The sequence below is a fragment of the Leiobunum rupestre genome, chromosome 6 (genome assembly GCF_980474605.1).
Source record: "Leiobunum rupestre chromosome 6, qqLeiRupe1.1.hap1, whole genome shotgun sequence".
Lineage (NCBI taxonomy): Eukaryota > Metazoa > Arthropoda > Arachnida > Opiliones > Sclerosomatidae > Leiobunum > Leiobunum rupestre.
This window is the reverse complement of record NC_143389.1, coordinates 17,579,690-17,855,599: the sequence shown is the minus strand read 5'-3', so window position 1 is coordinate 17,855,599 and position 275,910 is coordinate 17,579,690. Positions and strand designations below refer to the sequence as shown.

The following is a 275,910-nucleotide window of genomic DNA, read 5'->3' as shown; positions in this document are numbered from 1 at the left end:
AGCCGGATTTTCATTTCAGAAATAAATTTGTCAATTAATTCGAAATAGGTGGACCTCATCTGGTCTATTAGGGTTTTTGCTTCAGTTTCCCTGGTCCCCGTTGTAATTGTTACCACACTGTTTTAATCTCCTGTTAGGGATAATTTTACGTTTACGTAAAGCTAATGGTTCGCTGTTACGGTCAGGTACTGCAATAAAAGCCGATGCCGCGATTTTAGTAGCTTCTTCCCAAATAGAATCAAAGCGTTCAGAGTTTCTACAATCTTCTAAGGTCTTGACAGTAGCTTGGCAAATGGCAACGGCTTCCGTAAAAATAGCTTTGGAACTTTGTAAATATTCCGACAGGGAATTTGTTACGCCTAATACTTCGTCTAATGCAACGACTAATATTAAGTTGTTAAAGTTATGTAATTGGGATATATACCCACGACACTCAGCAGCCTCGTCGGGTTTTCCCTCTAAAGTTAAAACTACGGAATCGAGTCTATTTTTAATAGTGAATCCCTTTTTTTTGCTCCACCATCGAGTGTGGCAGCTTTGTGGCATTTTCAGTATGTCGTACCCTAGATCTTTTTGAGAGTTTTCAAAATATTCACTTCTAATAACTGAATTGCTTTGAAAGTTGTAAATGGCTTGAACCAAACCAAGTAATTCCCTAACTGTCGATATTTTGGATCAACAGTCAACTAAAACTAAATTTAAGCGGTGGGCGTAGCAATGAACGTACGGACAATCGCCACCTACTGCTTCTTTTACTTTAACCCTTACTCCTTTTACGTGGCCACTCATTACACTAGCTCCATCATAAGTCTGTGCAACACAATTCTCCAGTTTGAAACCACCCTCTTTTAAAAGATTTATAATTGCCAAGCTGAAACTCTCAGAATCAAACTTGTGTAAATCTGTGAACCCCATAAATCGTTCTACGACACCTATTTCTGCTTTAGTATATCGAATACAAAGACTTACCTGCACTACTCCCGCGTTTCGTCAGCTATTACAGAGTAGAATCCACCGGATTCGTTGACCTCTTGAACAATAATTTTTCTCACTAAACTTGCACAAATGCCAATTATTTCGTTTTGTATGGTGCTGTGCAAATATTTGGCATTATTCGGCATATTATCGCACTTGGCTTTTAAATCTGGACATTTTCTTTTTAAAAGATCTAATATTTCAATAAAGTTTCCCCTATTCCCAATATTGTCGGCGGATGTGTAAGTGTTCCCCTGAAGTGCTAAATCTTGTTGGGCACATAAAATAATCACTTCCACGTGTGTAGATAGGACCTCTCTGTTTCTAATAACGTCTAGTCTCTGGTGGTCGTTAACCTGGCAAACTATTGATCCGCGGGATTTGGATTCCATGTAGTCTAAGTAAATTTTGTAGGCTAGTTGGTGAGAAGATTTGTTGGAAGTGAAGTGTTCTTCGAATTGTCTCCCCATGTTTTTCCAATCCGAAAATCCCTTTAGAAATGCCTAAAAAATGACGGCAACAAAAACAATACACTGCATCCTTTGCAACTGAATATTCAATCATTTGATATTTGTCATACCAAGAAGAATTGAAACCTCGATTTTAACCGCCAATTAATCTTTTAGGAAAAGGATAGTTTAGGCTGAACTGGAAGGCAATCTTTATCTAGACTAATATCCAAGTTATTCAACGCGTGTAAGCCCATTTCTTTTGAATTGGACACGTTGTTTGATGTATTTTGTGCATGGTTAGAGTTGGGGTTTGCAATTACTTCTGCAATTTCTCCTTCATGAGTTAGTTCCATTTCCATATCAGTACTGACGTTTGGAAGAACTTCAGCAGTTTTACTTAAACAGTGGCTGTTATCAGTCCCCAAGGATTCTAAACCCTTTCCCAATTCTTTGACTAGGTTTTTCTAAGAACTATAGTTATGGCTTTGCGCCGACGATTTAAAAAAATGTGCCATTGCACCTTACTGACTACTAACGAAACTATCTTCCCTTTTCCGTTTTTCTCGTTTTTGGGACCCAGATAAAAATTTTCTGGTACTCATATTTGAAAATGCTACTATTATATACTAATAGCGAAATAACCTTAAAAAGGTTTAAGAAAATAAAGCTTAGTTAAAGCTATGTAGTCTTCAAACAGACTTTTTAATAATACCAGCTATATCAAAGCCCTGAAAAAAGCTGTTTGAATATTTTTTCTAGAACAGCCAATTAGCCTTTAAAAAGGCTTTTTGAAAAATTTAGCTAGAATAGCTAATTAGCCTTGAAAAAGGCTGTTTAAAAATAGCTTAAAACAGCTAAATAGCCTTTAAAAAGGATGTTTGGCAAAGTTACTCTCGGAAGAGACTTTGAAAAAATTTGACTGGGAGAGAATCGAAATTGAGAACTACCTGTTTGTTCAGGAGCAGAAAACGAAATGAAGAAACGCGCGTTATCTGGGACAAGTCCGTCCACCGAAGGTCTAGGTCCTTTCTCTACGATCAGTGGTCACTGATATCACGTGATTTCGCAAAAGGGACAAAGTGTAAAAAAGAAAAACTCTAATCCCCAGGACGCTCTCTATTCAAAGTAGTGACTGGTACAATGCTTTATGCTTCGGCTTCAGCTCCGCGGGGATTTACCTTCGTTTAAGCGTTGCAACGGTTTAAGTCGTATTAAAGAAATCCAGTTTCACACTTTATGCCCCCTTTTGTAGAATTCCAAGAAACTAAGCTTGTGTTTATTGTGTTGGTTGGAGCTAAGTTATCACTGAGGCAAACAGGTAGTTTTTTTTGCTGCTTTCTTCTGCACGACGGACTTCCCCATCCCGGGCCAGTCTTTTGTTATATACTCTTTATCAATGTTAACAGAGTACACTACCAAAAGCAGAAACCACAGAGTTCGCTGCCTTTGTTTGTGTACTCAAGTAATATTGATTTCGAGTATAGGTGGTTCAAAAGAGAACGTTTTGTTAGGGCCATTTAGGACTCTTCGAAATTGGAATTGAATGGGAGTTCTTTTTTTAGGGGGCTAGATGACCAATTTTTAAAAATAAATAAAATTTAAAAATCACATTTGGAGGCCCCAGAGGCAATTTTTTTCAACTTTTAGAGGCCCCTAAAATAGGCCTAATTTTTTTGAACATAGGCACGTGCCTACTGCTGGCGGGGGCACTGGCTGCTGGCCGCGTAATCTCCAAAAACCGACGCCTCTACCAAGCTAGTCACGGCGTTCTCTTCAACCTTCACTCGGAACTTCTAGACGTTTTTAGCGACGCGGCGGGTTTTGGCTAGTTAAGTTGTCGTAATTGTCGTTTCTTTTTCCGCGTTATTTTACGTATATTTACGGCGTTTAAGGTCAAGTGACCTCAAACTTCGCCTCCCCCAACCCAGTGGATTTACACGAAGGGTGACATGGCGGGAAGTTTGAACTACAGTGTGGGGCTACACAACTTTTACCGATGGCCAGTTTCAGGTCTGTCAGGTAAACAGGGGGCACAATTTCGACCCCTCCCCGTTTAATAACAATACGCACTCTTCGCCTTCAACTCTTTAACTTAGGATGGTACTTTTTATATCAAACGATAGAACGCGCAGTGGCGTTAATTTACGCCCCCTCCGACCAACCCCCTTAAAGGGAGAGTGACCGAAAAAAACAGTTGGTTTCATTCGATAGAACTCTTTGACGCCCACGCAGTGCCGTTAATTTCCGCCCCCTCCGACCAACCCCCTTAAAGGGAGAGTGAAAGCAAAAAAACAAGTTGGTCTCATTCGTTAGAACTGTTTGACGCGCACGCAGTGCCGTTAATTTCCGCCCCCTCCGACCAACCCCCTTAAAGGGAGAGTGATCGAAAATAACAAGTTAATACATTCATGGGTATTTGTTTATGAATTTGCGAATATACATGACTTTTGGTGCCTAAACTAGCCAAATGTTTATATAAATTTACCTAAAATAAACCCATTTTAATCACAGTTTAAGAATTTCTTTAAATCATATTTCCACTAATTTCAATAATTTAAAAGAATTATGTTCGTCGTGTTTTGCTTACCCATTTCACCTTTGATACTTTCCGTCTATCTAACGATAGGAAATCACATGGCCTCCACAGCTTTTGTATTGGTTAATTTGGTTTGCCCACCCGCGTATCCAGAGGGTGGGTGGTGCGCACTCTTTAACATAGATTGGTAAATTATATATCAAACAATAGGAAATCCCATGGGCTCAACAGCCTTTGTATTGCTTTGCCCACCTGCGTATCCTGAGGGTTGGCGGTTCCCACTCTTTAAGATATGATGGTAAATTATATATCAAACAATAGGAAATCATATGGGCTCAACAGCTTTTATATCAGTTTTCCCACCCGGGTCTCCTGATGGGGGGCGGCATCCACTCTTTAACTTAGGATGGCAATTTACATATCAAACGATAAGAAATCACGTATCCTCAACAGCTTTTGTATTAGTTTGCCTACCTGTGTCTACTAAGGGTGTATGGATTTGGCCACTCGAATACACTGATGTGGAACTAATATTACGGCCTGGGCCGACTTGTTTGTACATAGAAGCTTAAAAGCGAGGCATCAGTGGCCCCGCCAGCGGTAGGCACAAGTAGGCACGTGCCTACGTTGAAATATTTCGGGCCTACTTTGGGGGCCTCCAAATTTTGAAATGTGCATGTAAGGGCTTCTTATATTTGAAGCAACTACATGCAAATTAATGTATTAGACGGTTTTTGTATTTAAAAAGATGAGAAACCTCTAAATTCTTTTATAGAAAAAACATTATTTGTTAAAAATTATCCCTCATGGAATTTGTTTACATCTTTGGAGAGACACCCGCGACACGCTCCTTAAAATCGTTTGAAGTCCCGTATTTCAAAATTGGTCACTCCTTAGGAGCGCCAACGTATCTACAATTTTACAAGCAATTCAGTTATTAGATGTGAATGTTTAAGAGTCCCAGAAAGATAGGGGTTATGATATCATTCTCAAAATGCCACAACGACGCGACAGTAGGGCTGGCGGAAGGTGTGGGTATAGTGGGTAGCACTACCCACACGGTAAATTCCAAGTGGGTAAAATACCCAATTAGAATTCGGGGATGGGGGAGCTTCCCCCCCTAAAAATCGAAGAGTTTGCCAAAGCAATGCCCGCTTGGCGAAATGAAAATTTTGATATTCTATTCCAGCATTTGGAAAAATAGTGCTCAAATTGAAAATGGTTTCATATTTTTCTACACTTGAAGTCTTGAACACTTCGTCAAATTTTGTTTAGAAACCGACTTCTCGAGTATCGCACTACGCATATCTTCATAGTTTCTAAGGAACTGTTTCGTCAACCTCCTAGATTTATTGTATTATTTTTACGAGTAGTATTGTCTGTTTAAAAACATAGCTAGGTCTCGCGTCGTGCTATCGTTTGTATCTCAAATTCTATTAACTGAGGGATTAAATGAGGACCGTTGTTTTATAATTTAACGGTTAGTTTGTTTAAAAATTTTAAAACTTCAGAGATTCAGGTAATGATTTGTGTTATAATTTTTCATACTATTATAATTTTAATGACAGGGCTGATACTGGGTTACTTTTTTAACTAAAAGTTACTTTTTTTTTAAATCGGTTACTAAAAGTTACTATTTGTCTAATTTGGTTACTAAAAGTTACTTTTTTGAAATTTGTTAGGTTATCTCTACGAAAAAATATTTTACCATATTTAATTGTATCATATTTAATTTTAGTACTGCCCATAGAAATCAAAAATGCCGTCTTTTAACAAAATCCTTTATTCGTAACGAAGATAAAGGTGTTTAGCTACAAAACTAGCGGGAGAGGCCGCCATCGGCCAATTCCCTAGAAATATAACGGCCGCTCCCTAAGCCAAGTTATGTCTACTCCTATTTTGGCAGCCACATTTTTTTCTCGTCTTAAAGATCGTCTGCTTAATTTATCACAAACCTCGAGTGGTGGGTTTTTAAGTTATTTCTTAGTTACTTTTATTTTACTTTTTGGTTACTATTTTTGAAGAGGTTAGTTACTATTTCCACTAAAATTAGTTATGAATTTGAGTATCAGCCCTGTAATGTGTATAAGAACGGTGAACGGTTTCGGATCTTTCGGTTAATGGACTGTGTAACCCTTCAGGTTCACCTTCTCCTCAGGCATACTTAATTTTTTATTTACTTTTGTTACTAGTGTTATTTAAATACGCCACATGATTCTCTTATATATAAAAATCCACGCCTTCTAGAAAATTACTGGTTTTGACCATCTTGTTACAATATTTATGTTAAAAGCCCCCTTTTTATAGTAACGATTAATTAATCAATACGCTCGATACATCAAAAGAACGGAAATCGTCACCCCCAACCGATAACAATTATTCCAAATTGACTAAATTAATTTACAATTAACATTAAAATTAAATTAAATAACTTCGGAACGATCTGTTGGATTTAAGTGAAATTTATAAGGATCATAGCATAAAATTAAGTTGATCATTTAAATAGTATAGGTCAAATAAATTATAAACTAAATCCCCGCCTTCCACAAGGCTAATATTTAATCCGTCGCCAAGGTGGTGCTAATTAAAGGCTTTCCTCTTCGTGGCTCAGTATTTCCCAACATACGTAGACTTGCTGGCGCGGACGCATAAAAGACCTTCAACAATCACGAGGTGCGCCCGGGCAAGGTCTACTTTAACTTCTCAATACCCTCAGCGGACCGCGACTCCATGGAGATATTTCCGAGTGGCTATTCTCCGTTCAGGCTTCCAGGTAACCCTAAAGAGACCAGAGAAGCAAGTTTGGCCTACTCCAAGATAAAAACCGATACCCCCGCTTATATCCGTTGTCAAGGGCCGAATTTCAACCCCGGATGTTTTCTTCAAAAACAAAAGTAATGGAAAGACCTCTGAAACCCCCGCAACCACGTGAAACCAACCAGCCAATGACCACTGGAAAAAGGGAAGTCGCCAATTATTTTTATTTGAACTCCGCCCCATATCCGTTAAACAAAACCGAGGAACAAGACCGAAAAAAGACATTGCGACCCGGAATGAAAAAGGAACAAGACGAATAAGCTACCCGGAAGTCCAGCGCGACCCATGATGTACCGCCGCTAGAAGTCCGGAAAGAAAGGGACCCAGATCACCCTCGCCTCACCGGACCAGGCCCTCGCAATTCCATGGCGATAAACCAAATTGCCCCTGAAAACCAATCAGCTGATTCCATCCAAAGCCATCCGACATCAAAGATCCTTTCCAACGCCTAGCCGGAAACTCCAGAATCAAAACCCTTGACGTATCTACATCCCCGCCAACGCCCCCGTTTTGAAGTTCGACGTAGAAATCCGGACGTCCTTGCCGTAATCCGGTCCATGTCTTGCCGTAATCCGTGTCCCGTGCCGTAATCGAATCGAACTGTCAAATCCCACGCCCGCGCAACCAAAACCATGTGTGTGAGCATCTTGCGCAATCCGGACCCCAATCGTACCGTAACGAAGTGCTACAACGTCCCAGAGAAAAGCAAACTGACGAGCCGAAAATAACCAGTGATGAGTACAATTTTCCGTTCCTTCCCTCCCCCCGTAGATACCTAGGGTCAGAATCTGTAGTAGCCAGTAAGACTGGAAGAATTCCCAAAATACAAAGAAGCAAAAAGGGTTTTTCCCTCGCCATGGTCCGAAGAGGATAAAATCAGGCCCGAGTTTGAGAGACCGTAGATTATCCCTTAGGAGGTCCCACTATTTTCACGGTCGTTCCGAATAGTTTTCTGTCCCATATATATATATATATATATAAATCTTTTTTCGTAGTGTGATGTATTTCTTTTTGTTATATAAGTCTTAATTGTAGTGAAGTTAGTTGTACCATTTTTAATTGTAGTTTTATTTAAGAATAGTGTATTTAGTATTTGCATTTCCCTCGCCTAAACAAACCGATGGCTTTCGCCCGAGAAATTGGGACTGATCCCATAAATAATTGTGAGTAATCTAAATATTTAATGTTAAAAATTGTGGTCAGAGCATTTGAATGTCCCGCGCTAATGACAGGAAATCAGAATTAGATTTCCATTTCCCTTTCATTTATTATTTTGTGTTCCGTAGAGTGTATAATATTAACCCACGCCCTAATTTACTGTATTGCATTTTAATTCCCGCGCTATAATATCCGTACAGTCTGATATTTGTTCATTGTATGTATATATATTTTAATACGTAAATAAAGATTTTTGGAATTTAATCGCAGGCAAAGTGTTACCAGACTGAAATCCGAACCTCCCCCTTTTTTCCCCCTTCCCTTATTTTATAATCATTCTCTCGCTCCGATATCTTTCACCCCACCAAAGGCCACGACTTGCAATTACCATCATCTTCCCTTAGTCTTGGAGAAAGTATCGTTGAGATCGTTAATTGGTTAAACAATAACGAAAACGAGAAGAAGAGGTTATAACTGATCCAACTGAAAATAGTTGTTAAGCCGATTAAAAGCTATTCAAAAAACTTTTAAACAACAAGAACCGTCACGTAAATTAAATATCCAAACAAAGTACGAAGTGTCCAGTTTCGATTTTCCGATTTTGTGAATAGTGTCTAATAGAAATAGTAGCTACGGCCGTCGACCAGAGGAGCTTATGAATAAACCTATGTTTATTTTCTATTTCCTTTAGCGTCGCGAGTACTGCGTTACTACAAATGTTTGTTTATAAGCTAGCACGTCCGACTTCGATTTATAAATTAAACAGTAGTGGCGTAAATAGGGTCCCCTGTGGTGCGGGGGTCCCGTAGGTCCAGGAGGCCCCTTTTTAGTTCGTTTTATAACTTTGCTTTAGTTCTATTCTATCACGGCCTGCCTGGAAGATAACGGACCATAGATATAGGAAACGTATATAAAGGTCTAGATAAAATATTTCAAAGGGAGTGAATACGGAGTTGACAGCTAGCAGAAACGCGTAATTTCTGCAGGCTATCCTTATAAGGCGCTATATATCGGTAAGAAAGCTCGTGCTATCGTCGCGAGAGCCATTGTCTCCTGCTTAAAAACTATACTAAAAGTCACCAACAGATGGTGTCTAAAGACTACGGCCTGCGGAAAGGTCAAGCACTTAGTACTAAAATGCTAAGAGAGCTCGCGCTCTTGGTCACGTGCCTTCCTCGGTATCTGCTAGGTGTCAATTCCCTATTTTATGTTAGGCTTAGACGCCCCGAAATTTATCTAGACCTTTATATACATTTCTTATATCTATGTAACTGACGCAGCCTTAAAGTGCAATGTTGCATAATTATCGCTTGTTAATAGCTTTTTAGTAATATAACCTCAGATCGTCGCTAATTTAAACGGAAGCCCCTCCTCACTTCTCGATATAGAAGATAATAGGCAGAGTTTTGAAAACTCCTGTCACTTTGAAGCAAGGTTAGTAGAAATTCGGTCAACAGGTGCTGGATCGCGAGAGAGAATTTACGTTTTCCTGGCACGGGCTTACGGAAGGCTCGCGTGACGTCACTCATAGACCGCCGACCATAGGCTCTATAGGATTGTGCGCTATTTAAATTGAAATAAAATGGAAAATATTTAATGCGCGTTTTATTCCAGATTATTTTAGACTAATATATCTATCCTTGGAACATATGGAATAATTAAGTAAAATACCTACTAATTAATCCATGTTGGCCGTATAAGTCGGTATGTTTTTACAAGGAGCACTAGAACTTTGGCTTCTGGGATATTATAATTGATTTATAAAATACGTTCTTCTCAACTTTGACATAAATTTTAATCAGTGTAATAGGAAATTAGTTTAGCTCAATTAGTTTTTTTTATTAAACCAAAGACTTAAATTGATTATTTTAACATTTAAAATGAAGTAAAACAAATTAACATAAGTCACATACCGTTACCAATATGCCGTTACTTAAACTTCTAAAAACAATTCACTAGAGTAAAATAATAGAATTATTTTAAACATTTTTAAGAACTTTAACAAACATTATAGCCTGTCATATTTAGCTATATCAGTTATTTTAAAGGTTTTATTAAACAAGGTAACGGCTAAATACATTGCTAAGTTTGTAAATTTTTTTAAACATTAAAATGGAGTAAAATAAAACTTTAATGAGTTTTTATAGTAGGAGCGTTTGCAAACATTATATCACAGTTAGTTATCACCTTCACATCAATATAGATATTACATGTGGTTGGATCTATCACAATTAGAAAGTTCAATCTAGCTAAAAGATCTCTTAAATTGCATTGCATTTTGATAGGGCAATAAAAAAATTATATACAGTTAACTAACTAGTTTTTTTACATTTCTTATAGTTTTATCAATTTTACTTTTTGAAGTTAATATTATTGGGAAGTGATAAAACATGGGTAGGAACATTTGCAAACAGATATCACAATAAGGAAATACAATCTAGGTAATAGATATCTCATATAAACAAATTGCATTGAATTTTGATACGGGAATAAAACATTTATACACAGTTAACTTACTAGCTTTTTCATTTTCTTTCTAGTTTTATCATTTTTGCTTCCATCATTATATTTTTTTGAAACAGTACTTTTAAGCGAATTATGAGATTTAATTCTAATACAGATTCTTAGTTTTACAAATGACGTTATGATTTTTAATGGATAACTTTGGTTTTCTTTAAAAATGAGATCACTAATTTTTTGTACTATATGCGGTTCATTCGTAAGTTGTCTTTCAGGTAAATAATTACGAAAAACCATTTCATATACTTTGGCACATTTTATTAAACTAGGTGAGGGGACAGTTAGACCACCGTAGGATAAAATATTAGCCCATGAAGGTACATTATATGAATGGTCAGAAAATTTTGTTTGGTCAACTAAATCTAAGTTTGGAAAGTCACTTTGGTGTTTTCTCGCAACCCAACCTGCAAAGTACTCTAAACCATTTTCTTCCAAAATTGAAAATTCATTTACTGACTCACAATTTTTGTCAGAAATTTCTAAATTTTTCTTATTACAAGTATTTGAAGAATGGATTTGAGCAGATCTATTGTCATCAGCACAAGGCATCTCAATTACAATATCACTTAAGCTTTCTAAATATTCTACATCAGTTTTTTCCTCCGTAGTGTCATTTATATCAGCTTGCAAACATGCCTTTTTAATTGCGGTTTCTATCAAATATTCTTGTGGTTTAGCTTCTGGATTTTTAGTTGAACTTATTAGATAATCGTCACGACTTCTAGCAACTGTGTTAAAAATTCTAGGGTTGTTCCCTAAAATTACCATTCTAATTCGAAAAAGGGCATTTAGTGGAGTTGGATGGTCGTCTAACCCACCTCTATGCAGTGGCGCCGATCGCCTTTTTTCCCAATGGGGGCTGAAGCACGCTAATAAACTTGGAATGAAGCTGCTGGCAACATTTTCTTGCTACGGATGCTTAAAAGTAAATGGCCTTTAACATCGGTGGTTTTCCCAGTGGGATCGGCGCCACTGCCTCTATGACGTACTTGAGAAAAAAAGTTTTCCAAGCAGTCCTGGTTGAGACGATGTGTTAGGATATACTTGATGTCATACTTTTGTTTCATATCGAAATAGAGGTCTTTTAGAGATTTTATTGAAACCAAAATGCCTTTCTGAAAAATTTGCAGAAAGTTTTTAATTTTTTTAGTCTTTTTGTCTATACACTTCATATTTTTGACCAATTCTTCCATTTTATCCAAAGCATTGATTTGGTTTTTAAGATGGACTCCAAATGCACTTTTTGTGGGACTAGAATCATTCTCTTTGTAGGAATTAAATACATCATACCAAACATTTACAGTGTCTATTAGAAAAGCAGTTTCTCTTATCATATCCGGATCCACGCCATCCAACATTTCACGAGGCAATTGTTTTGATTCAACAAGTCTTGTTACTTCCAATAATGCTTTAGATACTGTGTTGCTCATTAATTCTGCGGCTAAACTGACTGTTTGCCTACTTACGCCCTCACAATCTAAATGAGCCTTTTTTAACTTATGGCACGATTTAATTTCTCCTCTATCTAACTTCAAAAGCAAGTCTAATGGTGTCCTGTTAATTTCAATTTCACCATCGTCTAAAAGAAACCCTCCATCAAGCAACCAATTCCTGAGAAGCTTTAGAGCATGCGGGGCGTCAGCCAAACAATATATTTTATCTTCTTCTTTTGGGTCCCAAAACCAATTTTTGTTTGTATTGACTCCCAACTCTCTCCACAACCCCATGTTCCCTCCCCCCATATCACAAACAATAGCTGTTACAGTATACCCAGCAGTATTAACTTTGGAGATTATATCCATTAGGATCTTTTTGGTCATTTTTTTATCAAAACCTATATAAATGGGTTGCTTCCAGGAACTAAACATACCTCTTACCATCGCCACTTGCATTTGAGAATGCTTCCCGATTATTTGGTCATTTCTGGTATCATATTCGTATTGCGATTTTATTTTCATTTCATCAAAAGTTAATACGGCGATTTTATTTAAAGCTGGTTGACTTGATCCAACCGTTTTCATAATTCTCGAGACACCTTCTAAAATTCCTTGGGTTAAGTCAATTTTTGTTGCGTATGATCTCAACGATGACAGACCAGGGAGTGGGATATGCATCTCATTTTTTACAAATAAATAGGCTCTTTTGCTAAAATAGCGTAAAGTAAAAGCTTTTGAAAGAACGTCAGATGACCAATTAACAACTTTTTTCTTGCCCATCAATAATATTACTTGATCCGTTGTAAATACCCTTTCTAAAATTTCTTTACACTTTTCTGCTTCCTCGTGAGCTTTTTTGGTTTTATTCTTAGCAGCCTTTAACTCGCGTAGTTCTTTTTTATCTTGTTTATTTGAATAGCTTTCCATAAATTTTTCCCGTTTTAAATTTCCAATAAGTTTCTTTAACTTCAAGTTTTTTAATCTTTCCTGTGAGTTTTGGTTTTCTAATTGATGAATCCTCTTTTTCAATTTTGAAAAATTCGCAAGTACTTTTGAATTTTGGGGCTCGGATGGTTGTTCATATGTTTAAGGTAAAATTTTGTCAAGTACTTGTGGCAATATTTCAAGTACTTCTAAACTTTTATTTCAAGAATTGTGGAGTAGGGTTTCAGTTAGTTTCTTTCGCTGGCGCTTCTTAAATCTTGATTGTCGACCATTAGAGTTGAAATTATTGTTAGGAACTAAAGGAAAACTGCCTAAATTTTCAGTTGGCACTGCATCATTTTTAAGAACTAGTTTCGGAGGAATGTTTAAAAGCTCTGGTTTTAGGTCTCTCTCATAACTATCAGCGTTGAAGTGCCATGAGCAAATGTGACTAGTTTTTGGATTAAATTTGTCCTTTCTTCTGCACTTGTGCGCCCAAGTGAGCCTTCTGTATTCATCTTTAGGAAAATTATAATACTTTATGTTCTGTTTCTCTGGATTCTTTTTTGACTGTTCTAAACTATTGTTGCAGGTGGCAACTGCGCACCTAGTTCCTGGCATATTTCTTTTTTTTATCCAATCTATCTCCTCTCCACCTTCTTAGTCAGATGAAATGATAACTAAAACAAAAAAAAGGGCGAAAGAGTGAAGGGCTAGATTAAGCAAAGGCCTAAAAATGTACTTTCTGGTTTTGATTTAAAATGATACTGTTTGAAGTAAAACTAAAAGCTTTACCCAAACGTTATTTAGTAAAATAGTTAACAAAATAATTTTTTAAATAAAGCATTAATCAGATTCTTACCATTAATAAAATTTACTAAGTGAAAAACTTTAGGCCGAACAGCCGGCTTCCCGCTTTAACCACAGGCTTTAGTTACAGGAGTAATTTTCACTAGGGTCTATGAGCGACGTAATTTTCAACAACTCATGAAAAAGCAGGAATTTATGAGAGGGAAACCGTGCAATCCAGCAAACCTTTTATAGCGAATTTCTACTAACCTTGACTTTGAAGAGCGTTCGTTCGCCAGTCGACTGCAGTCCCTAGTATACTTTATCACGGCCCCCTGCACGTGCTCGCTCCGCGTGCGCTCTGCTCGCGACGATAGCGGCCCGGACAAAGAATTCTCATCCTATGTATTTTCGCGACAGTGAGAAATCTCCGCTAGAGGCGCTGTCGGGCCCGCCCTAAATTTAAATATTTCAGTGGATTTTTAATGCTTTTCAATGGCGGTCGATTTAACTTGTTCGAGTTATTTTGAACTGTTATAGAAGAATTATTGCGAATTTTAATAGAAAAATTCCACCATTTCACCATTAAAAGGTAAGTTTTCGAAAGAAATAGCTCGATTTTCTAAATTATTGCAATATTTTGAATAATATCAGTTAATCACTAAGCCTAACTATTGTTCCCAATGGTTTTGCATTATAATGAGTTTTCAAGGTATGAAAACTATTTTTAATTGTAGTTTAAACTTTGAGTTTTGTTAAATAACCATATTTTTTGGTTATTTTACGCATTGTAACCCGGCCACCTGTTACTTGATCACGCACAAGCAACATTGCTTATGTGGTCGAAGGTGGTGCCTTGGGTATTAAGTTAGTAGAAACCGCCTATGGACTGTGAGAAGGATGATAAAATACGCGAAAAAGTAGATTAGTCCATAGTTAAAAGGGATAATATAGCTAATCCTAAACAAATTTGAAGAAATTAAAAAAACTTACTAATAACTCGTACCAATAGGTCTTCGAGCAAAAAACGCGAAACTCGGATCAAATAGCTCTATTTGAAAAAAAATCTAGTTCAAGTATTAATTATAAATATCAATTTTTTACTAAATAATTTATAAATAAAACTGTAAAGTACTAAAGTTTATACTTTCTCACAAACTCCATTATTTATTAGAAGGTTCAACGACTAATGACTGACGCTGACGAAGGAAACGATGATGCTATTTTCTTGTTAAATCTAGTTTGCAACCTCAACAAAAACGCCCTACATTAAATGAAGTTTCCGTTAGGCAATGCGTTACATGGGACATTTCTTCTCCAAAAGGTTACAACTACCCTAGACATTACAGCATCCTATCTTTGCCATCCAAGAATACTCTCAAAAGATACGTCGGAGGTGCTATGAAACTAATTGTAATAAAATGAAAATTAAACCAAAATTGTTCAATAATTTATTTCCATAAAATCTTTATTTTACGCTTCGTCATAAGTCTTATCAACTTTCGATTCCATTCGACTTGTATTAACATAATTTGAAATGCGATTAATTTTTGGCGTATGCTAAATGGTACATGCTATCTACTTAAAAGAAAATTATTACAATTACATAATACGTTTGGCTTATTTAATAACGGTAAACACAGCGAAGTAAATTCTTATATAGTCAAGCCCATCGTATTTCTTGTTTAATTCCTTGGGCGTATAATTTATGTTTTTCTTCAATGACACTGTTAATATTATACTAATAAACTGACTGTTTTGAAAATCATTAGGCATTTTGACTCTTAGTTCATCGTAGATTGCATATCTGAAAACAAGTTAATGAATAATGACAGACCACCAGTAGAAGGAAAGTGAGGGCGAGACATCGATCCCGGGGACGGGGTCAGGTTCGGGATCGGGGTCCGGGATTTAAGGGGTGAAATGGGGGTAAAATCGTCGAAAAGTCAATGTATTTAGGGTATTTCTCGCGACGATTTGTTTTTTCGTATATCAACATATTGTGTCCAGGCCAACTTGTTCATTTATCTCCGCTTATCGCGAAAGACACTTATCGCGTTTTATCGTACGGAATAAGTTGAAATGATGTAAAAATTGATAACCTAGGCGGCGCGTGCGCAGATTCCCCGGGAGGCGCGGTTAATTTGAATTTAAGAGTTTTTTGACGTCATGGAATATGGGACGCGGTTAACGTGCGCGGATTGGGGCGCGGTTAATTTGAATTTAAAACATGGATTTGAGTGTTTTGACGTCATGGAATATTCGTTGTTAAAATGACGTAGAATGGAAATATTTTTAAACTTAATTTTAATATCATTGTAGTACTTACATATGCTTGACACTTGAACCTTTCTCACGAGTATTTCAAACGAATATCTAAAGTTTAAGTATGAGAAACGTATCGTTCTCAAGTATTGTAATTGTACACGTGATTCCGTATGAGGACCGGGTAAATTCCTATATACGTAACGCGATACACTTCAAAATGCGTATACGTAGAATGGAATTAATTTTAAACTCCATTTTAATAAATAAGATATCGAAGATAAATAATTTCAGAGTATAAAAAGGGAAAACCGTATAATAGTAAGACCATATTTAGAAAGTTCACCATCTGAATTGTATTGGAAGTGACTCCGAGGAACCTTAAAATGTAAGTAGGAATACTCAGTGATAATTATTAACTTTGTCTTAATGTATTTATTTTATAGGAATTGTTCATTTCCTGTGTCTGCTGACAAAGGGTTAATCGTTTATGCAGATGAAACCATCCACTGCGGTCTATTAGATTTAACAAAGGGTATCAAACTAACAGAAGCGGAACTGCAAGAGCTATGGACAAAGAAAGATGCCATTGAAGCTTATTTCAATAACGAAGCTGAAACTTCGTGGGTTTTCACAGGTTCTGAAACCAAACGGTTTTCGGTTCATAGATTTGCCCAACAAAAGGTTTTAGATGTTAGACAAATGTACCATGGTTATGGCGTAAACTATGGAAAACTGTTACCGACTAAAGAGGGGGTAGCTTTCGCTCAATCTTCTTGGTTGAATTTCCTCGACCAGTACGAGTCGATTCAGAAGTGTTTAAAGAAAATCAAGGAAATAAAGGAGGCGATGACTAACGTTGTAATTAAACAATTACACGAAGCTCTGAAGAAAGCGTGCAATGGCTGCCAAATTGATCATCCATCTCAACTCCAGCATGATTGTATCATGACGGATTATTCTAAGCGCGTAGATTTGCATTTTTATGAAATAATTATGTCGGTAGATTGTGAAAATATTATTGAAATGTTTACTATTCGCTGTGAATTGTCGAAAGAAATTTTAAATAATATAATGTCACTAATAATATGCAATGCTAAAAACTTGTTAAAAAACTAATAAAATTGATTACACTAATGTTCCGATTCTCATTAACCATTATGGATTTAAGCTTACAACATCCAATGAATGGGCTTGTAGCCGGGTCCACCCAATGCGGAAAGTCATTCCTGGTGGGACGGTTGATTCAACATAAGAAGACCTGCATATCCCCTCCTCCGGAGAGGATAATATGGTGTTATACCGAGTATCAGCCGAAACTATTTCAATCAATATTAGAACACACACCTTCAGTCGAGTTTCACGAAGGGTTACTCGATGCTAATATATTAAACCCGCAAATTAGGAATTTAGTTATTTTAGACGATTTGTTATGCGAGATATCCAATAATAAAGATGTAACTAATTTATTTATTCGTGGATCTCATCACAGAAACACCTCCGTACTAATTTTAATGCAAAACCTTTATTACCCCGGAAAAGAAATAAGAACTTTGAATTTAAATGCTCATTATCTATTTATTTTTAAATCACCACGAGATAAATCAACAATTTATCATCTCGCGAGACAGATATCTCCAACCAATAGCAAATACGTTATTGATGCGTTTCAACAAGCTACGTCACGGAAATTTGGGTATTTATTAGTTGACTTGAAACCTCACACCCCAGATCAGTATTTACTACGAACAGGTTTAATACCGGGTGAAGAATCGGCTGTCTTTATTCCAAAATGAAGTGTATTATAGAAGGGAATTTTTTTAGGGTTAATCGAGAGTGGATTATTAAAGAATTAGCTTACGTAGTATTAGAAACTGAAGAATCGGAAGTGTTTACTTTCAAATCTCCATACCCTTTCAAAGAGCTTTCAAACGAAGATAAAAGACAATGCAGATGGATATCTCATAACATTTGTCATCTTCGATGGAATGACGGCGAACGTCCTTACAGAACGAGACGTGACATTTGCAATCAGATAGCGGAAAAAGCTACTTCGTTTTTCACTAAAGGTTTAGAAAAAGCTGCAGTATTATCGACACTCCTCGGTGTTCCAGTAACTAACATCGAAGATATCGGCTGTCCTAAATTATCAGAACTAGAAGACGTTGAATTAAACTGCTCTTTTCATTCCGAAACTGTTCATTGCGCTTTAAGAAAGGCTAAGAAAATCTCTAAATGGATGTCTCAAAACGAGTAAAGGAAAACCTAGACTTTCTACGTTTCCTGACATCCTGTAATCTAAATCAAAGAAAGACAGCTATTAAATACGCTAGCAAGGAAGCTATATTGGCTCTCGTTGAATGTTGTATAAATGTATTGCACGGAACAATTGAACTGTCAGAACGTCATCGTAAGCGGTTAAAGAAACATAGCGCGGTTATACGAAACGTGTCGAAGAAGAACTCTATATCAAAACGACGAAAGATACCGGTACAAAAGGGTGGTTTTCTTCCATTTTTATTAGCGCCACTGCTATCTATCGTTAGCTCAGTCGCCGGAAGTGCAATAAGCCGAGCTATAAACCGATGATGGCTCGAAAAATGCTTCTAGTACCTGAAGATGTAATGGAGAGATTAAAAAACAATACACCTTCCAAAACAGAAGAAACACCTGAACTTCAAAAAGAGAAGACACTCGATGATGAAATGAAATCTATTCTAGATAATCCAGATTTAAACGAATCAGAGAAATTAGCATTATACAATCAAACTCTCCAACGACGGTTAACTTACGTACGTAAAGAGCAAATCTCTCCCGTTATTGAAAACTCTGAACGACCTAAAACTTGGTTCGCGCAAATATCTTATTCTCTACCTGCAACTTATGTTAGTGATGCGATTTCATTATACCGAGCGACTACGGAAGATCCGAGATATATTAGATGGACTAACTCAGGAGAGCTTTCTATTCGAGGACAAGTGATTGGAGGATCTAATATAATCGATCTTTTGTATGATGCTGTGAGAAAAACGCCTGGAACAGTGATTGATCCTATAGGAGTTACTGAGTTTTACGAGGGCATTCATAAGTCAAATATTTCAAAACGTTTAATTAAAAATCCTGTAAGATTGACACTGTTAAAAACATTCGCTGTATTCCATACACCACCAAGTAGTTCAATGTTATCATCATCTTCACCTAGTCCTCTAAGACCTTGGATACATACTAAATAAAATATATTAACCTGATAATTTTGTTCTCATTTCATAGTATAAGCCTACAATGGAAGGTTGTACAGAAACGGTCTCTTTAGGACTTTTAGCCTATTTATCACAATCATTTTCAAAATCACCGAAAATTATCACAGCTGTATTAATTATCATAGTTATTATAATATTAGAATTATTTAATTTCCTTTTTTGGCGTTACATACCATTACATCAAAATATTACCCAATATGGAGAAAGAACTTGAGCAGATCTATACTAACCCCGCAGACCCAGGGTCATTCGCTGGAGTTCGAGCGCTCTATAATTCAGCTCGACATAAAGGTTTAAAGGTTTCATTGGAAAAAGTAAAACAATTTCTAATAAAGCAGGATACATATACGCTGCATAAACCTGCTAGAAGACGATTCAAACGAAATCGAACTATTGTTTATGGAATTGACGAACAGTGGCAAGCGGACTTGGCAGATTTTCAGAAGCTGTCTAAATATAATTCAGGATCTCGCTACGTATTATGTATTATCGACATATTTAGCAAATACGCTATGGCTGTAGCGGTTAAAAATAAGAAAGGTGTAACAATTTTAGAAGCGTTACGTAACGTTTTTGAAAAAGGCCGTCAACCGAAAAGAATTCAAAGTGATCATGGAAACGAATTTGTCTGTCAAGAAGTGCAGAGTGAATTACAACGAAGGAACATTAAATTTTTCGCTACCCGATCGGAAATGAAAGCGTCCATTATTGAAAGATTCATTCGAAGTTTTAAATCTCGTTTATATCGCTATTTCACGCAGAATAACACCCTTAAATATATCGACGTTTTAGATGATATTATAAACGCTTATAACAATAGTTATCACAGATCAATTAAATGTAAACCCGCGGAAGTTACTCTAGATAACTCTGCTAAAATATGGAAAAATCTTTACGGTTCGGTAAATTTTTCTCCTCCGTTAACATACGCGTTTGAAATTGGAGATATTTGTAGAATAAGTAGAAATTTATCAATTTTCGATAAGAAATATAACCCGAATTTTACTACAGAATTGTTTAAAATAGCTGAGAGACTACCACGTGACCCACCTGTATATAAGCTGATGGATTTAAATTCTAACCCCATTTTAGGAGTATTCTATCGAGAGGAGGTTCAGATTGTTGGTCGAGATTTAAAAGACTGTTACTTCATAATCGAAAAAGTAATAAAAAAGAGGAAAAAATCGGACGGCCGCGTAGAACTGTATGTCAAGTGGCAAGATTACGACCCTACATTTAATTCTTGGATACAAGAAGTGGATTTAAAATGAGTTTTTACGTAACGCTACCTTCAGATTCCTCGTCATTATATTACCAAGATAATAGCGTTGGTAAATTTCGAACGTATTTAGCTGAACCGTTAAGATTTGAGGAACAGTACGAAGTTGGGTTAGCGGAAATAAGCTATCCTCGGACATGGCATAACGTTCGAAAACCTAATCTATTGGTTATTAAAGACCCTCTCGAATATGATAAAATGACTGAAAACCCTCTAGTTAAAGACCCTCTCGAATATGATAAAATAATTGAAGTTCCCGCGGGTTTTTATAAAACTCCGGAAGAACTATTACATGTTATGAACGTTCACAACCAAGAAGAAGAACAAGTTACATTCGCTTATTTAAATTATTCTAATCGAATTAAAGTTAAATTGCAACCGAAAATCAGAGCTGTAATTGGCCCCGATATATCGATTTTACTAGGTTTTAAGGATAGAAGAGATAATGATTTCACCATTTTAAATTCAATGATAACCCCCTACCCAGTTGATATGAACGCTGGGTTACATTCCTTATTCGTTTATTCTGATCTGGTTGAAAATAGCGTTGTTGGGGATAGTTTAGCACCTCTATTAAGAATCATAAGCGTCGAAGAGAAAGCCGAGTCTAATGGGAAAACAACTACAAAAATATTTTCACAACCTCATTACCTACCAGTCGTGTGTAATAATATTAAGACTATAGAGATTAATATAACAGATGATTTAGGTGAGCCAATACAGTTTCATAGTGGAAAAGCTCACGTTGTATTACATTTTAAACCCCGTAAAATGTGGACTTCACTATAAACCTTTAATCATTCAGGACACACCCTCATTCTAGCTTAAGAGAGCGAACAGTTAACATCATGAGGTCTGAATATTCACCTTCAAGAACTGATTATGAAAGTTACTATTTAAACCAGGTTGGTTTCGGTGGAATACCTGTATATAGAGGTTTAGCCGTGCAAAGAGGACATGGACTAGGAAATATATTATCTTCAGCGTTTAGATTCGCGGTACCTTTACTGAAGAAAGGTGCTTCTTACTTGGGGAAAAAACTTTTAAGTACCGGAGCGAAAGTAGCGACCGATGTTGTTAGCGGAGTCCCAATTAAAACAGCGCTTAAATCGCATTCTATTAACGCTGGAAGGGAAACTTTAGCTTCAGCAGCTGATGAAGCCATGAGACTAACATCTTCAGCTACGGATCATATTAAAAGAATGACGGGTTCCGGAAATAAAAGGAAACGAACTCAGTCGAAAAGCGCCATTTCAACAGCAGGCAGGATAGCGAAAGGACGGTTCCCTAAACGTTCCGATATATTCTCATAATGTCTCTTTTACACCCGCACTCAGTTGAGTGTATAAATTCCGAGCTAGATTTGTTTCAAGTACCTATGACACAATCTTCGATTATTGGTGGAGAATGGGTTGAGTATAATCCAATATCAAATATAGTTGATAACGCATCAATTACATTTTCTATCAACGGTAACTCTGAAACGTATATAGACCTTTCACAAACTTTGCTGCACGTTCGAGTTAAGGTAACTAAAGATAATGGTCAACTACCGCAACCCGCGGTTCCAGGTGTTGCGGGTGGGGCCGCCGGAACTCCAGCCGACAATATCGCCCCCGAGAATTTGTTTCTTCATTCGCTTTTTAGCGACGTCCACGTATTTCTTAATGAAAGATCAGTAACACCTTCCAGTCAAAATTACGCTTATAAAAGTATGATACAAACTTTATTAACGTTCGGAGATTCTGCGAAAAAAAGTTATTTAACGAGTTCACTTTTCTATCGGGATACGCCTGGAAAGTTCGATTCATTTTTCGATAACAATGGTTTCTCTAAACGAGCGAGTTTAGCGCAAAAAGGGGCGATTGACTTGTTAGGCGTAGTCCATACTGATTTATGTCAACAACCACGCTTTTTATTAAATATGGTTGATTTGAAATTTAAATTCGATAAAAATAGAGCAGCTTTTTGCGTTCATTCCGACGTAAAATGTAAAGTGGAGATTTTATCAGCTTCCCTTTATCTGAGGAAAGTTAAAGTGATACCGGAACTATCGCTCGCTCAAGCCAAGGCGTTACAATATGGAACCGCTAAATATCCTGTAACTCGTTCGGAGTGCACCTCATTTTCTATACCCGCTGGTCTTATGGCTAGTGTGCAAGATCATTTATTTACCGGACAAGCACCTAAGAAAGTTGTTATCGGGTTTGTGGAACAAAAAGCGTTTCTAGGAGATTTGAAAAAATCCCCGTACAACTTTCAACATTTCGATTTATCAAGCATTGGATTGTACATTGACGGTAGCAGCGTCCCTCATAAGGCGTTATCTCTAAACTTTGAGGAAAATCTATATATTCAAGCGTATTGCAATCTTTTCATTCAAACTAATCAGTGGAACGTAGATGAAGGGAATCAGATAAGTCGGGAAGATTACCCTAACGGAAATTGTTTATTCGCGTACAATTTAACCTCGGATCTTAATAACAACGCTAATCACTTGCATCTTGTAAAAAACAGTAACCTGAGATTAGAATTAAAATTTGCAAAACCGTTACCGGAGACGATTTCCATTCTAATTTACGCTGAGTTTCAAAATTTGATTGAAATTGATAAAAATCGAACCGTGATTTTCGATTACAGTAATTAATGGATTCGCTACAGATAACTAAAATTCTTGAAAAAGATTTAAGTACTAAAAGTATATTTCAAGGCGTGTTCGCAGCTGACAAGCTACCTAAATACGTAAAAATATTCCCTTCTCTATTTATTGTAAATACCGATACGAGTGCTGAACCTGGAGAACATTGGGTTCTAATATATTTTTCTAAACATAAAAATTGTGAATTCATGGATTCCTTTGGAAACCCGCCAGATTATTTTAAATTTAATGACTTTATTGAACGAAACAGTAAAACTGTAACTTTTAATTCTAATCAATTCTGTATCTATTTTGCTATAAACAGGTGTAAAGGAATCGAAATGTATAACATTGTGTCTAGGTTTAAGAAAGATAAATATGTAAACGATAAAATGATTAAAGAGTTTATGTGCAAAATGTATTCAATAAAATAATTTTTTACAATTTATAGCAATAGCAGTTTTTTTTTATATATACATAAATACAAGCATTCATTATAATTTTTCAATATCTTTATGACCGTGCGCTAATGTACGAACCCCGCAGGGTAGAATGTATCTCTTATCATCATTTGGTGATAAACAAAGTTTTCTAGTATTTAAAGTAAATAGTTCATGCTTGAAACTAGCTATACGCATCATCTCGGCTGACATGGTTTCTTGATTAAAAAGACAACGTTCATAGTCTTCGTGGCGGATGACGTTTCTAATAACGTTCATGGCAACACCCTTACAAACCTTTTTATGGTTTAAAATTGACTCTAAAGATTTCCCCAATCGCAACTCCTTTTCTATCTCTTCAGCGGTCTTAGACTCCCCGTACAATTTAATAGAATAAAGCTTTGGACGAAGTCCTACAAAGCTTTGAATTAACTGCGAATTTGTCTCGTCTTTAAAATAACCGAGAGCTTTTTTATTCTGATTAGAATGAAGGAAATGCGAAGGTGGATAATCAGAGAAGTCAAAGCGGTGTTTATGAACTTCAAAGTCTTTATAAACATCATCCGTCTTAATGTTGTACGTTAGACTGTCTGTAAATATTTTATATATTAGTACTATTTAAATAAAAAATGCATATTAAATTAAATTACCAGTGTCTGTAAATAATAGTGATGCTTTGTCCCCGTACGTATTTTTTATGAATCCATAATGGAACTGATACATGAGCTCCTTGGATAAATCTAGAATGGTGAATCCGGTAAATATAGGCCGGTTAAGAACAATTTTAGCTCTCTTCTTATGAGCGCCGGCTAACTCTTCATTAAAGATGGTAAAGTGTTCAAACTGCGGGGAACTTGTAACTTTTAACATTCTTTCTGGTTTATGAATCAACTCGAAATTTATATGCTTCCGTAAATTTTCCATTGTTTTTCTAAAGAATTAAATGAAGTAAGGGAAAAAACAGCAATAAATTATTTAAATTGATTTACCCGAAAACAGAGTTAACCATTAGTTTCCAGAAATTCTTTTCAAATGAACTCTTGGATAATTTCCTCTGTTCAGTGTTGAATCTAACATATTTTTCTAACCATTTTCCTTGAGTGAAGGTTAGAGCTCGATGAACCTTGGTTATTTTCAAACCTAATTCTACATAATATTTTAAATTGCGGTAATGTACTATGTATTTCTCTTTATTATTTAAATTAGGAAGAAGTTTTGGTAGACTTTGATTCTCCTTAATATTTAATTTTCCTAAGAGATCTTTGGAGTATGGAGATAGCATATCATGTGTAATAACTTTAGATTCCGCTGCTACTGGGAGATCGTTATGTAAGTCATGCAACTCTGGAGGATATTCAAGATCCACCTGCAAAGGAAACAATTCTTTAAAAATATAATTCAATAATTATAACACTTGTTATTTACCTCTAAAATGTATCCGTTTTCAACGTTATTGGGAATACTCAGAATATTTTCACAGAGTGTTTGCAAATCATCCTCCTGAACCCACTGGAAGTCGCCTAGCGGTAGTGGTTCACACATAACAGCACCGTACAAATTATTAGCATCTTCAATTAAGTTAAATTAAGTTAATTAATATAATTAAAATTAAAATAATTAAAAAAAAAAAAAATTAAAATGTAAATTACCTAAATAGCATATATAACTGCTCTCTTTAGACGAATCATATGTGTCGGGCATATATTTGTTATTTGCTTCAGAATAACGAGTTGAGATCATTGAAACACCGCCTCGAATACCTAAAAATTCAATGTAAATACAAAAATATTTAAAATATCAAAAAGCGTTACCCTTTTCAATAAATAAGTGTTGATCTATATCAAGTATGAGATCGAGGCGAACATCGGTCATCTTCAAAGCTGCTTGCCAGGCTAAACCTGGTGCGGTGTAAGCGTGAGCGGGATCTAATTTATAATGAGTTATAGATAATGTTCTAAAATTTTCAAAAACGTCGGCTAAGAGCAACGCATCGCTTTTCACATAGAGGTCGGTGTATTCCCCTACGAAAACCGAGGTTAAGAGATTTAAAATATTTATACTATAGTAATTTTACCTAATGTTTGAATATTAAACGCTGTCCAAACATTTTGGGCGTGTAAATAATCAGATTCTAAAATATTTTGATTTTTCAATGAACTGAAAAACGCTTCTCTAGGTGGCAGCATCGTCTCGTCAAATTTCTTTTCATCGTCCATATACTCGTACGGGTAGACTCCCTTCCGCAAAAGCAGTTGAACTTTATCACTTTCAAAATATTTCTTAACAATCTGAAATTTACTGGCTCCTTCCAAAACGAGATTAGATACTAGAGCATCGAGGCTATCGCTTAGAAATCGATAAGAGTCTAAAAACCGAAATCTCCCTAAAAATAATAATAAAATTACTGTTAAGGTTAAATCCATAATTAAATATATTTTACCTAGTTTGAGTGAAATATAATTTTCGCTAGTGGAAGGAATACAGTCAAGTGTCTGTTCCTTAAAATGACCAATCTCCTGACATATAAGATGTAAATCGTATCTATGAAGATTTATTATTATTAGGTTTATTTCCTGGATAATTAACTTAATAAATTCACCTGCTAAGGTTATGAAGGAAAATAGGGATAAATTCTGGAACTTTCTTTTGAAGATTACAGAGGTTATGCGCTGGCCCCCTATATTTACCGCTGAAATGACAATGATCTCGAACAGCGGGCATATTTCCCTGATTTAGCTGTTTCTGACAAATGTAGCAATGCGTAGCAGCTTGAAACTGTTCCTCCTCCTCCGGGGTAATAATCATTGGTACATTGGTCTCAATGAGTTCCATCAACTCCTTCTCTAATTCTAGAATAGACTCCAGAAATCTTCGAGTTGCATCTTGACCTCGATAGCAATCGGTTCGAACAGGTACACCTATAAGTCTTCTCTTATAATATATCTAAAAGGGAATTTTGCCAAATAACTTACCGTTAGGTCCAACAAGCACCCACGAATACGCGCAGCTGATGTGCATGTTTACTTTGCTGTTATTTAAATCAGGATCTAGATCACATCCTTGAACTCTCGGTAGGATTGCTTCAAAATCGGCGTAAAATACATACTGCACCTAATAATTTCATTTCATTAAGAGTTAAATTAAATAATTTTTATTTTTACCTTTTCCGTCCACTCATATTTATCAAAATAAAGCGTCTTCTTCTTGGTAGGGAAAACTGTTTTTTGGACGCCGTGGGTGGCGCATTCTTCAATATGCGCATCACGTTGCTGTTCCGCGTTGTTTCCACTGAATCGGTGAAGACACATTCTAATAAAGAAAATAATTAGTAGATTGCACACTAATATATTGGAAACTAAATTACCTGCAATAATAACTTGTATTTCTGTGTTTTGTTAGATGCTGTAGCAGTTTTCCTAGGTCTCGTATAAGACAGTAATGTCTATTCCCATCGTCAATATCTTTAGTTTCGTCGGTGATGTATAGCAAATCAACCTCCCTTTCATTACAACACTTGTTGACGCTTACGTAAAGGGGGAATATGTCTCCCGAAAAGCCGAACACAGATATTGATAAATTATTCATTAATTCAAATTTTTTAAGTTCCGTAGCGTTTAATTTGAAAGGAAAAGATATATCACTGGTATTAAGTTCATTTTCATAAGGTGTATATTTGGAAACACGATTAGCGTTTTGAGTCCAAGGAACTGGGTGAAGTTTAGCGAGAATTGACCAGAGAAAACATTTCTCGTCATTTTCGTTTCTAATATTAAGAATCGCGTGACGTCGAGATAGTTTTTCAGGTAGTTCCATATACGATGACCCTCGCAACGGCTGGTAAGATGCCACATTTAATTCTACATACAGAACACGGTCAATTACCCAACCCGATCCTATCAAAAATATAATGTTTTAGTTCAAAATATAACTTATAAATTTTAGTACATACCTGTCGCTTCAAAGTTTTCCGCCGCTGACTGTATTGTTTCAATGCAGTCATTCAGCTGGTCTTCAATTACATCGACCGTTAATGTTGTCTGCATAATGCTCCGGAAATAGGGTCTCACTTCCGCACTTTGTTCCGCACCCCCCAAAGGTCTCATATAAATCGATCTTACGAGTAAGAACCATTTAATTCCACGTTTACTGGCGAGTCTTTCTACTAAAAATTTACGGAAAGCGGCTCGGTAACGTCCGATAAACATAGCCACATCAATATCATAGTCCTCGGCATTGTAACGGATAGACGCTAGCGTATCATTTAGCGCCTGGACCATACTTGGAGATGCTGGTGGTGTTTCATCAAGTATTGATGAGGCAGGAACAGGTGATGGTGTTGGGTTGTCGGGTAAAGCTGATGTAGATGGTTGGATAGATTCCAGTTGAATGTCTTGAAGCAGACTAGGTGATGGTGGACGGGTTGGTGATGGCGAACGTTGCATTGGTGACGGTGTGCGAGACTGGTCCATGGGTTCGGAAGGGCCGGGTGCGTTCAAGTCATGAGTTCGTTGATGGCTCTTGAAATGTTCCAATCTAGCCGCATTCTTACCACATACTTCACAGACAAACTTATGTCTATCATCGTGTACTTCTCTAACATGCCGATTTAAGTGGGACTTGGTAGAAAAACTTTTCGCGCATGTAGGGCAAATATGTTGGGCTTTAGGCATCTTGAATATAGCTACCGCAGTTAACCGTGGAATGACCTCCCACAACCCTATACAACCCCTTTTATAGTATATTCAAGTATCATTTGAGAACGATACGTTTCTCATACTTAAAATATTCGTTTGAAATAGTCGTGATATAGATTCGAGTGTCAAGTGTATTTAAGTACTACAATGATATTAAAATGAAGTTTAAAAATATTTCCATTCTACTTTAACAACAAATATTCCATGACGTCAAAACACTCAAATCCACTACAATGCTATTAAAATAAAGTTTAAAAATATTTCTATTCTACTTTAACAACGAATATTCCATGACGTCAAAAAACTCTTAAATTCAAATTAACCGCGTCTCCCGGGGAATCTGCGCACGCGCCGCCTCGGTTATCAATTTTTACATCATTTCAACTTATTCCGTACGATAAAACGCGATAAGATATACGTTCAAGTATCTTTCGAGATAAGCGTAGATAAATGAACAAGTTGGCCTGGACACAATATGTTGATATATGAGAAAACAAATCGTCGCGAGAAATACCCTAAATACATTGACTTTTCGATGATTTTACCCTCATTTCACCCCTTAAATCCCGGACCCCGATCCCGAACCTGACCCCGTCCCCGGGATCGATGTCTCGCCCTCACTTTCCTTCTACTACCACCGTTAGAAACCAATTGCCTCGCTTTTAAGCTTCTATGTACAAACAAGTCGGCCCAGGCCGTAATATTAGTTCCACATCAGTGTATTCGAGTGGCCAAACCCAAAAACCCTTAGTAGACACAGGTAGGCAAACTAATACAAAAGCTGTTGAGGATACGTGATTTCTTATCGTTTGATATGTAAATTGCCATCCTAAGTTAAAGAGTGGATGCCGCCCCCCATCAGGAGACCCGGGTGGGAAAACTGATATAAAAGCTGTTGAGCATATATGATTTCCTATTGTTTGATATATAATTTACCATCATATCTTAAAGAGTGGGAACCGCCAACCCTCAGGATACGCAGGTGGGCAAAGCAATACAAAGGATGTTGAGCCCATGGGATTTCCTATTGTTTGATATATAATTTACCAATCTATGTTAAAGAGTGCGCACCACCCACCCTCTGGATACGCGGGTGGGCAAACCAAATTAACCAATACAAAAGCTGTGGAGGCCATGTGATTTCCTATCGTTAGATAGACGGAAAGTATCAAAGGTGAAATGGGTAAGCAAAACACGACGAACATAATTCTTTTAAATTATTGAAATTAGTGGAAATATGATTTAAAGAAATTCTTAAACTGGGATTAAAATGGGTTTATTTTAGGTAAATTTATATAAACATTTGGCTAGTTTAGGCACCAAAAGTCATGTATATTCGCAAATTCATAAACAAATACCCATGAATGTATTAACTTGTTATTTTCGATCACTCTCCCTTTAAGGGGGCTGGTCGGAGGGGGCGGAAATTAACGGCACTGCGTGCGCGTCAAACAGTTCTACCGAATGAGACCAACTTGTTTTTTTGCTTTCACTCTCCCTTTAAGGGGGTTGGTCGGAGGGGGCGGAAATTAACGGCACTGCGTGGGCGTCAAAGAGTTCTATCGAATGAAACCAACTGTTTTTTTCGGTCACTCTCCCTTTAAGGGGGTTGGTCGGAGGGGTCGTAAATTAACGCCACTGCCTGCGCGTCAAAAAGTTCTATCGAATGAGACCAACTGGTTTTTTTCGGTCACTCTCCCTTTAAGGGGGTTGGTCGAAGGGGGCGGAAATTAACGGCACTGCGCGTTCTATCGTTTGATATAAAAAGTACCATCCTAAGTTAAAGAGTTGACGGCGAAGAGTGCGTATTGTTATTAAAGGGGGGGTCGAAATTGTGCCCCCTGTTTACCTGACAGACCTGAAACTGGCCATCGGTAAAAGTTGTGTAGCCCCACACTGTAGTTCAAACTTCCCGCCATGTCACCCTTCGTGTAAATCCACTGGGTTGGGGGAGGCGAAGTTTGAGGTCACTTGGCCTTAAACGCTGTAAATATACGTAAAATAACGCGGAAAAAGGAACGACAATTGCGACAACTTAACTAGCCAAAACCCGCCGCGTCGCTAAAAACGTCTAGAAGTTCCGAGTGAAGGTTGAAGAGAACGCCGTGACTAGCTTGGTAGAGGCGTCGGTTTTTGGAGATTACGCGGCCAGCAGCCAGTGCCCCCGCCAGCAGTAGGCACAAGTAGGCACGTGCCTATGTTCAAAAATTTTAGGCCTATTTTAGGGGCCTCTAAAAGTTGAAAAAAAATTGCCTCTGGGGCCTCCAAATGTGATTTTTAAATTTTATTTATTTTTAAAAATTGGTCATCTAGCCCCCTAAAAAAAGAACTCCCATTCAATTCCAATTTCGAAGAGTCCTAAATGGCCCTAACAGAACGTTCTCTTTTGAACCACCTATACTCGAAATCAATATTACTTGAGTACACAACCAAAGGCAGCGAACTCTGTGGTTTCTGCTTTTGGTAGTGTACTCTGTTAACATTGATAAAGAGTATATGACAAAAGACTGGCCCGGGATGGGGAAGTCCGTCGTGCAGGGAAAGCAGCAAAAAAAAACTACCTGTTCGCCTCAGTGATAACTTAGCTCCAACCAACACAATAAACATAAGCTTAGTTTCTAGGAATTCTACAAAAGGGGGCATAAAGTGAGAAACTGGATTTCTTTAATACGACTTAAACCGTTGCAACGCTTAAACGAAGGTAAATCCCTGCGGAGCTGAAGCCGAAGCGTAAAGCATCGTACCAGTCACTACTTTGAATAGAGAGCGTCCTAGGGATTAGGGTTTTTACCTCTCCGAGGGGACAAAGTCCCCTAGGAGGGGTTTTACAACCACCGTGTCTGTCTGTGGGTCTATGGGTCAGGCCTGCGAACACGTTCGCATTTTCGGTGCAAAGTGTAATCACTGCGTTCGCAGTTTCTCGAAGGGTTGGCAAAACCACTGTGTGACGGTGAGCGTTAACGGATTCATTTGCGGTTTGGTTTGGATGGTGTTTTTTCGCTCACCGTCGTGACGGTTTGGTGTTTTACGTTTTGTAGTGTTTACACGTAGGTTGTGAGTGTTGAATTTGTTGTATTTGTGTTCTGATGGTTGTGTTTATATGGGCGTTTTCTCTCCAACTTCTTCTTAAAGACTTTGGGACGGACCGAGTGCTGAGTGTAATGCTACCTCTCAACGTCCAATGGCAGGGTTTCCACCAGTTGTACACGGTATTCGTCTTAGTATCAATTTGCGATCGCTTCGGGCGGGATTTGAACCCGAGACCTCCTGCCTTATTGAAAATTAGACCTTCAGCTTTATCGGAAGCGTATTTAATAGAGTACGAAATTTTGGTTTAATTGAAATAGAATTGAAATTGAAATTATTGCATCGAAGAAATTCTAATTTAGCGTTTCTCAATTGATTAAAAACAAATGCGCCACCCAGGTTTCGAACCCAGACCATTCGGCTTGGCAGTCGAGCGCTCTACCACAGAACCACCGATAGCTCCCTAGATTCACTGAAATAAAGACACGCATCGTAAGCATAATAGGTAATAAAGTCTTTTTTTATTAATGAATTTATGAAGGCCTAATCTGGTTTTTTTAAAGGTGAAATCTTGTTTTAGCGCAGTCAGCCGAGATAAGAGGGTTAAAGGGTAGACCCTGTGGGTGGTCCACTTTGTTAGTTTTTTTGTTATTTATTTACGGGTATTCTTAACGACCTATATATAGTTGTGTTAATTAAAAAACGATAATTTAACGTTTATTGCTTTAAGTGCTGGCGGTTAGTCAAGTGGCTCTCTGTGCTTTGTTGATGGTAAGGTTTTTGCTTCTTGTAAATATATTTGGTGTGGATATTTGGATATCTACGATTTCTAACGCAGTCAATGATTTCCTGGGTGTGCGAGTCATTATATGATATTGGAAATTGGACGGCATTGGTCTTTTTCATGCGGTATGTGTCACAACGTCAATGGAAGTCTACGAGCGTTGAAATAAAATGAGCGTTAAAGATGCGGCAAGTATTTCGTAAGCGAGAAAAATATAAATACCATCTGTAGATATTTCTTTCCTTAAAATTTGCTTAGTATTATATTCAACTGATAAACATGTAATGTAAAAAGGGTTAAATTCAATTGTGCATTGTTTTAGTAAGTCTAACTCGCTGTTGTAACTACTTAATTTATAATATTCTGAATAAATTAAACTCGATTGTTTCGTCTCAATTATTTAAATTAAAATTAAAATTTTATACCGGGCAGGGTTTGAACCGAGAATACGTTTTTCGTAAATAACTCTGAATTGCGGAGATATCTTTGGGGGTCCTGTCGATAAATTAATACCATTCTTCCGAGGAGAGGTATATTTTGGCTTGCCAACTTGTTTCTTTTTTCACTTTGTCCCTTTCGCGAAATTACGTGATATCAGTGACCACTGATCGTAGAGAAAGGACCTAGACCTTCGGTGGACGGACTTGTCCCAGATAACGCGCGTTTCTTCATTTCGTTTTCTGCTCCTGAACAAACAGGTAGTTCTCAATTTCGATTCTCTCCCAGTCAAATTTTTTCAAAGTCTCTTCCGAGAGTAACTTTGCCAAACATCCTTTTTAAAGGCTATTTAGCTGTTTTAAGCTATTTTTAAACAGCCTTTTTCAAGGCTAATTAGCTATTCTAGGTAAATTATTCAAAAAGCCTTTTTCAAGGCTAATTAGCTGTTCTAAAAAAAATATTCAAACAGCTTTTTCAGGGCTTTGATATAGCTGGTATTGTATAAAGTCTGTTTGAAGACTACATAGCTTTAACTAAGCTTTATTTTCTTAAACCTTTTTAAGGTTATTTCACTATTAGTATATAATAGTAGCATTTTGAAATATGAGTACCAGAAAATTTTTATCTGGGTCCCAAAAACGAGAAAAACGGAAAAGGGAAGATAGTTTCGTTTGTAGTCAGTAAGGTGCAATGGCACATTTTTTTAAATCGTCGGCGCAAAGCCATAACTATAGTTCTTATAAAAACCTAGTCAAAGAATTGGGAAAGGGTTTAGAATCCTTGGGGACAGCCACTGTTTAAGTAAAACTGCTGAAGTTCTTCCAAACGTCAGTACTGATATGGAAATGGAACTAACTCATGAAGGGGAAATTGCAGAAGTAATTGCAAATCCCGACTCTAACCATGCACAAAATACATCAAACAACGTGTCCAATTCAAAAGAAATGGGCTTGAATATTCAGTTGCAAAGGATGCAGTGTATTGTTTTTGTTGCCGTCATTTTTTAGGCAGTAGAAACACTGCATTTCTAGAGGGATTTTCGGATTGGAAAAACATGGGGAGACAATTCGAAGAACACTTCACTTCCAACAAATCTTCTCACCAACTAGCCTACAAAATTTACTTAGACTACATGGAATCCAAATCCCGCGGATCAATAGTTTGCCAGGTTAACGACCACCATAGACTAGACGTTATTAGAAACAGATAATTCCTATCTACACACGTGGAAGTGATTATTTTATGTGCCCAACAAGATTTAGCACTTCAGGGGAACAATTACACATCCGCCGACAATATTGGGAATAGGGGAAACTTTATTGAAATATTAGATCTTTTAAAAAGAAAATGTCCAGATTTAAAAGCCAAGTGCGATAATATGCCGAATAATGCCAAATATTTGCACAGCACCATACAAAACGAAATAATTGGCATTTGTGCAAGTTTAGTGAGAAAGATTATTGTTCAAGAGGTCAACGAATCCGGTGGATTCTACTCTGTAATAGCTGACGAAACACGAGACAACGCGGGAGTAGTGCAGGTAAGTCTTTGTATTCGATATACTAAAGCAGAAATAGGTGTCGTAGAACGATTTATGGGGTTCACAGATTTACACAAGTTTGATTCTGAGAGTTTCAGCTTGGCAATTATAAATCTTTTAAAAGAGGGTGGTTTCAAACTGGAGAATTGTGTTGCACAGACTCATGATGGAGCTACATGTAGTGTAATGAGTGGCCACGTAAAAGGAGTAAGGGTTAAAGTAGAAGAAGCAGTAGGTGGCGATTGTCCGTACGTTCATTGCTACGCCCACCGCTTAAATTTAGTTTTAGTTGACTGTTGATCCAAAATATCGACAGTTAGGGAATTACTTGGTTTGGTTCAAGCCATTTACAACTTTCAAAGCAATTCAGTTATTAGAAGTAAATATTTTGAAAACTTTCAAAAAGATCTAGGGTACGACATACTGAAAATGCCACAAAGCTGACACACTCGATGGTGGAGCAAAAAAAGGGATTCACTATTACAAATAGACTCGATTCCGTAGTTTTAACTTTAGAGGGAAAACCCGACGAGGCTGCTGAGTGTCGTGAGTATATATCCCAATTACATAACTTTAACAACTTAATATTAGTCGTTGCATTAGACGAAGTATTAGGCGTAACAAATTCCCTGTCGGAATATTTACAATGTTCCAAAGCTATTTTTACGGAAGCCGTTGCCATTTGCCAAGCTACTGTCAAGACCTTAGAAGATTGTAGAAACTCTGAACGCTTTGATTCTATTTGGGAAGAAGCTACTAAAATCGCGGCATCGGCTTTTATTGCAGTACCTGACCGTAACAGCGAACCATTAGCTTTACGTAAACGTAAAATTATCCCTAACAGGAGATTAAAACAGTGTGGTAACAATTACAACGGGGACCAGGGAAACTGAAGCAAAAACCCTAATAGACCAGATGAGGTCCACCTATTTCGAATTAATAGACAAATTTATTTCTGAAATGAAAATCCGGCTATTAGAAAACTCTGGTCTATATAATGGTATCATGGCGTCTGACCCTAACTCTGAGAACTTCCTAAACGAAATCGATATCCTAACACATTGTAACACATACGATAGGTTTCATTTCGACCTTGATTCCTTAAAAAGTCAAATTAAAATTGCGATAAATCTAATTATCCCCAAAAAATTTAACAGCGTAAGCGACTGCTTCCACTATTTAATGCCCATGGAAGATGGCTTCCCTGACCTTGTTAAGTACTACAAGGTTGTTCAATGCATTCCTGTCGCAAACACCATCTCAGAAGGAAGTTTCAGTTCCCTGAAAAGAAGCGAAACAAGTCTTCGAACAACTATGGGATAATTTAGACTTTCAAATCTGGCTACGTTGTCCATTAATCGGGATTTGTCGAATTGTTTAAAAGAAAACCCTAATTTAGTGGTTGACGAATTTGGTAACAGCTCTAATCGAAGAGTATCATTTTTTGATTAAATTGCGAGGGCAGAAAATTTTATCTTACCTAAGAAAACGTTTAAATTAACATATTAGTGTCATAATTTTAAAATTTTAACTATAGTCAAGAAAATTCTTTAAAATCGGACATTTCAAAATTAAAATATATAGATAGGGGGGTCTTTAAATCAGACCGGGCCTGTGTGTTAAAAATTCCTGGCGGGGGTACTGCCAGCAGCTATCTGGGTTCGAATCTCGGTGTCACCAATAATATAAATTATATTAAAAAATTATTTTTTGCAGCTCCATCTACCGTGTCGTTGCTTTTCCACGACAAACAAACACTTAACGACAATCCATCCATAGCAATAGTCCCACTTCGATATATATATATATATATATATATATCTCGATGTGGAACTAAAAAGCAGTGATATCCTCTTTCCACGATCATTCAAAACGAAAACGGTGCCCCTCTCTTTATGCGCTCATTGCAAATACTAGTACAGAGCTCTACCCTTTCCACGATCATTGCGAAATGAAAACGGTGCTCTTCTCTTTATGCGCTCATTGTAAACACTAGTACCTGGCTCTACTCTTTCCACGATCATTGCGAAATGAAAACGATGCCCTTCTCTTTATGCACTCATTGTAAATATTAGTACCGGCTCTACTCTTTTCACGATCATTGCGAAATTAAGACGGAGCCCCTCTTTATGCGCTCATTGAACACACTAGTACTGGTCTCTTCTCTTTCCACGATGATTGCGAAACGAAATCGGTGCCCTTCTCTTTATGCGCTCATTGTAAACACTAGTACAGTGCTCTACTCTTTCCACGATCATTGCGAAATGAAAACGGTGCTCTTCTCTTTATGCGCTCATTGTAAACACTAGTACCTGGCTCTACTCTTTCCACGATCATTGCGAAATGAAAACGGTGCCCTTCTCTTTATGCACTCATTGTAAACATTAGTACCGGCTCTACTCTTTTCACGATCATTGCGAAATGAAGACGGAGCCCCTCTTTATGCGCTCATTGAACACACTAGTACTGGTCTCTTCTCTTTCCACGATGATTGCGAAACGAAATCGGTGCCCTTCTCTTTATGCGCTCATTGTAAACACTAGTACAGTGCTCTACTCTTTCCACGATCATTGCGAAATGAAAACGGTGCTCTTCTCTTTATGCGCTCATTGTAAACACTAGTACCTGGCTCTACTCTTTCCACGATCATTGCGAAATGAAAACGGTGCCCTTCTCTTTATGCACTCATTGTAAACACTAGTACAGGGCTCTACTCTTTCCACGATCATTGCGAAATGAAAACGGTGCCCTTCTCTTTATGCACTCATTGTAAACATTAGTACCGGCTCTACTCTTTTCACGATCATTGCGAAATGAAGACGGAGCCCCTCTTTATGCGCTCATTGAACACACTAGTACAGCGCTCTTCTCTTTCCAATTTCATTGCGAAATGAAAACGATGCCCTTCTCTTTATGCGCTCATTGTAAACACTAGTACCTGGCTCTACTCTTTCCACGATCATTGCGAAATGAAAACGGTGCCCTTCTCTTTATGCACTCATTGTAAACATTAGTACCGGCTCTACTCTTTTCACGATCATTGCGAAATGAAGACGGAGCCCCTCTTTATGCGCTCATTGAACACACTAGTACTGGTCTCTTCTCTTTCCACGATGATTGCGAAACGAAATCGGTGCCCTTCTCTTTATGCGCTCATTGTAAACACTAGTACAGTGCTCTACTCTTTCCACGATCATTGCGAAATGAAAACGGTGCTCTTCTCTTTATGCGCTCATTGTAAACACTAGTACCTGGCTCTACTCTTTCCACGATCATTGCGAAATGAAAACGGTGCCCTTCTCTTTATGCACTCATTGTAAACACTAGTACAGGGCTCTACTCTTTCCACGATCATTGCGAAATGAAAACGGTGCCCTTCTCTTTATGCACTCATTGTAAACATTAGTACCGGCTCTACTCTTTTCACGATCATTGCGAAATGAAGACGGAGCCCCTCTTTATGCGCTCATTGAACACACTAGTACAGGTCTCTTCTCTTTCCACGATGATTGCGAAACGAAATCGGTGCCCTTCTCTTTATGCGCTCATTGTAAACACTAGTACAGCGCTCTACTCTTTCCACGATCATTGTGAAATGAACAGGGTGCCCTTCGCTTTATGCGCTCATTGTAAACACTAGTACCGGGCTCTTCTCTTTCCACGATCATTGCGAAATTAAAACGGTGCTGCTCTTTATGCGCTCATTGAAAATACTAATACAGAGCTCTACTCTTTCCACGATTATTGCGAAACGAAAACGGTGCCCTTCTCTTTATGCGCTCATTGTAAACACTAGTACAGCGCTCTACTCTTTCCACGATCATTGTGAAATGAAAACGGTGCCCCTCTCTTTATGCGCTCATTGTAAACACTAGTACCGGGCTCTACTCTTTCCACGATCATTGCGAAACGAAAATGGCGCCCCTCACTTTATGCGCTCATTGTTAACACTAGTACCAGACTCTACTCTTTCCACGATCATTGCGAAATGAAAATGGTGCCCCTCTCTTTATGCGCTCATTGTAAACACTTGTACCTGGCTCTACTCTTTCCACGATCATTGCGAAATGAAAACGGTGCTCTTCTCTTTATGCGCTCATTGTAAACACTAGTACAGGGCTCTACTCTTTCCACGATCATTGCGAAATGAAAATGGTGCCCCTCTCTTTATGCGCTCATTGTAAACACTTGTACCGGGCTCTACTCTTTCCACGATCATTGCGAAATGAAAACGGTGCTCTTCTCTTTATGCGCTCATTGTAAACACTAGTACCTGGCTCTACTCTTTCCACGATCATTGCGAAATGAAAACGGTGCTCTTCTCTTTATGCGCTCATTGTAAACACTAGTACCTGGCTCTACTCTTTCCACGATCATTGCGAAATGAAAACGGTGCCCTTCTCTTTATGCACTCATTGTAAACATTATTACCGGCTCTACTCTTTTCACGATCATTGCGAAATGAAGACGGAGCCCCTCTTTATGCGCTCATTGAACACACTAGTACAGGTCTCTTCTCTTTCCACGATGATTGCGAAACGAAATCGGTGCCCTTCTCTTTATGCGCTCATTGTAAACACTAGTACAGTGCTCTACTCTTTCCACGATCATTGTGAAATGAACAGGGTGCCCTTCGCTTTATGCGCTCATTGTAAACACTAGTACCGGGCTCTTCTCTTTCCACGATCATTGCGAAATTAAAACGGTGCTGCTCTTTATGCGCTCATTGAAAACACTAATACAGAGCTCTACTCTTTCCACGATTATTGCGAAACGAAAACGGTGCCCTTCTCTTTATGCGCTCATTGTAAACACTAGTACAGCGCTCTACTCTTTCCACGATCATTGTGAAATGAAAACGGCGCCCCTCTCTTTATGCGCTCATTGTAAACACTAGTACCGGGCTCTACTCTTTCCACGATCATTGCGAAACGAAAATGGCGCCCCTCACTTTATGCGCTCATTGTTAACACTAGTACCAGGCTCTACTCTTTCCACGATCATTGCGAAATGAAAATGGTGCCCCTCTCTTTATGCGCTCATTGTAAACACTTGTACCTGGCTCTACTCTTTCCACGATCATTGCGAAATGAAAATGGTGCCCCTCTCTTTATGCGCTCATTGTAAACACTAGTACCGGGCTCTACTCTTTCCACGATCATTGCGAAACGAAAATGGCGCCCCTCACTTTATGCGCTCATTGTTAACACTAGTACCAGGCTCTACTCTTTCCACGATCATTGCGAAATGAAAATGGTGCCCCTCTCTTTATGCGCTCATTGTAAACACTTGTACCTGGCTCTACTCTTTCCACGATCATTGCGAAATGAAAATGGTGCCCCTCTCTTTATGCGCTCATTGTAAACACTAGTACCGGGCTCTACTCTTTCCACGATCATTGCGAAACGAAAATGGCGCCCCTCACTTTATGCGCTCATTGTTAACACTAGTACCAGGCTCTACTCTTTCCACGATCATTGCGAAATGAAAATGGTGCCCCTCTCTTTATGCGCTCATTGTAAACACTTGTACCTGGCTCTACTCTTTCCACGATCATTGCGAAATGAAAATGGTGCCCCTCTCTTTATGCGCTCATTGTAAACACTAGTACCGGGCTCTACTCTTTCCACGATCATTGCGAAACGAAAATGGCGCCCCTCACTTTATGCGCTCATTGTTAACACTAGTACCAGGCTCTACTCTTTCCACGATCATTGCGAAATGAAAATGGTGCCCCTCTCTTTATGCGCTCATTGTAAACACTTGTACCTGGCTCTACTCTTTCCACGATCATTGCGAAATGAAAACGGTGCCCTTCTCTTTATGCACTCATTGTAAACATTAGTACCGGCTCTACTCTTTTCACGAACATTGCGAAATGAAGACGGAGCCCCTCTTTATGCGCTCATTGAACACACTAGTACAGCGCTCTACTCTTTCCACGATCATTACGAAACGAAAACGGTGCCCCTCTCTTTATGCGCTCATTGTAAACACTAGTACAGCGTTCTACTCTTTCGACTATCATTGCGAAACTAAAACGGCGCCCCTCTCTTTATGCGTTCTTGGAAAACTTTAGTACAGCGCTATTCTGTTGACACAACTAAAAGGTAGACAAGTTTACTAAAACATGATAAAGATATAAATATCAATGACCCGTATTCATAAGGTCCATACGGTTTCCGGAGGCTGTTTATATTCATTTAAAAACGTCACCTGTGATGACTAAAACTAACCAGTACCATCTAACTATATTTATACAACAACCTTTTTATGTTTAGTTTATGAGGCTTCGTGATAATCCGACGATATCGAGTTGTTACAGCTTCTGGTGCTTGATTTTAATGCATCGAAAATGGGTGAAAGATTACTGGAAAAGGTAACATCACAGGTGAAACACTGTGTAATGACGCGCCCGGAGTTCGATGCTGGCCTTGGTCGTCTAGGTTTAAAGGGGAACGTAAATTATTTTCTAGATAAAAAGAATGACCGCGCATGCGCTATCTGCCAGAGCCTTTTCCTCTGTACAAAAAGCAGAACCATATTTGCCGAATTTATTTTGTATAAAGGCGCCTCTCGCGGCTTTTATGCAAAATCCATGCATTCTTTTTTCACGAAAATGGCCGAGCTCAGTGGCGTAGCTGAGAACTCAGATGCCCCCCCGCACCGCGGGCCCGGCGGACTATCAGCTACGCCACTGGCCGAGCTTACCGACGAATCGGATCCTTTATATAAAAGAAATCTAATAAAACAAAGATAACTATTCTGTCGGGGTATAATGATAGGGAAATTCTTAAGGGAGACGAGGTATAGTACCAAGTGTGTGAGGTCTTGGATTTTCTTAATCCAAGGTGAGGCTAGCGGCAGAGATTTACCGCGCTTAAGGCCTAATGTTTCAACCTCCATAATTAAAAATATTCAATTGGCAAATAATTTTAGTCCAAAACATTGTTAAATCGAATATATCAACGTTGGTCGTGAGCTAAGAAAATTCAAAAATTCGCGAATAAGAGTGAAATTGCACCACGTGGCTACACCAGTGTGTCAGAATTTAGAGCCAGTGTACCTAGCAACAGCGGCCATACCACCGGAGGCCGATCATCATAGTGCACTATGGCAGCAACCCCAAGCCTGGACAGGTGACAAATCCCGCATGGGTAGTAGTACCCTACTACTGATGGTCGCACCTTTGACGCAAGCCACTCAAGATGCAGCAATGGGTGGACCAATCCCCACTTCGCACACAGCAGTGGGAGTAAGAGTGGATGCTATAGCAACTCCAGCCGACACCTTACCTAGTAGTTAAAGAGTCAAACCCTTTGGTGAGAGCTCCTAAAGGGGAACGACGGGCACACAGTGGTCCACATAACCCGGCACAGCTGGCACCGGATATACCGGTGGGCCCCGAAAGGCCGGGAAACAGCACCACCGTACCCTCATACGGAAACTTGCCGCCCCACAACAGGCTACCCAGTCCGCCGAGGTGGCCAGTTTGCCTGGACCCTGTCGGTTAGCCTGAGCCGAAGCTCAGTTTCCAACCCAAACCTGACCGAAGTCGGCGTTGGAGATAGGACCATTTGATCAGAGCTAACATCTCCCAGTGCGCCATCGCCCGTATGGGTTACAAGAGCCGGACCCCGACTCCCCGGTAAAGCCACCAGTTATTGCACACTCTAACCATTTTGACCAAGTAGAATAAGGTTTTCGCGCTGTATAAAATCCTCCTTGGATAATCAACTTACGACTTGTAGAAGAAAACATAGTTCCAAACCTGGCCACTTGCGTTGCCCTTTAAAGAAACGAAAACGGTGCCTCTTCATTTTGCGCTCATTGAAAATCTCTAGCAGTAGCCCCGCCAGGATTTTTTCGCGAGTAGGCACTGCGTGATTAAGAGGCCCCCATAAAAAACTCCTTTGTAATTTTTGTTGTTCTTTAACTAGCCAAATTGTATATAATTATTTAAAAATTTTATTATTATTAAATCAATAAAAGTTTTATTATTATTATTAAATTAATAAAAATTTTATTATTATTAAATTAATAGAAATGTTATCATTATTAAATTAATAAAAATGTTATTATTATTAAATTAATAAAAATTTTATCATTATTAAATTAATAAAAATGTTATTATTATTAAATTAATAAAAGTTTTATTATTATTAAATTAATAAATTTTTTATTATTAAGTATATTATTTTCAAATAAATATTACCAACTTTACTTTTAATCGAAGAATTCCACCCTACGATTACCTCTTTACCCAAATTCATCAACTACTTATTTAGGCTTGTCTCCCCCATTGTTAAGGGGGAAGACTACAGTGGCCATTGTCTAGTTTCGCGCTTTTTCAAGCTGAACTTATTAAATTAATATTGATGTGTAAAACAGCCTCTTGTTTAGTGCTTAAAATAATTTTGACAATTTTAAATTTCAAAGTAATCTAATTATTACGTTTTAATTCGGACCCCCGGAGCTAAACACGGTGGGCAAGCGCCCAAACTACCCTATAGTAGTTGACCTCTTGAACAATAATTTTTCTCACTAAACTTGCTTTTAAATCATGACATTTTTTTTTAAATATCTAATATTGCAATAAAGTTTCCCCTATTCCCAATATTGTCGGCGAATGTGTAAGTGTTCCCCTGAAGTGCTAAATCTTGTTGGACACATAAAATAATCACTTCCACGTGTGTAGATAGGACCTCTCTGTTTCTAATAACGTCTAGTCTATGGTGGTCGTTAACCTGGCAAACTATTGATCCACGGGATTTGGATTCCATGTAGTCTAAGTACATTTTGTAGGCTAGTTGGTGAGAAGATTTGTTGGAAGTGAAGTGTTCTTCGAATTGTGTCCCCATGTTTTTCCAATCCGAAAATCCCTTTAGAAATGCAGTGTTTCTACTGCCTAAAAAATGACGGCAACAAAAACAATACACTGCATCCTTTGCAACTGAATATTCAATCATTTGATATTTGTCATACCAAGAAGAATTGAAACCTCGATTTTTACCGCCAATTAATTTAGGCTGAACTGGAAGGCAATCTTTATCTAGACTAATATCCAAGTTATTCAACGCGTGTAAGCCCATTTCTTTTGAATTGGACACGTTGTTTGATGTATTTTGTGCATGGTTAGAGTTGGGGTTTGCAATTACTTCTGCAATTTCTTCTTCATGAGTCAGTTCCATTTGCATATCAGTACTGACGTTTGGAAGATCTTCAGCAGTATTACTAAAACAGTGACTGTTATCAGTCTCCAAGGATTCTAAACCCTTTTTCCAATTCTTTGGCTAGGTTTTTCTCAGAACTATAGTTATGGCTTTGCGCCGACGATTTAAAAAAAAGTGCCATTGCACCTTTCTGATTACTAACGAAACTATCTTCCCTTTTCCGTTTTACTCATTTTTGGGACCCAGATAAAAATTTTCTGGTACTCATATTTGAAAATGCTACTATTATATACTAATAGCGAAATAACCTTTAAAAGGTTTAAGAAAATAAAGCTTAGTTAAAGCTATGTAGTCTTCAAACAGACTTTTTAATAATACCAGCTATATCAAAGCCCTGAAAAAAGCGGTTTGAATATTTTTTCTAGAATAGCTAATTAGCCTTGAAAAAGGCTTTTTGAATAATTTAGCTAGAATAGCTAATTAGCCTTGAAAAAGGCTGTTTAAAAATAGCTTAAAACAGCTAAATAGCCTTTAAAAAGGCTGTATTGGCAAAGTTAGTCTCGGAAGAGACTTAGAAAAAATTTGACTGGGAGAGAATCGAAATTGAGAACTACCTGTTTGTTCAGGAGCAGAAAACGAAATGAAGAAACGCGCGTTATCTGGGACAAGTCCGACCACCGAAGGTCTAGGTCCTTTCTCTACGATCAGTGGTCACTGATATCACGTGATTTCTCAAAAGGGACAAGGAGTAAAAAAGAAAAAACTCTAATCCCCAGGACGCTCTCTATTCAAAGTAGTGACTGGTACAATGCTTAACGCTTCGACTTCAGCTCCGCTGGGATTTCCCTTCGTTTAAGCGTTGCAACGGTTTAAGTCGTATTAAAGAAATCCAGTTTCACACTTTATGCCCCCTTTTGTAGAATTCCTAGAAACTAAGCTTATGTTTATTGTGTTGGTTGGAGCTAAGTTATCACTGAGGCGAACAGGTAGTTTTTTTTTTGCTGCTTTCCCTGCACGACGGACTTCCCCATCCCGGGCCAGTCTTTTGTCATATACTCTTTATCAATGTTAACAGAGTACACTACCAAAAGCAGAAACCACAGAGTTCGCTGCCTTTGTTTGTGTACTCAAGTAATATTGATTTCGAGTATAGGTGGTTCAAAAGAGAACGTTTTGTTAGGGCCATTTAGGACTCTTGGAAATTGGAATTGAATGGGAGTTCTTTTTTTAGGGGGCTAGATGACCAATTTTTAAAAATAAATAAAATTTAAAAATCACATTTGGAGGCCCCAGAGGCAATTGTTTTAAACTTTTAGAGGCCCCTAAAATAGGCCTAAAATTTATGAACATAGGCACGTGCTTACTTGTGCCTACTGCTGGCGGGGGCACTGATCTCTAGCAGCGCCATTCGGTTTTAGCTTTCATTGGAGAAGCAAAAGGGGCGTTTCTCCCTTTTCGCTTATTTTGCAGCGCTTTAAGTGAGCTTCTAATTTAGTGGAAATTTGCTCATTATTTGACACAAGGGGTTTAAAGGTTCAAACTCCCACCCGAAACTTAACAATTGTTTTTGTATCTAAAGGGGGGACACAAAACTCTTAACATGCTCAGTGCATAGTGTGTGATCAGGGTAGTTACTAAGCTCAGAGAACGTTCTTCACTGTGGTGACCACGATGCTAAATGAAATATAAAATAAAAGTAGCCGTAAATTGGGGCGCCTAAAACGGCTCGCGATGGCCCTGGGTAGGGACGAGCAACATGGAACACTTTTTACAAGTACTTAAATAACTTCCAATAAAGCAAGAAGTTTTATTATTCTTGCAATATCAAATATGACTCTTAAGCCAAGTATCCACCCTGCATTCAACTTTTAAAGCCCTTTTGATATTGCACAATATTAATATTCACAAAGGTTATAGCGAATGGCAACTTGGAACAGAGGATGGTAACTTGGAACGATCTTAGGCCAATTTGGAACACTCACTGCTAACTTGGGTCACCAATGATAATAAATGGCAAATAAGAATTTAGGGTAGGATGTGGAAATTCCGAGCACATTTTACAAATCCTTGGATAACTTAGTTATTTGTGAGCATAGAGAAAAATTAAAAGGGGGATACTAAGAAATATTCTTAAAACACATTTTCTTAAATTTTCAAGGCTTTAAATTAGCCAAATTTTAAATAAACTCAAATTCGGCAAAGGTAGTCGGTGTCCATCGTCATTCTGTATTTTCCCGCTACAATCATTGAGCCGACGCAAAAACTCTCCGCTAGGCCTAAGGTTTTTATTTGCGTCTACGCGTTTTAGCTTTAAAGGGAATATAACCTCTAGTATTTCTGTCGCCCTCCGAGGGTTCCAATATTGTCCGCTGCCTCCCGTGGCGTTTCACACTTGCGGCGCTGATAATCGCTGATTGTGAACGGAATAAAGGAAATTGATGGGGTCTTCCATAAAGAACGCGTTGAAGGTTCTATTCCCTTTAAGGCTATAGGCGTACCATCAAACAAATATTTTGGTTAGGTGTAACAAAATGGTTACTTTACTAATTTATGAATGCCCCCTTATTATATTTCTACGACTGGCTCTGGTTTTCCCAAGTTCGCTATTGCTCTGTGGTATTGCCCAACTACCGCAACACCTTAAATACGTGAAAGAACCCCAACGACCCCGTTGCGAACCCTTTTTCTAAAAGGGATAAAAAGACGGGTCACACGTGTCTCCCCCTTCTTTTTGATCCCATGCCATGAAGCTGACTGGACCTCTTCACAAACCTCCGAACTCAAGCCAAGTTTACGGCGCTTAACGAAGTTCCAAGTTCGCGTCCGATATTCTCCGCGAATATGAACTATGAACCGTGTAGTGCGCGTTGGAAGAGAGTTATTCAGGCTTCAATCCGCAGGAACACATTAGCGTCCAAAAACCTCCACGTTGCAACTTACGTATAGTAGTTCGTTTAGAATTTGGGTTCCTGATTCTTTGGTTACTACTGTTTTGCGATTAAATCACGACATTCCCTGCTCCGGGCATCTCGGGATTTTTAAAACGCTCCGTAGAATTCAATCTCGCTACTTTTGGCAAAAAATGACTAACTCAGTAACTCGTTACGTTCGCTCCTGCCCCACGTGTCAGGCGAACAAGAGTCCCAATGTAGCGCCCGCTGGTCATATGAAATCCTCCTTGCCTTCGAATCCATGGCAGGTGGTTTCCATTGATTTGAAAGGACCCTTTGTTCCTAGTAAGCGCGGCTTTACTCAATTGCTCGTCGTGGTAGACACCTTGTCTAAATGGGTCGAAATGTTCCCAATACGACGTGGTACAACTAAAGGTATAGTAACTAAATTAATAGACGAGGTATTTTCGCGTTTCGGCGTTCCCGCCACCGTCATCTCGGATAACGGAAAACAATTCGTGAGTAAAATTATGACCGCAGCCTACAAAAGAATGGGCATTACTCGACGTTTTACTTCGTATTACTCTCCGCGCGGTAACCCGGTTGAACGGTATAATCGCACGGTCGGTACAATGATCTCGTCTTACATCACCGATAATCATAGGGACTGGGATTTGAATCTGGCAGAAAAAGCGATGGCCTTCAGGACCGTGCCCAATGAAACCACTAAATTGTCTCCCGCCTATTTAAATTTTGGACGCGAATTGCGCGCCCCCTATGACATTTCCCTCACTTACCCCCCGATCAAAATTTTGCGGATTCTAATGTTCGAGCCCACGCGGATAGCATTCAAGACCGTGTAACGGCAGCTGTAAACACCGCGAAGGATAACATTTTAATCGCTCAAGATAAACAAGCCTACTATTTTAATTCTCGTCGACGCGACTTCGAATTTAAAATCGGTCAGTTAGTTTGGCGGAAGTCTCATTTTCAGTCTTCAGCTGGGGCTCGTTTTATGGCTAAATTGGCAGATAAATGGGATGGACCTTTCCTTATAGAAATAAGCTTAGTTCCCACACTTATCACTTAACTGACGTTAAAACCAAGCGTCCAATTAAAGGCACTTACCACGTTGACCAACTTAAGCTGTACGTTGCTCGTGACCCTGAGGGTGTCCCAGGACCTTCCCCTAATTTAGCTCCAGTTGAGGAGCGTGATTCTCCCCCCTCTCGTCCTAGTTCCCCTGAATCTTCGGATGCTGACCAACCTCCTATTCTTAGGCGGCTTAGGCCTCGAGATAAATTAACTAAAAGAGTCATTAATGTTGGTGTTTAGTTTTAGATGTCTTTTGACGGTTAATATTAACTTGATTGCTTTGTTTAATTTTTTATTTGTTTTGATTTGCTCTTCAATTACTATATTCTGCATTAATGTTTTATTTTATTTTTTGGAAAAAGGATATATCTCGAGCCTCTGATTTTAAATTTTTTTCGGTAGCTAGTGCATTTTTGTGTATTTCATTTCATTTTAGTGTTAAATTTTCGTGGCCATTGTATATAGTGTTTATATTTCATTTCCCGATGTACATATATTTCACCTCCCCGCCCCGAGTTTTATTACTAATTTTAACGCTTCGTTCCTAGCTTATATTATTTTTATGTATAATTTACGTTTTCGAATTCCATTTTTTAGACCTAGTGGTCATCTTTTGTGCCAAATTCAAATTTTAAATTAGTGCACATTTTGTTGCTACTTTGCATTTGTATTTTTGTATTTTTTTTTATGCTTGTACGTTATTTTTGTTTTCCCCTTCCCTTGTTTTTGTGGTCAACCAAGGACGTTTGACATTTCGTTGTGGGGGATTTGCAACAAAATGGTTACTTTACTTATTTATGAATGCCCCCTTATTATATTTCTACAACTGACTCTGGTTTTCCCAAGTTCGCTATTGCTCTCTGGTATTGCCCAACTATCGCAACACCTTCTCAAACTTTCCAAACCCCAACGACCCCGTAGCGAACCCTTGTTCTAAAAGGGATAAAATGACGGGACCCATGCCATGAAGCTGACTGGACCTCTTCACAAACCTCCGAACTCAAGCCAAGTTTACGGCGCTTAACGAAGTTCCAAGTTCGCGTCCGATATTCTCCGCGAATATGAACTATGAACCGTGTAGTGCGCGTTGGAAGAGAGTTATTCAGGCTTCAATCCGCAGGAACACATTAGCGTCCAAAAACCTCCACGTTGCAACTTACGTAAGAACTATTTAATTCATTGGGTACCAGAGAGCTATGTCGATTATATTTCCCTCGCCGATTAACGATTTCATTTAAATGTTAATGTTTTATATTACTAATAAGTTTGCGTATATGAAAATACAAGTTTACCATTAAACTGATTTTTGATTACTTCACAATGCTGGCACTTTATTCCTAGAAATACTAAAACCTACCTCTAGACAACTTCAACGACCGAATTAACTTGCCATTTATTAACTTACTTAAAAAGTGCCACAGAGGTTTACAAGTAGGTACTTTTTAAAGGTGTGTTAATTATTATTTAAAATTAAGCGGTAACTATGGTAACGGTTTTTATTCATAAAATGGCTGGTTCTCCCTTAAAAGCTGGTTTCCTTTAAACATCCTAAAAATACATTTACACGAGCCGGTGGTGACAAGTGACACATCGCATCCACCTGGAGAATGAATTCGAACGCCCGAACAGGGCCGACCTACGTCATGGAATTTTCCCCGAAAATGTGTTCCTGGCGAGGGGATGGTAATCCACCTCGGAGCACCACAGGAGGTCGGGAAGAAAAAAAAATAGGAAACACCCAGAAAAAGAAGAGAGGGTTAAGAAGTGCAGAGCTGGTCACCAACCAAAGAATTCTTTGCACCAACTAACTTAGTCGAGCTACGTTCTCTCTTAAAAAAATGAAGCGAAGTCCTCGTGAAAAAGTAATACACGAGTGAAGCGAAGAAACGTGGTACGAGTGGTAATCTGAAAAGTGTAACTGCCAAGAGACGCTGATGTGTCGTTTTGGCAAGGACCGAATTATTTCGCTGGAGTCCAGATTCGCCAGATCGCTGAATAAACATTTACGTCACTTGGGGAACCATGATTTTAGTTTTAAGTTAGTTTGTAAGTTAGCGGTCTGTTTTGGTTAAATTAGTTTTAAGTCGGGTTTTTAATGTTTGAATATGTTTTATTATGAGTGTGCAAATAAACCTTTTATTATATATTAGTGTCGACGCTTTCATTAAATTAAGCTATAATCCTAATTAGATATTCCCTAGACAACGTATTAAATATTTTATCCCCCTTTTATTATTAATACAATTTAAAAAGCTGTCGCACTATGCACATTATTGGGTGTTCGGAGTTACAAAATGCACTTACTTTTTAAAAATAAAATGTTTTTGAGTTAAATTGTGAAACAATTGGCGGTCTAAAGAGTTGATATTTTTGAAAGAAAAATGCTCTTTCTCGTGGTTACACGATTGTTTAGGTAGGGGTTTTATATCAATTGTGAAACCTAATTTACTAGGCCCAATGAAGTGCATAAAAATTTGCAATATTTTAAGTCGATTAGATGGGGGCATGCGCTATTTAGTCCCGTAAATTTTTAAGACTATTTTCTGTGACTTTAAGGTATTTTGTCCCAAATTCATCGATATCTATGTCATTAAATGAGATCTTTCTTGGCAAATTTATTCAATCTAATAATTAAATGTTTTTTAAAGCGAAAAGTGTTCGGAGTTACCCGTACTAACCATATCATATTACTTAAAGGGCAACGCAAGTGGTCATGCAGGGGGGAACTATGTTTTCTTCAACAAGCCGTAAGTAGGTTTTCCAAGGATGATTTTATACAGCGCGAAAGCCTTATTCTCCTTGGTGTAGCCACGTAGCGCAATTTCGCTCTCATTCGCGAATTTTTCGATTTTCTTCGCTGAGTTAGCTCGCAATCAACGAACCCAGGAATTTAGACCTAGCTTAATTTATTTATTATGGAGAAAAGAACTGGGTTAGTTTCCGAGAGTTGGACTTTGATATTTTCGATTTAACAATGTTTTGGAATAAAATTATTTGTGAATTGAATATTTTTAAAAATGGAAGTTGAAACATTAGGCCTTGGACGCGGTAAATCTCTGCCGCTAGCCTCACATTGGATTAAGAAAATTCAACACCACACACACTCCTATATCCCGTCTCCCTTAACAATTTCCCTATCATTATACCCCGACAGAATATTTATCTTTTTTATTACATTTATTTTGTAGAAGTTTAGGATCCGATTTGTCGGTAAGCACGGAAACTTCACTTTCCTCGGCCATTTTCGCGACTAAAGAATGCATGGATTTTGCGTAAAAACCGCGAGAGGCGCATTTATACAAAATAAATTCGGCAAATATGGTCCTGCTTTTTTTACAGAGGGAAAGGCTATGGCAGATAGCGCATGCGCAGTCGTTCTTTTTATCTATAAGATAATTTACCCCCATGCATGGTCACTTGCGTTGCCCTTTAATTATTACTCCTGTAGCACAAAGAGTCGATTTAAGGTCGTGCTTTGCCAATTAATCGCTCAAATCTGTGAAACTTTGACGATTTAATAAAACAAATTGAAATATTTTTAAAATAACTTCCTTTCTGTATTATATATTTTCGAAAAAGATTATATATTCAATCTGAGAATGCTTCCTTATTAAAAATCTCTCAGCTCAAGTAGGGTACATTCGTATAGCTAAATATGTTAGGCTAAGATATTATTAATGAAGATTTATTCGTTACTTTTACTAAACCCCAAGAAACGTTTTGCAGTCGGCCGACCCTTTTACCCCTAGGACATTTCGACCCTCAATCCAAAGGTCGGCCGACCTTAATGTTTAGTACCTTTTGCCGACGTCGGCCCGACTCTAATTTGCTACGATACTAAAAAAGCTTCGTGGAGGAATTTATGTGAGAACATATCAGATGTTCCCAGTTCCGTAAAATTAATGAAAATTATGGCACACGATAATACTAAACATCTTGACACTATTAAGTTGAAAGATGGTAGCATATACCAAGCACTTGGAAACTGTCTCGGGCCATATTCATACCCAAGACTGGTTAGTCAAAGTACCTTGAGGCGAAGAAGTTTAGGCCAATTAGTTTAACCTCTTTTCTCTTAAACATTTTGGAGTTATGTTATCTCTCAAACTCATCTCTCCTCTGCTTAGTTTGCCTATCAGAAAGGCAGGTCTACTGAGACCGCCCTCGAAAAGGCACTTGATTTCAAGGAAATAGCGTTAGCGGTTTTTCTTGATATCGAAGGGGCCTTTGATAAAGTCTAGCGCAGTCATTATGAAGGCTGCTAAGAGGTTAACAGACCGGAAAGTCGTGTCCTCTCTGCTCGATGACCCCCTTATGGTCTCCACCAGCCGTGGCTGCCCTCGGGGGGGGGGGGGGGTTATCTCTCGCCTTTTGTGGTGCCTGGTGGTGGATGATCTCACGCGGAGGTTGAATATAGCTGTTTCGGTTACGCCGATGATATTGCCATCATTGTCACTGTAAAATTCTCAATGACAGTTAAGGATGTCATGAGGAGGGCTCTGGCATCATTCGAGTGCGGGTGCAAAGAGGTAAACCTCACAGTTAATCCTAGCAAGATGGTCCTGGTTCCATTTACTCGTAAAAGGATGCAGGGATCGTTCAATGGTATTTCCTTATTTGGAACTAGCCTTGTGGAAAGTACCGAGGTGAAATACTTTGGTGTCATCCTTGACAGCAAATTAACATGGAAACCACATCTTGATTATGTTATCAAGAAGGGCAAAATGTTATTTTGGAGGATTAAGAGTACAGTCAGTAAATCCTAGGGCCTTAGTCCCAGAGTTGTATACTGGATGTATACTATGATCATCAGACCCATTCTGTCTTACGCAGCTGTGGTCTGGTCTTATACATCGTTTTATGAGAAATTGTACAAGGAATATTTTATTTCTGAAGTTAAAGTTCGTATCTCGACCCGCTAGAGCCCCAGAAGCCAAAAACCGAAAATAAATAAGATGGCGGCCACTTTTTGACTTGTTGACCTTATTTGACAACTGGTCAACAAGCAAAATCGGATTATCCGTATTTTTTTCTATATTTTAAGATCATAAAATCAATTGTAGCCCGAAAAGCGCACTAACTGCTAATTATGGACAATAGCGCCCTGACTAGTAGGAATAGTAGCTCCTGCAGACTTTTTATCATAAAGTCAATCAACAGCGCTCGTAGCGGTAAAAACATGAAGTTTGTTGATATACCATCATACGTCCAACCAAAAGCGACATAATACCCAAAAGTGTGTCAGCTCTACCTTTGCGCCTTTTAAAATATTTATCGAGAGCTAGTTTACAATAGACTACATAGCCTACTATTTGGAATAGTACTAGCAAGGGCGTATTTAAGGGGGGGGGGTTTGAACCCCCAAACCCCCCCCGAAATGCTGATGAACGGGGGGGGGTACCTAATAAAAATCAGTGAAACTTCCGTCAGCACCCCCCCCCTTGAAAATTTCCCTCAAAACCCCCCCTGAAATTAAATCCTGGATGCGCCCTTGAGTACTAGCAACGTTATATTTAGTTTATGGTCTGGCGCGATTTTCTCCCTTCGATTTACTCTCCCATGTAGAGAAAATTTCCAATTTTGATGATGTATTTTAACCCACTCCCTCTTTGACTTCGCTCTCGTTAAACATAACACCGTACTGACACACTTTTGGGTCTTAAGTCGCTTTTGGTCCGACTTAATATTTCGTTCTTAAGATTCTTGATTAAAATGTAAAATGAGATTGAGAGAGGCATTCTTTAATACCATGAGTAAAATTTATTCATTTCATAGTGAAACAAAACAACTGACAAGAAAAAGAAAATGTGAATAATTAAACATCTGAGAGAGATATTTACAATGATGATTGACTTGCAGTTTTTGCGTAATCGATATTTAAATCTTTCCGTCGGATTCATGCGTAATATGCACTGGGTGTCCATTGGAAGACGTCGTTTCTTCAATCCAGTCCAAGAACATTGGGACGTTGGTGTATATCCCGGGCAGATTGGGTTGCGCGCATTTTATTCCCCAACTGACCACGCCGACCACTGCCCAAGTATTTGTGGCATTCAGTTTGCATAGAAGAGGTCCTCCACTGTCACCCTGCGAAATATAATGCACATTTCCAAATTCAGCATTGAGGGCCATGATAAATCGGAAGTCTGTTATCACGAATACATTCATTTCTAGTAGGACATTTACTATTGTTTCAATACGCGACTACATGTAGGTGGCGTAAAGCCGCTAGCTTCTCCGAGTCACAAAAATACATTTTGAGATTCGGAAAAAATATTACAAATCCAATTAAAATAAAATAAAATACAACGATAACAAAGCCCACTTCAGCCCACCCTTAGCGCCGCTACTGATGAAATAAGGTAGTCACACAATTTTAATTTACCTAACAAACTTACAATTCGGGAAAGTTACTATTTTTGTTAAATTGATTGTAACATGAAATTGAAAGTTATAATAAAATTGTGTTTAATTTCGACATATTTCTTTTATTTTTACGAAATGCAACGACAATTTATATTTCCCAAGTAAGGTTTTTCCCGTGGAAAAGAAAATTTGTTTGCTTCATATATCGTTTTACCATGGAAAAACGGTTCCTTAAATAAAGGAAAATTACGTTATTTCTCACGTATAAAGTTTTTTCATGGAAAAGGGGTCGTTTTAATTTGAGCAAAATAATTTAATGGCTACATATCACGTTTTACTATGGAAAAAACGGTTCCTTAAATAAAGGAAAATTACGTTATTTCTCACATATAAGGTTTTTCCATGGAAAAGGGGTCACTTTAATTTGAGCAAAATAATGTATTTGCTAAATATAACGTTTTACCATGGAAAAACGGTTCCTTAAATAACGGAAAATTACGTTATTTCTCACATATAAGGTTTTTCCATGGAAAAGGGGTCACTTTAATTTGAGCAAAATAATGTATTTGCTAAATATAACGTTTTACCATGGAAAAACGGTTCCTTAAATAAAGGAAAATTACGTTATTTCTCACGTATAAAGTTTTTTCATGGAAAAGGGGTCGTTTTAATTTGAGCAAAATAATTTAATGGCTACATATCACGTTTTACTATGGAAAAAACGGTTCCTTAAATAAAGGAAAATTACGTTATTTCTCACATATAAGGTTTTTCCATGGAAAAGGGGTCACTTTAATTTGAGCAAAATAATGTATTTGCTAAATATAACGTTTTACCATGGAAAAACGGTTCCTTAAATAACGGAAAATTACGTTATTTCTCACATATAAGGTTTTTCCATGGAAAAGGGGTCACTTTAATTTGAGCAAAATAATGTATTTGCTAAATATAACGTTTTACCATGGAAAAACGGTTCCTTAAATAAAGGAAAATTACGTTATTTCTCACGTATAAAGTTTTTTCATGGAAAAGGGGTCGTTTTAATTTGAGCAAAATAATTTAATGGCTACATATCACGTTTTACTATGGAAAAAACGGTTCCTTAAATAAAGGAAAATTACGTTATTTCTCACATATAAGGTTTTTCCATGGAAAAGGGGTCACTTTAATTTGAGCAAAATAATGTATTTGCTAAATATAACGTTTTACCATGGAAAAACGGTTCCTTAAATAACGGAAAATTACGTTATTTCTCACATATAAGGTTTTTCCATGGAAAAGGGGTCACTTTAATTTGAGCAAAATAATTTAATGGCTACATATCACGTTTTACCACGAAAAAAAACGGTTCCTTAAATAAAGGAAAATTACGTTATTTCTCACATATAAGGTTTTTCCATGGAAAAGGGGTCACTTTAATTTGAGCAAAATAATGTATTTGCTAAATATAACGTTTTACCATGGAAAAACGGTTCCTTAAATAACGGAAAATTACGTTATTTCTCACATATAAGGTTTTTCCATGGAAAAGGGGTCACTTTAATTTGAGCAAAATAATGTATTTGCTAAATATAACGTTTTACCATGGAAAAACGGTTCCTTAAATAAAGGAAAATTACGTTATTTCTCACGTATAAAGTTTTTTCATGGAAAAGGGGTCGTTTTAATTTGAGCAAAATAATTTAATGGCTACATATCACGTTTTACTATGGAAAAAACGGTTCCTTAAATAAAGGAAAATTACGTTATTTCTCACATATAAGGTTTTTCCATGGAAAAGGGGTCACTTTAATTTGAGCAAAATAATGTATTTGCTAAATATAACGTTTTACCATGGAAAAACGGTTCCTTAAATAACGGAAAATTACGTTATTTCTCACATATAAGGTTTTTCCATGGAAAAGGGGTCACTTTAATTTGAGCAAAATAATGTATTTGCTAAATATAACGTTTTACCATGGAAAAACGGTTCCTTAAATAAAGGAAAATTACGTTATTTCTCACGTATAAAGTTTTTTCATGGAAAAGGGGTCGTTTTAATTTGAGCAAAATAATTTAATGGCTACATATCACGTTTTACTATGGAAAAAACGGTTCCTTAAATAACGGAAAATTACGTTATTTCTCACATATAAGGTTTTTCCATGGAAAAGGGGTCACTTTAATTTGAGCAAAATAATGTATTTGCTAAATATAACGTTTTACCATGGAAAAACGGTTCCTTAAATAACGGAAAATTACGTTATTTCTCACATATAAGGTTTTTCCATGGAAAAGGGGTCACTTTAATTTGAGCAAAATAATTTAATGGCTACATATCACGTTTTACCACGAAAAAAACGGTTCCTTAAATAAAGGAAAATTACGTTATTTCTCACATATAAGGTTTTTCCATGGAAAAGGGGTCACTTTAATTTGAGCAAAATAATGTATTTGCTAAATATAACGTTTTACCATGGAAAAACGGTTCCTTAAATAACGGAAAATTACGTTATTTCTCACATATAAGGTTTTTCCATGGAAAAGGGGTCACTTTAATTTGAGCAAAATAATGTATTTGCTAAATATAACGTTTTACCATGGAAAAACGGTTCCTTAAATAAAGGAAAATTACGTTATTTCTCACGTATAAAGTTTTTTCATGGAAAAGGGGTCGTTTTAATTTGAGCAAAATAATTTAATGGCTACATATCACGTTTTACTATGGAAAAAACGGTTCCTTAAATAAAGGAAAATTACGTTATTTCTCACATATAAGGTTTTTCCATGGAAAAGGGGTCACTTTAATTTGAGCAAAATAATGTATTTGCTAAATATAACGTTTTACCATGGAAAAACGGTTCCTTAAATAACGGAAAATTACGTTATTTCTCACATATAAGGTTTTTCCATGGAAAAGGGGTCACTTTAATTTGAGCAAAATAATGTATTTGCTAAATATAACGTTTTACCATGGAAAAACGGTTCCTTAAATAACGGAAAATTACGTTATTTCTCACATATAAGGTTTTTCCATGGAAAAGGGGTCACTTTAATTTGAGCAAAATAATGTATTTGCTAAATATAACGTTTTACCATGGAAAAACGGTTCCTTAAATAAAGGAAAATTACGTTATTTCTCACGTATAAAGTTTTTTCATGGAAAAGGGGTCGTTTTAATTTGAGCAAAATAATTTAATGGCTACATATCACGTTTTACTATGGAAAAAACGGTTCCTTAAATAAAGGAAAATTACGTTATTTCTCACATATAAGGTTTTTCCATGGAAAAGGGGTCACTTTAATTTGAGCAAAATAATGTATTTGCTAAATATAACGTTTTACCATGGAAAAACGGTTCCTTAAATAACGGAAAATTACGTTATTTCTCACATATAAGGTTTTTCCATGGAAAAGGGGTCACTTTAATTTGAGCAAAATAATGTATTTGCTAAATATAACGTTTTACCATGGAAAAACGGTTCCTTAAATAACGGAAAATTACGTTATTTCTCACATATAAGGTTTTTCCATGGAAAAGGGGTCACTTTAATTTGAGCAAAATAATTTAATGGCTACATATCACGTTTTACCACGAAAAAAACGGTTCCTTAAATAAAGGAAAATTACGTTATTTCTCACATATAAGGTTTTTCCATGGAAAAGGGGTCACTTTAATTTGAGCAAAATAATGTATTTGCTAAATATAACGTTTTACCATGGAAAAACGGTTCCTTAAATAACGGAAAATTACGTTATTTCTCACATATAAGGTTTTTCCATGGAAAAGGGGTCACTTTAATTTGAGCAAAATAATGTATTTGCTAAATATAACGTTTTACCATGGAAAAACGGTTCCTTAAATAAAGGAAAATTACGTTATTTCTCACATATAAGGTTTTTCCATGGAAAAGGGGTCACTTTAATTTGAGCAAAATAATGTATTTGCTAAATATAACGTTTTACCATGGAAAAACGGTTCCTTAAATAACGGAAAATTACGTTATTTCTCACATATAAGGTTTTTCCATGGAAAAGGGGTCACTTTAATTTGAGCAAAATAATGTATTTGCTAAATATAACGTTTTACCATGGAAAAACGGTTCCTTAAATAACGGAAAATTACGTTATTTCTCACATATAAGGTTTTTCCATGGAAAAGGGGTCACTTTAATTTGAGCAAAATAATGTATTTGCTAAATATAACGTTTTACCATGGAAAAACGGTTCCTTAAATAAAGGAAAATTACGTTATTTCTCACGTATAAAGTTTTTTCATGGAAAAGGGGTCGTTTTAATTTGAGCAAAATAATTTAATGGCTACATATCACGTTTTACTATGGAAAAAACGGTTCCTTAAATAAAGGAAAATTACGTTATTTCTCACATATAAGGTTTTTCCATGGAAAAGGGGTCACTTTAATTTGAGCAAAATAATGTATTTGCTAAATATAACGTTTTACCATGGAAAAACGGTTCCTTAAATAACGGAAAATTACGTTATTTCTCACATATAAGGTTTTTCCATGGAAAAGGGGTCACTTTAATTTGAGCAAAATAATGTATTTGCTAAATATAACGTTTTACCATGAAAAAACGGTTCCTTAAATAAAGGAAAATTACGTTATTTCTCACATATAAGGTTTTTCCATGGAAAAGGGGTCACTTTAATTTGAGCAAAATAATGTATTTGCTAAATATAACGTTTTACCATGGAAAAACGGTTCCTTAAATAACGGAAAATTACGTTATTTCTCACATATAAGGTTTTTCCATGGAAAAGGGGTCACTTTAATTTGAGCAAAATAATGTATTTGCTAAATATAACGTTTTACCATGGAAAAACGGTTCCTTAAATAACGGAAAATTACGTTATTTCTCACATATAAGGTTTTTCCATGGAAAAGGGGTCACTTTAATTTGAGCAAAATAATTTAATGGCTACATATCACGTTTTACCACGAAAAAAACGGTTCCTTAAATAAAGGAAAATTACGTTATTTCTCACATATAAGGTTTTTCCATGGAAAAGGGGTCACTTTAATTTGAGCAAAATAATGTATTTGCTAAATATAACGTTTTACCATGGAAAAACGGTTCCTTAAATAACGGAAAATTACGTTATTTCTCACATATAAGGTTTTTCCATGGAAAAGGGGTCACTTTAATTTGAGCAAAATAATGTATTTGCTAAATATAACGTTTTACCATGGAAAAACGGTTCCTTAAATAAAGGAAAATTACGTTATTTCTCACGTATAAAGTTTTTTCATGGAAAAGGGGTCGTTTTAATTTGAGCAAAATAATTTAATGGCTACATATCACGTTTTACTATGGAAAAAACGGTTCCTTAAATAAAGGAAAATTACGTTATTTCTCACATATAAGGTTTTTCCATGGAAAAGGGGTCACTTTAATTTGAGCAAAATAATGTATTTGCTAAATATAACGTTTTACCATGGAAAAACGGTTCCTTAAATAACGGAAAATTACGTTATTTCTCACATATAAGGTTTTTCCATGGAAAAGGGGTCACTTTAATTTGAGCAAAATAATGTATTTGCTAAATATAACGTTTTACCATGGAAAAACGGTTCCTTAAATAACGGAAAATTACGTTATTTCTCACATATAAGGTTTTTCCATGGAAAAGGGGTCACTTTAATTTGAGCAAAATAATGTATTTGCTAAATATAACGTTTTACCATGGAAAAACGGTTCCTTAAATAAAGGAAAATTACGTTATTTCTCACGTATAAAGTTTTTTCATGGAAAAGGGGTCGTTTTAATTTGAGCAAAATAATTTAATGGCTACATATCACGTTTTACTATGGAAAAAACGGTTCCTTAAATAAAGGAAAATTACGTTATTTCTCACATATAAGGTTTTTCCATGGAAAAGGGGTCACTTTAATTTGAGCAAAATAATGTATTTGCTAAATATAACGTTTTACCATGGAAAAACGGTTCCTTAAATAACGGAAAATTACGTTATTTCTCACATATAAGGTTTTTCCATGGAAAAGGGGTCACTTTAATTTGAGCAAAATAATGTATTTGCTAAATATAACGTTTTACCATGGAAAAACGGTTCCTTAAATAACGGAAAATTACGTTATTTCTCACATATAAGGTTTTTCCATGGAAAAGGGGTCACTTTAATTTGAGCAAAATAATGTATTTGCTAAATATAACGTTTTACCATGGAAAAACGGTTCCTTAAATAACGGAAAATTACGTTATTTCTCACATATAAGGTTTTTCCATGGAAAAGGGGTCACTTTAATTTGAGCAAAATAATGTATTTGCTAAATATAACGTTTTACCATGGAAAAACGGTTCCTTAAATAACGGAAAATTACGTTATTTCTCACATATAAGGTTTTTCCATGGAAAAGGGTCACTTTAATTTGAGCAAAATAATGTATTTGCTAAATATAACGTTTTACCATGGAAAAACGGTTCCTTAAATAAAGGAAAATTACGTTATTTCTCACATATAAGGTTTTTCCATGGAAAAGGGGTCACTTTAATTTGAGCAAAATAATGTATTTGCTAAATATAACGTTTTACCATGGAAAAACGGTTCCTTAAATAACGGAAAATTTCGTTATTTCTCACATATAAGGTTTTTCCATGGAAAAGGGGTCACTTTAATTTGGGCAAAATAATGTATTTGCTAAATATAACGTTTTACCATGGAAAAACGGTTCCTTAAATAACGGAAAATTACGTTATTTCTCACATATAAGGTTTTTACATGGAAAAGGGGTCACTTTAATTTGAGCAAAATAATGTATTTGCTAAATATAACGTTTTACCATGGAAAAACGGTTCCTTAAATAAAGGAAAATTACGTTATTTCTCACATATAAGGTTTTTCCATGGAAAAGGGGTCACTTTAATTTGAGCAAAATAATGTATTTGCTAAATATAACGTTTTACCATGGAAAAACGGTTCCTTAAATAACGGAAAATTACGTTATTTCTCACATATAAGGTTTTACCATGGAAAAGGGGTCACTTTAATTTGAGCAAAATAATGTATTTGCTAAATATAACGTTTTACCATGGAAAAACGGTTCCTTAAATAAAGGAAAATTACGTTATTTCTCACATATAAGGTTTTTCCATGGAAAAGGGGTCACTTTAATTTGAGCAAAATAATGTATTTGCTAAATATAACGTTTTACCATGGAAAAACGGTTCCTTAAATAACGGAAAATTACGTTATTTCTCACATATAAGGTTTTTCCATGGAAAAGGGGTCACTTTAATTTGAGCAAAATAATGTATTTGCTAAATATAACGTTTTACCATGGAAAAACGGTTCCTTAAATAAAGGAAAATTACGTTATTTCTCACGTATAAAGTTTTTTCATGGAAAAGGGGTCGTTTTAATTTGAGCAAAATAATTTAATGGCTACATATCACGTTTTACTATGGAAAAAACGGTTCCTTAAATAAAGGAAAATTACGTTATTTCTCACATATAAGGTTTTTCCATGGAAAAGGGGTCACTTTAATTTGAGCAAAATAATGTATTTGCTAAATATAACGTTTTACCATGGAAAAACGGTTCCTTAAATAACGGAAAATTACGTTATTTCTCACATATAAGGTTTTTCCATGGAAAAGGGGTCACTTTAATTTGAGCAAAATAATGTATTTGCTAAATATAACGTTTTACCATGGAAAAACGGTTCCTTAAATAACGGAAAATTACGTTATTTCTCACATATAAGGTTTTTCCATGGAAAAGGGTCACTTTAATTTGAGCAAAATAATGTATTTGCTAAATATAACGTTTTACCATGGAAAAACGGTTCCTTAAATAAAGGAAAATTACGTTATTTCTCACATATAAGGTTTTTCCATGGAAAAGGGGTCACTTTAATTTGAGCAAAATAATGTATTTGCTAAATATAACGTTTTACCATGGAAAAACGGTTCCTTAAATAACCGAAAATTTCGTTATTTCTCACATATAAGGTTTTTCCATGGAAAAGGGGTCACTTTAATTTGGGCAAAATAATGTATTTGCTAAATATAACGTTTTACCATGGAAAAACGGTTCCTTAAATAACGGAAAATTACGTTATTTCTCACATATAAGGTTTTTACATGGAAAAGGGGTCACTTTAATTTGAGCAAAATAATGTATTTGCTAAATATAACGTTTTACCATGGAAAAACGGTTCCTTAAATAAAGGAAAATTACGTTATTTCTCACATATAAGGTTTTTCCATGGAAAAGGGGTCACTTTAATTTGAGCAAAATAATGTATTTGCTAAATATAACGTTTTACCATGGAAAAACGGTTCCTTAAATAACGGAAAATTACGTTATTTCTCACATATAAGGTTTTACCATGGAAAAGGGGTCACTTTAATTTGAGCAAAATAATGTATTTGCTAAATATAACGTTTTACCATGGAAAAACGGTTCCTTAAATAAAGGAAAATTACATTATTTCTCACATATAAGGTTTTTCCATGGAAAAGGGGTCACTTTAATTTGAGCAAAATAATGTATTTGCTAAATATAACGTTTTACCATGGAAAAACGGTTCCTTAAATAACGGAAAATTTCGTTATTTCTCACATATAAGGTTTTTCCATGGAAAAGGGGTCACTTTAATTTGGGCAAAATAATGTATTTGCTAAATATAACGTTTTACCATGGAAAAACGGTTCCTTAAATAACGGAAAATTACGTTATTTCTCACATATAAGGTTTTTACATGGAAAAGGGGTCACTTTAATTTGAGCAAAATAATGTATTTGCTAAATATAACGTTTTACCATGGAAAAACGGTTCCTTAAATAAAGGAAAATTACGTTATTTCTCACATATAAGGTTTTTCCATGGAAAAGGGGTCACTTTAATTTGAGCAAAATAATGTATTTGCTAAATATAACGTTTTACCATGGAAAAACGGTTCCTTAAATAACGGAAAATTACGTTATTTCTCACATATAAGGTTTTACCATGGAAAAGGGGTCACTTTAATTTGAGCAAAATAATGTATTTGCTAAATATAACGTTTTACCATGGAAAAACGGTTCCTTAAATAAAGGAAAATTACGTTATTTCTCACATATAAGGTTTTTCCATGGAAAAGGGGTCACTTTAATTTGAGCAAAATAATGTATTTGCTAAATATAACGTTTTACCATGGAAAAACGGTTCCTTAAATAACGGAAAATTACGTTATTTCTCACATATAAGGTTTTTCCATGGAAAAGGGTCACTTTAATTTGAGCAAAATAATGTATTTGCTAAATATAACGTTTTACCATGGAAAAACGGTTCCTTAAATAAAGGAAAATTACGTTATTTCTCACATATAAGGTTTTTCCATGGAAAATGGGTCACTTTAATTTGAGCAAAATAATGTATTTGCTAAATATAACGTTTTACCATGGAAAAACGGTTCCTTAAATAACGGAAAATTACGTTATTTCTCACATATAAGGTTTTTCCATGGAAAAAGGGTCGCTTTATTTTGAGCAAAATAATGTATTTGCTAAATATAACGTTTTACCATGGAAAAACGGTACCTTAAATAAAGGAACAACATGGTTCTATTTCACATATAAGGTTTTTCCATGGAAAAAGGGTCACTTTAATTTGAGCAAAATAATTTAATTGCTACATATAACCAAGAATGCATTTATTTATACCTAGGGACAATGCCTATGTCGAGACGGTTTTTAGCCTTTCTCTCAATCCACCCGTTGGTCCCCCTAGTACGCTCCTCCGCTTAAAATAAAACGAATAGTCCCGGTATTTCATTGGCTGCTTAAAATTTATGTCACCTAACGCGATGGAAATCAAACGCCGGTGACGGGGGAAAGGCGTTCAACGTGCACGGCGATTGTCGCAACATAATCATTCTTCCTAAATATAAATAAATACATTCTTGATATAACGTTTTACCATGGCAAAACGGTTCCTTAAATAAAGGAACAACACGGTCCTTTTCCCATATAAGGTTTTTCCATGGAAAAAGGGTCGCTTTATTTTGAGCAAAATAATGTATCTGCTAAATATAACGTTTTACCATGGAAAATGATCCCTTAAATTAAGGCAAAACACGTTTCTTCTCACGTATAAGGTTTTACCGTTGAAAAGAGGCTAATTTATTTATAGTGAAAAGAGTTATTTGCAACATATACGGTTTCACCACGGGAAAGGAAATAATTTATTTCGACAAAATCTGATATTTACCACGTACCATGTTTTACCATGGGAAAGTTCTGAAATATTTCTAATTTTCCCAAGGTAAAACCAACTTTCATTGGCTGCTAATTAGTTAATTATGATTTTATTAAAGAAATGAATAATAATGATATTTCATAATATATTATAACGAAAAAGTCACTACTTTCCACTTTAGTGTTAATCGATAAGTCGTAGTGTTAAAAAAGACAAAATCGCGTTTTTCTCGAAATTTGGTTTTTGGATTTTATAAGGTTTTTCCGAAGGACAGCCGATATGCCTTCGACAAAATAAGTCATTAGTGTCCCTTATAACGTCATATTGGCATTGACATTCGTACTTTATACCACAAGTAACATGAACATATTAAGTGTGACTATTGGGTTATTTTTTTCACAATTATTTCTTCAGAGTTACGCTAAAATGTATAAAAAACGCGCCACGGTGTGGCGACTTCGTGGACTACACTTCCGGGAATATAATCACGTCAGTTCAAATTCATGAACATAACAACAATTAAGTGTCATAATTAATGAATGTATATCACTGAAGGCTGGTTTTCACTAGGACCAAAATGGCACGACGACGAGCTTCAACGGAGATTTTTTGCGTCGACGTTCACCGCTGTGGCATTTTTGTCCAAGTGTAAACCAGCCTTTATGCATATGCTAATTGGTAAAAGGAAAACGCCATCTGGTATAAATAAAAGCGTGAAAACCAAACCGCTAATGGCTTCGCTAAGCAGTTTGTGAGTACCTGGCAGGCGTCTTTCCGTCCTTCTTGATAGCCGGCACACAGCATGGACGTCGAGATGATGACGTCTTGCTGCGCGTACCACGAAGAGCATAAATCGAACTCAACCAGGGGAACTTCCACTTCGTGAATGACCGACTGATAGTCCGCTTCTGCACAAATAGACAAATAATTATAGCGTTTTCCATTTGACTGCTCTCGAGCGCTCTAGATCACTCTGATCAACATTTTATGTTCCATTTGCGTGCTCGGATCTGCTCCGATCAAGTTTCGCGTATTCCATTTCCCGCTCATGGGTGCTCCGAGATCGCCCAAAACCGATCTGCTGATTTCGACAGATCAACGGATCGAGATCGGGATCGAAGAAAATTTTACGTGTTCCTTTTAGATTTTTTGGAAAAATGGCAGGACAACAAGGTTCGTAAATCGTGCATGCACTAGACAGGATAATACACGAAAAGTCACATTGCTAGCAGACGAAAAACCACAAAGCTCGGGAATATGATATTGGAATGTTCCGTTTGCGATTTTACTCTAATCGATTGGGGCGAGATCTATGACGTCAGAAACAGATTCGGAGAGAATCTCGAGAAATCAAATGGAAAACGTTATTAGTTTTAACTGAATGTGTGAGTAACGCAGCATCGGTTCTCAATTTTCATTGATCAAACGTTCTTCAGTATCCCAAATTAATTTATCAAACTAAAAGAAATTAGTAGCCTAATAGAAGTCCCTGAATAAACTAGTCACGAGTTTATGTTTATTTTATTTGTTGATATAGCGCGCGCCATTTTTTCTTTCAGGAGGTGCGTGCGAAATTGAACGAGCTCTTCTATATTGAAATATTACGTAGTATGTCCTGGCTCTCAGTATTAATATTTCTAGGTCTAATCGCTGAACAGGTTTTATTTAAGGGCATATCCAACCTAACCTTAACCATGAATGTATTCATTTCAACCATGAATATCGAACTGCATTAGGTAGCCTGGCCATGGTTTATATGTTACACAGGTTAGACTTGTCGCGCTCCGAGAGGGACCACTTAAGCGCTACTCCCGTATTCGGAAATTTCCAAATCGCGTTCGCTGTTCCATCTCGGATAAAATTGTAAAACTTTGGACCAAATTTATTATGGAATTTCGATATTGTCAAGTTGCCGATCGCGCCACTTTATTTGCGTGAGCCCAAGTTAGCCCAGTTCTGAAATAATCGGTAAGTTAAATATTTGTTTTTTTAAACATTACTTTTCCTAATTAAATATGGCTTGGACATTTCTGTTTAGCTTGTTTAATTTGATATTTAAGCTTAGACCTATGGTTGTGTCTGTAATCCTAACAAAAGCTTAGGCCTTAGTTTAAATTGAATGAGGTGGCCTGAAAATAACATTTACTTTATTTAATAGGATCAAAAGATGTCTTGCTACATAGAGAAATGTCCTTTTGCCAAAAAGAAGTTTAAAGGAAAAGTGCACTTTTTAAAGGCGATAAATGAAGTACAACTTCGGAACTAAAACTCAGATATGCCATAAACATTTTGAAACCAAGTATATAGTTTCTTCTAATGGAAGAATAGTCATAATACCTCGAGGACGGTGGGGTATATTACCTGCAGGGCCGTTCTTAGGGGGGGGGGGGAGCCGGGCGGTCGCCCAGGGCCGCTAAAATTTTACCATGGGGATATATATACCGGAGGGCCGCTTCACTCAGTTTCGCCCGGGGCCGCGAGACCTCTAAGAACGGCCCTGATTACCTGACGCGTTTCCTATGCTTGAACTATTTCCACTAGCCGACAGTGATAAAGCTTTGTGATTTAACTAATACTCCTAAAAAAACAATTTCAGCTAACGTTCCTAAACGGCTATTACACTATAATCCTACTGCGCTTTCACCAGATTCGAAAAAAATCAAGCTGCAAATATGGACGTCAACTAAACAAAGGGAACTGTCCAACGAAGCTCTTAGGTGCAGGAAGTGAAACATGTGATTTCAAGAGTGATAGATTTTTTCCCCAAGTATTGACGTCTCAGTGATTGAGAATACTATTGACTGTTATAATTGTGTTCAACTTTCAAATACACACATCTCGAGAACCAATACTGACAGTGATGTCTCAATTATTAATAACAAGGACACAGATACATGCAACAGACTTTCTCATAAGATTCATAGGAATGAAGAAGTAATTTCTACAAGCGTTGATGAATTTGAAAACATTTTAGATGGTAAATTGTTAAATTTTAAAAAAGCTGCTACTTCATGACTTAGATAAAACTTTATTATATAAAGTTTTTTATAAGTCATGAAGTAGCAGCTTTTTTAAAATTTAACAATTTATAATAAACCATGGCTAAAAGTTTTAATATGTATAATTTTAGATGGTGTTGATAGAATTCTTTTACCAATTGATTCTTATTAAGAATGAAGTTAAAATGCAAGTTGCTTTTGTTTATCATGAACAACAGTCAGATGATATATATTACCCTTCGAAACAACTTGTAATTCAAGAAGCCAATGCTCCGTCCAAGCAATACGACATAATAATCAGCTAGGCTAATACCCAAGGCACCACCCTAGGCCTAAGTCATCGAGCGACTTTTAAAGCCTTTAATTCATCAGATTTCAACCACTAGACTTGTTAAAATTGAAACAAATTCCACTCTATTATTATACTGTCGACAAAATCCAAAAAAATCTTAAAACCCTACACGAAATGGATTTGTAGTGGAGCGAAACCCAAAGAAGAGTTTGCCAAAAGGGTATATGCAGAACAATGTTCTTTAGATATACTTGAAGACAATTACAACTCTCGTTGCAAAACAAGATGCAAGTTATGCCAACCCTTTTATTGGTCTAATGCCAGAGCAGATAAATCCAATACTAGCACTTCACTTTCGAAGAGCCCAAGGTGGTCTTTGAAGCGATTAAACAGTAGAACAGAAATTGCAAAACTTAGGATTTTAAAAAAGCATAAAAATTTGTCCAAGAAAAAAGTAAAAAAAAAGGCCAAGAAACTGGGTAAATTATGGGAAAGTATCAATGACCTGCAAGAAGATCTTGTAAACACTTAAGAAAATTCTCTCAATCAAATCCTGGATTCTTTAGAGCCCAAACAGAAACTTGCCTTCCAATGTTGCATAGAAAATGCTAAAAAAAGCCGCCATGGATTCCGCTACAAAACAGATTGGTTGTTAGAATGCCTAATGCTCAGAATAAAATCACCTAAAGCTTATAGACATTTGCGAGATGAACAAATTCTTCAACTACCACACGAGAAAACCATCTTACGTTTGGTACGAGGCAGTCCATGCCGTTTCGGTCTTAATGATTTCGCATTGAACGCTATTCAAAAAGAAATGGAAGGTAAAGACCGGAAAAGCTGGATGGGGTGCATTGCCTTTGACGAAATAAAATTAAAGGAAAGTATCTCTTTCAACAAGGAAAAACATCTGTTTGATGGGTTTGTGGACTTCGGAGATGAGACTCAGGTTGAAGATGCCACTAAACTCGCAGTTCACGCACTAGTATTCATGTACAGACCATTCAATGCTAATTGGGCACAGCCAGTAGATGTTTTCGGGTAAAGAGGAGCTGCACCTTCATAAATTTTGGGAAAATTATTGTTATCTGTGATAATCCAATTGGAAGATTATGGCTGTGAAGTTGTATCTGTTGTCAGTGATGGTGCCGCTTCAAATAAATCAACGTGGAATTCCTTCGGAGTGAGTGGTGAAATGAGCAATATTACAAACAAAATACCCCATCCGTGCCGTCCATGTGGAGAATATTTACATTTAATCTGCGACGTTCCACACATCATAAAATGTATCAGAAACCATTTTATGAAAATTGATAAAATTCGGGTATTTTTCTCGTAACTCTATTATTTTAATTTTTTAGTGGAAAATTTTTTATTTGGTTTTATCAGTGGGGTGATCCATCGATATTTTTTTCATCATATGGATTTCTTCTGGCTGCGGATGATAGTGATTCAGGCTTGAGGGTTGTTAAAAAATTAAGCCAAGCACATTACACCAAATAACTTTCAAAAAATTAATGTCAAACTTGCAGTGCAGGTAAAGCTAATAATTTGGGTTTCTTCGTAGCTCTTCAGCAAAACAGTGGCGGATGGATTTAAGTTTTACAGGAGCTTAAAGTATGAAACATTGCATAACACTGAAGGAATTGAGGATTTTACGAGTTTCATGAACGACCTTTTCGATGTTCTAAATTTTAGAATTCCGAGGGATGGAGTTAATCCCAATTCTCCGAAACTTTTGGTAAAGATAAATATTAAATAGTTTTCGTTTTAGATGAATTTCTAAGAATTTTAGATCTGACGGAAGAAAAGTATCCCGACAAAATGTTCGTCTCATCACAAACTGCGGACTCTTTGCGAGTTACACTACAGTCTGTGAAAGACATAATTTTTCACCTCACAGACCACGGATATTCTTTTGTTCGCACTGCTAAATTAAATCAAGACTGTCTTGAGGTTCATATTAAAAGATTTTTTTCTAGTGATAATTTAGAGATAATTTTCTAAAATAACCTTTCTTTTTAGAAATTTTTTGGACTAATTCGAATGGCCGGGGGCAGTGATAAGCATCCAACTGTGCCCAATTTCCTTCAATTATACAGAATGCTCTTTGTATACATGCCACTGAGAAGGGCGACTAAAGGGAACTGCCAGTCAACAAATGGTGACGAAAGCGTTTAAGTGCAGTACTCTGACTGTTTACTACAAAGAGGGAAGGATATGAGAAAAGACAGACAGCAGCTCTCAGATGACCTCGAAGAGGAAATTTGGAAAAAGTGTGGGTTTTAGAAGATGTGACCGTTGTTCCCGACCATGAAGACTATTCATTGTGTTCTAAAATAGATGCTTTAGTGTACCACTTTTGCGGATACATGCTATTTAAAATCCATCGATTCACTAAATGTGAATCGTGTGCGCGTTCATTGGCTTCAAATGGCATACCACCAAAGGAATCTCTTTTAACATCTAAAAAATCTTTTGGGTTTCTACGATATGCTTCTAAATACTTTTACAATTTGATGCGCAAAGTTGAAAACTTTGTGGATTTTTAAGTCAAGAAAAATGGAGTTCGCCAAGACTTATTTTGGTCGATAATGGAATCTTTGGACCTACCAAGCGCACAAATTGGTTGCAATGAGCATTTTTCTGTACTAATACCTCAACTGGTACACTACTATGTAGTAACCCACATGCACTTCTTAGCTCGGGAGGCAAATTAAAATAATTCAACAAAAACCAAATCACAAGCAAACCGTAAAAAAGCCAAAATTTAAGAAGTTTTGGGAATGAAATTTGTATCATTGTTAACCATTCGACTCCTTTTAAATTTAGCATATTCTTAATTAAATGAACGGGTATTTTAAGTATTAAAGCATATTTTAATAAGTGTGCCTTCGTATTCTTGAATCCTGACTTATTTTTAAGTTTACTTACTAAAAAGGCATTTTCTTCGAAATTCCCGCTTTGCAATTAAATTTATATTATTTTTAAAAGTATAAAAATTAAAAAAAATTAGTTATAAAATTTTAAACAGTGCAGCAGCATTTTTCTATATTGGAAATGATATTGTTTTAAATATAAATTATAATATCCAAATTAGTACTGTTTCAATAAATTAGATGTCGCAGCGAGCGCGATTTGGAAAACCGAGTTCCCAGTCAGCAGAATTTAAGCGGCCCCGTCCCGTAGTATGCGCGAAGCTACGGACAAGTCTAACCTGTGTAATATATAAACCGTCGCCATCAATGCGACAGCTTCTGTGTCAGAACAAGAGGTTGGAACGTCCTTGGACATTCTTTCGGGTACAGCTGATGCTGTATTCGACGGTTCATCAGTTCTTGTACGCCCAAGTTCAATCCAGTTTCTCCTTTCCGTTCAACCGCTACTGCTGCTACTGCTGCTTTTATGATTTTCTCAGCGGGTTCGTCTTCCAATAAGGATGCTAACTCACTAACGCGAACTCGTTTTGTGCGAGCAGATGCAACTGAAAATTGGATTATTGGCCTTCCTACATCCGGAACTCCTGAGGGCGTATTTGGATGAAGAGTTTCAGGAATTTTAAAAGCTGTCTGCGACCAGACGTGGTGCTTCCTCTCAAAGTTAGCCATCACTCTACCAGCTTGTTTCCACCAACGGTTAAAAGTTTTTTTTCGATCTCAATCGCTCTCCGTAGAATTTCCATTTGAAACTTCGAAAGGTTTTCCTTTATTTGATTTCCAAGTAAGATTCGGATACTCGAAATACAGTCACCTAGGTTTCTGTGTTCCTTGAAAATTCCAACCAATTTTCTTTTAGTAATGGGAACTCTCGGGTTGCTCTTCTCAATTGAATTACTGTTGGTTGGCAAAGAACTTAAAGAAGGTAAAAGATTACTAAAGAATGAGGCGTCGTTTGTTATTGTGGAGCTGAAAGAGCGGTCGTTGCGAACATTGCCAACAATTTGACTTTGTGAGCTATCCATGTTTGAACAAACACGTTATTCAAATAAGTGAAAGCACGTTAAATTTAAAACTAACTTTCGGTTTTTCCAAAAAACACACATTTTTTCGCTTTAAATGTTGTAATCTTGCTTATATTTGTTTTCTTCTTCAGAAAGCTACTACGACCTACCAAAATGTATTCGGTAATGATTTTAAATAGTCATTGAAATTCTACATACTTGTGGGGTAACCGGCTCTTTAGTACAAATATTCAAAATGATATCTTCTTTTTACAAAAAAATGTGTACCTTAATCTTTTATTCTATTTAAGATCGTTAAATTTTTAAGAAAAAATTCAGGAAGTGTAATATAAAAAATTGATTTATTGACAACGGATTAGAACCTCATCAAAAAAAACGGTCAGAATATTACGCGATTTTGGCTTTCAGCCAACGATATTTAATTTTAATTTACATCTGCCAAATAGTATTACCCAAATTGTTATGCATAAGTTGCTTTACCCGCTGATGAAATTTATAGCCAAATATGGCGGTTTCAGCATAGATTTACAGTAATATTCTACAAACCTTCGAAGTCAACTTTATTCAACGGTCGCGAACGGAAATCGGAAATATTTATAAAATGGATATAATGGAACGTTTACTAGAAAAGGTTCGAAAAATATTGAGAAATCTCGGGTGAACATGCTCTAAAATGGACTTTTCCAACCCTTAAACCTAATTTTATTAGTATATGGTAAGACTTACGACTGTGAATTTTTGTCAACTCTCTAAACTCGTTAAGGGCTATCGAATGCCACTAACTTCGTCGCTAGGGGGCGTAGCATTAAATTTTTGGTGCTACGTTATTCCTGTTTACTTCCTGGTAATTTTTTAATTTCTGCCGCATTTTGGGCTTTTCGAAACACTGTGTAACGCAGTGTTGTGTGCAAATTTCATTGGACGAACCTTTACATTGAGCACTTTACGGAAAAGGGGAAGAAAATTTTCCCCTTCCGACGACAGCAGGCGCCAAAGCATCTAACCAATGAAAAATGTACACAAGAAAATGCACCACTTTTGACGGGTTGCGTTCTCCTTGTGTAAGGTGCTGTGTTTGTTGCTCCTAGCTGTATCTTCCTCCAAATTATAAAAAATAGGGCCCATTTCATTTTAAAGTTAAAGATTTTTTACCGTTTTAAAGTAGAATCGCGTAATGCTATCTTGGGAAATTTAAACATTGTTTACTCAAATTTTGGTTTTAGAGATAGTTTATTTTAGAATTAAGCTAGCGATTTATGTAAGTAATTTAATGGATAGTTACCTTCATCGTGAAACGGTTTCCCCCAACCAATAACCGTACAGTTGGTTCCCGGATCCAAAGGAATATCGGGAGGTGGTAAACACACGGGTTGCAAATATTCGCTGAAGTTTATTGGCGAATCCAACAATAGAAGAGCCAAGTCATTGCTGTATAGACTGGCCGAATTGAATCCGGGGTGCTTCAGTATCGCACTCAATCCCCGTCTTTCCGTGTAAGCCCAAGACGTTATTCGCCTCGTCATGCCCAGAGTCAGTGTCCAGCCGGCCGGGTTTGTTTGGCTAAAAGGGAAAACACAACAAAAAGCCTTAAAAATACAAGCTTCGTCCTAATGTTTAAAGTACTATAAGGTTGCGGAGGGACCTTGGGGGGGGGGGGGGGACGCGTCTGGACGTCACAAGCCGCCGAGAGAGAAAGAGGGAGAGAAGGATGCTCGCTTGGTTCCGTCAGTCGCTACGGGACCTTTGGGGAGGCGGGGGGACGCGTCTTGACGTCACAAGCTGCCGAGAGAGAAAGAGGGAGAGAAGGATGCTCGCTTGGCTCCGTCAGTCGCTACGGGACCTTTGGGGAGGCGGGGGGACGCGTCTTGACGTCACAAGCTGCCGAGAGAGAAAGAGGGAGAGAAGGATGCTCGCTTGGTTCCGTCAGTCGCTACGGGACCTTTGGGGAGGCGGGGGGACGCGTCTTGACGTCACAAGCTGCCGAGAGAGAAAGAGGGAGAGAAGGATGCTCGCTTGGCTCCGTCAGTCGCTACGGGACCTTTGGGGAGGCGGGGGGACGCGTCTTGACGTCACAAGCTGCCGAGAGAGAAAGAGGGAGAGAAGGATGCTCGCTTGGCTCCGTCAGTCGCTACGGGACCTTTGGGGAGGCGGGGGGACGCGTCTTGACGTCACAAGCTGCCGAGAGAGAAGGATGCTCGCTTGGCTCCGTCAGTCACTACGGGACCTTGGGGAGGCGGGGGGACGCGTCTTGACGTCACAAGCTGCCGAGAGAGAAAGAGGGGGAGAAGGATGCTCGCTTGGCTCCGTCAGTCACTACGGGACCTTGGGGAGGCGGGGGGACGCGTCTTGACGTCACAAGCTGCCGAGAGAGAAAGAGGGAGAGAAGGATGCTCGCTTGGTTCCGCCAGTCGCTACGGGACCTTTGGGGAGGCGGGGGGACGCGTCTTGACGTCACAAGCTGCCGAGAGAGAAAGAGGGAGAGAAGGATGCTCGCTTGGCTCCGTCAGTCGCTACGGGACCTTTGGGGAGGCGGGGGGACGCGTCTTGACGTCACAAGCTGCCGAGAGAGAAAGAGGGAGAGAAGGATGCTCGCTTGGCTCCGTCAGTCGCTACGGGACCTTTGGGGAGGCGGGGGGACGCGTCTTGACGTCACAAGCTGCCGAGAGAGAAGGATGCTCGCTTGGCTCCGTCAGTCGCTACGGGACCTTTGGGGAGGCGGGGGGACGCGTCTTGACGTCACAAGCTGCCGAGAGAGAAAGAGGGAGAGGAGAGAAGGGGTACGTTCAGCAGAGCTCATCAGACTCACCGATGACTAATCGGTGACATCGGTTTCCTACTGTACGCTTTGTCGCGTTTCCGGTTTTGACATCACGATAGTCATCGGTTACTCACCGAAGTCATCGGCTGGAAAAGGCGGTTTTTCCGATGACTGACGTCATTTCTGACGTAACACTACTATAAAAGCTACGCCATTTTAAAAAATACCGATGACTGAATAAAAGCGTTCAGCAACTTACGACGTCATTATGACGAAAAAGCTCATCGGTGGAAAATATCAAATCCATCGGGTTTTTTTCCGTTGACTGCTGCTGAACGTAGCCAAGGATACTCGCTTGGCTACGTCAGTCGCTACGGGACCTTTGGGGAGGCGGGGGACGCGTCTTGACGTCACAAGCTGCCGAGATAGAAATATGGCTTTTATACAAGTTAATATTCTAGACCGAGTAATTGTTACTAGAAGCGGGTAAAACCTTAAAAATACGCTTCCGCTACTTTCCAACATGAAAATATTACTTAAAACTACTAAAAAGGAATTTCAAATTCTGCGTCTTTTTGAAACGGAAGCTGAAAATGAAAATAATCGCAGCGGAAGAGGGTTTCCCCCGAGTTCTTTCGGTTTCCAATTTCCATAAAACATGTTGAGGAGCTGTTGGCATTGAGGGCTTGCCACTGCCCTCATCCGCGTTGTAACCCGGCCACCTATTTAAAAGCATTATATATCGTTAGTTGACTTGGGCCTATGGTGGTGTCTTAGGTAATAGCCTAGTTGATTAAATATTATTAAATGAATTTTAAGTATTTTTACCGGCTACAAGTGACCATGCAAATGTTTGAGCCGGGTTTTGTAGGTAAATTAGCTACCATTGAAAACGGCCTCAGGTCCTGTAAAATACACGTTGAACCTTAATAACCCAGAGAAAAGATATATTTTAAGTTTCTGTTTCAACCAAATATTGTTTAATTACGGGGATAAATTTGGAAACAAAGTCAAAGCAAATACGAGCGTACAGAAATCTTTGTTAAATGGCCAACTTTATATATATAATAATTCTGTATCTAGTGTGTAATTCTCTGAAAATGAACAAGAATATTTATATTTATGGAGTGACCAGGGTTGCAACACGTCAGAAAAAATCGGGAAATCAGGGAAAAGTCAGGGAATAGTAAAATGGGCCTACAAAGTCAGGGATTGGTCAGGGAATTTTAATAATCTGTAAAAATTTGGGAAAAGTCCGGAGAATGGCTATGTTGAGACTATTTTTAGCGAGAAGTTCGCCACTTCAAGGAATCATTTACAGGCCCTGATTCCCTTATTCCCGAATACTGGAATCTGGGCCTGTTTTCCGACTATTAATGTTTTCCAGAAAGATTTGCACTGTTGGTTTAATAGTGAAATTAAACAATTAATTAAATTAAAAATAAATATTATAAAATATACAAACAAAATCTCAACTCTGGAAATATAACATGTTATAAGTTACATAGGAATCGTTTAAATAATTTAATTAGGAATACAAGAAAGAACTATTACAAAGACCAACTGTCCTTCAGTAATAATCCTAAAGAACTATGGCAAACAATAAATAAAATTATCGGTAGGAAGAACAAAACTTGTAAAGATATCAATATCTCCGCGGATAGATTTAATGACTTCTTTAATGCTCCACGGAATGTGAATAACGGAATTGATTACCAAAAATCTTGTAATTATGTAAATAGAAACACAAACTCCCCATTTCTTTTATATCTCAACAAAACGGAATTACTGTATATTATGAAACTTTTAAGAACTGATTCTGCTCCTGGTTACGACAATATTTCCCCCAAAATAATTAAGAAAATTGCTTTTAATATTCTGGACCCCATATTATACCTAATTAATTTGTCATTTAATTCTGGCTGCTATCCAACATCACTAAAAATGCGATTGTAATTCCTATTTACAAAAAAGGGGATGCAGATGATCCCATTCACTATAGACCAATATCCCTACTTTCGGTTTTCGCAAAAAAAAATTGATAAATCATTCTATGTGCGGTTACAAAGTTTTGTAAAAAAGTATAATCTAATTTCCGATAAGCAGTATGGCCTCCGGGATAACTGACAGTAGTGTTGATTATGCTTTAGCCAAAGTAAACAAAGGCATCATAGATGCGATAGATAATAGTGATATTGTTATGGCTGTATTTATAGATTCAAAATAAATTTAAATAAATCTACTTCTTTATAAATTAAATCTCATGGGTATTCGTGGAATTGCCCTGGACTGGCTAAAGAGTTATTTAAAAAATAGAACCACTCAAACTAAAGTAAATAGAAACTATTCTTCTAAAAAGGAAGTGAAGTGTGGAGTCCCCCAGGGCTCAATACTATCACCTCTGCTATTTAATCTATTTATTAATGATTTAGCCCTTCTTGATCATAATGATAACTTAAGTTTATATGCAGATGACACTCTGTACCTAGATTCGAACACAAATGTCGAAACTCTTCATACAAATGCCAATACTAAATTAAACTATATTAATGATTGGGTCAAGTATCATCTACTAGAAATAAACTAAGAAAAAACGGTATATACGCTATTCAAAACGAGAAATAAAATAAACCAATTGTTGACTGGTATAATCTGAATATTGATGGTAATATCTTACTGAAAGTATCAAAAACGAAATATCTTGGGCTCATATTTGATGAATTCCTAACTTGGAATGCTCATATAAATTATATTGCCAAGAAATTATCCTTTAGTATTTATATCATGAGACAAAACTGTGAATTATTTTATTTTACAATACTTAGAAACCTTTATTTCGCATTTGTGTACACCCATATTTCTTATTGTATATTCATTTGGGGAAACACCTCAGCCCATAATATAAATGGATTGTTTGTTCTCCAGAAAAAAGCCGTTAGGATTCAAAACAATGCTCCTTATCTAACTCATATCGAGTCTATTTAAAAAAAATTAAAACTGTTGAAAATTGATGAAATATATACTTATAGTATGCTGATGTTCATTTATAAATCGATTACTAACCCAATTTTTATTACGATCTAAGGAAAAAAACAATTTTGGGGAATACTCACCCACATACTAACATAAAACTTAACAACATTTTTTATAAGGGTATAAATTTGTTTAATACGTTAAATTTAACCGAAGCTTCTAGTATCAATTGTTCGGGAGTCCAATTGTAAAGATCTGATTAACAAATTATTGTTTGTGTCAACTATAATCTTGAAAAAAGGCTAATCATGTAATTTATTATCTTTTTCTTTTTCTGTTTGTAATTTTTTAGAACATTTATTCTTTGTAAATTATTTTCCTTCTCCCATACACTGTCTACGTGCGGCTTAGAAGTCACCCAATGACTTCGCCGATACTTCTTCTAGTACGAATGTAATCAACTAACTAATAAATTATGTTATTATTATTAATCTTAAATTTTTCCAGAATCAAAGAATCATCTTCGGATCTGGAATCATAACCGAATCATGGAATCTGACAGGGTATCAAATTCGAATCATGGAATCTGACAGGGTATCAAATTCGAATCATGGAATCTGACAGGGTATCAAATTCGAATCATGGAATCTGACAGGGTATCAAATTCGAATCATGGAATCTGACAGGGTATCAAATTCGAATCATGGAATCTGACAGGGTATCAAATTCGAATCATGGAATCTGACAGGGTATCAAATTCGAATCATGGAATCTGACAGGGTATCAAATTCAAATCATGGAATCTGACAGGGTATCAAATTCGAATCATGGAATCTGACAGGGTATCAAATTCGAATCATGGAATCTGACAGGGTATCAAATTCGAATCATGGAATCTGACAGGGTATCAAATTCGAATCATGGAATCTGACAGGGTATCAAATTCGAATCATGGAATCTGACAGGGTATCAAATTCGAATCATGGAATCTGACAGGGTATCAAATTCGAATCATGGAATCTGACAGGGTATCAAATTCGAATCATGGAATCTGACAGGGTATCAAATTCGAATCATGGAATCTGACAGGGTATCAAATTCGAATCATGGAATCTGACAGGGTATCAAATTCGAATCATGGAATCTGACAGGGTATCAAATTCGATTCATTGAATCATCTCAGGAATCTGGAATAACCTGGGGAATCATGGAATCTGACAGGGTATCAAATTCGAATCATGGAATCTGACAGGGTATCAAATTCGAATCATGGAATCTGACAGGGTATCAAATTCGAATCATGGAATCTGATAGGGTATCAAATTCGAATCATGGAATCTGACAGGGTATCAAATTCGAATCATGGAATCTGACAGGGTATCAAATTCGAATCATGGAATCTGACAGGGTATCAAATTCGAATCATTGAATCATCTCAGGAATCTGGAATAACCTGGGAAATCATGGAATCTGACAGGGTATCAAATTCGAATCATGGAATCTGACAGGGTATCAAATTCGAATCATGGAATCTGACAGGGTATCAAATTCGAATCATGGAATCTGACAGGGTATCAAATTCGAATCATTGAATCATCTCAGGAATCTGGAATAACCTGGGGAATCATGGAATCTGACAGGGTATCAAATTCGAATCATGGAATCTGACAGGGTATCAAATTCGAATCATGGAATCTGACAGGGTATCAAATTCGAATCATTGAATCATCTCAGGAATCTGGAATAACCTGGGGAATCATGGAAACTGACAGGGTATCAAATTCGAATCATTGAATCATCTCAGGAATCTAGAATCACCTTAGGAATCATAACCGAATCATGGAATCTGACAGGGTATCAAATTCGAATCATTGAATCATCTCAGGAATCTAGAATCACCTTAGGAATCATAACCGAATCATGGAATCTGACAGGGTATCAAATTCGAATCATTGAATCATCTCAGGAATCTGGAATAACCTGGGGAATCATGGAATCTGACAGGGTATCAAATTCGAATCATTGAATCATCTCAGGAATCTAGAATCACCTTAGGAATCATAACCGAATCATGGAATCTGACAGGGTATCAAATTCGAATCATTGAATCATCTCAGGAATCTGGAATAACCTGGGGAATCATGGAATCTGACAGGGTATCAAATTCGAATCATTGAATCATCTCAGGAATCTAGAATCACCTTAGGAATCATAACCGAATCATGGAATCTGACAGGGTATCAAATTAGAATCATTGAATCATCTCAGGAATCTGGAATAACCTGGGGAATCATGGTATCTGACAGGGTATCAAATTCGAATCATTGAATCATCTCAGGAATCTAGAATCACCTGGGGAATCATAACCGAATCATTGAATCTGACAGGGTATCAAATTCGAATCATGGAATCTGACAGGGTATCAAATTTGAATCATGGAATCTGACAGGGTATCAAATTCGAATCATTGAATCATCTCAGGAATCTAGAATCACCTGGGGAATCATAACCGAATCATTGAATCTGACAGGGTATCAAATTCGAATCATGGAATCTGACAGGGTATCAAATTCGAATCATGGAATCTGACAGGGTATCAAATTCGAATCATTGAATCATCTCAGGAATCTGGAATAACCTGGGGAATCATGGAATCTGACAGGGTATCAAATTCGAATCATTGAATCATCTCAGGAATCTAGAATCACCTTAGGAATCATAACCGAATCATGGAATCTGACAGGGTATCAAATTCGAATCATTGAATCATCTCAGGAATCTAGAATCACCTTAGGAATCATAACCGAATCATGGAATCTGACAGGGTATCAAATTCGAATCATTGAATCATCTCAGAAATCTGGAATAACCTGGGGAATCATGGAATCTGACAGGGTATCAAATTCGAATCATTGAATCATCTCAGGAATCTAGAATCACCTTAGGAATCATAACCGAATCATGGAATCTGACAGGGTATCAAATTCGAATCATTGAATCATCTCAGAAATCTGGAATAACCTGGGGAATCATGGAATCTGACAGGGTATCAAATTCGAATCATTGAATCATCTCAGGAATCTAGAATCACCTTAGGAATCATAACCGAATCATGGAATCTGACAGGGTATCAAATTCGAATCATTGAATCATCTCAGGAATCTGGAATAACCTGGGGAATCATGGAATCTGACAGGGTATCAAATTCAAATCATTGAATCATCTCAGGAATCTAGAATCACCTTAGGAATCATAACCGAATCATGGAATCTGACAGGGTATCAAATTAGAATCATTGAATCATCTCAGGAATCTGGAATAACCTGGGGAATCATGGTATCTGACAGGGTATCAAATTCGAATCATTGAATCATCTCAGGAATCTAGAATCACCTGGGGAATCATAACCGAATCATTGAATCTGACAGGGTATCAAATTCGAATCATGGAATCTGACAGGGTATCAAATTTGAATCATGGAATCTGACAGGGTATCAAATTCGAATCATTGAATCATCTCAGGAATCTAGAATCACCTGGGGAATCATAACCGAATCATTGAATCTGACAGGGTATCAAATTCGAATCATGGAATCTGACAGGGTATCAAATTCGAATCATGGAATCTGACAGGGTATCAAATTCGAATCATGGAATCTGACAGGGTATCAAATTCGAATCATTGAATCATCTCAGGAATCTAGAATCACCTTAGGAATCATAACCGAATCATGGAATCTGACAGGGTATCAAATTCGAATCATTGAATCATCTCAGGAATCTTGAATCACCTGGGGAATCATAACCGAATCATGGAATCTGACAGGGTATTAAATTCGAATCATTGAATGATGAATCATCTCAGGAATTGGGAATCAAACTCTCGTGCAGATGCAGTGGCGTAGCGTGGGAGGGGCAAAGGGGGCCATGGCCCCGGGCGGCTTTGATGTAGGGGGCGGCTTTGATGTAGGGGGCGGCCAGTGGCCTGGAAAATTGAAACAAACGCGGGCGGCCGAGATCGTGTATCAGAAAAATTATAAAAATTATTAAAGGTCTACAATGTGCATGTTGAGATTAACAAATCTGGGTTTCTTGGCAATCGAACAAGAGGTACCAATTCATATTGACCATTTCATTAAAGAGTTCGCGTTGCTAAAAACACGCAAAATAAAATTTTAATTTTTAAATGACTTGAATCCTTTTGCAATCAACAGAGCAACAAAGTATAACAGATTTTTCACCGATTTTTTGCTTAGTTGCGAAAATAAAGGGGGGCGGCCAATTTAGGGTTTGCCCCGGGTGAAAGAAATACACGCTACGCCACTGTGCAGATGGAATCTTTTCCGCTCGATCGCGCCACGGAATCTTTGTTTCTTCGTCTATTTTTTCTTTTGTTTGCCACGGAGTTTACAAATCCATAACGAGGTCGGTGTGGGGATGGGGCGTTGAGAGAGAGGTGAAATTGTGATTATTTGGAATCTTAGCAGAATCTTGAAATCAAGTAGAATCAACGGTTTTTTGAAGGAATCCACGGAATCGAAGATGAAATCAGAAAATTAAATTTGGATTACGAAAGAATCAGAATGGATTCATGGAATCAATCGCGGAATAAAATGGAATAAATGGTTTTCGGAATCAACGAGAATATACTCTAAGATTCCTTGATTCCGAATCTTGTACGCATTTTTCTTAAATGGCGGACCACTCGATTTTTAGCCTTGCTTCTAAACCACCTCACGCTCTAGCAGTAAGCTCCTTCCCCCGAACAATATCAAATCAGCTCGGTATCTCGTTGCTTCCCTGAAACTGACGCCCTCCGACACGATTGAATCCCAGGCCTGTGACGTTTTTCCTCCCCCCTTCGTGTTGGTACTAAATCAGACCATGTTTCCTGCGTATCGTCTCAACAATATAATATCCAAAAATATAAAATCATTATATTGTTTAGGTCGCGCTTAGTGGGCGTTATTCCTATTTCCCTCAAGCGGCGGTTTTCGGAACCTTGCGTGTGGAACATGGTGAAGCAGACGCTATTTTAACAGGGTTTCAATGCATTTTCCCGTTCTAAATTACTCATTTCACATTAACAGGGTTGCCATTAAATGTTTATGTAAAATAGATAATTTAGACCAAATAAATACCATGTTCCACACGCAAACTTTCGAAAACTGCCGCTTGAGGGAAATATGAATAACACCAATTTGATTTTATAGGCTCGAAGCTGAGCAAATATAGTGCCATCTACCTTAATATAATAATAATAATAATAATAATCAGCTAGACTAATACCCAAGGAACCAACCACCTTAGGCGTAAATCATCAAGTGACTTTTAAAGTCATTAATTCAGGTGGCCGGGTTACAATGCATAGGAGGGTGGTGGCGAGCCCTTCATGCCACGCGAGCCAATAGCTCTCTACACTAACTATTACCGTTAACCTCCACCCATTTATTTCAAGAAGGGTAACCCGAAGAGCTTGGGGGAAAACCCCTTAAACCAGTGGGGAGAGAACTTGCAAACTCGACGCGGAACGAGTTGTTCCGAGTTTTCACCCAGTGCCACGAGCTGGGATCAAACCCGGCTCCTCTTGCTGCGAGTCGAAAGTGCTAACTCCGTCAAGTAAATGTGTTGTGCAGATATAATTTTGAATGAGCAGACAGCTTTCATATATTCAATTTCAAATTTGGTCGATAGGCGGCGAAAATTTAAACTACGCAAGAATTCCATAAATATATATGTAGATCATTAGGACATACATATTCGAAGTACTGCCATTTTAGTTATATTATTAATACGGTCTTCTCTATCATTTAGTCTTACTATACTATACTTATTTATCGACCGTTGGTGTTTTTTCTCAATAAATACAATCTGCACATTATCGTTTTCGGTCAAGATAGCCCCAAACCAAAATAAAGAAATAATTTGACTGAGTTGGGAAAATAGTTTCGAATGAGACAATAAGGAAATCAATATCGCTCCCGGAAATGTTTTAAACTATCGATTTTCCAATACGTCTTATATTTCCTAGAAACATTGTTCTCTTGAGAATAAAACGATCCTAATAGGTTATTATTCTCAATCTTTGTTGTTAGCATTTGCTGTGTAGTACCAGAAGTATATAACATACTCTTACGAGATAAGTATCCATCTGGAACTTAAAAATCTGGAAAATTTTCGGATATTCGAGGCAGTTTTCAATGGTCAAACAACAGGAACAAACTCAAACGTGTGCTACTCCCCCTAACGGTATAAAATGTAAAATAGGGTTATTATAAATATCTTTATATTGAAATTCGTAAACCGCCTTTATTCGAATCCAAGCTGTTCAGTTCTTTCATCGCAATATCCAATCAAAAACTACAGATTCGAGGTCACAGTGTTTTCGTTATTAATTGGTAGATAAAATTATTAAATTAACTATTATTAACACTTGCTTATTTTCAAATTTCATAACTTTGGGTTAACTTCTAACTTCGCCTTGAAGGTCTATCGGCCGAAGTACCGCGTATCGGTTTAACTTAATAAATAAATATATTTTAGTTTCCCCAAACGTTGTTGGTCTTTTTTAGCTCTTCAACCGTGTTAATTGTTTGGGTTAAGCAGGTCAAGTATAGAAGAGTTATTATTGACCAAAATTTAAGTTTATGCGCTCCCGATAAAATGTTTCTGTACAATTTTAAGGAATTTAAAATTTAACCCCAAACATTTTTCTTATTTTAAATTTTTTGGGCCCGTTAGTATTATTTGGAGATTTTGAGATTTATAAGAAAGTTGTTGGGCGGTTAGGTGTTTGCGCAGCTTCTGCGTTATATATCAAAAAAATCAGCTAGGCTAATACCCAAGGCACCACCTTAGGCCCAAGTCATCTAGCGACTTATAATGCCTTTAAAGAAGTGGCCGGGTTACAATGCGTAGGAGGGTGGTGATAAGCCCTTCATGCCACGCGAGCCAACTGCTCCCTAGACTAACTATTACTATTACTATTGGTTACCATAAAAAATGCATACAGTGTATTTATAGGTAAGGCTATGACGACCTTTTACTCCGATTCTGTGGTGGCGAATAGTTCGATTCGGAGTAAAAATGTTTTTCCAAAATGGCTGCCTGTGACCTTTTCAGCGGATAAATTCTGGCTGGCAGACGACCAAATCCGAATTACTCTCTTTACACCTCCTTTTCAGAAGGAGTAAAAAGAGTAGCCCTAATACTCCGGAACAAGCGAATAGTTTATGGGGCGGAGCAGGAATCCATACCTCTACTTGGAATGCTAATCGCGGCAGATTTTCGTCTCTATGGGGCCGACGATTTTTTTGACGTCACTATGTTAACTGAACAAACAACAACGTGAGAGGGGAGCGCGCGCAGAGGGGATTTTTATCAGGGTAGGCGGGGCCAAAGCTGTCAGAGTGATCTCACCATACGCGATACGCCAGGATAAGCATTCCAAGTAGAGGGATGGATTAATGGGCGGAGTAATTCTCATACCCGGAACCGGCGAATGAAACATTTTAGGGAAAAAAGAGTACACTTTTGGTCCGAGAACCGGCGAAAAGAAACCACCTTCTATTGGTTTTGTCAAACCAACGAGATGCCCGGATTTGATTTTGTTTGGAAGGAAGGAGTTTACAGTTAGCGTGAGAGAGATCGGGAACCACGCTAAAAATCGACTCGGCGTTGTCTCCCTAGCTAGAAATAAACACGTTCTTGGTACGGGGTAGGATACAAATCTGTTAACACTGGAAAATTGTGACATGGGCCTAGAAAAATCCCAGAATATCTTTGGCCGTATCTTTTGTCACGAGATATCGTATTATCTGGATTTTCCTTCAGATAAACCGTACAATTACACAGTTCGTACACGACCTGGAAAACATGGAAAAGTCAGGGAATTTGAAAATGTTTCTAAAAGGTCGGGAAAAGTCAGGGAATTTGAAAATGTTTCCAAAAGGTCGGGAAAAGTCAGGGAATTTGAAAATGTTTCTAAAAGGTCGCAAGTCAGGGAATTTGAAAATGTTTCCAAATGTCAGGGAAAAGTCAGGGAATTTGAAAATGTTTCCAAAAGGTCGGGAAAAGTCAGGGAATTTGAAAATGTTTCCAAAAGGTCGGGAAAAGTCAGGGAATTTGAAAATGTTTCCAAAAGGTCGGGAAAAGTCAGGGAATTTGAAAATGTTTCCAAAAGGTCGGGAAAAGTCAGGGAATTTGAAAATGTTTCCAAAAGGTCGGGAAAAGTCAGGGAATTTGAAAATGTTTCCAAAAGGTCGGGAAAAGTCAGGGAATTTGAAAATGTTTCCAAATGTCAGGGAAAAGTCAGGGAATTTGAAAATGTTTCCAAAAGGTCGGGAAAAGTCAGGGAATTTGAAAATGTTTCCAAATGTCAGGGAATTTGAAAATGTTTCCAAAAGGTCGGGAAAAGTCAGGGAATTTGAAAATGTTTCCAAAAGGTCGGGAAAGGTCAGGGAATTTGAAAATGTTTCCAAATGTCAGGGAAAAGTCAGGGAATTTGAAAATGTTTCCAAATGTCAGGGAAAAGTCAGGGAATTTGAAAATGTTTCCAAAAGGTCGGGAAAGGTCAGGGAATTTGATGTTTCCAAATGTCAGGGAATTTGAAAATGGTTCCAAAAAGTAAGGGAATTTTCAAATGACCCCAAATAATTCAGGCAAATACATTTTTGAAAGAAAATATTTTTCTTGATTTTTACCTCAAACCATTCATTTATTCTATAAAAATGGTCAAGCAAAATTGGCCTGGAAATGTCAGGGAATCAAAAAATTTTGTACGAACCCTAAATTAACTTTATCATAAATGTATTAATTTCAACCATGAATATTTAACGATATTCGCTTAAGCCAATCAGGAGGAAACCATTTGTCGTTGACTTGATCCATAAAACGTTTCCGGGATTGCCCGATTTAACCAGCGAAGAAAATGACTAGTGATTCTTAGAAAAATACCTGTACTCTAACCAATTACTTGATAATCATAAATAAAGGTATTTAATATTAATATTCTTACCTATTTTCATTCAATTAAAATTTTAAAAACTAAATTTCGCGCTAAGCCTTGGCACTGAAAGCTAGTTAAATTTTAAAACGTTACCCTTCGATACAATTTATGAGCAGCGGCGTGTGACCGACGTCATAACAAGAAATCCCTCCCATCCTAGCGACTGAGGCCGACTACCTAACGCAGTTCGATATTCACGGTTGAAATGAATACATTCATGCTTTATCTAGAAGCCGTAAACTAACGGCAGTTGCACTTGGAGGCGCCACTTCTGCAATTCGACTGAATACATTGATGTAACTCATTCATTTAGTGTCTATACGGGGAGCTCATTAAGGCGATATTTAACGCTCGTGGTTTCAAAGGGGAATACGCAATGAGCAAATACGCTGTCCAGATGTAAATTGCACGCTACCAAATTAATTCTTAACAAAATTATTGCATCGGGCTAGTTCCACCCTTAGCTCCTGAAGTGTTATCAAATTTCCGGGTGTACAATCAAAACATAATTTAGAAAAAACAGTAAGTTTGTAATCGATTTATAGCGTTTTACAGGAGATCTTTTGCAAAATTAAGGAAAATATAGGATACATTTCAATAAATTAAAACAGGTTTCAAGTACTTATGAAGAGGAAATGCCTGGTTTTTAAAGGGAATTTTGTTAAATAATTGATTGAACGAGCAAAGACTTCTAATATTTCAAAAACTATTTCTAATTTTGTAGATTTTGGTATAAAAAAAGTAATAGACGCTTCAATAAAACATCTTCAAGGAAATTGCCAAGAAGTAATATTTCCAAGAGCCAGGACTTGCACATTACTGTTCATACAGTGCTTGTTGAAATAATGGAAACTTTTCACCTGTACAGTCCTGATCAAACATTTCTGGCCATTTTCTCTTGGCAGCCATTTTGTTTCTATTTTAGATAGAAAACCCACACGAAAATAATATAGGTGAAAATTAATGCCCTACCACAATTCGGGCGCGAGCAAAGCCGGAAATAGCCACACCCCTCCGAAATGACGTCATGACAAAATACATCAAATATGTCGTGTCTACGCTTGTTCGAAGCGTCATAATATTCGTAAACCTTATGCTACAAGTGTTTCCTTTTAACTAGGTAGCTCTTTTTAAACCTATTAAGGCTTAGCAAAAACGTGGCGTTCTATTTACAGATGAAAAGTTTCCATTAATTCCACAAGCACTATATAAACAGTAACTTCCAGGTCCTTGCTCTCGTAAATATTACTTCTTGGCGATTTACTTGAAGATGTTTTATTTGAGCGCCTATTGTAGCCGGTGAAACGTAAAAAATTCCAGAAATATAGAAAAAAAAATGAAAATAGTACAATTATAGGAACACATTGAAGATATGGAAAAAATTATAAAATATAGATTTTTTTCTATGAGATTCTTTGTACCGTAAAACCCGAGCTCCAGATTTTCAGAAAGATCCGTAAAACCCCTATTTTTACACAATTTTATAAATATAAATAATTTAGCATTTTGCCAGGAAAAATAAAGCCTGGTTCACACGGGCAGTGTTTTCCTGGTTTTCTATATTTTCTAGATTTACCGCCTTTTCCCGTGGTTATGGCGCGCAGGAACACGACTGTACACATCGACCAAATTTGCCGGATTTTAGCACAGATAGCGCTGCCGGGGAACGAGAAAACGGATAACATTTTTTGAGGGGCGTTGGGCTCGACCAGTCAGCGAGCGTTATGCCGTCACGTGGTAGACGCCAAAATTCTTAAGCCTACTTTTGAAGACTTTTATAATTGCTCCTTATATCACGTGACAGCGAAACGCTCGCTGATTAGTCGAACTCAAAGCGCTTCAAAAACCAGGAAAATTAAGTAGAGTTATTTCAACATTTATTTCTCGGTTTTCTCGATTACCGTGGTTTACCGGCAGCGCTGACGGCGGAAATATCGGTTAAATTTTGTCCGTGTGTACAGTCGTTTTCCCGTCTGCTAGAACAACGGGAAAAGGTGGTAAAACAAGAAAATCTGGAAAACACTGGCCGTGTGAACCAGCCTTTAAGTCTCAAGCAAATAGCAATGTCAGTGTATAGCTAAAGGAATACTTCTTTCGTAAGAGATATATTTTGACTTAAATTAAATTTGGCCAAGGCCAAAGCGGTTACGAGTGGAAATATTTTGCAGTGGCGTCGCTATGATTTGAATTGGGGGTGGGGGGGGGGGGATAATTTGGGCCAACGCAAGTAATTATTTATATTAAGAGAGACTTCCCATTTAACACTTACTTTTTCATTTAGTTCCTTTTATAAAATAACCTTGGCCATCTTGTTGAAATGTTGCCTCCCCGCTTTAGCTGTGGATCCGTTTTCTCTCCCACTAAAGAGTTTATGAACTCATTCTTAGCCATTGGCTGAACTATTCCAGGGCAGCATTTCAACAAGTTGGGCAAGCGTAAAGACATTTTATAAAATCAACAATTTTGAAAGAAATTTTAATAATTTTACGATTAATTACAATTATCATCTAAGCCTAAGTCATCTAGCGACTTTTAAAGCCGTTAATACAGGTGGCCAGGTGAAATTTTGTAGGAGGGTGGTGGTGGAAAGCCCTTCATGCCACACGAGTCAACAGCTCCTTACACTCACTATTACCGTTAACTTCAGCGAGATTTTACGGAAAGGGGAAACCGAAGAACTGGAGGGAAAACCGCTTTAGCCAATGGGGTTTGAGTATTCGTGACGTAATTTTGAAGGTTGATTGCTTACTAAATATTACTCTTCGTTAAGAGTGCGAGGGGGGTCGAAAAAGGAATTATATTTGTGGAACGTAACTTTTTGGAGTTTCACTTTGTTAACCAGGGAAGGGATTAGTTTTATCATAAGTGTATAACATTGTTACATAAGTGTGACACTTCCTATCCTTCACATGCAAAAGTTGTACTGAGAGCTATTCACGAGACAGACTGCATTACGGGCTTCGTCGCAGTTTCGCGTCCACTTGCTAACGCGTCACACGTAGCCTTTGACAGCGCCTCGCTAGGGGGAGATTTTCTTCTTGCGATGACGTCATTCCGTTACTAGCTCTCAGTAAAATATTCCCCAAAGTGAGAAACTTACGGAATAATATTATAGACTGATGGATTTATTAATGGACACTGGTAGACGAAGATCTTACTTTCCGACGCAATGGGCGGCCGTGAGGACCCACGAAGACGAGATGAGGACGCCCCCGCAGAAGAACACTTCGTCCGGGCCCCCGTGAAGGGCCACCAGCCAGGGCCAGCTGCCCGGGACCGATTCGTGTCCTCCTACGATCCGCCACGATTTCGGTGTCTTCGGAGCTTTGCCGCATTCTTCGAATGAAACAAAAGATATTGACGATTGATTAGCAAACGGGGAGTACACGTTCGAAGGGAAGCTTCGACTTTGTCTCGCGCCAAAACGCAGGAGCCGCCGTTCGTGTTTCAGGGGGCGATTCGTTAAGGACGAAGTTTATAAGACGCCACTCACTAGCGAAGGAGACTTGCGCCAGATAATTGTACAGCGTTTCGACTCGTAACTCCAGCTACGGTCCGCGGTTCATTTCAAAGTATGCTGTATCGCGCACGAACGTGTATAGCACCGGATCGTGGAATTATTGAACCTCATTTAGTATGACTATGGTACATTTGTAAATTTTGTAACACTTTCGGAAAATATTTTTATTTCTCAAAATAAAACATTTAGTTTAAAAAACGTTCATTTGTAGCAGTCATACGAACATTACAATTTAGAAAGGTTTCTTTCAAATTAGTTGTGAAAAGGCTTTGGCCACCTGCTACCAACTTGTTATTTATCATGACCTAATATCTCAGTGATAAATTGACCTACTCCGACCAAATAAATTATATTCAAGGTTGTAGAGTATGCTCTACAACCTGCTCATTGACAGTTTTCGTCTAACACCTAGCTTTAAAAAAATCAAAAACCGAGAAAATGTCACGAATTTTAGAAATAACAACGACCTTCCACGATAGTGCACATCCACAAAATTTTACATTTCTAGGTAACATAGTTTTTGAGTAACTGGGCCAAGTATAACATAACATAAATCTAGAGTCTACTTATATGCTACCATAAGACTACCAAGGCCCCCCCTAAGTTTGAATAGAGCATAAGGGTACATGTATTCAGTACTAGACAGGCGCGGGAGAAAAAAAATAATATAAGCTACGCTACCTGGCGGAGAAAAAGAGCAAATCCTTCCAATCCCCTCACCCCTACCACCTATACACTCTTTTTTTGGGAGTTTTGCTGGGCGCGTTCATGTTGAGGTAACCCCCTTAACCCCCATTCTCCATATCCTGGGACCAAAGACCCGAGCCTAGACACCCCACCGGTGGTCCCAGGTAATGGCTGACTAGCGGGCGGCCAAAAAGAGGGGTCGAAAAGACCGCGAAAAAGAGTGTATACTACCTCTGGCCATCTACGAAGCAGTTTCCGGTAGCATGCATTGGGGGATTTGTGGATCAGTTTCAGTTTTTCACCACCAGATGGATTAATGTAGCCAGTTTGGCCAGTCATTAGAACTACATAGCGGCTGACCTAGTCACTGTTTTTCGTGAACAAGACTTTTCCCACTGGGGAGAAAGTGGCACTGCATCCACACAGATTTCCTCCATCGAATTCAAAATAAAAACAGCAGTGAAATTTAAAAAATTTAGTTACCTAAATAATGTTTTGAAATTGTTTGATTAAAACTAAGGTAAAGTTAATTTAAATATTAATATATTTATAGTTTTAAAATAGGAAACAAAAGTCGTGTGTTGCCGTAAGTTTAGGCTAGAAACGTTTATTACGCAATATCCTGTTATAAACTTACAATAAAAGAATCATAGACTACGGTTACATGGGGCTCTGAACGTCGACGTAAGGGAACATCGACGTTTATTTTTCGCATGTAACCGCGCGAACGTCGACGTTCGGGGAGATACGTCGACTTAACGAAAACTACCTCGAACGGTCGACTTAACGCCTTACGTCGACGTTCGGCGCTGCATGTAACCTCTTTACGACGACGTTTCCTTGGCCAGTAGGGATTTTCCTACCGCATATCCGACTGTTCCGAAATAAATTAGTTTTAATTTGAGTTTTTTTATATTATTTACTATTTATATTTATTTTTATATTTATATATAAATTATATAAATATTATTTTATATATTTAATTTTATTTCCTATTATTTTATATACTTAATTTTATTTCCTATTATTTTATATACTTAATTTTATTTCCTATTAATTTATATACTTAATTTTATTTCCTATTAATTTATAAATAATTTTAAATATTTCGAAACAATTTACTAACTGTACAAATTGCAATTTATAATTATGAAACTTTTTAAATTATACTGAAAATATAATGAACATAATTTTTAATTAATATATATATAATAAATTAATCAACGTATGAAAGACGTCATTTTATATATTATTATATGAAATACTTGATATATTTATATTTAAAAATGTATCATTTTATAATTGAATAGTAATAGAAACTTACCTAAAATTATATTTTAATAAAACGCAAGTAAAGCATATTTTTTACGCCAAAATACCCTGTTTTAGAGGGAAAAATCCGTAGAATTTTTTGAAACGACGATCATGTAACCGCTCCCCTTTTCGGAACGTCGACGTTCAGAGCCCCATGTAACCGTAGTCTATGACTACGGTTACATGTTGTGCTTTCGTCGAAAGTTCTTAAACTTTTTCAAATATTGCTGAGAGAGTGCGAGTAATGTTGTGTAATACAGTTGGAATCAATTTTTTGCCGATTAACTTGCCAGTTATCTAGGCATGATTTTCGTCGCAGTGAGCTTAAACATTAGAGACCTCCAATTTGGGTAACACGTGAGACTCATTTTCCCAGTACGTTCCCTGTGAGTGCTTAAGGGGAGCATAACTTTTCCAGAAAAAAGTATCCCCGCTTTCGTGATGCTTTAATTTCTCATAGTAAAAACGCGAACAAGTAAAGAGACCAAGAAGGGGGGCGAGAAAACTAAGCGTTTTTACTACTCACTCTCTAGACCATTGGTGGTTCTCGTGTTTTTACTCTAGCTGTTTAATTTCTCATGACATTCGTGAATCTAAAACCACGTACCTCATTATTAAGAAATTATATATGAATAAATAACCAAACTATAATGAAAATAATTAATTTATAGCTCGGATATTGTTGTTTATATGTTAATTAAGGGTGCATTTAAGAAAATAAACACTAAATATGAAACGATAAAGGTTCCAAGTGAGAAAACCTCTTCCGGGCGGGCACGCTTCCTCTAACAGAAGAATTGGGTGTTTCTACTCTCGTTCTAGAGAGAAGCAATTTCGCATCCTTCCAAACAAGTAGGGTACTACTCCCTTTAACGTACGGAAGGCATGTTCTACGAAAGTTACAATTGTCGAGACTAGCAAGGTGAATGGCGGCTGGGATATCGGAGGTTTCCCTGTCTAAATGCTTGATTAAGTCTGGAAGAGGGAAACTACTACAGCGCTGTGAAATGTTCGCAATACAAAAGCTAAAAATATCCCTCTTCTCCGATTCCCTGAGAATATATCCGGCCATGTACGTTATACTCGCTAATTTTAAACTCGGTAAGCTATTAAGTTTGATGATGGGACTGATTTTTAAGATGTTCTCGATGGAGAAAACCACTGCACTGGCGTCTAACATATCGTTGGCTCCTGAAATTTGTCGTAAACAGCTAAAAAACATATCCACTGGATCGCTGCTGAGTTTACGAGTCAACACTAACTCAAACCCATGATTCAGTAAGTACTTTATGCAAGCTACAGTGGACTGAGTTGTGAACGTAACTGCTTGGTACGTTTCGTTGGTTAGCATTTCTTGCTGCTCAATGCACCTGATCTCTTCTAGGTATTCGAGAAAAGATGTTTCCAGCCAAAGAAGTCGTTTGTCATAGAGGCTGAACAAATGATTTTTATTAGGATTTCTAAATTTCATACCATAGTATTTCTGAATGGTTTCCGTATATTTAATGGTAGGTTTAGCTGTTTTGAACGAACTTACTTTCGGATGCAGTGGCGTAACCAGAAATTCTTCAAGGGGGGGTCGAAGAATGTGAATCTACGCCACTGTTCGGATGACTGAAACTGTAACTTTATAAATATTTTAGAGCGACAATGACTTCTGGTGAAAAGATGACAGTCGCTCTCTTGACTTTAATTTTTTCATAATTGCTGGGGTCGACGCACTTTCTAGTTAAACTATTCACAGCTTTAATGTTTTAGTTTTTCTGCACATCGTAAAGGTGAATGACATATTTCCCAGAAATGGCTTCCGATCCTTCACATTTTGTGTCTAACAACTTATTTAGGGCATTTTTGATGATATGACTAGGGTTAAAACTGAGGAACAGTGGGCGCGGACTATAGTAAGGATGTGCAATTTCAGGTTTCAGCTCCTGTTGTGTTCCAACAAGATAACCAGTGGTGTTATGTTTATATATATATAAACATAACAGCTCCTTTGATCCTCCTATCGTAAGCTCACCTTATATTATATAATAATAATAATAATAATAATCACACAAGGCACAACCTTAGGCCTAAGTCATCGAGCGACTTTTAAAGCCATTAGCGCGAATATTTTATCTTTTAAAAACTTAAAATAAAAATCCTATATCGCACCTACATGACATGTTCTTCCCTAATTAATGCGCCTATATCAGGGTTCGAAAACAAAAAAACCCGACCCAAAAAACCCAATGGGTTTTTTTGGACCCGCCCACCCCAGAAATGTCTTATTTTAATGAAAAGGCATTTTTTCAAGGTGAAATGACCACTTTAATATATATATATATATATATATATATATATATATATATATATATATATATATATATTGTAATTTACAAAGTTAACCGGCTTGTTATCATAATAGTTGAGACTTGAGACTTATGACTTTTGATTTCTACCAGTCCTTTGGTTCAGCTTTGTTGCTTTTGCAGTATCTGTACACTTTTACAAGCTTTTCAGCTTTTTCTGACACAAAAAAGTGAAGCAGTCTACCTAGCAGACGATATCTAGTCCCTACAATCTTTTTTAGCAGGGCTCGACCATAGAAATCTCATAGGTAACTAGAATGCTGCCGTGTAACTGGCAAATGGACCAAACACCGTGGCAGACGATAGCCAGATCTCAGCCAATCAGAGCTCAAAGAGTGGTTCTGCCAAGAATTTAATGTCACCAGAGAGAATGACGTCACCTAGCTCCCGCGATAGAAGCGGAACCAAGGAGAATTATTATTTCTATGGGCTCGACGTAAGACATTTCTAATTTATCTTGATTACGGTTTTTTTTTGACATATCATGTAATACAAATATGAAAATAGTATACTAAAATAAAAAACCCACCCGAATAAAAAAACCCACGAAAAACCCACTGGGTTGGGTTTTTTTTCGAACCCTGGCCTATATTAAAAGGTGGGTAAGAATGCCGACCCAGCCAGCAAAATTTCAATTTATATGAAAAGCGAATAAGAAACGCTATTTTGTTACCCGTCGTCTGAAACGCAGACGATTTTAAACCGGAAACACAAGCCTATGCGAGACAGAAAATTCGTTTTCATATAAATTCAAATATGGCAGGGTGGGCCGACATTTTCACCCACCTTTTCATATAGGCGTATAGTAGAATAGTTTCCCCCAAGCTCACGCTATAAGTGGGTTAGCTGGCGTAGTCAAGTTCGTTCTGAAACAAAAATTCCTCTTCATATTTCACGTTTTTGCGGATAGGAGCAGTGCTGATTTGACTTTTAGTATGAAAAGTCTGTAGGAGCTACCCTCTATTCCTAGCGCTTTATTCTGCAATGTTGGTACTGCCTTTTTTGCGGACGTTCCTCCGATCTTAGTGGCCGAGATGATTAACGCAAAGAAGATTCTATGAGCCAACGCGTTGTGTAAAATTCCTATCGTAATTTTATATTCATTCACTATCCCAATCAAGACACTTTATACTCCCTTTTGACTTGTTGCGTGTGTTACGGTTGGCTTACACGAAGGCAAAAACGACGTGACGGCGAGCGTCGCCCTAAAAAGTAATGTGTGTAAGTGTGTTTTAGGGAATTTCAAGGGAGGTGTGAGGAGTCGGAAGTCGATTCAAAAAACGGTACTATAAACGGCGACCGAATGACGTATTTGGAATGGACTTCGAACCCCCCCACAGCTCTACCTTGAAAGTCCCTTTAAGCTTAGTTTCCACTAGTTAGCAAAGCTAAGCCGTAGTTTCCACTAGTTAGAAAAGCTAAGCCTTAGTTTCCACTAGTTAGCAAGGCTAAGTCTTATTTTCCACTAGTTAGCAAGGCTAAGTCTTATTTTCCACTAGTTAGGAAAACTAAGTCTTATTTTCCACTAGTTAGGAAAGCTAAGTCTTATTTTCCACTAGTTAGGAAGGCTAAGCCTTACTTTTCACTAAGCTCGTAAATCTTTTGTAATTAAGAAACGTGCGCTAGTGAAAACCAAGCATTAGGCCTAACGTAGATTTTTAGTTTTGCCCTTACAGGTTGTTTAATTCCATCAGCAGTAAAACATTAGAAGTAGCGGCACCGATATAATAGTAGACCTAGTCCTGTTAAAGGAAATTTATAGTAGGAAGGTTTTTTTGGTTGGTTGATCCAACATAAGCGAGTTAAAAATTGATTCGTTCGTCGTCAAGTGTAAACCTTTAATCGCGCCGATAATATATCACGAAACAAAATTCTCCATCTTATCAGCGCTTTCCCAATTGTCGCTAATGCCTGTTTTATCCGGGCCGCCGAAGGGAATAAGTTTTCGGGGTACACTGCAGTTTCGCTATTCGGCTAAAACCCCATTTTATCTTTAATTGGCATCGCGGCCCTCGGATCGGCTTTTCCGGCAGCTCAGTTCGATATTCAACAGCGAAGGCCACGACGCCCGGAGATAAAGATTGCGCTTCCCTCGTCTCTTACAAAGCCAAGGCCTAGTTTTCACTGCGCGGACGGCGCCAGCGGGAGAATTTAGGTTTGCGGAAAATCCGCTAACGAACGCGGCAACTCCCCGATCAGTATTTTCGAGAAAGGAATGGGAAAAAATTCGTTTAACAAAGGCTTAGCCATAAGCCCAAAGCCTAATCTTATAGATATCCGCAAGTTTTTATGAACCATTTAGTAATTATTATTTACTTCGAAACTATTTTTTAATAAATAAGCTTTCGTGCAAATCGAAATATTTTTAAAGATTTATGGTGGATCAACAAATTGTACATTTTGGTCAATAGGTTTAAAGGTTGTTAGGGGTGATTGGCGCTAGTTACGTAGAGCTCACGAGTTTCTATTAAAAATTGATTTCTTTTTAAGTATATCGGCATTTCGGTGTGGCCATGCGGTGTCTGTGAAAAACATTTTTATTAATAACGGCTTTTAAAATTCATTTCGCATGGGAAAATTATCCGTTAAGGTAAATAAGACCCAAACTTCATTTCAAATAGCGTTGGTGGCGCGGAAAGCGTTTGCAACGCAATGTTTTAAAGCTAGTTTTAACTAAGGGAAAAATGCCACCAAGGAGAGCGTCGACGCCAAAAAAATTATTAGTAAAGAAAAATAGTGGAAACTAAGAATTAGACCTAAGGCTTAGTTTCCCCTAACTCGTCTTTGGGACGTAACGTTTTTACGCGCATACAGTAAAATACACGTGGACTCGCGCTAGTGGAAACTAAGCTTTAGGCCTAATGCGTAGTTTACACTAACTCATTTTTGGGACGTAAAAATATATTTTTACGCGCGTAAAGCAAAATACACGAGGACTCGAGGAGTCGCTCTAATGGATACTAAGCTTAAGGCCTAATGCTTAGTTTCCACTAACTCGTCTTTGGGACGTAAAAAATATTTTTACGCGCGTAAAGCAAAATACACGAGGACTCGCGCTAGTGGAAATTAAGATTTAGGCCTAAAGCTTAGTTTCCACTAACTCGTCTTTGGGACGGAAAAACTTTACGCGCGTTAAGTAAAATACACAACTCTCGCGCTAGTGTAAACTAAGCTTTAGGTCTAATGCTTAGTTTCCACTAACTCATTTTTGGGACGTAAAAATATATTTTTACGCGCGTAAAGCAAAATACACGAGGAGTCGCGCTAGTGGAAACTAAGCTGTAGGCCTAATGCTTAGTTTCCACTAACTCGTCTTTGGGACGTAAAACTTTTACGCGCGTAAAGTAAAATACACTAGGACTCGCGCTAGTGTAAACTAAGCTTTAGGCCTAATGCTTAGTTTCCACTAACTAATTTTTGGGACGTAAAAATATATTTTTACGCGCGTAAAGCAAAATACACGAGGAGTCGCGCTAGTGGAAACTAAGCTGTAGGCCTAATGCTTAGTTTCCACTAACTCGTCTTTGGGACGTAAAACTTTTACGCGCGTAAAGTAAAATACACTAGGACTCGCGCTAGTGTAAACTAAGCTTTAGGCCTAATGCTTAGTTTCCACTAACTAATTTTTGGGACGTAAAAATATATTTTTACGCGCGTAAAGTAACATACTCGCGCTATAGTGGAAACTAAGCTCAACGGAGACTTTTCACGTCGCCGCTCTCCGTCGTCGCAGCTTTAACGCAAAGCGAACAAAGTAGCGTCGCGTTTAAGGCCCCGACAGTTAAAGGGAGGCTTAATACTTACGGTAATCGATACAAGTGAGGTAGACGGCCACGTTGTCCTCTCGGCATTCTTTTCTTTTTGCAACCACGAATCGCACCGAGAAAGAGAAAAACAGGAACGGGCAGGAAATCAGATAAAAAGAGAAAATGGAACCGAGACGAGAGATCTACTAGTGTAATACCACGACTCAGTGATTTCGAGAGAGAGAAAGGGATAACCCTAAAGGTCAAAGTCACCCCAGAGTGCCATTGCCAGCGCCCTTTGTCCAACAACAGTCGGAAATGTTATTTATTTGGCTATCCTGGGGTTTCTTTTTGGAAACAGCTAGTTCTGTATCTCGCACGTCTGTCTCAACCGCGGAAGCCGAGGTCCTATTTTCAACTCTCTTGTTTTTCGAGTTTGAAAGGAACATTGTCCACGATGTCGTTCTCGTGTATGGATTGAACTTTCCTCTCACATTTCACCCGTGTGACCCGAATGTGGGGAATACGGTGAATTTATTCTACGTTTCCAACGAAAGTATCAGAAGTATATAAGATATCCCTCGCGGGAAAAGTGTTCATCTCTCTAAAATTCTGATCACGTTATTTCAGGAAGAAAATATAACCAGGGTTATTCGACTTTAGGAGGTTTGATTACGACAGCGTTCGGATGGCACCCTTAAGTCAGACTCGCTTTCTCCTCTTTTACCATTATTGCACCGGAGCGATATTAAAGTTAATTACATTTAGTAAAGATGGTCATAATTTTAAATAAAAATTTACTGAAAATATTTATATATTTTCTAAGTTATAAAAGTAAAAAAAATATTAAATTATTTTCATAATTAAACGGCCCTAGCATTTAATTCCGACATTTTACAGCGTTAGTCTTCTTCAGGGCCGGTTTCAGGGGGACAAAGGGGGCCATCCAAACCGGGCCGCCGAAATTATCTTGTTATATCCGTATCAAATCACTAAATACAAAATATATTTTTAAATCTATAAAACAAAGCCTGAAACTAGCAGCGGTTTGACTCGGGACATAAACGGGATGTTTTGCACCATACCCTTGTGTTCTGAGCTCATTTGGGAGCGTTCACTGAGATATTGCCCTGGCCGATACTCTGCTTAATCCGGTCCTGGTCTTTCTAACGCCAGTGGTAAATGTTAAAGGACCACAGAAACTATGAGGTGGTTTCTTTTCGCCTGTTCTTGCACTAAAAGTGTACTCTTTTCAACCTAAAACGTTTTTTTCGACTGTTCTTGGACTAAAAGTGTACTCTTTTTAACCTAAAACGTTTTTTTCGACTGTTCTTGGACTAAAAGTGTACTCTTTTTACCCTAAAACGTTTTATTCGCCTGTTCTTGGACTTAAAGTGTACTCTTTTTACCCTAAAACGTTTTATTCGCCTGTTCTTGGACTAAAAGTGTACCCTTTTTAACCTAAAACGTTTTATTCGACTGTTCTTGGACTAAAAGTGTACTCTTTTTACCCTAAAACGTTTTATTCGACTGTTCTTGGACTAAAAGTGTACTCTTTTTACCCTAAAACGTTTTATTCGCCTGTTCTGGGACTAAAATATAGTACGCATAATTCAGCTCACGCGTACGATAATGTACGATAATTTTTTTAATTGCCTGAAACCCAGTTAAAACTGAGATTTTCAATCAGTCTAATTTTAAGTGTTATTAAAAATTTTGATTTAACAAGTTTAACGTCACTATTATTTCACACACAAATTAAATCTACCGCCAGTTTTTAGGCATACGATAATTTTTTCCGAGATCGATAATTTTTTGGCTGTCATACGATAATTTGAGTTTCAGGAACTGGCAACCCTGTAACAGACCACAGATTCATTCCAATTTCACTAGTTTCCTTCGAAAAAGGGTGGGGCAATGGCAAATTACGATTTGTCGTACCAAAGATAGAATTCCGTATCCAAGATTCGAATTCTGAAAGCTTTCTGACGGACGGTTTTGTAGCGTTTACCCACTTCCGGAACGTGACCTCCGAAAAATCGACCTCCATCGGTCGCAGTATTGTCCAATCAGGGCCTACTTTGATGACGCTGTGTTGCGCGAACAGGGCGTCATCCAAGTTGGCCGTAGTCTTATCTATAGTTGGTTACCATGGCAATTAGTATATGGAGCTAATCATTCCCGAGTTCCGCCAGAAGTGGGTAAACGCTATTGAATATACGCGCGAGGCAGTTATTTCGAATCAAGGATACGAGATATTTCTTATCTTGGGTCAAACCTTCTATCACGAGGTACGGAAGGGGATAAGCTACCTGAAATTCGGGTTTAATATCTCCAATGGTTCGGTGGCCCTTCGAGGTGTATACATACGCGGTTTGGCAGGAAATTGTAGTCCGTTGGAAACTGCCTGCGACGTACACTTTTCATTTTAGAGAGGGGGAAGTAAACGTTGAACGCTCATCGGTTTTTGCGTCCAAGGGAAAATATTGCGCGCGACGCGAATTCAAGACAAAAGATTCGCTCCTATAAGCAATTTGAGCATTTTTTTATTTATAGTTTTAACCGGTTTAAACCACCGGTTACACCCGATTTTAACTATACTGGATTTTTAAATTTAAAAAAGCCGGTTTTTTGCCAACCCTGTCAGTTTCAGGTGCTTACATATTTGTTAGGCTTAGCATATACGCTAACTTCGCTAAATATACTTTAATTTATAAAGTGAATATATTTTTATACTTTATTTTATTGGTAGATGGTAAAATTTACGGAAAAAATGGCTATAAAAAATTGAGGCGGATATAGTGCTATTTCTATAAATACACGTTATACATGTATAGCTTTATTAGAAGTTTTACTACAAGCGGCAACTTACTTTTTGTAAATAAAATTCTAAACTGGCGTTTTTACCTACAGTATTTCAGACTTGTAGATGGTCTACGTCGCACGAAGAATATTTTTTACTTTCTGCGCCCAGCGGCGTTTGTACATTTAAATGTATCGCGATTTGCATTGAGTTCGGACGCAATATTTTAGCGTTCAACGTTTTATGAATTCACCCACTATAGATCTAGACTTAAATTTCCCAAATTTAAAAGATCGAGAGTTCAATTTCCCAAATTTAAAAGATCGAGAGTTCAATTTCCCAAATTTAAAAGATCGAGAGTTCAATTTCCCAAATTTAAAAGATCGAGAGTTCAATTTCCCAAATTTAAAAGATCGAGAGTTCAATTTCCCAAATTTAAAAGATCGAGAGTTCAATTTCCCAAATTTAAAAGATCGAGACCACAATTTTCCAGGTGGAGATTAAAATTGTTTGTAGTAGTTATTTTTGGAAGCTACAAATTGGACTTGAAACGAGTCGTCAACTTTCTAGGCATAAAATAAGCTTGCATAAAATAATTTCGGGAGTTTAGGAACAATTTTATTAAAAAATAAGCCAAAGACAGAAAAAGAAAAAAGAAACTGGAATAATTTATAAAGTGCCGTGTACTTGTAATCAGAATTATGTTGGACAAACGAAGAGACGATTTAAAAAAGGATTAGACGAACATATAGATAAAGTTAAAAAAATAGAATTAGAAAATGGCCTAGCGTATCATTTAAGTAAAAATAATGATCATAAAATAATGTGGGAAAACTCGGAAATATTAAAAAGAGAAATAAATTGGCACAAACGAAATTTCAAAGAATCAGTGTTGATAAAAAATAGAGGTAAATTGAATCAAGATAAAGGTCCGTTAGAAATTAAAAATTGGGGTAGTTTTAAAGTAAGGTTAAAAAATTGATAAAAAATTTAATGGTTTTTAGGAATATCTCAGTTGTAAAAGTTTAGCTTGAATAGGTCCGAAAGCTCGCTGTGTTTATTTTATTGTAAATAAATTTTAAAACTTTTAGTCATGAAGTATCCTGACTCTTTATTATTTTAATAGTATAATTACTATTGGCATCTGTCGAGGGGAGGGCGATGAAAGGAATTCGACATCGCGTAAATGAAGGCGGGAATACCTTAATATTTAGAAATATTAGATAGTTTCAGCCATTTTCCTCAATTACATAACCAAACATAACGATGAAGTGTTAAAAGCAATTCGATTCAGGGGAATAATAAATACCCAAGGCGCCATCACAGGCCCATGTCAGCGCAGCGACACTTTCACTGGCATTATCCCAGTGGGGATTTTATTCCGGTTTAAGAAAGCAAGCCCGGGTCCCAGTGAAAGTATAATTATGGACCAAGGGAAATCGCTTTTAGTCGATAGATGGCGCTATGTTCGTATAGCTGCTAGGTCGTTCGAAAACTTTAAAGGCTTTATAAACCTTGTTTACATATTCGAAACGCTACACTTCGGCTACTGAAGACAAGCTATTAGTGTATCTCTCTTTGTTGGCAGATTACTTTGATGGCATTAAATAGCCGTGAAAGCTCGTTTTTGATCTGAAACTTCAAAGAATAGTGTTGTAAGTCGGAAAATATTCCGGAAATGACCGAGTCCTTTTTTCCGGAATATTTTCCGTATTTTTCTGCAAAAAATAAAAAGTTTTTATTCCATGATTAGTCTAATATATTGTTTGCAAATTTAAATAAAGCGGCCTTTTCGACTAATTTTTTCGAATTTGAAAGTAAAACTAAACCTCTAGCGAGGGGCTAACCACTCTTAGAAAGTCTGTACACCGATTACGCTAGATTACGCTTATATTACCACTGCCAAAGGCAGGTACTTCAAAGATTACGCTTAATCCCATTAGTACAGCCCCTCGACCTCTAGACTAGTTTAAACCGATTATCAATGTAACACTATTAATGTTTTGTAGTATGTTTACTGATATTAGACATTTTATATCGATAAAAAGTTAAAAACATTAAAAACCCTTAAAAAGTAATTTATGTTTCAATTTTTTATTTTTCCGATTTGCGGAAAATTTTCCGCATTTTATTTTTCCGGAAAATTAGCAACACTACTTCAAAGTAAGTACTTTCAGAAACGAAGAAAGTGTTTATATTATTCCATTTTACATTCCGATTCAATAATTGCTCATTATTTTGCCTGGAAGTTACACACAGCGCCATGTTCGTTGGTGGCGTATGTGTGAACTACGTAATCAAACCGGTAATTTATTTTAGCTGTCAGTAAGGTTTAAAGAGTCGTTAAGCCTCTGTTACATAGATGACTTTAACCCGACATTGATCCAGCTGCTAAGCGTATTTTCCGCCATGGCCGCTTGGTGACGCTTTTGCAATCGAAAAGGCTAATTGAGTATACCCAATTTCTAGGCTGACTCGGGTCCGTCGCATTATTTTCTCTCCATCAAACTCCGGCGGCCATGAACCCAAACCAACTCGATAAGTTACTAGGGTAATTAAAATTTCCCTTGGGCGTATTTTTCCCCAATAATGAACGCGGGGATATTATCGTGGAGGATTTGGACTCATTACCAAAATCTACTAATCTGGTAATAAAACATATGGATCACCTAATTTTACGTTTCTACTTTGACCAACAAATAAGGGGTGGAACACTCAATGCTAAACCGGCGTTGCAAGCGCCCTGCCTTGGAAGAAGTGACTACTACTTTATGAAATTGTAAACAATATCTAGTTTTATTAAATTATTAAATTTATAAAAGGACTATAAAATTTAATATTTTGAAGATTTATCACGTAGTTTCATTTGAGTAGATAAGTTTCCGAAATCCGCCACGATAGCGCTGGCGTCAGGCGTTGCTTCCAAGGGAGTATACCCTCTCTTATTTGTCGGACCAAGGATTCTACCACCAGTTTTAGCTGAAGCTCGGGGTAGAAACGTATTTATTTATATTTAGGGATAATGATTATGATGAGGTGGTTTTTAGTGTTGCTCGCCAACCACCTCACGCTCAAACAGTAAGCCCATTCCCCCTTAAATGCCAATCAAATCGGCTCGGTTTCTCATTGGTCCTCTAAAACTAGGGATGCACCGATATATCGGTCTATTTTTCTAATATCGGTCTAGGCAATATTGGCTTAATAAAATATTTTCGGAATATAAACATAAATTAAAAATAAGAAAATTCTCGATAACCTAAAGTACTAACGATAATATTTTATTTGACTTTTTTGGGCCATTTTAAATGCCTTGATTTTTCCAGGTAGTGTACGAGCCCTGTGTTAGCGAACGAGTTTTCAATTTAGAACATACTCTCTTTAACTAGACACACGAGTAAAACTCACTCGGAAAAAAGCGACTTCATGGATTGTTTGACCTCTGACGCTGGGCCGATCGCCACCCTGTTGTGAGCTGGAGAGGAGCTGGCAATCACTTGGAGTCTCGTTTCAGCGGCGGATCTGCGGGAAACTGAGTTCGCTCATCTAACACATTCAATCAAACACAATGTAGGCCTTGCTCTGCTTCTCAGCTCTCTTACATTTATACAATACTCTTTATCGGTAGCCTCACGACGAATAATAATAATAAAAATAATTCACCTTAGGCCTAAGTCATCGAGGGACTTTAAAAGCCTTTTTAATTCAGGTGGCCGGGTTACAATGCGTAGGAGGGTGGTGGCAAGCCCTGAAAGCCACGCGACCCAACAGCTCCCTACACTCACTATTAACGTCAACCGTGAGGTGACATACTAGTGTTTAAAACTTAAAATACAGCTGCTAGTATTTATTTATAATTACAAGGAGAGTACCCGAGGTGTTTATTACCGATTTTGTTTAAAGTCGGGCGTAATGTAGACCTATATGAGGTAAGAAATTTCCCAAAAGGAGACGTTGCAATACCCATTCGATTTGCCATGGCCACCGAAAATGTTTTTGACCACTTCAAACAACAAAATCTCCATTTAAAAAAGCAATGAGTTTTTCTCGGTTTCACAGTACAAAATTTGTTTTAAAAATTTGAAAATCACAAAAGGAGTAATTTGGTCCACATTTAGGTAAATTTCATCAAGTTTGAAATTAGATTTTTTTCTTTATTTTACCCAAACATTTGTACAATTTTACCCCAAAAATGTTCCAATTTACTCAAACTTGATGATTTTTACCTAAATGTGGTCCAAATTACCCAGTTCATGATTTTCAAATTTGTTTTAAGTGGTCAAAAACGAATGGCAAAACGAATGGGTAGTGCAACGTCTCCTTTTGGGAAATTTCAAATCTCATATAGGTCTACATTAAGCCCGACTTTGAACAAAATCGGAAATAAACACCTCGGGTACTCTTCTTGTTAGTACTAATGCAAGTAGTATTCTATACGATGATGTTCCTTTATCGCCTAGTAAGTATGGTCCAGGGGGTGACACCATAAGTTTCTGCACTGGGTGACACCGAATTTAGTGACGCTACTGGTTTTCATTTAACAGCTGTCTGCTCCGATTGGCTAACCACTCTTAGAAAGTCTGTACATCGATTACGCTTAGATTAGCACTGCCAAAGGCAGGGACTTCAAAGATTACGCGTAATCCCATTAGTACAGTCAAAGGTACGGCTCTGTACACCGATTACGCGGAGTGATCAGCCCCTGGGTCTGCTCACACCAGCCACTTGGAAGACCAACACGATATCTATACCAAAGCCTGAAGTAGACCGATAATAGATCGATATTTATTTGACAAGGGAAAAGGCTTAACGCCATTACAGGTCGATTTATAAATACCCGAAGACTAACCAGATGGCGTCAACAGTCTAAAACGAAGAAAAATTCTACGTCTATCTTTTTATACCAAATTTTTAACATAAAATACATCGCCTAAAATTGCACTGGTTTCAATTTTTGGTTCTAATAAATCAACGCGTTGCCTACGTTATTATAAAGGCCCGTGAACGCCAACTTTCTTCAATTTATTTCGGGCATTTTTGTTTGCCAATTCTGCCCACTAGTTTCTCTCGTACCTGGACCCTGTTGCCTAGGTAAAAAACATTGCGTTACAAACTGTTGTATTTTAACAGATTTAATAAATTAAACACCCATCTTGGAACGGCTTGAATAAGTCCATAAAGAAGTCAATGAGAAAACCATACATTAGGTACCCCCTTTTTCTGGAGGCGTGCATTTCTATAAAATAACTTGGCTTTCTTGTTTACTTTTTTCCCCCCACTTCTAGAATGCTTCCCCAGCTCTCCCACTAAATATAGCCAATGAATTCGTCCTAAGGCTTGACTGCACAATTTCAAGAACAAGTTGGGCAGTCGTAGCGAATTTATGGACAGGCCTATTACATAGGCACCGATCAGTTGAGTATTTTTTCCTCTACCAGCAAAAAGTGGAAATTGGTGCCATCTATTGAGTTTAAAGCAAAAACACATCGTCGCGTAATTAAAAATGTACCTCCATTTACGGTGAGGCACGCACGGGCTTTTAGAATTATATATTTATACCCCTCAGAGCCAAAAATTTAAATTGGAGCCATCTAGTGTTGAATTTGTACCTCTTACGTCTTAGCTCGAAATGTTCTAAGCAATTTGTTAACTGGTATATCGACTATTGGGAAATCAACGTGATGGTATTGTGGTCGGTATTACCTGTATCCGAGTTCCCGGCACGCCTTCCCGCTGATTTGTAAGCTGTCCCAATCTTCACCGCAGACGGGCTGCCACGAATTCAGAGACGCGTCGAAAGCTTCCAGCCTGCCATTGCCTACTTCCTTCATACTTTTATTCAATCTCACTGAAAGATTAAAAAATGTTGGCCGAATCAGATTTTATCCTAATTCTGCAGTGCAAACAAATGAAATTTCGATTTTTCGATATTATAATATTTGAATAAAAATGAAACGCTAATGCTAATTAAATTAAATTATACGATTAAATACATTAGACCATCAATATAAAAATTAAAAAAAAAATATGTAATACGTTAAAATGTAAAGTTTAATACACTTTATTCCCGACACACTTGACAAGGCTTAACGAGTTAAAATATAGGGACAGTTTCCGTTGAAAACTTTACGTCGTCGTGTGTATGATTTCGGATTTTGATGCAGACGACACCTAATTTTTCACCGGAAGTGTCCTGTATTCTCAAGTCTTTAAGCCTTGCCAAGCGTATCGGTGATAAGTTCCATTCCCAGAAGAATCAACGTTCAGACCAGCTAAAGATATTAGCTCTAAGGCCGTCTAAGGCTTGTATGGCGCACGTATTTAATATTTGTTTGGTAAACGTTTCCGTAGACCAAACAAACAAGTGACGGCACACTCAACGTTGAGGGGGGGTTTTCCAAATTGCATCGCGTAGCGGAGGTTTAAAACATATCTACTCTCGCGTCACGTGATCCGATCTAAGCTCTTGGAAATTGATCACGTAATTTGGTGTAAGTAGACAAGTTTCCGAATGCAATTTCAACGGCGTTGTTGAAGCAAGCATTGCTCCTTGTACCGTCCCATATTTGTGTATCTAAGATGTTTCCAATATCGGACACCATGGCGCGACAATCGGTGCTGGCGTAAAAAGACCAAACGCGTTTGTGAATGGTAAAAAGTGAAGTGCAAATAGGCCATTTTATAAAGTAACATCAGAAGTAAATGAACCGAAGTTATCGAAATAGCGCTCAGAATCGGAGGGCGTTTTCCTTATGAAAATGATGAGAAAATCGAGTCAAATAAAAGCAAATTTCCACCCCCGTCTTTTGACGCGATAAATTGCACTTGGGAATTGTGGGTATAGCTATTTCTATGTATAAAAATGGTTTCATAAAAACAGAAACGTTTTTATTTCGTCCAAGAAGCGCGCAAAATTTCAAATTCGAGGGCAAAATGTAACTTCATCAGGAAAACGTCTCCAGCATGGGGAGTATAGCAGTCTGATAACTTCGGTTCATTTACTTCTAGTAACATCAGCCTTCTGGTTTTGATGTTGCTGCTGCGTCACGGGTGACGTATCGATGACGTTTCATTACGAAAAGCTCTGGACATAAAGTAAATTCGACGAGGCACCGGTTTTTAAGCATAGACTGAACTGCACTACTACGTATTTGATGACGAATGAGCTACATAAAAACAAGTTCAGCAAGCGTAGCTGATTTGATAGAAAGGCCTATTTGCGAGAAGGTTTATTCTTACAGCAATGTCTTTCGTCTTTTCCTTCGGGGCAATCGCGAATGCCATTGCACACGTCGGACTTCTTGACGCAGAGATCGGGTTTACACGGAAATTGATCCGAGGAGCATCGACCTGTTCAACAGAAACAATATTAATAATAATAATAATAATTATAATAATTTATAATAATAATAATTTATAATAATAATAATAATCAGCTAGGTTAATACCCAAGGCACCACCATCTAGCGACTTTTAATGCCTTAAACATGTGGCCGGGTTACACTAGCAGTCTTGATATACTTGATATACACATTTCTTGAGCAATACCCATTAAGTACTGGTTACGCACCTTCAATCTAATAAAAATCAATCAACAGCGATCCTGGCGGATGAAACGTGAAATTCGTCCTACTACAAAGTATCATTTTTATCTCTAAAACTTTCAGCGCTGTTTTCAGCGTCCGGTAAAACCGTCAGCAGACCTTATCCAACTTGTTATTGTTCAGTCAAAGCAGGAATCCATACCTCTATTTGTAATACTTATCCTGGCGTATCGCGTATGGTAAGATCACTCTGACAGCTTTGGCCCCGCCTACGAGAGAAAAAATCCCCTCTGCGCGCGCTCCCCTCTTACGTTGTTGATTGTTAAGTTAACATAGTGACGTCAAAAAAACCGTCAGCCCCATCGAGACGAAAATCCGCCGCGATAAGCATTCCGAGTAGAGGTATTTATTCCTGGTCAAAACCAAAGGTTTTCATTGGTGCTTTAGTGCTTCTAGCAACCTTGGTTCCATACAAACATTTAGAGTGCCGCCATTAGATACTCGATTTTAATGCTTTTATTTATGCTAGATGGCGCCAAGGGAATAATTTCTTACTGATTTATTACAAAAATCAATTTTAACACTAATATAAGCTACGTTTTATGTGGCCGGGGGAAAAATGATGCCACCAATGGATCGTCCCAACATTGTCATTCTCCCTAGCTATAAATAAAGACATTCTAGATATTACTATATTTTTTAGCTGATTTAAAACTTCTACGTTCCAGACTACTAACGCCATCTAGTAAGACTTCGGGTAGTTAAGAATCGTCCTCTAATGGCGCAACACCCGTGAAAGGATCTTTTCCGTGGATACACGTATATCGATCTACAGGATGGCTTGACTTGGTATAATTGCGGGAAATAGTCAAAGGCCAGAGGCGTTTGAGCTCCCTTAACATCTTAAAATGGTAATTGTTTGGTCTTCCTAAGGTCAAAGACGGGTTCGGATGATATATCGGGTCCATATTATCTAATTAGGGCAATTTGAGATACGCAGTATGAATTCTCCGTTGGTTTCGCGTCTCTATTAAAGCAGTTTTGGAAATTCCATGAAATTATAACGGTTCGACGAACCTTTCAGGTCGGCGTCGAATTAACAATGCTCATGGACAGTTAATTAAACTCGAGAATAATCACGTCCATGTTCGAGACTGATAAAATTGCATTAAAGCTCGTTGTGATTTCCCATATCGACCTATCGACGCGACGTGGGGAATTAGATAACGAGCGTACGTACGAGTTACGGCTCTTGGACATTGACCATAGATCGGGTAATTAGACATAAAACCTTCATTCTCCGCAATCATTAGGCGAGTCAATTGATCAAATTAACGATATTCCAAATTAGACTATTTCATTGCTAAAGTTTATTGACCAATTTGGCTTTAAGTAGAGAGAGGTAAATGATGTACTTTTGTTGTCAGTCAATATAATGTATGAAGAACAGTGAAATTAGCTCACAAAGGCGCCAACCAGCAACTAATATGTTCATCATAACGAACTGCACGCTTCTTATCCTTATTGTGAGCTTCCGGTTTATTATTCGATAAAGTATCATATCAAACGTGTGATTCAAGCCCTATTACGTATCAATCGGGTAAGTAGAACCGTAGTAAATGGTAACTGTATAATTGTTGGTTCGCCATTTTCCAAAATGGCAGAAATATTCAAATTGGGAAATCTTTAGAGGTCTCACCACGTGATAGTCATAAAAAATTCAATATTTGTTCTTAAATATCGATATTTTAGACGATATTCATCTATTTTGATTGAGAATGTTGGCGCCATCTGGTAAGACTTCGAGTATATGAAAATCGTCCTCTAATGGCGCTACTCTGTGAAAGCTAGGAGCAACAAACACAGCCGCCCACACAAAGAGAACGCAACCCGTCAAAAGTCGTGCATTTTCTTGTGTACAATTTTCATTGGTTAGACGCTTTACCGCTTGCTGCCGTCGGAAGGGGAAAATCCGGAGTATCTTCCCCCCGCCCATAAAACGTTTAGCGTAAAGGCTCGTCCAATGAAATTTGTACGCAACACTGCGTTAGCGTGTTTAAAGGCTAGCTGCGTTCTCCTTGTGTTTGTTGCTCCTAGGTGAAAGGAAGGTTTTTAAGATATCTAATTAACAATAAAACCTAGTTTCCCCGTAACCGTCACACTGTCAGCTCATATCAGCCAGTGCTACGGAATCACGCTTTTCATCTCTCTAGCCAAAGATCGTTCTAACTAATTTTTCGTTGTTTGCGCGTCTGTCACAAGGTCAAAGTAACGTTATATCTTTTGCCAACCATAGAATGGAGTTATTTAGTTTTTACACAATCCGTCAGGGATTTGAGTGTACTGGGCCCACGTACAGGGCAGTGTTGTAAATAAGGCGTGGGCGTCGGTCAAAAACCAGTTTATTTTGGGCTATGACCAGTAAATTAAATGGAATCTGGGGGGTTCACTGGTCATAATGGCCAGTTTATTTTTAAATAAAAGTATAATTCCATACCGAAAAGAGAAAATGATAAAAGCGTTGCGCTCTCAGTTTCTCACAGCCAATGAAATTGCGGATTTCGACTTATTTCTACTCCTAAATCGAAGTATTTCGTGGCATCTGGCAGTAATGCAATTTGACGTTCTTCCACTACAATCAGTCAGATTCGTCGAGCTAAATGCGATACATCTAGATCAATCATGAAGAATATGTTTAAGAAACATAAGCATAGAAGACATTGACGCCTATCCGGCAATTTCCTTATAGCTTTTAGAAACTTAAAGAAAGTCAGAAAGGAGTAAAACTGTTTTTATTCGAAGGACTAGAAGATGATGTAAAACTGTAAATACGGATAAGTTTTTATTCGAATAAAAGGATGAAATATTTTTTTATGTTCCTTAAGAAATGTGATCAATATCCAAGTTCTTTGGTTTGCGATAAATAAATATCATTATAGTTCCTAATCGCTATTAACTTTCAAAAGTAAAATAAAAGAGGGAGGGAGATAAGTGGGGTAGAAAAGAGTGGTCGTGACCAGTAAATTATTTTTTAAGTAGGGGTATTGTGGTCATATTGACCAGTACGTTTAAAAAGCTTATTTCCAACACTGGTACAGTGTAGCCGATTCCGCCGCTGCCCTATTCCACATAACTCTTCAACCATTAGGTCTAGAAGGGTCAATCGAAAGCATATATTATGCCCTCAGCAGCCCGTTATACATTTTTGAAATCGGAGCCCAAGAATTTAATCATTTCACCATTTAAGTGTTTTTATCAAGCTTCGCCTTATAATCTACATACTTTTTTTAAATTAAGAGGTGTTTATCTCCAATTTTGTTCAAATTCAGGTGCTAAGTAGACCTTCATGTAACTTGAAAATCCCTAAAAGGGTGGACAAGAATGGGCTTTCGTTTTGCCATGGCAACCAAAAATGTTTTTCACAACTTAAAAACTGATTACTCGTATTTACCCAATATATGTTTACTCATACCAAAATTGACGTATATTGGTCCAAATGTACCAGATATAGCCATGATCTGTATTATGTATCTAATTTATGAACCTTTTTGAATTTTTTGAAAAATATTGTTAGGGGGACCCTTAAAATCTTCGATTTTACCATGTTAATTTTCATAGAGAAAATCAGTTTTTAAGTGGTTAAAAACATTTTTGGTTGCCATGGCAAAACGAAAGCCCATTCTTGTCCACCCTTTTAGGGATTTTCAAGTTACATGAAGGTCTACTTACCACCCGAGTTTGAACCAAATCGGAGATAACCACCTCGGGTAGTCTCCTTGTTAGAATATTATATTTTTAGTTAGTACTGATCATTTCTCAACTACGTTTTCAATTGCAATAAGAAATTTTAATTTTAAGTGAGCTTTCTGGCCAATTCGCGGGACCCCACAACCCGCGTACGCACTACTTTCATATTTGAATTTCGTGCTAATTGAGACAGGCATCATCTAACTCGTTGGCGTTTCGCTACCTTAATTCCAAAATCAGCTAACTCGAAAAATTCGATTTGTCTACAAAATTAATTTAATTAACGTGCTCGCATTTCGCTACCTTACTTCCAAAACCAGGTAACTCGAAAAATTCGATTTGTCTAAAAATTAATTTAAAATGATCCGTGACATTTTGTTTTAGTTTTATGTGACGTTTCGGTTTATAGTTTCTAATACTGCACAGTTTACCAATATGATTTGTGTTTTAATTTGTAAATATTTACTAATAGATATTTTATTATGGGGTGGCTGAGTGGTTAGCACTTTCGCCTCGCAGCAAGAGGAGCCGGGTTCGATCCCAGCTTGTGGCTCTGGGTGAAAACTCGGAACTACTCCTTCTGCGTTGAGTTTGCAAGTTCTCTCCCCACTGGTTTAAGGGGTTTTCCCCGAGATCTTCGGTTTCCCCTTCATAAAACTTAGCTGAGGTTAACGGAAATAGTGAGTGTAAGGAGCTGTTGGCTCACGTGGCATGCAGGGCTTGCCAGCACCCTCCTACGCATTGTAACCTGGCCACCTGAATTAATGTCTTTAAAAGTCGCTTGATGACTTAGGCCTAAGGTGGTGCCTTGGGTATTAGCCTAGCTGATTATTATTATTATTATTATTAAAAGTCACTTGATAACTTAGGCCTAAGATATTAGCCTAGCTGATTATTGTGTCCACTTACTGCAATTGAGCTCGTCCGCTCTGTCTTTGCAATCGGAGAAGCCGTCGCACAGCCATTTGACGGGGATGCATCTGTGGCGGTCGCAGCGGAAACCGTTCTCGCAAGCTAGTCGGCACAAAAAAGGAAAAAAAAAACGTTTTAAAAACTACAACTCCATCCGCAACAGATAAACGATAATTGTTTTTTAGTATTATTTTCCAATTAAATTTATCGTTTCACGATCGTTGCTAATCTTTACCAAAACAATTCTTATCTCTAGACCGGTACTTTTAAAATAGGAAAATTCAATTGAAAAGCTCATTAATACTATTAAAACCAATTACTACATTGTTTAAAAGGATTTTTTTGCCACTGACAGTTTCTGTGTAGGTCTAATTAAGCAGCTTTCATGTTTAATTAGTGATTATATTACAGCTGTGTTTGTTGTTTGGGTGAAACGATAATGCATTTAAATATTGTTTAAATGCTTTTAAATTTTAAACATAATTAACGTAGTTGGTAGGCAAGAGATGATTAGATTTTGATGCCATATATGGGTGCAAAGTTTGTTGCGTTTTGGGATTGAGACTCCAAATACTAAAGGTAGAACCAAATGAAATGTACAAGTGTTAAATGTATTAATTGGACGGCACTCACTAGTCAGAATTGCGCAATAAACCGAATAAAATTTGCCAAATCGACAAAACCGTTCAATTACAGTAAAACCGCATACCGAGAAAAGTACCCAAAAATTCAAAAGAAACCCGACAAAAGTGCAGAAACCGAGAAAAGTACCCAACATTTCAAAAGAAACCCGACCAGTAGCGGCGCCAGCAATATGACGGGGTAGGCCTGGGCCTACTTGAAATTTTGGTAGGATCCTCCAAACGTCGTCTTAAGGGGCCTCCAAAATTTAATACATGGGCCTACATATTATTTAATATAAAAAAATTCTGTAATTTGTTTGCGAAATAATTTATTTATTTACTAATTATCCAATATTCAATGCGAGTAATTCGCTTAACGACACTGCTGTTTTTATTCCTTTCAAAGGTACGAGTCACTTTTCTTTGACAGTAGTTTATTTTTTAGATTTAATTTTTCACGAACGCTACTATATCCAAATTGTATCTTTAGTTTTATCTTTACAAATTAATGGTTCTTAAACTTACTTAACTTACAATTGTTAGTGTACCTACGTACATTCATTTTCGTAAAGTTGTAAGTTCTGATGTAAGGGATGTACATGCGAAGTACCGAAGGAATGAATGTAAATTGACAGACTGGAATTAAGTTAAGTGTTATCGGTACACAAAAAAAATCAACACACACTCAGTTTTTAGTAATGTTTAAATTCATAATTAACTCTATTTTTTCGTCGCGTACCCATTTTACCCAAAAATTTCACCACTTGCTTCAAAAAATTAAATAATCCACGTGGATGGATTTGAAAAAATTTTGGTGGGGCCTCCAAATGGTTGGCCTACCTCCCCAAAAATCCTGGCGCCGCTACTGAACCCGACTAAAGCGCAGAAGCCGAGAACACTACCCACAATTCCAAAAGAAACCCGACAATAGCGCATACATCTAGGAAACCAGATCACAAAAACATTTTGGGTGCCCTCAGTCCTTAGCACTTGGTTTGAAGTTGAATAAATAAATATCAACAGAATAATTTACCCGACTGATTCTAGCGAAATTGGCTTGGTTGACACGACACCCATTTTCCGAGTTTGATCATTCAATCATTTTCCTACCTTCTCCCGTGCCGCCATAAAGACAGAGAAACGGGAAATTTCCCACCGTGACCTAGTCACCTAGCGGCGGAACAGACATTTAATCGACAAGGCAATAAGGATATCAGATGATAAATGCAGTTTATTAAAGTTGTTGTCCACCGAAAATTGTAATTACGAGGATTTATGGGAAATGATGTCGAAATCTTTAGTTGGTTGTTGGTTTTGTGTATTTGAACTTTACTAACTTTAACATTAATTATATTGATAGTTTTGCTGCTTTGACGTTTATATATATAAAGAAGAACTGTCATAAATATAAATTTTGTTCGTATTAATGAAATTTTGTTTGTATTAATGAAAGTTTGGTTGTGTTAATGAAATTTTGTTTGTGTTAATGAAATTTGGTTTGAATTAAATTAATTAATTAATACAATAAAAATTTCATTAATACGAAAATAATTAATTTTTTTGCTTTAATTAAATTTAAGCAAAAAAAATTAATTAATACTATGAATTAAATTTGGATTGTATTAATAAAATTTTTCTTGTAATAATGAAATTTTTCTTGTATTAATTTGATTTTGTTTGTAAATATTAATTAAATTTGCTTGTAAATATTAATTAAATTTGTTTGTAAATATTAATTAAATTTGTTTATAGATATTAATAAAACTTGTTTGTAAATTTTAATTAAATTTGTTTGTATTAATTAAATTTTGTTTGTATTAATGAAATTGTGTTTGTATTAATTAAATTATGTTTGTATTAATGAAATTGTGTTTATATTAATTAAATTATGTTTGTATTAATGAAATTGTGTTTGTATTAATTAAATTGTGTTTGTATTAATGAAATTGTGTTTGTATTAATGAAATTGTGTTTGTATTAATAAAATTTTGTTTGTGATAATTAAATTTACGCCGCTTTATCAGTAATAGAAAAGCGCCCAATCAGTCAGACTTTCTCCCCCCTCACTTGGTTGGAAAAGGGTTTTTTTTTCTTGATTTGTCAACAGCTCCCTCTATAGCGGGTAAAAAGCAGCTCGTTAAAAAATAAGAAAACAATCCTGGGGGGATTAATGATGAAAATAATTAAATAAAATGTATTAGTTTAATAACTTAAAAAATAAATATTTGCAGTAAGTATTTATTTAAAATTAAGGCTATCTTTACTCAATGTAATTAACCTAGATTTATTTCCTTTAAAATAATGATAATTGAGGAGTAATTTGTGGAAAGAAAGTCTGACTAGTGGGTGCCATTCGAATGCGTCGGTAATCCAACCTGCTAAAACTAAATAACCCTGCTTCGACCAGGAAGCAAAAAAATTCGTATTACGTCTAATGACCTAGTCCGAAGTCCACCAAAAATGGGAGGTGATTCTAGAAATGGCCGCCATAACGGCGCTACATTACCGCGCAGGGACACGGTAATGGGCACAAAGAAGGCGGCTATTCCGAGTCCGAAGTGAGACGGGAAATGTTACCTTTGGCTTTGCCCTCCATGTAGCTCCATTCCTGGAAGCCGACGCATATTTCGGGATCAGCGCTTTCGGGCAGCTCGTCGCAGTTTATTTCCAGAGGCCAAGACAACGAAAACACTCCCAGGAAAAACTCGCATTTTCTTTTAGCCCCTGCGAAGAAAAAAAAAGAACATGGCGCCTGTTAAACTTACAACGGTATCAGTTTGTAATGTTCCTCACACGTAATTTGTTTAGTGATAGTTATTCGCCACACAGACTCTATAGTGGAATTCGGCGTTGTTTTAAGTCCACCTCGCCAGAGGGCGATTTTCTTCGAGTGATGACGACACTCCATAGCAACAAAACTTTCGGGCAATATTATTGACTTAAGGACAATTTTATTGACTTTTGGACAATATTATTACTAAAGGACAATATTATATTGACTTTTGGACAATATTATATTGACTTTTGGACAATATTATATTGAATTTATGGTAATTTAAAATAGAAGAATTACATATGGTGGCATTTTTAAAAATGCCACCATATGTAAAATTTCTTCTATATTAAATTACCATAATTAAAATTTTAACCATGGATAATATCAAATTTTGCATATAATATTATATTGACTTTTGGACAATATTAATGACTTTTGGACAGTATTATTGACTTTTGGACAGTATTATTGACTTTTGGACAATATTGTTGACTTTTGGACAATATTGTTGACTTTTGGACAATATTGTTGACTTTTGGACAATATTGTTGATTTTTGAACAATATTGTTGACTTTTGAACAATATTGTTGACTTTTGGACAATATTTTTGACTTTTGGACAATATTTTTGACTTTTGGACAATATTATTGATTTACGGACAAGATTATTGACTAATGACAATATGGGGTGGTCTAGTGTTTAGCACCTTCGCCTCGCAATAAGAGGAGCCAGGTTTGATCCCAGTTTGTGACACCGCGTGAAAATTCGGAACAACTCCTTCTGCGTTGAGTTCAGGGTTCGAATTAAAAAAAACCCAGCCCAAAAAAAACCCATGGTTTTTTTGGGTATTACCCACTTAAAAAACCCACATTCAAAGTTTTGAATTTTAAAAAACACGAGTGGAAAATTTTTAGATGTTTATTATTTTAGACATTTAAAAATATTCTTACAACTTGTTAAGAACTTAAAGAGACTAACTTACTAAGAGTAAGATTTTTATTACTTTTATTATCTAAACAACCTTATATCTAAATCTTTATAGAGTAATGGCACTGTGACGTCCTAGTACGTCACCCATGGTCTTTTCTATAGATAAAGAATTTGCGACCAAAATGGCGGCCATGGCCAAAGCTACAGAGTGCTACTACTCTATTAGACTATTAGCCTATTATCAGTATTTTGGTTCAGCGCGGAAATATCTATAGACTTTCACAAGTTTCATTGCCTTTTCACATGTAAAATTGTAAAATTAAATTGTTTCTTGAAAATATAATATATTTTCAAGAAACAATATATTTAATAAACACAATATATTTAATAAACATAATATATTTAAATAATTTAATAAACAATAATAATTTAATAAACAATAATAATTTAATAAACAATAATAATTTAATAAACAATAATAATTTAATAAACAATAATAATTTAATAAACAATAATAATTTAATAAACAATAATAATTTAATAAACAATAATAATTTAATAAACAATAATAATTTAATAAACAATAATAATTTAATAAACAATAATAATTTAATAAACATAATATATTTAATAAACATAATATATTTAAATAATTTAATAAACAATAATAATTTAATAAACAATAATAATTTAATAAACAATAATAATTTAATAAACAATAATAATTTAATAAACATAATATATTTAATAAACATAATATATTTAATATTTTTAAAATAAAAACCCAATAAAACCCATAAATACCCAATAAAACCAGAAATAACCCACTGGGCTGGGTATTTAAAAAAAAAACCCGGGTTCTTTTAAACCCTGGTTGAGTTTGCAAGTGATCTCCCCACTGGTTAGAGGGTTTTCCACCAAGTTCTTCAGTTTCACCATTCTGTAAAAACTTGTCGAGGTTAAAGGTAATAATGAGCGGTGGGCTCGCGTGGCATGAAAGGCTTGTCGCCACCCTCCTACGCATTGTAACCCGGCCACCTGTTTAAAGGCATTAAATGTCGCTAGATGACTCGCGCTTAAGGTGGTGCTGCGGGTATTAGACTAGCTGATTATTATTGTATAATTATTGTCCTGTTTTATCTGTGTTTAAGTAACTAAACAATTATATTAAGTCAAGCCATGGCAATTAAATTTTGAAATTAAGATTATATACTTTGGCTTTAGCTGATTCATTAAATGTATATTTCTAAATTAAACAACAAGCTTCATTTATTGAATTGATGATACAAAGTTACTTTCCCATTTAATAAAAAACAAGCAGTATTTATAATCATCTAACCCATAGACTAATAAAGCTACATAGACAGTTAAAAGTGTTGATCGTTTTGGGCGGTGGCGCTATCTAGTGGTCAGACCTGGACAACTTTTATAGAGCTTGTCACTGCTTTCAGATCAGAGTATTTTTATATTTTAGAAATTTTATAGTCACATAATGGATTTAACATTTTTATTTCTACTTATTTTAAAAATATTTTCGCATTTTTAAACCTAAAAAGGACCTAATTTTTTTATATTGTAACGTTAAATTTTGGATTATTTTAAATCTCAAGATAATTTTGATAATGAGAAAATACTTTTGCTATTTTATGACCTATTTGTTCCTACGCTCTCTCCCAAAGAGCTTTTAGCTAGGGGTCGCTCGTGCGCTGGACGCCCGAGCTTTTAACCCCTCTTTTATGGCTCTTGTTTTACAAGCACACCAAGATGGTGCTTGATAACCAGAAAAGGGAATGGGGGTTGTAACTGGCCAGATCTCCTCCATTTCCACCGAGCCTTCCTTCATTTCATCTGTGTGTCGTTGCCCAATTATCCAACTCGCTCTCCTTCTCTGTGGGACTGCCGAAGAAGCCCCTTTTAGTTTTATAACCCCTGTCGAATTGACAAAGAAAGTATTGAGGTTTGCCGACTTTGCCAACAGATGTTTATTTCTTATATTTATTTGTGTACGCGTTACCAATCTTGTTGTATTCTATTTTTGGATGTTACGCAAACCCGTAATGGGTGAAAAGTGTTTTATTTTATGGAGGTCACCCCGAATGGGAGGAAAGTGTTTCATTTTATGGTGGACAGCTGGCGTCTTTCGCCAAACCAACTTTGAAAGTGAACGATTGCGCGAAATGCGGGTGGTGGTGATTTATCCTTTTGTAGATGCCGGACCTTGGTGACGATCCCAAAAATAACTTCGTGGGTAGGGATTCGTCCCGGGATTCCCAGGGGCACGGGTCTTGATTGGTCCAAAAAGGATGCAATTCCAAGAGACCACGTGACCCCACTCATATTTAAACTGGACTCAAACTTTTTTAAAAGTGCTCTCACAAGTGCGACCGAGGAGAGACTTGAGATAATAAAATAAAAGACGGGTGCTAAGACACCGCGGTTCGCGCGCAACTTGTCGGACTAGGGTTCTAGTCCCGACGACGCGGAGTGCGTGCTTTTCCGAGAAGTGATCCTGAGAAAAGAAACGGCTTCGGATCCGTAGCCAACGTGGCCGCGTGTCCATTTCTCGCGCCACCGTCACGACACCAATCTCTGATGGAACTCAACGCCATCCTGATGAGCGCCACCGTCACCACACCAATCTCCGTTGGAACTCAACGCCATCCTGATGAGCGCCACCGTCACCACACCAATCTCTGATGGAACTCAACGCCATCCTGATGAGCGCCACCGTCACCACACCAATCTCTGATGGAACTCAACGCCATCCTGATGAGCGCCACCGTCACCACACCAATCTCCGTTGGAACTCAACGCCATCCTGATGAGCGCCACCGTCACCAAACCAATCTCTGATGGAACTCAACGCCATCCTGATGAGCGCCACCGTCACCACACCAATCTCCGTTGGAACTCAACGCCATCCTGATGAGCGCCACCGTCACCACACCAATCTCCGTTGGAACTCAACGCCATCCTGATGAGCGCCACCGTCACCACACCAATCTCCGTTGGAACTCAACGCCATCCTGATGAGCGCCACCGTCACCACACCAATCTCCGATGGAACTCAACGCCATCCTGATGAGCGCCACCGTCACCACACCAATCTCTGATGGAACTCAACGCCATCCTGATGAGCGCCACCGTCACCACACCAATCTCTGATGGAACTCAACGCCATCCTGATGAGCGCCACCGTCACCACACCAATCTCTGATGGAACTCAACGCCATCCGGATGAGCGCCACCGTCATCACACCAATCTCCGATGGAACTCAACGCCATCCTGATGAGCGCCACCGTCACCACACCAATCTCCGTTGGAACTCAACGCCATCCTGATGAGCGCCACCGTCACCACACCAATCTCCGTTGGAACTCAACGCCATCCTGATGAGTGCCACCGTCACCACACCAATCTCCGTTGGAACTCAACGCCATCCTGATGAGCGCCACCGTCACCACACCAATCTCTGATGGAACTCAACGCCATCCTGATGAGCGCCACCGTCACCACACCAATCTCCGTTGGAACTCAACGCCATCCTAATGAGCGCCACCGTCACCACACCAATCTCTGATGGAACTCAACGCCATCCTGATGAGCGCCACCATCACCACACCAATCTCTGATGGAACTCAACGCCATCCTGATGAGCGCCACCGTCACCACACCAATCTCTGATGGAACTCAACGCCATCCTGATGAGCGCCACCGTCACCACACCAATCTCTGATGGAACTCAACGTCATCCTGATGAGCGCCACCGTCACCACACCAATCTCCGTTGGAACTCAACGCCATCCTGATGAGCGCCACCAGGACTAACGTAATCTAGCTTTCATGTATGTAAACATGTAAATAAGACTAATGATGTTAATATTATTAAGTTCCCTATAAAGCTGCGCAGCTACTGCTCGCCCCCCCCCCCCCCACTTGTGTGGGTATGTGTTTCTATAAGTGTCCAATTTGATTTAATCGATTATTCACTGTTTTTCATTATCTATGATTAATTGTTTATTAAACATTGTCATGGCAAACCTCAATCCGAGTCTTCACTAGTATCTATTAAGCTAATTTAATTTAAATGAAATCCCCTAGACATCAAACTGACCATATATTGTAATTTCCTTATGTTAACTCGCCAACCCCAATAGTGAAAGTTGAGCGAGCACCCGGGTCATAATTTATTGATGTAGTCCTTACATGATTTGGCTCCTTCCTCCTTAAAGGAGCTTCCCGAGACCCGATACGTCCTACCGAGGCGTGCAAAGGCTACAATATACACATTTTAAATTAAAGATGGATAAATCTAGGATAGTTTTACATTTTTATTTATTAATATGCCTCAACAATTTATCTTTTTTTTTTTAAAAATTCAACATTTATAACCGAAAAAAATCATTTTATTGTACTTAAGCAGGTACACACTCTCTGAACGAAAAAAAAAAACTAATAATGTCCAGGTCTACACACTAGAAGCGCTGCCGTCGCGGCGAACGATTCGCCGTATTCGACGTTCCTATCTATATAGCGTAGCTTTATTAGTCTATGATCTAACCGCTTTCGAAAATCTAATTAGCGTTTCGTCAGAGGCTAAACTTTCCGAGGCGAGTTAAACCTAGGAAAAATAAACTAATGGACTAAATCACATCGCCCACCAGCGGTACAAAAAAAAACGTGAAGAAAAACCATAGTTGACAATCTTATGATATTAGACCCAACATCGCGACGTTTTTACAGTTGATTCAACTCATATTGTGTGCGCTTGACGGTTGATTCAACTCATATAGTGTGCGCTTGACGGTTGATTCAACTCATATAGTGTGCGCTTGACGGTTGATTCAACTCATATAGCATGCGCTTGACGGTTGATTCAACTCATTTAGCGTGCGCTTGACGGTTGATTCAACTCATATAGTGTGCGCTTTATGAGCGAACGACGCTCGTGAAATTAGTTTTGTCTAAAATAAATTTAGCGAGTGACGAATTAACCCAAAGGTTATTGCTAGATTAGCTATTGATAAGGAGGAAGAAATTGACGCGAGCCACTCAACCTAGCAGAAGGTGCAGCAATGGGTGGACCATTTCCCACTTCGCACGCAGCAGTGGGATTAAGAATGGATGCTGTAGCAACTCCAGCCGACACCCTACCTACGTAGGTAAAGAGTCAAACCCTTTGGAGAGAGCTGCACACAGCAGCCCGCATAACCCGGCACAGCTGGCACCGGAGATCCCGGTGTGGCTCCAAAAGGCCGGGAAACAGGACCGCCGTGCCCTCATACGGAGGCCCGCCGCCCCACAGCAGGCTACCCAATCCTCCGAGGCGGCTAGTTTACCTGGACCCACTCCGTTAGCCTGAGCCGAAACCCAGTAAAGCCACCAGTTTTTGCACAATCTGGTCCGTTAAGGGTCAATGAGAAACCCAATCTTGACTGTGATACTTATCAATCAGGTATTTTGACTGAATTTAAAATGATATTTCAAAAATTCAAACAAAATTCCTAGCTGTAGCCAAAGATATAAAAATTATTCAACCTGACTTCAAATGACGCTAAGCCTAGGTTCGATTAGTTACGTAAATGAATTAATGAAAGATACTTAAAATTATCGCAAGAGGTAGAAAGAATGGCTTTCAAAAGAATAGTTCAAAAGTTAATCTTATGTCATATTGGTAGAAATTGACATTTTAAAAGCACTTTTTAAACCATAATTAATGTAAAACTTATGGAGTCTAAAAACGAAACGCAAAAGACAAAATTGACTCGCTGTAACTCCGGATTTTTCGCGTCATTTCCTTTCACCTCCGATTGGCTCGTTGAAATAGTCGTTGTGACGTAAATCGGCAGAAAGTCTAGCCTTTTTTTAATAATGATGGTAGCAAGGGTACGTCAAGTGGATAAGATATTTTGCTTATTAAAAGAAACGGTCTAGCAAGAAAAAATCTTATTATAGGATTTCACGAGTTTTGCGTCAAGTTGAAAAGATCGCGAAGTTCCAAGCAAAATGGCGGCTCTGTCAGAGCATGTAGAAAGTAATTCCTTAAGCCTTGTCATCAAATGCTATTTCATAAATAGTACGCCGAAATGTTGATTTAATATTATAAAAGCCTCGAAGAACAATTACGATATATTTACCATTCAAAATTTGCTTAAATTCTTCGGCAGGAACTTTAAATTTACGAATTATTCCGATATCATCGTCTTTGAAGTCTATGTTAAATAATTCACCGCCATTCGACGCCATCTTGAATTCTTATTTAAAACTACCTCTAAAGCGATCTTACTAATCTTGTAAGATCTCTGACGTCAATCGCTCTTAAACTTCCGGTTTTAAAAACCGTCAAGTTCGCGCGATCACGAGAAATTTTATCAACTTGACGCAAGGTTCAACTTGACATACGCCAGGTATATAACGTAACTGTTTTATACTCATGGTTAAATATGAATTAATTCATGGCATGACCGCGGATAATTAAAAATTTAAAAAATTGCGTTTTTTTGCTCTGTAGTACTAATCGCTTTTGGAAAGAAATAAACTGCTTATTTCATAAGTATGTAATATTATAGGAATTATTTGATACTAATCTCGGAAAATAAGAGTTTTTCGTTTTCAGCAAACTTCAAGACCATATGTTTGACGTTTAATTATGAAACTAATTATGTTATTTGCCAAAGTTCGCCTGAACAAAATTTCCAGACACAAAAACGTGGAAATGAAAAGGAAAGCAATAGTCGCTTCAATAAAACATCTCCATAGAAATTGCCAAGAAGTAATATTTCCGAGAGCCAGGACCTGCAACTCACTGTTTATATAGTGCTTGTTAAAATAAGGGAAATTTTCCACCTGTAAAAAGAAAGTTCACTTGTTGCATACCATACAAGAGAAAAGTTTGAAATAATTCAACAACCACTATATAAAACTTGGAGGTCCTGGCTCTCGACCATTTCCTTGAAAACTTTTTATTGAAGCGTCTATTGATGGTAGCTCAAATTTAATTCTGGTCTCTTGGGCAGGGTCAAAATATTTTTTTGGGAGTTTACTTGAAATTACTCCTAGGCTAAAAATAGTACCTTCTTAAGAATTGGTAACATTAATATGGCCACTTTATTCTACACAACTACGTAATCAAATTTTATTTCAAATAAATAGTTATTTAAATATAAATTATTGAATTTAACTCTGTGACTGATCACACTTACCCTAAAATGCGGTACAAGTGTGATTGGGGTAATGGTGATCACGTGATATCCTTGACCGATCGCAATTAAATGAAATACAGAGGCTAAATATGGTTTCCCAATAAAGTTTTATTTTTTTCGTAGCTCTAAAATATTTTTTTTTAAACTAAAGTACCCAGATGCTTATAATAGCTAGCTAAAACTTTGCCTTTCCATTTTTAGTAAGTTTACATTAAGAAAAATTTAAAAAGTGGTCTTATAAACCATAAATTATTTTACCAAAATTGATTACCCGACACTTAAATTTTGAAAACCTCAAATTATTAGCAAAAATACAAAATTTTCCCAGTAGGTAAAAATATAAGCAGACTACAAAATACCAAAATATGAAACCAGTAGCAGAAGACATACCGAGCTCAAGAGTCGAGCGTAGGTAAAAACAAGGAGTAATATGATATGTATAACGTTGATCTAAATTATCCTTGCATAAATAGTTTCCCCCTCTTCGCGTAACGAACATTTTATGGAAAGGTCTATTAAAACCACTGATCTGGCAATTTAAACAAAATACGTCTATTTTTTCGAACTCTGGGTGGTATTCATCCGCGTAAAAACTACAGAAGAGGCGGGAAATTCTTGTACTTAAAGGTGAAGGTCAGATACGTTAATGAGTATACCAGAGAAACTCATTCCAATTATGGATCCTCGCGTACCCGACGAGATATTTTGCGTAAGTCCGTCGCCTGCCCTTCATAATTGAGTTACAATCTAATATATATTTCGGTCATTATCATTTCTGTCTCGCGGAGTGATATTAATGACGAAAATGTCGTCGGAACTAGTTTTCAGTCTCATCTCCCTCGAGTTTAATTAAAAACCGTGTCCCGTCCTTGTTCGCGACTTCAATTTACTACTCACCGTTGATATCTTACCCTCGACGGTCAGTCGGCCTGGGACTTAGTGATGGGCATCTTTGGAAAATTAAATCTCAGCTCACAAACAGCTCACGCTACCCTGACATAGTCGAATCTCACGCTTTTCTCGAGAGCGGTTTGGATAATGTATCATTATCTCATATGCGGGGCCGCTTATATCAAACGGGTTTTCTGATAGAAAATTTAAAGAACTAAAGAGATGAGCTTCCTCTCATACGCTCATTACCGAATTGAATACGGCTAAAATATCTCTCGCGCTCAGCTCAAAGAAAATATAATCAATTCCACTCGTCTCATCAAATAGGTTAACGACCTAAAACAATGAATTAATTCTTTAAAAAGCACTGAAAACTGGGTATGCACCGATATGGGTACAGTCGATATATCGGCTATTCATTACCGATATATCGGACGATATATTGACCGATATTAACAAAGTTATCTATCATAACAGTAGTGTATATAAAATCCTTGTAAAAGACGGTTCATTCAGTATACTGTCATACCAAATTTTATTCTAATTTTTCATGAAAAAACGTTTGCAAGAGCATATCCGAATATGTTTCTTTTCATTTTACGTGATAAATATTTTCTATCACAAATCGAATATCGTAGTTTTTTATTTGTTTACACTCGTAACCCCCTGTCTAAAATGGTATGATCTAGCTTCTGAAGTCTGGCGTACGTGGCGCGGACATTCAAATGAAATACTATCTTTAGTTAGTTTATCGAGAATTTTCTTATTATAATTTTTTTCTTGAAAAAAAAAAGATCGATATATCGGTGCATCCCTAGTAAAAACCTAAAATAATTCCATCATATTACCTATATAATCAACAAAATAATTTCTAGGGATTCCAAAAGAACATAAAATTCTGAAAAATCAACGTAAAAGCTAGATTTAAGACAGCTTGGCTCTTCTCTAACTCAATAATCTATGACTAAATGTGCGCTCATCTTAGAGACACTCCTGTCTTCCGCTCATTTAACCTAGCTCAAATCTAGGAACAACAAACACAAGGAGAACGCAGCTAGTCTTTAAACACTGTAACACAGTGTTGTGTACAAATTTCATTGAACGAGCCTTTACGTTTTACGGGCGGGGGGAGACAATTTCCAAATTTTCCCCTTCCGACGTCAGCAGGTGCTAGCCAATGAAAAATGTACACAAGAAAATGCACGACCTTTGACGGGTTGCGTTCTCCTTGTGTGGGCAGTGCTGTGTTTGTTGCTCCTAGCTCAAATTTATGTTATGTTATTTGAAAGTCAGCTCTCATTCCGACCGCAAACGCTCCGACCCTCTCTAAAATGAGTGGAGCGCGCCCATGACTTCAGGCTGAGAATGGACCTTTTTCGGGTGACCCTTAGTTCGTGAAGAATATTGGGACCTTCGCCCCTGCCTCAGCTTATTGATCTGTAGGAAAAATGCCTAATGCGCGAAAGCTTTCGCGAATGAATTATTTTGTGGCGAGATATTAATTAAATAGCTTTCAAGATTTTGAGGAAAGCAGAATATTCAAGGATCTCTCCCCATTACTGCTAATGGTATTCTCTTGAAACATGTAACTTCGCGGGTTCACGCTGCTGATTTTAATGTTTCGGAGAATCGAAATGAGTCGTTTACAGGGCTGCCACAAAATTTTCAGATTCAAATTCTTTGACTATTCCTTGTTTTCCCTGACTTTTTAAAGGCAAAATTGTTATTTTATATTTTACTTTTATCAGAAGTTAATAAATTTAAATCGACTTACATTTCAGTAAATAGGTTATTGCAATGTTGAAAAAATTAGCCAACGTTCAAGGAAATAAATGATAATCAAAGATTTTGTCATCGATCTAGAGTAAAATTACAACATCTCCCAATGCGCCCCCGCCCTTTTGGGTTACAAGAGCCGGACCCCGACTCCCCGGTAACGCCACCAATTATTATACACTAACTCATTTAAGGCCGGGGGGAAAGAACATGACGCAAAAGTTGGAAATTTTCATGGCACACGGAGGCAGTGTCGAGGCAGACTCTTTTCTTCTATGTCTCTTAATTGCTATTAGCCAGGGTATTCGGACACGGCTTTTATTTTGTAAAATGGAGAAAAGAACTGGGTTAGTTTCAGTTTTACGTTGATATTTTAGATTTAACAATGTTTTCGAAAACATTATTGGCCAATCGAATATTTTCAATTATGGAGGTTGAAACATTAGGCCTTGGACGCGGTATATCTCTGCCGCAGTCGTTCTTTTTATCTATAAGATAATTTACCCCCCTGCATGGCCACTCGCGTTGCCCTTTAATACAGGTGACCGGGTTACATTGCGTAGGAGGGTGGGGGAAAGCCCTTCATGCCACGCTAGCCACCAGCTCCCTACACTCACTCTTACCGTTAACTTCCACAAGTTTATATGTAAAGGGGAAACCGAGAGCTCGGGGGAAAACTTGCAAACTCTACGCAGTTTTCACCAAATGCAACAAGCTGGGATCAAATTCGGCACCTCTGGCCGCGAAAGTGCTAAACACTCTGCCACGCCACCTAGTAGATGATTCGAGCGAATAACGTTTTGGCGCGAAAAAAGGTTTATTGTAGAACGTCAAAGCTCTTTATATCTCATATCCACTGTCTGAACTTCCAGGCTGGTTTTATTTCAAGAGATAACGAAATGACAGCGACTTAAAAAAATGGCGAGCAAGAAGCTTTTTGAAGCTGACGTTCGAGGCCGTAATTGGGCTTTCTGAACAACGACTGATATCTTCGACGCAAAAATAAAACGTTTACTTTCACAGACACTTTTCGACGAACGCGATCTCCAGGCGCACCATATCACCGCGTGTCTCCACCTAACGACGTAAAATGTAAACTGCTTGTGAATAATATCTGATACTTGAATGGAAAGACTATGTGGAGACACGGAGGAAGAAACTACTTCTGTAGACGTCAATACGGGTGATCCTAATTTTCCCACTTGCTCACTTTTCTCACTCATATAGAAATAAACAAGCGCGTCGAGAGGGGGTAAAGGAATTTCAGTGAGCAAAATTCAATTTTTCTCACTGAATTTTAAAGGTGGTGTATCATGGAAAATTGAACTTCACTCACTGGGCTTTGAGGGTAAGCAAACTTGCAGGGGAAGTGAGCAAAATCGAATTTTTCTCACTAGTTAATAAAATTGAAATATCATTTTAATGGGAAATTGGATTTTACTCACTGGGCTATGAGAGATAGCTACCTTACGGGGGAAGTGAGCAAAATTGATTTTTTTTGTAGGTTTTCAGAATGCCAATTATTTTCAAAGGTTATGATGTGTGTAAATATTTAATAATTATCTAAATTGAAACTAAAGAACGTAATTATTAAATGAATTTGAAATTAATTTTAATATATATATTGAAAGGAAATTTTTAGGCACAAAACACGAAAATGTCATAAAACCGAAGATGGTTAGATAGTGGTTACAAATTCAGTTTTATTTTCTAATTGAGACTAGAAGGGTATTTCTCCATTTATACGAGTATTGTTCCAACAACTTGCTTGTTCATCTTCGGTTTTTTTATTTCGACAATCTAAATTTAGTTTACCCGCTTCAGCAAGCCAATAATTACACTTTTCAATACTTTCCTTTTTTCTAGTTTCTTTGTTTTTATAACAAAGAACTTGGGGTATAGTTTGTATTTTATCATCGGAGAGGTGTGAGAGAACGTACTAATGGAATCTTTTGGTAGTTCCGTGTGCTTGGCTTTAAGTATGGACAGCATGTAGTAAATCACGAAGGGTCCGCAGTCACTGGGCCATTGCTTCGGACAGTCTCTACTGGAGACGCATGACCATTCCTTCGAGTTGAATGAGATGTTAGCGATATCACAAGATAGCATTGCAAAACATAAGTGTTTTAAAGTGTAATTGGAGGGCTTTTGCATCAACGTGTATGCCATCAAGGATGTAAATTTTCATTCCTTTAAAATTAACTAAGCCCAAGAGCCAGTGTGATCCAGACCTTTGTGTTTGCTTAGAAAACTGACAATCATTGGACATTAAAACTGCCAAAATATCTTTATTAGTCACATCGCCATCTTTAAGCACGTTGTAACAATACCAATATTTGTTAATAATAGTGTCAAGCTTCTTGAATAAAAAGAACATGATTCTCTAGTTGAAACCGTTTAATTAAGCAATTTATAGTATTTTCTACTAAAACATTATTTGCCCATCGTGTTTCCAACCTTGATTTTGATATCGTTTCGGTATGTTCGTTTCGCAAGAAATCACTAGCGGACATGCGCTTAGAGTTAGCAAAATCGACGCACCACAAGTTTTCATTTGACATCGCTATCGTACCTTTCGCATTTTCAAATACTTCATTTCCAAGGTCTTCTCCGACATTTATTTCGTATTTGTCCTTTACGTTCTGGTTTGGCAAAAAAACAGAAAGATTTAATATTTCGTCACATGTTTTCTTTAGAATGTCTGAAGAATCGTAATTTAGAATGCCATAGTTGGTATCATTCAAGTTATTAATTAATTCATTTCCAATGTCGTCTTCGACAGTTTCTTCGTTATTTGGCAAAACTAAAGGAAGATTTGATATTTCTTCACATGTGACCTTTACATTGTCTGAAGAATCTTCATTCAAAATGTCAGAGCTGGTATCATTCAAGTTATCAGTGTCTACTGTATTCAAAGAACCTAAAATTTTTGAAACGATTTCTGAAAATACGAATGAGATTGAAGAAGTAGAAAATACGTTTTCCGATTTAGCGAAAACAACTAAATTCCTTGGAAATATTTCAGAAAAATCGAACGACGCTTTAGAACCTAAAGTGTTAACTAAAGAAGTGGAAAATTCTTTAATCAATTTAGAAGAAATATCTAAACCTTGCGAAACGAATTCAAATACTTTGAACGAAGTTTCAGAACCTCCAGTATTATGTAAAGAAGTAGGAAATACCATGTCTAATTTATTGGAATCACCTGAATTATCTGAAACGATTTCTGATTCCGAGAGTACGAACGACGTTTCGGACAGTGGCGTAGCTGATGGTCCGCAGGGCCCGCGGTGCGGGGGGGGCCCGAGCTTCAAGGGGGGCCTAGAGCTTCGGGGGTAACCAGCTAACCATAAAAAAAATTATATAGGGGGCCTCATAGAGATTTTTGCGGGGGGGGGGCTCTGAGTTCTCAGCTACGCCACTGGTTTCGGAACATTTAGTTTAATTAAATGACGATGTAAATAGATGGGATATAGGCTTTAGTTGTATGAAATACGATTTTATGAGAAATAAAATTACTAAAACATTGAAAGAACTTGTTCTATCAATTCTATCTTATCAGAAAAATGTATACAACTTCTAGTAAAAAGATTAGATTTAACAAAGCATTTCCGACTTATAAGTACTGATATTTTTGTTACCATTTATAAAGCGTTAAAAACTAAAAAAATATTTATCAGTACATGTAAAAAAAACGCAAGCTTTCTCCATAAAGTGCAATCATCAAATGCTGAAATTCTGGTTTTTCTGTTGCCGCGAGATCCTTCTAATGTAGGTGATAATTGGCTATTGGGTTTGATATATTTTAAAACTAAACGAGTATTTATCCTGGATGTATTGAATACCGCTCCCAGTGAAATACAGCTACATTTTAAAACACGTTTGTGCTTTGCAGAGCTCGCGTTAAACCCAGCCAGAATTCCGTTTGTACTGAACCAATGGACACGCGTTTCCAGTAGAGATTGTCCAAAGCAATGGCCCAACGACAGCGGACCATTTGTTGTGTATTACATGCTATCCATTTTAAAAGCCAAACGCGCAAAACTACCAAAAGATTCCCTAAGTGGGCGAAAATGGCTATTTTATGTTCTCTCACACCTCTCTGACGAAGAAATGTGTCTTAATGAAAACCCAATGTCAGAGACATTTGAAGAACTAACAGATTTCGACAAAGCCGATGTAAAAGCTAAAATTAAAGATATCCAAAATTCGTAAATATATAGTCGATACTGCTTGACCGAGCGCCAAACGTGTTGGTGGCTAAAGAAATGTCAACTCCAAACACTCAACTTGTGGTTTGGGAGTTGAAATATGCAAATCTAACGCTGCTGATGAAAGGAGAATAAATTGCATACTTCGAAAAAAAGATGCCATCTGTGCTGTTTAATCCACGGGACTACATACTACCGATGTAAAATGAGTATTAACAATGAAAACGGTACGAATTAAGGTTTGAATATATTTTCATTTAAAACATCTAGAGAATAATATTTGATAGGTAGCTAAATTGCTAAATAAATAGAAACATATACCTAATCCTTAAATAATACTTTTTGACTTACAAATCCTAGTGAGTAAAATTGAAATGATATTTCAACTTTATTAACTATAGTGATAAAAATTCGATTTCGTTCACTTCCCCTGCAAGTTTCCTTTCCCTCAAAGCCCAGTGAGTGAAGTTCAATTTTCCATGATACACCACCTTTAAAATTCAGTGAGAAAAATTGAATTTTGCTCACTGAAATTCCTTTACCCCCTCTCGACGCACTTGTTTATTTCTATATGAGTGAGCGAAGTGAGCAAGTGGGAAAATTAGGATCACCTAATGGGCGGATTGTTCGAAGTACGGCACAAAAATCCGCTAGAGGTGCCAGGCGTTACGCCTAGTTCGTAGGCTTTTCATGACTCCTATTTTAGAACAGCCATTACGGAATTTTTATGAAGTTATATAGTTATTCCGTTTAACCATGCGACACTCTACTAGGCACAAAGGTTATTTGTGCCTTCAATCGCGTCGGAAGACGTCAGTTTTAAGGAACCAATGAAATACCGAGCTGATTTTATATTGTTCGGGGGGAGGAGCTTACGGCTAGAGCGTGAGGTGGCTTAGGAGCTGGGCTAAAAATCGTCGCCACAAAATTTTCAGATTCAAATTCCCTGACTATTCCTTGTTTTCCCTGACTTTTTATATTTTACTTTTATCAGAAGTTAAGAAATTATAATGGCCTTATATTTCAGTAAAAAGGTTATTGAAATGTCGAAACATTCAAGGAAATAAATGATAATCAAAGATTTTGTCATCGATCTAGAGTAAATTTACCTTCAAAAAGTGTCAAGAGAAAATTGAATTCCTGACCTTTTACAAATTCTTAAAATTCCCGGACATTTTAGGCCCATTTTTAAATTCCCTGACTTTTCCCTGATTTCCGGGTTTTTCCTGACGTGTGGCAACCCTTGTCATTCTCCATAAATATAAATATTCTTGTTCATTTACCGAGAATTACACACTAGATACATTTTACTTTAATTAATGCAAATTTTAATTTAATTAATGCAAATTTTAATTTAATTAATGCAAATTTTAATTTAATTAATCCAAATTTTAATTTAATTAATGCAAATTTTAATTTAATTAATGCAAATTTTAATTTAATTAATGCAAATTTTAATTGAATTCATGCAAATTTTAATTTAATTAATGAAAATTTTAATTTAGGTTATGAAAATTTTAATTTAATTAATGAAAATTTTAATTTATTTAATTAAAAAATGTATTCGTATTAAAAACTTATTTTTTGATTTAGAAATCGATAGAATAGTTTATGTAGGTTTTACATGATCCCTTTAAAGCAGTCAAGCCAACGAGGCAGTTCGAAATTTCGTATGCTTAATGAACCTTTAATGCCCTTCATTTTTAAAAGGGTTTCTTCAAAGCACCCTTCAGGATTCTCTCAAACAGGATACCCTTTTTCCGAGAAAGGCTGAATTGATGCACCTTTAAAAAAACTTTTGTTTTACAATGTTGTAGGGAGATTAATACTTCTTTCTAAGAGGTAAATATCGTACTTCTGAGCATAAGTAACTTTACGACCATAAGTATGACACTCCTTTTTGATTAAATAATACCAATTCGCGACCGAAAACTATCGCTACGCCCCCTTTGATTCGTCATTGAATTTTTCCTCATCGTTATTCGTAAATTTGACTTTAAAAATAATGATACTTGCATTGTCATATAATTTTTGCATTGTTTGCTTATATTTTGATAAGTTTATTTAAGTAAAAACGTCATTATGACTTTTTAATTTGCCCGTAGCAGACCCTAGATCATAGGCGCTACCTCGGAGAAACTACGGAGTATGCCTATTCAACCGAATCCCATTTGAAAGAATTTTTCTAGCAACAATTTCAATTTATAGCCATGGTATGATTTTTCTTAAATATCTGAATTTATGAGTTTCAAGGATATAACAGGGTACGTGACGACTTTAATGTTTTTCAGACTATAGTACACTTCACGGGACCGTTTTAAAAGTTTTTAACTGGGAATGTTTTGGCGGTATTTTCAAAAATGTAATATTGTTTGCATGCCAATGCCAGTACAGAATGTAATTTTTTTCGGGGCGAAATACAAATTATTGGCCGTTACTAAACATCACAATACAAACATATTTACCACGGCATTGACATTGATTTCATGTTTTAGCAAGCATTGGACAAGATCATTGCATGCTATCACATGGAGGTAGTATAAGATAGGTTAGGTTAGGTTAGGTAAGGTAACAGGGGGTTCCCGGAAATAGACTGCTTTTGTTCTCCACCCAAAGCCCCTGTTTTTATCCCTCCTACGAAATTTTTGGATATTAGTACATACTGAACTAATAAAACAGCTCTTCGTCAGTTTTACTTCGCCCAATTTTATTGTTTTGGTAACACATAAAGTATAAATTGAAATCCGGCCAATTTGGAGAGTTTTTCGATCGAACAGGAATCGATTGAATGGGATTCGGTTGAACGGGATTCGGTCGAATGGGCTACGATCGAAACTACAGCCTGGGCCCTAGAATCGTTTCGGTCGCGAATTTTCTTACTGAACCTTTTTCGAACTGACTGTTATATTATCGCCCTTGGTAGTGGTAAATTTTACAATATTTGGACACTTGGGGGCTTTGTGCCGAACCAAACCTTGATAATTTACTTGATTAATAGTACACCCTTGTATGAGTAAATCTGATTAAAAATAAATTTGTAGCTTTGGCCGTATAAAGATTAAAATTGATTAAGTTGGTAATCTTAATATTTAATACCTACATTTCGAAATAGCTTTAAAATCAGTTCGACGATAATTTTTGTAAATTGTCATACTTATTGGTATTACGTTACTTATGTTCCGAGTATATCGTAAACGACAAACCATGCAATATAGTTCGCTCGTTATAAATTTCCAAGTATAAAGTTAATCCATTAAAGGAACGGCCGGCAACATCATTTTACCTTTAACATTTACGGAAGGAAACGGCTCGTGTTCCGGCGAATATTAAAATCGGACGCGGCCTGAGGAATCCGCAATCAATACTCGCCCATTTCCAGCGCCAAATTGCTCGACGCATTAGCTCCGTCGCCGACGCCGCGTTCAATGTTTATCTTTGGCAACCGATATATATAAATACCGTTAAGCCCGGCGCTAAGCCTTGGCTTTCGAAATATTTCCTCCGAGCGAGCCGAGTTAATATTTAGGCTAGGACTGAAGCGCCAGGGATTATAAAAGACGAGGAGCTGCTAATTTGCAGATAGGGGTCCTGCAAAGACATCACGCAAATACTTAAGATTAGGGAAATCGGAAGCCGAGGGAAATTGCCGCCCGCATGAGCCGTGGTATAATCGGGGTCAGTTTCAAAATTGGATTTCTATTTTTCATTATCTTTCCAACGAGGTTTGGATTTCGGCACCAGAGCTTAATAAATATCGCGGTGGAAAGGTAAGGAGCCAAGCTGCTCAACAATTTTAACGCGTCACTGTCATGCTAACGTGGGAATAGGCGAAACTATAAAGTATAGGGGGGATGGGAATGAAAAGATGGTAGTCACGTGTCGGGAACTGCAGCGCCATCTATCCTAAGAAATACGAACTATTATTCATTTTATTTAGCTAATGGCGGTTTAAATTCTGATCGATTCATCTAAATTATCTTATTATTATTATTTAAAATAATTTGTAGCTGTCGGCATTATCTGGAAGGAATATTTTTTTTTCTTTTCCGTCGCACGGCCAACTATGAAAACGAGTTACCGAATCTAAGTTGGCTGTAATATGGTAGTTACGTGATTTTGTTTTCCCATTTTAATAAGTTGCTTAAGACCAAATTTAGTTTATAGTTTCGCATATTAGGGCTCACAGGAATCCATACCTCTACTCAGAATGCTTATCGCGGCAGATTTTCGTCTCGATGTGGCTAGCGGTTTTTTTGACGTCACTATGTTAACTTAACAAACAACAACGTGAGAGGGGAGCGCGCGCAGAGGGGATTTTTCCTCTCGTAGGCGGGGCTGTCAGAGTGATCTTACCATACGCGATACGGCAAGACAAGCATTCAAAGTAGACGTATGGATTCCTTGTGCTTAACATTTCATTGACAGCCACTGTGTATCAGGTAAAGATTGTTGTTTATCATAAAATACTATCTTATAAATATCTAAGTATTAACAATACTTTCACAGAGTTCATATGGGTATTGCAATAATAATTAATTTAATTAGTATCGAAAATAAATTAAAATCAGTTTGAACTCTGAACTCACTAAGCCTAACCCGAACTCCGTGTAAAATGTTTTTAGGAAATCTTAACGGAAAATGCAAAAAGTACAGCCAACTTTTTGTTTAATTTCATCGAAATTGGTGGTGGGGGACGTCGAAAAAAACAGTGAAAGCACGTAGAAATATTTTATGGAAAGGCCTATTGAGGTGCTGGTAAAAAAGAAGTAACCCACGGGAGTTTTCCGCGCGTGTACGAGCGTAATCGCGTCAAAGGAGAACGCGAGTTGGAGAATCTGCGGTGTTGACGTCATCACGTATGAACATCCCCTTCCCAACCCCCCTGACCTGGTTGACTCCCTTTTTTGTTATCCCCCATTCTCCCGCCGGAATCACGCTTTCAAATAACCTTTCATGACGGCTCCTTTAGCTTTACTCCTCGTAAAGAGTCGCCAGGCAACGGGGCCCCTCTCGCGGGGTCTCCGTGACGCGTCCTCTCGGGGTGAGAAAGGGAACTAGGCGGGAATCGGCGGTTTTAGCGCCAAAGTCAACAACTCGGGGGCGAGAGGAGGGAGATATTATTGAGTAAGACAAATTACCTTGGCATAAACTTCGGCAGGGCGGAACGGATTTGCCACTTCCAATACACTTGGGAGCGAAGAGCGAGCAGAGGAAGAGCGGCAGAAGGCTGTAGCACTTGACACTGACTAATGGCTCGTAGCGGCCGATGGCGTCGCTGGCTTCGTTTTGCGATAGATGACCCAAGATGTTTGTCGGCGTCGTGCGCGAGTACGCCACCTTGTGCTTGTGGCACATGGGCACGCGAAGCAAGATGCATTCCTCCGCTGCCAATGAACGAAATAGATTAACCGCTGAACCAGAAACCCTCTGGGTAGGGTTGCCAGTTCCTGAAACTCAAATTATCGTACCACAGCCAAAAAAATTTCGATCTCAGGAAAAATTATGGTATGCTTGAGATTTAAAATGTGTGTGAGATAGTGACGTTAAACTTGAGAAATAAATTTTTCTAATAACACTTAAAGCTCGACCGATTGAAAAGTTATGTTTAAAAATCTCAGTTTTAACTGGGTTTCAGGCAATTAAAAAAATTATCGTAACTTATCGTACGCGTGAGCTGAATTATCTAAAAATGCGTACTATATAGTTCGCAATTGGAAAATATCGTACGTCCCAAAAATTATCTCGAAATTATCGACGTGTACGATAATTATCGTACGTCTGGCAAAGCTGCCACCCGGAAATGATCTTACGCAAGAAAACAAACACGTTCGGTCCTAGGCGGACGGAACGCGTTTAAAAATAATCGGGGAACCATAAAATGAAACAAAAAAGATGAGTTAAGTTTGGGAAAGTCATCGTACCAATGACACTTTGTCATACATAAAGACACTTATGATCAGGAAATTATAAAAGCATACACTTGGAATGTCTAACAAGGAGAGTACCCGTGGTGTTTATTGCCGATTTTGTTCAAAATCGGGCGTAATGTAGACCTATATGAGGTGTGAAATTTCCCAAAAGGAGACGTTGCACTACCCGTCGATTTGCCATGGCAAACGAAAATATTTTGACCACTTCAAACAAAAAAATCTCCATTTAAAAAAGCATAGGTTTTTTAAAAAAAATTAAAATCACGAAATGGCTAATTTTGATCACATTTAGGTAAACATCAAGTTTGAGTAAATTGGAACATTATGGGGGTAAAATTGTAACAATTTTTCGGTAAAATAAGGAAAAAATCTTATTTTTGTTTTAAGTGGTCAAAAACATTTTCGGTTTCCATGGCAAAACGAATGGGTAGTGCAACGTCTCCTTTTGGGAAAATTCATATCTCATATAGGTCTACATTACGCCCGACTTTCAACAAAATCGGTAATAAACACCTCGGGTACTCTCCTTGTAAGTATAATTCTCATAGAAACGGGTGTGGTTTAGAACGAAGATTTCGCTCGCCACTTGCTTAGCCACACGCGGCTGCTAGTTATAATTTATAGGAAATTATAAATAATTTTAATAAAGATAAAACAATGATTTTGAAAGGAACTTTGGTTGAATATAAATATTACATTTCATATGAAAACCGCACAGACTTTGTGAATAGATAAATTTATTAAAATAATATTAAATTTTCATTTTAAAACACCAGCCAATTAAAATAGGGCTTAGTAAACAACGGGCTGTTTTTGAGCGCATTCTATCGAACTTTAAAGCAAAGTATAAAGCACGAAAAATAGGAAAATTGTCCAATTATACGAAGTTATAGGAAGACATTATAGGAAAAATTATAAAATATAGGAAGTGTGGTCACACTGCTATACTGATGTTTCCGCAAATAACGTAACGTAGTAAAAGGGGATTTGTCCAAACGTTACATATCACAGTGGAACCTAAATTGTCAATAAATTTAGGTTTCTGAGTATTTTAATTTAGTTACTGGTCTTTCTCATTTATAATAGCTAAATTCGTTTTCTTGAGGTAAAACAATCAATCAATGCTTAATTTTGAAAGAAATTTTATATTTTTAAGGTTTATGTTACTATAATTATTTAAGAACAGCTCCTTTTTCAATTGAGGTTTCATCAGAAATAAATCGAAAAAAAAAACCCGTTATTATAGTGCTTTTTTAAACCCATAGCCAGGGAAAATATGATTTACAAATCATAAAACATTTCTAGGAAGTTTTACTTCTAATGCTTAGTTTCCACTAGCGCCAACGAGTTCTGCTGTTGGCCTACCACCAGGGTATTTGTTTGGAATGAAAGTAAATTTAAAGGGTGACAGGCAGACGAAAACCTAGGCCTTTAAGCGCGTTAAGAAAAGTACATTACTAAGAACGCTAGTGGAAACTAAGCTTTAGGTCGAATGCTTAGTTTCCACTAGCACGCGTAACGCCCCGTCACTTAACTTTGAGACGTACAATAGTTTAAACACGCGAAAAGAAAATTAACTTGCGATATGTGCTAGTGGAAACAAAGCTTTAGGTCGAATGCTTAGTTTCCACTAGCACGCGTAACGCCCCGTCACTTAACTTTGAGACGTACAATAGTTTAAACACGCGAAAAGAAAATTAACTTGCGATATGTGCTAGTGGAAACAAAGCTTTAGGTCGAATGCTTAGTTTCCACTAGCACGCGTAACGCCCCGTCACTTAACTTTGAGACGTACAATAGTTTAAACACGCGAAAAGAAAATTAACTTGCGATATGTGCTAGTGGAAACAAAGCTTTAGGTCGAATGCTTAGTTTCCACTAGCACGCGTAACGCCCCGTCACTTAACTTTGAGACGCACAATAGTTTAAACAAGCGAAAAGAAAATTAACTTGCGATATGTGCTAGTGTCTAATGCTTAGTTTCCATAAGCGCGTAACGCTGCATCACTTAACTTTGGCACGTACAAAGTTTTTTTGCGCTTAAAGAAAATTACCTTACGATATGCGCTAGTGGAAACAAAGCGTAAGGTCTAATGCTTAGTTTCCACTAGCACACGTAACGGTTTGTACCTTAACTTCAGCACGCGCGTAAAGAAAAATCTATAACGTACGCTAGTGGAAACCAAGCTTAATGGGATTTTTTTGGCATCGACGCTCGCCGTTTCATATTGACAGTGAAAATTAACTGTCGGATAAAAGCTAGAAATGAATGAAGAGGGGTGACAATTATAAAAGGTTGTCAAGAGGGAAATTAAATTATTCCTTTGATTACACATCAAAATCTAGAGCCGCTTAAATATTATACAGGGTGTTTCAAAAGGTTATGCAAAAATTTGAAGGAGTTGTAGGGGGTGAGTTGAGAAGTATGCCTGTTTTTTTTTTCTATTTTCCTACGATGAGTTAAAAGAGCGCCAGAGAGCTTCAAAGTGTGGCCTACTAGCCCTTGGAAGTAGGCTGCAACAAGCGCAAAACCAAGCAGCAGGGACTTAAAATACTGTTTAAGTTTACTTTTTTACGCTGGTTACCTTGATTGGTTTACAAAGTCATTTTTTACCTTTATGTTCGCATTTCCCTGCTGCTTGGTTTTGCGCTGGTAGCAGCCTACTTCCCGGGGCTAGTAGGCCACACTTTAAAGCTCTCTGGCGCTCTTTTAACTCATCGTAGGAAAATGGGGAAAAACAGGTATACTTCTCAACTCACCCCCTACAACTCCTTCAAATATGTGCATAACCTTTTGAAACACCCTGTATATTTGAATTAACATAGGTAGTAAGAGTTTTCCTTAATAGGCGCTTCAATTGAACATAATTAATTTAGCAATTAGTTATGCAGAATTAATACACAGAGCATGGACGTGCAAGCTACTCTTTATCTGGTCCTTGCTGTTTGATACGGTATGGAACAAGTGTTTCCTTTTAACCAGGTAGCTTTGTTTGACGTATTAAGGCGTAACAAAAACACGACGTTCTATTTACAGGTGAAGAGTTACTATTATTTCAACAAGCACCATATAAACAGAGTCTTGCAGGTCCTGGCTCTCTGAAATATTACTTCTTGGCGATTTCCTTGAAGATGTTATATTGAGGCACCAATAAAATATTCAAAATATTAAAAAATTTATCATATTAATAAAAATGTAGAAAATGTGTGTATTCTTACTTGATTTTTCTGTAGTGCTATCTATTGCAACCGGAATATCTAAACAAAAAGATACATTTTAATTAATAAATTTCATCGGACGGAGAATATCGTAAGACCAGAAGTAGGCGAACCAAACTCTATATTTCCATAGCGCCATGTTCACCTAAAACTACGTAAGGTCACTTACTTCTGGTAAAAAGGTGATTACAAATTCTGCTTTCAGCCGCATAAATATCTATTTCCCCGTAAGTAATTTGCATTTTAAACGGTTCTAAGTTTTAAAATTACGCGGAAATTAAATATGTACCATAATTTTATCCTCTATATGGCGCACGCTAAGAAAAACAAAAAGATCAAAGGAAAACTCACTTCTGGTAATAAGCCCTTTTAAAATATTAGCAACCGGAAGCCCCGACGTGAATCCGTTGCTTTCAACGCCTCGTTAAGGACACAGTTACACAAATAATGTTTTCATTTCTACTGAGTCGATTTTTGTCATTCACCTCACAATATGCTCCTCCCCCAAAACTTCAATCAAATCGCGCCGGTATCTCATTGGTTCCTTACAACTGACGTCTTCGGTGACGTTTTTCCTTCCCCCTCTAGTGCCGGGGAAAAGTAGACCATAATTGACGGATTTTGAAATGACGTTTATAGCGCGCGACACTTCAGGTACATGTCTTGGGCACACAGCCTTCTTTGCTTGCTTTATCGACCATAACATGTAGAGGTATTTTCACGCGCAAAATGAATTTTAAAAGCCGTCAATAATATTTAATAACTAGTGACTTGTGAAACCAATTACCGGTGGCCGGGTTAAATAGACGCTTCAATAACAGGATGATAGAGTTAGCGAATAAGTCGATTAGTCCATTATGAAAAGGGATAATATAGCTACACCCTAAACAAATTTGAAGAAATATAAAACTTACTAATAGCTCGTACCGATAGGTCTTCGAGCAAACAAAAAGACGCGAAACTCGGACCAAATAGATCTGCGAGTGAAAAACTAAATTAAATTAAGTAAAATAGCCAAAATCTCCAACGGTAGACCGGTTTCGTCCTATTTGGGACTCATCAGTACCGTGCGGGAAGGCTGGCTCGTACTCTATTAAACCGAATATAGAAACTAAGCCTAAACATTAAAAAGTTCAAAACGAGTTGCGTAGCAACGGAAAGCCGAATAGGGTGAGGGTGGTGGAGTATAAAGGTTTTAAATGTTTTATTTTTTGCCGTATACAGGATACACCCTTTTGTATATACGAAATGTCGTCATTTTCTTTTGCTCGAAGACCTATCGGTACGAGCTATTAGTAAGTTTTTATATTTCTTCAGATTTGTTTAGGGTTAAGCTTTCTAATCCCTTTTCGTAATGGACTAATCTACTTATTCGCTAACTCTATCATCCTTTGCATTGCAGTCCATAGCCATGGTTCGTTTTAACGCTTCAATAACAGGGTTCGTACGAAATTTTCGGATTTAAAATCCCTGACCATTTTTTGGTAATTTTCATGATTTTATAGGATTTTTTTTAATTATCAGAAACTTAATTATATTTTATAACAACATACTGAGAGCGTCTCTCTCCTCTCTCCGGAAAAGGTGCCAGAGAAATTTTAAAATAATTTAAACCCGAACTGCCGAGAAGATTTTAAAATTTTTAAACACGACCTGCCGAGAAAATTTAAAAAAATTTAAACCCGACCTGCCGAGAAAATTTTAAAAAAAAATTTAAACCTGAACTGCCGAGAAGATTTTTTTTAAACCCGACCTGTCTCGGCCCGAAAAAAATATAAAATTAAACTCGACCCGACCCGCCTAAAACTTCGATATCGGGCCCAAAACTCATCTCTAAAAGGGAGTATCCACTTCCATGTTTATGGTGAATCCACGAATTTAATTTTTTTACCACTAGGTTTAACATAAGCTAAGAATGATTGGCGCTAGTTACTTTAAGAACAAGTAAGCAAACGTTTTTTTTAACTTAGTTCATGCTCCCTTTAAACTATTTCATAAGACAAATACACTGGCAGACCTTCGCGGTCTGCCAGGAAGCTCCTCCCCTTAATAGTCAATCAAATCGGCCCAGTATCTGATTGGTTCCCTAAAAAAGTCTTTTGACGCGACTGAAACGCACGACGGTGACGTTTTTCCTTTCCCGCCCACATTCCCGAACTAAAATACACGCATTCTTGGCTGTCCTTCATCTGTATTTTTTGCGTCAACATATATCGGGGGTGGACAACCTTTTCACCTCAAGGGGGAAATTCGAAATGTTTCGGGCGCTTGTCTCCCGTAACCCCTTATAACAGTATTCACGTTAATCACAAAAAAAACACCCAAAATGGGCATAGTACTCATTGTCAATCTTCACGTAATCTCAAAGTACTCATTGTAAATCTTCGCGTAATCTCAAAGAACTCATTGTAAATCTTCGCGTAATCTCAAAGTACTCATTGTAAATCTTCGCGTAATCTCAAAGTACTCATTGTAAATCTTCGCGTAATCTCAAAGTACTCATTGTAAATCTTACCGTAATCTCAAAGTATTAACTGCTTAGGTAATCGGTGTACAAGCTAACTAATTAATCAGCCCCTCATTACCTCGGGGGACGGGGCAGCTAATTTTGATTTGATTGAGAATTTGAACGATTGGTGCGTATTACATAGGCGTCCTAACTTATTTGCTGCACGTGGTGGCTACTGGCTACAATACCAGGGGGTGGTTGTAACTTCCGATTGTACGTAAAAATAGGCAGATTATAAATTGGTCGATACTTACTTTGTTGATATATGTACCATATTAAATAGCTGACTAAAATAGCGCAAAGAAGAAAGGAGTTGGAGAAGATGACGAGCAGTTTCCATCTGCATTTCCAGGTGAAGCGCTTCCTCTTTCGCGGCACCACGTCTTCGTCCTAAAATGTACACGAGATCGTACATTCAGGGTTGCCACTTTTTCGATTTATTTTAATAAAAATCAAATCAATCGATTTGTTTTATTTAAATCGTTTTTTTATTTTATTTTGATTTTTATACAATTATTGGCCCTTTTTCTGTATAATTAACGGTTATTTTACTTTTATCAGTTAGCTAATCTTGAATTAAACGTAATCACAATTAAATTTAATTATTATTGTATATTTTAGTTTGCTCAGATTTTTATGTATTTTAATTTTTTAAGAAACTATTTTTTGCCATTTTTAATACCTCCATTGAAATAACTTGTGTAATTTAAATCAATAATTTTTTTTGTAAATAATAAGTACTTTATTTGAACTAAATTCCCAAACTCTGTCCTAAAATTTAATTAATAATATTAAACAATAAATAATAAATTATATTTATTATTATATTTAGAAAATAATAAGCTTAATAGGAAAAGAAGCATTAAATAATAATTATGAACCTAACTCTCTGTTACATTTCCATTTTATTATTAAAGTCATTTTATATTTAAAGTTGGGATTGGTTGTTACAATGGACATTTTTGCTTCTTTAATCATGCTTAAGAATATATTTCAATTTGAAAAACATCGGTTGAAAGTTATTTCCCAAATTCCCATAGGAAAAGTGCCGTGTTCTTTGTGGAAATTCCTGATTTGCGAAAAGTCTTTGAAAACTCAAGGTTGATTTTCATTAAACTTACTTTTTCGAGTTACGACTTTTTAAAACTCAGATAACGCTGGTTCGGTTTTTTTTGTTTTGTTTTGAGAGTCATACACCAAACGCTGGTTCGGTAATATTATCTGTACAAACGCCAACTAGAAATGCTTCGTATTTAATTAACTTTTAACAGTGTCCGGGCAGCTTTTGAGAAACTGACGTAGATGGCGCCCCGATGAATACTGAAGTGAGGTATTTCGGACTCGGAAAAGCACTTACTTTAAACGCATGGGAAAGAGGGACAGTGGTGATTTCTTCTTTTTTAATTTGTGAGGAGTTACAGTTGCTTCGGTCTTTGTCCATCACCTAGAGGGAACAAATAAAATATTTTAGTTACACAATCATTAACAAGGTGGCGCCACACGGCCTCTTAAATGGACTATAAACCAAGTTGACATACGAATAGAATATCCAGCCAATTGACTGATGAATGAATGAATGATTTAGTGTTGTAAGTCGGAAAATTTTCCGGAAATGACCGAGCCCTTTTTTTCCAGAAAATTTTCCGTATTTTTCCGAAAAAAATAAAAAAAGTTTTCATTCAATGATTAGTCTAATTTATTGTTTGCAAATTTAAATAAAGCAGCTTTTTCGACTAATTTTTTCTAATCTAAAAGTAAAACCAAACCTCTAGACTAGTTAAAACTGCTCACAGGATTATTTACATTTTATAACAAATATATATCAAAATGAAATAAAATAAAATAAAATAAAGTGAATAAAAAAAAGATATGTACAAAATATTTACAAAAGATTAGTTCAAAAACCTTAGTTAAGTTTGAGTTTCTTTTCCTCACGGTTACCAAGTTGGCAAGGGAAAAGTTCCATTCACAGGGGTAACGCCATTAGAGGTCAACTTTTAAAAACCCTAAATATTATGAGTCTAAAACGTTCAAATTTTAAATTTTCTAAAAATATTTTTTGTTTCTTTTTTCACGATTTGAGCATTAGTTTATTTTTGTACAAAACTTAACTTAAACTAGTGTTGGAAGTGTTAAAATTGTTAAGTATTTATCCCTTCCCGCCCAAAAGTTAAAATTTGCGCCATCTAGAATAAATAAAATCATTAAAATTGATCCCCATAAATGTTCGTTTCCTGTAAGTCTTCGTTGAATTGGTCTATAATGAAGTTCAGACATACGCCGCAAAAGAACTTGGCGCTGTATGTAACGTCCAGGTAACGGCGGTGATAAATCTTCGTTAACTTATTTTCACCTAAAGCCAAGGTAAATTGAAAATGGAGTATGAAAAAATAGCCACTTCGTTTCCAAAAGCCCAAAACTACTTATTTTGAAATGTATTTATCGTCATAAATCGCTAGACGAACTTTTAGTTTGTCCTTGGTAGCTGAAGTGACGTTTCGCCTCTATAGACGAGGCTTAAAGCCAAGTCCGCAATCTATTGAAAGTCCCCAGCAGCGTTATGTCAGCAACTGTCGCGAGACGTTATGTAAACCGCAAATCAGCTCAACCGTATAATATTAGTTTCACCTAGAGTGTGATTGATTGACGTATTATTTGCATTATTGACCCGGACAATCTAGAATGTATGTGATGGCCCATTCTGGTTCTGAGTATAGGAAAACAGACATTTAAAGGTCTACAGAATACACTTATACGCATATAATAAGGGAGAAGACCCTTTTACAGGGGTACCGCCATTGTGTGTACATTTCTAATAATCTACTTGTTACTAGATGGCGTCATCAGTTTACAATCCGAAATAACAAAAATGATAATATCCGTGAAAGTCTAATTTAAATTGTGGTTATTTAAAAGCTGAAATTTTGTATAACTATATTTTCTAAAATATTTTATGTAAACTTTCAGCTTGAAATAGCACTTAAATTATATAATAAATAAATAAAATTATTTTATTTTTTCAAATTTTGCTCCAAAATATACGCGCTGGTGTCATCTAGTGTAGAAATACGAAATTAAAATTTTATACTCGATGGCGGTTTGTAAAGGTTTGTTTGGTGTATCATTTGAAAGATTTAGGCGGAATTTCTGGCAGCTACCCCGTGAATACCTTCGCTTTGTTGTGAAAGCTAGTAGCAACAAATCCCGCACCCCACACAAGGAGAGCGCAACCCGTCAAAAGTCATGGATTTTCTCGCGTACAATTTTCATTGGTTAGACGCTTTAGCGCCTGCTGCCGTCGGAAGGGGAAAATTCGGAAGTTGTCTTCCCCCCGCCCGAAAAACGTTCAGCGTAAAGGAACGTCCAATAAAATTTGTACGCAACACTGCGTTCGCGTGTTTAAAGGCTAGCTGCGTCCTCCTTGTGTTTATTGCTCCTTGGTGAAAGTACCATCCTAATAGTAATATTTAAAGATGGATATTGAAACTCGATCGCTTATTGATATTGCGCTACCGCGAAGGCTTCATATTTTTTATATCTCCATCAAGGCAAAACTGCCGGTCACGTCAATGTTATTTTGTCTATAGTTCGCTACGTGGTTTCACATAGAACAGCGCGCATTTTGTAATATTCTCATTCCCTTAGAGAAAACAGCTGCATTGTATTTTCCCTCTTGAGAATTGAAACAAAATCCTTATTTCTGACCCTGTTTGCGAAGCTTTTTTCTTGCTCTCGTCATTCCTCATCATAGATATAGGAAACGTATATAAAGGTCTAGATAAAATATTTGAAAGGGAGTGAATACGGAGGTGACAGCTAGCAGAAACGCGTAATTTCTTCAGGCTATCCTTATAAGGCGCTATATATCGGTAAGAAAGCTCGTGCTATCGTCGCGAGAGCCATTGTCTCCTGCTTAAAAATAATACTAAAGGTCACCGACAGATGGTGTCTAAAGACTACGGCCGGCGGAAAGGTCAAGCACTTAGTACTAAAATGCTAAGAAAGCTCATAGACATAATAAAGAAATAGACCCAAGATTCTACGGCGGGTAAATACGGGAGCGATAACTAGCAGACAGCCGGTATTTGTTCCGTATTCCTGTGGTACCACGTTTAAGCGACGCCTGTCGATTAGGCGAGAAAATACAAAATCATCACGTGACACGTCACACATGTTCGTGTTTGTAATCTTTTAGGTACTCTGACGTGATTCGCGAATATTTTGGCTGTGAGAATTTAAAATAAGGTAAATTTTTATTATAATTTTTAAATAAGTCAATTAATTCTTTCAAAACCCAAATAAAAAGCAGCAGATGATCTTATAATTAAAAACCAATAATTCTATTTGCGAAATGATATTTTGTCAAAGGCTTAAGTAACTATCCGGTTTGTTGTGGTTATGGCTTGTTATGGGAATATTCTGAGATTCTAAATTGTAAACAAAAGTATATGGAATTTTGATGAAAAGGATGATTCTACCTTGGATTAATAATGATTCTACTAAAGGTATGTAGCTATTGTCCTTGAAAAAAAATTAGCTTTGACAATTTAAGTCTGATGGCTTGACCCTTCATTTCTAGATTTTTGTCCTTCGCTAATTTGTGGAGTCTGAGCTTGCAATATAAATTAATAACTTTCTTAATGATGATGTTCGATTCCAACTTCAGGATCAAACATGTTCGTGGTGATCTGGTAAGATGTCCATGCCAACAATATTTCTTAATACAGCAAGTTCTAGCAAGACTACATTTCTTTTATAGAGAGAGGAATATCTCTTCATAACAACTAAACAAAATTGGCTAAAAACCAAGGAGATCTTACTCAAATTATAATAACATAATTAAACCTACACGAAATGATCCTTGGTCAAAATTTAAAGGTGAGAAGTTAGCATCACCGGTTTTTTCTATTTCACTTTCAACTGGATGTAATTTCTTTAAATTAAATAAAAAAATTATTTTGACTATTTTTACTTGTTTTAATTCTATGGAAACCAAACCAGAGTTGGAATGGCTTTTGGTGTGACCCACCTTTTGCCATTTACAATTTGTATATCCCGTTCTAAAAAGTGATCATTACAAATTAAATCATGATTTGAATGTGTCGCGATTTACAGCAATTGTCCAAAAATGGTACACTAACTCAGAACCGCACGAAACTTCTTATCTACCGTCGACTAACTTTCGTTAAATGACGGGATTCTAATACGTTTCTCGCTGAAGTTGCCAGTAGCAACAAATCCGTATGGGTATCTCTGCACTGTACACCAACGCTGATAAAATAATATTAATTGTAGTACTGGCAGACAATAATTGTTGACAGTAAGAATAATGCCGCTAGGCATCCACAATACTGAATCTTGGGCATGAAAATCGCTTAAAATAAAGTCTTAAAATTTTTAGCGACCCGACTATTGATTCTCCTGCGCTTGGCTGTATTAATTTTAGCCATAGGAAATCGCGCTGACCCCTTAAATAAGAATGGCCTACCGACCATTCTTAATAGTAAGTTAACTTTTAGCTTTACATTTCGTATCATTTTGAAATTTTTATTATTGTTTAGGCTTAGTTTCTCTTTTCGGTGTAACAGTCGCGAGCCAGATTTCCCGCACGGTACTGACGAGTCCCAAATAGGACAAAACCGGTCTACCGTTGGAAATTCTGGCTAATTTATTTAATTTAGTTTTTCACTCAAAGATCTGTGTCCCGAGATTCGCGTCTTTTTGTTTGCCCGAAAACCTATCGGTACGATCTATTTGTAAGTTTTTAAATTTCTTCAAATTTGTTTAGGGTTTAGCTTTTTTTCCCTTTTCCTAATGGACTAATCTACTTATTCGCCAATTTTATAATACTATATAGTACCCTTTTTTTCAATACTTCGTTACTGGGGAACTATAAAATCAATATTTTGGTGGCTATAAGGGCCGATCTCAATTTTTTTAACTTTTTTTATTTAAAAAATGCAGCAAAGAATTCCTTTGTTAGAATTTCCGGAAGCTTAGCGTTGGTTACGCCATGGGCCAAATAATGATAAATCCAGGACATGCCTCTGGTACCTTCATACGTACTAAATCGGTCGCCCACCAAAAGTAAAGGGCGGCCATTTTAGTAGGTGGGGAAAAGGTGCAAATAAAAAAAATTGGGAGCAAAATCAAAGTCGAAATTCGGAAATAAGTGGCGGTTGTAATTCGAAAATCCTGCCATATTGGCCCCTCGTTTTTAGATTAATGTTAACGATTCTAGGAAAGCATATGTTTAATATTATATAAATATACATGTATATATATTATACTAATTATGAACCTAGTACGTAAAAAAAGTGCTTACATTAATAACCACACTAGATATGATAACTGTGAATAAATATTCCAGGATATTTACTACGACGACCACGTGTATTATTTTTGAAAACTGCCCCTAAAAAATTTTCCCCCAAAATGACGTACGTCCGCGATCGCGCATTTTTCCCAATAGGGGGCAATAGTGGTCAGGTGTTAGCGCTGTTGGACGGGTTTTTCGCATAGAGCCATGTCCTGGATTTATCATTATTTGGCCCATGGTTACGCTGGGTTTTTAGATTCAAACTTGAATTTCCCGCCGAATGTTTTTAGTCATTGAAAAGATAATTGACTTCGGAAATCTGGCAACGATGTTGGCCACTCCTGGGCTAAAGATTAACTCAATCTCGCGTTTTCGAGCCGTGAGATCTGTGGTGGACTAACTATCACCCGGGTCTCTAGAGATAAGCTTGAACTTTATTATCCTCGCCTCGGTAAACCTACTTTTGGCCAGTTCCGCGCTCCTAGGCTTAAGCCTACTCAGCCTATTGGTTAATCCGTCAACGCGCGGGATAAACTTGGCTTGTCTAAGCCACCGGCACTAGAAATTCCTGGTGCTTTGGTTTGAGACTCGTAATGGTCTCGTACTTTCCTAACTTCCCGTCTAAAACGATGATGACGCGTATTTCGTGACGTGTTGGAAGTTACGCAATTTACGTCGTATGCTGTGAACAGGATTTCTTTCAGGAAAAAACTACGAAGCGGTTGAAAGTTGGACTTTCTTCACTTCTGAGTTTTTCACAAATGGGATTGCTAATGAGTGGAGCTTTTAACCCTCTAATGTTCAATCTAAAACGGCAAACAGTTGCTGGACAATTATAAGCACTGCTGAACTCTAAGTGTAATTATTCTGAAATTCAAAAGTCATTCCTTAAAGGACATCGCACTTCTTCTATGGGATTTGGCTTTCGACAGATGTTTTTCAAATTGAAACAAGTTGTTAAGCTTGATCAAAGGAGCGAAATTGTCTATTGCCATTTTTCTCTAGCTCCTATAGCTTGTCCAGTATCACTGGTCAAAAGCGGACAAAACTTAGTATAGTCTATTTGTTTAAAGGATTCACGGCCCATGGGTTAGCGTTCTACGTTCGCGCGTCGCTAGTCCGGGCTCTTTATCAATAGAGTTTTCTTGCCAAGATTTTTACACCTCTTTATTTATTTATTTATTTATTTAGAAAGGAACTTTGCCAACCATTATTCACTATTCATTATTTCTTTTCTCGCAAATAATTATTCGATGAATTTTCGTACGTGGAATTATTTATTATACAATATTTTATAAGCAATAATAAAATAAAACATACCATAAAATAAATACTTAAGAAATCAGAATATATATGATTAACTGTTTCGTTAAATCCCACATTCAACACTCGCTGATAGGAAAGAAACAGTCACACCACAACATATCAAACACTTATTTATCGATTATAGTCACGGTCACACGACAGTTAAAACTCAATATTTAACTCTTTATTTACTTTGTTCGTTCATCGTGCGATCAGAACGAAACCAAATCCGACGCTCTGTTTTGGGAAGCATCCCGAATCTTGGCAAGAATATAGTGAGACCGGACTAGCGACGCGCGATCGTAGAACGCTAACCGATGGGCCGTGAATTCTTTTAACAAATAGACTATACTAAGTTTCGTCCACTTTTGACCGCTGATTCTGGACAAACTATAGGAGATAGGGAAAAATGGCAACGGACAATTTTGCTCCTTTAAGCCAGCTTAACAACATGTTACAGTTTGAAAAAATTCGGTCGAAAGCCAAATCCCATAGAAGAAGTGCGATGCCCTTTGTTGGTTTACCTGAATTTTAAATGCATTTCTTTCAAATTTGATTGTTTCGCTTGTTTCTAATTTTATTTATTATTGCGAGAGACACATGGTCCAATAAATGTATACACTTTGTACTTTGTGTACAATAAACTCCTACAGGAATCCATACCTCTACTTTGAATGCTTATCGCGGCAGATTTTCGTCTAGATGTGGCTGACGGTTTTTTTGACGTCACTATGTAAACTTAACAAACAACAACGTGAGAGGGGAGCGCGCAGAGGGGATTTTATCTCTCGTAGGCGGGGCTAAAGCCGTCAGAGTGATCTTAGTTCTTACCATACGCGATACGCCAGGATAAGCATTCCAAGTAGAGGTATGGATTACTGTTTCAAATTTGATTATTTCTCTTGTTTCTAATTTTATTTATTATTATGGTACAATAAGTGTATACACTTTATATTTCCTGTACAATAAACTACTATTATTATTATTATTATTATTGAACGCCATCTTCCGTAACTTTTACGAACACAATTATCGCCTTCGAATTCGAACCGCCACCATTGTGACTCAGCCGTCGCGTGAAATAGTTAGCACTAACCAGTATAGAAGTCGGTTTTTGCGTCTTCCGCTGAGTAGGAAGTTAGGCTGATTGTCGAGCGATTCAGATTAACGCTGAAACGGAATTAGCTTTTTCGGAGCATTTAAACGATATTCGTAGTTAAATGTAAATGGTTTGTTCAACTTTTAAAACGCAAGTAAACCAATTATAATGACAACGTTTCTATACGCTCAGAGATAACCAGACGACATGACTTATAGGGAGTATAAAGGGAGAGGTTCGATAGCGGACAATGAATTTCATGTTTTTGCCACTAGGTGAGCTGTTGATTGACTTTTAGTATGAAAAGTCTGTAGGAGCCACTATCCTTACCTTGTTATGCAAAATTTAGACGCGTGCGACTTTCCCGCGGGCCATTCTACTGGCTTAATGGTTAGCACTTTCGCCTCGCAGTAAGAAGAGCCGGGTTCAATCACAGCTTGTGTTACTGGGTGAAAACTCGGAACAACTCTTTCAGCGTTGAGTTTGCAAGTTCTCTCCCATAAAAACTTGTTGAGGTTAACCGAGGTGCAGGTGCTAACTACTCTCAGAAAATTTGTACACCAGACTTCGGACTTGAAATGACTGTCACAAAACTTCCGATTTCGCAAGGTTTTTTTTAATTAAAAAAACTTAGAGACTTCAAAATATTTAATTATTTTTTTAAAGACTTTGCTTGAAAGATTTTAATTTTTTTAACGACTTCGTGAAATGTGTATACCAGATTTCATGAGTGACTAGCCCCTTGAGGTTAACGGTAATAGTTTGTGTAGGGAGCTGTTGCCTCGCGTGGCATGCAGGGCTGGCCACCACCCTCCTACGCATTGTAACCCGGACACCTGAATGAATGGCTTTAAAAGTCGCTTGATGACTTGGGCCAAAGGTGGTGTCTTGGGTATTAAATCCTATCTGATGATTATTATTATTATTTAATAAAGCAGGTTTCGCTTTGTGTGAAACATAAAACTATAATTGTATTCCAGAAGTGTGTCAGTTAGTTGAAATCATTACTGATTGCTAACTGCTAAGTGTGGAGTGACGTTAAAGTCACTATGACAACCACGCCAAAATCACCTATTAGGCCTAATGAAATGGCTTTCAGTAAATATTTAACACGCGAACTAACACACGCTTGTGAAACATAATCATAATCGTAAAGTAATAATATTAGCATAAAATTAAGTTTTAATATAATTGCAAATAATTTTTTCAACAATAAGGAAACCACAAAATTTAATTCAAAAGGTTTCAAATTCAATATTTATGCAAAACTAAGAACCAAAAATAAGACACTTGGCCGTTCATAAGAAACCAGGGATGAAAAAAAACGGTTTTTACACACAATCCTAAGGATTTGTGTGTATTAGTCTCACGATGACGATACCGATACCGCCGTGTCGCGCATATCTCTTCAACGGTTAGGGCTAGAAGAGTCAATGATATCGCGTTCGAATGTACATACATCGCCATTGATAGCCTTTCATAAAGTTTTCAAATCGGAGCCCTAGAAGTTGGGCATTTGCCCAATTTACTATTTTCGGTGGTTTCGCTTTATGTGGTAGATATTTTATTTAAAATTAAGTTCGATAACGTTAAAAAAATATTATTGGATAGGTTAGGATTCAGCGGACCTACAACTTCGGTTATATCAGTAAATATTAAATTTAAGTATAGTTTTCAGGGTAATTTACGGGACCCCAATTTTCGTGGTATTATATTTTCGCCTAAAAATCTAAATACAGTTCCTTAATTTAAGTCCGATTTTCATGAAAGTTATATTTTTGAATAGCTGTGGTTTCATTATAACCTAGAGTTGCAAATACGTTCCTTAATTTTAATTCTAAGTAAGGTTTTTTGGGCAGCGTATAAGGACCCCTCAATTTACAACATTGTAAATCCGCGTGTTTATAGAGGTCTACGCGCCAGTTTCCCTCTAGCGTTTTTCAAGGCCGGTCAGAGTGCGCCGCGCTTTCAACGTATGACCAGAAGTAACAATTAAGTATGACACTGATCGACCTAGTCTTCGACGTATGACCAGCAGTAATAAGTCTGACACTCAACGTAACAAATAAGTGTGATCAGAAGTAACAAATAAGTATGAAACTGATCGAACTAGTCTTTGTCGTATAACCAGGAAAAAAAAAGTGTGACACTCAACGGCTGATTAGTAGTAACAAATAAGTGTGAATAGCAGAAGTAAAAAATAAGAGTGACACTGATCGAAGGAATCTTCGATGCTTTCAAAGTATGACTAGAGGTAACAAATAAGTGTAAATACAATCATGTGTGACCGTGGATATATATTGGTTGTGATACCGGCGTTGCAGGTTGCTGTGAATAGCTCAAACAAACTTAACACATTAGAAGGATTGTGTGTATTCTGTATTTTTATTGAAACAAGACGTACGACGCGTCGTACGTCTTGTTTCAATAAAAATCCAGGTTTTTTTAACACTGCTTTATTTTGCTATTACTCTATTTTTCGCTTCTGTTTAACCGTGCATAAATATTACCAATCAACTAAAAATTAATATGAGTAATAAAAAATATGCCTAGATTAAACCATGCACAACCTTTCTGAAGATTTTATAGAAAAAAGAGAAAATTTTCAAGCGTATTAAAGGAAAATATAGGAAAACAATAAGCAAAAATAAGAATACTTATCGAAAAAGAGTAGAAGAAATAAAATTAAACATAGGATGAAGAAGGGTACACGACGACGAAATGTTTTCGGGTTATACTACATGAGAAAACCTAAGGAATTTATAGCAAGGTATTGAAAATATAGGAAATGTGGTCACCTTGTAAATGTTTTAAAAATGTAATCATTTCGCTAAGAAAATGTACAAATATTTTGGAATAATTTTTAGTTAATTATAAAACCCATTTAAAAATCACTTTGTTTAAACCATGATTTAAACCATGATTATAACCATGGTTTAAACCAGCCAGCCCTGTAAGAAACAACCTGAATTTGTAGCTGGTTCCTATGAAAAAAATATTGTTCCCTTAACTTCGTGATAAAAATAACGACTGAAGATATACGGTAATATCACCAAGGCTTAGAGCTTTATTGCTTGCTATACTTTTTAGTACACCCTTTCGACACTAACATCGTTTTCCATTTTACTGCTCGAGATTGGCCCCCTTACGACCCCGGTAGGCGGAAGAGGCTCTACGCAATGAAAAATGTGATACAATGTATACAGTATGCGCACGCCGTTTATCGGGTTGAACTCTCCTTGTGAACAGTGCGTTTGGTGCTTCTAAGGTTCATGTTGGCTCAAATTTCTACTCCGCTAAAATACTCTCGATTATACATGTATAATATAATATTTCCATGTCCACTAAAAAAACGAAAAATGATAAATAACTGAATAACGTTTATTTTGAAAAATTTCAAATTTCTATGGTTTATTCCTCGTGCAGGGGGACATTTACTAGTGTAAAATTTAATGACCTTGAACCACGTCTTCAAGGTCATTCAAAAACGATCTCGAGAACTGTTGGGTTTACGGATTTGGTTCCAAAAAGAACGTTGTTGCTTGCCATGTTATTAGTTCAAATAACTTTGTTTTGACCAAATTTGAACAATTAGAAGCCGAGAAATTGCAGTTTTGAGAGAAATAATAATTAATGCCTTCCGACTAGAGATACCAATCGGTAATTTACTCTGGTAATTTACGCGGTAAATTACCCTGGTAACAGTAATTTACAATTTTATCAGGTAAATTACGAAAATGGTAATTACCCTGGTAATTACCAGGGTAATTTACTGTGGTAAATTACCATGGTAATTTACCATCGTATTTGTGTTACTGTTTCTCAATTTTCTTTGATCTTTCGGGCTAATATGTACCTAAAATACGTCGCACAAGATTACAAAACTCGAAACCTAACGTTATTCGCGTTTTAGTGTATTTTTGTATCGTTTAATAATGTAATTTCAATCCAGCAAACACTAGATCATAGGCGTAAACCACGTAACGCACTAACTCGAAGAGCTAGGCACCGCTGCGCCACCTAGATTCGTTTCGGTTGCGAATTTCGAAGGCCGTGTTAGAATATTTTGATACGTTTAATAGGAAGAATACTTATGTCTAGCCCTGTTTATACCGGTTCAATTAACCATCGATGAATCTGACGAAGATGAAAACGATAGTGAGTACCCTGAGGAATATGATGATACTGATAATGCATCTCAAAATGAAGATAATTGAACATTTTTGGGCATTTATAACTTATTGTGGTAATTTATAAAATGTATAATACCCAACAAAAGCGTTTCTTCTTTGTTTTCCTTGTTTTAATCGTAAAAAAAAACCTTTTTAAAAAAAAAAGAAAATTACGGTAATTTACCGCAACACGGTAAATTACGCGGTAAATTACCGCGTAATTTACTGATTTCCTAAATTACGGTAATTTAAGAACTCTACTTCCGACACATTTATTGAAATGTTGAACATCACTATCAACTCCGACGTTAAACGAGCTCAAGCGTGTATCGTAGCCGACGGTGGCATAATTGAACCTTTGTAAACTATTCAGTATTTATTTGATTTAGTCACATTCAAACTGATCAGATTATTTTATTATCAAACACTGAATTCATTAAACTTTAATTTATCGGATTCTGATTGATCAAATGTAGCCAAATCAAAGTTATTTGAACTAATAATATGGCGAGCAATAACTTTCCTATTGGAACCAAATCCGTAAACCCAACATGGTTCAAGGTCAATCAATTTTACACTAGTAAATGTCCCCCTGCACGAGGAATGTTTCATAGAAATTTAAAAAATTTCAAAAAAACTTTTATCAGTTATTTATCATTTTTCGTTTTTCAGTGGTCACCCTGTATAATAATAGTATAATATGATGAAATAGTGGTATCACACATCTGAGTGCCCATGGGGGAAGAACCGGCCGTCAGATGGCGTGGCGTTATCTCGTACGCGTGAAAAGCAACGCCCTATTTTAATATAACACGTTAATGACGGTGTGCCCTGTATTTCTCCTTATCTACGACCAAATATAATTACGCAGAGCGCTGCTTTTTTCGCTGAAATGTATAGCGCGTCTCTGGCTATGACTTTATTTTAATGGTTTTGCGATACCGCCACTCGTAAAAGCGAAAGCTGCACCAGAAGTCTATAAGGGAAAGAAGTATAAAATTGAGTTATGGCTAGTGCCAAAAGCGACATAAGACCCAAAAGTGTGTCAACTCTACCTTTGCGCCCTTGAAAATATTTACTGAGAGCTAGTCTCACAATAGACTACATAGCCAACTATTTGGAATAGTACTAAAGACGTTATATTTAGTCCAGTCGATTTAAAATAAAAAAGGCTGTACCTAGAACAAATTGTAATATAATTATTCTCTTTTGCAATGTGTTCCTTAAATTGGTCCCTTCAAACCCGCGATAAATCCCCTCGTGGGAAGTTAGTTAAAATAGGTCAAACTTGATCAAAATTGAATTAATTTGGGAAACTTTAGAGGTGACAACCTGAAATTTGTGCCATGGTCTTATACTTTGGGAAATTGGTCAATATATTTATTCTAATAGGGGATAATATGAGACCCAAAATGTTTTTCTTGAATCCAATAGTAACATATTTTATTATTATATTTTTTTACCTCATTTTTGTGATGACAACATACACTGTACACGGTGGAAGCCACCAGCCTCGATACTTTTCCTGGTACACTGGTGTGCTGGCGGTTGAACACTTCTACAGGCGCTGGTAGGTCAGAAATCTTTAACCGCAGTTTCCGTTCTATAGGATTGGTGGTAAAGATAACTTGGTTGACTGTTTCTTTACTTACTTATTTTGAATTTAAAAAGGTCGGAAAATAACGAAATCGGCGTTGTATTTTCTGTTATTACATAGTAAGGGATAAATGTAAAGAAATAATTTATGATTCCAGTTTGTAAATATATTCTAAATTTATAAAAAATATCCCTAACTACATAATAACGGGAAATTTAATGCCGATTTCGTTATTTTCCGACCTTTTTAAATTTAAAATAAGTAAGTAAAATAAGGGTCAACAAAATAATCCTTTACCACCAATCCTATAGAACGGAAACTCTAGTTTAAGATTTCTGAGCTACCAGCGCCTGTAAAAGTGTTCAACCCTCAGAAGTGTACTAGGAGAAGTATCGAGGCTGGACTACGGTTTTGGATTCCACCCTGTATATAGCGCGCTTTAAAGTTTAAATTTTCACTTTTCCCTATTTACAATTAGCCTTTCCAGTTTACATAGAGCCACGTAGCGGCTAACAGGAGAAGTTCATAAACTACTGGATTGTTGTTTTTAACATAGAAGCTTTCATACTTCCGCAAGAAATGGTTTATTATTGATTTCTGGTAGTACCCAATGAGTTTTCATTATTTTCGTCCCTTTAGAGCTAATTACAATAGTAACCTTTACACTGTGAAAAAAACTGATATTTTTATAAAACCGACTAAGGATCTGAGTATCAGTGGTTTCGTAAACCCCGCGGTCTCCGCACGGGGTCTGTGGTGCCTCCGGGATTCCGTATTGCGTGCCGCAAGCACTCATTCCTTCCCTCGTCCATTCGGGACTGGAATTCCTTGCCAGATCATCTTAAGGGCTTTCCCGTGCAAACTCAATTCCGGAAGGAGTTGGCGAACTATCTCGAACTCTATGACTAAGTGTCCATAATCTCTCAAGCTATTTTATTTCACAATTTTATTACCCTTTTTCGTTGTATGTATATTGTTTTTGCATATTGACTGTACATATCTCATTTCTCGCTGTTTTGACGGGATGGGTCTCTGACCTTTTGTTGAGCCAATAAAGAACTAAAGAACTAAAGAACTAGGTACACGAAGTTTTAGACCACCATTGATAATCAATTAGTAAATTTAAACAACCAATTTGTGGGGCTTAACTTAGGAGAGATAAATTTAGGAAACTATTCCCGTCATTAAACTCGAATTAGTAATTATAATGATGAACTGATGATACTAGTCTGTAGATTGATACATATTAACTTGTATTGCAACAAGGATCTAAGAAAAATATAATAGAAGCACTGATTTTTGTCATGGTGGTAACAGTATGTTACGAAATACTCATGAGTGTAATTAAATAAAATTTAATAAAATCAATAAAAATAATACATTATTTACAACTTAATACATTACAACAAAGTTGGACACAACGTTATTAAGAAAAATATAATAACCGATCTGCCCAGAGTGGCCGATTTACAACACCTATGAGGGTGGTGGTAAGCCCTTCATGGCACGCGAGCCAACAGCTCCCTACACTCACTGTTACCGTTCAGCTCTACAAGTTCGTATGCAAACTCGACGAAGAAGGTGTTCTACCGAGTTTTCACCCAGTGTCTCAGACTGGTATCGAACCCGGTTCCTCTTGCTGCGAGGCGAAAGGGCTAACCTCATATGATAATTAGTCAATAATTTTGTCCATAATTAATTTTACATTTAATATAATTAATTTTGTTAAGCATAATAAGGTCTTCTAGGCAGACTGCGTCGTCAAGCTTAGAGGACCTTTCACTCGGTCACGCCCCTAGCGGCGAAAATTTAACATTAAATAACCATTGATTTAAACTGGTATTAGCTTTTTCATTTTACATTGAGCCACATAGCGGATAACGCGAGAAGCTTATTAATTTTTGGCAGTTTTAGAAAAATAAAATCTAACTTCTCGCGTTGGGCACTACGTGGCTCTAGGTTAAATAAAAAGGCGAATTCAAGCTGCGTTTCAACTCTCATAGCGACTGAGATTTTAAACCACAGATGTAATCCACTTACTATCTAGTTCTTAACTGTTATGGTCAGGTTTATATAACCTTTAGGAGGTTGGATTATCATGATATCAGTAATAGATACGCTTGTCTGGGTTGGCAAGTTTTAAACACAATGTTTAAAACAAGTATTTTAAACATGTTTTAAATCAACCTTTTAAACAAAACACAAACTGTTTTAAACATGATTTTTTAGGTAAATTAGAGAAAAAATTGTTCGATTGATGCATTGCTATTGTGACAAGGTAAGGAACTTGATAATAAAGAGTTTGATTAAAAGGTCTGCTCTGAAATTGGCTCGATCGTTAAAGGCCAATATACATATACAGGGTCTTTTTTTTTGCTCGGAAAAGTGTTTTTTTTCAAAAACTATTTATAGTACCGATTTCAAATTTGGAAGGTCAATTCTCTATACCGGGGGACATCAGTTTGAGAAATTTGAGCGTTTTCGGTAATGTTTATCACCAATTTTGAAAAATTATTTTTCGACCACTAGGTGCGAGATAAAAAATTTCTATTATAAAGTTGTAGGCCGTCATCGAAAACCCTTAAAAATTGTTCACTCGACGAAAAACAACTTATTTATCAGCGAAAATTCGAGCTTGAAAAATTTACAAGTTGGTGAAGCCAAATTACGATTGTTTGAAACGATAATTGAAAAGGGAACAAGTCTAATACAAACGTAGTAGAGTTTTCACACTTGAAAAAATGTACACGTTTGGTTTTTAAATGCAGATATTTTATTCACATAAATTCTTACAAAACATTTTCAATAATATCACCATTGGCTGCAACACAGGTTTGTGCGCGGACAATTAAGTTCTCAAACGCTTTCTCTACCATTCCTGGTGTGACGTCTCGGCAAGCACTGATTATTCGTCTAATGAGTTCCTCCCTAGTTTCAATGGGCGTGGCGTATACCTTTGCTTTAACGAATCCCCAGAGAAAATAATCCAGCGGTGTTAGGTCAGGTGACCTTGCTGGCCAATGCACTGGACCATTTCTCCCTATCCACCTTTCAGGAAACTCGTTGTTGAGGTGCTCAGTTACTTGCCGGGAAAAATGCGGAGGGGCGCCATCTTGCTGAAACCACAACTGACGTCTTTCAGCCAATGGAAGGTCGTCGATTGCGTCACTCAGTTCGTTCTGTAGAAAATGTAAATACCTTTGGCCGTTGAGGTTCGTCGGCAGGAAAAAGGGACCAATCAAACGGTTTCCAACAAGTCCAACCCAAACATTGACCCGTTCAAATTGAACCTGGTGATGATATTCAAAACCCCAATGTGGGTTGATGTCAGACCAAAGATGGCTGTTTTGATGATTAAAGGGCCCATCTCTAGAAAATGACGCTTCGTCGGAGAACAAAACATGGCGCAAAAATTGTCTATCTTCTTGGACAGCATTTAGTAACCAGTTGCTAAATTCATAACGTCTTTGATGGTCTCCGTCAATTAGTCCTTGGTGGAGCGTAGCTCTGTATGGGTGATAGCGATTCTTACGAAGAATTTTCCACACACGATTTGCAGAACAACCCAAATCAGCAGCGGCGTTAGCGCAACTGTGACGAGGATATGCCACAAAGTACGCGAGTACATTGTTCTCGAAGTCTAAATCCGGTTGACCCAATTCGCGAAACCTAGGTTGCAAGTTACCAAATTGATTGAAATCGTGAATTGCTCGTCTTACTGTATTTACAGATGGTGCTCCATTTGGATGTCTTTCTGCGAAGATTTCAGTCACTCTTCTAAGGTTTTGCGCTGCTTCTCCATAGTAAATGGCAACTATCTCGGTACGCTCAGCTACTGAATAACGAGGCATTGTTCGAAATATTATCAAACACTGATAATAATCTCCCAAAGTTTTCCTTTAAATACCCAATGCATGTTTAGGATTGACCTATAGCCTCGTGTTTTTTAAATCCGGTCGTTTTTTTAACCAAAGTTTCAACTGGATTAGGTAATTCGGTTTCAATTATCGTTTCAAACAATCGTAATTTGGCTTCACCAACTTGTAAATTTTTCAAGCTCGAATTTTCACTGATAAATAAATTGTTTTTCGTCGAGTGAACAATTTTTAAGGGTTTTCGATGACGGCCTACAACTTTATAATAGAAATTTTTTATCTCGCACCTAGTGGTCGAAAAATAATTTTTCAAAATTGGTGAAAAACATTACCGAAAACGCTCAAATTTCTCAAACTGATGTCCCCCGGTATAGAGAATTGACCTTCCAAATTTGAAATCGGTACTATAAATAGTTTTTGAAAAAAAAACACTTTTCCGAGCAAAAAAAAGACCCTGTATATTGTTTTATTCTGGTTTTGTTAGAAGTCTTTCGTAACGTTGTGAAGTAATACAGTTTTCTATACGCCAAATGTTGGTGCATTTTGATAGTCACAACGCCATAAAATTTAAAATGATAAACACTTGCAGAAGCTTGTAGCATAACGATTTCGGGTGGGATGGAGTTTTTAATTATACTACCCGTTTTTCATAATACGTCAACACTAGCAAACAACAAATAAAACTACAACTCCTGCAGCTGGAGTTTATAATAAACTTCTGGATATACTTATGGAACTTAGATGCTTCTATGACTTCTCATTAATTCAGATTATTAAATTTACGGATTTTATTTGTTTAATCCTGGTCCGTTTACTTATGAAACGTGTCTACCCAAGAGCAGAAGTATATTTTTAAAATGTCAGGCTTGGATTAAATTGTTCCAATTGAACAATATAGTTGTTACTGTTTTTCCTGATATCTTCTAACAGCTCTGACAACGTAGGGGGCTAATAAATCTATCGCTAACCCACCTTAAAATACTACTTTACTTAAAAATTTATTCTTCTATTGATAAGTAAGTATGAAGAACAGTTTAGAACGTGTTTTAAACAACGTTTTTTAGTTTAAGTTAAAACGCGTTTTTTGTTCTTTTTGACGCCTTTGCCACAGTAGGTCAGACTTTATTTCGCCCTACCTGAGTGTTCCTGGGAATTTTATGTTGATTTGTCAACAGCGCCCTCTATCGCAGATAAATATAAACTCCCGAGTAAATAAACAATGCTGGGGTCAATTAATTATGAAAATAATTTAATAACATTTATTTACTTTTATGACTTAGATAATAAATATTTACAGTAAATATTTATTTAAAATTATTAATATCCTAACTCAGTGCCACGTAGGAGCAACAAACACAAGGAGAACGCAGCTATCCTTTAAACACGCTAACGCAGTGTTGTGTACAAATTTCATTGGACAAACCTTTACGCTGCACGTTTTACGGGCGGAAGGGGGGGGGTATACAATTTCTGAATTTTTCCCTTCCGACGGCAGCAGGCTCTAAAGCGTCTAACCAATGAAAACTGTACGCAAGAAAATGTACGACTTTTGGTGGATCGCGTTCTCCTTGTGTGTAGTGCTGTGTTTGATGCTCCAAGGTGTCATTAAGAAAGTTAACAATCATCCAACAGCGTTGCCAGACGTACGATATTTATCGTACACGGCGATAATTCCCGGGCGATTTTTAGCCCGTACGAATATTTTTACAGCGTACTACATAGTACAGTTATTTTTCGTTAATGTACGATAATTTTCAAATTCTAATAAATAAATATTTTAAGTAGATATTATTTAAAATTATGGCTATTTTTATTCAATGTAATTAACAAAGTTAATAAATAGGTTACCTAGATCTCGTTCCCGTGCAATAAAAAGAGGGGAAATTTGAGGAAAGCAAGTCTGACCAATGGGCGCCATTCGAAAGCTTCCGTAATCCAACCTCCTGAAGTTGAATAACCCTGGTGGGATCAAACTAGTATCTCAAGTTAAATTACGCGAAAAGGTAGAAAAGTCCATACAGGGTTGCCACAAAATTTTCAGATTAAAATTCCCTGACTATTCCCTGTTTTCCCTGACTATTTTAAGAGATTTTCCCTGACTTATTAAGGCCAAAATTTTTTTTTTATATTTCACTTTTATCAGAAGTTAATAAATTTAGATGGACTTATATTTCAGTTAAAAGGTTATTGTAATGTTGAAAAAATTAGCCAAACATTCAAGGAAATCATTGATAATCACAGAATTTATAGATCTAGATTTAAATTACCTTCAAAAAGTGCCAAGATCAAATTGAATTCCCTGACTTTTCCCTGAATTTTTACCAATTCTTAAAATTCCCTGACATTTCCCTGACTTTTTAGGCCCATTTTAAAATTCCCTGACTTTTCCGTGATTTCCCTGACGTGTGGCAACCCTGCCATAGTTAAAAGGGGGAAATCTCCTGTTACAAGTTCCTCGCCGATTCGTGCGTGTCGGTCAACGCTAGGGTGGCACCTATATAGATACAATCGATATATTGACCGGCCGATATATCGGCTATTCGTGGCCGATAATATCGGCCGATATTAACAAAGATATCTATCATAACAGTAGTGTATATGATAAAATCATTGTAAAAGACGGTTCAGTAAAATGTCATACCATTTTATTCTAATTTTTTATGAAAAAAAGTTTCCAAGAGCATACCCGAATACGTTTCTTTTCATTTTACGTGATACATATTTTCTATCGCAAATCGAATATCGTGGTTTTTTATTTGTTTACACTCGTAACCCCCTGTCTAAAATGGTATGATCTAGCTTCTGAAGTTTGGCGTACGTGACGTGGCCAATCAAATAAAATATTATCATTAGTTAGTTAATCGATAATTTTCTTATTTTTAAATGTTTTTCTGAAAATATTTTTCGAATACCGGTGCATCCCTAGTCAACGTGAAAACATTTTCGGGGGTAGTTTTAACCAACTCTCTCGACAGCTTTTGTGATAAACCAAGAATCCAAGATACGCGAAAAAGTTATTGGACAATACCAAGAATGGATTTATTTAAAATTAGTTAAAGTGACTATGAATTATTCAACGAATTTAATCCCCGTCAAATATAAGTATTACAGATTTTAAAAAACGAGCACGTGACTTTAAAAGACGTATTTGAATTTGTAATTAGGCAGTGTCTCTCTAAATGTTATTTATTCAATTTTTTTATCTACCTTGTTAATTTGTATATACTTACTAATTTGTTATTATGCGATAACTAAATTTTGTTAATTTATATTTTATATTTTAAATCTAATATTACCAGATTGTAAGGCCAAGTCGCTTACGACTTTTAGAATGCCTAAAAAAAATTATTATTATCAAAAGTAGCGCAAGACCCAAAAGTGTGTCAACTGTACCTTCGCACCTGTTAAAATTTCTAATGACACCTAGTCACACTATAGACTACATAACCTACTAGTTGGAATAGTACTAGCAATTTTATATTTAGTCTATGGTCTGGCGCGATTTTATCTCTTCGGTTTACTCGCCCGTAGACATACGTTCTAAAACGCCTCACTCGGCGGCGCTGGAGTACCTCGATTTTGATGACGTTTTTCCGACCCCCTTCGTTTCCTTTTTTTACTTCGCGACAAACTCATTAACTACTATACCGTTCTGACACACTTTTGGGTCTTAAGCTACTTTTGTTATTATGTTAAGACGATCCGCTGGCATTATGGAGGAAAAAACTCCCGCAAATGTAAAGCCGCCACTAGGACAGCAATCCTAGTGGCACAGTACTATCAATAATAGTAGAAAAAGTATTTTGGTTTTAGAAGACTAGCTGTTGTGGCCTTCTTTGAATAGAATACCGATAAAACCAACCGTTTCCAGTAGCTAGTCTTAAACCGAAAATGGCGTACAGTTTCCAGAAACCGGTCGCTACAAATTGGCCATCTTTCCGTAAAGCGCACGCGACTAAATTTTCTCGGTACAATAACGAATTGAAATATTGAATTAAGGCGAGGCTTAACAATAAACACGCGCGCTAACGCGAATTCGCTTTTCAAGAGTTCATCGCGAATTCTGGTCGGGCCGAAGCCGGCGGATAACCCGGTCACGATTTCTGGCAATCGGATAAACCACTTCGTTCGGATAAAACACGCGGGTCCCCGCTAGATGGCGCACGCTGTAGTGAAGGAAAACAAGGTCCTAACGAGTGAGAGCACTCGCGCTGACAAGCGGAAGAAGACACTTCGGGCCAAACAATAAAAATGGAGAAAAAGCGCAGAAATGGTGGACGCGATTCTCCGGAGAATCAGGAATTCGCCTCGTTCCCAGAACCCGTCAAAGGTAATAGGCTCTCTACTTCCTTTCAGGCGTCCGCGGGTGACTCCAGCCATCAAAGCTTTCCCTCCAGGGACTTTTAAACGAGACAATTTACCGTGTATTTTTTTAATTTAAAGTCATTCGCCAGCTTTATTATGCCATTATTTTCGGCCGTAATAAAGCTCTTTACGGCCCGAAGGACGTAAAGAAAAGTTCGGTAAATAAATGGGAAAGGTTTCCGAAACTTTAGGCCGCTGCGAAACGAGCCGCCACTGACAAGAATATAAAATAAGCTTCGAAATATAAAATACGTAAAATTTTCATTTTTCTTTCGTCAGTTCTTCTTTCTAGAATTTAATAAAGGACGGAATACATTTACATATAAGCGCGTAGACGCTAACAGAAGAACATTAATATCCACCTTTACCAGATAAGTATCTATTTACACGTACTTGCAACGTGGCACTTAAAATACGTTCGGAAGAAAAATATTGTGCGGAGCCTTTCCATAAAATATTTATACGTGCTTTCACTGTTTTTTTCTACGTCACCCACCACCAATTTCAATGAAACTAAACAAAAAGTTGGCTGTACTTTTGGCATTTTCCGTTTAGATTTCCCCAAACATTTTACACGGAGCTCGGGTTAGGCTTAGTGACTTCGGAGTTCAAACTGATTTTAATTTATTTTCGATACTAATTAAATGAATTATTATTATTATTATTATTAATCATATCAACTCTGTAAAAGTATTGTTAATACTTAAATATTTATTAGCTAGTATTTTATGATAAACAACAATCTTTACCTGATACACTACTGTGGCTGTCAATGAAAAGTTAAGCCTTAGTTTACAAAGCTAAAAACATCAACTGTTAAACATCATCGAAACCGTGCTAAATTTTTCGTTATTTTAAATATTTAAATCCTCTCCTTTTATGACTAGTTAAGTAAACGAAATACTTTTATACTTTAAACATTTGATATAACAAATTTATTAATCTCACTTGGATTAATATTAAATATTTACACTCGGTAGCAGACGACATACCGAGCGAAGGTAAAAACAAGGAGTAATATATATAACTTTGATCTAAATCATCCTGGAAAAAACAGTTTTCCTTCCCCATCTTACCGTAACGAACATTTTATGGAAAGGTCTAGAGACTTTCTGTGGCTATTACTAGGAAAAGATATGGTTCGTAAATAAGTAAATTTACCCACGACAGGGTTGCCACAGTTTTTTCAGATTCAAATTCTCTTTATTTTCAAAATTTTCCCTGGCCATGTCTGGAGATATTGCCTAACTTATTGTAAGCCAAAATGTCGCCATTTTTTACCTATAGTTTAGTGAAGATTTCAAATTTGCAACCCTTTTCCACGTTTTTCCATAACTATTTCCGTCGATTTTTCAATGTATTATTTTATACCAAAATTAGGCTATTTTTAAGAACGATTTGCAACCACAATTTAATATATCGGACCTTTCCCTGACTTTTAAAATAATTTTTCTAATTCCCCGACTTTTCCCTGATTTTAGACCCATTTTTACAATTCCCCGACTTTTCCTTGATTTTTAGCCCCATTTTTAAATTCCCCGACTTTTCCTTGATTTTTAGCCCCATTTTTAAATTCTCCGACTTTTCCTTGATTTTAAGACCCATTTTTACAATTCCCCGACTTTTCCTTGATTTTTAGCCCCATTTTTAAATTCCCCGACTTTTCCTTGATTTTTAGACCCATTTTTACAATTCCCCGACTTTTCCTTGATTTTTAGACCCCTTTTTTACAATTCCCCGACTTTTCCTTGATTTTTAGCCCCATTTTTATATTCCCCGACTTTTCCCTGATTTTTAGATCAATTTTTGAATCCCCCGACTTTGCCAGGAATTCCAGGTAGTTTCAACCCGGCACGAAGTGTAATTATAACATTTTTCATCGTCAAATTCTGTATGTAACGCGGTAAAAATTCTGCGGCCATTGTTTCATTAGTAAGCCCAAGATGAATACTTCCGTCCTAAGGCGATATATCATAAACGTCTGGCAGCACAGAACCTACTACGCACACTGTACGAACCATTCTTCATTCCATCCGAAAATCAAATCTGTTATAAGCCCCAAAAGCTTTCCTTGGACTCGGAACGGGAGAAATTCGCTAAAGCTACGAAAGTTTCAAAACGCCAACACCGCTAGCTTTGATAAAATATGCAAGCCTCTATATTTTAATACAAAATCACTCCAGTCTCCCCAAAGAGCGGCAAATATACGCGGATAACTACCGAAAGTGGCATCTGAAGAAATATCTTTACACGTTTTCTAGTGTTGTTAATTTTCCGGAAAATTAAAATGTGGAAATATTTCCAGAAAATTTTACGAATTGCGGAAAAATGAAAAAATTTGAACATTACTTTAACTTTTTAACACGATATAAAATGTCTAATAACAGTAAATATACTATAATACATTAATAGTGTTACACTGTTAATCAGTTTAAACTAGTCTAGAGGTTTAGTTTTACTTTTAGATTCGAAAAAATTGGGCGAAAATCGGCTCGGCGAAAATGCTGCTTTATCTAATTTTGCATATAATACGGAATTAAAACTTTTTTATTTTTTCGGAAAAATACGGAAAATTTTCCGGAAAAAAAGGCCTCGGTCATTTTCCGGAACACTAATTACAACACTAATTTTTTCTTAAGAATCCCAACGGAACGGAACCTTTTCAGTAAAAACTTTGATGCTCAATGCCTAAAACTACATATTAATCTAAGAAATCAGTTTGAATGGTTTTCGATCTTCTTGAATCCTTTTAGGAATTTTTGTTATGTTTTGAAAACAGGAAACACGGGCGTAGGCAATGCCCCTCCCAAACAATTTGCTAGGTGGTAATTGCCCTCAAGCTTTGTGCTCGATTGAAAATCAGGGTTGGCCAAAAACCGTCTTTTTTTAAATTAAAAAATCCAGTATGTTTAAAACCTGTTGCTTATATCTAGCCCTTATTACTTGGAAAATGCTCAAATTGACCGATTTCAAAATAACGTTTTTCGCGTGACAGTACCTTTACATTGTGAGGTATAGCAGGCTTATTTACCCGCTTTTATACCCTAACATGGCGGCGTATTTTCATGCTCAAAATGAATTTAAAGATCCCCAATTGCTCATATCTTGCCCTCATTACTTCGTGAGACGACGTAGCAGACGACAAAAAGTTAAGGTTAAGTTTTAGTTTCGTTTTGGAAAAAAAAATGCAGAATATTATAGCCGGGAGTAGTGGCTCACTCCTGTAATCCCAGGCGTCCGGGAGGCAGTTTGTGGATGGCCGTGAGAGGACGACCACCCATTCCCCAACGGGTGGTCGGAATACTTCCGCCACGGGTGTCCCCACCCCTGTCCCCACGTATCCCCCCGTTGGCGTGGCCGTTACACATATCTTGCCCTGATTAATCAGATGGACGAGAGGACTGAATTGTCCCACACGTTACAATCGAATAAAAAAAAAGAATATTATATTCTGCATTTTTATTTGAAATAAATAGTATAGTATTTAAATTTTCAACATTTATAATTAATTTATCAATATTTTTTAATAAAAAAAGTGGTTTTAACTATGGATTTTCCCCATTTTGTCTATTTTTAACAATAGGTACCGTTGTTTTTTATTTTGTTTATTTTTTCTTGTGTATATTTTGTCAAGGATTAAAATAATGCAAAAAGTTTAAACCGCTATTTATTATTTAGAACGATATGATAAATTTAAAATTGTTACTTGCCAGCAATTTTTACCACAGAAAATACGACATATTTCGAGATTTTTGTACATGTTGGATGAGGAAGGACTGATTTTTTTTAAGAAATATTGCTATTGAATCAGTATAAACTTGAAACTTACTAAAATATCTTTCGTTTAATTATCAATTTGAATTCATCTTGGTCAAGAAGTTCAAATCTATTTCTCATATAGCTTTGACCATAAATAAAATATTAGAGAACTGATTTTTAGAGTTATTGCGCAATCAAGGTTTAGATAAGCACAGAGCCTCCTATTATCTAAATAGGCCCAAATATTACCAAGGGCAATAATATACTACTCACAAGGAGACTACCCGAGGTGTAACCAATGAGGTAGAATAAATACAGATCCAAATCCGCCTTCCAGGACCTACCGTTTCGCGGGACAGTATTTGTTGAGTTGGAGAGTTAGGCCTAGTAAATGAACTTAAGGAAATCGTGTTGGCGCCATCTATTGTGTTATTGGAAAACTAAACCTTAACATATTTGGCGAAAGTGTCTGCTCATAGAAACAGATGACGCATACATGATTGGTTAAAGTTGAAACTTAAGCCTAATTCTCCTACTCAAATAAAACGTGATCCGCGAATCCCAGATTGGTTTGGATCTCTATTTATTCTACCTCATTGGGTGCAACACACCGATTTTGCTCAAACTCGGGGGTTAAGTAGCCGTTAATGAATCATGAAAATTCCCAAAAGAAAAGTTTCAACGGGCGTTAGTTTTGCCATGGCAACCGAAATTTTTTTTTACAACACAAAATTTCAAATTCCATACCAAACCTAACATGGGATTTTGAAAATTTCTAAAAAATTAAAAAAATTTAAATTCAAAAAGCTAGAAAAAAATGGATCAAAATTTACGAAAAAAATAAAATTTATCAAAATTTAATCAATTTTTTTCAATTTGATGAAAATGGGTTAAAATGCAAATGATTTGATAGAAAATTAATAAAAATGGTTTTTATTGATAAAAAATCTTAAATGTGATAAAAATCAATTGTGTTTATCAAATTAATAGAATGAGAAAAATTTGACCAAATTTTGAAATAGTGATTAATTTGATAAAATTTAAGAAAAGTAATTAAAATATTGATTATAATCATAAAAGCCCTCATTCGGCTCTCTACCTAAAATAGAAATAAAATGGCTGCCAAGAGAAAACGGCCAGAAACTTTTGATCGGGACTGTACCATGACAATTAACTTTTATTTCTTATACTTTTGACTCGAAAAAATAGAAGTGTTATCTGTGTGATCGAGAATATCTGGTGATTCACGCCCTATTAATTACTTTTGGGTTTTACTGTAGTGAAGTCTAAACCTTTAAAAAGTTTTATCCAGAGTTCTACGGTACCACATGATATCTGTTCTTAATTGTTAAGTTGTGTAATTTAAGAATTGAAATTGTAAACACGAAAAGAGTAATTTTCCATTAAAATTGAAAACATTTGCTATAAGTAATCAAAAGTTACATTCTTACAAACTAATTTCAATTAAAAATATTTTAAGAATTTAATTTCTTACTAGTTATTCCTCTTCTAGCAAAACGTACTCAGTTAATATTTCACACATGCTTTTCGATATTTCTTTTGCAAAATGTTTTTCCTTTTCGTTATACAAATATGAACTTGCAACGTACGAAGGAATTCTAATGCAACCTACTCTTTTAAACACTGCACAACATTTACTGGATTAACATCCATCTTCGCATTTGCCAAATTCGAATGTCAGTGACTTCGGTACCGAAACAACCGATATAGAGTGTTGTCAATTCGAAACTCACGACGTCACCAATGTAATTTGCCTATTGATAAAAAACGGTAACTGTCATGGCGGCCACTATTATGACTACAGCTGTGACGTTACAAGTGTGGCGCGGAACTTACGAAACATTAATAGATTTATAGAACAAAGTGAATAAATATACCATTTGACTCAACTTTCTAATGTTATTTGCACAATATTTTTGCAATGGAATTCTATTTATTATTATATCTATTTTTATCCATTTTTACTCATTTTGATCAAATTGAAAAAATTGATCAAAAAGTGATCTAATATATCGATTATATCAAAATTTATACCATACTATAATATATATATATCAATTTTTATTAAATTTATTAAATTTTATCAAAGTTAACCAATATTTTTATTAATTTTATTAAATTTTATCAAAGTTAACCAATATTTTTATTAATTTTATTAAATTTTATCAAAGTTAACCAATATTTTTATTAATTTTATTAAATTTTATCAAAGTTAACCAATATTTTTATTAATTTTATTAAATTTTATCAAAGTTAACCAATATTTTTATTAATTTTATTAAATTTTATCCAAGTTAACCAATATTTTTATTAATTTTATTAAATTTTATCAAAGTTAACCAATATTTTTATTAATTTTATTAAATTTTATCAAAGTTAACCAATATTTTTATTAATTTTATTAAATTTTATCAAAGTTAACCAATATTTTTATTAATTTTATTAAATTTTATCAAAGTTAACCAATATTTTTATTAATTTTATGAAATTTTATCAAAATTAATCACTATTTCAAAATTTGGTCAAATTATCTCATTCTATTATTTGATAAACACAATTGATTTTTTATCACATTTAAGAATTTTTTTATCAATAAAATCAATTTTTATTAATTTTCTATCAAATCATTTTAATTTTTAAACCATTTCATAAAATTGAAAAAATTGATTAAATTTTGATCAATTTTATTTTTTTTCGTAAATTTTGATCAATTTTTTCTAGTTTTTTGCACATAAAATGTTTTAATTTTTTGGAAAAGTTTCCATTTTGTGTTGTCAAAAACATTTTCGGTTGCCATGGCAAAACTAATGACCGTTGAAACTTTTCCTTTTGGAAAATTTCCGTATTTTCCCGAAAAAATAAAAAGAAGTTTTCATTCCATGATTAGTCTAATATTGTTTACAAGCTGAATGTTCGCCTAATTTTTTCGAACCTGAAAGTAAAACTAAACCTCTAGACTAACTTGAAACTGATTAACAATTATGTAAAACTATTAATGTTTGTAGTATGTTTACTGTTATTAGACATTTTATATCGATAAAAAGTTAAAAACATTAAAAACCCCTAAAAAGTAATTTATGTTTCAATTTTTAATTTTCCCGGAAAATTAACAACTCTATTTTAGTTTCTGAAGATAATGGAAATAGCAGTGTAGAGGAAACTTTTCTGGAAATGTTTCCGCATTTTATTTTTCCGTAAAATTAACATACCCTTTCTCCATAAGTATAAACATAAGTGGAGCATTCTCTCTAAGTAGACAAAACGCTATGCTACCTATGACTAGACTCTTTGTTGGGGTCGGTCTGGCAGCCCTTTACAACCGCCCTATACTGTGTATCACCTCAACTTCACTCTGAATTGATATTGCCGAATGTAATGTTTCTTACATCTCTTATGGTACGTTTCACGTTTGAAACGTGTTTCGAGTGCCCGAGAGAGATAAATTTTGGGGTTTGGCTCCTCGAATTTTTCCCCCCAAAAAACCTATACCATATTTGTTCAAGGTCAGTTTCAGATCCAAGGGTAGAGTTTTGTTCAATAAACGCCCCTGTAGTTGCCGTCGTGACCACTCAGTGGCGCCTCCGCCGAAATATTTTCAAAAAATTTATCTCTGAAGTTTGCTCCCTATAGTCCTATACAAGCTCTAACATCACGAAACCCAGACTAAGATACCCGACCGAGATCTGGAATTTGTATACTTAGAGAGAATGATCCACTTATGGTATAAATGGTTTCTAATTAATGTTGTTTTACGATATAGTTAGTATGGTCTAATTGGTGACACCAGTAGTTATCGCACCTGGTCACACATATCTTAGTGACGCCACTCTGAAAGATATTTCTTACGGATATAGTTAAGTTAGATAAGTCACTGTGTACTTAACTGAAGACTGCTCCGGAATCTTATTTGGCTTTTTATCCTTGCCTGGGCTCGATTGAAAGTTATACTAACCTAAATATATGGCCTATCTTATTTACTAGAGAGGCTAAGTGTCGACGTAGCTTTATTACGCGTAGACCGATTATCTTACGCGTTTTTTTTTACCACAGGCTTCACCTAAGAATAAGCGTTAGCTTCCAAAAGAAGTCCAATATCCTTTAGATCTCCATTAGGAAAAAACCCCGGCAATAAAAATTCTAGAAGGCGCACCTTTCGCTCGGAGATTCTCTTATTGGTTATTCGTCGCGAGGGTTACCACGGTAACGGGAGCGGCGCGTTTCGCTAAAGGCTAGTAAGGTTCCCCATTTCCGGAACGGATCTAGTTAGAAATTTCCAGGAGGATTTATAATGTTGGGCGATAGCGCGTGAATTCGGGAACTAGTTTAACGAAGTCAAAAAGGGGGCTTGGCCGGGAGCCGCTAATGCCGAGTGTAGCGCTTTCTGTTTATACCGGGGAAATTAAGTTAATTGCCAGTTGTGTAACGGGAAAATAAAGAATTTTCCTCTCAAAACAAAAGAGAGACAGTCCGCCTTGATGGCATATAGCCCGTTTGGTAGGACGCTACTATGAATACAGTTCGTTTCAAATTGCTCGATCAAAAAGGATATATCCTAGAATTAGGAAACTTTCAGAGAAATTCCAAACATTTTTGTTAAATTTCTCTTTTCACCGGTTGGTAGCTAGGAATATAAAACTCGTACCCTGGAACAGAAAATTGTATTCCCCCACAACGAGCTCCCCGGTCTACCTAAGGCAGTACGGCGGGAGTCAAACTATAGAACCTAAGATTTTACCGCCATCCTACGACGCTTAGAGAAACTGTATTTTTTGTTAAATTCGTCTGCTAGTTCTTCCAGACAGTGATGCCAGATCGTGGGTTTCAAACTTTGAATCGCGATACAATAATGGCTGACGGTTCCGGAATGTGTTAATGATTTATTAGTTTTGGTACTTTCATTAATCAATGGGGAAATATTGCTGTTTTGATAATTGCCGTAATGATGCTAGATATCATAAGGATGTAAGCCTTCAGAGCAACCCTACTAGAATTTCATCATTTAAGAGTGTGTTATTTACCTTTTTTTGGGACTTTGATAGAACACCATAACTATGTTCTGTTTGCACTATATTCATCATTTCGCAAACCTAGAAAAAAAACCAAAAACTACCCACCAAACTAAAACAAACCAACCCAACAATTCCACGAATGCACGTTCTCACTGACCAAGAACAACTAGCAGACGAATTGTTTTAATAAAATATAACGTTTTCACCTATAGAGGTCTATACTGTACTACGTTCTATGGTTTCAGACTGCCTTACGCGCGGCGGGCACAATACCTCTCCAGTGGAACATTCATACTCCTAGGTAGCAGCTAGGAGCAACACACACAAGGAGAATGCAGCTAGCCTTTAAACACGCCAACTTAGTGCTGTGTACAAATTTCATTGATCGACCCTTTACACTGAACGTTTTACGGTTGGGGGGTAGACAATTTCCGAATTTTCCCCTTCCGACGGCAGCAGGCGCTAATGCGTCTAACCAATGAAAACTGTAAGTAAGAAAATGCACGACTTTTGACGGGTTGCGTTCTCCTTGTGCGGGGTGCTGTGTTTGTTGCTCTTAGGGAGCAGGCAAAACATTTCAATGTGAGATTTCTTTGATATACTCAACAACATAAAAAATTATGTTAGTCTTTTTAATTCGGTTATGACTTTTATCAGAAAATTTTTAGAATGTTCGTATGTTTCGATATTCATCAACTCTTTTTTTATAATTTAAGAGATTTTATGGAATCAAAGTCTTTTAAATGCTTATTTCGATAATTCGAAATACAGGTTGCAGCATGATAAAGCATATTACGAAATGATCTTTGTACAATGTTCAGAGTTACAAGGCGGTAGGCTTCAGTGATTTGCTGGTCAAAGCATTACAGGGTAATAAGAAGTGATTGGTAAACTCGTTCCGTGATGAAACCTTACAAGCGAAAGCTAATCAGTGCCATTTTTGAGAATCTTGATTGCCATTATACGTGACCGTTTCTTTCAATCCATCGCTGAGGGTTGGATAGTTGATGTGTTGGCACACCGCCATGCTGAAACGAAAGACGGATAGAATCGGCCAAAAGATTGTCGTCCAACTCATCCGCTACTTCGCTTTGAAGAAAGGCTAAGGAGTTCTGAGAACTTCTGTCCATTAAGACGATTTTGACAAACAAGAGGGACGATAAAACAATTGTTGATTTTATAAACTGTCTTTACGCTTGTCCAACTTGTTGAAATGTTGCCCTGGAATAGTTCAGCCAATGCCTAAGAATGAGTTCATAAACTCTTTATTGGGAGATAAAATGGATCCACAGCTGAAGCGGGGAGGCAACATTTCAACAAGATGGCCAAGGTTATTTTATAAAAAGAACTATTCGCGAGCCAGTGTCGTAGCCAGAAAAAGTGGACCTCAAATGGGAAAATTGAGCCACTCTATACATTTGCTACTGACAGTACAGCCGTTTGGGCCAACGCTGAGCTTATGGGCTCCAATGCACCACATTGGGAATATAGGTCTAGTTACGCCACTGCCCATTTATTATAAATTGTACTTGGTGGTAAGGGTATCCCCAGTTATGAATTTCCACGTGGTTGTTTTGGCGATTCAATAGACTATCTCTCGAAAAAGAACATTGATCAGACGAATAAAGTTCGGATATTCGTGAGATATATTACTGAACCAGTTACAAACGTCATGTTGTGCCTGATGAACGGTCACACGGTATGGATGGAAGTTGTGACAATGTTAAACTTTCAACACAAACCTAAGTCGTAGCTCACAGTTCTAACGCTTGATAGAGAGTTTGCAACAAAGTAGGATACTGGTCGATGTTATAAAGCTCTTGTCCGCGGAGTCTGGGAATTACATTTCTAGTTATTTTGAAGTCGCGAACAACTCGAACAACGGTGCTGCGACTCGGTCTACTGCTAGGATAATATCTCACCAAAATGTAATACTCGGTTTGAAGGAATTACTGGTAGTGATTGCGAATAAGGTAAGTGTTGCTTTAAATAGCAAATGCATAACTGACCTTCGAGCCTGACTGTCAATTAAGAATATTAAATGTGGAAACATAATATCTAAATCAATGTTTTTAAATGAATTTTAATCCTCTCTTCTTTTAGAACGAAAAAAGTTCGTCAACTATTTCTGTGGCTTTATAAAATCTTTGAACTTTTGAGCTAATAAGCAAAAGTGTTATTGAGTGCTGAAACATAATAACAGCCAGGCATTACAAACACCATCTGATAAAATGTTATTTTAGATAGTACCAATTTGTGGTTTTCGCCTCCTCATAACCTGGTGGAAAATAGGAGATTTTCGGTAAACCAACTTTATTTGTACGTTTAGAGTGCACTCTAAAACTTTCTCATTGAAAGTTTTGGTCTCCAACCTACCGGTGAAAAAAATACATTTTTCAATTTAACCGTGAAACATTTTTCAATTGCTTTGAAACCATTTCGTAATTCTAGTTTGTATTATTTTCAACAAAAAGGTCCTTATTGTAAAGTCGAAAGGTCCACACGTTTTTTGGGAAATTTATCATCATCAACCTACATTTTCTGACAATTATCGGACTGGCTGCATTGGAATTTAGATGATGGGAAGGAAGAAACCAACAAAGTTTACTGAAGTCGTTAATCCTTCTACTAATTTGTCAGTTGTGATCAAAGGTGGTAGTAAGAAACAATTGGAGCGACAAGACAAACGTAATAATAATCAGCTAGGCTAATACCCAAGGCACCACCTTAGGCCTAAGTCATCAAGCGACTTTTGAAGCCTTTAATTCAGGTGACCGGGCTTCAATGCGTAGGCCAGCCCTGCATGCCACGCGAGCCAACAAGTTTTTATGGAAGGGGAAAACCACTTAAACCAGTGGGGAAAGAACTTGCAAACTCAACGCAACAAGTGTCATACTTATGTTTACTGTGTTATTAACGGTACAGGTCAATTTTTACGCCGAAACGACCACCATACTCAATTGTAATCTAGGCCGAACCTTTCAAAAACGCATTATCAACCAATTTTGACACTTTTAGTTTAATTATGCAGTTTATTAACTCTATGGAAATAATTTCGAATCTGAAATCCGTTTAATTCTAGCCATTATCATTACTGAGATACTATAACCAGATGTCCCGGACATTTAAGTACACACAATCCCCTCGATGTATTAACTATATTTTAAATATTAAATTTAAATTTGAACAAATTTCCGATCATCTTGTACATTAACTTCACAAACCCAAGACGAATTTGATCGAAAAATAATTTTGCGAGTTACCTGGTTTTGGAATTAAATTAGTGAAAAGAACACAATTATTTAAATTCGTTTTTAGGCAAACCGAATTTTTCGAGTTACCTGGTTTTGGAAATATGGTAGCCAAACACGAACACCTTAATTTAAATTAATTTTTAGACCAAACACCTGTATCAATCAAATGCGAACGCGGGTTGTGGTTTCCCGCGAATTGGCCAGAAAGCTCACTTAAAATTAAAATTTCTTAATGCGACCGAAAACCTAGTTCAGAAATGATCAGTACTAACTAAAAATATAATATTCAACTAAGTCGCTCTTAATTTAAAAATATGTACATTTAAATTTTAAAATCAGCAATATCATTAAAATGGCAAATGCCCCACTTCCGGGGCCCCAATCTCACAAATGTGGGCGAACACAGTACGTGAAACTAAAACTAATACACACAAATCCTGAGAGATTGTGTGCAAAAACTCATTTCAACCCAAAAAATTTGCAAAAATGCATTTTGTTTTACACAACGAATTATAATAACCTAATATTCCAAACCAGTCAAGCGGGTGGTGACAAACCATCCATGCCACGCGAGTCAATAGTTATCTACACTTACAATTGCCGTTAACCTCAACAAATTTTATGGAAAGGGGAAACCGAGAACTTGCAAACTCAACGCGGAAGGAGTTGTTCCGAGTTTTGACCCAGTGCCACAAGCTGGGATCGAACCCGGTTCCTCTCGTTATGAGCCGAAATTGCAATAACACCTTCGCCACCCCACCTTGTATTTGGGGATACTTAAAAAAGTCGTCTGTTCGAGTAGGCTATCATTTTCACAAAACTCATTTTCTAGAAACGCGGTTTGATGTCTGCTACTCTACGGAAAACGCATTATGTTCAATTATTTCATAGATTCGCTATATTTAAAAAGGCTGGTTTTACTTTTTCCTCAAAAGACACGATAAAAACACAGCATCCTGCACAAGGAGAACGCAACCCGTCAAAAGTCGTGGATTTTCTTGCGTACAATTTTCATTGGTTAGACGCTTTAGCGCCTGCTGCCGTCGGAAGGCGGAAATTCTGAAATTGTCTTCCCCCCGCCCGTAAAACGTGCAGCGTAAAGGAACGTCCAATGAAATTTGTACGCAACACTGCGTTAGCGTGTTTAAAGGCTTGCTGCGTTCTCCTAGGGTGGTGCCTTGGGTATTAGCCTAGCTGATTAGCTGATTATCCTTGTGTTTGTTGCGCCTATTATATATAATTTATATTGCGAAGGTCATATATCAAATGAATACTTTGATTTATCATAAGTGGATTATAAACGTAAGTATGACACTTCCTATTTTCGCAATAACTCCACGACCGGCTATCATTAACCGAATTCGTTCTTTGCCATACTTTGTTCATATCCACTTCTGGTATTCTATGATAAGTTAAGTTATAAGAAACCACCTATGGACTGTGAGAAGGATGATAAAATACGCGAAAAAGTAGATTAGTCCATAATTAAAAGGGATAATATAGCTAAATCCTAAAAAATTGAAGAAATTAAAAAACTTACTAATAACTCGTACCAATAGGTCTTCGAGCAAACAAAAAACGCGAAACTCGGATCAAATAGATCTTCGAGTAATACACTAAATTAAAAATAAATAAAATAGCCAGTCTTATTATGGTATTATATATCATATACTTCTGATGTTAATAATTCTTTCAAAAATATAACGGAATTTTAATTAAACTTTCTTCGTGCCGTATATATGTGCGTATTTAATAAAATGTTCTCCTCTCGTGGGCATTTTAAAAAATATATATTTAATAGAAGTATATCGAACGGAGAGCATCAGGCTCAAAATTAAGTCACTCTTTCATAAAACCAAACGGGGCCCTTTCACTGCAAATATTGGAGAGCGCAGTTCCCGCCTCTGGCCCCCGAAAATAAATTGAAGCCCGAGAAAATAAGAGCGAAAAAATGTTTTTATCAAGATTCTTCAGTCCGTTCTGGCGAACTAAACTTTTTAAGGGTGTAAAAAGTATATATATCCGTATCGAGGTAGCGATGATATCCCTAGAGGTGGTTTTACTCACTTTGGCGGGCGCAACGAAGACGTGTTCTCAGGTGGCTTTTAGCATTAGACGAAGCCTCGGCTCGAATCCCTTTCTTTCAAAACCAATCCCGAAAAAGACACTTTCCAAAGATATCGCTCTAAGTAGTAGATGGAGTATAAAGTAAAATGGTTTTTCCGTTACCGACTCTCGCTTTAAAGACGGATTTCACTGAGCTTTCTTTTTAAGGGCTTTTCTGTCCATCTAATTTAAGGCGAGAACCTTTTCGACTTCACATCCTCGCGTCTTGATTCTCGGTGCCTGACCCCTCGACTGTCAAATTCTTTAAGCCCCTGCAAAAGAATAAAGAATAAACATTGTAAGATATCATTAAAGTTCCGTTCTTTCGGCTTTTATTGTTGCGAACCGAGAAAAACACATTTTGCCCCGTCTCTTACAAAAATAATCTTCTTTTACTTTCAATTGCGCGGGATAAAATTGAACGAGATTCATTTTGTTCAAGAAAAAGACGTTTTTTTGCAATTCTAAAGAGTGCATTGGAGCCTTAAGTCTATAATTTAGTTCCGTAAGTGTGTCACTTTTGTCGACGACAAGTTGGAATTTGAGTTACGTAGAGCGTTCTCAAAAATAAGCAAATAATGTTGGATTGGATTCAATAGTAGTTACGTAAACCTAAAAGCATTTAAATAAGTAGTTATGAGTGTAGTAGTGACGTGGAATTGATGTCATACACAGGTACGTAGGAACGTTTTGGATTGGGCGGGTAAAGTTTCAATTTTTACTTTGAAACATTTTGAACACATTAATTGGAAGGGTTTGAGTCTATTTGATCGATTCCCAAATGATCGAACGGGTCCCATTTGATCGAATTTCCATTTGATCGAATGGCATTTGATCGAAAGCTACTCTAGGGTAAAACTACTAGTTTTTGGGAGTAAATCGAAAAGCCAACATCTAGTCAGAATGAGATACAGTAGACTCTATGAATAATAATTATTTCTTTAAACTGTACTAAAGAAAAATAACCATAGTACTTCTCCATAATAAGAAACTAAAACAAAAACAGAAATATGCATATTACAATTTAATAAATTAATTAATTTGTTTACAACAAAAACAACAAAATTTCAAAAATAATATACAGAAAAAAACCTGAGCGCAGTGACGTAGAAAACAAAATATTCTCTCGGACATAATTAATAGAAAGACCTATTAAAAAAACGAACTCTGTACCTAATTTTTAGCAATAGAACGGCCGTGAACGTGGTCAGACCCCTCGTATACAACGGTGCATACGCACCTACGGCGCGCGTACATCAACCTAACCTAACCTAACCTGACCCTATTTATATATATCAAAAACAACGGGCCGTTATCGTCGATGTAATAAAAAATTCCATCATATAGTGTATAAAGTAAAAATCTCTTCATCTTTGTGGCTTAATACAGTTAAAGCAATGAATTATTCCATCATTATTCCTTCTGCACTTAAGCAATGAATTCCATCATTATTCCTTCTGCACTTAAACAATGAATTATTCCATCATTATTCCTTCTGCACTTAAACAATGAATTATTCCATCATTATTCCTTCTGCACTTAAGCAATGAATTCCATCATTATTCCTTCTGCACTTAAACAATGAATTATTCCATCATTATTCCTTCTGCACTTAAGCAATGAATTCCATAATTATTCCTTCTGCACTTCATATTGACATTCGGTAAAATAAAAACATACCAACTGGTACTATAAATACTTTTGAATTCGATCAAATAGTATTCGATCATTTGAAGGTTCGATCTTATGAAACAAATGACAAATGGGATTCTATCAAATGGAATTTCGATCCATTGCAACGTATAATGATCGACTGTCGATCACATATTTTTCGATCAAATGGACCAACACCATTGGAAGTACTCTCAAATTATTTTTTTAAAGTAAAAGTTTATATTTTCGTTTAGTTTAATGACTTTTTCTCAGTCATAGAACTACACAACAAAACAATTTTTTTTCTACTTAAGGTACTCACCAATGACAACGAACAAATGTAATATATAAGTTTTAGTTAGTAAATATAATTACAATTTTTAAATAACGTTTAGTGAATCGGTAACCTTTCTAAATAGCAATGACCAGAACAATTGAGGACATAAATATCATCATCTTGTACTAATGAATTGGGATTGCGATGTTGAGACGTCTATTACCATATGTAACATAATCCCGCCTAAGTGTGCCACAAAAGCATTTTTTTAACGAAAACGCGTAATCAGCTTTACTGATGAGAAACGGAAGTAGAATTCCTCGCGCATTTCTGGTTTTGACCATCTACAGTTTAGCTCGTGCCTGGCGATCACGTGATTTCGATTCCATAGTAACCTTTTCAATAGCCTAAGAGTAGAAGAAGTTTTTGCCGTTTTCTATGGAAATTTTGTACAGAGGCACACTTATGTATAATTATGCTATATATGGTATTACCAAGTCAGTTTTTAGCATGATTTTGTTCTACGTACGGACAAAATAAATGTACTTTAATTCTGCTAGATCTTCTCGTCTCTTCTAAATAAATGGTCTTATCTATGAGAGTCCGAAAAAATAATTGGTCTTTTAATTTTGGTGAAAATACTTAATATTGATGGAAAATATTTCGCTATGGCACTAGAATGATTGTATACCATTAGGCCGAGTGCCATTTGACCGAATTGTACCATTAGGCCGAATGCCTTTCGACCAAAAACCACGATTTGGGTGGCTTTTTTGAAATTTAATATTAGACTATTAAAAGGCAAGGTTTCGTTTGCATCGATAGCACATGTTAAGCTAATCTAACCAAACAAACCAATGAGACACACAAAATTCCCATTAAAATAACAACTTCCCAAAACCCTTTTTTTAACCCTGGTCCCGCTTAGATTGTTAGGTTTTTTCTTTTATAAAACAAACGCACTTTAATCAATTTCCTAAGTACCGAAATGTATTAGGAAAAATAAGCATAACATTTACTCAAATGATTCTCAAATAGGGCTCCATGGAACGCCAAGGCTACATTTCAAATTCTAGCGGCCCCACGATATTTTGAGCTGTGCTATGATAGAATTAGTTTCGGAAAAAAAAATTTAATACCGAACCTATTTCTATTTAACTATCGAAAAACTATGTTGTGAAAATCAGTATCAATCGTAGCACTAAAATTTTAAAATAAAATAACGTTTCTTTCAAGCGAGCGTTCCACGAGATTACAAATGTTCAGAACCACTGGGCTAACCACTTCCTAAAATTAAGTACAGCGATTACAGGCATATAAAACTGAGTACAGCCTTTGGTAATGATAAATCTGTAATCAAACCCAAAAACGAATGATCACGGGCTCACTGCGACGACGAAGCAAAACGCACGATAATAGAATCAATTTAAAGCCTGGTTCACACGGGCAGTGTTTTCCTCGAGGGGTAAGACACTTAGGATTTTTGTGTAAACCGGGAGTTCGACATCTGCCGAGTTCTCAAGAGTTCGTGAGAGTTCGTGAGAGTTCGTGAGATTTCGTGAGAGTTCTTGAGAGTTCTCGAAAGTTCGGGAGAGTTATCGAGAGTTCGGGAGAGTTATCGAGAGTTCGGGAGAGTTATCGAGAGTTCGGGAGAGTTATCGAGAGTTCGGGAGAGTTATCGAGAGTTCGGGAGAGTTATCGAGAGTTCGGGAGAGTTATCGAGAGTTCGGGAGAGTTATCGAGAGTTCGGGAGAGTTATCGAGAGTTCGGGAGAGTTATCGAGAGTTCGGGAGAGTTATCGAGAGTTCGGGAGAGTTCTCGAGAGTTCGGGAGAGTTCTCGAGAGTTCGGGAGAGTTCTCGAGAGTTCGGAAGAGTTATCGAGAGTTCGGGAGAGTTATCGAGAGTTCGGGAGAGTTATCGAGAGTTCGGGAGAGTTATCGAGAGTTCGGGAGAGTTATCGAGAGTTCGGGAGAGTTCTCGAGAGTTCGGGAGAGTTCTCGAGAGTTCGGGAGAGTTCTCGAGAGTTCGGAAGAGTTATCGAGAGTTCGGGAGAGTTATCGAGAGTTCGGGAGAGTTATCGAGAGTTCGGGAGAGTTATCGAGAGTTCGGGAGAGTTATCGAGAGTTCGGGAGAGTTATCGAGAGTTCGGGAGAGTTATCGAGAGTTCGGGAGAGTTATCGAGAGTTCGGGAGAGTTATCGAGAGTTCGGGAGAGTTATCGAGAGTTCGGGAGAGTTATCGAGAGTTCGGGAGAGTTATCGAGAGTTCGGGAGAGTTATCGAGAGTTCGGGAGAGTTATCGAGAGTTCGGGAGAGTTATCGAGAGTTCGGGAGAGTTATCGAGAGTTCGGGAGAGTTATCGAGAGTTCGGGAGAGTTATCGAGAGTTCGGGAGAGTTATCGAGAGTTCGGGAGAGTTATCGAGAGTTCGGGAGAGTTATCGAGAGTTCGGGAGAGTTATCGAGAGTTCGGGAGAGTTATCGAGAGTTCGGGAGAGTTATCGAGAGTTCGGAAGAGTTATCGAGAGTTCGGGAGAGTTCTCGAGAGTTCGGGAGAGTTATCGAGAGTTCGGGAGAGTTATCGAGAGTTCGGGAGAGTTATCGAGAGTTCGGGAGAGTTATCGAGAGTTCGGGAGAGTTATCGAGAGTTCGGGAGAGTTATCGAGAGTTCGGGAGAGTTATCGAGAGTTCGGGAGAGTTATCGAGAGTTCGGGAGAGTTATCGAGAGTTCGGGAGAGTTATCGAGAGTTCGGGAGAGTTATCGAGAGTTCGGGAGAGTTATCGAGAGTTCGGGAGAGTTATCGAGAGTTCGGGAGAGTTATCGAGAGTTCGGGAGAGTTATCGAGAGTTCGGGAGAGTTATCGAGAGTTCGGGAGAGTTATCGAGAGTTCGGGAGAGTTATCGAGAGTTCGGGAGAGTTATCGAGAGTTCGGGAGAGTTATCGAGAGTTCGGGAGAGTTATCGAGAGTTCGGGAGAGTTATCGAGAGTTCGGGAGAGTTATCGAGAGTTCGGGAGAGTTATCGAGAGTTCGGGAGAGTTATCGAGAGTTCGGGAGAGTTATCGAGAGTTCGGGAGAGTTCTCGAGAGTTCGGGAGAGTTCTCGAGAGTTCGGGAGAGTTCTCGAGAGTTCGGGAGAGTTCTCGAGAGTTCGGGAGAGTTCTCGAGAGTTCGGAAGAGTTCTCGAGAGTTCGGAAGAGTTCTCGAGAGTTCGGGAGAGTTATCGAGAGTTAGGGAGAGTTATCGAGAGTTCAGGAGAGTTCTCGAGAGTTCGGGAGAGTTCTCGAGAGTTCGGGAGAGTTCGGGAGAGTTCGGGAGAGTTCGGGAGAGTTCGGGAGAGTTCTCGAGAGTTCTCGAGAGTTCGGAAGAGTTCTCGAGAGTTCGGAAGAGTTATCGAGAGTTCGGAAGAGTTATCGAGAGTTCGGAAGAGTTATCGAGAGTTCGGGAGAGTTATCGAGAGTTCGGAAGAGTTATCGAGAGTTCGGGAGAGTTATCGAGAGTTCGGGAGAGTTATCGAGAGTTCGGGAGAGTTATCGAGAGTTCGGGAGAGTTATCGAGAGTTCGGGAGAGTTATCGAGAGTTCGGGAGAGTTATCGAGAGTTCGGGAGAGTTATCGAGAGTTCGGGAGAGTTATCGAGAGTTCGGGAGAGTTATCGAGAGTTCGGGAGAGTTATCGAGAGTTCGGGAGAGTTATCGAGAGTTCGGGAGAGTTATCGAGAGTTCGGGAGAGTTATCGAGAGTTCGGGAGAGTTCTCGAGAGTTCGGGAGAGTTATCGAGAGTTCGGGAGAGTTATCGAGAGTTCGGGAGAGTTCTCGAGAGTTCGGGAGAGTTCTCGAGAGTTCGGGAGAGTTCTCGAGAGTTCGGGAGAGTTATCGAGAGTTCGGGAGAGTTATCGAGAGTTCGGGAGAGTTATCGAGAGTTCGGGAGAGTTATCGAGAGTTCGGGAGAGTTATCGAGAGTTCGGGAGAGTTCTCGAGAGTTCGGGAGAGTTCTCGAGAGTTCGGGAGAGTTCTCGAGAGTTCGGGAGAGTTCTCGAGAGTTCGGGAGAGTTCGGGAGAGTTCGGGAGAGTTCGGGAGAGTTCTCGAGAGTTCTCGAGAGTTCTCGAGAGTTCGGAAGAGTTCTCGAGAGTTCGGAAGAGTTCTCGAGAGTTCGGAAGAGTTATCGAGAGTTCGGGAGAGTTATCGAGAGTTCGGGAGAGTTATCGAGAGTTCGGGAGAGTTATCGAGAGTTCGGGAGAGTTATCGAGAGTTCGGGAGAGTTATCGAGAGTTCGGGAGAGTTATCGAGAGTTCGGGAGAGTTATCGAGAGTTCGGGAGAGTTATCGAGAGTTCGGGAGAGTTATCGAGAGTTCGGGAGAGTTATCGAGAGTTCGGGAGAGTTATCGAGAGTTCGGGAGAGTTATCGAGAGTTCGGGAGAGTTATCGAGAGTTCGGGAGAGTTATCGAGAGTTCGGGAGAGTTATCGAGAGTTCGGGAGAGTTATCGAGAGTTCGGGAGAGTTATCGAGAGTTCGGGAGAGTTATCGAGAGTTCGGGAGAGTTATCGAGAGTTCGGGAGAGTTATCGAGAGTTCGGGAGAGTTATCGAGAGTTCGGGAGAGTTATCGAGAGTTCGGGAGAGTTATCGAGAGTTCGGGAGAGTTATCGAGAGTTCGGGAGAGTTATCGAGAGTTCGGGAGAGTTATCGAGAGTTCGGGAGAGTTATCGAGAGTTCGGGAGAGTTATCGAGAGTTCGGGAGAGTTATCGAGAGTTCGGGAGAGTTATCGAGAGTTCGGGAGAGTTATCGAGAGTTCGGGAGAGTTATCGAGAGTTCGGGAGAGTTATCGAGAGTTCGGGAGAGTTATCGAGAGTTCGGGAGAGTTATCGAGAGTTCGGGAGAGTTATCGAGAGTTCGGGAGAGTTATCGAGAGTTCGGGAGAGTTATCGAGAGTTCGGGAGAGTTCTCGAGAGTTCGGGAGAGTTCTCGAGAGTTCGGGAGAGTTCTCGAGAGTTCGGGAGAGTTCTCGAGAGTTCGGGAGAGTTCTCGAGAGTTCGGAAGAGTTCTCGAGAGTTCGGAAGAGTTCTCGAGAGTTCGGGAGAGTTATCGAGAGTTAGGGAGAGTTATCGAGAGTTCAGGAGAGTTCTCGAGAGTTCGGGAGAGTTCTCGAGAGTTCGGGAGAGTTCGGGAGAGTTCGGGAGAGTTCGGGAGAGTTCGGGAGAGTTCTCGAGAGTTCTCGAGAGTTCGGAAGAGTTCTCGAGAGTTCGGAAGAGTTATCGAGAGTTCGGAAGAGTTATCGAGAGTTCGGAAGAGTTATCGAGAGTTCGGGAGAGTTATCGAGAGTTCGGAAGAGTTATCGAGAGTTCGGGAGAGTTATCGAGAGTTCGGGAGAGTTATCGAGAGTTCGGGAGAGTTATCGAGAGTTCGGGAGAGTTCGGGAGAGTTCGGGAGAGTTCGGGAGAGTTCGGGAGAGTTCTCGAGAGTTCGTGAGAGTTCTCGAGAGTTCGGGAGAGTTATCGAGAGTTCGGGAGAGTTCGGGAGAGTTCGGGAGAGTTCGGGAGAGTTCGGGAGAGTTCGGGAGAGTTATCAAGAGTTCGGGAGAGTTATCGAGAGTTCGGGAGAGTTCGGGAGAGTTATCGAGAGTTCGGGAGAGTTATCGAGAGTTCGGGAGAGTTATCGAGAGTTCGGGAGAGTTATCGAGAGTTCGGGAGAGTTCGGGAGAGTTCAGGAGAGTTCGGGAGAGTTCGGGAGAGTTCTCGAGAGTTCGGGAGAGTTCTCGAGAGTTATCGAGAGTTCGGGAGAGTTCGGGAGAGTTCTCGAGAGTTATCGAGAGTTCGGGAGAGTTCGGGAGAGTTCGGGAGAGTTCGGGAGAGTTCGGGAGAGTTCGGGAGAGTTCTCGAGAGTTCTCGAGAGTTCTCGAGAGTTCGGAAGAGTTATCGAGAGTTCGGAAGAGTTATCGAGAGTTCGGAAGAGTTATCGAGAGTTCGGGAGAGTTATCGAGAGTTCGGAAGAGTTATCGAGAGTTCGGGAGAGTTATCGAGAGTTCGGGAGAGTTATCGAGAGTTCGGGAGAGTTATCGAGAGTTCGGGAGAGTTATCGAGAGTTCGGGAGAGTTATCGAGAGTTCGGGAGAGTTATCGAGAGTTCGGGAGAGTTATCGAGAGTTCGGGAGAGTTCGGGAGAGTTCGGGAGAGTTCGGGAGAGTTCGGGAGAGTTCGGGAGAGTTCGGGAGAGTTCGGGAGAGTTCTCGAGAGTTCGGGAGAGTTCTCGAGAGTTCGTGAGAGTTATCGAGAGTTCGGGAGAGTTCGGGAGAGTTCGGGAGAGTTCGGGAGAGTTATCGAGAGTTCGGGAGAGTTATCGAGAGTTCGGGAGAGTTCGGGAGAGTTATCGAGAGTTCGGGAGAGTTATCGAGAGTTCGGGAGAGTTCGGGAGAGTTATCGAGAGTTCGGGAGAGTTATCGAGAGTTCGGGAGAGTTATCGAGAGTTCGGGAGAGTTATCGAGAGTTCGGGAGAGTTCAGGAGAGTTCGGGAGAGTTCTCGAGAGTTCGTGAGAGTTCTCGAGAGTTCGGAAGAGTTATCGAGAGTTCGGGAGAGTTCGGGAGAGTTCGGGAGAGTTCGGGAGAGTTCTCGAGAGTTCGTGAGAGTTCGTGAGAGTTCGTGAGAGTTCTCGAGAGTTCGTGAGAGTTCTCGAGAGTTCGGGAGAGTTATCGAGAGTTCGGGAGAGTTCGGGAGAGTTCGGGAGAGTTCGGGAGAGTTCGGGAGAGTTCGGGAGAGTTCGGGAGAGTTATCGAGAGTTCGGGAGAGTTATCGAGAGTTCGGGAGAGTTCGGGAGAGTTATCGAGAGTTCGGGAGAGTTATCGAGAGTTCGGGAGAGTTATCGAGAGTTCGGGAGAGTTATCGAGAGTTCGGGAGAGTTCGGGAGAGTTCAGGAGAGTTCGGGAGAGTTCTCGAGAGTTCGTGAGAGTTCTCGAGAGTTCGGAAGAGTTATCGAGAGTTCGGAAGAGTTATCGAGAGTTCGGAAGAGTTATCGAGAGTTCGGAAGAGTTATCGAGAGTTCGGGAGAGTTATCGAGAGTTCGGGAGAGTTATCGAGAGTTCGGGAGAGTTATCGAGAGTTCGGGAGAGTTATCGAGAGTTCGGGAGAGTTATCGAGAGTTCGGGAGAGTTATCGAGAGTTCGGGAGAGTTATCGAGAGTTCGGGAGAGTTATCGAGAGTTCGGGAGAGTTATCGAGAGTTCGGGAGAGTTCGGGAGAGTTATCGAGAGTTCGGGAGAGTTATCGAGAGTTCGGGAGAGTTATCGAGAGTTCGGGAGAGTTATCGAGAGTTCGGGAGAGTTCTCGAGAGTTCGGAAGAGTTATCGAGAGTTCGGAAGAGTTATCGAGAGTTCGGGAGAGTTATCGAGAGTTCGGAAGAGTTATCGAGAGTTCGGAAGAGTTATCGAGAGTTCGGAAGAGTTATCGAGAGTTCGGAAGAGTTATCGAGAGTTCGGGAGAGTTCTCGAGAGTTCTCGAGAGTTCGGGAGAGTTCATTGGTGAGTTCCAGAGAGTTCATTGGTGAGTTCGGAGAGTTCTCGAGAGTTTGAGGGAGTTCGCGGGAGTTCGGGAGAGTTATCGAGAGTTCGGGAGAGTTATCGAGAGTTCGGGAGAGTTATCGAGAGTTCGGGAGAGTTATCGAGAGTTCGGGAGAGTTATCGAGAGTTCGGGAGAGTTATCGAGAGTTCGGGAGAGTTCGGGAGAGTTATCGAGAGTTCGGGAGAGTTATCGAGAGTTCGGGAGAGTTATCGAGAGTTCGGGAGAGTTATCGAGAGTTCGGAAGAGTTCTCGAGAGTTCGGAAGAGTTATCGAGAGTTCGGGAGAGTTATCGAGAGTTCGGAAGAGTTATCGAGAGTTCGGAAGAGTTATCGAGAGTTCGGAAGAGTTATCGAGAGTTCGGGAGAGTTATCGAGAGTTCGGGAGAGTTCTCGAGAGTTCTCGAGAGTTCGGGAGAGTTCATTGGTGAGTTCCAGAGAGTTCATTGGTGAGTTCGGAGAGTTCTCGAGAGTTTGAGGGAGTTCGCGGGAGTTCGAGGAGAGTTCTTGAGAGTCCGCGGGAGTTCTTGAGAGTTCTCTAGAGTTCAGGGGAGTTCTTGAGAGTTCTCTAGAGTTCAGGGGAGTTCTTGAGAGTTCGCGGGAGTTCTTGAGTTCTCTAGAGTTCAGGGGAGTTCATAAGAGTTCCAATAGCAAATGTACACCTGAGTTCTTGAGTGTCTTACCCCTCGGTTTTCCTGCAAGCGAAAGTGCGTAATCGAACCTCGTACAGTTAAAGAACCCTGCTTTTACGTCACTTTTACCAACGGAGGATATAGTGGTTTCCATTATTAGCTTAGCCTTGTTATACAAACAAAAAATCAACATTTTCTGAAATAGGGTTTTCTAAATTCACTTGACTCTGGCTCCGGGCTGTAATCGAGTCAGTTTGATTTAAGTTCTCAGCGCTGCGCTGTTCAGAATCCAATTTGGTGACGTCTCTTTCAATCAGTGTTCCCGAGAATACATTAATTTAAACTAGAGGAAGACGAGGTCGCGAATGTTCCGAAGAGATGCTGAATATTTGAACACCGTTTCGGATATTTTTCATTTATGTTTTAAATGATAGACATTTCGCGAAACGGTAGCAGAGATCGGCGGGCTCTGGGGTCTAAAGAGTCCGAGAGCTATTTTTGGGCGCGAGCTCGACTCTTCGGGGAAAAAAGGAGAGCGCGAGCGTGGGCTCCCCCTCTTGTATTAAAAGAGAAGAGCGCGAGCACGGGCTCCCCCTCTTGTATTAAAAGAGAAGAGCGCGAGCGCGGGCTCCCCCTCTTGTATTAAAAGAGAAGAGCGCGAGCACGGGCTCCCCCTCTTGTATTAAAAGAGAAGAGCGCGAGCACGGGCTCCCCCTCTTGTATTAAAAGAGAAGAGCGCGAGCGCGGGCTCCCCCTCTTGTATTAAAAGAGAAGAGCGCGAGCACGGGCTCCCCCTCTTGTATTAAAAGAGAAGAGCGCGAGCACGGGCTCCCCTTCTTGTATTAAAAGAGAAGAGCGCGAGCACGGGCTCCCCCTCTTGTATTAAAAGAGAAGAGCCCGAGCGCGGACTCCCCCTCTTGTATTAAAAGAGAAGAGCGCGAGCACGGGCTCCCCCTCTTGTATTAAAAGAGAAGAGCGCGAGCGCGGGCTCCCCCTCTTGTATTAAAAGAGAAGAGCGCGAGCACGGGCTCCCCCTCTTGTATTAAAAGAGAAGAGCGCGAGCGCGGGCTCCCCCTCTTGTATTAAAAGAGAAGAGCGCGAGCACGGGCTCCCCCTCTTGTATTAAAAGAGAAGAGCGCGAGCGCGGGCTAGCCCTCTTGTATTAAAAGAGAAGAGCGCGAGCGCGGGCTCCCCCTCTTGTATTAAAAGAGAAGAGCCCGAGCGCGGACTCCCCCTCTTGTATTAAAAGAGAAGAGCGCGAGCACGGGCTCCCCCTCTTGTATTAAAAGAGAAGAGCGCGAGCACGGGCTCCCCCTCTTGTATTAAAAGAGAAGAGCGCGAGCACGGGCTCCCCCTCTTGTATTAAAAGAGAAGAGCGCGAGCGCGGGCTCCCCCTCTTGTATTAAAAGAGAAGAGCGCGAGCACGGGCTCCCCCTCTTGTATTAAAAGAGAAGAGCGCGAGCGCGGGCTCCCCCTCTTGTATTAAAAGAGAAGAGCGCGAGCACGGGCTCCCCCTCTTGTATTAAAAGAGAAGAGCGCGAGCGCGGGCTAGCCCTCTTGTATTAAAAGAGAAGAGCGCGAGCGCGGGCTCCCCCTCTTGTATTAAAAGAGAAGAGCCCGAGCGCGGACTCCCCCTCTTGTATTAAAAGAGAAGAGCGCGAGCACGGGCTCCCCCTCTTGTATTAAAAGAGAAGAGCGCGAGCGCGGGCTCCCCCTCTTGTATTAAAAGAGAAGAGCGCGAGCACGGGCTCCCCCTCTTGTATTAAAAGAGAAGAGCGCGAGCGCGGGCTCCCCCTCTTGTATTAAAAGAGAAGAGCGCGAGCACGGGCTCCCCCTCTTGTATTAAAAGAGAAGAGCGCGAGCACGGGCTCCCCCTCTTGTATTAAAAGAGAAGAGCGCGAGCACGGGCTCCCCCTCTTGTATTAAAAGAGAAGAGCCCGAGCGCGGACTCCCCCTCTTGTATTAAAAGAGAAGAGCGCGAGCACGGGCTCCCCCTCTTGTATTAAAAGAGAAGAGCGCGAGCGCGGGCTCCCCCTCTTGTATTAAAAGAGAAGAGCGCGAGCACGGGCTCCCCCTCTTGTATTAAAAGAGAAGAGCGCGAGCGCGGGCTCCCCCTCTTGTATTAAAAGAGAAGAGCGCGAGCACGGGCTCCCCCTCTTGTATTAAAAGAGAAGAGCGCGAGCACGGGCTCCCCCTCTTGTATTAAAAGAGAAGAGCGCGAGCACGGGCTCCCCCTCTTGTATTAAAAGAGAAGAGCGCGAGCACGGGCTCCCCCTCTTGTATTAAAAGAGAAGAGCGCGAGCGCGGGCTCCCCCTCTTGTATTAAAAGAGAAGAGCGCGAGCACGGGCTCCCCCTCTTGTATTAAAAGAGAAGAGCGCGAGCACGGGCTCCCCCTCTTGTATTAAAAGAGAAGAGCCCGAGCGCGGACTCCCCCTCTTGTATTAAAAGAGAAGAGCGCGAGCACGGGCTCCCCCTCTTGTATTAAAAGAGAAGAGCGCGAGCACGGGCTCCCCCTCTTGTATTAAAAGAGAAGAGCGCGAGCACGGGCTCCCCCTCTTGTATTAAAAGAGAAGAGCGCGAGCGCGGGCTCCCCCTCTTGTATTAAAAGAGAAGAGCGCGAGCACGGGCTCCCCCTCTTGTATTAAAAGAGAAGAGCGCGAGCACGGGCTCCCCCTCTTGTATTAAAAGAGAAGAGCGCGAGCACGGGCTCCCCCTCTTGTATTAAAAGAGAAGAGCCCGAGCGCGGACTCCCCCTCTTGTATTAAAAGAGAAGAGCGCGAGCACGGGCTCCCCCTCTTGTATTAAAAGAGAAGAGCGCGAGCGCGGGCTCCCCCTCTTGTATTAAAAGAGAAGAGCGCGAGCACGGGCTCCCCCTCTTGTATTAAAAGAGAAGAGCGCGAGCGCGGGCTAGCCCTCTTGTATTAAAAGAGAAGAGCGCGAGCGCGGGCTCCCCCTCTTGTATTAAAAGAGAAGAGCCCGAGCGCGGACTCCCCCTCTTGTATTAAAAGAGAAGAGCGCGAGCACGGGCTCCCCCTCTTGTATTAAAAGAGAAGAGCGCGAGCACGGGCTCCCCCTCTTGTATTAAAAGAGAAGAGCGCGAGCACGGGCTCCCCCTCTTGTATTAAAAGAGAAGAGCGCGAGCACGGGCTCCCCCTCTTGTATTAAAAGAGAAGAGCCCGAGCGCGGACTCCCCCTCTTGTATTAAAAGAGAAGAGCCCGAGCGCGGAAATTTAGTTTTTGCCTATCTCTGAACGGTATAGTTAAACTTCAGCTGTAGGTTTACATTTATGGATTCTTGAAAGTTATTGGCAATATAAAGTAGTACATTTGATTGTAAATCAATGAATTAACCAATTAATGCGGCTAGAAGCGCTGTTGACTAACATTTCGAATGAAAACTCCTTAAGATATTCTATACCTATCGCTTTACGCATAAGAGGTGTTTCTATAAAATAAAATGAAAAAAAACTAATGGTCTTACCATAAGTATATAACATTGTTACATAAGTGTGACACATCCTATTCTTCACGCGCAAAAGTTTTACTTTGAGCTATTCACGAGACAGACTGCAATACGGGCTTCGTCGCAGTTTCGCGTCCACTTGCTAACGCGTCACACGTAGCCTTTGACAGCGCCTCGCTAGGGGGAGATTTTCTTCTTGTGATGACGTCACTTCGTTACTAGCTCTCAGTAAAAAATTCCTCAAAGTGACAAACTTATGGAACAATATTATAGACTTATGGTCTTACTGAACGCAACCTCTATTTTCTCGTTTTACCCCGTTGTTCTGGCGCGCGGGAAAACGACTGTACACACGAACCAAATTTGCCGGATTTTTCAGCGGTCGGTAAACGAGAAATCGGAGAAAAATATGTTGAAATATCTCTACTTTATTTTCTAGTTTTTTTTAAAGTACTCGACCAATCAGCTTTACGCTGTCACATGTCACTGTGTAAGGAGCGATTTTGGAAGTCTTTAAAAGTAGGCTTATGAATTTTGGCGTGCTATCATAAAAGGTCATCAGGTTTATCGTTTACCGGCCGCGCTCGCGGCGGTAAAATACGGCAAATTTTGTCCGTGTGTACAGTCGCTTTCCCGCGCGCTAGAGCAACGGGAAAACCAGGAAAACATTGCCCGTGTGAACGAGCCTTAAGAGATATATTATGTACTTGTGAAAATACTAAATACTAAGCCTTGGCCCTTTTTGGCTTTCCAGAGACCAGCACTGTCACAACCATTCCGGGGCCTCTGGTTCCTAGTCATTTTACGGTTATTTCGTGCCACACTGGAATTAATGTCACAGTTTGGTAGTTTAACATCCCTGGCCCAAAATTATTAACTTTCTGAATGGCTTGAATAAAAACTACATGTCCGTGACGAAGCAGACCTCCGCCCAGAGAAAATCATTTCCCGGAGAGAGCTATAAATCCTTTTTTTCGCAAAATTCTTTGTCAGGTTTTATCCGCCATTTACACGGGTTCCAGTTCACGTCCGAAAGCTATCGCTTCGCCCTCTTTTAGTTTTCGTCGAAAACTAGATAGGTACTAGCAGATGCTACTAGCATTAAATAGCGAAATAGCGTATTGTACGCATTTACAATATAACCTATAAAACGTTAATATGTGCACACCATATGTATGATTTTTATAAAAGCATTTTCTTTATTGAAACTTTGTTCACGGGATATGATGTAAATTATGTTTCATGACGCGGAGCAATTTCGACGCAAAGATTTAGGCTTTTGACAATAGCAGACGCTAAATAATAAGCTCGACCTCCGAACTTCGGAAGGGCATGGCGCCGCAGCGCCACCTAGACTCGTTACGTTCGCGAATTATTTTCGTACAATCGCAAATATTCGCGACCGAAGTCACCGAAAACTATCGCTACGCCCCCTTTGGTAAATTTGACTTTAAAAATAATGATCCTTTTTTGCATCGTTTGATAAGTTTATATAAGAAAAAAACGTTCTTAGGACTTTTTAATTTGTCTGTAGCAAACGCCAGATCATAGGCGCCACCCCGGAAAAGCTAGCACCGTTACGCCACCTAGACTCGTTTCAGTCACGATTACCTGATGTGAACCAAGTTTAATTTATGAAAGGATGCACTTTAACTTATTTGTGCTCGTGACTCGACTTTTAATATTTAATAAACTGCGCAACGAAACGCTCTGAAGTAATATACATTTGGCCTTAGCGAAGGTCTCATCGCGTTAGCTCTTACAATTCACTTTAGGGAAATTTTTGCGTCATGAATATTTAACGGCATCCGCGCGATTATCAACGGGCCGTCACGAGAATGAAGGCGGTATCGGAGTAATCGTACACCTAATATCTTTATTACGCTGGTAACGGTTATCCATCTTGAATCGGCCTCTTTCGGTGTCAAATTCTTGTTCCGCCGCAACGTAAAATATTAGCGTCTCCGCCGCCGACGAAGAATGGATGACCAGAGCAGAAATCGATTTGGACGACCGAAGAATGCGTTCGCCCTTACAAGGCCTCTTCTTCCGGCCAGCTTCTTATTTAGAAAGGCGGAGCACGTGCGGAGGGCCCTTATACCCCTCGCTGTCCGCTTGCCTGAAATACACCCTTCTCTCTTTAGAGGTGTCCATCACGCTGCCTTTTAAGAGCTGGAATTTCCGGCAGTTGAACTATAGGAAATGGAATCGAATTTCTCTCCAAGCAAAATGAATTTTACGAATATTTTTCTTTTGCCTTTGTACGGAGCAGAGCGAATTAATGAAGGTCAAAAGACTTCCTCAATATTTATTTTTGCGTCTTCTTTCTAAAAATATATTTTGCGTCTTCTTTCTAAAAATATATTTTGCGTCTTCTTTCTAAAAATATATTTTGCGTCTTCTTTCTAAAAATATATTTTGCGTCTTCTTTCTAAAAATATATTTCGCGTCTTCTTTCTAAAAATATATTTCGCGTCTTCTTTCTAAAATATATTTCGCGTCTTCTTTCTAAAATATATTTCGCGTCTTCTTTCTAAAATATATTTCGCGTCTTCTTTCTAAAAATATATTTCGCGTCTTCTTTCTAAAAATATATTTCGCGTCTTCTTTCTAAAAATATATTTCGCGTCTTCTTTCTAAAAATATATTTTGCGTCTTCTTTCTAAAAATATATTTTGCGTCTTCTTTCTAAAAATATATTTTGCGTCTTCTTTCTAAAAATATATTTTGCGTCTTCTTTCTAAAAATATATTTCGCGTCTTCTTTCTAAAAATATATTTCGCGTCTTCTTTCTAAAATATATTTCGCGTCTTCTTTCTAAAATATATTTCGCGTCTTCTTTCTAAAATATATTTCGCGTCTTCTTTCTAAAAATATATTTCGCGTCTTCTTTCTAAAAATATATTTCGCGTCTTCTTTCTAAAAATATATTTCGCGTCTTCTTTCTAAAAATATATTTCGCGTCTTCTTTCTAAAAATATATTTCGCGTCTTCTTTCTAAAAATATATTTCGCGTCTTCTCTCTAAAAATATATTTCGCGTCTTCTTTCTAAAAATATATTTCGCGTCTTCTTTCTAAAATATATTTCGCGTCTTCTTTCTAAAAATATATTTCGCGTCTTCTTTCTAAAAATATATTTCGCGTCTTCTTTCTAAAAATATATTTCGCGTCTTCTTTCTAAAAATATATTTCGCGTCTTCTTTCTAAAAATATATTTCGCGTCTTCTTTCTAAAAATATATTTCGCGTCTTCTTTCTAAAAATATATTTCGCGTCTTCTTTCTAAAAATATATTTCCCGTCTTCTCTCTAAAAATATATTTCGCGTCTTCTTTCTAAAAATATATTTCGCGTCTTCTCTCTAAAAATATATTTCGCGTCTTCTTTCTAAAAATATATTTCGCGTCTTCTTTCTAAAATATATTTCGCGTCTTCTTTCTAAAAATATATTTCGCGTCTTCTTTCTAAAAATATATTTCGCGTCTTCTTTCTAAAAATATATTTCGCGTCTTCTTTCTAAAAATATATTTCGCGTCTTCTTTCTAAAAATATATTTCCCGTCTTCTCTCTAAAAATATATTTCGCGTCTTCTTTCTAAAAATATATTTCGCGTCTTCTTTATAAAAATATATTTCGCGTCTTCTTTATAAAAATATATTTCGCGTCTTCTTTCTAAAAATATATTTTGCGTCTTCTTTCTAAAAATATATTTTGCGTCTTCTTTCTAAAAATATATTTTGCGTCTTCTTTCTAAAAATATATTTTGCGTCTTCTTTCTAAAAATATATTTTGCGTCTTCTTTCTAAAAATATATTTCGCGTCTTCTTTCTAAAAATATATTTCGCGTCTTCTTTCTAAAAATATATTTTGCGTCTTCTTTCTAAAAATATATTTTGCGTCTTCTTTCTAAAAATATATTTCGCGTCTTCTTTCTAAAAATATATTTTGCGTCTTCTTTCTAAAAATATATTTTGCGTCTTCTTTCTAAAAATATATTTTGCGTCTTCTTTCTAAAAATATATTTTGCGTCTTCTTTCTAAAAATATATTTTGCGTCTTCTTTCTAAAAATATATTTCGCGTCTTCTTTCTAAAAATATATTTCGCGTCTTCTTTCTAAAAATATATTTCGCGTCTTCTTTCTAAAATATATTTCGCGTCTTCTTTCTAAAAATATATTTCGCGTCTTCTTTCTAAAATATATTTCGCGTCTTCTTTCTAAAAATATATTTCGCGTCTTCTTTCTAAAAATATATTTCGCGTCTTCTTTCTAAAAATATATTTCGCGTCTTCTTTCTAAAAATATATTTCGCGTCTTCTTTCTAAAAATATATTTCGCGTCTTCTTTCTAAAAATATATTTTGCGTCTTCTTTCTAAAAATATATTTTGCGTCTTCTTTCTAAAAATATATTTTGCGTCTTCTTTCTAAAAATATATTTTGCGTCTTCTTTCTAAAAATATATTTTGCGTCTTCTTTCTAAAAATATATTTCGCGTCTTCTTTCTAAAAATATATTTTGCGTCTTCTTTCTAAAAATATATTTCGCGTCTTCTTTCTAAAAATATATTTTGCGTCTTCTTTCTAAAAATATATTTCGCGTCTTCTTTCTAAAATATATTTCGCGTCTTCTTTCTAAAATATATTTCGCGTCTTCTTTCTAAAATATATTTCGCGTCTTCTTTCTAAAATATATTTCGCGTCTTCTTTCTAAAAATATATTTCGCGTCTTCTTTCTAAAAATATATTTCGCGTCTTCTTTCTAAAAATATATTTCGCGTCTTCTTTCTAAAAATATATTTCGCGTCTTCTTTCTAAAAATATATTTCGCGTCTTCTTTCTAAAAATATATTTCGCGTCTTCTTTCTAAAAATATATTTCGCGTCTTCTTTCTAAAAATATATTTCGCGTCTTCTTTCTAAAAATATATTTTGCGTCTTCTTTCTAAAAATATATTTCGCGTCTTCTTTCTAAAAATATATTTCGCGTCTTCTTTCTAAAAATATATTTTGCGTCTTCTTTCTAAAAATATATTTTGCGTCTTCTTTCTAAAAATATATTTCGCGTCTTCTTTCTAAAAATATATTTTGCGTCTTCTTTCTAAAAATATATTTTGCGTCTTCTTTCTAAAAATATATTTTGCGTCTTCTTTCTAAAAATATATTTTGCGTCTTCTTTCTAAAAATATATTTTGCGTCTTCTTTCTAAAAATATATTTCGCGTCTTCTTTCTAAAAATATATTTCGCGTCTTCTTTCTAAAAATATATTTCGCGTCTTCTTTCTAAAATATATTTCGCGTCTTCTTTCTAAAAATATATTTCGCGTCTTCTTTCTAAAATATATTTCGCGTCTTCTTTCTAAAAATATATTTCGCGTCTTCTTTCTAAAAATATATTTCGCGTCTTCTTTCTAAAAATATATTTCGCGTCTTCTTTCTAAAAATATATTTCGCGTCTTCTTTCTAAAAATATATTTCGCGTCTTCTTTCTAAAAATATATTTTGCGTCTTCTTTCTAAAAATATATTTTGCGTCTTCTTTCTAAAAATATATTTTGCGTCTTCTTTCTAAAAATATATTTTGCGTCTTCTTTCTAAAAATATATTTTGCGTCTTCTTTCTAAAAATATATTTCGCGTCTTCTTTCTAAAAATATATTTTGCGTCTTCTTTCTAAAAATATATTTCGCGTCTTCTTTCTAAAAATATATTTTGCGTCTTCTTTCTAAAAATATATTTCGCGTCTTCTTTCTAAAATATATTTCGCGTCTTCTTTCTAAAATATATTTCGCGTCTTCTTTCTAAAATATATTTCGCGTCTTCTTTCTAAAATATATTTCGCGTCTTCTTTCTAAAAATATATTTCGCGTCTTCTTTCTAAAAATATATTTCGCGTCTTCTTTCTAAAAATATATTTCGCGTCTTCTTTCTAAAAATATATTTCGCGTCTTCTTTCTAAAAATATATTTCGCGTCTTCTTTCTAAAAATATATTTCGCGTCTTCTTTCTAAAAATATATTTCGCGTCTTCTTTCTAAAAATATATTTCGCGTCTTCTTTCTAAAAATATATTTCGCGTCTTCTTTCTAAAAATATATTTCGCGTCTTCTTTCTAAAAATATATTTCGCGTCTTCTTTCTAAAAATATATTTCGCGTCTTCTTTCTAAAAATATATTTCGCGTCTTCTTTCTAAAAATATATTTCGCGTCTTCTTTCTAAAAATATATTTCGCGTCTTCTTTCTAAAAATATATTTCGCGTCTTCTTTCTAAAAATATATTTCCCGTCTTCTCTCTAAAAATATATTTCGCGTCTTCTTTCTAAAAATATATTTCGCGTCTTCTTTATAAAAATATATTTCGCGTCTTCTTTATAAAAATATATTTCGCATCTTCTTTCTAAAAATATATTTCGCGTCTTCTTTCTAAAAATATATTTCGCGTCTTCTTTCTAAAAATATATTTCGCGTCTTCTTTCTAAAAAAATATTTCGCGTCTTATCTCTAAAAATATATTGCTCGTCTTCTTTCTAAAAATATATTTCGCGTCTTCTTTCTAAAAGACTTAGTATATTTGAATATTTCGCGTTTCTAAAAATATATTTCGCGTCTTCTTTCTAAAAATATATTTCGCATCTTCTTTCTAAAAATATATTTCGCGTCTTCTTTCTAAAAATATATTTGGCGTATTCTTTCTAAAAATAAATTTTGCGTCTTCTTTCTAAAAATATATTTCGCGTCTTCTTTCTAAAAATATATTTCGCGTCTTCTTTCTAAAAATATATTTCGCGTCTTCTTTCTAAAAATATATTTCGCGTCTTCTTTCTAAAAATATATATCGCGTCTTCTCTCTAAAAATATATTGCTCGTCTTCTTTCTAAAAATATATTTCGCGTCTTCTTTCTAAAAATATATTTCGCGTCTTCTTTCTAAAAATATATTTCGCGTCTTCTTTCAATAAACACTCGTTCTCGCTGCCATCAGCCAAAAAATTACATTTATCGTCGGAATAAATTTACCCTGGAATTCGAGTTACCGACCCAATTAGCAGCTGATTAAGTTATTATTTATTTTGCGTATCGGTCCATTGATTTCTTAGAATAAGAACTGAGAAAAAGTTTATTGATATTACCAAATGATTCAATATATTTAATATAATCGAACTCGGTCATGAAATTTTCTAAACAAAACCCATATTTGCTTTTTATTTTATATAGCCCTCAGCAGTGTTATTAAAATTACATTTGGCGACTGTCCTTTTGATAAAATGACCTGTTTGCTTCCCGCTTCCCTAGAAATAAAATTTACGTGAAATTAAAAGCTTTCAGGTACAACAAGGTCGTTCAGCCTTCGATAGGAGCAGCAACTAAAGATCTGTCTCTGACGTAGCAAACGTGTCTTTTCCCAAACAGGCAGTTGAAATTACGGTTCCCTCTTTTCGAAACTTTGAAGTGCTTATTTAACTTTTACGTCTTCGAGGAATGTTTTAGTTATTTTACTTATGGTAATGTAGTTACGCGAACTCACGAGTGAATACATAAAGAGAGTGGAATCGAAAAGTCACATATCCTATAAATTCGTTACGCTTAAAGAGAATATTAAGTATAGGACGCAGTGCTTCCACTCTGAAGGATTTTCCGACCTAAAAGGGGTTTTGTTTTGGAAGAGAGGGAAAAAGGGAAAATTAAGGGATTTTTCGAAAATTAAGGTTTTAGGGAATTTTCCTAATTTTCGCTAGAAATATTTGGGTTAAGTACTTTAAATACCACGCCTCTACCTTTATTGGAATACACGAATGAATTTAACTGAGATTCGGAAGTGTGTCAATAGATTTTAAAATATTTTTAAGAAAAATATTTTTCCTTAAATAAGGCCTAAAAATTATAAATCTTATTGTTTTAGTTAAATTGTGGATTCCCGCGAACTTAGTCGAATATGATTCAAAGACGATTCTGCTGTAACAGCACACTGCGTACACTCGGGGAAACACTCATATGCCAAAATGCAGATCAGGGTCACCACTGAAAAAACCCAAAACAATTTATAGCAATATAGGAAATTCAACAGCCGATTTATAGGAAAATATAGGAGTATTTTCTTTGATAATATAGGAAAATATAGGAGTATTTTCTTTGATAATATAGGAACATATAGGAGTATTATCTAAAATTTAAATTGGTTTTACTATAAGAGGCAACGCTAAGCCTCAGTGAAGTCAGATTAATAAGCAGACGACAATATTCCTAATTCAGTTCAGTGCAGTGCAGTTCTTTGGAGAAGCAGTTTACATTTTATCAAAGGGATTTACTACATGAAGCGCCATCTGCATTATGAAAAGCGAACTAGGCACGCGGGAAATTCGAAAAGACCACGCGAAATACAAAATAATATCTAATTATAGGAAAATATCGGAAAAATGGTTAAATTATAGGAAAATAAAGGAAAGCATTGAATGATAGGAAAAATGATAAAATAAAGTAAGAATGGTATCCCTGGAAGATTGGTCGGAATGCAGATTAGGTGGAGTGTCAAACGTAGGCGTAGAGGTTCCTACAATATTGTTGGAACTCGAGTCAACGGATAACAACTATTTATTTAAAAGAGGAAGGGCTCCTCACCCTACACTACATAATGGTTCGAGGGGAGGCTAAAATATATTATTTACTTTAGAGCTGAGAACGCCAAAGTGAAAACGTGCAGCTTTTCATATGCACCCCAAATGCAATTCTATATGCCATATTTTATTTTAGATATTTATATTTTAGTTTCCATTGAACTAGATTAATGTAAGGTGTATTATAGTAAATTAAAGTTATTTAAGATAGTTGTTTATTGAGGATTAAATAACTCAAACGAGTACTTACATGTCAATTTGTTTGTAAATTGCGAAAACATTTCTACGCTGAGGATTTAAAAAATTAAATTAATTGATGAGCTTTTCAAGCGAAAGCATTTTTAAGCGTATGCGCGGACGATCAAAATTTAAATCTTCTGAGAATATTCCTTCCACATTTCGTTTGAAATCAGTGGTTTCACTACTCAACGACCAGTTAAGCGAATGAATGACAGCCTCTTCTAACAATTCGTAAGTTCCGTAATTTCTTAAACCTTTCGAAATTTCAGTCAATTGAGCAAAAGACAGTGTCAACTAGTTTGAAATAGACTTTTCGAAAGTAATCTTTCGGAATTAAAAACGCGTGAGCTTGAGAATCGCGGTCAAATTGTTTCGGAGCCCTACGTACGCCTCGTGGAGCCTAGATTTGACGCTTTACTCAAAGGGCGAGTGGCCATGCAGGGTGCTAAATTATCTTACAGATAAAAAGAACGACTGCGCATGCCAAAGCCTTTCCCTTTGTAAAACAGCAGAACCCTGTTGGCCGAATTTATTTTGTATAAAAGCGCCTCTCGCGTTTCTTATGCGATAGCGAAATCCACGCATTCCTTAGTCGCGAAAATGGCCGAGGAAAGTGACGTTTTCGAGCTTACCTTTCGGATCCTTTATACAAAAAAGTAGGGCAATTATTCAAAAGAAATATAATAAAACAAAGATTAATATTCTGTCGGGGTTTAATGATTGGGAAGTTGTTAAGGGGGACTGGATATAGGGCCAAGTGTGTGAGGCTAGCGGAAGAGATATACCGCGTCCAAGGCCTAATGTTTCAATCTCCATAATTGAAAATATTCAATTGGCAATTAATTTTTTCCAAAACATTGTTAAATCGAATATATCAACGTCAAACCCTCGGAAACTAACTCAGTTTTCTCCATAATAAATAAATTAAGCTAGGCCTAAAATCCTGGGTTCGTTGGTGGTGAGCTAAGAAAATCGAAAAATTCGCGAATGAGAGCGAATTTGCACCACGTGGTTACACCAACGAGAATAATGTTTTCGCGCGGTATGAAAAAACAATAATAACCAACTTACGATTTGTAGAAGAAAACAGTTACAAATCAAGCTACCATCGTAGCATTGATCACGGTAATTTCCAAGAGATAAATTAAATCTTATTAAAACGTCTTCCACTATTTTTAAAAGCGTGTCTGCGGTTGTACTTTCCGTCTTGTAAAATCCAAGAAATTTCCCGAAAACTTCAAGGCGATTATTAACACTGTAATGCTCACTTGTTCTGGCGTTGAAATATCAGTAGTTTCATCAATAATCATTTCATTTCATTTTGAATTTCAGGCGATAACTACTACAGCAACGAACGTGTTCGAAGCAATTGGTAATAGTTTGACTCCGTTTCCGTATGACCTCGAATGGGCAATCCTTTAAGCTTGAAAATACGATGGCGTGTGTGTTTGAGCAGAGTTTAACTCATCTACCATATTCACATTTAATTTTAAGTACTGACATATTTCAATAGCTTTATGGTGACAATTATAGCGTTTTCCATTTTATTGCTCGAGATTCGCTCCGAATCTGTCTCTGACGTCATAGATCTCGACCCAATCGACTAGAGTAAAACCGCAAATCGAATATTCCATTAGCATATTCCCGCTCTTGATTGTCTTACGTAAGCTAGTAATTTGAATTTTCACGTCTTGGTCTGTAATTTTTCAAAAAAAAATCTAAAAGGAACGCGCAAAAATTTGTTATGATCTCGATCTCGATCCGTTGATCTGTCAAAATCGGCAGATCGGTTTGTGGGCGATCTCTTAGCACCCGAGAGCGGGAAATGGAACACGCGAAATTTGATCGGAGCAAATCCGAGCACGCAAATGGAATTTAAAATGTTGATCAGAGCGATCTAGAGCGCTCGAGAGCAGTCAAATGGAAAACGCTATTAGACTTTTCGTGAGCCTCAAATTTTAAAAATTAACCGGTTATCTATCTTTTTACAAGTAAGAATGTTAGATTCGAAGGCTTTTATAACCAAACTATCCATATTAGCATAAGTATCATAATAAACACAGAACGAATTCAGTTAATGATAGTCAGTCGTGGTGTGATTGCGAAATAGGAAGTTTTCGAACAGGAAACTCGTCTCTTCCTACCCTAGTTGGTTAGTTTGATGGCGAGAAATACGAGCGTACACGCGTTTAGGTTTGAAATTCGAACAAAACTAACTTCAGAAATGGAACCAGTGTTTGTAATAGACATTTTTATCTTCCGATTCAATAATTCATCATTATTTTCCAAAAGTAAGTGTTATTTACACTTTTAAAGCATTTCAATTTTCAATAGGCCTAATTGGATGGTTCGTCGAAAAGGCTGCCGGTGGGCCATCGGCGATTTTCCGCGCTTCCTCCATATACATAGTTTGCACCGAAGGGAGGGGCCTATGGTCTCCAAGGAAACTGGGAGGGCGATCAAAAATTCAAACCATTTCGCGCGTAGCTACTAAATAGGTAGCCATTTTGTTGGTAATCTCGTCAAAGCTACAAAACGTATTAGATTTATGCTTTAAAATTTTAAATGGGCCCTAAACAAAGCCAGATAAGATTCTAAGGCCGGGTTATTTAAATAAAATATCAAATTACGACAGAAATATCTACGAAAAGAAGTTAACAAAGCTTATCAAAGTTAGGCCTTTGCGGTCATCCTTTTTACAATTACCTTCACTATCGAATAAAATAAACAATTTTCGCTCTCCCTTGGTAATTGAACTACTCGGACAATTTTTAACCAGGCAGATAACCATTTTTAACGTGAAAATAATTCCTTAATCATTTGAAAATAATTAAAATCCGCAAACAGACGATTGAAACTGTTAACCCTCCCGTTTTACTAAGAAATCTACACCTTCAAAATGGCGGCAAAGAACCGTTCATTCTTGCTCAAATGAAATATTCATTCTTGGTTCTTATATCTATACTTGGAACTGCGTCATTGATGACGTAGGGATGCAAACTATGTATACTAGGACCAGTTCGCGGAGAGTTGTCAGTCCGTCGGTACGTAATTGTTTACGTTGTCTTTAGGGAAACAGACTCTCATTAAAAAATTTGCATTGAGTGAATAGGAAGTCTCATACTGTCTTATGTTTATTATATTACTTATGATATAAGTAATAAAAATCAACTAATTTTATTTTCTTAAATTAATTTTCGATGTATTAATCTCGTTTAACGTGCTAAAAATTTTAACAAAGATAATAGGTCTTTATTTAACTTCTGTCTTCCGAATAATTGCGAGTTACGCGGAATCTTGATGACTGAAAACATAAAATAGAAATAAACTTACTATCAGTATCTGCCCTATTGATACTACAAATGTTTCTCAAAATATGACTGGCAGTTGTCGTCAGCTACTGCTTGTGCAAAGTCTTTTACCAAGAATTTACGAACAGTTCAAACGTTATGAGCTAGTTCTTGCCTGGTGTCTGCTTGGTTATCTTCGATCTTTGCATATATGTGCAGCGCAGCACCTCATTATTAGAGACAAATTATATCTGCGTTTAGCCTTTTATGGCTTCTCAACTAAGCGAAGTTGCAGACGACAGTTCAGATAGGCAATTACGCGAATTAGATTGTTATGGTGGATGAAAATATTTGCATTTTATTTTAACTTCAAAATGTTTTGCTCTTCCTGCGTGGTAACACCCAGCAATACCGAGGCTTAGATTTAGCCTTTTATCTCTAATTTCGTAAAAGCAGACGCTAAATCATAGGCGCTAACTCGGAAGAGCCACAGCGCCACCTAGACTCGTTTCGGTCGATAATATTATATTTGTGATAAAGTCCCTGCCTCAACGTTAACCACTCGTAAATTTCAGAACTCGTCAGCCTCCCTTTAAACAAACAACAAATGGACTGTCTAACCTTTTGAAGGACGAGAAGCGGTTCATTTAGTGCGTGAACCACTTTCGCGGAAATTCAAGCCGTTCTATCAAAATATGAAGCGCGCTGGTCTCGACCGAAAATTGTCAACGAGCTAATAGACGAACCACTTACGAATGATAAACAGTAATTGCCCTTAAACGGAGACCCTAATTATTTTAAGCTGTTGGCCTTTTTAATATAGCGCTTAAAATTAATTAAGGGTCTCCATTTTCGCTCCGCTCAAACCGAAGCTTTTCGACTTTTCCGCGGAGTGGCGCCACTCGCACGCCGCTCCTTTTAATAAATAATCCGTTAAACTTGTAAAATAAATTCGACATAGGGCGTAAGGTTTCGCTTCGCAGTTCCAATTTATAGCGGCTATTTATACTTGTAAATTGTAAGGCGTACGTCTATGGCTTAGTACGCGAGTGGCTATTCCAAGGGGACTTCTTCGGGAAGTCTTAGCTCAGCGCTTTTACGCGTTAAACGAATTTGCCCAAGAAGAAGGTTCTAGTGTTGAGCATCAGGTGAACCATTTGCATAAGTCAATATTCCTATATTTCCTTGGTTCTCCTCCCAATACAAAAATTCCTCTCTTTATTCGAGAGCTGTCCTCGAGAGGCCGCTTCTAAATATTGATTTGGTTTATTTAAAACGAAAGTTTACACTGTATTCGCGGTATTAAATTGGAAGAAAGTATTTCTTTTTTCTGGTATTGGTAGTCCGGTTTCCTCGCCTTTCGGAAATCAACGGCTCGAAAGAGCAAATTCTCGTCGAAAAGGTTTTGGCGGCAAATGCAAACAGCACTTTACCTCGAATGGATTTTAGAGTCAATATTTCGTTACTTTTCCGTATGGCCGAGAAAGATATTTTTTTCCTGGGGCGAACTTCAATGGCGCTATACAAATGTAACTTGTGGATCGGTGAAGGTAAGAATTTATTCAAGTGAACGGAGAATATTAAGCTGCATCTGCAGCCTCTGTTTACATGATACCCGAGAGATATTTTCCGCCTATACGGAGAACGAATACGCGAGGGAAAGCGAATGGGCGTGGTTTTCATCCCGGGAATCATTTTAGTAACACTGACCTTCTTGCAAAGTTTCGACTTGGACTTGCACTGACTAGAGTGTTATCGTACTAGTCGTATATTTCGCATTTGGCATATTTAGACACTAGGGGGCTCTGTGCTGATAACAAAACCTAGATTGCTCGATGGCTCTAGAAATCAATTCGATGATAATTTTTTATACTATGTTACTTATGGTACTACGTATCTTTGGCCTCGAAACTCCCACAAATCGTGTAGGATAAACAGAGCCTAACAGTATTCAAAAGCTTCGTAGAATGTTATTTTGACGAAAAAATTGTTCTTGTTCGCTGAAATAAAGTTATTTGTGAGATTTAGAAAGAGCTCACCAACTTTGTCATTGAAAAGATGCGCTTACCACTGGCAGACTATTCTGTGAAAATCAAAATTTGCAAAAAAATCATGATCCGTCAAAAATGACAATGCGCGTGCGCAGAAGATGCTGCTATCGAAATATCAAACTATTGATAGTATTGGTCAATTTCAAAATCGTAGCGGTTTGTAATGCCGGCGTAAGTGGTTTTAATGAAATGCTTCGACATACGGTCACTATTGCCAATTTTATTTAAGTCTTGGGCATCAAAAGTAAACAAGTATTTTATTACAGCTTAAGCATTTAGTTTATGATTTGACTAAAATACACATATTATACGCTAACTTCGCTAAATATACTTCAATTTACAAAGGGTAGATGGTAAAATTTACAAAATTTTTGACTCTCCGTAGAATATTTTTTACTTTCTGCGCGCAGCGGCGTTTGACCATTTTTATGAATGGCGATTTTCGCTCGATCGCAAAATATTTTGCGCCCGACTCCTATTTCATTGCATTGAAGTCGGACGAAATATTTTGACGTTCAACGTTTTATGAATTTCCCCTTTTAGTGCATGATATATTTTTTCACCTCCCTATACTGCAAGGTGACCAAATTTTCGATTCTAAAGATTGCCTGTTTGAAGGTCGAAATCACCATTCTCAAGGTCGCCATGTTTATAGTGGGGATTTTTTATTATTAGAGTTTAGTATACTTCAGAAACAAACATTGATGGTCGATATAACAATCATAAATATTACGTAATACCGTAATACAATATACATGTATCACGATAAATAAACATATTTCGGTAATACGCGAGAATGTTTTTGTAATACGCGAGAATGTTTGTGTAATACGCGAGAATGTTTTTACGATACGCGAGAATGTTTGTGTAATACGTGAGAATGTTTTTGTAATACGCGACAAGGTTTTTGTAATACGCGACAAGGTTTTTGTAATACGCGAGAATGTTTATGTAATACGCGAGAATGTTTTTGTAATACGCGAGAATGTTTGTGTAATACGCGAGAATGTTTTTACGATACGCGAGAATGTTTGTGTAATACTTGAGAATGTTTTTGTAATACGCGAGAATGTTTGTGTAATACGTGAGAATGTTTTTACGATACGCGAGAATGTTTGTGTAATACGTGAGAATGTTTTTGTAATACGCGAGAATGTTTTTGTAATACGCGACAAGGTTTTTGTAATACGCGACAAGGTTTTTGAAATGCGCGAGAATGTTTCTGTAAAACGCGAGAATGTTTTTGTAATACGCGAGAATGTTTGTGTAATACGTGAGAATGTTTTTACGATACGCGAGAATGTTTGTGTAATACGTGAGAATGTTTTTGTAATACGCGAGAATGTTTGTGTAATACGTGAGAATGTTTTTACGATACGCGAGAATGTTTGTGTAATACGCGAGAATGTTTATGTAATACGCGAGAATGTTTATGTAATACGCGAGAATGTTTATGTAATACGCGAGAATGCTTGTGTAATACGTGAGAATGTTTTTACGATACGCGAGAATGTTTGTGTAATACGCGAGAATGTTTATGTAATACGCGAGAATGTTTATGTAATACGTGAGAATGTTTTTACGATACGCGAGAATGTTTGTGTAATACGCGAGAATGTTTGTGTAATACGTGAGAATGTTTGTGTAATACGCGAGAATGTTTATATAATACGCGAGAATGTTTGTGTAATACGTGAGAATGTTTATACGATACGCGAGAATGTTTGTGTAATACTTGAGAATGTTTGTGTAATACGTGAGAATGTTTTTACGATACGCGAGAATGTTTCTGTAAAACGCGAGAATGTTTTTGTAACACGCGAGAATGTTTTTGTAATACGCGAGAATGTTTGTGTAATACGTGAGAATGTTTTTACGATACGCGAGAATGTTTGTGTAATACGTGAGAATGTTTTTGTAATACGCGAGAATGTTTGTGTAATACGTGAGAATGTTTTTACGATACGCGAGAATGTTTGTGTAATACGCGAGAATGTTTATGTAATACGCGAGAATGTTTATGTAATACGCGAGAATGTTTATGTAATACGCGAGAATGTTTATGTAATACGCGAGAATGTTTTTACGATACGCGAGAATGTTTGTGTAATACGCGAGAATGTTTATGTAATACGCGAGAATGTTTATGTAATACGCGAGAATGTTTATGTAATACGTGAGAATGTTTGTGTAATACGCGAGAATGTTTGTGTAATACGCGAGAATGTTTGTGTAATACGCGAGAATGTTTATGTAATACGCGAGAATGTTTGTGTAATACGTGAGAATGTTTTTACGATACGCGATAATGTTTTTACGATACGCGAGAATGTTTGTGTAATACGTGAGAATGTTTTTACGATACGCGAGAATGTTTTTACGATACGCGAGAATGTTTGTGTAATACGCGAGAATGTTTGTGTAATACGCGAGAATGTTTGTGTAATACGCGAGAATGTTTGTGTAATACGCGAGAATGTTTATGTAATACGCGAGAATGTTTGTGTAATACGCGAGAATGTTTGTGTAATACGTGAGAATGTTTTTGTAATACGCGAGAATGTTTTTACGATACGTGAGAATGTTTGTGTAATACGCGAGAATGTTTTTACGATACGCGATAATGTTTTTGCGATACGCGACAAGGTTTTTGAAATGCGCGAGAATGTTTTTGAAATACGCGAGAATGTTTATGTAATACGCGAGAATGTTTATGTAATACGCGAGAATGTTTATGTAATACGCGAGAATGTTTTTGCGACACGCGAGAATGCTTTTGTAATACGCGAGAATGCTTTTGCGATACGCGATAATGTTTTTGTAATAATCGATATTATTTCGGTCATATCGATATTATTTCGATCATATCGATATTATTTCGATCATATCGATATTATCCGATCATCTCGATATTATTTCGATCATATCGATATTATTTCGATCATATCGATATTATTTCAATCATAATCGATATTATTTCGGCAACGTCAGATAATTTATAGAAACACGCAAGAACAATAGGTAATACCATAAGTTTATAATATTGTTTCATAAGTTGGTCACTTTGGGGAATATTTTACTAAGAGCTAGTAACGAAGTGAAGTCATTACCAGAATAAAATCCACCCCTAGTGAGGCGCTGTCAAAGGCTACGTGTGACGCGGGAGTGAGCAGACGCAATTTTAACGGTGACGAAGCCCGTAATGCAGTTTGTCTTATAAATAGCTCTCTTTTCGGTTTAACAGTCGCAAGACAGATTTCCCGCACGGTACTGACGAGTCCCAAAAAGGACGAAACCGGTCTACCGTTGGAAATTCTCGATATTTTATTTAATTTTATTTAGTTTTTCACTCGAAGACCTATTTGGTGTGAGATTCGCAGCTTTAAGTTTGCTCGAAGACCTATTGGTACGAGCATAAGTAACATAATAACAATAAGTATGACAATTAACGAGATTTACAACCAAACTTATTTTCACAGTTATTGCGTAATCAAGATGTTTTCTCAGCACAGAGCCCTCTAGTGTCTAAAATATGGGTGACTTCCGCTAAGTCGAAATATCTGCTTTCCGATAGTTAAGTGGAATATTAGGCTGAAATGTTAAAATTTAAAAAGTTTTTTCTCGGCACCACGAGCTCGTGTTTTTTATCACGCGTAATTCGCACGCGGGCTTCTAAACAAAGCCAAAGGCCCTCGCGAATCCAGAACGTGCTCTCCGATATAAGGCTTCATTGTTATCAAAAAGTAGTCATCCAAAACGGTAAGTCGCGAGTCCAAGTCACAGCTTGAAGAGAGTATCAGGGCCGAGAAAAGGTTCGGTTAGAAAATTAGCATTAAAGCAATAGGAAGTGCCATACTTATTGTTATTATGTTACTAATGGTACGAGCTATTTGTAAGTTTTAAAATTTCTTCAAATTTGTTTAGGGTTTATTTTTTTATCCTTCTTCATTAAGGACTATAGTCCTTAATCGCGTTCTAACCTTATCTAACCAAAGCTAAAATTAGAAAATAGAATAGGCTTAGCTGTGGTCGGCATTTAGCTCAAGTTTTCGGCCGGCTAGTGGACGAGAAAGGCAAAAAGGATCCGTTAAGCGGCAATTTCTCTCTGCCCGCTTCCACAGCACCGCGGGTTCAAAACGAGGCATTCTGTTAAAGGCGATCGTCGCGTTCGAGATTTCGCCTTCTGCATTTACCCTGGACGTACTACACAGCCGAAAGAGGGAGCGCACTACAGCCTCAGGTCACATGATTCCCGGAAGATACCCTCCACCTGCACGGACATAGAAAAGGCTACCAGAGATCCTGCGCATATAGAGATATGACACTTCCAATACCCCCAGCGACTCTCTATACTTTGCCGACGGTGGCGCCCCTCGACGTCTTGGAAAAAGCTATCGCGATACCATAAGCGAAAAATGGGTTTCTCCCGGCTGATCGGCGGCGCTGATGCTTTAATTTTTCTTGACGCGTTTTCGTGAGAGTTTCATATCTCTATAAGCGCAGCGACTAGTAGGATCTCTGAGGCTACGATCGTACCGGAGTCTCTCCCCCCTCCACGGGCAGAAAGGGGGGCGTGGCTTTACTCCCGGTAATCACTAGACGAATAGGCTACCGCCCACATACTTTCTATTCAGCGATTACATTTTATTAGGGACGTACCGATATATCGCCTTTTTTTCTAATATCGGTATCGGCCAATATCGGCTTAAGCGAAGCCGATATTGGCCGATACCGGCGTTAGAAAAATATTTTCAGAAAAATATTTAAAAATAAGAAAATTATCGATAAACCAACTAAAGATAGTATTTCATTTGACTGACCGCGCCACGTACGCCAGACTTCAGAAGCTAGATCATTACTTTTTTAGACAGGGGGTTAAGAGTGTAAACAAATAAAAAACTACGATATTCGATTTGTGATAGAAAATATGTATCACGTAAATTGCAAATAATCATATTTGGATATGCTCTTGCAAACTTTTTTTCATGAAAAATTCGAATAAAATGTGTACCATCTTTTACAATGATTTTATCATATTCAGTTTATGCTTAAAATCCGGCTGCCTCGTCGAATTTACTCTTATGTTAAGGTCTTTTCGTAATTAAACGTCATCGATACGTCACCAGTGACGCAGCAGAAACATTAAAACAAGAAGGCCAATGTTACTTTGTAGAAAGGACTATTAGGTGCTTGCTCGTAGCGTCGTAAGCATACGACCTAGTTAATTTGACGTCACAGATGACGAGGAAAATCGTCACACGATCAGCCGAAATAATCGCGTGACCGTTATGGGCGTCTTAATGTCATGGCCGACCTTAACGGGTTACCTGGGCAACGAACACAAGCCACAACCACGGGCAAGTGCAACGAATACATTTCTCGAATGCCGCGGTATCGTAACTGTATGAAGAGCTCCAGTGTTACCTAAATGTCACTTTTTTAGAAAGTGCCTAATAATCTGTAACTGCATTTAAATGATGCAAATAATATCTTTCAGATATGTAGCATCACTTACACGCGAGATAATGTTTCAGTTTTTCACAAAAGAACCATTAAAAACACCTTAAAGATATATAGCAGACGAATTCAAACTCAGGAAAAATCGTTGAAAAATAGCCAAAATAAATAACTAGATTCGGCTATAATTGAGTTTTTAGCTCAAAACCTGGCAACTTATCCAGCATATTTGTCTAAAATAGCACAAATATATTTTTTCTTTGGAATGTTTTTTTTATTTTTATTTATATTACAATTTATTATTTGCCATTATTTGGCATTAGCCATTAAAATTATTATTCGCCACTTTTTGCAACATTATTTGACACCTTAATCTATATTCGATGACAGAAAACATCACCCTCCCTGTAAGGGAAAAATGTAGAATTTTCGGCCATAGAAAATCCAAAGTCAATAACGCGAACTGCTCTAATTGAAATTTCGATTCAGAAATCGATGGAAGTTTGCGGAGATTCGTCAGATTAGCGACGAAAACTTTTTATTCCAAAATTAACGAACCTTTCTTAAAAACGGCGCTGGATTAAATTCCAATCATAAAATGCTTCGAGAATTGTGTCAGAAATCGCGTCGAAGGTCAAAATATCGGCGCCAAAAGCTATAACTTAGAAGGAAACTGATTCGTATTGTTAAAAGTGTCACCGAGACCGCCTCCCGATATTCCAATGACGGATTCGAGTATCGACAGACCGAGCCAAGAGACCGGTTGCTAATTTCGTCACGCTGAAGGGCCTTTGTATTCAGCGTGACAGAAAAACGAAATAAATTGAGAATTTGGATCGACTTTATCAATAACTCCTTCCGCGTAGAGTTTGCGTGTTATCTCCCAACTGGTTAAAGGGTTTTTTCCCCCGAGTTCTTCGATTTCCCCTTTCTAAAAAAATTTTGAGGTTAACGGTAATGGTTGTAGGGAGCGGTTCACTCGCGGAGTCGCGTGGTATGGAGGACTTTCCACCACCCTCCTACGCATTATAGCCCGGCCACCTGATTTAAAGGCATTAAAAGTCGCCAGATAACTTAATTTTATTAATATAGCTGATTTTTATTAATATTAATATAGCTGATTTTTATTAATATTAATATAGCTGATTTTTATTAATATTAATATAGCTGATTTTTATTATTAATATAGCTGATTATTATTATTAATATAGCTTATTATTATTATTATTAATATAGCTTATTATTATTATTATTAATATAGCTGATTATTATTATTATTATTATTAATATAGCTGATTATTATTATTATTATTATTAATATATCTTATTATTATTATTATTATAGCCGATTATTATTATTATTATTATAGCCGATTATTATTATTATTATTATTATTATTATTATAGCCGATTATTATTATTATTATTATTATAGCCGATTATTATTATTATTATTAATATAGCCGATTATTATTATTATTATTAATATAACTTATTATTATTATTAATATAACTTATTATTATTATTAATATAACTTATTATTATTATTAATATAACTTATTATTATTATTAATATAACTTATTATTATTATTAATATAACTTATTATTATTATTAATAGAACTTATTATTATTATTAATATAGCTGATTATTATTATTAATATAGCTGATTATTAATATTAAAGGGGCTCCAAAGTTTGGTGGCAAAATGTGTGTAAAGTCAGTAAAGTGCGAAATTTACGATTGACTCTGCCCGCCGCTGCCAAGGCCGAGTGAGGGGTTGGGGTGAAGGAAAAGCATGCTCAATTTTTTTTTTGCCACCGAACTTTGGAGCCCCTTTAATATAGCTGATTATTATTACTAATTGATTGATTTATAAGCCGAATTTTTGTCCATGACATAATATTTCAACGGTTCAATAAAATCTACCAAATGTTGAAAAGAAGCTATCAACGATCCAACATAATCTATCAAAGATCCTCCAGAATCTCCCATTGGTTCAACATAATCTCACAACTGTCCCGAAATTCAACACCGAAATTTCCAGGAGAAAATCTTAATTTTGCCACAAGGCAGAAATCTAATGAAGAATGGTCAGTACCAACTGTCATACCTTGACCACTCATACACCTCTTTCAATAAAGTAATTTCAGAACATTCATTTACTATACATTCCATAATCAATGTTTTAGCTATAACTTAAAACAGAAAAAACAAGATTTTAGCGATACATAACAAGAATAGACTGGTTCAGCTTTATTTTGGTGACTTCATCAAAGTGCCGGAAATTTGTGATGAGCTAAACCTAATTAGCTTGAAAGGCTATCTGGTCTATTTCAAGATTTACGAGCGTGTATTAAAGGGGTTTTAAGCTTCGTATTCGCTACCGAAAGCTATCACTACGCCCTCTTTTAGTTTCCATCGCAAACTAGAGCTATTATGAATGAAATAAAAGGTTCGTTTTGGAATTTTATTATAATAGGCGGTTAAATAAACTCCTCCCAGCCTGCCTTGCCCCCTGTTCAAAAATGCTGCCAGATCTATACATAGGAAATTCTCATAAACAGAAACCATAGACAAACCAGTTATATGTCCAGTCGCAGCAGCACACTTGTTACGTCGAAAACAGTCTTGGAAATATGGTTTATTTCAAAACTGGTCTAATTGGCCAGTGACTCCCAACTCTTGAATTATTTAAGTGGTCACGTAGACCAGTTGATTAATAATACGGTAGATAATTTTGAATTAATAAACTGTACACTGGACCAGTGAACCTCTAGCTTTTGAATAAAAAACTGGTCTGAGCAATTAATAAACTGGTCTTTGACCCAGTGACCACCGCTTATTTCCAAGCCTGGCACAAACTCTTAAATCAAATATGAATTATCTTTTATTTAAAGGGCTATTGTACACGGTTTTGGGTTTTCAACATGGTAACACGGAGCAGCTACGAACCAAAGATTTAGGCATTTTTATCTATTATCTAATTTGACAATAGCAGACGATAGATCACAGACGCTACCTCGGAAGAGCCACAGCGCCACCTAGACTAGTTTCGGTCGCGAATACATCCATATAGGCGAAACAATAGTAGTACGGCGTTCCACCATCAAATTTGTTTCGTTAATCTACGAATCCTTAAGCTTGAATTGTGTCAATTTGTCAAGATCTAATCCTTCAGTGAAGTAAGCCTTAGCGTACTGAGAAACGATCTTAGTCTTGGGCTAGTTATTATCTTAATTACTTCCTGGTGGCGTTCGTTTCGGAAAGGTCAGGCTCGCTCGAAAAGGGTGTTTTTATAATGATCCGTAATTCCATGTCAATTTTTTCTGAATTATAAAATATAACAAGATAAGAAATTTCCCTGAAATGTAAAATATAACCAGAGCTAAAATTTCCCTGAAATATAAAATGTAACTTAATCCGAAATTTCCCTGAATCGTGAAGTGTAATTAGAGCCGAAATTTCCACGAATGGTAATATATAATTAAAGATGAATTTACCCTGACTTTGAAGTGTTTATTTTAACCTGTTTTTAAAATAAAGCTACCCTAACCTAATCTTAACCTTAACCTTACGTAACCTAGTCTTAACCTTAACCTTACGTAACCTAATTTTAACCGTACGTAACCTAATCATAACCTTAACCGTACGTAACCTAATCTTAACCTTAACCGTACGTAAACTAATCTTAACCTTAACCGTACGTAACCTAATCTTAACCTTAACCGTACGTAACCTAATCTTAACCTTAACCGTACGTAACCTAATATTTACCTTAACCGTACGTAACCTAATCTTAATCTTAACCATACGTAACCTAATCTTAATCTTAACCATACGTAACCTAATATTTACCTTAACCGTACGTAACCTAATCTTAATCTTAACCATACGTAACCTAATCTTAATCTTAACCATACGTAACCTAATCTTAACCTTAACCTTAACCGTACGTAACGTAACCTAACCTTAACCTTACGTAACCTAATCTTAACCTTGCGTAACCTAATCTTAACCTTAACCTTGCGTAAACTAATCTTAACCTTAACCTTGCGTAACCTAATCTTAACCTTAACCTTGCATAACCTAATCTTAACCTTAACCTAGCGTAACCTAATCTTAACCTTAACCTTGCGTAAACTAATCTTAACCTTAACCTTGCGTAAACTAATCTTAACCTTGCGTAACCTAATCTTAACCTTGCGTAAACTAATCTTAACCTTGCGTAAACTAATATTAACCTTAACCTTACGTAACCTAATCTTAACCTTGCGTAACCTAACTTTAACCTAATCTTAACCTTGCGTAACCTAACTTTAACCTAATCTTAACCTTGCGTAACCTAACTTTAACCTAATCTTAACCTTGCGTAACCTAACTTTAACCTAATCTTAACCTTGCGTAACCTAACTTTAACCTAATCTTAACCTTGCGTAACCTAACTTTAACCTAATGTAACCTAACCTAATTTAATTTAAACTAAAGTACGATAAACTAGGCCTAGTAAGAAATTCTCGATTTTCATAGACCCCGGACTTGATGACTTAATCAGCAGCCAATGAAATTGGGAACTGTTGCTACGTTGAGTCACTTCTGTTCAATGGATTTAATATAAGCTGTGTTACGGAATTCGCGTTATCGCACTTTCCTAGTAGAAAATGAAGATAGGAACAAACCAAGTTTATCTTGCCTTGTGGACATTTACGTTCCTGCTAGCTTACGTGCCTAGATGATTTGTTCCAAGAAGATTCTACTAAGCAAATCAAGGCAGAAACTAGGCGAAAACTATTTGGAAGAATTGGTGAAGTTGTGAAATGGTCATATAAAATTAAACTACTAAAAAAAACATTTATTTTAGTTTTATATTTATAACCTTTAAAAATGTATTTTGTTATTTTTCCCATGGAACCTATTAAGAATTTTTATGTTTGTTTATATTCTTTTTAATGGCTCTATAAACCAAAATAATTATCGACCTAGTTACTTAGTTCACACTTATGCCGCAAACGTACTTGGCGCTGAGTGACTGTGTCTAACTTTCATTTAACAATAGCGACAGGCCTATTGAGAATTAAAACGCCTTCAATATGAAATCTGATGTTTACTTAGGCGAAATTATGACAAATTGGAATTGAAAATTGGTTTTTATAAACACTAATTGGGGTTTTTTAGCATTAATTCAAGTTTCTAAACGATTTAGACCAAAAAACGAAGTTGAGGGCAAATTAACTATATAATGTAGTTTGATTAGCTTTTAGCTTGAAGAAGAGGTGTTTCTGGAGAGGAAAGTACAACCACATGTGCTACGTATATTTAAGCCCGGGAAAGCAGCAGAAGACATTTTAGTCCGATATACGATTTTAAAGGTTAAAGGGGAACGGTCAAGCTTTCACCAGTTAGATAGCCCTATAGCCCGTTAAAAACGAAAATTTATGGCGAAAACCGCATTAATAAATATTAAGCGGTTAATTTTTAATAAAATAAAGAAATTTCGGGAAATTGAAAAACGCGCGTCCGCTGCGACACCTGGTGAGGAATCGGTGAGATTCTCCTTTGCTTGATTGAAATTGGGAAAAAAAAATGGAATATAAAAGCGCGCGCTGCTGAAGACGCCAAAGATTTGGTTTTTTTTTGCACGCGGGGCGCGTTCCAGTTATACGACACCTAAACCTAAATTGCGCGATTTCAAAAGTTAGGCTAGTTCGCAAATCGCTTACTAAGGTCGTGCTGGCGCTGGCGATACACCTTAAGATGGCGGAAAATTCAAACCCAAATACATGGCGTTATTTGGCGTTTCAACTTTTTAGGCCAAAAACTTTTTTTTCAAGACGAAACAAGGTACGTGTTAGTATATTGAACGTCTTGTTGATCTTTTGATATGCAAATAAGACGATATTTGGAAAAGCTCGGCCGTTCCCCTTTAAATTAAGATAAAAACTACATTGCTAGTTTCAAATTACTCTAAATGATGGCAGCACTAGATGAGGTCTGACCAAACTAAAATTCCGCTTCCCGAGCTGGGGTTCCGAGTTTTTCCCTTCGAGAAACACCTTCTCTTCTCCAAGCTTCTACCTATAGAATACCACCCGTCCGTGTAATTTTAAATTTGGAGGTGAAAAACTTGTACCTCATCTTGTACAGTGGGATGTCTGATCAGTGTCAAGAGCACAGATTATCTTTGGCAAAAACTTAAAACCTGTGACGACGAGTCCGAGGGGTAAGACAGTCTGATATAATCGGTACACCGAGTTCCAGCATTTAGCACTGTTAAATGTACATATTTTCAAGAGTTCGCGAGTTCCATTTAGCACTGTCAAAGGTACGGCAGTGTACACCGAGTTCGCAGAGTGTCTTACCCCTCGGACGAGTCCAAGGGCACGTGTTAGGCCTAACGACTTAGTCTGAAGTGCATAAAAAATGAATGGAAATGGCTCTCAGCAGTGATGGGCACCGCTCCTCTCATTGTGAGCGCTTTTGTTATTATAAACGAAATTGAGCGGCAAAATGTTTTTTAAAATAAGCGCGAAAATGAGATGAGCGCCAATTTCAGCGCTAAAAAAAGAGCGAAAAGAGAGGAGCGCTTAATTTACCGCTCACAAAAGAGCGAAAACAGAGGAGCGATTATTTTACCGCTCACAAAAGAGCGAAAACAGAGGAACGATTATTTTACCGCTCACAAAAGAGCGAAAGAGAGGAGCGCTTATTTTACCGCTCACAAAAGAGCGAAAACAGAGGAGCGATTATTTTACCGCTCTAAAAAGAGCGAAAGAGAGGAGCGCTTATTTTACCACTCTAAAAAGAGCGAAAGAGAGGAGCGCTTAATTTACCACTCAAAAAAGAGCGAAAGAGAGGAGCGCTTAATTTACCACTCAAAAAAGAGCGAAAGATAGGAGAGCTTATTTTCCCGCTCAAAAAAAAACCAAAAAGATAGGAGAGCCGATTTTACCGCTCAAAAATGGTTGAGCGTTAGCGGATATAGACTACCGAGTGCGAGCGCCGAGTGACGAAAATGCCCAACATTGGCTCTCAGTAGAAATTTAGCTGATGCACGTAATTATAAACTTATGGTAGAAGCTACAGAGCCTACGCCTTAGCCCTGACACACCACAGTCACCAGGGGAAATAAAGAACAAACTTAAATTTTAAAACATTTCGTCGAGTTTCCCTTCCCTTCTTTCCGAGTTTGTCGTAAATGTCAGAAATTCGGTGTTGCGTCACGGAGCGAGGTCGCGTCACTAGAGGGCGCCTGGAGAAAGATAGCGACCGAGTTACGAGACGCAAAATCTCGCCAAGTTTCTCGTTAAAGCCGAACAAGAAAACACCGGGGAAAACGCCCGTAACGCGATGAATTTATTTATGGAAAGATTTTGCCCCGCAGAAATGTACATGTTTATTATCATACCCACGTTGTTAAGGTTTTTTTATGGTTATAACAAAAGATTAAATTATTAAATATTTCCGTTAGAGGCCCTATAAGCCTCGTTGACACCTAAATACTTTACGCCGCAAACGAATTGGGCGCGGTGTGAAAACTCCTTCGCCAGCTAATGTTTGATTAAGAACGAAGGAGTGTTATTGAATAGGAATATTAAATTGATTCCGAAGTCCAACATTTAGACGTAAATCCCAACCAGTGTTGGAAATAAGCTTTTTAAAAGTACTGGTCAATAATAATAACAATAATAATTAGCTAGGCTAATACCCAAGGCACCACCTTAGGCCTAAGTCATCGGGCGACTTTTAAAGCCTTCAATTCAGGTGGCCGGGTTACAATATGACAACAATACCCCCTACTTAATAAATAATTTACTGGTCATGAGTTCATGACCACTCTTTTCTACCCCACTTATCTCCCTCCCTCTTTTATTTTACTTTTGAAAGTTAATAGCGATTAGGAACTATAATGATATTTATTTATCACAAACCATAGAACTTTGATATTTATCACATATCTTAAGGAACTTTAAAAATATTTCATCATCTTGTTCTTCGAATAAAAACTTATCCGTATTTACAGTTTTACATCATCTTCTTGTTCTTCGAATAAAAACAGTTTTACTCCTTTCCGACTTTTTTTTTGTTTCTGAAAGCCAAAAAGAAATTGCCCGATAGGCATTAATGTCTTTTATGCTTATGTTTCTTAAACATATTCTTCATGATTGATCTAGATGTATCGCATTCAGCTCGACGAATCTGACTGATTGTAGCATAATAACGTCAAATTTCATTACTGCCAGATGCCGGGAAATACGTTAGATTTAGGAGTAGAAATAAGTCGAAATCCGCAATTTCATTGGCTGTGAGAAGCTGAGAGCGCAACGCTTTTATCATTTTCTCTTTTCGGTATACAATTATACTTTTAATTAAAAATAAACTGGTCATTATGACCAGTGAACCCCCCAGATTCCATTTAATTTACTGGTCATAGCCCAAAATAAACTGGTTTTTGACCGACGCCCACGCCTTATTTACAACACTGATCCCAACAATACACTTAACTAATTTTTTAAAACTAACTAATTTTTTAAAACTAACTAATTTTTTAAAACTAACTAATTTTTTAAAACTAACTAATTTTTTAAAACTAACTAATTTTTTAAAACTAACTAATTTTTTAAAACTAACTAATTTTTTAAAACTAACTAATTTTTTAAAACTAACTAATTTTTTAAAACTAACTAATTTTTTAAAACTAACTAATTTTTTAAAACTAACTAATTTTTTAAAACTAACTAATTTTTTAAAACTAACTAATTTTTTAAAACTAACTAATTTTTTAAAACTAACTAATTTTTTAAAACTAACTAATTTTTTAAAACTAACTAATTTTTTAAAACTAACTAATTTTTTAAAACTAACTAATTTTTTAAAACTAACTAATTTTTTAAAACTAACTAATTTTTTAAAACTAACTAATTTTTTAAAACTAACTAATTTTTTAAAACTAACTAATTTTTTAAAACTAACTAATTTTTTAAAACTAACTAATTTTTTAAAACTAACTAATTTTTTAAAACTAACTAATTTTTTAAAACTAACTAATTTTTTAAAACTAACTAATTTTTTAAAACTAACTAATTTTTTAAAACTAACTAATTTTTTAAAACTAACTAATTTTTTAAAACTAACTAATTTTTTAAAACTAACTAATTTTTTAAAACTAACTAATTTTTTAAAACTAACTAATTTTTTAAAACTAACTAATTTTTTAAAACTAACTAATTTTTTAAAACTAACTAATTTTTTAAAACTAACTAATTTTTTAAAACTAACTAATTTTTTAAAACTAATTTTTTAAAACGGTAACTAATTTTTTAAAACGGTAACTAATATTTTAAAACGGTAACTAATATTTTAAAACGGTAACTAATTTTTTTAAATTAACTAATTTTTTTAAATTAACTAATTTTTTTAAATTAACTAATTTTTTTAAATTAACTAATTTTTTTAAATTAACTAATTTTTTTAAATTAACTAATTTTTTTAAATTAACTAATTTTTTTAAATTAACAAATTTTTTTAAATTAACTAATTTTTTTAAATTAACTAATTTTTTTAAATTAACTAATTTTTTTAAATTAACTAATTTTTTTAAATTAACTAATTTTTTTAAATTAACTAATTTTTTTAAATTAACTAATTTTTTTAAATTAACTAATTTTTTTAAATTAACTAATTTTTTTAAATTGTAAATAATTTTTTAACATTTTTAACAAAGTTTTTGGAATTTTAACTCCCCCAAATTTTTTATACATACTCTACCAGGAAACTATATAGGTAGGCCTATACACTTGGAATATCTAAGGAAGATTTTTACGGCCGTGATGAAGCTCGTAGAAACGGGCGTGTCTTAAAGCGGGAAAACTCACGAGTTAAACTCTCGCGCCTCGCTACCCTCATTCGACGAAAACTCGTCATTAAGCCTAGTCATAGTTATTATATTATTATCTTACCTGATTGTCTCTTTTATATACCTGAAATTAGGTATCACTACACTTCTTTCGCGAAGAACATTATAATTACTTTAAAATATTAAGTACGATAACAAATTGAGGTTTTTAATCCATTGTTTTATAAGCCTATTTTGCGCGGGAAGATCGCCTATTTGTTACCATGACGACGCATTCTTTTCGCGTCAAACCTCGAGCCAATGAATTAGGAATGTCGTGTTACGTCTTACACTTGACGTAGTTAAGCCCCGCCTTTTTCTCGACGCGCTTTCGTATCACCGTCCCAATGGCACCTTAGACATTCCAAGTGTATACCTCTATAGTTTCCTGACTCTACCCAGTGCTTTTCTTTTACGAACCTTGGACTCTACCCATATCCAAGTTTAATTTGAAAAAAATTATAGCTAGTTTCCTTAAAAACACGTTTAAAATTATGTTATTTTTTGTAATAAATACTAAAATTTATATATTATTTACATACTAAATATTGGAAATGATTATTTTTAATTATTTTATTCTTATAACTCTTAATAATTTCAATAAAACTAAATATTAAAAAATTAAATTATATATTAATTGGCTAAATAATTATTTTAACAATTAATTAATAAAATAGTGTTATTGACTCGCAGATGGCGTCAACGACATATTGTTCAATTAGGCTCCACCCATTACATCCGAAAGAGAACGTCATAGAAGCGAGGGGATATCTATTTGATAGTTCTCAATTGCTTCTGTCCGTTCTTGCCTCTTGTATTTATGTCGCTTTGTCCAAAAGCTTCCAATATTGTCCGCTCCTTCTAACGGCGCTGTTTAGTGGTTTGACGCCCAGGTAATCCCTAAAACTGTAAGGAACTCGTTGGAAGTTCTATTGGCCTTTAATAGGCGCCTATAGCCCCCTAAGTCAGATTGATGAACTTTTTATCTTGGTCGTTCGTTGGATGGTCTGAAATGAGCTAATGGTAAGTTCGAGTCTTCTCTAATTGGACTAGTTGGTCCAATTAATATAGATTGTATTGAACTTCCTTCTCTAATCACCGCGACTGCTCGCCCAATTGTTTTTCCTATTACCGAAACTTCTTCAATTTGTCCCTTAACGAAGGGGGCATCTCATTACTGGAATTGGAGGACACCCTGCCGCGCTGCCAACTTAACTCGGAGTAATGACCTTTGACGCACCCTCCACCAGCTTCAATTACAAATGCCTCTAATCGAAAAATCTACAATATCTCTTCAATACGTACTGATTGATTTGACGCGTTTGAACCCGGTTGCTCAAGAATTTGCTTCCATCCCTCAAATAATTATTTACAGGGATTTTATGAAAAGGTGTATTCCACCGCGGTTAAAAGTAGTTCGTTCCTTTTTGAGGCTTTAACAAGCCAAACACATAAAATATGTTCATTTATTCTTAAGGAGAATGAATTAAGGGGATGGAGCTTACATTTCGATCATGAGGGGGGATTGGGAACTACTCCAGGGTTCGTATACAGAATTTCCGAAATTAAATTCCCTGACATTTCCATGTTTTCCCTGACCAAATTGCCAAATTTTCCCTGACCATTTTTGTAGAATAAATGAATGGTTTGAGATATCTTGAAAAATATTTACTTTCAAAAATTTATTTGCCTTATTATTTTGGGACGATTTTCAAATTCCTCGACTTTTCCTTGACATTTTGGAATAATTTTCAAATTCCCTGACCTTTTGAATTCCAGGTTTTCCAGGTAGTGTACGAGCCCTGTTTAACGCATTCTCCGTAACTTGAAATAATTACGAAAGGCATTTTCCCCAAACGTACGCATTGAGTTGTTTAGCAGAATCTTCTTTGAACGAATCATCTGGGCCCATAGGCTAATAATAATCATAATCAGCTAGGCTAATACCCAAGGCACCACCTTAGGCCTAAGTCATCAAGCGACTTTTGAAGCCATCAATTCAGGTGGCCGGGTTACAATGCGTAGGAGGGTGGTAGCAAGCCCTGCATGCCACGAGATCGAGCCAACAGCTCCCTACACTAACTATTACCGTTAACCTCGACAAGTTTTTATGGAAGGGGAAACCGAAGAACTCGGGGGAAAACCCCTTAAACCAGTGGGGAGAGAACTTGCAAACTCAACGCGGAAGGAGTTGTTCCGAGTTTTCACCCAGTGCCACAAGCTGGGATCGAACCCGGCTCCTCTTGCTGCGAGGCGAAAGTGCTAACCACTCCGCGTAATTTAAATTTTGGTCACAAGTATCGCGTATCGACGCTTTTTTTTTTAGAAGCGATTGTGACGGGTGGGACAATTCAGTCCGCTCGTCCATTTGATCAAACAGGTGCGAGATATGTGTTACGGCCACGCCAACGGGGGGATACGTGGGGACAGGGGTTGGGACACCCGTGGCGGAAGTATGACAACCACCTGTTGGGGGATTAGTGGTCGTCCTCACACGGCCATCCACAAACTCTGCCTCCCAGACGCTTGGGATTACACGAGTGAGCCACTACTCCCGGCAGTATCGACGCTTACCCACCGAGGAATAAATTTAATATACGAAAGCTGTCTGCTCGTTCAAAATTATCTCTACATATAAACAGCTGAAAGTTTCAACCGGAAAGACATTGAAATTCAAAATCCATCTGCTAAAGACTGCTATTACTTCACACAGGAATCCATACCTCTACTTGGAATACTTATCCTTCCGTATCGCGTATGATAAGATTTCCTAGCTCGCAGCCTATAAGCCCAAACAAATGCCCGCGGTAAAGGCGCACGCTTACAAACTTTGCATAAGGCGTAGTGCTCGACATTCGATTAATTTTTATCCATGAATAAAATAAGCTCGGCGATATTTAAGAATATTTATTTAAATAATATTTATTTAAATAATCAATAGTTGAATAAAAATTTAAAAATATTTAAATAATCGAAAATAAATAAGCCTATTATTTAAAAAAAAAACAAACAATTATTTAAATAAATACCACTTTTATTCAAATAAATGCTTGGTTGCGTAAAAAACATAATTAAATAAGTTAAAATTATATTCTTTTTACCAACGTTTTTTAAATAAATCGGAAAATTTGTGGATAGTGAATAAACAATTCCGAGCACTAATAAGGCGGTAGGGATAGAAGCTACAGACTTTTCATACTAAAAGTCAGTCAACAACGCTCATAGCAACAAAAACTTTGTCATTTTCCTTAACTAGAAATAAACGCATTCTTGGTCAAACTAAACTTTTAATTACAAATAATTAAAGTACCATAAATTTTTTTGACATTATCAAATTCTACCACAGCAGAAACTTCTTGAAGAATTGCAATTGTTTTGAGATTATGGTGTTTTCTGTCGACTAGAAAACATGTATAAAAACATGCCAAAAAGACAGGAAGCTATCCATCAAAGACTCCCCCCCCTCCCGGTTCACTAGTGCTAAAAGTTCGGAATAACCCGCATCGAGTATGAAACATTATTCAAATTGAGTACGATGGTCTATTCGTAACGTAAGCTTTTGTCCTCATGGGCTTCGAATACTGACGAGACTGAAAATATATAATATCTGTTTTTAAAAATTGCATTAAAGGGGAACGGTCAAGCTTTAACCAGCTAGATAGCCCTATGGCCCATTAAAAACTAAAATTTATGGCGAAAACCGCATCAAAAATATTGAGTGGTTAATTGTTAATAAAATAAAGAAATTTCGGGAAATCGAAAAGCGCGCGTCCGCCGCGACACCTGGTGAGAAGTCGATGAGACAGAAAAACAACGTAAAAGCGCGCGCTGCTGAAGACGCAAAAAAAAATGTTTTGCACGCGTGGTGCGTTCCAGCACAGCCAACTTTGATTTCTCGCGCATCTCTCGCACTACAGCGGCCATCTCATTCGTTGACGTTTCTGTGTTAACCTATGAGCAAAAGATGTGTATGACGTCAGCGCCCCTAGCGGATTATTATTTTTAGTATAGTTTTTACATTGAAGACAATATAACCACCGAGCGTGGCACTGAACTCCTACACATTATAGTACAGTTTATAGGGGGAAAATCCTTGCTCGCGGAATTTCGACGAATGTGTTGGCCGTAGTAGCGCGAACAGCGCGTGATCAAAGTTGGCCGTGGTTCCAGTTATAAGAGACCTAAATTGCGCGATTTTAAAAGTTAGGATAGTGCGCAAATCGCTCATACGGGGTTAGGGGCGCTGACGGCAGCCCATAAGATGGCCAAAAGCTATTTTTTCAAGACAAAAAAAAGGTACGTGTTATTATATTGAACATCTTGTTAATCTTTTGATACGGAAATGCGGCCATATTTGGAAAAGCTTGGCCGTTCCCCTTTAAAAGTTTATTTTTGTGATACCAACATGATTTTATCACAACTCTGTACATTATAGCGTGATTTTAAGTTTCATTAAATTAAATTATTTTAAGGAATAATCATGAGTGAATTATGTTGCATAGGGTAATAATTTTCGCTACATCTAAAATGCGCAACGACAGATGTCGCCACCGCGTCGAAGAAGAACCACCAAGTACTGCGCTACCTGAGAGCAAAAGTCAAGTAAGTCGAGATACGTGACTATTGAAAGAAATTCAAAATAAGAATCTTTGTGTGTTTTTAAATTAAGGTGACTCAGTACAAAATTTTCAATATATATTTTCACTCTATTTTTATCAATTTTCATTTTTAGATTATCATTGTTATTATGCTAGATTTCGAACTTTAAACTGGTTTTTTTTCAAATAGGGGTTTTCAGACTTGCTTGACTCTTGCTCTAAGGTAGCGACTTGTTTCTAATCTTCTCTTCAGAGCGCTACCCTTATAATTGATGGAAACACTATTATTAAGATAGAAGGTTTCATCCTTCCCCAGAAATGGGGGTTTATTATTTTACTTATGCTATTGCCAATACACGCACTCTTCAAGTAAGTCTTCCATCATCAGGTTGTTTTCTCTTGCAGGGTCGTACATTTAGAATGGGGGTTTGTGAAGTGCAGCCTCTCCGAAATTATTTGACATCAAGTCAACACGACGAGAATGGATGTTGTGCCAGAAGAAACGGCGCCAACACTCAATATTCTGACAGCCATTGAGAATCTATAAGAGTTGACGTGAAAGCAGACTAAAAAGGTAGTGGGCACGACGCAAAAAGAATTCACAACCACCAACATTTGTAATTAACCTATTGCTTGGACAAATGAGCGATAATGATTTTCGGGGCCACTGCATTCCAGCACTCTATCTGGAAAATGAGCGTTACAGCCAGTGTTCTTAAATATGATGTTTAAGAAACATGAAAACTTACAAACAGAATTTAAAATTTACTCAATTGACGACTTTTAAAATGCATTTTGCGCGTGAAAATACCTCTACATGTTATGGTAAAAAAGCACGCAAAGAAGGCTGTGCGCCCAAGACATGAACCTGTAGTGTCGCGCGCTAAAACGTCATTTCAAAATCCGTCAATACCTAAAGCGTATATGCGTAGTCATAAGCCTATCATAAGGTCCCCATAAGCAAAGGTCTCGGCCAAATTTTTTACGATCACATACCCGTTATTAAGAGGTAGGTATTCAAAATCTGCACCGCCTAGTGGCTACGTCTTCAACTATGCATCTCAGAAATAAATTTCACGAAATGCATTATGAATGCGCACAAGCATGCGCGAACTTTTTTAAACTTAGAACCAAGTGGGATAAATCTCCGCCGCGAGCCCTTAGCACCGTAGCCAAGGCTTATTCACAATTTTGTCTCTTTAAACTTAAAATTAACACTTATCTTTGTCAAATGATTCATCGGAACCTAAAACTTAATATTAGAAATAAGAGTTGTATTTATTTTTCAAATTTGAGATTTAGACGCTGCTCTACCAAGTAAGAGAATATTTTGGATGTAATAGAAATTTTGAAAAGGAAGATGTCGCTACCATAGAAATCTCATAGGTAACTAGAATGCTGCCGCCTACGGCCGAGCTTGACGCCAGTTCGCCTTGAACCTTCAGCCAATGAGAGGCCGTAGAGTGCTTCCGCCAAGGAGGATAATAATCCTCCTTGGATCCGCTACTATAGCGGGAGATAGGTGACGTCATTCTCTCTGGTGACATTAAATTCTTGGCAGAACCACTCTTTGAGCTCTGATTGGCTGAGATCTGGCTATCGTCTGCCACGGCGTTTGGCCCATTTGCCAGTTACACGGCAGCATTCTAGTTACCTATGAGATTTCTATGGTCGCTACTGCCTTATCGTCGTACGTTAATTTTCTTCTCGTATTGACAATGCCGTAAACATGGGCTCTATGCTTGACCTTTACTTACGGGGGACCTTATGATAGACTTATGGCGTAGTATAAAATGGTGTTCCTCTTGCGTCTGATTGTCAATCGTAATATTGCCCAATATCATTAGCGCCATCTCTTAATATTTGGAATTTATTTGCAATTTAATAATATCATAAGTAACATAATAACAATAAGTATGTCAACTAACGAGATTTACAACCAAACTGATTTTCATAGTTATTGCGTAATCAAGATGTTTTCTCAGCACAGAGCCCTCTAGTGTCTAAAATATGCGAGACTTCCGCTAAGCCAAAATATCTGGTTTCCGATAGATAGGTGGAATATTAGGCTAAAATGATAAAAATTTTAAATGTTTTTCTCGGCGCTACGAGCTCATATTTTTTTTATCAGGCATGATTAGCACGCGCGCTTCTAAACAAAGCCAAAGCCCCTCGCGACTCCAGAACGTGCTCTCCGATATTAGGCTTAAATTTTATCCAAACGTAGTCATCCAAAACGGTAAGTCGCGAGTCCAAGTCACAGCTTGAAGAGAGTATCAGTGCCGAAAAAAAGTTCGGTTAGAAAATTAGCATTAAAGCAATAGGAAGTGTCAGACTTATTGTTGTTATGTTACTTATGATAATATTTATAACCACCTTTTTCAAAATTTTATGTTGTTATATTTTACATTTCTAGTTGCTAATTTCAGCAGGTTTAAATCCAGTACAGTTAGTTTAAATTTAACGATCAAACATTTAATGTACGCTAATATCTCAAAATTTATTTAAGTATCAAAATTGAGACGTACCTCGTCAAATTAGCAGACGAAAATCCAGAAGATTATGAGCTTATCGCGTTGGCCGGTACTTAAAAAGGCTAATTACCAAAGCATTTTACAATTGTTTTGGCAGATTTTCTTCTTGAATTTGTTAAACTTATAGAAACTAATTTTGAACGAGAGGCGTGTTTAAACGTGTTTTGGCAAATGACTTATAGATGTCGCCAAAATCGCTAAGGTACGAAACAGCCCGAAAGTAGGGCTGTGAGAGTAGTGGTTTTAGGCAATCGAGTCGGGTATCGGGTACCAAATTTTTTTTCATCGAGTCGAGTAATATTAAAGTCGAGTCGAGTAATCGAGTACTTGATTAAAGGGAAACTTTCTCTTATTCGAGTCAAGTAATTAAGAAAAAACCTCGAGTAATATTTTTAACGAATCGGGTTATCGAGTACTTGATTAAGAGCTGGTTTTATTCGAGTCATTAGGAAATTAAATTTAAAATGCGTATAAACTAACTTTCAATGCTGAAAAATATTCCTCTAATTTAAATGAAACATTTTCCACAACTTAAGTAACATTATTTTCACTAGCGGCATATAAAAGACTGGTATACTAGGCTACTAGCCTAATTATAGTAATTATTAGTAAAATAACAATACAATATATTTTTTTTAATTATTAATGCACCGTTTGTCCGTATATTGCTTAGGAAGTTAAGACTCCCGATTCCTAACGCCGGCCGACACCCAGCTCGTGAAGAGACATCCAAGTGACGCTCCAAACCAAAACCAAAACTTTATAATAGCATTAGACTGTCATAAGGTCGCCATAAGCAAAGGTCTACCATAGGGGTCCATGTTAACGGCGTTGTCCTGGAGATAAGAAAATTAACATACGACGATAGGGCAGTAGCGACATCTTCGTTTGCAAAGTTTCTACATCTAAAATATTATCTTACTTGGTAGAGCAGCCACGCTCGGGTTGATAAATGGCCACACAAAACGCATCTAAATCTCAAGTTTGAAAAATAAATACCTTCAGAAACACAACTGTTATTTCTAATACCTATATTCACGATCTGATGAATTATTTTGCCAAGATTTAAGTATTAATTTTAACTTTGAAAGCTACGGTGTTAAGGGCTGAGGGCTATCGGCGTAGATTTTTCCCGTGTGGTTCTAAGTTTAAAAACGTTCGCGCATGGCTTGGGCGCATTCATTTGGAGAAATGCCTAGTTGAGGATGTGGCCACTAAGAGGTGCAGATTTTGAATACCTACCTCTTAATAACGGGTATGTGATAGTAAAAAATTTGGCCTAGACCTTTGCTTATGGGGACCTTATGATAGGCTTATGATAATATTGTTTGAAAAAAACCGCGCCTGCGCACTACGAATTAAAAACCGTAATCCATCCCCAAAGCCACTCGAAGCGTTTGTTGTTCGTACGTCTTGTAGGCACCGTTAATTGGCCCTCGAATATTAAAAAAAATTGGAATATCTTTATATTTTACCTTTGCGCATGCGCGGAGATAGTTACGCGTTTTTTCTCCGGTAGAGGGAAGGGTTTTTTTACGAACTTCTTGTTTCAGTAATCGATGCTATATCGCCCTTGAAATCAAAACTGTCGCGATAAATCAAACTTTTATTGGTTCAAACGGATGTCGAAACAGCTCGTTGCAAATTGGAAGGGGTAGATCCAAGCAAAAACAAAATCGCTTAGGTGAATACTACTAACGCGCGCGCTGCTGTCCTGAGCTACTTCACGTTGCGGCTGAGTCGCCATGGTAACGGACGGGATTCGAATAACGCTAGATACAGAAGAGAGCGCTGCTGTCAAACCAGGGTTATTCGACTTTTTGGAGGTTGCTTATCGTGACGTAAATGATTGTTGAGAGCCAAAACGCACAAAACCCGTTTAAAATGAATCAGTCCAAATGTCGGCAAGCAGAAATCTTCTACGTGTGCGTGGCATTTATGATACTTATCCGAAAAACCTGCTCTTAGAACAGTTTAATTTGATAGCTTTCCGATAACTATCGTGACGTCAAAACCGGAAGAGGAAAAAATCGTTCAACAACTGTTACGGTTTTACTGATACATCATCGGGAATGAATCAGAAGGTTGTTTATAACTTAGAAAAAACAAAATAATTTTTTCACAAAATATTTATTTTAAATTATAGCTAACCCAGATGGCGCTTCCACGCAATAAGTATAAAGGATGGGAAATTTGGATAAGCAGCTCCGAAAGTTTCCGTTATCCAACCTCCTAAAGTTTAATAAAAGTGGTCAAACTTTAAAAATGCAATGCACATCAACCGACTAATATTTTTAAACGCAGTTCTCGTTATAAAATTAACGTTTTCGTCGTCCATACGAAGAACTAATTTACACATGGAAGAACCTGGGACTGCAGCTTATAGCCCATCTTGTATTGAAATTTTATCAGTTTCTTAAACAGTCAAACTAAAAGGTCTAAGCCTGGGACAAAAAATTATACAAAAAAAATCGTCTTTATTCTGTATTCATTAAAATGTTCATGAATATTTCGACGTATTAATTAAGTGACTAGCTATAATAGAGAAGGAGCAGAGGATATTTTCGAGGGGGCAGCTGGGGCAATTCGAAATTTCATTTGAGGGAGTAGGTTTTTTTTAGGAGGCAGGCTACGGACCTGATCACGATTAAAATTATTTCAAATAGATCTACCATGGATCAACTAATAACGGCCACAATTTACATTTACCGTTGTTTTTTATCGCGACCAGTTAGAAGAAAAGCCTAAAAGGGAGTTGTTTGTTTTTTCGTTTCTCAACTTTCCTCGGTTTTTACAATAAAACACTATTTTTTCTCTAAATTTCAATACACGGTTAGCCTATGCGGTAGTAAATCTTACTGTCAGGTGCCTTAAGCTAGAGGTATCCTAAAACCCATCACAAGAGTATCCCACTTGATAATAGATATTAAGCGCGGTGTGCCTTCATTCCTTACTGAATAAACAAGGTAAACAAAATAAAACGCCAGCGACGTCACTCGCGTTTGCGCAGGGAGATAAATTTTTATACTCGATTCTCACGACAAAAGGGAGAGCGACGACTTGTTGCCTGACATCCAGTGACGTGTTTTTAGGGGGGAAACCGGATATCTTTCCCCGTTTTTTTTAACGGGAGTGTTTGTTTTTTTGTATGAAAAGAGTCTGTTTGCGCCAACCTATGTAAGAGATTTTTCTAGGAACCTTGGCTTATAGCTACGGTGTTATGCTGTATTACTAACTCCAGCCCTCCCCCTTTGCAGGCTCCATCTTCATTTAATGTCTAGAGCGCCATCTCTTGAAAGAAATAAGAGTATTATTATATTAATTAATTATAACTATTATATTATTTTCTAAATACGTAATATTAATATATAGCGTATTAATTAAATTTCATTCTTTTGGTTGGTTTTATTATTATATATTATGTATTTTTAGTAATTAATAGTAGAAAATTAGTAATTTTGGATTGAACATTCTCGTTAGAGTATTTTCCAAAGGCATATTTTACTCTATTAATTCTTTTGATTTATTTCTCAACAGACGCTTAAATAAAACCTGTTCAGCGATTTGCCTAGAAGTGGTAATACAGAGAGCCAGGACATACTTGTAAAAGCGTGATATTTTAAAGCGCACTCTGCTTAATATTTCAATATAGAAGGGCTCGATCAATTTCGCACGCGCCTACTGATGGGAAAAAATGCGCGCGCTATCAAACTTGAGCCTTACAAATAAAATTAACATAAACACGTGACTATTCAGTGACTCGCGCGCATGCGCGTCGGGGGGGGGGGCGAACAAGAAAGCGCCCTTTATTGAAGCGCCTATTACGGGAGTTGGTTCATGTCTTTATGCGGATGCCACTGGTTAAAGCCTACTGCTTCCCGTTTAAAGGGTCACAATGCCTTTTGAATCTTACTAGTTTATGAAATAGGGCTGGAAAAATTCCACGATTTTCAACCGCATTTTTCAAACGCCGTAGTGGCCTTTAAAGAATAAACGCTCTACAAATAAGTTAAGTAAATATCTTACGATCCTATCACCTTTGCCAGATACAGGCCTGTAAATTTTGCATTCCCAAAACTAATGCTCTTAAAGGGCCAGAGAATTGTTTGAAAATACTTCAATGTATTTATGGAAATGTAGGAGCCTAAGTTCTCTAGCAATGTCAATTCAGAGCCAACTCAATTAAATCTAGGAGCAACAAACACAGCACCCCACACAAGGAGAACGCAACCCGTCAAAAGTCGTGCATTTTCTTGCGTACATTTTTCATTGGTTAGACGCTTTAGCGCCTGCTACCGTCAGAAGGGGAAAATTCGGAAATTGTCTTCCCCCCGCCCGTAAAACGTTCAGCGTAAAGGTTTGTCCAATGAAATTTGAGACAACACTGCCTTAGCGTGTTTAAAGGCTAGCTGCGTTCTCCTTGTGTTTGTTGCCCCTAGATTAAATTGAGTTTGCTCTGAATTAAAAAATAACTACCCTGCCGGAATCACGTAATGGAAAAGGGAGGAGCTACCTGAAATTCGTCCAGAATTTTCGAAACGATTCCGCGGACCTTTAATCGAGAGAAGTATCCGTCAATAGCACTTTGCGAAGAGCTCATTATTTTTACATATCCGAGTAGAATTCGGACGCAATGGCGCAACATATTAAGAAAGCAATTTCCATATTTTACGGTTCCAATTTGGCGCTGGGACGTTCGCGTTTACATAAATACGCTATTATCAGGCGAACTCTTATCTTCAGCGTTTTGCCAACGAATCCAAGCGAGCCGCGAGATGGAAACAAAGGTTGAAGCAACATCGGCCGTCCCGCTAATTTTCGGCTCCACCGCGTTTCAAAAGCGGGAAATATATATTAAATTCCCATTTTAAACTTTATCCTTCTCGCGCTCCAGAGAAAACGCGAGATCGATTGTTTCGCTCTGGAACGATTTCCAGGACGCTATTTGGCAAACCAACGATTTCACGGCCCATTCGAACGAGCATAATTCAACCCGAAAATGTCTCTCTCACTCTCCTTCTTGAGCGATGCTCTCATTTAAAAATAACCGAAACAATCTTTTCTAAGTTCAAAATTTTAAATTAACGGTTGAGCGAATGAATGGTTTCCTATTTTTATCTTAGTGTAATTATTTATACTTTAATTTTTTTAATAAATCAAACCAAGATATTAAGATATCAAATAAAACTTAAGTAATAGCATGGCTGATACAAATCGAATACACTCACAATTTTTTCAGATAAATGGTATGTTACATTAATAATAAGCGAAATTTAATTTAATTATAAATGAAACGCAAAATCTTGTATTGCGTAAATATATTTTTTGTTTTAAAATATACCATATTTTGGCGAAATTTGTACGTATGTCCCTTATAGCTAGGAACAACAAACACAAGGATAACGCAGCTAGCCTTTAAGCATGCTAACGCAGTGTTGTGTACAAGTTTCGTTGGACGAACCCTTTTACGCTGAACGTTTTACGGGCGGGGGGAGACAATTTCCGATTTTTCCCCTTCCAACGGCAGCAGGCGCTAAAGCGTCTAACCAATGAAAATTGTACACAAGAAAATCCACGACTTTTGACGGGTTGTGTTCTCCTTGTGTGGGGTGCTGAATTGGCCGATAAAAATATTATCCTACTAGAAGACTTCCCATCAGTACTTCCCCCGCGTAAACCTGCGAAAAAGAGGATTTCTCTGATTGGTCGGAATTTACGGCCAACTTCGACGGTTTTTATTGCAGTCTAACGAATTCGCAATTCGCGAATCGGCAAGTTTGAAGCGATGGATTCTCCAAAGAAAAGGTTTGTTAATGTTTTTGATAAATGTAAATTAAATAACATTTAAAAAAAATTGAATTTAATGTATTTAAATAAAAGCATTATGGAATAGACAAAAAATGTTTTTAATCATTAATATTTTTCAGGGACGCTCTTAAGCCAAGGCCTAACAATAGCTCACTAAGCTCAGTCAAAAAACTCAAAATTGCAGAATAGCAAAAGGAAATTGGACTAAACTTCTAAAAGATTTCCCCAAAGAATATTCGGATGAGATTATTGCAAAACATCATTCAAGAAGTAAAAAACACAAAAACAAAGGCTACCGTATGTTCCAATCTAACCGAGTCACGAATGTTTTCTTATCACACCAACCTAGTCAATGTCTCTTATACATTAAAGCGAAAGTTCGAAACAGCATTTATACATAGTTTGCATCCCTACGTCATCAATGACGCAGTTCCAAGTATAGATATAAGAACCAAGAATAAATATTTAATTTGAGCAAGAATGAACGGTTCTTTGCCGCCATTTTGAAGGTGTAGATTTCTTAGTAAAACGGGAGGGTTAACAGTTTCAATCGTCTGTTTGCGGATTTTAATTATTTTCAAATGATTAAGGACTTATTTTCACGTTAAAAATGGTTATCTGCCTGGTTAAAAATTGTTCGAGTAGTTCAATTACCAAGGGAGAGCGAAAATTGTTTATTTTATTCGATAGTGAAGGTAATTGTAAAAAGGATGACCTCAAAGGCCTAACTTTGATAAGCTTTGTTAACTTCTTTTCGTAGATATTTCGGTCGTAATTTGATATTTTATTTAAATAACCCGGCCTTAGAATCTTATCTGGCTTTGTTTAGGGCCCATTTAAAATTTTAAAGCATAAATCTAATACGTTTTGTAGCTTTGACGAGATTATCAACAAAATGGCTACCTATTTAGTAGCTACGCGCGAAATGGTTTGAATTTTTGATCGCCCTCCCAGTTTCCTTGGAGACCATAGGCCCCTCCCTTCGGTGCAAACTATGAATAATTGCTTTGTTTCAATGGATGATAGTAAGGGAACTATTGTTTCGGGATTATGAGAGTGTCCTTGTGGCCAGGGAGGAGTTTGTAGCCATGTTGCGGCTACTTTTGGTACATTTTAGTTTGTGCGATAGAAAGACGGAAGTTTGTTCATAAGGATTTGTCACGCTCTGAAAGGGCACAAAAGTGGGGACATCTCAAATCGGTCAACAAGAATTTGTCAACCACTTACTTTAGCTCCCTCAAGTTTGTTAATGAATTAATGCAATATTTAACTGTGATATTTTTCAGTTACTTTTGATTTTAATGAAATTTTAGAAAATGGTGAGAAAAGAATAATACCAGTAATAAAAAATGATATTTGTGATTTTAATTTTTTTACATCAAGAAGGGGTTCAGAAATGAAAATTTACCAAATGCCATATTTTCGATTCTTGCTAAGGCTTATGTTTCCCAAAAAAATACTGCAGCAGACGAAATTTGTTTTAAACGTTTTTTAGTTTTGATATCTGTACATAGATGGCGCTGCTGTTGAACATACGTCACAAACTTACTTCCCCCTCCTCCTACCCCCTTTCCGAAATCCTCTAGTAGTGAGGGAAAGAGAACAACTTAGGCGAAATATTTTTATCGGCCTATTGATTAAAATATTTACTATTTGTAGAGCCATATGGTAGAGCGTATACTCTTTAAGGGACACTACGGCGTTTGAAAATCGTGGGATTTTGCCAGCCCTATTTCAGAAGCTAGTAAGATTCAAAACGGTGTTTTTCCTAGCTGCTACGCACTTGCATTACGCTCATGTGGCAATGGGATGATGAAATATTGTACTTCTAAATAACAATCTATATTTCGCATCAATAAATTAAATTAAATTAATGAAGACGTAAATACTAATAAATAAATTTTTTGTGTATACACGAAAGCAATACGCTTTGATAGTGAGTATCTCGGTGCAGGGCCTAAAATAGTGGGCAGTTTTGGGCAGTTCTAAAATCGGATTTGGGCAGTGCTAGCAAGAATCTATTTATTTATATTTAGGAAGAATGATTATGTTGCGACAATCGCCGGGCACGTTGAACGCCTTTCCCCCGTCTCGCGCGGGGGGAAAGCCAAAACGTCACCGGCGTTTGATTTCCATCGCGTTAGGTGACGTAAATTTTAAGCAGCCAAGGAAATACCGGTACTATTCGTTTTATTTTAAGCAGAGGAGCGTACTGGGGGGACCAACGGGCGGATTGCAGTGCCGTCTTAAGGCATGGGCTAAATGGGTTACAGCCCAGGGCCCCCATCCAGTTTTGGGGCCCCGGAAAGGCCAGCCATACAGCCTCAACTCTAGGGATAAGGGTTTAGTTGATTAAATAATATTTATGCTCATTTAATATTACGTATCTTTTAGTTACGTCTAAAGTAATTTGACTCATCGCCACATAGCGTATCATATACGGTACCAACAATTTAAAAACCTAACAGCGAATCACTGTTCAGTAGGACTATGTTATACTTTGAAATTAAAAGTTTTGGTTTGATTATTGTGTAGTTGAATTTAAACAACGGACATACAAAGGCTGACCGTTGGGGATCGCAAAGTTCTTAAGAAATAATTTATCCCAGGGCCCCAAAAGGTCTTAAGACGGCCCTGGTGGATTGAGAGAAAGGCTAAAAACCGTCTCGACATAGACATTCTCCCTAGATATAAATAAATACATTCTTGGTGCTAGTTATCGTGAATTTATCGCAAAAAAGTGTGAAAAATGTAAAATAGCTGATTACCTCATGGGATATGTTGTGGTCGAAATCTTTTTGCGGTACATCTCGACAAACGCAGCCAATTTTGATAAGTTAAGTTACTTATTTACAGCCCTTTTTTTCTCATAATTTTGTTAAAATATTCGTCTGCTACAAATTCTCAATTCGACGCTTTTTTAGCTCATTGAAATTATGTTTTGGCCCGGTGCCTCCGTAATCTTAGAGGCCGGTGCGCGCTGATTTTTTTTATTTTTTCGATGGCATTTTAAGTTGCAGATTTGTTCCGCCTGGGGCACTGCTTCTCATAACGGAAGTGCCGGCAAATTTTAAAATTTTCTCCATTCGCGCGATATTGCGTCTTCCGGTTTTTCAGAAGAGAGGCGAGCTGTAACAGCTGTTGGACGTGCGGTGTTTTCGTTGGAGTTCCAACTGTTCAATTTGCATTAGAACATATTTAATGGTAAGTTTTAATTTGATTTTAATTTAATAGGTTTTGGTATAAAAACTGTTAATTTAGCCGTTAAATCTAATTAAAATTATTAAATCCATGGACAGTGCATACGGAAAATATTAGCCTTTGTTCCATAACTTTAGATATTCTTAAATATTTTTATATTAAATAGGAAAAAGACTCCAGCAACAAAATCAAAGATGGTTATCTGCATTGTACCTGAATGTAATAATTGTAATCATCCAAGGAAAAGCAATAATTTAGCATGTGTGACAGTTGCAGAAAAGTTGAGCTCCCAGAAATTTCCCAATGATGAAAACAAAAAGAGCCTTTGGTTGAAAGAAATATTTCCCAATGATCCCTCAAAGTATGAACAGCTACTCAGTCTCAAAGGTGAGGCCTTTTCAAAAATTCTGATTTTAGTACGTCCACAAAAAAGAAAACATTGCTAGGCCATGCAGTACCACTGCAGGGAAAATGTACAGAGCCAGCTCCCAAAGAGGTTGCCTCTTTCTCCTTTAAACAACACAATGTCAAATAAACGAAGCTGCCGGAAAAGTGCAAGAGAAAGACTTCGTAGAGTACTATTTGATTCTACAACTGATCACACCACAGATGAGATTGAAATAGAATTATCTTCACCAAAAAGAAATTGTTCTTTGCCAAAGAAAAATATTTTATTTTCACTTACCGAAGATACTGTGATAACCAAAGATACTGTGATAACCCAAAATAATGTTCCTAATACAGTACCAACTGTTCCTATTGGTATACCAATGCAATATAATGGAGAGCAAAATACTTCAATGTCGCCTTCAATATTAATACTTGAAAAAAATGTAGTTCCTATCAACGCTAACAATGAAGCGGGAGAAAATTTTGTGATATCTGTTCATGGAAGTAATGGGAGTCCTATCAACCCTAATAATAAAGAGTTACCTGTAATTGTAACCCATAAAAGTTGTTCAACACAAGCATCTCTTGTCATACGGAAACGACAAATCAAAACAAACGTACGAAAAATGGGAAGGAGTAATTACAAATTAAGGAAACAAGTAGAAAGCTTGCGAAGAAAAGTTACAAATCTTACGAATACCATCCGGATCTATAAGAAAGAAAGAAAACAAAAGGAAATTGTGCAGATAAAAAACATAAAAGATTCCAGTTTAAGTGATGATTTACAAGCAAATTTTTTATTAGAACAAGTCATTGCTTATGGGAAAAAGACTTTGCCCTATGAAAATTCTACTTTAAAAGTTTGCTGTTTACTATACAAAAAATCACCTGTTGCCTACAACTTCATTCGTGATATGAATATTTTACATTTGCCTCACAGGTTTATTATTAAAAGGTTTATTGGACACGCTAGTGGAGAACAGGGAATAACATCGCTAGTCAAGGAAAGATTAAAGGCAGAGTATAGCAAATTAAAGGAACCGAACGAAAGATTGGGCTCGTTGATGGCTGATGAAATGGCCATTAAACCTCGATTGCTTACGACAAAAATTTGGATTGCTACTTTGGTGAAACCACATTATCGGAAATGGAAGGTGTAGGTGACACTTTAGCCACTCACTTGCTCTGCTTCGTCTACCAGGGCTTGTCAACCAATTTTAGACTACCAGTGGCTTATTTTTTTACTGCTAATCTCACAGCGGAGCAGCTACATCAAATGTTTCTTGACGTGATCAAAACAGTTGAGGAATGGGGATTTACCGTAGTGCGTCTAGTGGCTGACAATGCAAAAACAAACACTGCCGCCTTCAAGAAATTTGGTAAAATATTTGCTGAACAGTGACTTCCACTATGTTTTCACCCGAAAACTTTCCAGTGTTGCAATAGAACAAACATTCAGCCACTTGAGACATTCTGGCGGTTTTAACGACCAAATGGATGTTCGATCCTGTGTTTTAAGTATAGAGCATACGCTTAAAATTGGGATATTAAAAGCATCTACCTCATCCAACTGTAGTGAAGGATCGAAGTCAAAACCGGAAGGTAATTAGAAATTTCTAATAATAATAAAACCTCCATTTTACATTATCTATCCTTTTTTCTCTTTTATATAACTAGTGTTAAATGACAAAACAGATTTTTGTCCAAATTTGCCCGATGAAAATACATCGAAAGTGAAAATACCTGCTTCACTAATGTTCATGTTACAAAGAATCGAAAAACTGACTTTACATGGTAAGCTATATTGTAACTGATCTGAGGTTGTAGTAAGTAAGTGGTGTCTCCAATATTCTTAAGTTTTATATTTTTTTAGATAATGCTGCCGTATCAAAAAATATTCTAAAGATCGCTGAAGAAAACTCAGAGTGTTGGGATTGCCTACAAAAATGGATCCATCCGTCATCAAACAACCCTATCCATTTTCTAATTAGTGAACAGGATCGTGGTGGACTAAAATATCCATCACGCTTATTAATTTCCCTACTAGTCATTGTAACAGAATTTGTAGAGTGCTCGCTTAATTTATTTCCTAGGAAGAAAGAAAATGGGAGTCATTCTCCCTTACTTTACCGTACCTTTAAAATGCCATTGTGGAGATAAAAACCTTCCCAAGGTCTTACTTGGAAAATTTTTGAGGCCTCTCTTAAATAACCATGCTAAAGACGCGACTGACAGAAGATAATTTGTTAAAAAAATTAACAAAAAGCCATTATCAAGAAAAGTTTTAAAAGTTTAAAAATCATATAAATATTAAAATAATAAATTTTAAGATATTGTAAGTATGGGTATTATCTTCCTTAAGGCAATTAATATTTGATTTGTGATATCAAAAAGCCATTATCACAAAAGGTTTAAAAGTTTGAAAATAATACACTAAGAAATAAAATTAACAAATTTAAAGATATTGTAAGCATTGGTATTATCTTCCTTATGGCAATTAATATTTAAATTGTGATAAAGAATTGATATTTAAATTGTGATAAAGATCTGATATTTAAATTGTGATAAAGATCTGATATTTAAATTGTGATAAAGATCTGATGTTTAAATTGTGATAAAGATCTGATGTTTAAACTGATAAAACTGAGCTTAGTTTTAAGTGATTTAAAGGGAATATAACCTCAGGTATTTGGTGTGGAACACCAACGCTTGCAGCTCTGACCGCTCTTGCCTTTCGCTTTAAAAATGTTAGGCGCCACTGTACAGCGAAATTTGAAAAATTGAAGGGGTCTTCCATAAAGATTGCTTTGCAGGTTATATTCCCTTTAAGGTATTTTAAAAAGGTATTTCGGAATTATTGATTTGCCAAAGATATTAAAAATTTATGAAAACAACTAAAAGGTGTAAATTTTAATAAATTTCATACATTATTGAATTCCATTCCTACAAGATCTCGAATAATACTTTCTATGCCTACGGCTTTAAAAATGCCAAGATTTAGACTGGCTATATTCGTGTTTTAGCGGTAAAATTTCAAAAACACATTTTGAGAAGTAGCGCCGCCTCTCGGGAAATATCGCAACTACACCCAGAAAATTTACCCCTCCGGTGACAGAGCGCACACCGGCCTCTAAGATTACGGAGGCACCGTTTGGCCCTTTTGGGGGTTCAGGTACTATTTGGGCAGTTCTAAAAACTTCTTGGGTACGTTCAGCTTATTATGTGTTTTCATTTAAGCGGGCGGAGGAGTTAAAATTATACCACTGTTTTAATAAACAATTCTACTAGTTTGGTTAAAGTCCTATCATTTAATTGGAATGCCTCAGCTACTGCAATGGCCGTTTTCGCGTTTTTAATAAAAGACTGATCGTTGCCACAATGTAGAATATTGTCCTCAACAATTTCGTCTTTTACCAATTAATTATTGAAAATAATATTTTTGTTTTCCTCGGATTTTCCGGTCCTCGGATTTTCCGGCCCCGTAATATTTATATCCGCCATCTTTAAAAACAGCACTGACTAGAAATAACACCGTTCAGTAACTTCCTACGTCACTATGACGACAAGCGCTCATGAAATATAAACCTATTTCCCCCAGATTTTGCGTTACTGAACGTACCCCTTATTTCATCCCATGTCGAGGTGAATATAAACAAGAATATATTTATTTATATTTAGGGATAACATGAGATTATTCATATTGAATATGAATAAATTAATGGGGATAATGATTATGTTGAGAGGCTTATTAGCGTAGCTCTCGATCCCGTCACGCTCTAACAATAAGCTACTATCCCATCAAAAATTAAATCAGGCCGGAATCTCATTGGTTGCCTAAAACGTAAGTCTTGGAGCACGCGCCGGCAGACAACTAGACCATGACGCCCCGGGATCGTCCCAACTTAGTCATTATCCCGAATTATCAATAAATAAATACATTCCAGGTATAAAGTAGGATGTTCGATGTTGGATCCACGAATATCACGTTTATTGACTTTTAGGGGGTGAAAGTGTGTAGCAGCCTGTATTCCTACCGCATTATGCAGAATTGTGACGCGTATGTCTTTTCCTCCGACGTTCCTCCGAGGTTAGTCCAGGGGTGCGTCCGAATTCCCTGTCTTTTGGCTAATACTTTGGTCAACCGGAAGTGGCTAAATTCTAGATCGCATCCGAATTCATTTGGTCGACTTAAAAGCCGACTAAATTTTAGACAACATCGATGCAGTCTATTTTTTGGCTATTTATCATGGCATCCGCATCCTCGCCAAGCTCGCCTTCGTCAGATTCTGCTGGAATTATGAATTAGAACTAAACTTTTAATTATTAAACTGTTTGTCTTACACTTAATATTATGGATAATATTTATTTAATTGATTATTTCAAGTAGTATTATACATTTATACACATTTGTATATTTGCTGTGTGCGTTAAGTCTAGGCTTAAGCAGACTTTTTTTCGAGTGATCACAGGATAGTGTCTTAACAAAATAGTCGACCAAACTGTCCGAATATTTAGACAGCCTGGGAAAATAGCAGTCTTCCAAGTCTACTAAAAAAGTCGGATAAGAATTCGGACGCACCCAAATTATATGGCCTTGGACTTGTGGACCAAATGATTCGCTCAAAAAAAATTCTACTAAACAGCTCACTTCGTACACTTGGGGAAATCTCCTATCATACTATAGCGAAGTGCAGGTTTGGTCGTGTATTAAAAGGGTATTTGAAATTTAGTCATTACCTTCAATTAATACTTTGAAATTTCCAAAAATTAATCCGCTAGAGGGGTGTGTGCACTGTGTTTAGGGTATGCAAATGTTTTAGACTTAACAAACTGCAAGATCTAATGACATTTATGGTATTATTTTATATAACAACCAATTTTTTTTAGTTTTTAGTTTCACATCGATTATATATTCGAAGTGACACTATTGCTATGGACGGCATGTCGTTAAGTGTTTGTCGGCGTGGAAAGCGACGACACGGTAGATGGAGCTACAAGCTACACGCCGAGCTTTGGTGGGAAGTTTGAAATTTTTTTGGGAAGTTTGAAATAACGCTTCGCGAATCGTTATATAGTCTTTCTAGTGGGAAGTTTTAAATTAATAAAAATAATTAAAAGAAAAAGAATTAAAAATGCAATATGATTACTTTATTTCGAAAAGCTAGAATAGGATTATAATTGGCGGGTGGCGGGAAATTTGAATTGGACAATTTCTTTCGATAAGCTAGGATAGGATTATAATTTGTGGGTGGCGGGAAATTTGAATTAGACAATATCTTTCGATATGCTAGAATATGATTATAATTATCGGGATATTTGAATTAGATAATTTCTTTCGATATGTTATAAAAGGAATATTTTTCGACGTTATAAATTAATTATATTGGATTATTATTGCACGTCGTAAGACACCGAAGGTAGCTTAACTATTTAACCTATGTGAAACTAATATTCCGGATGGGCCGACTTGTTATCTTTATTAGTGGAGGATCATTACGTAATTATAATAACAGCCCTAAGTATGTAACCTAATTTTCATTAATTCACGGCTTCGTTGCGAGCTTCGGACGCTTAATAAATAATTTTGTTTTGTCGTTTAAATAATGCAAATCCGCTTTTACGAAAAAGATTACGCCAGAGGTATACAATAGAGAGTCAGCACTTGGTGCGCTTAAGCAATTAAGTTAACGTACTTTTAAGCGCTATGATGTACGAATTTTGCATTTGGTGGGTGTATCAAAGCTCAAAAATTTTCGCAACTTTGGGATAGGTCGGTTATTAATGTACCGGCTTTGATGTTCAAACAGTGACGTAGGTTGGCGGGGCCCTGGAGGTATCTTAGAGGAATATCCATATAATATAAGTAACATAATAAAATCCCTAAGGGACTTGTGTGTACAGGGCTCACGTACAATGTAGCCGAGGCCTCCGCCACCGTATTCCACATAACTCTCCAAGAATTAGGCGTAGAAAGGCCAGGGATATCTCAATCGCGATGATATATCATGTCCTCGGTAGCCCGTTATTAATTTTGGAGATCAGGGGCCCCCAAGTGGGTCATTTGACCATTTCAGTGAGTTTTTGTGATTTTCGGCTAGGAATCAACATACTTTTCTTAACTTAAGTTTGATTTCGTTGAAAATTATATTTTTAGTTAGTGCTGGCCAATTCCGAACTACATTTATGGTTGAATTATGCCATTTAATTTTAAATGAGATTTCTGGCAGTACCTCACAACCCGCGTAAGCACTATTGTCACATTTTAACTTCGTACAATTTCAAGATTCAGAATACAAGCGCCATCTGTCCTCAAATATTTGATCATCGACCACGGGCGTGGATAGTTTCACCGTGCTTTTTAGGGCACCGCATGTTTGTTATACAGGGTGTTGGCTATGCTACATTATGTATCTTTACTTGTTTGATAAGCTGTTGGCTATCTTTACTTGTTTGATAAGCTGTTGGCTATCTTGACTTGTTTGATAAGCTGTTGGCTATCTTGACTTGTTTGATAAGCTGTTGGCTATCTTGACTTGTTTGATAAGCTGTTGGCTATCTTGACTTGTTTGATAAGCTGTTGGCTATCTTGACTTGTTTGATAAGCTGTTGGCTATCTTGACTTGTTTGATAAGCTGTTGGCTATCTTGACTTGTTTGATAAGCTGTTGGCTATCTTGACTTGTTTGATAAGCTGTTGGCTATCTTGACTTGTTTGATAAGCTGTTGGCTATCTTGACTTGTTTGATAAGCTGTTGGCTATCTTGACTTGTTTGATAAGCTGTTGGCTATCTTGACTTGTTTGATAAGCTGTTGGCTATCTTGACTTGTTTGATAAGCTGTTGGCTATCTTGACTTGTTTGATAAGCTGTTGGCTATCTTGACTTGTTTGATAAGCTGTTGGCTATCTTGACTTGTTTGATAAGCTGTTGGCTATCTTGACTTGTTTGATAAGCTGTTGGCTATCTTGACTTGTTTGATAAGCTGTTGGCTATCTTGACTTGTTTGATAAGCTGTTGGCTATCTTGACTTGTTTGATAAGCTGTTGGCTATCTTGACTTGTTTGATAAGCTGTTGGCTATCTTGACTTGTTTGATAAGCTGTTGGCTGTCTTGACTTGTTTGATAAGCTGTTGGCTGTCTTGACTTGTTTGATAAGCTGTTGGCTGTCTTGACTTGTTTGATAAGCTGTTGGCTGTCTTGACTTGTTTGATAAGCTGTTGGCTGTCTTGACTTGTTTGATAAGCTGTTGGCTGTCTTGACTTGTTTGATAAGCTGTTGGCTGTCTTGACTTGTTTGATAAGCTGTTGGCTATCTTGACTTGTTTGATAAGCTGTTGGCTATCTTGACTTGTTTGATAAGCTGTTGGCTATCTTGACTTGTTTGATAAGCTGTTGGCTATCTTGACTTGTTTGATAAGCTGTTGGCTATCTTGACTTGTTTGATAAGCTGTTGGCTATCTTGACTTGTTTGATAAGCTGTTGGCTATCTTGACTTGTTTGATAAGCTGTTGGCTATCTTGACTTGTTTGATAAGCTGTTGGCTATCTTGACTTGTTTGATAAGCTGTTGGCTATCTTGACTTGTTTGATAAGCTGTTGGCTATCTTGACTTGTTTGATAAGCTGTTGGCTATCTTGACTTGTTTGATAAGCTGTTGGCTATCTTGACTTGTTTGATAAGCTGTTGGCTATCTTGACTTGTTTGATAAGCTGTTGGCTATCTTGACTTGTTTGATAAGCTGTTGGCTATCTTGACTTGTTTGATAAGCTGTTGGCTATCTTGACTTGTTTGATAAGCTGTTGGCTATCTTGACTTGTTTGATAAGCTGTTGGCTATCTTGACTTGTTTGATAAGCTGTTGGCTATCTTGACTTGTTTGATAAGCTGTTGGCTATCTTGACTTGTTTGATAAGCTGTTGGCTATCTTGACTTGTTTGATAAGCTGTTGGCTATCTTGACTTGTTTGATAAGCTGTTGGCTATCTTGACTTGTTTGATAAGCTGTTGGCTATCTTGACTTGTTTGATAAGCTGTTGGCTATCTTGACTTGTTTGATAAGCTGTTGGCTATCTTGACTTGTTTGATAAGCTGTTGGCTATCTTGACTTGTTTGATAAGCTGTTGGCTATCTTGACTTGTTTGATAAGCTGTTGGCTATCTTGACTTGTTTGATAAGCTGTTGGCTATCTTGACTTGTTTGATAAGCTGTTGGCTATCTTGACTTGTTTGATAAGCTGTTGGCTATCTTGACTTGTTTGATAAGCTGTTGGCTATCTTGACTTGTTTGATAAGCTGTTGGCTATCTTGACTTGTTTGATAAGCTGTTGGCTATCTTGACTTGTTTGATAAGCTGTTGGCTATCTTGACTTGTTTGATAAGCTGTTGGCTATCTTGACTTGTTTGATAAGCTGTTGGCTATCTTGACTTGTTTGATAAGCTGTTGGCTATCTTGACTTGTTTGATAAGCTGTTGGCTATCTTGACTTGTTTGATAAGCTGTTGGCTATCTTGACTTGTTTGATAAGCTGTTGGCTATCTTGACTTGTTTGATAAGCTGTTGGCTATCTTGACTTGTTTGATAAGCTGTTGGCTATCTTGACTTGTTTGATAAGCTGTTGGCTATCTTGACTTGTTTGATAAGCTGTTGGCTATCTTGACTTGTTTGATAAGCTGTTGGCTATCTTGACTTGTTTGATAAGCTGTTGGCTATCTTGACTTGTTTGATAAGCTGTTGGCTATCTTGACTTGTTTGATAAGCTGTTGGCTATCTTGACTTGTTTGATAAGCTGTTGGCTATCTTGACTTGTTTGATAAGCTGTTGGCTATCTTGACTTGTTTGATAAGCTGTTGGCTATCTTGACTTGTTTGATAAGCTGTTGGCTATCTTGACTTGTTTGATAAGCTGTTGGCTATCTTGACTTGTTTGATAAGCTGTTGGCTATCTTGACTTGTTTGATAAGCTGTTGGCTATCTTGACTTGTTTGATAAGCTGTTGGCTATCTTGACTTGTTTGATAAGCTGTTGGCTATCTTGACTTGTTTGATAAGCTGTTGGCTATCTTGACTTGTTTGATAAGCTGTTGGCTATCTTGACTTGTTTGATAAGCTGTTGGCTATCTTGACTTGTTTGATAAGCTGTTGGCTATCTTGACTTGTTTGATAAGCTGTTGGCTATCTTGACTTGTTTGATAAGCTGTTGGCTATCTTGACTTGTTTGATAAGCTGTTGGCTATCTTGACTTGTTTGATAAGCTGTTGGCTATCTTGACTTGTTTGATAAGCTGTTGGCTATCATGACTTGTTTGATAAGCTGTTGGCTATCTTGACTTGTTTGATAAGCTGTTGGCTATCTTGACTTGTTTGATAAGCTGTTGGCTATCATGACTTGTTTGATAAGCTGTTGGCTATCATGACTTGTTTGATAAGCTGTTGGCTATCATGACTTGTTTGATAAGCTGTTGGCTATCTTGACTTGTTTGATAAGCTGTTGGCTATCATGACTTGTTTGATAAGCTGTTGGCTATCTTGACTTGTTTGATAAGCTGTTGGCTATCTTGACTTGTTTGATAAGCTGTTGGCTATCTTGACTTGTTTGATAAGCTGTTGGCTATCTTGACTTGTTTGATAAGCTGTTGGCTATCTTGACTTGTTTGATAAGCTGTTGGCTATCTTGACTTGTTTGATAAGCTGTTGGCTATCTTGACTTGTTTGATAAGCTGTTGGCTATCTTGACTTGTTTGATAAGCTGTTGGCTATCTTGACTTGTTTGATAAGCTGTTGGCTATCTTGACTTGTTTGATAAGCTGTTGGCTATCTTGACTTGTTTGATAAGCTGTTGGCTATCTTGACTTGTTTGATAAGCTGTTGGCTATCTTGACTTGTTTGATAAGCTGTTGGCTATCTTGACTTGTTTGATAAGCTGTTGGCTATCTTGACTTGTTTGATAAGCTGTTGGCTATCTTGACTTGTTTGATAAGCTGTTGGCTATCTTGACTTGTTTGATAAGCTGTTGGCTATCTTGACTTGTTTGATAAGCTGTTGGCTATCTTGACTTGTTTGATAAGCTGTTGGCTATCTTGACTTGTTTGATAAGCTGTTGGCTATCTTGACTTGTTTGATAAGCTGTTGGCTATCTTGACTTGTTTGATAAGCTGTTGGCTATCTTGACTTGTTTGATAAGCTGTTGGCTATCTTGACTTGTTTGATAAGCTGTTGGCTATCTTGACTTGTTTGATAAGCTGTTGGCTATCTTGACTTGTTTGATAAGCTGTTGGCTATCTTGACTTGTTTGATAAGCTGTTGGCTATCTTGACTTGTTTGATAAGCTGTTGGCTATCTTGACTTGTTTGATAAGCTGTTGGCTATCTTGACTTGTTTGATAAGCTGTTGGCTATCTTGACTTGTTTGATAAGCTGTTGGCTATCTTGACTTGTTTGATAAGCTGTTGGCTATCTTGACTTGTTTGATAAGCTGTTGGCTATCTTGACTTGTTTGATAAGCTGTTGGCTATCTTGACTTGTTTGATAAGCTGTTGGCTATCTTGACTTGTTTGATAAGCTGTTGGCTATCTTGACTTGTTTGATAAGCTGTTGGCTATCTTGACTTGTTTGATAAGCTGTTGGCTATCTTGACTTGTTTGATAAGCTGTTGGCTATCTTGACTTGTTTGATAAACTGTTGGCTATCTTGACTTGTTTGATAAGCTGTTGGCTATCTTGACTTGTTTGATAAGCTGTTGGCTATCTTGACTTGTTTGATAAGCTGTTGGCTATCTTGACTTGTTTGATAAGCTGTTGGCTATCTTGACTTGTTTGATAAGCTGTTGGCTATCTTGACTTGTTTGATAAGCTGTTGGCTATCTTGACTTGTTTGATAAGCTGTTGGCTATCTTGACTTGTTTGATAAGCTGTTGGCTATCTTGACTTGTTTGATAAGCTGTTGGCTATCTTGACTTGTTTGATAAGCTGTTGGCTATCTTGACTTGTTTGATAAGCTGTTGGCTATCTTGACTTGTTTGATAAGCTGTTGGCTATCTTGACTTGTTTGATAAGCTGTTGGCTATCTTGACTTGTTTGATAAGCTGTTGGCTATCTTGACTTGTTTGATAAGCTGTTGGCTATCTTGACTTGTTTGATAAGCTGTTGGCTATCTTGACTTGTTTGATAAGCTGTTGGCTATCTTGACTTGTTTGATAAGCTGTTGGCTATCTTGACTTGTTTGATAAGCTGTTGGCTATCTTGACTTGTTTGATAAGCTGTTGGCTATCTTGACTTGTTTGATAAGCTGTTGGCTATCTTGACTTGTTTGATAAGCTGTTGGCTATCTTGACTTGTTTGATAAGCTGTTGGCTATCTTGACTTGTTTGATAAGCTGTTGGCTATCTTGACTTGTTTGATAAGCTGTTGGCTATCTTGACTTGTTTGATAAGCTGTTGGCTATCTTGACTTGTTTGATAAGCTGTTGGCTATCTTGACTTGTTTGATAAGCTGTTGGCTATCTTGACTTGTTTGATAAGCTGTTGGCTATCTTGACTTGTTTGATAAGCTGTTGGCTATCTTGACTTGTTTGATAAGCTGTTGGCTATCTTGACTTGTTTGATAAGCTGTTGGCTATCTTGACTTGTTTGATAAGCTGTTGGCTATCTTGACTTGTTTGATAAGCTGTTGGCTATCTTGACTTGTTTGATAAGCTGTTGGCTATCTTGACTTGTTTGATAAGCTGTTGGCTATCTTGACTTGTTTGATAAGCTGTTGGCTATCTTGACTTGTTTGATAAGCTGTTGGCTATCTTGACTTGTTTGATAAGCTGTTGGCTATCTTGACTTGTTTGATAAGCTGTTGGCTATCTTGACTTGTTTGATAAGCTGTTGGCTATCTTGACTTGTTTGATAAGCTGTTGGCAATGCTACATTATGCTATCTTGACTTGTTTGATAAGCTGTTGGCAATGCTACATTATGCTATCTTGACTTGTTTGATAAGCTGTTGGCAATGCTACATTATGCTATCTTGACTTGTTTGATAAGCTGTTGGCAATGCTACATTATGATATATGGCTATGTTATGTTGGGTACTTTCGGTGTTTACTTTTAATGGCGCCTTTTAATGGTGTTTGTTATTATACCAATGAACATGATGGTTATTGATAAAATTGATTTTCACTGGATGAACGACAAAATGATTAGGATCGTTGTTAATTCTCTAGTTTGTTAAGAAAGTTCACGATTATGTTAAAGGACAGAGTGGATATTTTGGTGAAATTTACATAAGTTTAGTTTCTTATGGTGCGCACCGTGCGCTTATTAATTGAATGTACAGGGTGATAGAAATATTTTTCTTAATTCATGGACCGGGTGATTAATAAAGCATGGTCATGAATTTTTCTTTGAGTTAAAGTTACTCTTTGGTTGTTAATGCTAACAAGTAAGTGCGTTAGTTAAACGACATGGTGATTGAGATATGGATTTTAATATATAGGGTGGTTGAGAAAAACACTAACTACCGAAGAAATTCCTCTTGGTTTATTATAGTACGTTTACTAAGTTAATATACAAGATAATTGAAAAAATTTAAATTTAAATTGAATATTCAAAATTTATTTAATACATCGGAGATATTGCGTGTACTTAAACGTCCGTGACATCTTGTTTTCCCCACTGACACTTTCACGCAGCTGCGACTTGGACTTGCAACAGACCTGAGTAATATGTTATCATCCTTGGTAGTCTTATAATTAACCTTGGATATACTTCGACCCTAGGGGCTCTGTGTCAAACTAAGCCTTGATTGCGAAATAACTCTGAAAATAAGTTCGGTGATAAATTTTGCTAATTGTCAAACTTATTGTTTTCATGTTACTTATGATATAGGCACGAGCTGGGGGAGAAAAAACGTCACCGGCGTGTGCTTCAAGACTTCAGTTTTAGGAAACCAATGAGATAACGAACTGATATTGGTTTTTAGTGGGAACGACCTTACTGTTAGATTTGGGTACATTTGTTCGAATTTCATTCGTCCGAACGGTGGTACAAATGTCCGAATGATCATTTGTCCGAATGCCGGAAAACAGGATCGTATGTCCGAAAACGTATTTCATTTGCCCGAAAAATTTATCACAACTTTTGTTGGTGATTTAGTCTTTCAATTTATGTTAACTTTACTGGCGAATTTCATTTGTTCGAATAATCGTTTGTCCGTTTTTTCGAACATTAGGAATTGGTTGGGTTTTTTAGATATTGTTAATATTAGTGTTCGTACGGGGACCCCGACTTTTGTCCCCGACCCCGACCCGACCCCGACCCCGACCCCGACTGTCGCAAATCAAGTCGGGGTTTTCCATTTTTCGGGGTTATGTTTTCGTAGTGTAATTTTAAATTTTCGCGCCGACGCACCCCGCTAAATCCTAAAAATATAAAATAGATAGGTTCCTCCTCTCCCTTTTTTCGTGGGCGACAATAGAATGATCCGAATGACCTTCGGTTGATGCCGCTGACGTAGCTCTCGCTTGACGCTTGACTCCGACTTGAGTCACTTTTTTAAGTTTTAGTTTCATAATTGCCGTTGTTTCGGGCTCTCTCAGTCTCAGCTGAGGACTTTGGAAATAACTTGTGAATTTATAAAACCACTTATTTAAACAATTACCTCTATTTTAAAATCTACCTATCTTATCTATTTTTACTATAATCCTAGTCGATAATTCAAAATAACGGTAAAAAATGCCGCCGATCAGTTTTGTAAAATATTTTCGGCGGCGTAATCGTCGGCCATTTTCGGTATGGAGATACAGGCCGGAAGGCAGGCAATGCTGCCAGATTTCGATAGATCAAAAACGGCCAACTCTCTCAAATGTTTTCGTTTTGAAAACGAAAATTTTGCGGCGTAGCTATCGACTAAGACTATTACTAATAGTCCCTAGGCTCAGAGGCTGTCTTACACAAGATACACTATCTAATCTTAAATCGTAAAATTGGGCTATTTTTATAATTTTTCTATTCTTAATAAATACAAAGAATTTTGCATCCCCGACCCCGACCCCGACTTGTTTTTCGCGGGGTTAGACCCACCCCGACCCCGACTTTATTTTGACCCCGTACGAACACTAGTTAATATAAGAATATAGTAACATTAACGTGAGCCTAACCTTACCTAACCTAAACTAAAATATCCACAACATTCAACGCAATTCCCACTTACTAACAAACAACGATAATTACAATGTAGATTTTTATTTTTTATTCTTGCACTAAAAAAATCCGGACCAAAAAAAAACAGCAATAAGAAATACTAATTTAGCGACAGAATTCGGACAAGTGATGCTACCGATTCGGACGAATGAAACAAACAAGTTGTCCAATTCGAACAATCGAAACATTTGTTATTTCGGCGGTTCGGACGAATGAAATTCGAACATTTGTTCCACCGTTCGAACGATTGAAATTCGAACAAATGTACTTACCCATACTGTTAGATCCTGCCTAAGCACAAATAAATAAATACTTGATATTAACAGGGGGTTTCAAAGGTTATGCAAAAATTTCAAGGATTTGTAGGGGGTGAGTTGAGAAGCATGCCTGTATTTTCCCATTTTCCTACAATGAGTGAGAAGAGCGCCAGAGAGCTTCAAAGTGTGGCCTACTAGCCCCTGGAAGTATGCTGCCACAAGCGGCAAAACCAAGCAGCATGGACTCTAAATACTGTTTAAGTTTACTTTTTTTACGCTGGTTACCTTGATTTGTTGACAAAGTCCTTTTTTACCGATCACACGAACCCAAACCTTAATATTTGCATTTCCCTGCTGCTTGGTTTTGCGATTGTTGCAGCCTACTTCCATTGGCTAGTAGGCCACACTTTGAAGCTCTCTGGCGCTCTTCTCACTCATCGTAGAAAAATGGGCAAAAACAGGCATGCTTCTCAACTCACCCCCTACAAATCCTTGAAATTTTTGCACAACCTTTTGAAACACCCTGTATATCATTGAAATATAATTATAATTCTTAAATTATTATGTGTAGGAAAGACTTGAAAGAGATTTAATGAATAAATCAACGGGAGACTCTGAAGTCGGATTTTCATTGACTTGTACAATTTTATCCAAGAGAAACTAGATGCCCTTCTAGCTTTTCAAAGGGATACTTTGTCGCTTAATTTTTGAATACTTGCATTACTAATTATTAAAGGTACGTTTAAAGTGCATTAAAAGTCAATTTGTTATTGTCTGTAATGATTTTACATATCATGTAATATAATAAAAAATGTTTACTATATCCAAGAGAAACATGATTATAAATATTCAAGATGATACAGATTCTTAGATTCTACTCTCATCTTGAAAACGTTGAACTGTTTGATTTTCAAACGACCTTAAAATAAATTCATTTCGAGTAATTTATCGGTTCAAGAGTTAAGCATTCAGTGACGTCTAACGGAAGCTAAACCGCTTCTCAACCATTGACCTCCATTGGTAAAAGTGAGGTAAAAGCGGGGTTATTTAACTTTACGAGGTTTGATTACGGCACATTCGATCTCCGTTTGTGGCACTGGGTTTAATCTCCGAACAAATCTTTCCGCGTTAAGTTTGCTGTTCACTCCCCACATGTTGTTGCGTTCCCCAAATCCCTCCCCTTTTACCGTTATTGCACAGAAGCGCCAGTTAGGCAACCTACTTATTGCATTAATTACATTCAGTATCAGGAATCCACACCTCTACTTGGAATGCTTATCGCGGCAGAGTTTCGTCTCGATGTGGCTGACGTTTTTTTTTTTGACGTCACTACGTTAATTTAACAAACTACGTGAGGCATGGGTCAAATCAGTCAGAGTGATCGTATCATACGCGATACGGCAGCATAAGCCTTTCAAGTAGAGGTATGGATTTGTGTCAGTATAGATAAACATAATTTTAGATAAATATTTACTGAATCATGGTCAATTTACCCTCAGGCCCGAGAGCATTACGTACTTTGAAAAAGTATTATTAAAACACTCGATTGAAACCGACTACATATATAAAAATATTCCAACCAAAAGTCTCTAGAGTTTATTTTCAATACATGTCAACTAAATGTGTGAGAAAATAGCAGACGATGTTTGGATTAAATTGAATTAGGCTGTTGAATTCAGCTGTGGTACAACGATAATTTTGAATGAGCAGACAGATTTCACACATTCAATTCAAATCTCGGACGTTAGGCGGCGACACTTTTGATCAAAATTTAAACCGCGCGCGAAGTCTATCAATGTGCGAAGAATTCGCTCAGTGCAAGGAAGATCCTTAGGCAAAAAAATCGACAGACGACATTAGATAAAAAGAAACTATCCTTATAATAAAATCATGATTTTATAAATTTTTGAGTGAGTTTAAATTTTTTATGCATACGTTAACTGTAGAAAAATTCCATTTATTTTAACATATAGGAACACCTTTCCTAGAATATCTTTTTATATTACCAACCTAGGTGGTTTCTTTTCACCTGTTCTCGGACTAAAAGTGTACTCTTTTTACGCTAAAACGTTTCATTCACCTGATCATAATTACTCTGCCCCATAATCTATTCGCTTGTTCCGGAGAATTAGGGCTACTCTTTTTACTCCTTCTGAAAAGGAGGTGCAAATAGAGTAAATCGGATTTTGTCTTCGGCTAGCCAGAATTTATCTGCTAAAAAGGCCACAGGCAGCCATTTAGGAAAAAAAATTTTACTCCGAATCGAACAACACCACAGAATCGGAGTAAAATGACGTCATAGCGTTACTCTTTTAACCCAACTCTGAAATCCCGGAACGAGCGAACAGTAACGGATACATACTGTATATAAACAATACTTGTATATTCATAAAACTAACTCCAGGGTATACACGGAGAGGTTATAGAGGTCTTTCGCTTCGTCGTTATAGGAATATGGAGCTCTAATGAGACTGGAGGTTAAATTTAAAAGCGAAATTTTAGAATTAAATTAATATTCGACTAAAATTAAGAATTAAAGTATTATGAAATTAAACTTGACAATTATATTCATTGTCTCAGCGTCGTTATAATCCGCTTGTTGCAGCCTACTTCCGGTGGCTAGTAGGTCACACTTTGAAGCTCTCTGGCGCTCTTTTAACTCATCGTAGAAAAATGGGGAAAAACAGGCATAGTTCTCACCTCTAACAACTCCTTCAAATTTTTGCATAACCTTTTGAAAAACCTTGTATATTCATATGCACAGGGTAATTTTAAAATTTTACTCGGCTAGGAAAACTAATACGAGCGATAACTTTGGACCCAATCGAATCCGCGTCAAGGCTGCGTTTAATTTTTATGACCCTCGACAGTTACTTCTGATTTCACCCAAAAAAACCCCGAATTGGCCAACTTAATATACATTGAAGTCTTGAAGTATCCATTAAGATGTGTACGTAACCTTATATATAATGTTATTTTTCTCGGATGCACTCTTAAGCCCTTCCCCGCGGAAAGACCATTAAAGGGAGAACAAGATCAAAAAGTGCGCAGCTTTTAAAATAGCCCTTCTCCGTTTAAAATATTTCCTAAAGTGCAATCTAATGGCTCTGCCGGAATTCCAATGAGGCGCATTTTTTTCAAGTTTCCGCGATCTGTATTGCCTCACGAGAATTTCTAACAAAAAACAGAGCACGATTAATTGTAGAATCACCCTCCGATATGCCGCGGAAGGAAATGACAAAAATAATCTTATTTTTTATATAACTTTATGGATTTATCTCTCTTTGCAAACCGCAACGAACGGGGTAATACGATGGGGACCTTTTTTTAAAATAACTGCTTATTCTCCGAAATGTGATATTTAAACTAAAGGGAAACTCTACCGTTTGAAACCTCGCGGTTTAAATACAGTGGCTCCTCCCCTTTCGTACTTCGTCGTAGCAAATACGGCCAATCATATTCTGGGAATTTTTTAAGAGCTGGGATGAGACACTGGGGAATTTCAAACCTCGGTGCGGCAAACAGCCAATTTAGAGAAAGGCTCTTAATTCGTCTGCTATTTGATCTACTTTTTTAAAGGGAGTGTTTCAAAACTCGCTTTCATTGGTTTTTAACGTAACTAGCGCTAGTTAGTTCAAAATTTGGTTAAACCTGGTGGCATAAATATTAAATTCGTAATCAAACATGAACCTGAATAAGAACTGCCTTTAAAAGAAATAACCAAAAACGTTTGCTCAAATTTTGTCTTATGATTTCCAGGAGCTAATCAGAATGGATAGATAAAATCGGATCTGACCAATAAATTTGCTCTATGAGTAAAAGTCATAAGCAGTACCAGAAGTAAATAGAAAATCTCTTAGAAAGAAGTATTCATCTATTATTATTCGTTTAAAACATGCTAAAAATTTAATTTAATCAAAATTAATTAATTTGATTAATTTATTAATCAAAATAGGGTCAGCGCGTCATCTCACGGCAAGTAAAGGCAGTTTTAAAGGTACCACGACGAGCACAAGTGACAATAAAAAATTTAGTGTAGAAGTTGGCTCACGCACGATTTTTTTTTCGTAAAATAAAGAATTTTCACGCGCTATTTTCTATTTGCTGTAAATAAATCGCCTCACTTTTGAGACAACTTTTTTTCGAGGTTTATGCAAGTTCTTCCGGGGACGGCGCCAGGAGATTTTTTTCCCAATTGTGCGTCGCCTAGGGGTGTGCAAAATATTTGGTTAGACCAAATAATTCGATCGAATACTAAATCGAATATTCGATTCGTCGAATCGAATAGCACTTGGGAAAGTTCGCGAATATTCATTTTTCTTGATCAAATAGTCGAATATTCGAAAAGATAGGAAAAAATATTTGGTATTTTCAAATAGTTTGCCAACTGGTCGAATAACCGCGGGTCTTTTTCTAATTTGTTGAGTTTCAAGGCCATCAGAGGAGAACGCTGTGAAATTTCCGAACTAGTGCTTATTTCTGGCACATCTCTTTAGGCGCAGCGGCAAGGACCATATAAAGAGTAACTTGCACGTCCATTATTCATACCGCGTGTATTAAAACTTCTTAGCGAAAGGCAGAAGCTGTTTATTCTAGCGCCTATTGCCTAGATTATTCGCGTGTTCTTTGTTATGGAATTTTCTAGAATAGCAAAGTAAAACTAAAACGTAAACCTAGTTCAAAACAAAACTAATAACTGGGAGAAAGGTTGAAGTAAGTAACTTTTTAGATTTTTTGGTTTTGAATTTTTGAGTTCACTAAATTATTGGTTTAAAATTATTATAAATTAAATTAAATATTATTTTATATTTGTAATAAAAGATCTGCTCCTTCGTGTTTTACATATATTTAAAAACTCGACATTTTAATCAAGTGTTTGCAAAGCATTAAAATTATAGCAGATCCTTTGCTTTTAATGGTAGTTAGTAGTTACTAAAAATAAATTAAATTTGGTTTGTAAACGTTTTCTTTGAAAAAGTTTAGTATTATAGTTTAAATTTATTAAATAAAATAAAATATAAATTATACATTTGGTTTAGTATTTTACTATTGCAAGTAAAATGAACAGTGATTTAAATTACTTTTCTATTTTTTTGACAAATATGCAAACTATTTGGTTATTTCAAAACCAAATACGTCGAATCATTTGATATTCGAAATACTATTTGGTATTTGATCAGTTAACTGGCTTAAAACTTTGCTCTAAAAACATTCGACAAAATTATTTGACGTTATAAATATTCGATTTGGTATTTGACGTGCCTTGAAAAACAATATTTGATATTCGATTTACTTGGAAAGTCGTTTTGTGGGCCCTTAAGTGAGAACCAACGTAGGCCTTAGCCTGTCTCGCCTACCATTGAGTTCGCCTGGGGTAGGTGGTTTGTGCTAAGAGCCTAGCGCCGCCGATATTTTCTCTGGCGCAGAGCCGCTGCCCCCGAGTCATTTACTTTTTAGCGCGCCGCCGACGCCGCCGCCGTTAAATTTTGAACCCGCCGCCGAATTGTTTTTGAGATTTTCTATGTAACTTTATTTTTTATTCCTTCAAAAACATAAGATAATTTTTTTTCGATATTTTTAAAAGGGGGAGAAACTTTTGCTCCTTCGCGCTGATGTCGCCGTAAAAATTACACTTCGCCGAGGATTTTTGAATAAACGGCAAGTCGCGCCACCACCGGGTGATTTTCGCGAAACGCCGCGCTATCTGTGCTTCCACTTATAGCTTTAAAAGTACACGAACCGAAGACCACATAGCTATATATTGTTTATGAATACCTTATTGTGAGCTAGTAGCAACAAACACGGCACCCCACTCGCAGATTCGTGTGTACATTTCTCATTGGCCTGACGCTTTAGCGCCTGTCACCGTTGACACCAAGGTTTGCAGCTCTGGCCGCTCTTGCCCTTGGCTTTAAAAATGTTTTTCGCCACTGTACAGGGAAATTAGAAAAATTGAAGGGGTCTTCCATAAAGATTGCTTTGTAGGTTATATTCCCTTTAATCAAATGTTATTTTACAGGGTTCGTACAAAATTTCCGGAATTAAATTCCCTGACATTTCCAGGTTTTCCCTGACCAAATTTCAAACTTTCCCTGACCATTTTTGTGGAATTAATTTATGTTTTGAGGTAAAATCTTTAAAAATATTTACTATGTATTTTTAATACATCTTTCAAAAATTATTTGCCGGATTGTTTTGGGGTCATTTTAAAATTCCCCGACTATTCCCTGACCATTTGGATTCATTTTCAAATTCCCTGACCTTTTGGATTCATTTTCAAATTCCCTGACCTTTTGGATTCATTTTCAAATTCCCCGACTTTTCCAGGTTTTCCAGGTCGTGTACGAACCCTGTTTTAGTGATCTCGATTCCATGGCCCTTGGGGCCCGTTTTTATAAACCGGTGTGTTCCTCCGCGTTAAAAATAGTTCGCTTTTTTATTTTGAGGCTTTAATCAAGCAAAAACGAGGTTGTCACTGTTTCCAAAAAAATTCCGAAATTATTTCTTTCTATTGCTAAAATATATCAGATTAGAATTAAAACTAACTAAAGTACAATAATTGTTTATTTGCCATAATCAAATAGGTCAAAATCTTTTACCCAGAAGCCTCAGTAAGATCCCAAGTTCACGAGTTTAAAGAAATTATAATGTAATCTTTTAAGTTTTTCCGAGCTCATTTAAAATAATTTACTTTGTTATACTAATTAAATTTAACTAAAACTAATTTGAATTTTTGTTTACATTTCATTTAGTTCAAAATTTAACCCGCAAAAAGAGGATTGAAAACTTCTATGAATGCCATAAAATACAATTTAAATAAAATAAATCCATAAAAAATTCATGAACTCGAGTATAATTCCTATAAAAAGGGTCCCTTGTCCCGCGCCACGGTTGGTCAGCGACCCATGTAAGGATTGTACTTGACCGTCACCACTTTCATCAAGTACTTTGAGTGGAACACTTCACTAGATTGATGAACTTAATTCTGGCTGCTAATTTTAGTGTCAATTTATTTATTGACCCAATGGAGCACCGAGAAATTATTTAAGGATTCTGTAATTCTGCAAAAGTCAAAAACCCTATTGGTTTCGCCACTGTATCGCCCATTTTGCTCAAAAGATTTTCTATTGTAAATTAATATACTTTGTAGTTTCAAACTATTTGGGAAGCAAATATTTCTCATACATTTCGACTATTTTCGTTTACAATGTTCCCCGAAAAGCTATGCCTCTTAGTAGCAACTTCTGTTTTCCATTACCAGATATCTTTATATGTAAAATGGCTGATTTCCTGCAGAAACTATATTTTATTGCACATTTTTAACAACCAGAATTGAATACCCATAATATTTTCTAGTTTTAGTTCAGATCAGATCCAAATAGATTCGATTAACTATAAGAACTTAGATAACCAGAAACGGCAAGCCTTACATGAAATTCTGTAGTATACGATATCCACGTTGTAGATGAAAATAGTTAAATTTTGATTACCTTCTTAGAGGAGATTCGTTGACTTTTCGAAATCCTGATGTGAAAAAACGGCGTCTCTATTATGTCAACTAGAATAAGGAAACTTTCATTTACGAAACATATCTAACGGTTCTTTTTGCGCGGGAAAGTCGAACTAATCTGTCCAATCGTTCGATAAAGCGAGAAAGCCGCGTGTCTGGCACCGTCAGCGTCTTGGCCTTCGATGAGCGCACCGCTCGTGTTGGCGCGAACTGAACGGGTCGTCGCTCGGAACCCAATGAGACATATTCCAGCGAGCCGAGTCTCCTCTTTTTCACCTCAGCGACCCTTAGCGGAGAAAACTAGCACTATGTATCTCCGAAACGTGCCTAGTGGCCGCGGTCGCGACGAGCCGAGTTTCCATAGAGACAGAGGCCTTGGCGATATTAACGGGCGAAGAAGCCGCGAAAGTTTGAGATGATTTGAAATAAAGGAACGGAGAGGAATAGGAAACGAGAAACGCTGGCATCGGCACTATTACGAAGAAGAGACACCCAACGCGCCCGCTCCAAATGGATCCCTTTCCCTTTTTTTGGCCCTGCAATTGATTTTCTGGCAGTAACGTAGGAAAGAGGAATAATTCGTCTTCGTCATCTATTTTCGGACTCTGCCAAAAACTGAATGGCCTAATGAATATAAATAATGGAATTTTCCGAACCTCTAAGCTCGTCAGATCCGGCGAAGCGCGTTTGATCCTAACACTGGCAGACGGAATATGCTATTTTCGTTGAGCTTGAGAACGATAGGACGAGCCCTCCGCGATAGATCGCGTCTTTTCCCTCTGGTCATCGAGCCGTATAACTTCCGTCCGTTGTTATAAATATGCATATGGCACATTGCGATATTAAAGAGATTAAGGTGGTCTATCGCGACTATTTTATTAAAGGGAGTATAATCTAATTCGAAAAATCGTCTGCTAACACACGCTACAACTTGTATTGACGTGACCAGCCTTAGTTACCCCAAACTTAAGCTAAACCACGAGTTTATAATATATATCACTACGAATAAAGTATCCATCTGCTATATAATGATTTTAGTTCACTAGATGGCGCCTGAGGCGTTATCATAGAGAGGGGGAGGACATAGCTATTGAGGGGGCAGCCAGCTACTTGTGGGACACTTGTGATCGCGCACCGATACCTAACAGTATGCTAAATAAAAAGCCTTTATTATTCTGAATTCATCTGAGTTATTTTCCAACTTAACACCATCTACGACATTAACGAGTCATGTAGCTTCGCAGGTCCGTATCACGTCTCAAGCTCAAAATATAACGAGTGTATTATTCGCCTTTCGATGTAAAATGTTAAATTTACGCTGCACAGGAATTTGTACTTATTTATAAATCATATTTTATTCGCGACCGAAACGAGTCTAGGTGGCATAACGGCGCTATCTTCTCCGAGGCTGCGCCTATGATCTAGCGTCTGCTACAGACACTTAAAAAGTCATATGAACGTTTTTTCTTAAATAAACTTATCAAAATATTATATTAAAATGTAAGTATAATTTTTTGTAAAGTCAAATTTACAAATAACAATGAGGAAAAACTAATAGCGTCTGCTTTAGCAGCTCACTACCCAGGTTTCAATGACGAATCAAAGAGGCCGTAGCGATATTTTTCAGTCGCCAATTGATATGATAGTTTTTTAAACTCGATATTACCATAAGACTATCAAGGCACCCTAAGTTTAAATTGGGCGTGTATTCAGCACTAGACAGGCGGGGAGGAAAAAATGGAATCTACGCTATCTGGCGGAGAAAAAGAGTAAATCCTCCAATACAACATCCGTTGTATACCATGACGCTAAAAATATCAAAATAGTTGTAGCGAATTCGTGAATGAAAGTCCTCGGCTTACTTGCTTACCATTTGAAGCTAAGGCTTAAAAAATTCCAAATGTTTTTAAATCAAAACTAACGCTTACTTTGGATTGGCAAGATAATTTAAAAAGATCGACATTATGATGGTCGAGATCACCATTTTCATGGTCAAGATCATTATTGTGAAGATCTAGATCGCCTATTTTAATCCCTGGCTGAGGACATAAAGTATATTATTAATATCACTTAATTTTGGTATTATTAATTTTAACGGAGTAAATACTTTTTGCTAAGCCTACCAATGGAATGAATTATTTTTGCCCAGCCTACCAATGGAATAAATACCTTTTGTCAGCTACCAATGGAATACATACTTTTTGTGAAGCCTACACTGTTAAAAATAAAGGTTTTTAAAACGACCAAAATTGGACTTTTAATTTATTTCAAACCATTTGGTTACTAAAAACGGTCTAATCAATTATTTTAGACCCATTTTACTCTTTCGTGTTGAATACAATACCTTTTGGGGTATTGAAAGGGAACGAGCCCTAAGAATAAACCTTTCCCAGTCCTGGTGGTAAAGGTATAAAAATGTTATGTTCTCACATTTAGTCCTTTTGAATACCCATTTAATTCCCTTAAACGAAGAAAAAAATTATATGGACCAATTTCGAGACTAGTATTTGAATACTACGTTATTTCTGTTTTTAATATTTTCTTTAAAATAACTTAATGCGAAGAAATTCCAATCACCAGTAATATTTAACTAAGGTTAAGTCTTTCAAAATTTGATAACAGATTTTAAATATAGGCGATATTGATTTAGGCGTCAAACTATGATAACCCAAATATCGGCACTAAAGAAATTTTTGCTACATATGTGTATATCAAAAACTGAAAGTATTAAATGATACTTCACGTGATCAACTCCCTTCGTTCAACGATTTCAGGGACGCTCATTCGGCTATTTCCCCCGAGCGAAAACCAGCCTAATATATATTGAATAATAAAAAAATAATAATTAAATAAGGCCTATAAAGGACTGAAAATAAACTTAAAAAGGATTAACTTCTTACTGTTTATGAAGTAAAATAGATAAAAGAGTGTAAAATAAGTACTTAAACACTCCACGAAAGGACTGAATTTGGGGAGCAGAAGGTTTAAATATGTTTTATGATAAAACCCTGAATGGTCTTAAATATTGGAAAAAGTTTTAACCACTTTAGAGGTCTAAATTAAAACCTTTATTTTTAACAGTGTACCAATGGAATAAATACTTTTTGACAAGCCTACCAATGGAATAAATACATTTTGCCCAACCTAACAAGGGAATAAATACCTTTTGTCAGCTACCAATGGAATAAATACTTTTTTCCCAGCCTTCCAATGGAATAAATACTTTTTGTCAGCTACCATGGGAATAAACACTTTTTTCCCAGCCTACCAACGGAATAAATACTTTTGGAAAAGAATACTAATGGAACAAATGACGTTTGGTAAGAATACTTATGGCATAAATACTTGTTATCAACACCCGAGGGGTTAATCACTTCTATAAATTCTATACACCGAGTCCAAAGAGTACAGCGTTTGGTAGTACAGAGTACGCTTAGTCTTTTTAGTACAGTCAAAGCTACAAGCTTGTGCACCGATTACGCGGAATAAAAAGGCGCCGTCTGCTTAGAGGACTTCTAGCTCCGTCACGCCACTAGCGACCAAAGTTTCTTCCTCGTTTTCCCACCACGTTTATCAGAACCTAGGGCGATTGGCGCTAGATACGTTAAAACCAAATCGTAACGCGTGTTGGAAGATAATTTTTCGAATTCGAATATTCTCACTTTAGGCTGTTGAGCTGCTTCTAGCTCCGTGTCCCATTTCACCAATTCGATCAGGTCTGGAGGGAGATTCGCGTGCTCCATTTACTTAAACTTCACTCTTTCCGCAGAAAATGAATGCCCGTCTTACGTTTGTGAGTTGCCTCTTTTCAGAAGGGACAAAAAATATGTTAAGACGATTTTCAGCGTTTTTTCAAATCCACCTCAATCTCTAACAGCTACCCCCTTCCGTTACAGGTCAATCAAATCAGCAATGGATCTCATTGTTTCCCTAAAACTGCACGTCGGTGACGCACTGTTTCCTTCCCCTCTTTCGTGATGAGAAAAAATTCGACCATGCTGCACGCGAATTTTTTCAACATATTCTTACATACATGTAAATACATTGTGACTATTTACGTTATAGGAAAGGGCGTGCTTTGAGTGCATTCGTGTCTGCTAAAATGTTCGTTTTATTAAACAAAGATTAAATAAAGTACGTTTTCAAAACATAACCGATAAACGATTTTATGAAAAATGAGGGCCTAGGCTCTTTGCTTATTAGGTGCACTACCTAATTAGGTTCAAATTAAGGGAGTGGTTGATCAAGTGCCCTACCAACTATTTCCAGAGTTAACATATTTTGGTAGAGTTGGCGAAATCGAAATTTGTACGACAATTTAGTTCAGTCATATTAAGTAACATTATCACAAAATAATCAGCTTGGCTAATACCCAAGGCACCACCATAGGCCTAAGTCATCAAGCGACGTTTAAAGCCATTATTTCAGGTGGTCGAGTTACAATGCGTAGGAGGGTGGTGTTAAGCCCGAGGGGCTGATCACTCCGCGTAGTCGGTGTACAGAGCCGTACCTTTGACTGTACTAATGGGACTACGCGTAATCTTTGAAGTCCCTGCCTTTGGCAGTGGTAATCTAAGCGTAATCCGGTGTACAGACTTTCGAAGAGTGGTTAGCCCCTCGGGTAAGCCCTGCATGCCACGTGAGACCACAGCTACCTACCGTTAACCTCAACAAGTTTTTATAATAACTTTAATAAATATGACACTGTTCATTATTTTAATACTAATTTTTAATCGAACCTTTTTCCGACACACATTCTCGCCCAGCTCCGAGTTTGACTTTCAGCCTAGCTGAGTAGTGTATTCTCGTCCTTGGAAGTAGTATATTTCGTTTTAGACACTAGGAGCCTGGATTAAATAACCTTACAGGGATATTTCTCGGGGGTACAATATTTGCTCCAGACGTACCCTGGTGGCCAGAATTGTCAACGACCGGAAGTCTCGATTTTACCGATACACGGGGGAAAATTGCAAAGGAGGCGCAATCGCGATTGATGATATTATTATTTTTGTAGGCCAAGGCCTATCTATTGAAAACTTGTTTACAGTTTGAAAGCCTATAAACAATTTAACGAAAAATTAGGTGATATACATAAATGGCTTAAACACCATATGAAAAAAGGGAATCAAATGTATTAAAACAAACCGTTGGAAAAATATTAAATTTCGCCAAAAGCTGCCGCGAGATGGCGACGTGTCATAAAATCTTGTTCCGGATTTGTATCGGTAAAGTAAGTAAAATTGAGGGGACGGCAAAAATATCTGGCAGCCTCGTTTGAAACAAACATCTTCAACTCGTAGTATAGTAAAATGTATTAGAGAGAACTATCCCTGTCAGGTTAATTAATCCATGCTAAGATTCTCCGTGCGGAAAATTAAACCTTGATTGCGCACTAGCTTTGAAAATCAGTTCTGCGATAATTTTTGCTAATTGACATACTTATTGTTATTATGTTACTTATGGTACAGTAAAATTAAATATATCGTTCGATGCGAATAACAACATCCATGTTTGCGGTGAATCAACGAATTTCACATTTCACGTAGCACAGACGATTTTTCAATTTAGTTTCTACTCTCTTTAATATGAGCTTTACTATCACGATGTATGTGATTTTCGGATGAGTTTCTCGCCCGGTTAGTTTTTGTTCAAATAATTCTTTTTTGGAGATAGATCTATGATATGTATTCTCGAATTCATTCAATGTAATTTTCTGATTAACCCTTTTCTTATTTTTAAAAACAATCGTACAATACAGTTTTTAAATCCATTTTGTTCAATAGCCAATAAATTATAATCTGTTCAAAGCATATTTCAAATTTAGACTCTTCATTTTAAATAAAACTTACTTTTCTATATATTTATAGCGCCTTCTAGACTCGGTTTTTATATAATTTATTAACGTTTCAACACTTATAAAAGCGGAACAGTTCTAATGTATTAATTTTCTCATTTTGCGCCCGAGAAATAAATGAATTAAAACACGATGTTTATAAGCGTACCGGCTCTTACTCGCCTCTCGATAGACACTAATTAAATGACTCAAAGCTTAGCCATCTGTTTCCCCAGGGTTCCACCTTACATTTGGAGTGGCGGAGTGGTTAGCACCTACGCCTCGCTGCAAAAGAGGAGCCAAATTCGACCCCAGCTTAGCGTTCAGTTTGCAAGTTATCTCCACACTGATTTTAGGGGTTTCCCCTTTCCATAAAAACTTGATGAGGTTAACGGTAATAGGGAGCTGTTGGCTCGCGTTGTTTGAAGGGCTGGCTGCTACTCAATTTAACCCGGCCACCGGTAATTCCCTTCATAAGTCACTAGTGGACGTTGACCTGTGTGGTTCCTTGGGTATTAGCTTAGCTGATTATTCTTATATTCAATAATAAATAAACCATAACTACAGCTGAAGTTTAACTATATCGTCTACCATTTCGCGAAATGTCTATCATTTAAAACATAAATGAAAAATATCCGAAACGGTGTTCAAATATTCCGCATCTCTTCGGAACATTCGCGACCTCGTCTTCCTCTAGTTTAAATTAATGTATTCTCGGGAATTCTGACTTCTTTATTTATTAAAAGTCGCTCGATGACTTGGGCCTAAGGTGGTGCCTTGGGTATTATCCTAGATGACAATTATTATTATTACTATCCACTGATTAAAAGAGACGTCACCAAATTGGATTCTGAACAGCGCTGAGAACTTAAATCAAACTGACTCGATTACAGCTCGGATCCAGCGTCAAGCGAGTTTAGAAAACCCTATTTCAGAAAATGTTGATTTTTTGTTTGAATAACAAGGCTAAGCTAATAATGGAAACCACTATATCATCCGTTGGTAAAAGTGACGTAAAAGCAGGGTTCTTTAACTGTACGAGGATGGATTACGCACTTTCGTTTGCAGCGAGAGGAGCCTGGCTCGATTCCAGCTTGTGACACTGGGTGAAAACTCGGAACAACTCCTTCTGCGTTGAGTTTGCCAGTTATCTCCTCGCTGGTTAAATTTGGTTTTCCGCTGAGTTTTTGGGCTTTCCCTTTCCTTAAAGAAAACTTACTGCGGTTCACGGTATTAGTAAGAGTAGGGACTAGGAGCTGTTGGCGTTAAGGGCTTGCCACAACCCTAATACGCATTGTAAAATGGTCACCTAGATTAATGGCATTAAACAGCATTAGATTACTTGGGTCTAAAGTGGTGGCTTGGGTGTGATCTTAGCTGTTGAGGTTTTCTTTGGGTGCTCCGAAAATCGTTGTGCGTTCCACTGGGCTTATCCCGAACAGATCCCGAACAGAAACCCTGTTTCTAATGAGCCGCTAATTTCTGGTTCCCACATGCCCCGAGGACGGTATCGGAGCTATGGAATTAGCCTTTGCAGTTTATATAGAGCCTTCTTAAGCTGCTGGATTTTCGTTTGCTAAGCCTGAAAAATTCCAATTTTTCACGAGGTATGGAAAAGGAGAAGCTACCTAACATTCGGGTCGAATTTTGCAAATGATTCTGCGTCCCTTTATTAGATTTATTTTTAACTTAATTAACACATATTTAACATCACTTTACAGGCGTTTGTAATAGTCAAGCGCGTCTAAAACCAATAATTGACAAAAAACTAGTTTTTTTATATGGGCGGTAAAAATTTTAAAAATGAGCCAGAGATGTCCGATAGGTGGCGCTTATTGAAGTAGACGAAAATTTTTATTTTAAAAGGTTTTTCAGGTAAAATTTATAATTTTAGAGATATATTTTGTTTAAGATATTAAAACAATTTAAACGGTTTATTTACAATTGGATAACGCACCAGTAACCAATGTTCTGAAATACATTTTAATACGGTATAATAAATGTTTCAATTTAAAGTTTTAAATATTTTCTGGATAACGGTTTCCGATTAAAGTTTTTTACCTTTTTTCTTTAACATCCGTAATATCATGAGCAAAATTCACAAGTAACGGTTTTGTGAATTTTTCCAGCATTATTTTAGCTGTATTTATATAGCTATTACAATAGCATCTTAAAGCTTTGGTAAATGTAGGAAGTAAGAAATTGTTAATGATGAGTAATGTTTTTTGCCGTGGAAGAAAAGGGAGAACTTGTTTCACAAAATCAGCCACTCTGCCTAATAGGTAGACTAGATAGTGACTGGGATATTTCAGACCCGATTATCCTAGAAGAAAATTAGTCTGAACAATGGATAATTTGATTTCGGTTGGTACAGCTTCTCGAGACCATAGTTACAAGTGGTGTTTTCTTCCACTACTTTAAAATTGTACCCACCTATACTACGGCTACAGATACCCTGTGTAGAGAAACTATACAGGCACTACTATTTTGTATATTACTGAATTCATTTGATCTATAATTTACACACCATGCGAAGGAATTTAATTCTTTGAGTAATTTAAAAGTACATTTGGGGGGACCTCTTCCTTCGTTATCTTTTTCCCTGGCTCGACCTAATTGTTTCTTTAGTTTATACATTTTTCGGCCTGGCGTTCGGGTGGTTTCATTCAGTTTGGGTAGCTCTACGTAATTCTGGATAATAAAAGTCTTTATTTACTTGGATTTTCTTCTGTGGATGGACTGAAATTAATGTCTTGGTTGTTAATGCTATTTTCAAGAAAAAACCGTTTGCGGTGTAATATGTTTTTGGCATTCTCATCATTAGATTTAACAACTTGAGGTGGTGAGGTACTTAAAGTTTCTTTATAAAATTTTGGATTCGATCAACGACATTTTATTTGAAGAACTAAGATGAGGTAGTGGTGCAAAAAACTAACTTGAATTCTTTTGATATAGAGATACCATCAATACACAGTTAGTTGATAGGGGCTCAAAGTCTTTTTGACTGTTGGAAATATTTTGTGTTTTGACTATTACAACAGATTAATTCTGATATTTCAACTCCGGAGCTATCTTTTGATATTTTGATTTTCTTTGCCTCGGGTACAGAATTAGGAAGTAATATTTTTCTCTTAGTAGTTGATTTACTGTAGTCTGTCTCTTTAAAATGTAAGCTACAGATTCTTGAATTAGCTTGGAATGTACACGACATAGAATATTCCCTCATGTGTGCGTTTGTTTTAGTAATTAATGTGTAGCAACTTGATGGACATCCCCTAGCTTTTGAAGGTTGTTGAGCCTCTGAATTGTCCCATCTTTTCCCAAGGAATTCATCCTGTCGTACTCGATGATAAACGAGGTTCTTTTATTCCAAATTAAGTTCATCTTCCAATCCTTTTCTATCCTTTTTCTTATAAAGGCAATTCTCAAATACGCAGTGATATACCATTTTCAAGCAATATTTAAGATGTATAATACTGTTTAACAAGTTAAAATGTATAATAATCAAATAGCTAATCACAGTTTTAATAATCACAGTCTTAATGTTCACAGTCTATTAATTAATACTGTATGATAACATTCTTTTTCTGACTGGGGGCTTATAATAATTATGCTTTTTTAAACATAAACTTTCAGTGAAGTAATATGATTACGTGAGGAACTCTCAACATGTTCTGAAGTGACTTAATGTGCGTAGGAACTTGTTGATATTGAGGTTAAGTAGTTGGCAAAGAAACTTTCAGAGCCGAATGAAAGATCCAAATACCTTTATGATAGCTTTCCATCATATTGATTATTTCATTATAATTCGCAATTTATAATGATGACAGTGTTCTAAAAGAAAGATAAATATTATTGAAATGAAATGGTAATGGTCTGACAAGGTCTAAGCAAAACTAAATTCACATTTTATCAATAAATTATGAGCGTAAGGTACTGGAAACAAATATATGAGAAAATGAAAATTTTAAATCCTTACTATAGATATTTCTTGTATTTTCTTAGTTTTTAATATGCTGAATTTTACAAAAGGTTGAAACTTGATTGTAATGAAAACTAAAGAGTTAGAGCGTCAAAAAGATAAATCTACAGGAGAAAAAACATTGTACATGACCTAGACCTCTAACCACGAAAAAGTACTGGGCCAAATAGCGCCTTCTAGTGGATAAAGTCATAAAGAAATTCGCAGTGTCCGGGAGATTCGAAGAAAAAACATTGGATTTGCTGGCAAAGTAATAAGTTACACTAATTTAAAAATACTCGAGAATTCCTATTTCGAATTTCTTGAGTCTGGCTCTCAGGAATAGAGACTTTTACGAACTCTTTGGAAATAAATAAATATTGGGTTGTTGTCGAAGTTTTATCGGATATTTCACTTCAATTTTTCAATATGGTTGTTTCCATCATTTTGCTGGTTTAGCCGTAACCGAATTTTAGGAGAATTTGGGGGTTGTTGATAAGTTTTTTGGAGGCGGGGTTCGTGACATTTCCCAACCTTAGTTCCAAAATCAGGTAACTCGACTTATAGCGAATTTGAATTTTTGGGCGTTTTTCGAAAAATAATTTTTACCTTCATTATTTTATAGTACAGAATCGAAAATTGTGGGGTGGCAGAGTGGTTAGCACTCTCGCCTCGCAGCAAGAGAAGCCGGGTTGGATCTCAACTTGTGGCACTGTTTGAGAATTGGGATTCTCGGAACCACTCCTTCCGCGTTGAGTTTGCAAGTTATCTCCCTGCTGGTTAGAGTGGTTTTACCCCGAGATCTTCGGTTAATGGTAATAATAAATGTAGGGAGCTCATGGCATCTAGGAGCAACAAACACAAGGAGAACGCAGCTAGCCTTTAAACACGCTAACGCAGTGTAACAGTGTTGCGTACAAATTTCATTGGACGAGCCTTTACGCTGCACGTTTTACGGGCGGGTGGGGGGAGAAGACAATTTCCGAATTTTCCCCTTCCGACGGCAGCAGGAGCTAAAGCATCTAACCAATGAAAAATGTACGCCAGAAAATGCGCAACTTTTGACGGGTTGCATTCTTCTTGTGTGCGGTGCTGCATATTCGTGGCCCCTTAGTGTTGTATAGCTTAATCTTCATCAAAGTCGGAGGAAATAATATCTTCATAATTCTTATATCACATCATTTTATTAATTATCGTAATAATATTAAAATAATTTAAAGCTCGTTCATACCTAAAAACGTTATCGACCTGATTATGGAGTTAGCTTAAGGCCAAGGCCCATTGAAAATTAAAGCGCTTTCAATATGAAAACTGACTTAATTCGTGCGAAATAATGACAAATTAATGAATCGAAACATAAAATTGACTAATTATAAACATTCGGTTCATTTCTGAAGGAACTTATTTTGAAATATGGGATGAAAAATGCGTTTTCACTGGTATTTACCGCCATTAACGGTCGAAGAGTTAAAAAAGAACAACAACGTTTGGGGAAACTGAAATATATTTTTTAATAAGTAAAACCGATACGCGGTACTTCGGCCGATAGGCCTTCAAGGTGAAGGTACAAGTCCTTAACTTGTAACTTTGCCATGAAGGCCTAACGGATGAAGTACCGCCTATCGGTTAAACCATAATGTCACATAATTCTCATTAGTGAGCCTCTGTTAAACATCTCTGTACTAAAAATTTAAATGAGACCTTGTTTCATAGCCACCAAAGAAAATACGGACTAACGTCGCGTAAAACTGGTTCCTTCCCTCCCCGCCAGAACTAGTTTTGATGACGATAAAACCGTTATCGACTGGGAAGTGACGTCAATTACGTCATATCCTTGCAACAAGGTCTCATTGAGAAAAAGTTATTTCTGGCACACTTATGAGTAATTATGTTACACATGGTTTAACTTAATTAATAACTTGTAACTTCGCTACCGCGTATCGGTTTTACTTATGAAATAAATATATCTATAGAAATGTAATTAGAGACTGTATATTGGGATATCATAAGTATTCTAGTAGTCGTAAGTATGACACAGTCATTTCTCCCAATGCCTTTTTAATGATATGTTACCAATGTCAACATAAATCATTAGGTCGCCAAGGACTAGCAAATCCCCGCGAGCTGCTACTAGTCTTTGGAACTGCCAGATAAAATCGTCGCAGCCTTTTTTTACGGAGCAGCCAAGGCTTACTGAAAATGGAAACGCTTTCAAAAGTAAAAACAGAAATTTGGCATAAAAAACACTTGGTTCGTTTCTGCCGTTAGTCGTCTTGCACTTGCTGACACATTTAGTTGACGGGTACTAAAGCAGATGGCGCTATTTTTTCTAAGCTAGAAGCCTAATACTTTCCATCAAACTACCGTGGCAATTATTCCGTCAACAAAAAGAGTGTGGAGTCATGGATATACATATAATGCTTATAGATTCTCAAGGCATTCGGCCACGCTCTCCCCCCCCCCCTTCAAGTGAGTCGGAAATTCGTGTTTTTAGATCTTCTGCGCATGATCAAATTCAAACCTTGTTTCCGCTCGGCTCTTAACGGTCTTTCCAGAATTCAGATGTTGTTTTCTTCTAATTATGTAGTTTTACAGTTTATTTCAAATTATGCTTAAGTCTAATCAACTTACCTTAATTAAGTTTCACCAGGGAAATAAAATCAGGAATAGTAAATTCAAGACATTTGTGGCCGAGGCTCACGTAATTATATTCGAGACCTTTAAAATCATACGCGTGGATTCACGAGCAGACGACAGACTGGTAAATGAACGTTTCCCACTCGATTTCCGGCTCACTTTGGTGTGACATCATGTCCCTTTGATTAAACCAACAGCTAGATGGCGCTGACTGCAGAAAGACATTTGCTGGCCACGTTTTACCCGCAGTAAGGAATCCAAAAGTATTATATACAGGGTGTATCAAAGAGTTATGCACAAATTTGAAGGAGTTGTAGGGGGTGAGTTGAGAAGTATGCAAGTTTTTTACCCATTTTCCTATGATGAGTTAAAAGAACGCCAGAGAGCTTCAAAGTGTGGTCTACTAGCCCCTGGAAGTAGGCTGCGACAACCGAAAAACCAAGCAGCAGGTACTTTAAATACTGTTTAAATTTACTTTTTTACGCTGGTTACCTCGATTTCTTTACAAAGTCCTTTTTTACCTATCACACGAACCCAAACCTTAAAGTTATCGTTTCTCTGCTGCTTGGTTTTGCGCTGGTTGCAGCCTACTTCCAGGGGCTAGTAGGCTACACTTTGAAGCTCTCTGGCGCTATTTAAACTCATCGTAGGAAAATGGAGAAAAAACAGGCATACTTCTCAACTCACCCCCAACAACTCCTTAAAATTTTTGAATAATCGTACGAAACACCCTGTACATCCATGATGGAGTGTCGTGTTTCGAATCTTCTGTAGTGTCATACTACTCTCTTGTTACGTTACTTATGGGGATAGGGATCTATATTACTAGCCTTATCTCTTTGGAAAAGGTTCGAAATCCAGAAGCCTACAATTTTGATGAAAGTTCCAGAACGCGCGAAAGAAATCAATATAATGTCTTTCTTTTTATCTAGTTTTAGAACGGGCAGGTTTGGTTTTATCTCCGGGAAGGGGTCTGCGCCTTATCACACCGCCAATAGCTGTCTTCCTGAAAACGGATCAATTCTTTGTGGGAAACTTACATCATCTGGGAGCCGTGATGGAACTCTGACATGAAAAAAGTCACGAACATTCCTTGGCCTTTCGATCATATCGGAACCTCGCGCCGATCGAACCACGAGAAATATAACGTCATTCCATCGTGCTCGTACAGAAATGTAGATACTTATCAGAAAGGGACATCTTTAATAGAACTTACAAAATAAGAGATTAAGGACCACGTTGCTTTTCTTCGTAGGCGTTGGCACCAGAAGTAAATGATACCATTGCAGGATGAAGTATGGCCCCCAAAAGTAGTATATAGTAGGATGTTCGATGACGGATCAGTGATTTTCACGTTTTTTCCGCTAGTAATGGTGCTGACTGACTTCTAGTATGAAAAGTCTGTTTGAGCTTCTATTCCTACCGCACAATTTGTATGCGTGCGCCTTTTCAGCAATGTATTTCGTTGATGGGCCAGACTCGTTACCGTCAAAAACCACAATATACGAGTTGTACTTCTTAACGTAGTCAACGTTCAACTTTATAATATCCAAATACGTTTTTCCTCTAGGCCACGGTAATTTGTGAAGTAAACTTCCTCCCTCTAGTACGTATTTTGCGTTTTCAGTAGTTTCCACTTTATCGCGCTTCTCTATCTCCCATAATGAATCTGCTAGTGTGCTTTTAGCAGCTGAACGCAGTATATCCCTTATCGTCAAATAAAGAAGCCGGGTGGTTACCTAGTTCGTAATTAAATATTTATGATAAATCATCTTCGTTGGCTTGAGCGGATATCAACAGCCTTTGAAACAAAACGGAAGGGTCGATTTCTACGTTATCATTGGATATTAAAACAGTTAGTTTCTTCTCCATATTAATTGCCTGGTTTTTTCTCCTAAATGTATAGTCACTAACACTTTTCCCATCCATATCACGCATTATACGAACTCCTATTGTTTTGGAGTCGTAGACGTTCACTCGGTCGCTCTCTACTATTCCACTCGCAATGTTTTTCAATGTAGAATTTTCTTCAAAAAGATCGGTTTTAAGAAAAAAGTCTTCTAGAACTTTAGTGTCATTTTTGTCGCGATCTTGTCGCGATAAAGCCAAATCCACATGTTTATCTCGAGAGTGCCTGTGTTTCCCTGTGAGTTCTTCCATGGCGTTAGTCATTTCAGTGCAAATTGGTCTCGATAGCAACCAAATATCTCTTTGCAATTCCCTCATACCACGATCTCTAGTCAAACCTCCGGATGTTTTAATTCCTCTCATTAAAAGTTGCTCGATAATTAAATCGGTTGAGAGTCCAGCCCAAAATTTGTTTGACCGCCTAACAACGTGATAGCCGTCCTCGAAGAAATTGAACGTTTTTGGCGATTCACTTTCAAGTCTTTGCATGTTTTGAACGTATATTCTAGCTGATTTCGCGTAGCTATTATGCCCAGATGCGGCGAAATATGGCAACGTTAAACTAACCGATTTCAAATGTAAAGACCAGTCACCAGTTCGTTCGGCTTTTATAAACGACTTTAAAATAGAAACCATATCCAAATACTGAGTCCATAATCTGACAGTTAACGAGTTTTGACTGAGATTAATTAGATGCTCTTCTAGAGTGACGACAATTATTTTTAGTGAATCGTAGGATTCGA

The 275,910-nt window shown here is 37.2% G+C and overlaps 3 protein-coding genes across 4 annotated transcripts; all 3 read right to left on the bottom strand.

Annotated features, from left to right (window-relative positions):
• Positions 1-23,543: 23,543 nt before the first annotated feature.
• Positions 23,544-24,264, bottom strand: LOC149939634 (uncharacterized). Its single transcript, XM_090179167.1, has 2 exons — positions 24,140-24,264; positions 23,544-24,079 (listed from the first exon to the last, which is right to left on the bottom strand). The coding sequence occupies exons 1-2, from the start codon at positions 24,210-24,212 to the stop codon at positions 23,544-23,546; spliced, it is 609 nt and encodes a 202-aa protein (XP_090035293.1). The 5' UTR covers positions 24,213-24,264.
• Positions 24,265-24,596: 332 nt separating this feature from the next.
• LOC149939633 (uncharacterized) lies at positions 24,597-26,210 on the bottom strand. Its single transcript, XM_090179166.1, has 8 exons — positions 26,089-26,210; positions 25,930-26,030; positions 25,564-25,872; positions 25,301-25,510; positions 25,139-25,249; positions 24,915-25,057; positions 24,640-24,855; positions 24,597-24,602 (listed from the first exon to the last, which is right to left on the bottom strand). The coding sequence occupies exons 1-8, from the start codon at positions 26,208-26,210 to the stop codon at positions 24,597-24,599; spliced, it is 1,218 nt and encodes a 405-aa protein (XP_090035292.1).
• Positions 26,211-52,903: 26,693 nt separating this feature from the next.
• On the bottom strand, positions 52,904-261,066 carry LOC149939632 (transmembrane protease serine 2-like). Of its 2 annotated transcripts, none has more exons than XM_090177954.1 (16): positions 260,809-261,066; positions 179,224-179,534; positions 143,739-143,825; positions 142,636-142,771; positions 139,873-139,911; positions 135,862-136,107; positions 115,513-115,659; positions 112,310-112,414; positions 107,349-107,459; positions 105,813-105,957; positions 103,518-103,631; positions 97,368-97,420; positions 88,847-89,024; positions 72,233-72,510; positions 64,458-64,606; positions 52,904-53,218 (listed from the first exon to the last, which is right to left on the bottom strand). In XM_090177954.1, the coding sequence occupies exons 3-16, from the start codon at positions 143,820-143,822 to the stop codon at positions 53,009-53,011; spliced, it is 1,995 nt and encodes a 664-aa protein (XP_090034080.1). In that variant the 5' UTR covers positions 143,823-143,825; positions 179,224-179,534; positions 260,809-261,066; the 3' UTR covers positions 52,904-53,008. The 2 variants fall into 2 exon arrangements, with proteins under 2 accessions (XP_090034080.1, XP_090034081.1); XM_090177955.1 differs by lacking the exon at positions 260,809-261,066 and adding an exon at positions 260,749-260,804.
• Between the last annotated feature and the right edge of the window lie 14,844 nt (positions 261,067-275,910).

What these genes read in the sequence shown, in the direction of transcription:
- LOC149939634 (XM_090179167.1), bottom strand. Translation starts at nt 24,212, where the DNA reads ATGTATCAGTTCCATTATGGATTCATAAAAAATACGTACGGGGACAAA. An exon ending in ACTATTATTTACAGACACTG is followed by an intron (nt 24,080 to 24,139) that starts GTAATTTAATTT and finishes AAATATTTACAG; the next exon opens with ACAGTCTAACGTACAACATT.
- LOC149939632 (XM_090177954.1), bottom strand. Translation starts at nt 143,822, where the DNA reads ATGGACAAAGACCGAAGCAACTGTAACTCCTCACAAATTAAAAAAGAA. An exon ending in CATGGAGGGCAAAGCCAAAG is followed by an intron (nt 112,415 to 115,512) that starts GTAACATTTCCC and finishes TGTGCCGACTAG; the next exon opens with CTTGCGAGAACGGTTTCCGC. An exon ending in AGCGGACGAGCTCAATTGCA is followed by an intron (nt 107,460 to 112,309) that starts GTAAGTGGACAC and finishes TCTGTTGAACAG; the next exon opens with GTCGATGCTCCTCGGATCAA.
- LOC149939633 (XM_090179166.1), bottom strand. Translation starts at nt 26,210, where the DNA reads ATGCCCGCTGTTCGAGATCATTGTCATTTCAGCGGTAAATATAGGGGG. An exon ending in TTCCTTCATAACCTTAGCAG is followed by an intron (nt 26,031 to 26,088) that starts GTGAATTTATTA and finishes AAATCTTCATAG; the next exon opens with ATACGATTTACATCTTATAT. An exon ending in TTATATTTCACTCAAACTAG is followed by an intron (nt 25,873 to 25,929) that starts GTAAAATATATT and finishes TATTATTTTTAG; the next exon opens with GGAGATTTCGGTTTTTAGAC.